The 288,358-nt window shown below is 40.4% G+C and overlaps 2 protein-coding genes and 1 long non-coding RNA gene across 3 annotated transcripts; 1 reads left to right on the top strand and 2 right to left on the bottom strand.

Annotated features, from left to right (window-relative positions):
• Nucleotides 1-62,527: 62,527 nt before the first annotated feature.
• LOC117466385 (uncharacterized) lies at nucleotides 62,528-63,963 on the bottom strand. The gene is made up of 3 exons (XR_011645189.1): nucleotides 63,831-63,963; nucleotides 63,080-63,232; nucleotides 62,528-62,914 (listed from the first exon to the last, which is right to left on the bottom strand). It is a non-coding gene; the product is annotated as an uncharacterized lncRNA (long non-coding RNA).
• A 45,953-nt stretch (nucleotides 63,964-109,916) lies between these two features.
• cntnap5a (contactin associated protein family member 5a) lies at nucleotides 109,917-224,186 on the top strand. The gene is made up of 24 exons (XM_034110655.2): nucleotides 109,917-110,117; nucleotides 129,006-129,116; nucleotides 130,192-130,385; nucleotides 142,203-142,350; nucleotides 147,402-147,605; nucleotides 151,424-151,608; nucleotides 153,841-153,984; nucleotides 159,909-160,176; nucleotides 167,840-167,983; nucleotides 168,584-168,743; nucleotides 174,125-174,231; nucleotides 175,741-175,860; nucleotides 179,959-180,159; nucleotides 189,913-190,069; nucleotides 192,056-192,183; nucleotides 193,421-193,591; nucleotides 194,597-194,815; nucleotides 202,772-203,011; nucleotides 204,760-204,987; nucleotides 208,997-209,130; nucleotides 211,109-211,196; nucleotides 211,314-211,514; nucleotides 217,835-217,909; nucleotides 221,860-224,186. Exons 1-24 carry the CDS (start codon nucleotides 110,045-110,047, stop codon nucleotides 222,054-222,056), a joined length of 3,897 nt encoding a protein of 1,298 aa, XP_033966546.1. The 5' UTR covers nucleotides 109,917-110,044; the 3' UTR covers nucleotides 222,057-224,186.
• Nucleotides 224,187-265,262: 41,076 nt separating this feature from the next.
• On the bottom strand, nucleotides 265,263-276,781 carry ndufa10 (NADH:ubiquinone oxidoreductase subunit A10). Its single transcript, XM_034109294.2, has 10 exons — nucleotides 276,620-276,781; nucleotides 275,270-275,438; nucleotides 274,388-274,603; nucleotides 272,795-272,881; nucleotides 272,490-272,611; nucleotides 271,194-271,273; nucleotides 271,050-271,104; nucleotides 270,874-270,959; nucleotides 270,500-270,608; nucleotides 265,263-265,466 (listed from the first exon to the last, which is right to left on the bottom strand). Exons 1-10 carry the CDS (start codon nucleotides 276,692-276,694, stop codon nucleotides 265,398-265,400), a joined length of 1,068 nt encoding a protein of 355 aa, XP_033965185.1. The 5' UTR covers nucleotides 276,695-276,781; the 3' UTR covers nucleotides 265,263-265,397.
• Between the last annotated feature and the right edge of the window lie 11,577 nt (nucleotides 276,782-288,358).

The raw sequence follows: 288,358 nt of genomic DNA, 5'->3' as shown, positions 1-288,358 counted from the left end.
TGTAAACTTCTTGGGTAATTGGATGACACTATCATCTCAAGTTAATTTCACAGACATAAACAGAGCAAAACAAACCAAGCCATTTGGAAACCTTTTATCAGCGCTTAAGTTCTGGGGCTAAACAAATTGTGCCCGAGTTTCCACAATTGGCAATGTTTTTCTGCTGTCTTTTCCAGTCAATCCCTTTGAAAAGAAATTATCTTTGCTGTTTTATTTGACATAGCATCCAGGCGTTTCCATCTTTAAGCTGTTTCCGTCAACATGTCACGACTTCCAAATAAATATGGAAGTGGGGCGGAAAGAGCAAATTGGATTTTTGTACAGTAGGCCTAAGTGACAATTTGTCAGATGTAAACAGATCGACTGCCAAGATTGGAATTGTACTCTTTACTTTTGAAGATTGCAGGTCAATGTAAGTCCATTAAAAGTGCATGTTTTTGACATTGGAAAGCTCAGATTGTTCAGTCTCTGAAAACTTTTCGGCTTTTGCTTTATCTGCACTGGTTATTATTGTGTCCAACAAAGTCTCGTTCAAAAATGAACTTTTGTCACATCTTCATTGTCTGACAAAACCAGCACTCTTCTTTTCTCCTCAAGTTTCAACTTCTGTCTTTCAGGAACAAGTCAGACGACAATAACAAACAGAATGGATAAACCAAAAGGTAGAGAAAATATATGAAGGAAAGGTGTTACATGTGTCGACAAAAATATTAGCCTGACAGTGGCAAAAACAAGCACAGCATTTTTATCATCTGTCCCACACATTTAGCCGATGTCCCGCATTTGATTGACAGTAGCCCGTCTTAAACAAGGCTTTCATACAAAGGTGTGTAGAAAACGAGAGGGCTATCACCGTTAGTCAGATGTCAATCAATCAACAGAAACATTCATTAACTTATGGGTGTAGCCGATGGAGGGCGATTCCCAGAGAGTTATCGTAAGTTAGCTCCGTTAATTCCATTCAAAACAAATATATTTAATTCCTTCACTTGCATAGTTTGTGCAAACAATTCAACTGAAGTAAAGCGTTGTTATTAATATTTTTAAGATTATAGTTTCATAGAAATGTTTATTCTTTAGGGTTAGATAGATATTATATAAACATCTAATCGGAGCAACACAGTAATGTGTCCCGCATTGTCCCGCAAAAACGTCCCCATTGTCCCACATGTTGCTTTTTAATGGATGGTTTAAATCATTCGGACACAATAACATGGGAAAATTGGTTCCAGGTTGAAGTAATTGCCTTTAAGTCAGGGGTCAAAAATAACTGTATGAGGGCAGAGCATGACAAGCTCATTAAATCATGAGTGACAACCGTAATTCTCTCAGGTAGTATCCTCCCCAACCTACTAATGAAAGTGACACATTACTATTATAAACTCTTACAATGGATCCATCTTTTAACGGTGATAGACAGAATGACCCCCTCAGTAGGATCTGAGCATTTTTCAAGAAACTACAGAGATGTATTCACTTCTCTTTTGATTTGCGGAGGTCTGTAAAAAGAGATCGCCAAGTTCTTGTTGAGTCTATTTTTACAATCTCATTAAACTTTCTTAGACGGCCATAAATGTTGTTTCAGCAGCTCTGTCCACCCTAACTATACGGCATGTCAGATTTGTTGTTTTCTTGTGAAATAGAAGACAGGGCAGAGACTCAAGAAAAGATTAGCAGTCATCGGTCAGGAGACAATGAATAGGCAATCCACAGCAGCTTTCATCACAATTGGGCCAGTTGTTGTCGAGCCATCTTGTTCTGGACCACAGCTTTGGGCAGCCGGCCATCTCTCAGGTGTGATAGATGAATGTGACTGACGTTGCTATTCTTCTGTTGCTTGTGGGATTATAATATGGTGCAAAGTATCAACCCACAAACATGAATGTGTCAGTTTTTGGTTTGGTATATGCACAAATGCCTCCACTTCTCTATTTCTGGACACAAGTTGTACAAACTGAAGCTGAGCAGGAATATTATGGCTCCCCAAGTAAAGCTGGCCACATTTGGACCAAGTTACTTTTAATTTGCAGTTAGGGTCAGATAAAATGAAGGAGCACTGACAGAGCTATATTCTGTTGAGCAGAACTGTACTTGCAGCAAGAACACTCCAACACCAGCCTTACACTTCAGTGGACAGGATAATAGTTCTGCTTTTTCCACAGCGTTTGGCACATTTATTTTAATATAGGCCTGTGGGTTATATTACAGAGAAGACATTCATACTTCCGAAAACCCACATCTGAACAGAGAGATCATGTCTTTTACGAGTAAACAAGTGTAGGAATACTTTTGTTGAGAACATTTTGAAGCATGATATAGTAAATCGAACAATACGTGCATACCTAGTAGTGATGTCACGATACCAACATTTTGGTTTTGATACCGATACCAAGTCAAGAATTGCGATTCCGATTCTTTTTCAATACTTTTCTTAGAAAAAGGGAAACAGTCTTAAATGTAATTATTGTGCTTTATTTCACACCATAACTATAACACAAACTTTTAAACAATGAGAACAATAAATTAAATAAATGACTAGAATTTGTATTAAATACAATTACTGTAAGCATCATCTATAAACAACTTTTTGGTTTTTCGCTTCTGGCGTCTTTTTTGTCAACAAGCCGAGGCGCAGCGGCAGTTGCACTCCCACTTGCAGCCATGCTTCTCACTTTCTCACATGCTCTGGCAGCTAGCGCGTGCACGAGAGAGGGGAGGGACTGCAGGCACAGCTGCTGGCACGGCTGCAGTGCAGGGAGTGGAAGCAGAGCGCTGAACACACACGGCTCTTACTAAAACGGCACTTTCTCACCGGAGTACTTTTCCCCGTCATTCTTAAAGTACCGATACTAATGAAACGGAGGAATCGTAACGTTTTTAACGGCAGTGTATCGCGGTACCTTTGAAGTATCGGTACACCGTGCAACACTAGGGTGTAGAAATGCTGACCTGATGACTGCAGGGGAGGATATGCAGAGCGTGGCATATAGCTGCTGATGTCAGTGCCTGGCTTCACTGTTAAGGAATGCAAGGGTGCATCCTGTGGGCCTAGTCATGCCTGACTGACACCCCGATCCATCATCAGGTTTATCAGACTCCAAGTCAAAGTGTATAGTGAGTGTCCTACAGCTGAGCTGTCCATTATGTAAATAAATGCCCCCCGGTTCTCATAGCAGAACCAGACTGCAAAAGCAGCACTGGAACTGTTGACCTTTAAAACTGGCAAACTTCAGAGGACAGAAGAACTCTCACTGGAGTTCATCCAAATTCAGTAAAGGCTTTCCACATCAATCTCTCTGTTTTGTGATGCCCTTTAATCATTGAAAACGTGAAAAATAACTCTTAGAGACACTCTAAACTCACTGTACCCTCTTTGCTTTCATTCCGCATATGTTCAGACTGGGTTTCATTTTGAACTCTTTATTTGAGATGTAACATCTCTTCACACAAAGGTAGATATCTGTGCGTGATCATTAATCAGACAATTATTCTGCGCATTTTTTTTCTCATTTGTGTTCCCTTTTAATACAAATCTGCATCAAAGTCCGTTCATTCAGTGTTCAATCTCCCCCAACATACAAGTAAATACAGTAGTAGTATTTTAAACCTGTGATTATCATGATTAATAAACACTTTTAAATCCCATCATCCAAGATCTAAATGGCAACTAGGCTGTATTTCTATAAAACTGAACTACTCTGTAGAAATCACAGTGTCAAAGGTTGCCCAGTTTGTGTCAATATATAACCAACGCAGTACTGGGTTAACAACAACATGAGTGTTTCTCTGGTAGTGTGTGTTGGCTCAGCATTTGAGATGAAGCTCAGACATCCAGAGGAAGCTCGGAGGAGAGCCACTGCTCCTTGATGTCGAAAAGGCCTCCTGGGCACTTCCTGCTGGAGGTGTTGTGGATATTTCCAAACGGTAAGAGACCCCAGGGTAGACAAAGATCCTGCTGGAGGGAATATACATCTCGTCAGGCCTGAGAATGCCTCAGGCTTTCCCAGAAAGAAAGCTGTAAAAAGTTGCTGGCTCGAGGAAAGTCTGAGATACTTCACTTTTAAGAATAAGCAGAAGAGAATGTATGGGTGGTTTCTACCTCTTCATTGCCGAGTTAACCCATCATTGAGTGCTTTATTGACTCAAACTTGGTAGTTTTGTAGTGTGTAACGGTCCAAGCACTTGAGACTTAACCTCTCATTCGACCACACAGTCACACACTAATGGCGTAAAAACTGCAAGGCAGCACGTTCTCTGGCCATCGGGATCAATTCGGGGCTCAATGTTGTGTTCGAGGAGCTTCCCAACAGATCCCAGAATATCAATGGTCTACTTACCAGTCCACTCAATGAAAGAAGGGACGTCTTTCAGTGGGACAACAAAGATATCCAGGTCACACTCACTGCACTCACTGAGGCAATAGGCTTCACTGCACTTGTGCAAACATTGGATGTGTTAACACATCACTTTAAACCACTCCTCAGAGGGTTATTCCCAGGGTTTGTGGTAGATGAAAATCTTGTTCTTTGAAATCACTGATTTAGAACAGACGCGTCAATTATTTGTCGGCAGTTTTGAATCCTGTATGGTTAATTACTAATTCAGGCAAGTCCACACCGTAGAAGCCAATTCCCAATATCAGTGTTTAATACAAATATTTCGTTTTTAACCATTAAATAACCATTGTTTGGAATTGATTGACTATTGTAAAGACCCATTTTTTAGTTGTTGAATGTTTGTGGAAACGTTTTGGATTAGCTACGAGCCGCATACCACCATAATAATAGCTTGAATAAAGTAATTGACAACTTAATATCACCCCAACTTTTGAAGTAATTTTAAGTTTGTTCATCTTAACTAACCTTTTAAAGGTCAAAGCTAATTATGTCGGTTGTACTAACCTAGTTGGATTAGTCAGATTAGAAAAGACTTGAAGGATTAACTCAATATACCCCAAGTGGGAACTAATTAAAAGACGCATGCACACTGTTACCTTTTTTTCAAGTGTATTAGTGGAATAATTACAACTGTCTGTTTAAAAGGCCTTCGCGTCGAAAGGAGCCAGTTGAGGTGGTTCGGGCACCTAGTTAGGATGCCACCTGGGCGCCTCCCTAGGGAGGTGTTCCAGGCACGTCCAGCTGGGAAGAGACCAAGAGGTAGACCTAGGACCAGGTGGAGGGATTATATCTCTTCGCTGGCCTGGGAGCGCCTTGGGATCCCCCAGTCAGAGCTGGTTGATGTGGCCAGGGAAAAGAAAGTTTGGGGCTCTCTGCTGGAACTGCTACCCGCGACCCAACCACGGATAAGCGGGAGAAGATGGATGGATGTTTAAAAGGCGTCTAAGTGGTTTAAAGCAAACAAAGGAAGAAATCAGAGAAACACACTTTTAATAAGATGCAATGCGTTGGAAAAATATTTATTTCATTAATAATACTGTTTGTACTTTGCAAAACTGGGACGCCATTTTATTGTTGTCACTAACCTATGAATCTATTTAAATCGCTGCTATATTACTGGTGTGCAGGTGTAACTTTACTCCTTGAATGTATCCTATGTTGAAAAAGAAGATTCTTATTGCATCTTTAATGGTGATTTAAGACAACTCTAACACATTTTGTGGGATGTAGTTTTTTGGGGAACACATTAAACTGTCAAGCCCTCTTTCTCAGACCAGGACACCGTTTTTGATATTTTTGTGACAGTTTTCTTTTTTTATAACCTGGTTCCTACTCCAGGTTGCAGGATGACAGATTGATGATCAGGCCTGATTGCATCCATCATGTCTGGGCAGAGAAGAGTGTCAATTCTCTCCACTGAGCAAGTGATTGAATGTGGAGGGGGAGCAACTGTAAAACCAGCCCAGTCTCAGTAAAGCTGAGCCGATATTGCCACTCAAGTAGCTCTTGCAAGTCACAAGAAAAAAAAAGAGAATAGCTAATTTTTCTTTTTGGATTCAATTTCAACATCTACGCATTTTCTCAAACGGCCTGTTTGTGCTTGTGTATCACGGTTGTGATGAGATATGTATGAACATGCTATGTTCTTGTCTTGAAATGCTTGTGATGTGATATGGCGAGGAAACTGATAACACATACAGCTACAGTGTGTCCTTTTTATGATTTCACAAGTGACTTATGAAGCAGTAAAATTGACAAATGTCCACCGATATTATACAATGTGTGAATCTACTCTTCAAGTCCGTGTTAAAACTTTTTTTTTAAATAGAAGGCAGTAAAATTATATTATGTCTTAAAAGGTTGGGGTCTTTCGTTTATAGAGCATCCTGAGCTCCACAATCCCCAGTGATTGCATGAGTCACTGCAGCAAGATAAAAGTAGCTGTAATTACACAATTAATCAATTGTATTGCTTTGTAGAAGGAACACGTAACGGAGAAAAAGACAATCTAGCATGTGTCAAGATGAATAGCCCTATTTTCTTCAACAGGGGAATTCCAAAATCAGCTGTAATACTTCAAGTGCCTGCTTGAGTATCAGTTGAGTAGCAATTGCAAAGGATTGATCAATGTGGTATTTAGTTACGGTGAATACGAAGAAGGGACATTGGCTTTAATCTTTTGCTTCAAGCGCCATTTGTCATTGGCACTGTGTTTGCAAGAGAATGGACTGCAATGCATGACTCCCTTTGTCTTGTTATAGAATCACTAAATACGCACACTGAGCCAAGAACCAGCATTAGACTCAGTTGTTAACGTGAATCACACAAAGAGCAACAGATGGATGCCTCTGAATTTAGAAAAGGTGTTAAATTGTCAGTTAGATGTCGCTGTCTTGTTTGTGTGAAATGTTTCCTCTTCTTCAGATTTTTGGGTTATGTTGCAAAGAGTACAACTCTGTTCCTCAGAGGAGAGCAAAGTCTGTGCTGACTTATTCTGACTCTGTGCTGCACTGTTCACCTCCACCCTGCATACCGACCAACATCCTTCACCGTAATCACCACGTCTGCTCCCAAGGATAAGGCTCCTTTCCAAAATGGCTGCATCCCATTTTTACTTCATATTCAATCCCTCCTTTTCTGATTGCACGTTCAAGGGAAATGTACTGCTGTCCCAATTCACTCTGTCAAGTCACCGTGAGACTCGCCCCATCTTCCTCCAAAGGGCGACTTTTGCCTGCAATATTACATTTGAAGAAAACGGTCTCCAGCACACACGATGAAGCATCCAGTGTCATCAACACACGAGTATTCTGAATACAAATGTGCCAGTATTGTTAGTTAACAAAGTAATATAATGGCGCTGATATTATCAACTGAGAGAGAACGCTGTTTTCAAGTACTTTATTATACGCTCCTCAATACAGATGACAATGGTAATATATCACGTACTGTAAAGGCTTTCCGAATGTTCAGTCCTGACCCATTGCACAGAGTTATTATACCCCCATGTTTCATACCTCTATTTTTGTATGGGTCACTTCAAATCGATTGTGACTTCAAAATAATGGGAAAAGATGAATGGGGAGCATTTTAAACAAAGTCAGTGACGAACCTCAATCAATCTTAAGTTGTTTCCCTAAAACACGACTCCTTGGCCCCACACAGTCAATAACGATTTTTATTCAAAGCAAAGTAGTGACCTATCTCATGTCCTGGTGTGCCAATAACAAGTGAAAGCTAAAAACAAAACAGAAAACCTCAAAACTCTTGAGATAGGATTGACTTACTTACTTACTGCTCCTATTCAATAAATCAATGTCTCATTCGTGATCCGAGCCGAGTTGCTGCACATCCTGAAGAACACATCCTGAAGAACACCACATGTACAGTCACAGAAACCTTTTAATATTGTATTTTCCTTTTTCAAAGATATGTTTTAGACAGTTTTAAGAGAGCAATTGGCCCTGAGTTATTTGTATGGAATGATTGAACGACAAATGCATTTTAATTGATTGACAACTATTAGTCACAATATAAATCCTCTCATCTACAGCTGCAGCTAAATTGGAAAAAACAATGACCTTTTACATAGACTAAATAAAGCGTACAAACATGTTTTTGGACTTGGTTATACACACATATATACAATATACTGTACGTATACAGCCACATATTCGGCAAGATCACTTATTTTGTATGGAATTGCAACAATCACCAGATCTTCAGCTGAAGATGAGGAAATGTGGAGGTCACAAGTAGAAATCCAATTTCTAAAAAAGTGGAAAAAGTTTCTCCACAACATTTGAGAGGTACATCGGAGGAAAGCACACCTTGAATAATAATGAAACTCCTGCACAATCGTATTAACTGTTGGTATTTATGTAATTCATTTATTCAATTCACCATGATCTAAATTAATAAATATATCAGCACTTAGCACGACAGTGATGACCAATTTAAAATCACCTTGAAAGCATTGACCTTTGAGGGACCAAAAAGCCTGTGAGTCCAAAATAGAGCGTTGTATCGCATTAGCTGTGTTACACCATCCAATTTTATATAACCCTGTTTTTCCATAGTATAGCCTGCTTCGGCATGGTCTGATGTTTTTCTAAATTATATCCGAGATGGCTTGGCATTTGCCAGCCAATCAGAATCAAGTATTTCCTGCTGTAGGGGGTGTTTACATGGTGACTTTTTAGCTTTGGCATGCTAGCAGGTCGTTGGCATACTGTAATTTGCCATTAGCAGCACGAGCTGTGAATCCACCAGGGCTCCAATTGCTATCTTGTTCCTCTGCCTCACGCTGTTGAGTTCAATGACCTAATTCAAGGAGACATTTGTGACAAGAGGAACCCGCTTGATAACCCCAAGTGACGTATCAGTAGCAGAGTTGCACACATATAGTATTCAATCCTGCTCTGTTTATATTCCGTAGCCGCTGACTGACGCTGCCTGTCTCATAGTCCGTTAGATTTATGAAAACATGTGCCGATGCTCTTTAAAGTCATTTGTGGAGATGTCATCTGAATCACATTCAAATTGGGCATCTCGATAAATGGATTAGAAATGATTTAATTCCCATCGGGCGCAGGGGGAACTTTTAAAAGCTTCATTCACAAATGCTAAACATTTTTATACACTGTGGTCTTACTGCCACGCCAGTAATGGGAGTTGATAAAGCTTTGTATTCTGGTTTGTAAATTGTAAAAGAGAAGAGAAGATGAACCTTTATTAATCCCCCAGGGGGAAATTCAGTTTCCACTCTGTCGTACACACACATGCGTTTTTATACAGGTCATACAGTACACACAGTCCACACTTTTTAGAACATGCACATACATATACAAATACACACACAGTTATATGCACACATGCACATGAAGGTGAGAGGTCAGAGCGGAGGCAGCCAGTCTAGCCGGCGCCAGTGAGCAGTTGGGGGTTAGGTGCCTTGCTCAAGGGCACTTCGGCAGTGGCCCAGGAGGTGAACTGGCCCCTCTCCAGTACCAGTCCACACTCCGTATTTTTTGGTCCGATCGGGGACGTGAACCGGCAACACTTCGGTCCAAAGTCCAATCCCCTACAGACTGAACCACTCCCGCCAAGCTAAAAGCTTCATCATGCATATTTAAATTGAGGAGTTTGCTAGGATACACAGCACCAATTATACTAACCCTAACTTTAATAAGAAACATTTTAAACATAAATAGAGCCACTTGATAGCTGGAGCCTGTTTCTTTAGACAAAGTGGAAGGAGGCCAGACCCGTGCTTGAAACTGTTATTATTTTTATGTAATATTTTTCAGCCTCTCCCTGTGTTTTATTCTTTGAAACTAGAATGGATTTTTGCAATGGATTAAAGCAGCAGCCTCTTTCTGTAATGCAATCATGCGTTGTCAACTCCGGTTATCATTTTAGCTGATAATAAATCACCCCAGGATCTCTGCAACACTGATAATCACAAGGAATTATTCAAGGACTTGATTACAATACTTACGGATTGTTGGACAGTAATGCCGTTTTACAAGTGCTATTATTCAAATAAGAAGGTGACACCATAAATCACTGCTCAGATCACATTGGAGTCAAGGAGATCATAAGACCTGCATTAGGAATATACAAAAAGCCACAATAAAACAAAGGTCCCCGTACAGTATTTGAGGAGAATAGGCATTCAAGGTATCAGCAGGTTCCCAGGCTGCACCTAAAGATAGTGACACATTGGGTGGTTTACGCTGTATTGTTTTCTGTGTAGAAGGGTTATTTAAATCCAGCGACACTAACAATTACAAATAATACCTAAAGAGGTAATTATATCAAACTGTTCTTGGCACTTTTTCTGCAATTTTGTCAGAGTCAATTTAAAATGCCTAGCTTGAGACTTTACAAAGCATGTTGACTACAAATGAGGTATGGTTTTAATTGAAAGTAAACGGTAAACGGTAAACTACCTCAATACCATTCAAATGTTTCTTTTTGTATGGAAGTAGTTGCATATTTAGGACTGAATATGACTTAATTTAGAGATTTATGTTATTTTCATTGAAGAAGCCAAGGTGTTAAAACAAATATATCCGTTTGGCTCTGAAGCTGACGTGGTGTTGAATCTTAAAATTGCTGATCCTCTTTTCTGCTTTAGGAACACCATTTTCACAGCTTACTAAAAACGGGTTGTTATAACGATGAAACTGAGCACCGTGTTTTTCTTCAGGTTGCTTTCATATTTTCAAGTAAATGTCAAAACAGGAATCTGGAGGCTGGTTGATTGGTGAACTGACGTTAACCCGTGATACATGTTGTAAATGCTGATGGCTGGTACTGCAGCATGTTCAACTCTGCTTGCACATGTTTACGCTGATAGAATTTGAAAAGAAACCAAAGATAACAGATGTAAAAAATAATTGACAACCGTTGTTTTTTTGTGTTAATAGGCTGTTTTGAAGAATATCTAAAAGATACTGGCTAATTTATGAGCTATTTGAACTTCAAACAGGTTTTCAAATTTGACCCATGCTGAAGTAGCTCTATAAAGAATTTAAAGCATGTCTATGATTCAGAGTCTTGACCGATATTGCCTCCACACAGCTCTTTGAAGCCAGCTGAGTCTGTGGCTAGCAGCTAACGGTGCTAACGCTGTGAACAGTGCTAACAACGCTAACTGTGCGAGAGAACTAAAAGGGTGTTTATTGAGCTAAGGGGGAACTGATGGGTGGGCTTCATGTTTCTGCCAATGGTTCTGCCATTAGCTAGCCAGTGGGGCACACACACAGAGACTCACATCCACGCCCAGTTACCGAAACAAGTCGTTTGCCAGTGTCTTAATGTTCTAAACACCATATATATATAAAACCGTATAGGGGCTTTTTGGGGTTTTCCCTTTCCTTTAGTGTGTGATACAGGATGTAAACGTTTGAAAGGCTAAAATCCCATTTGGGGTTCCTCTCCTAAACACCCCCCCCCCCCCCGTCTGAAATGCATCCATTGGACTCCTTTGTTTACTTCCGTTACATAATGACATCACTACTCAACAATTTAGCTTTTATTTGCTAGCGATAGGCTAAGGGCCGGGACAACTTAAAACAGTTGATTAATAACAACAGAGCCGGCCAGCTAACCAATCAGAACAGCACAAGTATGCAGTATGAGAAAAATAAAGAGCTTTTTGAACATTAAAGCATGTAAACATGTTACGGTACAGAAACAAAATACAAATAAGAATGTGAAATGTGCGTAATATGTCCTCTTTAAACAGAATATTGAACTGGGAAAAAAAAGACCTTGGGATTTCAGGATGCTGGCATATGCTCTCAGAGCAATCTACAATCATTCAAGAGCCTCTCTGCCCCTAAGAATCTGACATTTCAAAAGGCAGGCAGATCTATAGTGCTACGGTAACTATGGTGATACTTTACATACCCACAGCGCTGAGGCTAGACACATTATTTTCCCCTTTTCTGTCTCTCTAAAGACTCTGAATCTAAATATGCTGGGATGTATTCAGCATATAGACGAACTTTCCAACATCATAGCAGAAGGCCTATTATGGGAGTAACGAAGTAGGCAGAGCCCGGATCTCTCAGGTCCCTTTACCCTTTCTACATGTCCTTAAGTGATAACAGCAACAGAGAATGTTCACGCCTCATTTCATTTCATTATCGCGTCCCATTCGCCTCATCGCCTCAGTTCCCGGACTGGTCTTTCATCTCAGCATGCAGGCAATCACTCATAGACAGCAAATATAATGGAAGTAGGGGGGATTGTCTAATCAAAGGTTTGTGAAACCAATTTACCATGCTCCAGAAGCAGTTCTCCGGAGAGAATGCACCCACAAGCTGCTGCAGATAGGAAACTGTGCACAGTACTGTGTGAGATGCCCGTTGTGGATCTACGGTATACACTCTGGCAAAACGTACGAGACTGTTAATTAGCAGGCTGAGTGTGACACATCCTATTCCTGAAGCATATTGCTTGTTATTTGTGGATGCATAATACCATATGTTAAAGCTATCTGCTGTGTGCAAACAGTAAAAGGTGATTTATTTTATATAGTGTAATTACATATCGAGCTTTCATTAAGTCTCCCTGGTGAACACAGTGCGCTCACCTGAGGTAGGAAAGGAACAAAAGGACAGTGTGACCTGTGAAGGTCAGTTCGCCCTTCCTCATATCTCTTCATTTAGAGCACTCATTGAGTATCACCTGGTCGCGGTGATGCATCGTGAAAAGATGAATGGCCCTGCCCTCAGATTTATAACATGTATCCAAACACATCAGCCGGTATGCTTTCATTCCTTGACTTTACCCATATTGGGATTGCACTACTCATTCCTCTTCATTATGTGAAGAACATTTATGTTAGTCGACGCATCTACAGAGCTGATGAGATAGTTTTGTCATCATCCAATTTGACATTGGCTGCGTGGAAATCCTAATTTAATCCTGTGCTGAATCCCTGGATTTAGTGCGATGTCATTGTTAGAAAATTGGCTGCGAAATTCTTTCAACGAAAACTGTGAAATTGATCTGGCAGTCACTGAAAGGCATGTGAAGAGTCCACTGATTAGAGGAGACATCCCATCCCTTCCCCTGACCGGTGCCAACCTCCGAGCACTGGACTAATAGCCATCACTGCCACTTTTCTAACAAACAATGGCTTTGTTCACAATGCTACTTTACTGTTTTATTAGTCGCACTCATGCGCAACAACTCAAACTTTGTACACAACTCAGAGCAACTTGCTCTTGATTATGATTCAGTAGCTGTGTCTTCCAAATCGATAGAGAGTGTAAGATTATCGGCCCACAGGATTGATGGAAGATATGAATTATTAGGTGGAGAGGAAAGTAATATCGGACGACCGAGGATTGAAGACCTGCAGCAGAAATGACCAATGACTGCAGTTCTCTAGCATGAAACAGACATTCGTGTGATTTATAAAGTGAAGGGAGGCCCCTGGAGAAGGGCCAAGCTTATGCAATTAGACCGGGCTACTGAAGCCAAACCTTTTCACAACACTTGGCCACTTTTAAGTCCTTTAGTCAGAAAGAAATGTTCTCCACTTAACTTTGATTGATAATTGTTCAGACGGTGTCACAACTGTGTCCCAGTATGCAGTATGTACTTCATTGTGCTGTTAAACATTCAGGTTCAAACTATCACTGTGTCCACAAGATGATTTTTGTCTCGACCTCTTTGTTTGTTGTGCAGAACACATTTTGAAGAAAGCATAATTGGACAATCTTTTCCCAATTCAAATATGTTCTGTGTTCCTTTGTGTAAGAGGTGGATGATGGACAGAACAACACTTTGACACCCAAGACTGGGGTTCTGCATCTTGATTTTTTTATCATAATATCATATATTTCTTATATAAAAACAATACAATGTATTGTAATTAAAGGTATGTTTTGTTCCAGCGACATTCATTAAGAAAAGTGTCCTCATTATGATGGTAAAAGCTCCATGAAGCGTTACTTTCCTCTCAAGACATATTTGCTTTTGCAAATGAGTTGAGAACTAATTTCTGGAAACACACTTAGGGCCGTGGGTGGCTTACCAACCTTTTATAATGTGTATTTTAAATGAGGAAAACAGTTGCGTGGGTATATCAAGGGCTTCCAATAACAATGTGTTTACTTTTTAGGTGGCATTGAGGAGTTGATAATAACTAAAAACAAAGACTGAATGCAACACATTTGAAAGAAGAAGCTACCATCATATATTGATCATTACTTTTTATTCCTTTAAATAGTTTTTGTTTGTGTTATTTTCAAAACGGTACTGTACCTAACACTAACACAACATATTGCTGAATCTGTCTTTAATGTCAGTAGTTTATTAGACATTTGCTCATAGACCAATATTGGGGAAATCAAATAATAAGAGGATATACAAAATGTGAGTTATGCTGCACAAGGTTTCCTAATTGATTAAGAAAACCCCATTTGTCCGTTGAATGCAGGTTGTTTTCATGTATCTGAAAACATGCACACAAGCCAATATGGTATTTGCCAAACCATGCATAATATAGACATAAAGTTATACCCACAGCCCAGAGTATAACAATGTAAGGATGCTTGATTAAATTCGCACATACATATATATTTCCACAGAAACTGACTGAGGAAAGACATAAATGCAAACAGAACTGGAACATAAAGCTAAATGGTCCTCTTTATGACTGTCTTAAAGGAGAGTTGGAAATTATGCAGTTCAAGATAAACCCTTTTTTAAACTCTGGACAGTCTTCCATGCTCTGCAATCTCACAGAACATGGGCATATGCCATTAGAGGAACAAAGCTAGACCACCCTTTACCTTCTTAGAATTACTTTGTTTGAACCCTTTTAGTTGAATCAAACTGTTTGATTTATTGTTATGTTAAAGCAAAATGCATGAGGTCTAACTTGTAATGATCTCCTGAGTGATCTCCAGGCTGACACAAACGCCTCCATGGCACAGCTGGAACTACAGAATATACATATATATACTGTGGATATCGTTTAATTGTAAATGGTGATTTGATTATCACCTATTTGGAAATATATGATAATCTTCCACTTGCTCGATAACATGGCTGCATTGCTCAGGTCAATCTTGAACAGTTTTGTTTTGAATGGCTTTTCTCAGAGGCTTTGGCCAACATGATTCAATAACTATAAAAAAAACATATGACATTTGAAACTAGAAAGTATTTCAAATACATTATCACACGGCAAAGTTGATAACTCGATTCTGATTGGTCAATTTGGACAATGACGTTACATAACGTACACAATGTACAACAATATTTTGCCGATTTTTATTCCATCTTTTATTCCTTCTTATTCCATTCCATTGCAATGTAAATACTGTTATATTTTTAATATTTGTCTAGTTCTCTACCTGTGTTTTTTAATTATTGTTTTTATGCGCCGCGACTGTAGTAGTGCCGCGCAGATATACCATCAGGACGTTACTGATGGGGTGCGGCTGCGGAGTGATACTGGGTGTGTATGCAAGCCCGCATCTAGGACGCATGTACTGTATGTGTCATCATGAAGACCTGTTAAGTAAATAAAGATGCCTCATACCAAGGTCTACGGATACCTTATTACTCTCCATGACCTGCGGTCAACTATAGCATAAAGGACTATTACATGGTGTCAGAAGTCGGTCCAGTTCGTCATGTTGCCGGAGGTAAACAGATGAAAGTTGTGTTAGCCTAAAGCCTAGCTAACAGATGCGGGAGTCAGAATTTTTTTGGAAGAAAGAAAAAAGAGAGAGATGGATCGATTCGAATTACCATCGCCCAGTGGCGAACCATCAGGGCCTTCAAGGTATTCAGAGAATACCCTGGAACACTCAGATAAAACAAACAAAACATTGATTTAATTATATAAAATGTATATAAAATGAATAAATGAGAATCGTATCCGTGCTGTTGATCTGTAATATTACAGTGTTATGTGTTGTTTGGGTGTGTCTACAGAAGGTCCAGTTGTGATAGCCACGGTTCGCCACTGCCATCTCCACTGGTACTCACTGGCAACTTGGGAGAAAACTGGCGACGATGGGAACAATGCTTCCAAATCTACATGACCGCGAATGGTGCAGACGGTAAGGACAGGAAGATTAAAGTGGCCATACTGCTGCATGCACAGAAGAGGAGGCTCTTGAAGTTTACAACACGCTAGACATCGCACATGGTGAAGATGAAGAAGAAGATGAACAGACTGTTAATGATATTCTAGCAGCATTCAGAGCCTATTGTCTACTCTAGACCCTCCAGAAAAACGCGGGCTAAAATCCTTGATTATGCGATCAAACATGCAGAGTTTTATGTGATTTTATGCGGTGAAATTGCGGGAAGTTGCGAAATTTTATACCACAGAAAATGACATGATCAGAGACAAGATTGTGTTTAGTATGAATGACCAGAGACTGAAAGAGAGACTTCTAAGAGAACCTAATCTCACATTAGAAAGGGCCATAGACACCTGCAGAGCTGCTGAGACAGCCAAAGTTCAAATGCTAGCTATGAATGCTACAGCCCAGGAGATGTCTGTACTTGCAGTGCACAAGAATAGTCGCCATGGACAAAAGACACTCACACTGCCTATACAACGTACAAGACATGGGACAAAGACATGAAACATGCAAACCATGTGGTAAATCACACCAGCCAAGACGGTGTCCAGCATACGGAGTATCCTGCCATAATTGTGGAAAACAGAATCACTATGCAACAATGTGTAGGTCAGCTAAAGCCCAACATCACAAGACAGTACATGATGTTTCTCCGGAAATAGACACCCTATATATTGGGACAGTGAACATCGATCAGCTAAAGTCTAAAGCTGACCAGTCGTGGCATTCTAATGTAAATGTTGACTGCATGTGTGTCAAGTTTAAGTTGGACACAGGAGCAGAGGCCACTGAAAGTATTCACAGCGATGACCCGAAAAGCCAGACGTGAAAGAAGAACACACCTCAAACTACAGCCTACAAAGACAGTGCTGGTGGCATATGGAGGGATGAGATTGAAGCCGGAAGGGGTGGTAACACTCAAATGCTCCACTCACAAAACACAGGCAAGTCTGACATGTTATGTTTCCAGGCACTCATCCATTCCCATATTAGGAAACGAGGCATGTGAAGAACTGCGCCTGGTGAAAAGAGTGGACATTGACTCGATAGAAGTGAAACATCCCACGACAAAAGAGGAGCTCAGCTCAGCACCCTACTGTCTTTGATGGTTTAGGTGAGTTTGCTGGAGAATATCACATCCACACTGACCCCAAGGCCACGCCTGTCAAACATGGCTGTAGGAAAATACCACTGGCAGTAATGGACAGACTGAGAGACACTCTCAATGACTTGTTACAAGCTGATGTTATTGTACAGGTAACTGAGCCTACACCATGGGTTAATAGCCTGGTGATCACAGAAAAAAAAGACAGAAAAAAGTTGCGGGTTTGCTTGGATCCCAGTGACTTAAACAAAGCTATACTCAGGCAGCACTACTCCATTACAACGACCGATGGATTTCTGTGCAAACTAGCTGGTAAGAAACTGTTCACAGTGCTGGATGAAAAAGATGGTGTTACGACCCTGGGTCGTTAGGTCATTTGTGTGTATATTTTTCCTTCCTTGGCCGCTCTCTCCGACTCGACTTCTCCTACTCCCAACACACTTGCGTATTGAGATATCTGTCCTGTTGTGCTGTGTGTATATTTATACCGGTACTTTTGCTTGCTGTGACACCTTAGAAAGAGAAACTGCCTTTACCTGTCTTTGTAGACACGCTTTGATTTGTTTAGGAGTGAGAAACCCTCTTTTTGTTTGAACCTTTTTCTCCTGTTTACTGGTAAGAGTAGGTAAGAAGCCTGTATTTTATTTTATCCGTTTTGTTAGGAAGGTTTAAGGAAACTCTGTGAAGACGTTATTTGTTTGGTATGTTGGGGTTGTCTCTCCTCTTTTTGAGTTATTAAACCTCAAAAAGCTGATTTTCCTGTGTCGTTTACCATTTATTGGGAGTGGGAAGAGTTGGGAGAGGGAAATGTTGTGCTTGTGCGTGTTGGCGTAACAGACGGATATTGGCAAATAAAGCTAGATAAAGAGTCATCCCTAATGTGCACATTTAACACACCATGGGGGAGATACCGTCACCTCACCATATCAGCACCACTGAGATTGTTGTTGAGAAAAGACAGTGTGTAGCTGTGGCAGCACGAACATGATGAAGCAGTCAAAATACTGAAAGATGGGGCGGTGGTGGCGAAGTCCATAGGGACTTGGCTTGGCAACTGGAAGGTCACCAGTTCAAGTCCCGGCAAGACCAAGTGCTACCGAGGTGTCGTTCAAAATGGCTGCACACTGCTCCTAACACTAGGATGGGTCAAATGCAGAGAAACAATTTCCCCACGAGGGATTAATAAAAGTCCATCCATTTGATGCTCTCATTACAGCTCCTGTACTTACTTACTTACTTTGACCCAAAGAAACAGCTCATAATACAGGCAGATGCATCCAAAGATGGTTTGGGGGCCACCCATTTGCCTATGCATCAAGAGCACTAACACAAACAGAAACCACAAACTATGCTCAAATAGAAAAGGAACCGTTAGCAATTGTCTTCTGAAAGTGGATGTGCACCTCTGGAAAGCATTCTGAGAAAGCCGCTTGGAGCAGCTCCTTCCAGACTCCAATGGATGCTCCTCCAGCTGCAGCGATATGACTTGAATGTCATCTACACACCAGGTAAAGACCTATACTGATCGCAGACACACTCTCACGGGCTGTCACACATGATGAACACTCAACAGTTGATGACATCACAGATGAGAAAGTTGTCTATGCTCTGGAGCCAACAGATGCTTTGAGCACTGAGATGCTGCAAAAGCTCAAAAGTGGAACAGCTAATGATGAAATACTACAGCTGCTGCAGGAAACACAGACAGGGCTGGCCACGACACAGAAAACAAGTACACACTAAACTGGTTCAATACTGGCCTATCAGACATACTCTGTCAGTAATAGATGAGATAATGTTTGCAGGTGACACGATAATCCTCCCGAGCTCGATGAGAAGTGACATGCTGCAAACGTTACATGTGGCTCATCAAGGAATGCAGCGGACAAAAGCACTGGTACTGGCCAGGTATGTCAAGAGAGATAGAACAAATGGTCGAGAATTGTGGGACATGTCAGCAGTTCCAGCCCAGAAACCCTCACACGACATTCCTGAGCTTTTATCCAAAGCTACTTACATATTCAACACTGCAATTGGGGGTGAAGTGTCTTGCCCAGGGACACAACCACATGCTGACTGCAGTGGGGTTTGAACCTGTGACCATCTGACCCCCAGACCAAGGCTCTATCCACTGCGCCACACGCCTCCCATTAACGACAAGACATTAACGACAAGACATCACACACTGTCATTAAGAAAATGAAATAAGTCTTCTCCACGATAGGAATACCAAAAGAGATAGTGTGTGACCATGTCCCATTCGCGAGTCAAGAAATGAGGAACTTTGCAGAATCAAGGAGCATAAAACTCACTCATTCCAGCCCACGCTATGCACAGTCCAATGGTCTGGCTGAAAGGACCGTACAAACTGTTAAACGTGTTCTTAAAAAAGCACAACTAACGAACACAGACCCTCATCTTGCCCTGCTCATCCTGAGAAACACCCCTGTAACAGGCATGCAATACTAACCCGCACAAATGCTCATGGGGAGAGTGCTAAGGAGCACCTTACCGAGCTCCACCGAGGTGCTTCAGCCTGCTGTGCCTAAGGATGTTCACTCGACTCTCGAGAATCTACAGAGGAGGCAGCAGCAGTATTATGACAGAGGAACGAGGCCGCTTCCCGAGCTGCAACCAGGAAGTACTGTTCACATGGAAACTGAACAGGGTTGGCGTCCAGCTTTGGTCACTGCACAGAGAGGTGAGCCACGGTCCTATGATGTTGTCACATCTTCAGGTCAGCACTACAGGCGCAACAGGAGACATCTGAGGAAAACCCCACACGACGCCCAAATGGACCCAGAACCTGACTTACCTGAAGACAATCAACTATGCACGCCAGATGCAGACACGTCAGAGACTGTTGAATGTGAAATGTCATCACCGCAGAGCACAAGAAGAACCAGATGTGACCGACTTATTCGACCACTTGAGAGATACAAATATTTCGTAACTAGCTCAGGCTAAAGGTTGTGCTAAGACAGAGTTAATACTTTAAAATCCTTACTCTATTTGCTAAAATAAAAAAAAAAGAGAAGAGTAAGGTGTGTTGTTTATATACAGGATTCATGTTTATATGAGGATGTTGGAGTGATATACACTGATTCTAAGTTGACATTAATGTTCATACAAAATATAATTTCATATATTCGTATGTTAACAAGTGAACAATGTTAATATTGAGGCCGTTATAGAATGTTTACTACAGCAAATGTTGTATGCAACTTTCATTGTAAGAAAGGAGGATGTAGTATACTGTATAGTGCCGCGCAGATATTACATTACATTACATTGCATTTAGCTGATGCTTTTATCCAAAGCGACATACAATAAGTACATTCGACCAGGAAGACACAACCTTGAAGAAAACAGAATCATATAAGTACATCAGGTTTCATAGAGCCAAGCATTTCAAGTGCTACTCAACTGGCTATAGATAAGCCAGTCCTTTATTAGTATATAAGTGCTCTGTTAGCAGTTCTTTGTTAGTAATTCTATCGCTCGAGGTGGAGTCGAAAGAGATGAGTTTTCAGTCTGCGCCGGAAGGTGTACAGGCTTTCTGCTGTCCTGATGTCAACGGGGAGCTCATTCCACCATTTTGGAGCCAGGATAGCAAACCCACGTGTTTTTGCTGATGGGAACTTGGGTCCCCCTCGCAGCGAGGGTGCAGCGAGTCGTTTGGCTGATGCAGAGCGTAGTGCACGTGCTGGGGTGTACAGTTTAACCATGTCCTGGATGTAGGAAGGGCCTGATCCATTCACAGCATGGTAAGCAAGTACCATTGTCTTGAAGTGGATTCTAGCAGTTACCGGAAGCGAGTGAAGGGAGCGGAGGAGCGGAGTGGTGGGACAATTTAGGAAGGTTGAAGACCAGACGAGCCGCTGCATTCTGGATGAGCTGCAGAGGTCGGATGGCACATGCAGCTAGACCAGCCAGGAGGGAGTTGCAGTAGTCTAGGCGTGAGATGACGAGAGCCTGGACCAGAACCTGCGTGGCTTTCTGTGTCAGCTGGGGACGTATCTTCCTGATGTTGTAATAAAGCGTGTAATATCTGCAGCAGCGGGTTGTAGCAGCGATGTTTGCAGTGAAGGACAGGTTGTTATCTAGGATCACACCCAGATTCCTTGCAGTCTGAGTCGGGGAAACAACAGAGGTGCCGATGTTGATTGTCAGGTCAAGAGTGGGACAATCTTTTCCCGGAAGGAAAAGCAGTTCAGTCTTGTCAAGGTTGAGCTTGAGGTGATGATCAGACATCCACTGAGAGATGTCAGCTAGACAAGCAGAGATGCGTCCGACGACCTGGGTCTCTGAGCGGGGAAAGGACAGAATTAATTGGGTGTGGTCAGCGTAGCAGTGGTATGAAAAAACCATGCGGGCTAATGACAGATCCGAGCAAGTTTGTGTACAAGGAGAAGAAGAGGGGACCAAGAACAGAGCCCTGAGGGACCCCTGTAGTTAATTGACAAGGGTCGGACTCGGACCCTCTCCAAGTTACCCTGTAGGTGCGGTCTTTGAGGTATGAGGTGAGGAGGGAAAGTGCAGAGCCTGAAACTCCAAGTTCTTGGAGAGATATACCATCAGGACGTTACTGATGGGGTGCGGCTGCGGAGTGATACTGGGTGTATGCAAGACCGCATCTAGGACGCATGTATGTATCATGGCTGAAGACCTGTTAAGTAAATAAATATGCCTCATACAAAGGTCTACGAATACCTTATTATTCTCCATGACCTGCGGTCAACTATACAGCATAAAGGACTATTACAGCAACATCAAGTCAAATTCCTCGTGTAAACCTACCTGGTAATAAACCTGTTTCTGATTCCGATTATTACATGTCACTTGTTAGACACTTTTATCCAAAGCGACTTATATACACTCAATACTGTGGGCATTCTCCACAGGAGCAATTTGGGGTGAAGTGTCTTGCCCAAGGACACAGCGGCATCCTGCCTGCAGTGGGGATGAAACCTTTTTCAATAACAGACTGCTTACATGACCATTGCAAAGTAGGATCAAGGGACTATGTGCAGTCATATGAATCCAAGGATAACGTTGCATACGTTTTGATTATTCACTTTTATATTTGTGTAGGGTATGAAACCTTGAATTCATGATGGCTTATCTGTCCGCAATACTGAAGAAAAAAACCATTGCAAGAGAAGGACAGAGGTTAAAAGATAGAGCGCTGAACTTCAGAGAGATCAACAGAAGAAGGCGGACAGAAAGTAAACACTATACTTATGGGCTCTGGCATTGTGTAAGGACTTGTTAGTGGAAAATAAAATGTGAAAAGACTCGAACCTTGATCAGTGCAGCCGTCATGTTATGTTAGGCTGTTGTTGCCGCAGTTCGAGGCGTTACAAATAGGTAGAACGGACCATTTTTTTCTTATAATTGGTCTATAAAATACTTTTTGATCAATGTTGTGAGTCAAGTTGTAGGTTTATTTAGTATGTTGCTGTGTAATAAGCGGGATAATGTGCAACGAGGTGGCCATTGATGAAAAAAGAACACTAACAGGGTGATAATGGAGCTGGATTCAATGCACATTATCCCTTTCATAAGGCACAGGGGAAGAGCAACTCACTGCACAAAGAAAATGTATCTTAAAACCAAAATAAGCATAAACTGATCACATAATGAGCATTCAAATATGTATATTATATAGCCTAAGGTGTGTTTTAGATTGATAGATAAAGACATTAATGGAGGAAATGTCACAAAGGTGGTGCAAATACTTTGTACTCATGCAGGGCGTGACCCAGCCCTTTGTCTGAGTCGGTGAAAACAAAGTATTGTTCTGACACTTGAGGTGGATTTCTACAGCACAATGCGAGCGGAACAGGAAGAACAGTATATAAATAATGAATACAGCCGTGGTTGTGATTGTGTTTGAAGCAGAAGCTGTAAGTGCAGCTCTTTACGCTCTGCACAGTGCTGACATGACAGATTTGCATAGTTCCTCTCTGGTTTCCAGCTTTTGAAGAGCTTACCCATAGTGTGTGTAAATCCATGGAAACCACATCCAAGATGCAGGTTTCTCTTGGAGAAAGGAAGCATGTAGCGAGCGCAGATATGGGACCAAGGACATGAAATATAGTGCTTAGTTTAATCTTTTACCTCTATTGAAATTCTTCACCATACTTTTGTTGAGCTAAGCCAATCTCTCACTGACTCACCACGAGTCAGTTTCACCGCCATTGTTAGAATGAAATTAGTAAGTTTACTCAAATACTGTACCTAAATACAATATTAAAGGTACCTGTTCTTTACCTTAGTATTTCAATGTTCTGCTTCTTGCTTCTACTCAGCTTCAAGCCAATATTACTCATATCTGACCGCTTTTGTTACTTTACATATAGATACTTAGCTCATATAAAATATAAATCAACTGATAAATGAAGATTGTCATATAATTATTGGATAACATATTCAGCAGCTATATATAAAGTATTTAAAATCAGCTCTACCTTTACTGTGATGAACACATGTATGCATGAATAATCATATTCCAGTAATATGATATATTCATTTGAAATGAACAATTACACCGTAATTGGTGAAAATCTGCAATAATAAAATAAGCCAAACCCACATGTTATTCGCAGCCTTTCGTTAAAGCAGCTCTTTAAAGGGGACCTATCATGCAAAATGCACTTGTTGATGTCTTTTATATATATAAATATGTGTCCCCGGTGTGTCAGGGAACTCACAGTGTAAGAAAACAAAACTCTCTCTCTTTTGCATTTAATCACAGGAGCATTAAGCTGAATCTGCCGTCTCAAATGCGTGTTGGTATTTTGAGAAAAACACATATTCATGTTTTTTAAATATTTGTATATACATGTATCTGAGACCCATAATATAAGCCTATAAATAGCATAATAGGAGACCTTTAAGTAAACGCTGTGCATTTCTTGTTACGTTTGTGAACATGTTTTGTCATTAGCATGTGTTTTGGCATATAGGTGTTTTTTTAAACAATCGTTGTTGAAACTGCAGCACGTTTCTCCTAATACAAATCTTTCGGCCGTTGTAATGTGTTTGCACAATACTTGAATTTAATTGAATATTACTGAAGTACGTTTTTCAATGCAGGACTTTTACTTAAAAAATAGTATTGCTTATTTTCTAATCTGAGTAAATATCAGTGCTTTTTCAACCACGGACTGCACCTTTGATTATCGCACGGAACAAAAAATATGATTTGCTCTCTATAAGGCTGAAACACAAAGTTCATATTAACATAAACTCCAAAGAGGCAGAATAGTTTTCAAAGATGTGTGCTCCTAGAGTCACTGAGAGTTGTTTTATGCAAGAGTTGATTGATGGAAATACTCTCAGTGTTCCTGGACTCTTCCCAGAGATCCACCTTAACTCGTCCCCTCTGGCCGGCAGTGTATCACCAAAGTCTTCAGGTGGTTTCAGCATCGTTCTTCCAGCTCATTGACCTTTGTTTGCAGTTAGTTTTTTCCACTCTTTAATATCTGTGAGGCAGTTGTCCAGATTCACGGTCAGAGGAATCGATCCTCAGCTGTAAACATTGATTTCTGTCGGGGTTTTGCCGTGAATTCATAAGTGTTACCAAGTTCTGTTCAAGCGAGTCAAATCGTTTATGGATGGATTGGAGATCTTTATTCCCACATGTAGTTCCTGTGAGCAGAAATACTGCATCCAGTTATCTTTGTCGCCATCAATTAGCATGTTGCATTGAAGGCTACTGAGCACACGACAAGCACTAAATGCTGCATTACATTCAGTGCCAAAGTTAATACTAAAAACACATCAATTGTGTTAATACATCACACTTTAAACACCATATACTCCAAGTGCATCACAGTAAAACCTTGTAACTGTAGAAATATAGTATTTTAACCTAATATTTAAATGTTAATACTGTTGTGGAATAACTCGTTTCTTACAATTTATTCACAATTTGTCATCATTACCACCTCTTTCAAATACTGCCTTAGGAGCTACAGTATATACATTGGTTTATTCATTAACAGTTAAACATGACTTTTCTTGTTGTTAATGTTAATTGTAAATTAACCTTTTATTTTGTATAATTATCAAGGTAATTATCGAAGTTTTTTATGCTTTTATTTTGAATGCAGCTTTGGGTCTATTGGAGACAGGTGGTGGTGGGATCAGCGCACCAGAATGAGCAAATGTTTTTTTACCGGGGTACGCCACGAGGAGAGCCAGAGGAAAGGCTGCAGGGCAAGATTAATAAAGCCTTTGTTTATTATACTGTTTAATATTGGATCATCAGAATAAAATGCATGAAACCACGCTCTTGTCCGGACCATTTTGGATAATTTCACTATCAGGTGCCTTCTTTTTTGAGCAAATGTTCTGAATTACTTCTTTATTTTGTTCTGCTACCTCGCCACTGATTGTATAGAATGTTGTACTTATTTGCTTGTATACAAGGGTGTTTGACTTTTTATTTCAGTCTCTTTTTCATTTAGCCTTGTATCTGCACTGTTTGTTGCTGTAACTCTGTAATGCGTTACACATGACTAAGAGTCTCCTCATAAGGATTTGCTGACATCATAATAGGTGAAAAGAATGTGAGTTAATTTGTAATGCATCAGCAGAGGGGATTTGGTTTTATTTCCAACAATGAAACAGGTGGAGAAAAGGCTTAAATGTGGCTTGTTACAGTAAGTAGTTTAGTGTCCTGTTATGTTACCTTAAGAGCCACAATCTGCTTACATTGACTGCTCAATCCACTCAGGCCATTGCCTTAACCATGATTACCAGTTAGTACTTTACAATGCCTGCTTACCAATTGGTTCATTCAGGATAATAGCATACTAGTTTCAAGCTAATTGCTGCCAAATGCAATACTGCTGCAATTTCCTTTAATTGTGTCCGCATTAACTTTCACTTCCACTTTTTTTAATGTCTATATTTCACCTACTAGAAATGGGGATGCAGGGCGAAATGTGGAGAAAGAAGTGATAAATGAAATGAGATCTCAGTGAAAATAAGACATCCTTCCCTCAGAAGCGTCATCTCAGGGAATTGTAAAAGGTCTGCACAATAATACAAAGGTTTTAAACATTGCACAATAGGATATCATCATCTTCTTAAAATAATTGTCCTCCTACACTTTGAAAAATGAAACAAAATCAGCCTCTGCATGATACTGCTTTAAAAAAGATATTGTTCATGTCTTTTATATTAACAATTTAATAATCCAGGGGGCTATTAGAATGTGTCATAATGTGTAGAAATAATTGATAAGCCTAAATGTTTCAGTGGGATGAAAGGCAATTATGTAGCTCACTTCAATAGTTCCTGCCTGGCCCACAGTTATTAATTTGCCGCATCACATACTGAATGGAAAAATGACACCGATTGACAATTAATATGTATGCATTACTGAAAAGCAAAAATTGATGAGACATTTTGCGAGGATAAGGAACAAAGACCACCTTATTTGAATAGTATAAAAGTGGAGGTCAGGAAGAGGAACGAAGAGGGGGGCAGTGTCCAGAAACATCTTGATGAGATTCCTGCTCTATCACGCCCCCGGGGTTTGAATCCAGGACCTCCTCGATGTGAGGCGACGGTGCAAAACTGCTGAGTCATCTGCTGAGATGGGGAGAGAGTAAAGAACAGCGTTTGGGGGTGAGGGTCGTGAGAGAAAGGGGTAAACCACACATAGGTCTGTGCAGGTGACTGAATTAGTGTGGCACAGGTGGTAGAATTAATGAGGCGCGGGTGATTGAATTAGTGAGAGAGAGCAGTGTGGTCCTGTTCCTGAACCTTTGTAGTAACACACTTATTTGAAGGCTCTACCTCCGCTGAGAGCCTTTTCTAACCTTTATTACTCGCTGACACAACATAAAAACAATTAAAACAGAAATAAAAAGGTGCAGATAAAGGTTTTTGGCTCAGATGAGGCCATATCCGCCCAGATGTTTGATCCGAAGGGCTCCAGTAGTTGTGGGTCCTAGGGGTTTCCCCACTGTAGACCCATGTCCTGCATTGCTATTTGGAGGAAGAAAAATAAAACTGCGTCTAAAACGTGACTTTTTCTCCGCAAATACTAAAATCCCCAAATGTTCTCCCACTCACTCCCCCCTGCTGAGACACCTCCATTGGACTCCTTTGTTTAGTGACACGACTATGTAACACTTGCGCTTAATTTGGCTTGCGCTCTGACATATTGTACGTGTACGTAAGGGGCATGACATCTCTAAGCCATTGATCAATCACAACAGCCTGGCTCTGGTTTCAGGTATGAAATATGAACAAAAATGAACCTGAAAATGAGCATACTAGGGCCCCTTTAACTCTCACTTAATTGAAACAAATACAGTGCCTCTGAATGGTATCAGGCACCAGGATCAGGGATGTCTTTTGGTGCTAGGGAAAGAAAAAAGCATCAATATTTCAATAGTTGAAATACTGGTATGTTTTAAGGTTGTGATGTTGCTTGATGTTGAGGAATGCATGAACTGTTCCATACATACACTAAGGCCCCGTCCACACGGAAACGATATCAGTTGTATCCGCTAACGTTCTCTATCGTATAGACGGTTCGTCCACACGAGGCCAAAACGGAGCCGCGGATTCGGAGCCCGAACTTTGATAACGGCTCCCAAAGTGGGTAGGTCTGTGGACGAAACGCTTGTGGCTCTGTGTGTACGGCCTATACGATAATTTCGTGAAAACGATGACGCCATAGCCCTGCCTCTCCCCACCTCTCCTGCTCACCCCCGCTTCATTGTTGATGCGTTTCGCCAACAACAACAACAATGGCGGATCACAGGGTTGCGTTTGTGCTCCAGACGCTACTGACCATGATACAGATTTTAGTGCAAAATCTACAGCTCCTCTACCACAATCATCAGCAACAATAATAATATAATAATAATAATAATAATAATAATAATAATCGTCTTATTCGCTGCTTTTGGTGTATTTTGTGGTGGCAGTACAGCGCCACTTACAGGCCCGGCATATGTACTACAGCGTCTCCAGCGTTTTCGTGTGGACGGAATACTTTTTTGAAAACGACTTCCGTGTGGACGGGGGCCTAAAAGATACACACACATACTGGTATGTATGTGCTCTGGGGACCAAGTTTCAGATCATCACTTGCGGGGACCACACAAACACACACACAAACACACAGTGACAGACTAAATGTCAAGTCACAGTTGATAGATTTGGTCAGACTCTAGGGCCTCATTTATAAACGTAGCGTACGCTCAAAAGAAAGCATACGCCAGTTTCTAAGCAATCTTTACGATTTATAAAAAACAAACTTGATGGGAAAATGTGCGGTCCTCCACGCACACTCCGACCCATCCGCGGTACGCACAAAAACGGGAGAGACAAGAAACTGCGACACCATTGGCAGAAGGAAGAATGGAGAGAAATATGTGGAAATAATACCATTAATAAAATGGATTAAAGCCAATCTTAAAATTATTAAACAAACGCCTGTTTGCGACTCCTCAGTGCACACAAAAACATAACTTGTAGAAATAAATAAATACGGAAATGTTATTGATCACCCCTCGATTATGTTATCTTGTTAAGAAATGTTTTCTCATAAATGATGCGGTAAGCAGGAGGACATAATTACTTTAAACTGATGCCGTTTTGCTTTTCTCTAGGTTGTAGATACGAGCATGGTTTATATACTATCATGTTTAATCATGTCATGTTTAATCATGTTTAATCATGCCATTCGCCAAGACTTGATAAGTCGCTTGTAAAACACCTCCTGTGTATGAAAACTAAGAACACCATATTTGGTCAATTGTACAGCTAATATAACACAACACATTTGTTTTATTTCCTTTAACTGGTGGATATAGAGTTCACTTGCACAGGCTGCAGTGGAGACGCTGCGCACAGCTGATTGACAGCTGGAACGCAAACCATGAAAACAATTCAGATCCAGTCGTCAGGACTCCACTCCGGAGGGATTCCCTGATCATTTCTTACAGTTTTTCCTCAAGGGGGTGTCTCCTGTCCCCTGTACAAACACACTGACACACTGCCTGAGGAAAGTTAGGCTATGTGTATATTTTTTGTCATTAACTTTTTTCGGATCACTTATTTATACTGAACAAAAATATAAATGCAACACTTTTGTTTTTGCTCCCATTTTTCATGAGATGAACTCAAAGATCTAAAACATTTTCTATATACACAAAATAACCATTTTTCTCAAATATTGTTCACAAATCTGAAAAAATCTGTGATAGTGAGCACTTCTCCTTTGCCGAGATAATCCATCCCACCTCACAGGTGTGGCATATCAAGATGATTAGACAGCATGATTATTGCACAGGTGTGCCTTAGGCTGGCCACAATAAAAGGCCACTCTGAAACGTGCAGTTTTATCACACAGCACAATGCCACAGATGTCGCAAGTTTTGAGGGAGCGTGCAATTGGCAAGCTGACAGCAGGAATGTCCACCAGAGCTGTTGCCCGTGAATTGAATGTTAATTTCTCTACCATAAGCCGTCTCCAAAAGCATTTCAGAGAATTTGGCAGTACATCCAACCGGCCTCACAACCGCAGACCACGTGTAACCACACCAGCCCAGGACCTCCACATCCAGCATGTTCACCTCCAAGATCGTCTGAGACCAGCCACTCGGACAGCTGCTGCAACAATCGGTTTGCATAACCAACGAATTTCTGCACAAACTGTCAGAAACCGTCTCAGGGAAGCTCATCTGCATGCTCGTCGTCCTCATCGGGGTCTCGACCTGACTCCGGTTCGTCGTCATAACCGACTTGAGTGGGCAAATGCTCACATTCGATGGTGTCTGGCACGTTGGAGAGGTGTTCTCTTCACGGATGAATCCCGGTTTTCACTGTTCAGGGCAGATGGCAGACAGCGTGTGTGGCGTCGTGTGGTTGAGCGGTTTTCTGATGTCAATGTTGTGAATCGAGTGGCCCATGGTGGTGGTGGGGTTATGGTATGGGCAGGCGTATGGTATGGGGGCGTATGGTATGGGGGCGTATGGTATGGGCAGGTGTATGTTATGGACGACGAACACAGGTGCATTTTATTGATGGCATTGTGAATGCACAGAGATACCGTGACGAGATCCTGAGGCCCATTATTGTGCCATTGATCCACGACCATCACCTCATGTTGCAGCATGATAATGCACGGCCCGATGTTGCAAGGATCTGTACACAATTCCTGGAGGTTGAAAACATCCCAGTTCTTGCATGGCCAGCATACTCACCGGACATGTCACCCATTGAGCATGTTTGGGATGCTCTGGATCGGCGTATACGACAGCGTATTCCAGTTCCTGCCAATATCCAGCAACTTCGCACAGCCATTGAAGAGGAGTGGACCAACATTCCACAGGCCACAATCATCAACCTGATCAACTCTATGTGAAGGAGATGTGTTGCACTGCGTGAGGCAAATGGTGGTCACACCAGATACTGACTGGTTTTCGGACCCCCCCAGACTCCCCCAATAAAGCAAAACTGCACGTTTCAGAGTGGCCTTTTATTGTGGCCAGCCTAAGGCACACCTGTGCAATAATCATGCTGTCTAATCAGCATCTTGATATGCCACACCTGTGAGGTGGGATGGATTATCTCGGCAAAGGAGAAGTGCTCACTATCACAGATTTTTTCAGATTGGTGAACAATATTTGAGAGAAATGGTTATTTTGTGTATATAGAAAATATTTTAGATCTTTGAGTTCATCTCATGAAAAATGGGAGCAAAAACAAAAGTGTTGCATTTATATTTTTGTTCAGTGTATTTATTTTGGTGACGATCCGACCTCCATGCTGCTACTCTGGTTCAAACTGCATCCACCAAACAATATGATTTATCTCGACCTCCCCAAAATAACCAAAATCTGACACGGTGTGAAGTCTTTTTTAGCTCTTCTGTCATCATTTCCTGCGATCTTCTTCTTGCAGTCAGTCAAAATTAATATTAATACAGGGCGTTTCTTTGACTATTTAGGCAAATATGGGCGTTACGTGAAGCTCGCAAAAGCTGCGCCACATTTCGAGTTGGTTGTGATTTATAAAGGGAAACCGGCGTAGGACGTGCGTAGGCAGTGTTTTATAAATCGGAATATTTCTGTGCGTATTTATTTGCTTTGTCCTACGTAAGCCACCTTCCCAAGTGAATCCTATGCAAAGCTTTATAAATGAGGCCCCTGATAGGCCGATAATACCCACAAACACACACACACACACACACACACACACACACACACACACACCTTTCATACATGCATTAATGAGACATCAGAGCTAGCGAGTTGCTATTGGAATGGTGTCCCAACAGATGCCTGTTTTGGTGTCTTGCTCAAGGGCACCTTGGAAGGGCACAGGAGGCAAATTGATAAATCCCACGCTAGTCCATTCTGCATATTACGTTTCAAGGAAATGAACCGACAACCCGCCAGTTCCCAAACCTACAGCTAAAACCCAAGCTAAGTGGGTTGTACCTTGTTTGAATAGTCATTGCACTGATTCACTTAGTGATTTGATCCAATTCAACTATTAATAAAACCTTGTTCCTAGATGTTTAATGAAATGCATTTTTTCTCGTCACGTTTCCTGTCTCCATGGGCTTTTTCTGTGAAACAACTGAACCTTTTCTATGCACTTCAGGCGGAGAAGCATTCATAAATCATCTTCTGATTTTGAAATGGCTCCATTTATGAGTTGTTTGGTGCAGCTGCTTTGATGTGAGAGGCATGAGCTGTTCTGGGGGGAGGCCAGACAATAACGGCTTCAGTGTCAAAGTGCAAGTGAGATAAATGACTCAGGAGCATCTGCTGTTAAACTGTCCTCTCACTGTCGCTGGGTCAGGGACATTTCCTCTGCTTCGGTCACACTGACGAGGCAAATGTGTTTCTAGGTTAGCAACGATATTTCTCTCTGGGTAAAAGTTACTTTCCTTCTTAAATCCCTTTCAGTACTAAAATATAACTCTCTATTTAATTTACTCACTTGCAACCAGCCACTGCCAGATCCGACTCTATTATTTCTTCCAAGTTGGTAACAAAATTGCTATGACCAATGGGGATAAAATAAAATGAAACCCGGGTAAAAAAGCAAGGTAATCAAAACAAATGCAGACACAAACAACTATCCACCAACTGAGGAGAGATATGTTGTTTTATAGTAAGTTGATAGAATTGCGAGAAGCGCTGTAAAGAGAGTGCATTCAGGACTTAATCACCAACTGGGGAGAAACAATTTCATATGAATGCTAATGTTGCTCCTTGTCCGCTGTGTGTATAAATGGGCAATTGTTCGCTGACATGTCAACGTAATAAGGCAATAATATATCTGGGATGTCTGCCTGTCAGCTTGTGTGGGAGTACTAGTGCCCCCACATGGCCAAAAACCCATTAATGCAGCTGTAAAGGTGCCCCTGTGGAGCTTATCTTGTAAACAAACAACAGAAAAGTTCTTGTTTACCTGATCTGTGAATCTCCTTGTGGTCTAACAAGCGTGTTGAATGTATCCCTTACCTCATGAAACATTAGCAGTGTCTATTTCTAAAAGCCTGCACTGTTTATACCCATGTTAGTTTGTTAGCAGTCTTTTTCTCCATCTTTCTGCTGCAATATGCTAAAGTTTTAGTTTGTTGTACTCCAGCTTTATTTTTAATGGAACTGTTTCATTTCCATCGAGAATACTCCAAACACTTCAACAATGAGTCTTTTACTTCTGAAGCCCTTGACACAGAAATAAGACCCCATTCTTCAGCACTCCATTAGGCACTGCATGAAGCACTATAAAAACAGTGTTGCTTAATGGCATTTTACGTCAAGTGGTATGTTCTTTTTCTCCCCGAGAACATATTGATTGCAGTTTATGATGAGTTTTAAAACTTGACATAATAGTGGCTTCAGTTTTCCAAAGGACTAGTGTGTTGTGATGGCTTTTATTTATGTAGATAAAAGCCCAGTGTGGTGGTTCAACCCAGTCTCACGACATTTGGTGTTATAGTCACAACATTTAATCTATTGATTCGTGTTCATCAACACGATTTCCCCCTTTTTTTGTGTCACACAGAACAATTTTAAAAGCAATGTATTTATATTGGTAGTATGTTTCGTGCCTGCTGTGTAGTGTTGTCACGATACCAACATTTTGGTTTCGATACCGATACCAAGTCAAGAATTGCGATTCCGATTCTTTTTCGATACTTTTCTTAAAAAAAGGGAAACAGTCTTAAATGTAATTATTGTGTTTTATTTCACACGAGAACCATAACCATAACACAAACTTTTAAACAATGAGAAAAATAAACAAAATAAATGACAAGAATTCGTATTAAATAAAATTAAGCATCATCTCAAACAACTTTTTTGTTTTATAAAATCTAATTTTTTTTATATTATATTAACATGTAATAGTACAGTAATATAAATAATTATTGACAACATGTATATTGCAGATGTTAGCCACATTGGTAAGTTAGCTAAAAAGATATTAGACAGTTATCATTGCCATTAATTGCCTCGTCAAACTACGAAAACGTTCGTTTGTCACAAAATAAATTACACTTGTTTGACTTAGATTTGAGGGCTTGAGCATGATGTAATTATGTTATCTATTACATTCGCTAACCTGTCTGTCTTTACATTCTTTAAATAGCTCTGGATTCCGGTCGGCGGGATGCTTAGCCAAGTCTGATGTGTTGGCTCCCTTGGTTTGCAGGGATCTAAAACATTTCTCACAGACAGGCCTCTTGGTGTCCGTAGGCTTGCCCTCACTGTCAGAGATATAGCTCTTGAGCGTGCTTGAGAGGGGCGGGACTGCAGGCACGGCTGCAGTGCAGGGAGTGGAAGCAGAGCGCTGAACACACACAGCTCTTATTAAAATGGCGCTTTCTCACCGGAGTACTTTTCCCCGTCATTCTTAAAGTACTGATAATAATGAAACGGAGGAATCGTACCGTTTTTAACGGCAGGGTATCGCGGTACCTTTCAAGTATCGGTACACCATGCAACACTACTGCTGTGTGGTTCATAAAAACATGTTCTTACTCATTATCAAGCCACGATTATTGTTTTTATTTTAAATCGTATAATGTCGGACTTATTTTGCCATGCGTGAGGAAAATAAATGGGGCTCAGAGCCTCAGAATACTGAAATCTGTATTTTTTTAATCTTTTGTTCCTTCTAATTTGTTATACTTTTCTAAATAACACACTGTTATTTACTCAACAATAACACACACTTATCCTGTTTTTATTTATTTGTTTGACTCTATAATCTCTGGCTTTTTTGGCATCCGTCAGGAACTGAATTTCAGGACTATAAGGGACATTTCGAGCATCATTGCGATACACACCCACTGAACTGATTACCCAAGATCCTCAGCTATGGTTTAAGCTCGGTGATTGGATGTTTTAGCCGTAATGCACGTCGGGATATGGTGTTAATGCGATATGAAATCCGAAAAACATTTTGGAGTTTAGGATGGCCGAAGACACTACACTACCAATAATCCTCAGCTATCGTTTGGGACTACAGTCCCTGTGCTTGAAAAACATGTGATTAATCTTCAAGCTCTGGGATTGGATGTTGGAGTGGCAGTGCGCCAAGGTTACGCAGAGCGTCAAACAACACTTTGAAATGGAACAAAACCACGGCAGACTATCCAAAACTGGACTCGAACGGGACCAGCCCCCCAGAACTACACATGCTGGCTATTGTGTTTTGCAAAATGTTCTATGGGAGGTCTCTACTGGGAACGTTTTTGTTTTCCCACAATTAGAAGTTGCCAGTATTTAACACATTGGTGTTATCAAATTTAAAACATATAATTAATAAATGGGTGAACATAATGGGCAGCATTAATATATACCGACATGACAGCTCATTGTTACTTTGTAATTCTATTCCACTACAATTCAGAGGTTAACCTGGTATTTTTACTCCACTACATTTATTTTAGTTACTTTGCAGGTCTGATTAATGATGTGAAATATAAACAACCCTTAAAACCTCTTAAGCCCCACGGACCCGGTTCCGTGGCCGAAATCGCGCCATTTGCAGGAAACAACGTCTAAGGAACCTTAATATTTAATAAACTATTAATAGTTTATATCCATATAACGGAGGGAAAGTAATTTAACTGATCTTTTTCATTTTTTTTCCCAAAACAAAATATATACACAATGCTAACAGTGAGCCTCTGAATTAGCCCAGAGCGAAAAATGCTAATTTATTACTGCACCGAAAATCACTCCTAGCTCCCTTATTACTTATCCTAGGTGTACATCCAACACATCTTTCATGATCGCAAGGAGACACAGAATCTACCGGTGCCCACCACAACACTGAAAGATACAAACTCGTCACGTTATCAACAAAAACGTATATCAAAACAAGTGGCACTAGGTAGCCCACAACGCTAACATGGCTTAGCTTTGTCTTTGTCTGGTCTAAACTAGTCTTCAATGGCATTAAAACGATAACAACGATGATGTAGTTAATCCATAGGTTAATATCCAATGTGGCTGTGTCCCCTTTGAAATGTTCTGATAATCTATAAGCAATAAAACTGCAATTCCGTTTTAAAATAGTAGAGCAGGCCATTCCTACTGAATGGCTTCATTGAATGCGCAAAGACGTCACCTTTTTTTTAACATGAGTGTGTGCGGGACGATTTCCCTTCGATTATATTGGCTCTCTCTTGATACAGGGTACTTATTATATGTTGTACTTTGGATTCCTAAAGCTTTTAGTCTACTAACCCATCATCCAAGGTTAGTTTTCACTATAAGTACAACATATTTTTTGGACGGACACTATAATTTACAGTTTTTTACCATGTTCAATCTGAATTGTCTTTAAAATAAAAAACATCTATATTGATTCTGACTTTTCTACATCCAATAATATATAATATCTTTGTACATCCTGCATTAAACTATTTTATTGTAGAGATCACTTAGAGTATCTTCTTGATTTTTCATATTCTATATTGCTATCATTGACCTTCTACTTTCCCCATATGAAAGTATGTAGCCTACTCTTAATATTTTTTTCATCAACTATAACATATTAAAAAGATAATTCGATAACGTGCTTTAACCACTAGGCGATGCACACAAGGTACACACAGCCATAATAACTTTGTATTATTAGTGTAGGATACTTGTGTATGTATAACATCTGAAGATGTGTAGTTTTATTCATGTTTTCACATAATTTTACAGGATATTGCTATACTATTTCACATGTTTTACTTCTACACATTAATATCTGATTCGTAAAACATCACAGACAGAAAGGTATATCCTTCATTTAATGGTAAGCTATTGAAATTCTGAATCCATAGATTTGTCTCCCATCACCCAAAACCCCTGACGATTCTTTCAACTCAGTATTTACATTCTGATATTCAAAGAAAATCAGTAATATATTTAAAAACTACAAGTCCTTTTCTATCAGCTGTGCACCGTTATGAGGTAAATATAACCTATCTACCAATTAGATCAAATATAAAAGTCAGCCGATTTAATGTTGATACTGCAAGGAGACATATTGTGTGAAGAGGAATTGAAGATGTTGTTTAATTGCTGATATATTTATGATCCACGTCACATATTCAGTTTCCGTGGCAGTTCTTCCAGTTTGTCCAAAGGTCTTCTAATCAGGGCTCTATAAATAGAGAACTACAGCAGATATGTAATATTTAATACAGCCGAACCGTGTATTACAATGCCGTTATGTGATGACTTTCAAAGAGAAAAGCAAGCACACTCGGAATAAAGTATTATTTTCTTTTTTAGATGTTTTTTGGATTTCATATTGCATAAACACCATATCCCAACGTGCATTGCGGCTAAACAATCCAATCACCGAGCTTAAACCATAGCTGAGGATCTTGGGTAATCAGTTCAGTGTGTGTGTATCTGTTTCCGGTTATTTTATTTTGAAATTCAGTTCCTGATGAACGCCAAAAAAGCCAGAGAATATAGAATAAAACAAATAAAAACAAGGATACTTGTGTGCTATTGTTGAGTAAATAACAGTGTGTTATTTAAAAAAGAATAACAAATTAGAAGGAAAAAAATATTTAAAAATACAGATTTCAGTATTCTGAGACTCTGACTTTCTTTTCCTCGCGGACGGCAACAAAAAGGCCGACATTATACTAATTAAAATTAAAAACAATAATTTTGGCTTGATATTGAGTAATAACATGTTTTTTATGAACCACACAGCTACCGGTCTTCCATGACCCGACCGGACAAAACTGTGTTGCAGGCACGAAACACACTACCAATTGAAATACATTGCTTTTAAAATCGTTCTGTGTGGCACGAACAAAAGGGGAAAATCGTGTTGGTGAACACGAATCAATAGATTAAATGTCGTGACTATAACACGAAATGCTGTGAGACTGGGTTGGGTAGTTACAGTCACTTAGAGACAGTTGTTGTTGAAAAAGAGCTGAGGAAAATAGAGTAATGTCAGCTTCTCTGTGAAGGACAATACACTCTAAAAACATATTCAGGCGACCTTTCACCTCCACTTAATTAAATGCATGGTTGCAAGATAGAAATGTGAGTTAATTGATTTAGATAAACATTTTGAGTTGCACACATGAATTTATAAGTTGTGTTGACGTAATAATGTTGGTAATTACATCAACTTAATATTGTGTGTAATTTGAACTCTGATTTCTCCGTTAATTAACTCAAAACTAAATTCAAGTTGTAGTAAGTAATGCAATTGGCTTGATAACTTAATTGTTCTACACCTTGAGTTAAGGATTTCAAGTCCACTCCCACTTAACATGCCTGGACAAGTTCTGACAGTTAAGACAAATAGAAATATACAAAGGACATTTTAATGTGAGTGTTATCTTTTGTCATTCAAATACAGCAGATAGCCTTGTACTGTATAGGCAAATTGCTTGACCAAAATTAGCAGCCTTTGAACTGTGAATAGTTCTGTGAGAGGATACAAAGTAGTCCAGGGTACAAAGTAGAGGCTACTGTGAGAGTAAAAATACTTTGGTTACTATTGTGATATCGCTTTTTATTCAAAATGAATCTTGGTGAAACAGATCAAGGACATGTTTCTTGAGGTAGGATCGTTATTTAGAGTTGTCATTGAAATGCAAGTTGTTGGCAGTCACCCATTCAGAATATTTTCATTTACTGTAGGTCATTTCTCTTGTTTTCCTTTTTCAAAAATAGTGCAATACAATTGAAGTACGCAGAGAACTATAGCCATCCGCTGCCTTGTCGTGTACCTTGGAGAAAAGGAAGAGGACCTTTTCAAGGAGTTTAGCGACGTAATTACACATCTTGAAATAAAATAAAATCCATGGGCACAGTGTAAAAACACAGGACAAAAGCACTGCTCTCTGTCAGTTGCATTTTGAAGCATATTGCACTTTTGGACACACCCCAATCAATAATATCTTAGCAACGTTCAGCATGGATAGGTGTTGGCAGCAATGGCATGGGAAAAGGATTGTGTAACATTTGAAAAGTGGCTTCTGCTCTTCACTTAGCCAGTTCAAATATTATATGGAACCTGCAAAAAAGAAGAGAAGATACACTAAAACTTGCACGGTTGTGATTGACAAAATCTGTCCACATGCATTTAGGTACTAGGCAAAGTACTCAAAAGCACCTCTGTGTGTCTTCAGGACTACATTGCTATGACGACACACCCATGCAGACTCAATAGGTGAAAACAATACCAGCGTTGCTTTAGCCGCTGGTAATAATGGCTCTGAATTAGCTAAGAGTGACAGTTTAAAAAGTATGCAATTACCTAATTCATTATCTCTGATGCGCTAACCTATTATTTAATGTGCTTCAAAAGGACATGAATATCTCCTTCATCAGTGACCGGTCCACCCAGGATCTGACCATACGATGGCAACCATCGTGGTCGAGGGAAACAAATGAATGAGCAAGCATTCTGCGATAAATATGTTCGTACTGTTATGTAATAATGACTGTCGGCAGTGGAAACATCTTTGTTACATCTTTTGTCAAATGGATGTGTGTGATCTGCAGACTGGTGGCCATTGAAAGTTTGTTACTGGAGTTTTACAACAACTTTACAGATGTTACATATTTGGCACTGGTTTTAAACATGCAAAGGCCTCTAACTTCGATGTGATGGCAGCATGTATTTGCTGTGTCCCCATGTCCCATGGTAATATGGCTAATGTGTTTATTTATTATTTGTGGGGCAATTTAAATTTGTGTTATTTATCTTTTTTTTCAAGATTTAAATGAAGCTCAGCGCAAGTTCTTTCAGGAAGACTGGGTGTATATACATCCACTCCGCAGCTGCTTATAATCAGCTCATCACAGGCGTTCTCTTTAACCTATCACATTCCACCTCATTCTCCAGCAGCCAATCACCGCGCTGCAGCCAAACTATAACATGGTTCTCCTCTCTCCTGCAGTCAGCTGTGATTTCAGGTGTTCGTGCACCTTATCATATGGCATGTGTCAATACATGTTCAAACAAAATGAATTCTCTCCTGATTGAAACATCATGTGTTGAAATAAACAACTGCACAACTTTAAAGGCAAAAACATGTAAAAGCTAAGAAAAAAAACGATTGAAAACAATATATTTGTCGCAACTTAATTTATAAATGTTTGTCAACTTAAAAACGTGTGTTCACAATGATGGTAATTAAGTACATACAACTTAAAATTCCTTTTAAATCATGTGGTAAAACTAGTCAGAACAACTTAATCTTTTGAGTAATCAACTTAAAAACGTGTGTTTATGCTACCAATTATTAAGTAAGTGGTAATTTAAAACACCTCTGATTGTAGAGGAAAAGCCTTCTCCCCTAACTCAAATAACTGTTGCTTTAAGACAATTTCATTAGAAGTTGTCTTAATAAACATCGATGCAAACTGTTGCGTTGATTTTCTTTGTTGAGCCAAGGCATTTGTTTTCAGAGTGTAGGCTTAGTGCTGACTCCCGAGAGTTCACAGAGTACAGGAAGTCAAGAAATTAGCTCCAACAGAGGCAACAATGAAAGAAGGTCAGACCGTTTGAAAAAGTTGCTTCAGATCAAATGCCGCATTGAGAAATAAACTAAAAGGGCCGTGGGTTAAAAGGTAAATCTGACAATCTATTTTATCCTTGCCAAATCCCTGAAAAATACCAAAACGTACTACTGTATATGTTAGTCTGTTTCTCACAGTTCTGAAAACGAAGCCATGCGTTCCCAATGATGGTATGAATCTTTAAAAAAAATGCTTCATAGCATAGGTTTTGATTACCTACAGTAAGACATTCCTCTTAAGCCCTGAGCCTGTTTTTCAGGTTTCAGGCTAGAAAATGACATTCCCAGAACAAATGACTATATCTTCACTTCTAAAAGGGTTAAATTAATCGTCTTTTTTCTCAAAGCAATGATAAACCTGTGAGTTGGATGTAGAAAAGTCAGAATCAATATAGATCTTTTTTATTTTAAAGTAAATTTAGATTGAAAATGTAAATTATAGTGTCCGTCTAAAAAAAAAAACCTTACTAGTGAAAACTACCCTTGAATGATGGGATAGTAGACTAAACGCTTTAGGAATCCAAACTATAACATATAATAAGTACCCTGTATCAAGAATGATGCAAAACAAGTGATATTTGACCTTTTTAGAGAGGTTTAGCAACAAAAAACACTTCTGGGGTCATTTGGATGGATTTGCCATATCTCTGGCCCCCCTCGGTCAATGTTGATGATTGACAACTCTTTTGAACCCTTAGAGCCAATAGAATAAAGAGGGAGTTCTTAAATCCATCTAAACATTACTCATTGGTGAATAGAGTGATGCACAGCCAGAATGCCCAAAACCGGAAGCTGGGTTGTAGCTCTCTCACACTCTATATGAAATCTCCGTTTATGACAAAAATGGAATGATGGATTATCAGTAATCATTTCAAAGTGACACAGACATATTGGATTAACCTTCAGCAACATTGTTATGCGTTTTAATGCCATTGAACCGTAGACTGTATATATAAATGGACGTAGGGTCCGTGACCTCACCCATAGGATTCTGCAGAGTTGCAGAGAAGCCCTTAGTAGCCGGAGTCGGCCACTAACGGCTCGACAGTGGCCCCGTCCGTCTCAGGTCGGTTAAATTAAATCCTTGCTTCCCTCACTTGCGTCGTTTCCCTGCGACTAGTCCCTCCCACCAGGGAAGCATGGAGAGACGCAAGGAAACCACGAGAAGCAGGGAAATGAGTTTTAAGAGCAATGGGACGTCCTTTCCTGTGATGACGCTGCACAGCTGATCGTCTGACAGCAGCTCTGTCCCCGTTGTTTCCACACACACCCCCGCCTCTGTTAGTACACATTTACTGACACAAACATTTGTATCATCTGTTGTAGACCCAAATACGTTAAATGAAATAAGAACTCATTCTCAAAAAAGATAAACGTCATTCTTAAAATATATAAACGAACAATAGTTGGATTAATATTGATTGTTTGATTGAGTGCACAAAATAAATAAAATAATTCAGAGAAGAAAAAGAGATATGTTATCTATCAAAACCCAGTTAGATTAACATGCATTGGATTGCACACTTTGTTTGTTTGTTTGGATATGTAGCACATTAACATTTTAAATAGCACTTAATGACTGACTGAATGGAAATGACAATAAATGAAAATGTAAAATGAAAAAAGCGATCATGAAAATGTTTCCAAAAAATGAATAAAATGATTTTTGACCACTTTGTTGTTCAGATATATCACATATTTGTAACTAAATGATACATGAACAAACAGCCACGGCGGGCTTCAAGTTGTTTTCCCTGGATGAACTGAGCACGCAGAGTCCCTTTAGCTTCACGGAGCAGCTAGCAGAGAGACATTTTCTCATTTCTGCAGCCATTGCCTATCGGCCAATATATGAACTGCAGTGTGTGGCACTTCCGTATTGGCGTCCGGCTCTACCCCACAGTTTGCCGCTTGCATTGAACACAACTTTTGATCAGAAAACAGCAAAGGTTAGACGTATTTGAAGTTTTTTGCTCCATAAAGTTAAGTTGTGTGTTGTCTGGTTGAGTTCTGATCGCACAGTGATGATACTTATACCTCTAGAATATGTGGAATCTCAGCTTTCATTTTATATCTTGTTTGTGCAGATCCGATAAGTAATAAAATATTTCTACCGTGAGTTTTTGCTAAATGCGTTAGCATTTTTTCGCTTAGTGCTAATTCAGAGGCTTGGTATTACCCTTATGTTTCGTTTAGCTAAAAATTGTTCATATTGTCAGTTAGCTGAGTTTCTACCCGTTAAGTGGGTATAAATGTTAATAGGTTGTTAAATGTTAAGAAGCCCCGAGACACCATTTCGTGAAATAACTGGTTAAAGAGGTGATATTATGCTGGTTTTCAGGTTAATATTTGCATTTTGTGCTTCTACTGTGACGTGTTTACTTGCTTTAATGTACAAAAAACGTTATGATTGGTCAACCGACCGCTTAGAGATGTCCCGCCCCTTAGCCTACAATGTGTTGGAGCGCGAGCCAATAGAAGCGTGAGTGTTACATAGGTTACGGCAATAAAGGCAGGGGGGGAGTGTGTGGGAGAGAAACCCCCTCCAGAGGGAACACAAAAACCTTTATAATACAGAACAGGAAAAGAAAAACCCCACAAAGCTTGATAAAGCATCTTTAATCAAACAGGAGGAAATAGTGCATTTAATGGAGACTATTTTCATCTATGGAAGAAAATGCTCAAATGATCACTTATAGCAGCAGGCGGTGTGTGTGATTTTGCCTCGAAATAAACCTCAGTGCCTGCACTCTAAAAACAAATGCCTTTGCTCAACAAAGAAAATCAACGCAACAGTTTGCATCAATGTTTATTGAGTTAAAACAACTTCTAATGAAATTGTCTTAAAGCAACAAAGTTATTTGAGTTAGGGGAGAAGGCTTTTCCTCTACAATCAGAGGTGTTTTTAATTACCACTTACTTAATAATTGGTATTATAAACACAAGTTTTGAAGTTGATTACTCAAAAGATTAAGTTGTTCCGACTAGTTTTACCACATGATTTAAAAGGAATTTTAAGTTGTATGTACTTAATTACCCTCATTCGGGATACACGTTTTTAAGTTGATTACTCCAAAAATGAAGTTGCTCCAACTTGTTTTACCGTATGACTTAAAAAGAATTTTAAGTTGTATGTACTTAATTACCAGCATTGTGAACACACGTTTTTAAGTTGACAAACATTTATAAATTAAGTTGCTCCAAATATATTATTTTCAATAGTTTTTTTTCTTAGCTTTTTCATGTTTTTGCCTTTAAAGAAAGAAATTGATTCCACAACAAAAATATTAGGCAATTCACTTTTTATTTTGAATTGCAGTTGTTTATTTCAACACATGATGTTTCAATCAGGAGAGAATTCATTTTGTTTGAACATGTATTGACACATGCCATATGATAAGGTGCATGAACACCTGACATCACAGCTGACTGCAGGAGAGAGGAGAGCCATTTTATAGTTTGGCTGCAGCGCGGTGATTGGCTGCTGGAGAATGAGGTGAAATGTGATTATATGCAGCTGCGGAGTGGATGTATATTCACCCAGTCTTCCTGAAAGAACTTGCGCTGAGCTTCATTTAAATCTTGAAAAAAAAAAAAAATAACACACATTTAAATTGCCCCACAAATAATAAATAAACACATTAGCCATATTACCATGGGACATGGGGACACAGCAAATACATGCTGCCATCACATCGAAGTTAGAGGCCTTTGCATATTTAAAACCAGTGCCAAATATGTAAAATCTGTAAAGTTGTTGTAAAACTCCAGAAACAAACTTTCAATGGCCACCAGTCTGCAGATCACACACATCCATTTGACAAAAGATGTAACAAAGATGTTTCCACTGCCGACAGTCATTATTTCAAACAGTATGAACACATTTAACGCAGAATGCTTGCTCTTTCATTTGTTTGCCTCGACCACGATGGTCACTCTTAGCGAATTCAGAGCCATTATTACCAGCTGCTAAAGAAACGCTTGTATTGTTTTCACCTATTGAGTCTGCACGTGTGTGTCGTCATGGCAATGTGGTCCTGAAGACACACAGAGGTGCTTTTGAGTACTTTGCCTAGTACCTAAATGCATGTGGACAGATTTTGTCAATCACAACCGTGCAAGTTTTAGTGTACCTTCTCATCTTTTTTGCAGGTTCCATACAATATTTGAGCTGGTTAAGTGAAGAGCAGAAGCCACTTTTCAAATGTTACACAATCCTTTTCCCATGCCATTGCTGCCAACACCTATCCATGCTGAACGTTGCTAAGATATTATTGATTGGGGTGTGGCCAAAAGTGCAATATGCTTCAAAATGCAACTGACAGGGAGCAGTGCTTTTGTCCTGTGTTTTTTTCCTCACCTTAAAATGTCCTTTGTATATTTCTATTTGTCTTAACTGTCAGAACTTGTCCAGGCATGTTAAGTGGGAGTGAACTTGAAATCCTTAACTCAAGGTGTAGAACAATTAAGTTATCAAGCCAATTGCATTACTTACTACAACTTGAATTTTGTTTTAATTCAATTAACGCAGAAATTAGAGTTCAAATGACACACAATATTAAGTTGATTTAATTACCAACATTATTACGTCAACACAACTTATAAATTCATGTTTGCAACTTAAAATGTTTATCTAAATCAATTAACTCACATTTTTATCTTGCAACCATGCATTTAATTAAGTGGAGGTGAAAGGTCGCCTGAATTCGTTTTTAGAGTGTGTGTTTTTCATCATAATGAAGGAACATTTCAGCCGGTTCAACAGTGTGGATGTATTTTTAAGAGTTTTTGCATGACATTGGAGCGCTATGGCTTGATAAAAGTAGAAGTGGATAAGTATAATCAAAGTATTGTTGGTTTTAGTATTTGTAATGGGATTGCTTGACTGTGAGAACAATATAGAATATCACCACCAGACTTATTTTATAATGAGGAGATCTGAGAGGACACATTTGTTTTTCTCTGCACGAAGAAATGAACCGTGTAGACATTTTATCCAAAAGACTAAATGTTTCTCTTAGTGGTGACATGACAAGACAATTATATTCTAAGTTGTTGTCTTAGAATTTCCAGCTTTAAATTGTGTTAAGACAAAAATACTTTTCAAAAAAGCTCAGTCCTTCAGCCACTGAGCATTGAAGAAAAAAATGAATGCAACATGGGAATGCAGGAGATAGTTTCATCAAATGCTAATTAGCGTTAATGAAGCACATGCTACAGATTTAATTGTTCTGGATTGGCTGGTCTGTATCACAGCTGTGTTTCACACCCCCTCCAACAGAAAGACACTAATGGCTGAAGTGATCTTCCTCAATGTCGATGGTTACATACTGTATGGTATTTGTATCTGCATCCAATTATGTACTGGCATAAGAATTAGGCCTTGGATTTGGGGTCAAGAGACCTAATATAAGAACATTGTTGGCATTCATTTCAACACTTTTGGTGGTATAAAGAGGATCTGAATGTGCTGAAGAACTTCAAGACACTTTAGGATGTCAACCCGCTCAGTTTGTAAAAACATGTTAGTACCAACCTGAATCGACAGTCAATGGAACAATAAAGACTGCAAGCTGTCCGACAACATATGAAGCTTAGCAACCGTCAACCGATCAACCGTCTTTACTCATTCATTCACATATGTCCAGCTTGCTACTCTCACCACTCTCAATCAGTGATCAGGGGCGTCACCCCCCAGCTAAGCCTATCACTTCGCCTCCATTCCCACAAGCCTATCATAGTGCATTGCTAAACCTTTAAATATGCTCTCTCCCCTCCTCACAGTTGTCATTTCAGGTGACTCAACGCAGCCCTCCTCCACCTTCCAAATCCAGAGTCAAGCTTAAACCACTTCTCTTCAGACCTCCATCCGATCCCTTCATGTCTCCACCACCATGTCTCGACCCCAGGGGGGATTTATTGGTTCGGTTTTCCCCCTCCCGAATGATATGCCAGCACAACAGGGTCTAATCGCCAAACACCATTACATTCATCTATGTATTCCCGGCAATAAATATATACTGTTACATCAAAACTGTCTCTCCTGATTGAACTAAAGTCAGTAAATTGAGAGATGAAATTGTTACAAATGTCCAACCATACATGCACACTTGATTCAATGAGTTCAAAACTAAGAGTCCAAATTGAGAGAGGCGGCTCGTATCCCATCTCAATACTGAAAGCATTAGTATGGCCAGGCTAACAGGAAGCGTTCTGCTCAGTGCTGTCTACAGCTGAAAGGCCCAGGCTGAATGATAATGTTGCTCCATAACTGCTAATTGCATAAATTAGGGCTGCAACTAACAGTCATTTTTCATTATCTATAAACCTGTCAAATACTTTCTCTATTAATTGTTTGGTCTTTAAAAATGTCAGGAGGAAATTGCAGTTCCTCAAAGTCCAAGTTGATGTCTTTTAATATCAAAACCCCAAGAAAGGATGTTTGAGATGGATGGATGGATAGAAAACTAGATAGATAGATAGATAGATAGATAGATAGATAGATAGATAGATAGATAGATAGATAGATAGATAGATAGATAGATAGATAGATAGATAGATAGATAGATAGATAGATAGATAGATAGACGCAATATGGATAGATGGATAGATATATAGATAGATAGATGGATATATAGAGATAGATAGATAGATAGATTGATGGATAGATGGATAGATAGATGGATAGATAGATAGATAGATAGATGGATAGATGGATATATAGATAGATGGATAGATAGATGGATAGATAGATGGATAGATAGATAGATAGATAGATAGATAGATGGATAGATAGATAGATAGATAGATAGATAGATAGATAGATAGATAGATAGATAGATAGATAGATAGATGGATAGATAGATATATGTTTTAATGTCATGGCATGTTCTTCGAATAGCCAACAAGTGTTACTCTATTGTAACAAGGTCTCTTACCTATTTTACAACTCCTCTATAGTCATAAGTGAAAACATATTCTTTGTTTCCAAACATTCTAATTGAAACATTCAAATTAGTAACGTCCAAATTGGTTGCATATGAGGGTCTTTTTTTATAATTTATTTATTTATTGGACACTTTACTCAAACCACATTTAATAAGCCGCAAGAGAGTATTATTGTGGAGTGTGGTTGCTTCGGTGCATGAGACCAATACAAAAAGTGTCATAGCCAGTATCGAGGCGAAACTACAGATTCCACAGGGATCATATTTTGGGCCATTTGTCACCCCATCTGACATTTCCTAAATAACTGCTAAGCCGGGGCTGAAAACAGTCACAGTTCTTCATTCTGTCTGTATATTTCCTGTGTGTTGGAGCTGTCCAGATCGATTTACTACATGTATTTTACAGACTCCTGAACACACTGAATCTGACAAAACTGAGCAGCTAACACTGTTAAAAACACTGTGGAGCGTTAAATTATAGTCACCAGAGACTAGTCACTAGAGAGAGTCACTGCTCTATAAAGCTGTCACTATTTTGAGGTCACAGACACTATAAAAGTAGGCGAAGGGTTTTTTTATATCTCACAAATGAATTTAGTTGACTGATTTATTTAATTAAGCAAGCTCAAAGACAGATCAGTCACAGATATTGAAGCTGATTAGTCAAAGCTTCCTCTAATTGAGATACTGAGGGGAAGCTTTCTAATTCAAATGATGCAAACCAAACAAATTAAATTAAGGCGCAATTGGGTCCACTGATTATGTATCGATTGAAGATCTATAAAGCTGTGAGATCTGGAATATCTACAAAAAGTGTCATCAATATCATGTTCATTGACAGCTTTTCATTACATTCTGCACACACAGGTTTGGTGTCTCAAAATACTTGTTTTAAAGTTTAACACATGTTTGTTTTTTTACTAAGAACTGCACAAGATAGAAGAAACATAACATTTAAACTTAAAAAAAATATTTCTCCTTCTACATTCTCTGAATTATTTTTAGAGTTCAGTGTAAATAAAAAATAAGATTTTAGCGAAACCCGTTTCATAACACGATTTTAAAAGGACTAAAACATTCCTGCCTTTTCCAGGACGTTTTAAAGTACAAATATACAATCGAATACAATAAAATATTCTATGCATGTTATATTTACTACTCTAAAAAGAAATGGAAAACATTCAGTTGGATTTGACCATGCATACAAAGTGCAATCTTATCACTAGAAAAGTAGAAACTGCATTTGTGCCCACTTCAAAGAAGTTTAAAGGACATATTTTTGTCCCTTTCATAGTCACGCCAATAATTTTACCCCAGCTGTCTACAGAAGGAAAATATCCCTGTTTGAGTCTGTATATCACCCATCAAGCCATCTCTGAACCTCATAGTTTATTTAGTGAATCTAAATTTAAAATATCAATGAACACTGCGCTTTTAACATCTGGATCTCCAACGTTATATCATGTCTGATTGATGTGGTTCATGTGATGCCTCTCTTTCACCTGACCTACTTCAAGAACACAGATTGAGAGTGTTATCCTTAAATCAAACTTTTAGTCTTTTCTTTCAATAATTTATTGTTTTTTTCAATATTTTATTTTATTTTCCACGGTCATGGTAAATGGTAAATGGACTGCATTTATATGGCGCTCTTCTAGTCTTTGCGACCACTCAAAGTGCCTTTACAAAGTAAGCGAGCCTTTCAGCCATTTACACACACACACACACACACACACACACACACACACACACACACACACACACACACACACACACACACACACACACACAGTGTTGGCAATGCCATCGGGAGCAATTTGGCTTTCAGTATATTGCCGAAGGACACTTCCACATGTTAACCGCAGGGGCCAGGGATCAAACCTCCAACCTTTTAATTGGCAGATTACCACACCTGCTGAGCCGCCATAGCAACCCCTCAGTTATAAAATGGCAAATACAAAGAACCATGCTGTGCCTCAATTCAAGTACTTCTGTGTTTTCATTTGCTATTTTGAGTGCATAAATGCGTCTCAAAGTGAAGTAGTACTTTGAGTACCATGGATTGTGAACTCATAACCTTTTAAAACGTTGAGTGTGGAACGCTCACACTCAACGTTCGCCATCGGGGATACATAACTGGAGGGAGAAGTGGAGGGTCCGCCAGTTATTATTACGGTTGCTTCGGTAAACAAAACAATATTATACATATCACGTATCACGTATTCTAATGATTTGATACTGTGAACAATAACATTGCTACCTAGATAACTACACTGAACAAAAATATAAACGCAACACTTTTGTTTTTGCTCCCATTTTTCACGAGATGAACTCAAAGATCTAAAAATGTTTCTATATACACAAAATAACCATTTCTCTCAAATATTGTTCACAAATCAGAAAAATCTGTGATAGTGAGCACTTCTCCTTTGCCGAGATAATCCATCCCACCTCACAGGTGTGGCATATCAAGATGCTGATTAGACAGCATGATTATTGCACAGGTGTGCCTTAGGCTGGCCACAATAAAAGGCCATTCTGAAACGTGCAGTTTTGCTTTATTGGGGGGGTCTGGGGGGGTCCGAAAACCAGTCAGTATCTGGTGTGAGGGTTAGGGTTAGGGTTAGGGTTAGGGTAATGTTGTGAATCGAGTGGCCTGTGTCCGTCGTCCATAACATACGCCTGCCCAAACCATAACCACAAAACCACGGCAGACTCCAAAAATGGATTCGAACGGGACCAGCCCCCCCCCACCCCCCAGAACTACACATGCTGGCTATTGTGTTTCGCAAAATGTTCTATGGGACGTCTCTACTGAACATTTTCGTTTTTCCCACAATTAGAAGTTGCCAGTATTAAACACATTGGTGTTATCAAATTTAAAACATATAATTAATAAATGGGTAAAAATCGCTTGTGTCCATAATGGGCAGCATTAATATATACCCACATGACAGCTCATTGTTACTTTGTAATTCTACTCCACTACAATTCAGAGGTTAACCTGGTATTTTTACTCCACTACATTTATTTGAGTTACTCTGCAGATTCTGATTAATTATGTGAAATATAAACAACCCTTAAATCAGACTTTAGTTACACCTGAGTAAAATTCAGGGAAGGTGATTGTCAAGTGCCAACAATCAGGAGAGATATTTGATAGTTGGTGCTTGAGAGACTAAACATTTATCTGCAGATCTCTATAAAGCATATTCATTACTCGTTATTCTCTACTAATAGTTAATTAAAGACTGTATATTATGGCTATTTTGCACATCCCTTTAAAAATTTCAAGATTTTCAAAGGTTTATTGACATATCATATACACAACTACATATAAGCAGAGATGGGGTCGTTACTAAAAAAAAGTAATATATTACATATTACTTTTTAAAAAGTAACTCTCACTTTCGTTACTCTCTACATAAAGTTACTTTACTCGTTACTTTACTCGTTACTTTACTCGTTACTTTACTCGCAGGGCCGGCCCGCCCCTCCCTACAGGCAGATCACGCAGACTGCTAAAGTTTCAAATGTTCTCTTTAGTTCAGTTTCCATTGTCGCATAAGACTGATCCAGATCCTGAATGTTTTCCTATCTGACCGTGGCTGTCCTCTGTCTCCTGCTATCTGTATATTTTGCGCAGTCTATCTCTGCTAACGCTGTTGCGTCAGCATGTTGGCCATGTGTTGCACTGGAGCCAGACTGGAGCACACCGCAAAGACTTCAGCCGATCACGTACGAACTGCGCATGCGTGAGTGGCAATAACTCTCCTTACCAGCAGGCGGCGGTAGTGTGTATTCGTCATTCAAAACAGGCAACAACCGGAAAACAGAGAAGAAGAACAGACTACGTGTGTGATATAAATAAACAACAGCTATGTGCGTTAGCTTCACCTAGCATGTGTTCTTTGCAGGTGTTTGTTGAGGTTTGATTATGACTGATTTTAGAAAGTAACGCGTGTCGGGGCAATGTTAGTAACTGTAGTGTGATTACTGGATTATAAAAGTAGCGCGTTACACTACTCCATTACCGACAAAGTAATATTATTACAGTAACGCGTTACACCCAACTCTGCGTATAATGCGGCTTTCACACCAGCGCTTTTCAGTTTCTAGCTCCGAGCGGGAGCTTTTGTGGTTCAGCTCCGGTTTCTCTTTTCAGCTCCCGCTCTGTGCACACCGCCCACTGGCGCCCCAGAGCTGCTCCTGCTGCGTCATGACGTCACCGTTTACATCGCTGATTTGCTCCCAAACGGCAGCCATTACGGCGCTCACAACAACAACAACAGCGTCGGGTCGATGATCGTGTTGCTTTTAATCACACGAAGCCAGAATAAATTGAATAACGACTTCTCCAACCTTATGCTTTTCTCCAGAGTGCCGTGGTTCATTGTTTATTAATGTGTTTCTGCAGCATTTACCGACCGCTGCAGTGCTGCTCTTCCACAGGAGTTTATTCTCCCGTTAGCTCACACTGCAGCGGCCGCTCTAAAGTATTCACTGTCCGACTCACACAAGCAGCTGATGCATATCCCCATTTCCCTTAGCCTAAGTGAATGTGTGTCAGTCTGAATTGACACTGTTTGGTATCACAACGCTGTTATGAAAGTTTCTCTGGTATAAAACGGGTGATGTTAGCATAGCAACCGAAGCTAAACTGACTACTTGCATCCGATAGCTGCAATAATACAAAACAACACGTCTGCGTCTCTCCACAATGATCGATAACAGTGAACGGATGGTCAAAGTAAGGTACAAATAAACAGAATCATACGAAGCCTGGTTAGTGTTGCCTGACTTTATAAAGTGTGTTTATAGGCACTACTGCTTGTAGGCAGGCATGACAGTCGACCCATGTTCAGGGGAGGTGGGTTTAGTTTCCTGCACGCCTCGACGTGAGAGAGACGTAAGCGACGTCGCCTCTTAGCTCCAAAGCTCTTGCCTCTGGACCGACAATTTTTTGGAGCTGGAAGTGAACCGGATTCCGGAGCTAAGAGCCGGCGCCGCTGCGGTGTGAACAGGAAAACCCCGCGCTTTTCAGGCTCTAGCTCCGAGCCGGAGCTGAAAAGGCGCTGGGCATGAGTTATGCAATGAATGAAAAACTTGGGTTGCAGGTTCCTCAACAGTGCATTACAAGACATCTATCAATATGTACCTCCACTGTCATATTATGTCATATTTCCTAACTGTCATATTCTGCACATTTCTTATTCTATCTACATACATAAGAGTATAATTCATATGTATAATATCAGTTCAAATAAGTTCTTCAACATAGTTAACATTGCAGGAAAGCAATATATTAAACGTTAAGTACTTTGTCAGGCTTAATATTTATCTGTAGATACCGCCAAAGCTTTTTTTTCTTATTCAAAAGAAGACCTTAATCTAAAGTATTCTTTAATGTTTAAATAAAGGTTAATTTGTTTTTCTGTTTTGCACATCCTCCTATTAATATCTTTGTACATCCGGGCACTAAACAGTTTTATTGTAGAGATCACTTACAGTATCTTCTTGATTTTTTATATTCTATCATTGACCTTCTACTTTCCCCCTATGTATGCATGTCCTCTTAATATTTTTTTCATCAAATATACAAAAATGAATCAATAACGTGCTTTAACCACAAGGCCAAGGGTCGGTAACCCGCGGCTCTCGAGCTGCATGCGGCCCTTTAAGCCCTCTGCTCTGGCTCCCTTGAGCTTAGACAAAAATAAGAAGGAAATAAAATAAAATTATTTGTAGGACTATTTAAATGTTGTTGCACGGTTGAAAATGTTTCGTATCTTGTATTTTGAGGTGATACTGTGACACATAAATAAAAAACAAAACGGTTTTAATTAGGTCGACTAAAATATGCGTCACATCCTGCTACGGTCCCGCGCCAGCGCCTTTTCCTGCAGGCGAATAACCTAACCCCCGGCTCGATGAGCGAACTATGGATAAATCAAAGAAAAGAAAAGTACCGGAGGAACACAGGATTTAATTCTGTGTGGAAAGAGTTATCTGCTTTCACAGCAAACGATGCTGCCTTACCGGTATGTTTGATATGTGGAGAGAAGTTGTTAAAGGTGCTGCAGCCTTTACATATCGAAGAGAAAAACATAAGAGGAAGACAGCTGACGATCTTCAGTCCTAATTCAATCAGTTAACTCTTTTTAGGGTGCAGCTATATGTTTTATTTATTTCAAAGTGGGTCCATTTTTATTGTATTTGTTTTCCATCAAATGTGCAGAGGACTCCCCAAGTGCTGTGTTTAATTTATTTTAAAGTAGGCCAGTGTATTTTTTGTATTCTCCTTACAAGAGTTCTTTGTTTATTATTAGAGGTTAACAGTTTTATAAATAATAAATGCAAAAAAATTGTAGTTTTTGTGATATAACAATAAATACAACTGTATAAGCTATCAAATATGTTTTGCGGCTCCAGACAAAACAAATTGTTGGAAAAGGGGGCAAAATGGCTCTTTTGGTCAAAAAGGTTGCAGACCCCTGCACTAGGCGGTGCACACAAGGTACACACAGCATACAATGCCATGATAACTGTTTATTATTAGTGTAGGACACTTATGTATGTATAACATCTGAAGATGTGTAGTTTTATTCATGTTTTCACCAAAACCAAAACCCCTGACTATTCTCTCAACTCAGTATTTACATTCTTTAATTCAAAGAAAATCAGTAATATCTTTAAAAACTACACGTCCCTTTCTATCAGCTGTGCACCGTTATGGTGTAAATATATCTATATCTACCAATTAGATCAAATATAAAAGCATTGCGGCTAAACAATCCAATCACCGAGCTTAAACCATAGCTGAGGATCTTGGGTAATCAGTTCAGTGGGTGTGTATCTGTTTCCGGTTGTTTTATTTAAAAATGCAGTTCCTGACGGCCGCCAAAAAAGCCCGAAATTGTAGAATCAAACAAATAAATAATTATGTATTATTGTTGAGCAAATAACAGTGTGCTATTTAGAAAATAATAACAAATTAGAAGGAAAAAAATATTTAAAAAATACAGATTTCAGTATTCTGAGGCTCTGAGCCCCATTTATTTTCCTCGCGGACGACAACAAAAGTCTGACATTATACGATTTTAAATAAAAACAATAATCGTTGCTTGATATTGAGTAAGAACATGTTTTTATGAACCACACAGCTTCCGGTCTTCCACGACCCGACAGGACAAAAATACGTGGTGTAGGCACGAAACACATTACCAATATAAATACATTGCTTTTAAAATCGTTCTGTGTGACACGAAAAAAAAGGAGAAAATCGTGTTGGTGAACACGAATCAATAGATTAAATGTCGTGACTATAACACGAAATGCCGTGAGACTGGATTGGCCATTATGCCATATAAGAAAACGCTACACGGTCAACAGAGCACTCTACAAATAAAAGTTTTAAATGTACTGTCCTTGTAAACGTACAACTATACTGTTGTCAAAAATAAGACACCGTAGTTTTTTTTGTTTTATCAAGCATTCTGTAATGATTTGCTACCGTAGACATCCACACTGCTAGCTAGCTAGCTAACAACGGCGCTCGCACTTCTAGTGAGGGCACATTCAATTGTTGTTTGAATTAAAACCTTGATGTGGTGAGTGTTTTAGTTTGGAAGCCATTTATCCAGGTTAAACCCATCACTTCAACATCATTCTCTGTGGGTCTAAATGTCATACCACTCAAATCACCACTCTACAGTTACATGGAGTGCTCATTTCTCTCAGCCTCAGTGAGCGAGTCACTATATATGGTAACACTCTCACAGCGATGATGGTTTGACAGGTTCATTTTCATGGTGAAAAAACCCCGGATTTGATCACAATGCAGACAGAAAGCATGTAATTACTAGCACTAAATTCAATAGTATATTATCAGAGTGGCCACATTGGTCATTATATCAAATGGGAAGTAGATTATAGAGCAGATGACAAGTACTTGGACATTTAAAGGCTGTGTTTGACACTTGTTACATTGAGAAGACTTCATTGACAACCTGACAATTCTACGTTGGGTCATGAGTTATTTTCATTTTGGTATTCAGGTTTAATTGTATTAGCGTACGTGGCTATGATCTAAAACACAAATTCGATTTGCATTCGTAGCACAGTGGTCAAATTGCAAAACACAGGCTGTCAGCATTAGCATATTAACCAGGCAGCATATTTTCAAAAACATTTCATGAAAATGTGACAAGAGCATTCAGCAGAGTTCACGACAATAGCAGAGTAATATAATAAATAATAGATTACTCAAAGCTGACTTTTAAACTGGGCTAACCATTGAAAGCATACAGAGCAGACACAGCGCTGACAGGTTTGCATTATTCATCGTCTACACACACGCCGCTGCAAAGCCTCAGAAAAAGAGATGAAGAGCGCCGGGGTTGGATGTTTTTTTTTATTCGTAAGGACAGGAAGTGGAACACTTTGAAGAATGATTCATGTGAAGGAGACGCAGCTAGTTTTTTTGTATTTATCTATGCTCAGATCAATACAAAACAAACAAAAAAAGATGCCCAAAATGTGGCTTCCTGCAGCAGGCTTGACAATATGAAAGAGCATTCTGGGAATATAACATTTTGATTACTATTTCATGTTTTAGTCTAAATCTTGTATCAGGATTTGCAGGGAAAAAAAGCAATTTTACAATAACATAATTTGCATTATTATCATTAAATATAAAGGAACATGGATTTTAAGATGAAACACAAATGTATAAAAAAATTGTTGTTTATTTGTTGAAATTCATAGTCTCTTGATTTTGGGGAATGGGAAATATCATATAAATGTTTGAGGTTAATACTTATAGTTTGTGTGTCTTGTACAACGTGTTAACATACTTTAATGTTTAAGTCCTCTCAGTTTTAGCGGATGCTTATTTAAGCCCCCTTTAGGAAAAGTTCATTCTGCTCTGATTGAATTGCGAGGAAAATTGCAAAGGCAGCTAAGCCGTGGGTGGAGCGGTATTTCCTAATAAGCCTGAATCTGAAACACAGGAAGGGGTGAAAAATCTGAATGACATGTTGAATCCCATGGAGATTGAGGCAGCCCACGGAAACTGACTGATGTGTTATATCACAGTTTGTGGGTTGGTTGGTTGGTTGGTTGGTTGGTTGGTTGGTTGGTTGGTACTTCAGATCCCCACAAGCATCTGCATGTAAAAAGTGAGGATTTCATAATATGTTCTCTGTAAAAAACACCACGCTTTTCTGGACTCCTCCAACACAAACATAGTCCTATCATCTGCTGTCACATGAATAAAATGTTAATTTCCTCATGGCTCTGCTATCTTTGACCTGATGACAAGTATATCCATATAAATACTTTAAAAAAACATTATTCTGCTGAAGAAGATGCCATGTGGCGGAGGCGTTTTCCCAGTTTTGAGCTAATCATGAAAAAAGCCAGAGAACCAATTCACAACAATATATATATATATATATATATATATACGCCTCTTCATTAATCAACTCAATAATAAGGAAATGTTTAGAAAGGGGGTTTGGATAAAAATAAACCAATAAACAAAATAAAGCCTGCCCTGCAGGCATTTTTCTTATGCAAGCATAACTCATTGCACAAATAAAACTGAAATATGCCCTGAGTAACCTAGAGGAAGGATTTTATTTGTTCATATTCACTCCAGCTACATTTCAATCAGGAGAGACTTCATTTTGTTTAAAGAACATTTATTGCCACATGCCATATGATAAATGTTAAGTCTTTGGCGATTAGACCCCGATCCTGAAATCGTATATATCTAACGGGGGAAATGCAGCCGTGTCTAGACACTGGTGGTCATGCTGAAGATCTGGATTTGATGAGGAGATGGGATGAAGAGGAGGTGTGATGAGATCTTTGGATTAGCTCTCCTGGCACTGGATATGATGAAAGGAGGTGGATGGGGAGGAGGCGGGCAGCATGACAACCTGAAATCACAGCTGACTGCAGGAGAGAGGAGAACCATTTTAAAGTGTGGCTGCAGCACGGTGATTGACTGCTGGAGATTGAGGTGAAATATAATAGGTTAAAAAGAAGGCCTGTGATGAGCTGATTATAGGCAGAGTGAATGTATAGGCCTACCAGTCTTCCTGAAAGAACTTGCGCTGAGGTTCATTTCAGGATGTTCAAAAATAACTCTTACTCAGAAAAGTTCAGATACCAATAAGTCTCAAAAATGTCTTGACTTCAGAGTTTCTGTTTGATGATATCTGCTGAAAGGAAGTTTACAGTAAAGTAAGGTTCAAAAAGACCTGAATGTGCCTTTTCCTCACAATTTTAAGCTCTAAAGAAAGGGCGTCATCACACCCTGGGTGTCGAGTAAAGCTGCTCCAGAGCCACTATTTCAAGCATGCTACGTCATCGAGTGCCGCCGAAGGACTGTTCCAATGTCCAGCATACTTGGAATTCTACCGAGCCCGGCGTACTTCGTAGCAAGAAATGTTGAGGCTGCACATGTGTAGACCATAGACTGTATATATAAAGGTGTAGACTCCGCAGTCTTAAAATCCCCACAATGCTTTGCGCACGGACCAATTTCCCCAAATCTATGGCGGAAAATGTAAGGCGGGGCCTCTCATATGACGGGGTATATCATAAACCTGTTAATGTACCCATTCAAACACTTTTTCTTTTACCAGCTGTATTCACCTTGCAGGTGCAGCTCTGTGGCTTTTATCCTGGATAGTGTTTAAGTCATGGATGTTTCAAGTTTAACTTATTCATATTTTACTAATTATAGTTGACTTTTCATTCAGGAAGTATGACGCTGCGCTGTCAGTACGCTTCTCCATGTTTGTGATTGGTTGAATGCTCCAGATACCACCAATTTTATGTGAACGCGCACCTAACTCGACGGCTGGCTTGAGCGAACGAGTTGATAGCCAGCGTCGTAGGATAGTTTAGCGAGAGCGGGTTTGTTTTGGATTAAGTCAACCGGATAACTCAAAACATATCAAGGATATGTTGAACTAGATTCGTAGTATAGGCCCCGGGGGCATCTAGTTAGGTGCGCGTTCACATGAAAGGGGTGGTATCTGGAGCATTCGACCAATCACAAACATGGAGAAGCGTACTGACAGCGCAGCGTCATACTTCCTGAATGAAAAGTCAACTATAATATTAGACATATGAAGAAGTTAAACTTTAAACATCCATGACTTAAACACTTTATCCAGGATAAAAGCCACATACTGTAGCTGCAAGGTGAATACAGCTGGTAAAAGTGTTTGAATGCGTACATTAACAGGTTTATGATCTCACTGCCCCGTCTAAAACACGATCTGACTTTAATTTCATTTGACTCGAGTGTTTCGTCAACTTATGTGTTGCTTAAAATAATACTTCTGCATACAGTATGTGACGCTGTGAGTGTTGCACGGCCAGATACGGCTCAGCTGACTCAGATAAGGAGATATATGATACATTATGATGTGATATGAATGATAATGGGACACATCGACGTCTGCACTCACAGTGCCGCGGACTGTAGGCTACGTAATGTTACTTTGATCCGGTTACTTATGTTGTGGCAGATATTTAAGTAAGCTTTCTTAACGCTAATGTTATAATAGTCAGATTGCTCTGAAGATGGGAGGTGATATTCTATTGATGTTCACGTTCACACAGTCGGTGATTTGAACTGCAACGGCAGTTAAACTGTATTTCCTTTATCCTGTAATATGACTTGATCGCTTTAAACTCTGCACACTGTTGATATCACCATGGTTTATACCTCAACCTGTAATAGATGTATCCTTATTGAATCAATGTGCAGGCTTACGTGAACACTGTTCTACATGAACAATATGGGCAGTTTATACATTAAATAAATCAACAGTATAGTGGCGATATGCTCCAAGTGGAAGCGATTAGCCATTAAAGCAAAGAAGAAGAACTCCGCACAGTTGATCTCTTATCCTGGAACCATATCCTGCTCCGGCGCAGGCTGTTCAGCCGTTCAGAATAAGTTATCTAGCCCGCTAAAAAGTGAACCAGCTTCGTAGGACCGGAAATCCCAGAAGTTAGCTTGCTAAACGAAAATCCTGCTTTTTCTCGGTCTCTATGGTATGGAATTCAGGTTTGTTGATAATGAGTAATTCCTCCGTGACTTGAGAGAAAGAGACATCCCTGGAGAGTGCAAAAATGCAGTCTCAATAAGCAGAGACTACATATAACAGTACAAGTAGAGTAATTGCCACTTATACTGAGAAGTCATTCATTTTCAGCACCATAGTCACCAGAAAACATCTTAAAAAATGAGCAGCTGATTATACGTTTTATTTGATTAAGAATCCCGACACAACTATTCATCCCACATAAAAGAGACGACATTGAAACATCACATGCTTGACTAAATATATTACACAAATGAAAATAAAATAAAAGAGGTCCCTCACATTTATAACGTCACATTTAAATTACCTGAAAATCATTTATTGTGTTACTGACTGTGGCGCCATTAAGTTTCACCATTGTTGAAGAGACCATAACTGTTACATGCAATATATAGATTCCTACAACGTATTAATGTTATAACAGTTTGTATGTTTTCTTTCTTTATAATGCTGCTTATTATTCGTACAATGGATGTGATCTTATTATATTTTTTTGTTATCAATGTGTGCAGCCTGTGTATCTGCATTGTCCCTTTGCTAAAATACTGTACATTTCCCTGCTGTGGGACTATTACAAAGATTTCAGATTTTAAAACATGAGATATAGTACAATAGGTAGATATAATTACCATATTTAGCACTACAAATAAAACCACAGCACATCGCCTAATCTTTTGTTCTCCCTGTATGTTTTCTTTGTAGTCCCAGACTGTGTTTTGTGTTCCCTTTTTAAAAGCAACCTTGAGTTTATGAAAGGTGCTATGTATTTAAGTAATACATGCTATGTATTTAAGTAATACATGGTATTTTCTTAGTAATGCTTTTGACCTACACACGGTAAATGTAGCAAAGGCTTATAGAAAAAACTGTCTCAATGTATGTCAGTGCGCTCAGAGTGTGTGTGAGTGTGTGTGTGGGCCATTTATCATTCCCCGCACAATTTTACACATGGCATTACATTAATTTAAAGCATAATTGGTCAGAGGGGGATTCACGGAAAGAGTAGCGCCTGACCACTTTTAATCCACCACTCACATGTGTATGATATATATTTAGCTAACGTCAGCAGCCAGCTAACTTAGCTTAGCACAAAGACTGGAAACAGGTGGAAACAGCTAGCATGGCTCTGTCCAAAGGCATCAAACCTGCCTTTTTAAACTCACTTTATTGTCTTTTCTTCGAATGGATACAAAATCTAATCTCTCAGAATGACATGTTTCCATTTTACAGAGGGTTGTGTACTTCTTGATCGGAACAAGTTGCTCAAAGACTCCAGGGAACCTGGGGCCTGTACTACGAAGCTGGTTCAACCTAACCTGGATATGTTTGAGTTAGCCGGTTGGCCTAATCCAAAACATACGCGCTCTCGCTAAACGGTACTACGACGCGGGTTATCAAGTGGATCGCTCAAGCCAGCCGTGTCCTATCTACACTGAACAAAAATATAAACGCAACACTTTTGTTTTTGCTCCCATTTTTCATGAGATGAACTCAAAGATCTAAAACATTTTCTATATACACAAAATAACCATTTCTCTCAAATATTGTTCACAAATCTGAAAAAATCTGTGATAGTGAGCACTTCGAACTTTGCCGAGATAATCCATCCCACCTCACAGGTGTGGCATATCAAGATGCTGATTAGACAGCATGATTATTACACAGGTGTGCCTTACCCCCTAAACACACCAGGAGCGTCTGCGCCGCGTTACGTTGCGGCTGCGCCGCGCTGCGCTGCGCCCTCCTCCTGCGACCTAACACACCAGGCGCGTTTCAAAACGTTGCGGAAGCGGAGCGTCGTGTGTGCAGCCTGCAGTTCTTCTTCTTCTTCTTCTCTTTAATGGCGAATCGCTTCCACTTGGAGCATATATCGCCACCTACTGTTGAGTTATTAAATGTTCATATTAAATCCTTATCCTCAAACTAGTGCTTTTGAGGAATTTGAAGATCAGCTTGTTTGCTTCATTTCTTGATTTATTTTACATATATTGACTTGAAATCCATGTCCTTGATGTTGAGTTGTTCCAGTGCAGTTTTCAGAATGAGTCTTTGCCTTGTATATTCCGGGCAGCTAAAAAATACATGATGTATTGTCTCTGGTTGTTGGCAACCATCACAATTGCCATTTGGATGTTTTCCAATCAGATGCAGTGATGAGTTTAATCCAGAGTGACCCAATGTTATCCTGCTGTTAATGCTCTGTTCTCTTCTACTACTCCCCCAGGTGCTTCCTGTTCCCACTTCCCGTTGTATCTGGTATAAATGTCTTTGATGTTAGCCTCGCAGTTGTTGTTGATTTTGGAATATTTCCTGGACATTTGTACTTCTACAAGTAAGTAGGCTACGTAGTTAAATAGTTTATGTTTGTGTCTGTTTAAATCGGGTTTATTGTTGTTATTTCCTATGTTGTTGTGTTGTAGACTACAGACACAGTTAATAATAATTGTAATATTCCAGTTATAAACGATATGAATCAAAGATGTGTTGCTGTATTTTAGTGGTAAAAAAATATGCATTCATCATCATAATTATTCTATATATATATAATTTACAGTGCCTGTAAACCGGAGGAGAACGCTGGCATGTATTCTCCTACTTGAAAGACTACGGGGGGATTGGGGGAGCCGGTTTTGGGTGCACCCCCTCAACCAGCAAAGGAGACAACAAGGTGATTTTCATCACCTCGTGGCTGAGCTGAGGCTGGACAGCCAACGACATCACCAATATGTGCAGAGCAGATGGATGAACTGCTGTCCCTCCTGGGCCCTGAACTGACCAGACAATCCACAAATTACAGAGCTGCCATTGAACCCAAGCAGAGACTGGCTGTTGCACTTAGGTCAAATGCCCATTTCACAGACAATACATCACTGACCAGAAATTTAATAAAGGTTTTATTTTTTAACAATTTCACCCCAAACAACACTTTAAACAGAAACATCAAATATAAACAATCAACACAAAAAAAGTAACTATTTACAGTAAAAAAAACAATGAACTCAATTGCTCAACTATTGTTCGTAAAAAGACTCCTGCCAAGCTGAGCTACTGCTGGAGGACAGCATGTCTGATGGCCTTGTAGGTGTTGATTGGGCGCGTGGGGGTTGGGGTACACTTGGCCGAAAGGCTACTGGCCTGGAGGTGTGAATGGATGTTGAGTGGCGGGGGGGATGGTCAATGGGCTGCCAATGTTGCTGGTGTTGGGTGTCTCTTTCCATGTTGTGGAAGGTGTTTAAAATACAGACTTTTGCCTGATGTTTTCTGTCTTTGTCCAGTCTTTGCAACATGGGCACAAGACTGAGAGCAAAGTAGTATGACTCCTCTAATTCTGAGTCTGGCATGTGTGGTGCAGTTGGAGGTTCCTGCAGTAGAGATATCAGCTGCTCTCCAAGGTCTGTGCTCTGTGGCCTCCTCCTTGTGTCCCGTGTGGAACGCTGGGCCGCTGCTGGTGTGGAAATGGGATCCCTGGGGCTACGGGACCTAGAGGGCCTTTGCCTCTCTGCAGAGGTTGTGGGTACCAGAGGTGGTGGGGCTGGAGATCCACATGATGTCCTGGCATGTTCCTCTGTTTCCAATGACAGGGGTGTAGATGCTCTCTCCATGTCTTCTACAGGGGAAGGATTGCTCAAGCTGCTTTTTGAACTATATGAAAAGAAACAACATGAAAACAATTAAAACCTTTTTTCTGGGGATTAATTTATGCAATAGGAACATATTTATGTAATTTAAAATAAAGTCTTTCATACCCTTTGCAATACATCATCACAAATTACAAAATTATATAAATTAAAATATGTGCATACATACCTCCTTTGCTGTACATAGGGCAAAAGGAAGGACATTATGTCTGTATACTTCCAGCCCTTTTGCGTGCCGCCTGCAGATCCACTTGGGAGAGATTTCTTCCTGTTTTTAACAAAAGCATCCCAAAGTGACTTCCATCGTGCCTTGCCTTGTCGACTGAAACAAAGAATAGATTCAGATTAATAACATGATTTCACATATTTTTCTTTGCTTTTTTTTACCCTTCAGATACTTGGCTTCCAGGGACTCATTGGTCAGCCTAGCATTCAGCTATAGCCTAGGATGCGCTACTGTGTATGTAATACAATTTATAATAAATGGTTTTGTCTGACAAATGACTGCCAAATTATTCTTGTCTGTCCTCACAATTTATCTGACTATAAATGCAAGATTTTCCACCACAGCATACTGTATTTAAACATTATTGAGAGTATTTTGGGTAGTTGTTATAACACATGAATAAAAACAAACTATAATACAAAAATATAATATCATTATAAAGAGTTAAACACAACTGTATTGATCCCTGGGCGAAATTCACAAGATAAAGTATAGTTAAAAAAACAATATTTATAAAAATATAAATACAAAATAATAATAATATAATAATATTATAATCTTGATACTTTATTGTGAAATGCAAGTTTACTGAACAGTTTTTTAACGACTTTCACAAGATGTGAAACTACTGAATGGCTCTGTACTGTACCTACAAGTATTAATTAACTTTAAAACATTAATATGTAGTTGTTACCTTCCACTCCACAAACTGCAGCGACTAAAAACCAGGCCTTGTCCTTTCTGATGTTGTCCTCGTAGTAAGCATTGGTTACATCGTATACAATGGTGTGTTTCTCCACTTCCATTATGAACACCTCGTCGTCCATTGTGCGCATCGTAGTGGAGGTGTTGTGATGAAGGAGGGGGGTCTGCTAAATTAGTATATATGCGGGCTGGGCCTGGCCCGGATGCTCACCTTTCCACTTCCTGCGAGGGGGGGGCTGCCTGCCCGACCTTACCTTACGGCTGCGCCGCGGCAAAAATAGGATTCATCCTAATTTTAGAGAAGCGCTGCGCCGAGCCGCTTCTGGGACGCGTCTGAGCCGTAACGCGGCGCGTGTGGTGGAACAGCACCCATTGACTAGAGTGGCCGTGATCCTTACGACCGCCGCGGCGCGGCCGTAACGCGGCGCAGACGCTCCTGGTGCGTTTAGGGGGTTAGGCTGGCCACAATAAAAGGCCACTCTGAAACGTGCATTTTTGCTTTATTGGGGGGGTCTGGGGGGGTCCGAAAACCAGTCAGTATCTGGTGTGAGGGGTAGGATTAGGGTTAGGGGTAGGGTTAGGTTTTGTGTTGGGGTAGGGTTTAGGATTCTCGGTTGAGAATTGTTGCACGGGCCTGAGGATCTGTGGATGGGTGTGTGTGTGTTGTTTGACCTAAGGTCAGACAGGAGTTTTAAATATGAACACATGCTGGGAAGTGTGTGTGTTTATAATTAGCTGTCCTACAACACGGGCACACCCTGGAATCCAACTTAGATTGAGGGGGTCCTGGGGGATCGATCTCTGGGGAGGTAGGCATGCCAACACTTGGAGGCAGGCAGTAAACGGGGCACACCCTGGAGTCCAACTTGGGTTGAGGGGATCCTGGGGAAAAGTTCTCCGGAAAATCGGCAGACGCAGTAGGATTAGGGTTAGGGTTAGGGTTAGGGTAATGTTGTGAATCGAGAGGCCTGTGTTCGTCGTCCATAACATACGCCTGCCCATACCATAACCCCACTACCACCATGGGCCACTCAATTCACAACATTACATTTGTGTTTTAACTGCACTTACACTACTATGCACGGCTTGTACTAATAGAACTGGAATCACTTTTAAATTGGCCGTTTTAGATCCCCCAATCATTTAAGGTGTTTTATGGATTCCATTGGGACAAGCTCCGCACACGCACACACACGTAGATACATCGATACACGCATGCACGCACACACACACACACACACACACACACACACACACACACACACACACACACACCACCCTCCAGATCCTGGGACGGGGAGATCTGCTTTTTAAGCATACTCTGCCGCCGTTCCGTGGTCCGGCTCCACTCCACTTTTTAACCATTCATCTGAAACGGTCTTGTCCTCACTGAGCTTTTATGATGCTTTTAAAAGGGTTTTTATAAGGTTTATGTTTACGGAGGTTTTTAATGTTTTTTTAAACACCTATCTCCTCCAGAGCCCTGCGCTCTTCCCCAACCTAACCCTACCCCTACCCCTAACCCTAATCCTACCCCTCACACCAGATACTGACTGGTTTTCGGACCCCCCCAGACCCCCCCAATAAAGCAAAACTGCACGTTTCAGAGTGGCCTTTTATTGTGGCCAGCCTAAGGCACACCTGTGCAATAATCATGCTGTCTAATCAGCATCTTGATATGCCACACCTGTGAGGTGGGATGGATTATCTCGGCAAAGGAGAAGTGCTCACTATCACAGATTGTTTCAGATTTGTGAACAATATTTGAGATAAATGGTTATTTTGTGTATATAGAAAATGTTTTAGATCTTTGAGTTCATCTCATGAAAAATGGGAGCAAAAATAAAAGTGTTGCATTTATATTTTTGTTCAGTGTAGTTACAGTAGGTGCGCGTTCACATGAAAGGGGTGGTATTTGGAGCATTCGACCAATCACAAACATGGAGAAGCGTACTGACAGCACAGCGTCATACTTCCTGAATGAAAAGTCAACTATAATATTAGACATATGAAGAAGTTAAACCATGACTTAAACACTTTATCCAGGATAAAAGCCACATAGCTGCACCTGCAAGGTGAATACAGCTGGTAAAAGAACAAGTGTTTGAATGCGTACATTAACAGGTTTATGATATCACTGCACGGCCGTCCAAGACACGAGTAGATCTGACTTTAATTACATTTGACTCGAGTGTTTCGTCAACTTAATGTGTTGCTTAAAATAATACTTCTGCATACAGTATGTGACACTGTGAGTATTGCACAGCCAGATACGGCTCAACTGACTCAGATAAGGAAATATATGATACATTATGATGCATGTGATATGATGTGATATGAATGATAATGGGACACATCGACATCTGCACTCACAGTGCCGCGGACTGTAGGCAACGTAATTTTACTTTGATCTGGTTACTTATGTTGTGGCAGATATTTAATCAAGCTTTCTTAACATAATAGTATAATGATAGTTATAATAGTCCGATTGCTCTGAAGATGGGAGGGGATATTCTATTCATTTTCACGTTCACACAGTCGATGATTTTGGCCGGCCGTCTTTCCTGCAACCGCAGTTTAAACTGTATTTCCTCCACACACTGAGCTCTGATTGGTCAGCAGGCGGTGCTTTCGCTGAGTTGATCTCTTATCCTGGAACATATCCTGCTTCGGAGCACAGACTAGGTTCCAGGATAAGTCACCATGGAGATCAAGCCCGCTAAAAAGTGAACCAGCTTCGTAGTACCGGAAATCCCAGAAGTTATCTTGCTAAACAAAAATCCTGCTTCGTAGTATACCCCCCTGGACCCGACCAGGTTAGCCGCTAAGCATAAGTTACCATGGAGATCTAGCCTGCTAAAAAGAGAACCAGCTTCGTAGGACCGGAAAGCCGGAGTTTTCCCTGAATTTAGCCGGATAAGCGAAAATCGTGCTTCGTAGTAGGCCTATACCCCCCTGGTCTCGACCCAGAAATGCAAACAGGTTTGTTATTTTTTGTGATTGATAAAGTTTCGAGTCACAACACGGAAACCTCAACCCACATTGCTAGCTACATCATCCCATCTTGAGAGTATGTCACTGTTGCAAATGTATGTCTGTACACTTTGTCTGATGTCTCTTACCAGCATGGATGGAACAGGTGCCGGAAAAACTTTCTCCAGCCAATTTATTCTCACAGACATCTGCTCATTGGTGCAGCAGTGCCAGGTTCTTCCAAGACTCTTAGCACATGGACAGAGCTGGTTGAATTCAGCCTGACAGCGATCACAAATCCAGTTCATGGAGGACACAGGGAAGTACAGTTTCGCTAAAGTAATGGACTGGATAGCGAAGGTGAGATGAACCCCTGAACTCTTAAAAATGCAAAACAAATTAAATGGGCCCTATTTTGCTCATTTCAGATTTTCTGTGAATACTAATACAATATCTAAAAGAAAGTATCTTACATTTTTAATGTCACATTAACAGTACATGATTAAATAAAATAATAGAAACAGTATAAAATATATAATCTGCACCATTCTAATTGTGTACCATTCAATGTCAGCTAAGAAACCCCCACACATTAAATCAACTTTTACATACAGAGTACTATATGTAGCCTTGTCTGCTCTATTTGTCAGTGATGGATGTTTTTATTTATTTTATTTTAAACTGATCCCACTGGTAAATGTTGCCAAGACGGTTAAATGTATTTCTCCTAGCACACTTGAACACATTGCATTACATTAGCCAGAGGGGACCCACACAAAGAGCCTCTGACTACTTATAATACCCTCCTTTATTGTCTATATGAAACGAAGCTCAGCGCAAGTTCTTTCAGGAAGACTGGGTATACATTCACTCTGCAGCTGCATATAATCAGCTCATCACAGGCTTTCTTTTTAACCTATTACATTTCACCTCAATCTCCAGCAGTCAATCACCGTGCTGCAGCCACACTTTAAAATGGTTCTCCTCTCTCCTGCAGTCAGCTGTGATTTCAGGTTTTCATGCTGCCGCCCGCCTCCTCCCCATCCACCTCCTTTCATCATATCCAGTGCCAGGAGAGCTAATCCAAGGACCTCATCATACCTCCTCTTCATCCCATCTCCTCATCAAATCCAGATCTTCAGCATCCCCACCAGTGTCTAGACCCCGGGGGTGTTTCCTATGCCTGCATTTCCAAAGACTTAACATTTATCATATGGCATGTGGCAATAAATGTTCTTTAAACAAAATGAAGTCTCTCCTGATTGAAATATATTAAGCTACCACCAGCAGTCGGCTAACTAAACTTAGGTATCCTTAATAGGTATATATAAAACTGTAACTGGACAACACATGTAATCAACCTTCACATATTAAGCATCCAGTAATTAGACTGAAACCAAGGTGTCGGTCAATCATTACATCATATAATTTACATTTTATATTTTATGTCTTATCTGTCAGAGAGAAACCATCATTTATTTTTATTTGATTTGTATTATCATACATTTCACCTCCTTGTGTCTATTAACCTGATAAAATGTTATATTTTGCTGCATGTACCTTTTAAAGTTCTTAACAAATAATCTGAGGGGAATTTCTTGTCGTTTACTTTTAACTGTTTGCTCTTCTGCCCTCCGGTAGACGCTACAGGTCAATTCAATCAAGAACAAACCGACTGAAAAACAGTTTTTACCCCAGAGCCATACGAGAACTGAACACTGTCAAACGCTGAACTGAACAGTTACAACTTCCAACTGCACTACTTTTTAATAGTTGTATTAACTTATGAACTGATCGACATCAGAGATGCAAAATATCATCCCTGTGTTGTTTTTTTATATATTGTAAACTGTATTTAAATAATGTGCGGGCATGTATGGATGTGTGAGCATGTTTAATGTGTATATGTTTATATAGATAATATATGTATTCGTTTTATGTGGAAATGCACTGCGAGGATTGCTTTTTTAAATTTCGTTGTACCTGGTGCGATGACAATAAAGGAATTCTATTCTATAACTTTGAGCTGTATGAAAAGTGCTGTATACTATATATAAAGCTTTATTGGTATTATTATTACAAATAACATTTGGACATATCACCATGTCATTGTAAGAATAAGTAATTTGTTTAGATGTTTCAAAAATGTCGACCAGAATCTGTTCCGGTCTGTTCTGCCAAGACAAGCTAATCCATCGAGATAAAATCTGTTATTATTTGGCCCTGCCTGGCAATTTGACAAATTGTCCTCAGTTGGGGGAGAGGAGAGCGTCTCTGTACACCCAGCATGCAGGAGACTCCTCTAACAAAGTAACAGTATGTAGACGCATGAGCTGGGTGTAATATGAGGGGTGCGGTGCTCCCCTTGGTGTGCAGATTCTCTGATAAATATTGATGATGGAAGGAGGCCTGTTGACATAGCAAGTGGCTGTGACACAGTTACAGCTGGCAGTGAGCTGCAGAGCTGCACTCTTGGCACTCATCATTCTCACTGAATGCTGCGAGTGCTGAGCGCTGCAACAAATCCCTCTATTAGATCACAGTAACACAATGAAATTAATCTCTATTTGTGCCTGCGATGTAGGCATTTTCTATACAGTACATGTAATGCACCAGGATGTCATAAAAACACATGACACTTCCTTATACTGAGTTTCATCTTAAAATGCTGGTGGATACAGTGATATCCAACTGGTTTGATCAACAGATAACAGAAGAATTTGATTATTTTAAAATGCTTAATAATTGAGGCCCAACCCTATTTTTACGTTTGAAAAAAACACATTTGAAAAGTATAAATGTGAGTCTGTTTTTCATTGAATAATTCATTCAAACCAATGCCAACCACTTATTTCAAAAGCATTTCAGACCGACTGGCTGACTGAATTGCCATTTCGTTTCACTTCACTGATACGCTGAACAAATCGCAGATGTCGGCGACATTCAAAAGGTCTGAAACATCATTGCATCATACAGTACATCCTTCAACCTTTCTTTGGTGCGAACATTAAAGGTGTTAGCTTTCTTTAACACAATCGCCCTCTATTGTTTCCTCAAGTTAGTAAGAAATATTACATTTCCACATAGGCGCAATGACATTGAAACATACAACACTGAAATGAAAGGAATACAAGGTAAAAGGATTCCAAAATGCATCAAAGCAGCCATTAATAATTAAAAACAATAGTAAAAGCCTCTTAAACCCTCAGAAAACAACTGTACTTTGATGGATGCATGTTTAGTACAAAAGGAAAACATGTTTAATAAAATATTAAAAATATTATCAAAGCGTCAACATCTCTGACTGTCATCATCAGATAAAATAAGCAGTTAGTGTGAAGTGAATGTTATCCACCTGATTTCAGATTGTATTTTAAAAGCTTTATTCAAGCCGCCACTTTGCTAGCTTGTTATGCTCTTCAAATGTACTCTCACTGTCAATCCATTGTTGCTTAAAGCACCACGTGTTAAGCAAATATGTCAGAGGTTGTATATGCTTAATGTCTGTGGACTCTTTAATCTGTATTGCATTTATATTTACCATTATTTTCCCATATAATGTATCTGTGTTTATTGTATCTTACCATCTCAAAAACATTGCCAGACACACGCCTTCATCACATCCCGTCTGGACTACTGCAATGGAGTCCTGTCCGGGGTTCCCAGCAAAACCCTGGACAGGCTCCAATACGTCCAGAACTCTGCCGCCAGGCTTCTCACCCGCACCAAGCCATGGCAACACATCACCCCCACCCTCATCCACCTCCACTGGCTGCCGGTCAAGTCCCGGATTCAGTACAAAACACTCCTCCTCATGTACAAGTCCCTCCAAACCCTCGCCCTCCAGTACTTATCGGACCTCCTCCATCCCTACACCCCTTCTCGGAGTCTGCGGTCCTCAGACACGGGCCTGCTCTCCATCCCCCGCTCTCGCCTCCGAACTGTTGGTGACAGGGCGTTCAGTGTTGCGGCCCCCACCCTCTGGAATGCACTTGCCGAGATCCGTAATGCTGCCTCGCTGGACATCTTCAAATCATCACTAAAAACACACCTGTTCACCCTGGCCTTCGGGCCCCAGCCTTTTCTTGGTCCCCCGGCTTCCTTTATTTTTTGTTTGCCCTTTGATTGTCTGTTTGTTTTGTTTGTCCACCATGTACAGCGACCTTGGGTCCCTTGAAAGGCGCTATATAAATATAATGTATTGTTGTTATTATTATGTTACCTTGGATCATAGAATAGAAAACTCCCTTAGAATTAAAGTAAATTAAAGACATGCCTTTTTCATTTGTCTTCTTATAGTTTATTTGAACATGTATACAACAATACAAAACAAGATAAACAACAATAAACATGCTTCATCTGTATAATACAAGGACATCTTTTGAAAACATTATGTAGAAAATAAAAGACACACAATTACACAATCTCAGGAACTGCACCGATAACGCATCCATTCATCCTTTTGAACATTAGATATATTAGATCCTTTGCATAAGCAATGAAGGGCCTCCATACAATCTCAAATTCATGCTGTCTAGCTATTAATATATAGGATATCTCCTCCAATGGGAGGCCTGACAGCATCCGTCTCAACCAATCAATGATGCTTGAGCTGTGAGCCTTTTTCCAAATCAATACAATTCAGGTTTTCCGCATAGAGCAAGCTGAGGTCTTTAAATGTTCGCTCATGTTTATATATATATTTATGCTTTTCTGGATATGTTTTTTTGTGGCTTTTTTAATTTTGTATGATTCCATTCTTATGGCTTTAGGCTGTTTTAACTGGTAACATTGTTCATGTTTTATTGTATTGTGATACAACTCTTCTGTTAAAGGCTGCATCCTGGAAGAAAGATGTTAAATACAGTTATTATTGTCATGTTAATATTTATATGTTTAATGTCTAGGCATCTATTCTGAAGCTTCCTATGTATTACCAGGGTGGCTAATTTCAAACATCTCCATTTTATCTGAGGATTGAATTTAAATAATGATGATGATGATGATGATGATGATGATGATGATGATGATGATGATGATGATGATGATGATGATGATGATGATGATGATGATGATGATGATGATGATGATGATGATGATGATGAGAAGCAAACACTGAATCAAAGGGTTAATCCTCCTGCAGTGTATTTCATACCTTATGTGCACAGTGTACCCGGGGAGTGATCCTCCAGCAGAAACCCAGTGAAGCGACTCGTCCTGTGTCAGAGCATCTGACTCATTTCCATAATGTTGAGTGCCACAAAGAAACTTCAGCTAAATTACCATGACAACAGATACTTCAAGACTCTTTCTGGTCCAGTTCTCAACTCAAGCTTATCTGTAATTACACCTTAGTCATCTTCATTTGCTACAAATAACTCACAATGTTTCTTCAGTAAACTATGTTTTTTTTTTTTAAAGATAACATATTTAAGTATGTGTCGTCATGTACATTTCTTTCGCCTAAATACTGTATTTGACTTCAAATATGTGTGTGAAAGTGCATACATCTGGGTTTCTTTTTGATAAAACAGTCAATTACATTTAATAAAATAAAATATTAATAAAATAAAATACGTTATAATTGTAGCTGTTATTGATATAATTATGAGTATTATTTGCAATATTATTACAATTTAATATTATCATTTATTTGTTTTACTATTATTTGTATATAATTTGTTGTATTAAGAAATGCATTAAAAAGACATTTTAGGAACCAACAAGGGTCCTTCACATGGCAACACTGGCACATTCCAGCTTAAAGTGTAATCATAATGCAAGGATAATATGTACATTAAAGACACATACCATCATGCTCGTGAAATATTCCTCCTGATAAGGAAACAATGAGATGCTGTGGTACAGGACAGTTTGTAATCCCGCTCAGCATCAGCGACCCTGCAGATGCTGCCTCATCCACTCGAGGGAACAGCTTGTTTACAAAAGCACTGCCTCTCCGTGCCTTTGGTGTTGTTACGCTGAGATTCGATTTTTTTATTGTTCAAAGAGGTCTGTTATTGCCATCAGGGTTTATATCTCATCACAGAAAGACATCAAAGGGAGATGAAGCATACTTGTGATTCTTCAGAGAGTGCCTTCCAGAGACAACCAGCTCCTGCATCTCCTGGGTAGGGACTCCTGAAGATCCACTCGTCCTCCACGGGACCACAGTTATTTTTGTGTCCTTCGCCTGTTTGGGATTGCTTTTGTGTTGTGGGAGAAAACAGGTTGCATGAAAACTGAAATGAAAAGTAGCCACAGTATTACACCCACAAAAAGTGGAGTACATGTTAGTATAGTAACTCATTTTATGCATTATTAAATTACTGCACCAAATAATATGTATTACATAAACCTGGATATTATGAATTTAAAATGCATAGGCTTTATTTAGATCGAATACATAAGCCTGGTTCTAATGTATTTGAAACACATTGAATGTATTGATAATAAGGTTTAGACATAGTTATTATGGTACGTCCACACAGCAGCTTTTCAAAAATCTTGAAAATCTTGGAGCTGGGCGTGTCTGACAGCTTGGGGATTTTTTGCGAGCAATGCGACCAACAACCAATCACATGAATCTCCCGCCCCCGACATACAAAGCAAAAAAGCCCGGGGATTTTATGCGAGCAATATATATATATATATATAAACTCCCCAAACAGGCGAAAACCTACCAGTTTCACCCACTGTCTCTGCCACCTCCCTCCATGCCTGGTTCCTCCGGTTTGTATCCCGTTAATAGTTCTGGTCGTAAAGAACCGGGTGATTTGCTACCGTAATTTCTCGTTTGGAATATGAGGAAATGAACTGCGGTCTGGTTCTCCCTGCTTACACGCGGTTTGATTGGCTAGCGCTTCTACCGTCAGATTTGCATCAACGTGTTTGATTGGCTGACGCTTCCAGCTCAGCTTCAAAAGTTGAACATTGCTCAACTTTTGAATCCTGGACATCCTGGAAATCTTCGCTTCGCTCCCCCACAATGCAGTTCGGCGAAGGCAAAGTGACGTCATCCCCATTCAAAGTCAATGGGCAGAGAAGCGTTGGAAGCGGTGGAAGATTAGTCTAAAGCTGTTGTGTGGACGTACCGTTATGTATCTGAGTTTATTTCCTCCTTCAGACTATCGCTCCTGATATTCTACCGTTTCTCACTCATTTCATCAACACTTCTCTAACTTCTGGTCACTTTCCAAACAGTCTCAAGGAGGCAAGAGTAAACCCTCTGTTATCTCCATCAGAACAACCTTCTGGATCCGCACCAGTCTGGTTTCAAGGCAGGTCACTCCACAGAAACTGCCCTCCTTGCTGTCTCTGAGGAACTGCACACTACCGAAGCAGCATCCCTCTCCTCTGTCATCATCCTGTTGGACCTGTCTGCTGCATTCGACACGGTGAACCATCACATCCTCCTTCGCACTCTCAAAGACCGCACCTACAGGGTAACTTGGAGAGGGTCCGAGTCCGACCCTTGTCAATTAACTACAGGGGTCCCTCAGGGCTCTGTTCTTGGTCCTCTTCTCCTTGTACACAAACTCGCTTGGATCTGTCATTAGCCCGCATGGTTTTTCATACCACTGCTACGCTGACGACACCCAATTAATCCTGTCCTTTCCCCGCTCAGAGACCCAGGTCGTCACACGCATCTCTGCTTGTCTAGCTGACATCTCTCAGTGGATGTCTGATCATCACCTCAAGCTCAACCTCGACAAGACTGAACTGCTTTTTCTTCCGGGAAAAGATTGTCCCACTCTTGACCTGACAATCAACATCGGCGCCTCTGTTGTTTCCCCGACTCAGACTGCAAGGAATCTGGGTGTGATCCTAGATAACAACCTGTCCTTCACTGCAAACATCGCTGCTACAACCAGCTGCTGCAGATACACGCTTTACAACATCAGGAGGATACGTCCCCAGCTGACCCAGAAAACAACACAGGTTCTGTTCCAGGCTCTCGTCATCTCACGCCTAGACTACTGCAACTCCCTCCTGGCTGGTCTACCTGCATGTGCTATCCGACCTCTGCAGCTCATCCAGAATGCAGCGGCTCGTCTGGTCTTCAACCTTCCAACATTTTCCCACACCACGCCGCTCCCCCGATCCCTCCACTGGCTTCCGGTAACTACTAGAATCCACTTCAAGACACTGGTACTTGCGTACCATGCTGCGAATGGATCTGGCCCTTCCTACATCCAGGACATGGTTAAACTGTACACCCCAGTGCGTGCACTACGCTCTGCATCAGCCAAACAGCTCGCTGCACCTGCACTGCGAGGGGGACCCAAGTTCCCATCAGCAAAAACAGTCGGTTTGCTATCCTGGCTCCAAAATGTTGGAATGAGCTCCCCATTGAAATCAGGACAGCAGAAAAATTACACACCTTCCGGCGCAGACTGAAAACTCATCTCTTTCGACTCCACTTCGAGCGATAGAACTATTAACAAAGAACTGCTAACAGAGCACTTATATACTAATAAAGTATTATCTAAAGCCAGTTGAGTGCACTTGAAATGTTTGGCTCTATGAAACCTGATGTACTTATATGATTCTGTTTTCTTCAAGGTTGTGTCTTCCTGGTCGAATGTACTTATTGTAAGTCGCTTTGGATAAAAGCGTCAGCTAAATGCAATGTAATGTAATGTAATATTAGTCAATTAATGTCAGAACTATGTAATCCAAATGGAAGGACATTTTATATGCAATTGAAATACATAAATCCTCTATATTAGCCCACATTTGTCTGTTGTCATGTTCCACTGCGTGTAATGTAGACTAAAATGACTACATTTTTGATTGCGACATTGATATGAATAGACAGTGTTGTCTTCCAGTGGAACACACATTGGGAAAGAGGAGGGAGCACAATCCAATGGATGGAAAACAATCCAAACACAAGTGAAGATGAAAATATGGCATGACAAAAATATGGCATGACAAAAATAGGCGCTCCCAGCTAAAAGAAGGAAATCAGCTTTCAACTTTAATCCTAAGGCTTGGGAGAAAGAGAGGCGTTTTACTCACGTCAATCAGTCCGCCACTTGTGTACAGACTGAAATATCTCCTTAACTACTGAAAGAACTCTCATGACAGTCAATTCAACTGGAGGATCTGTCTTACTGACCTTTCCTCTAACACTATCCGGTTGATATATTTGGCTTTTAGTTAAACATGTACTGGATGGATTGCCATGAAATATGACACAGACACTCATGGTGCACAAAAGACGAACTATAATGACTTCTGTGATTTCCTGACCTTTGCCAATGCCACAACCCTCAACATCTATGAGATGGATTGGTAAAAATGTGCTTGAAGACATTCATGGTTCCCAGAGGATGTATCTCAACGACTTGGGGATCTGTTGCCTTTTTCTCTATAGTGCATCCATGAGGTTTACGTATATGCTTTTGATTATAATATCTCAACAAAACATTAAAAAGTATGCTTTAAAACTGGATGGTCACCAGATGATAAATCCTAATGTCTTGGTGATCGTCATGTATCACCACAATTAAGTCAACATTTCCCCTTATTCAATACTTTTGTTTTAAAGGTATCCTGTTATGCTATTTTTAGGCAAATATTATGGGTCTCAGATATATAAAAATATATAAAAACATGTCTATGATGTGTTTTGCTCATAATACCAAACAGATCATGCATTTTAGACATCCCTCATATCCCTCTATGTCAGCCCTGTTGGAGAAACGCAGGTTAAATGTGTGCCTACTCAGTCGTCTTCAAGATGTAAACTCTCATTATCACACTGGGATATAATAATAATAATAATAATAATAATACATTGCATTTCAAAGCGCTTTTCCAGGTGCTCAAAGACGCTTTACAGTGGTGATAAAACATGATAAAATAGAATTTAAAAGTTATTAAAACAGCAATACAGCATAATTCACAGATTAAAAGCCAGTCTGAAGAGGTGTGTTTTGGTCAGTGTTTTGAAAGTGGGGGAGTCAGTGCAGTCTCTGATGTGTTGTGGGAGGGAGTGATATGAAGATTCTACTTCACATTCACATTCACCATTAAATAACTGGAGGATAAAACATTTCACACCAATTAGGTGCCTTCAACCTTCAACTTCACACCAATGGTGACAGCCCTCCAAGAAATATAACACGTAGGCATTTCAATCAAGGATTATTTCTGAAACAGTAGGAGCTCGAATGCTTTTGCTCTTGCGGGTTTACTACATGGTGAGTTCCTTTTTTTATTTCCTGCTTTTTTACACATGCTCTCTCCAGTACAGGTTGGCTCTGAGTGTTAGCGATGCTTGCTAATGTAAACACAGACCATATTACGTCCAAAACACGTCAGGCATTGTGTCTGATAGCAACGTTTCTGATAGTGCCGTGGGTCCGCATGTACGATATTACCTAATATAGACGTCATACCGGACGTAAATCTGGATCAGCTCCGTTGTACCCCTGTTTTTAGAGATTTGGGTATGGAAGAAAAGAGAGAGGGTTTTCTTTTCTGACACTTTGTGAGTTCCTTGACACACTGGGGACACATGTATAAAATACATCAAAAAGTGCATTTTGCATGATAGGTCCCCTTTAAAATCTGCTGACCTAATGATGTTCCCATCAGCCTCTGCTGTACTTATTGCTAATGAGCCAAATTCAGCATGTTAACATATTTTCCGTATAATGTACCTCCTCTCCGAGCTGTAGACCCTTAGTGTTATTTACCTGGAAGCGGTGCTCACACATTGCTCACACATTGCTCACATGGAGCAGGAAAACTGGTGAGAATGGCAGTCAAAAAGGTTAAAGTCCTCTGATCTAATGGGCCGTTTGCAATAAAACTTACTGCCCACATTCATCCAGAATGTCCAATTACCATCGCTGCCTGTGAGGGCTGAGGGCAGTGCTGACATTCTTCCTAACACCTTAGTAAAGTATTAAGCAAACATATCAGACTGGAAGATCAATAGACAAGTGAACAGAGGGTTTAAGGAAGAGAGAAGCAATCAAACTTTGATTTGGACAGACGAGTAAAGTCAGGCTGCAGCCCCACGAGGACGAATTCGGTCGTTTGCGTTACTGTTTAGTGTCATATAGACCGTTCGGCCACACGAGGACGACCGAATACGGCACTAAACGACTGAGGAAACGACAACGGGTCCCAAGGTGGATAGAAATGCATACGCCACTCTCTGGGGGGTCAAACAGCTCCGTGTGTGCGCCCTATACGGACATTTTCAGATCACTGATAGTGATTGCGCAATAGCCCCGCCTCTCCCCACCTCTTCTGCTCACCTCCGCTTACCCCGCGCCAGTGCTGAAGTGTTTCGCCACCAACAACAACAACAATGGCGGATCGCAGAGTTGCTATCGTGCTCCGGACGCTATTGACCATGCTACAGTTGTTTGTGCAACATCTACAGCAATAATGATGAGGCAATAGCCCCGCCTCTCCCCACCTCTGCTGCTCACCCCCACGTCAAAGTAAACTGCACCCTGAATTCAGATTATTTATCTTTCTCTCGCGAGTGAAGTCTAATCTGACAGGACGGAGACACGCAGCTCTGCCCACCTGCAGCTCCTCCCTCTGCAGCAAAACACACACTTCAAGTCAGATCATCACCCTTAGCTATTTTAATTACCTCTCAAACTCCCTAAACTAGTTATAAATATGTTTATTTTTTACTGTCGGCCGGGTCACTCATTACTGGATCAGCTGCTGCATGAGACACACACTGGCGCTGTCCGAAGAGAGGGAGGAAAAAGAGAGGCTCGGTGTATTTTATCATTATATTATATAGAGTCGTTATTCATTTGTTTTAAAGCTCAATAAATAACAAAGAAGACCTTTGACCGGCACTTTTATAATTTTGTCCTGAAGATTTCAACTTTAATACACGCTGACTGGCGAAAAACTCTGCCCGGTTCCCTCGGCCCCCACCGCGGAGAATAAACAGAAGGGCAACCATGACAACCATGCTTCTTCGCTGCTTTTGTGGAGGAAGTTACAGCGCCACGTAGAGGCTCCTGCATATGTACTGCAGCTTCTCCAGCGGTTGGAGCTAAACGGAGCGGTCTCGTGTGGGCAGACACTATCCGGATAATTATTGCATGTGGACGGAAGCCGTTTGCGATTGCGTTTGCGTTAATCCTATGCGTTTAGCCGTTTTCGTCCTCGTGGGGCCGCAGCCTCAGAGTGACACCAGACTGAATTACACACATTACAACACCAGAGATAACCCCATGTTGACCCTTTTGTTATATTCACCAACATCTGTGTTCACCCCTCCTGCTCTTTATCAAATGTGTGGCAGGGATTAAAATGAGGTCTTTATTTTGTTTCTAGAAACGTGTACATGACCTCATTTTTGACGTCTTTGTCTTTCTACTGTCTATGGTAATGAAGCAGTGAAAATAGAAATGCATTTCCTCTAATGAGGACAGCGTCCGTTTGGGCATGTTATATAAAGGTTACTCCTATCAGATGCTGCTTGTGCTTCTGTGAGGCTATCTCTTGCAGATAGCAACGCACAGACACAGACAGGAAGTCAATGATGAGGTTGGGAGTGTATAATCACACTCAGGCTTAAACTATTTGTCTACACAGACTTGTTATTGGCAATATCACAGTTCAAGACATTTACAGTCCACACCATCCCTCGCGGGGATGAGTTTTCGTTTTCTCCAGTATTAACAGATTGCAGGAGGTGAAATATCAGATTAGAGATGCCCTCAGGCAACCAAAACACACATTAATCCTGTAATGACCCACTGTGCTGAAGTGAACATTATTTTTCAGATGACATGTTACAAAAGTTTGCAACGTCGTGTGCCGACTCAATCATCTTTAACATGTAAACTCTCATTATCACACGGGGATTTGACGATTCTACTTCACATTTGAATTCACCGTTAAATACCTGGAGGATAAAACATGTCACACCAATTAACTATAGGTGCCTTCAACCTTCAACTTCACACCAATGGTGACAGCCCTCAAATTAATCTAACAAGTTGAAAATAATTAGCAGCTTCACTAACTGGCTGCATTTAGGCCTTTCAATCCTTGAAATGTATTCAGTATGTCACCAGTCTTACCAATGTCCTACTCAAATGACTCCACCTGAAATAGATAAGGCACAGCACAGATGTAACCACATACCCCCATAGAGACAGAACAACCACAAAAGTAGCATTTATTGATCAAAAATCTCCCTTTTTATCAACAAATCAATTACAAAGAACCCACTTTTTGAAATTGAGAAGCATTTTCTGGATGAAATATATTTTCCTGTTGCGTCGATTTAACTTTTTTTTTTTTAACCCTGGTGCTTCTTTAAGATAAATGAAATAGAAAAGCAGACACAAGCAGACATAATGAAATTGTTTTATATTAGGGCCTGGTTCATTGCAATTTAATGAGAATCCAAACCCCATATTGCCCTTACAATTTCAAGTTATTAAAACGGGTAAATCTGTGAGATCTGTGAGAGGTGGAGCTGAAGTATATACATTGACATGTTTCTTTCATGCTGTAAAATATATATGGTTTCATGCTCCAAGCGCAAAGCAAATCCTGGTTGAAAGTCTCTTGTCATCCTTCCCTGGTCTTGTATACATTGTAATAGGAAAATGGTAAAGGTCGCTTATAATAAATAACAAATAGACTCGGACTGCCACATTGATTCAGAGAAACAAACTGACTGAGAAATTGCAAGTGGCTCATCCAAGAGCATGTACACAATTACATATTTAGTTGACAGAAGTAATATCACATTTCAAAAAGATATTTCCCCAAAGAATATTAAACAGATGTTTTTACTTTATTTTAGTTTTTTCGTCACATTTTTGCTAATTAGTTTTATGTTGGAGAAATGAAGATATGAGGTTTGGGTTGCATGAAGCACGCAATTAGATAATGGTATTGGCAAACAACTTAGCCACGTTAAAAAATAAATGACTTGGGGGGGGGGGGGAGTTAATTATGTCAGCGCTGCGTGCAAAACTGTTATGTTGTTAAACACAAAGCCAAACATTACAGACAAGGAAAGCAGCTGCCAGCGGGGAAGTGAGAGTGAGATGATTACTTCAGGGACAAGGACGCTCAGGTGATCCCCATCAGCTGATGACTCTCTGTCCGTTCAGAGACAAGGACACTGGTGACTAAACTAAAGCACAGCTTATTGCTGTATCTGTTATCGGAAATGTAAATGGCTTAATATTTATAAGCACTATAAGTCATTCAGAAATGTTTGTAAATCGAAAACGATAGTTGGTAATTGTCATGATTTTGGTTTTTGTATTTTATGTTTCCTGTTTGATTTTGTAGAAACACTGGCCGTTTCTCAATCGCGAGGATACTGGCTTGGTGGTAGCGTACTTCCAAGTCACTTCCTTCAGAAACGAAGCAAGTATGCTTCCAAGCCACGGCTTCGGAAAACGAAGAAGAATGGAACAGGCTAACAAGTGTGCCACTCTCTCTAACGGTTTCAACATAAACTGTACCGAAAATAAATACCTCACGATGTCTATCTAATTATGAACTTGCTTTACTTTCACAGAACACATTTTTGGTGATACCAAACAAATGCAACAAAGTAACACATTTACCAACACATGTCCTACGCCACTACATACTTACATTTAAATGTGTGCTGCGTCGGTTCAGCCATTCTCCGCAAGGGTTTTTGAAATTGGTCCGTGCGCAAAGCATTGTGGGGATTTTAAGGACGCGAAGTCTACCCATGTGCAGCCTCGACATTTCCCCCAAACCAAGGACGCGGCCTCGGTGGAATTCCAAGTATGCTGGAGATTGGAACAGTACTTCAGCGGCACTGGATGACGTAGCATCCTTGAAATATTGACTTGGAAGCCAGTATCCTCGAGATTGAGAAACGGCCCCTATCCCTGCAGTGTCATGTCTGTTTCTACTTCCTGCCCTTGTGCATTGTATTGCTTGTTCTGATTGTCTGTCTTGCCCTTATTAGTTTCACCTGTTCCCCATTAGCCTAGCAACCACCTGACCTTCTGTACACTTACAATTCATCCATTCATTAGTTCTGCTTCTATGTTTCATTTAGTCTTGCTTGGGTTAATCATAAAATAGAAATAAAACGTCCTGTTACACATTAACCATTAATGTGTAACAGGACGTTTGTTGTACTGTTTGGTTCTCTTTGCATTGCATTGCACACTGCATTGTTTTCTCTATGTCACGTGGTTTCAGACAGAGGGAGACAAAAGTGCTGCAGCACAGGCAGTATGAGAAAAATAAAGACCTTTTTGAACATTAAGAGCATGAAAGCATGTAACAGTGATGACACTAAATACAAAGACGAACCTGAAAATGAGCATAGTATGTCCTCTTTAAGTTTTTTCTAAAAGTTGTCTTGGTAAAGATATGTTATCTAAGTCAAAATAACTCTAACTGTGTTAACTGTGTGGGCCAATTATACCACTTCAAATATGGCACAGCTGAAACTCCACATTTCTTTGGAAGTTTTAATTTATGTGATCATATGCGTCAGATTTCTTTTTACACAAGACAAAAACAACAACAACATTATTTCTGAAGAAGCTAATTTGGGGATAAAGAATGTTCCCATTTCAAAATAAGACAACGCCCGTGTGGGTTGCAGCAGCACAGCTCACGATATGAGATGTTCACAAGGGAATCATTATCATGGTGATTAATGTAATTGTAACCATAAACTCGTTTGTTTTGTCTCAGCAAAAACAGGGCTTCGGTTATGACAAGATGGTATGATTTGCTGGTGTCAGCTGGCCTTCGTATAGAATCCCCAGTTGGGAGCTTAGCCGCTCTCAATTAAATCCACAACAGAGCGCTTTGATGGTGGAGGGCTGCGCTGAGAATTAGCTTCAATGTGGAGCTTTGGTAGCCCTGCCACCGGCTGAGTGCACTCACACTGACCTCTTTCCTGTCCTCAAGCAGAGACAGAGAAAAGTATAATGAAAAGTCAGCAGTGTCGCTGAAAAAAGTATTTTCTTATACACACTAGAATAGAAGACTGTGAAAGGGATGGAAATTATAGGACATACTGTAGGCGTTCCTCTACAAAGTCATGATGCCATCGGAGAAGTTACCATCAGCAAGTGGGCTTTAGAGCACGCTGCTGTTATATTTTCATAATTACCATTATGAGGTCCAAGGGAACCTAACCTTTACAGCCACAGTAAGCAAACACACTGTCATGCTCTTAAGATACCAAGGTTCTCTGCTTGTTGTTTTTTAAGAGTCTGGAGTCCTTGTGTTTTTCAGTTGTTACTTGTGAAGGGGAAAAAGTGTTTATACTTTATTTTGAGAAAGAGGAAAATCTATAAAAAAGTACCCCTGTGAGCCTGAAGCAGAATAAAACTTCCAGGACTAACAGCAAAGGGGATTTGTGTCTTGTTATCTCTTGGTCTGTGTACGCAGTTTTATACAATGCACAAGAATTGTCTTTTCTGTATAAGTCGTAGCATGAAACACTTAAACTGTCAAGAAATATTATTACGGTTTTTTAAAAACTGTAAATTGTAGGTTTTAGCTCTGGGCAGATGTTCCTTGAGTTTTGACAGTCTTGGGATTTTCCTCCTGCACCACTCACCTACAGATAATCAAGTTAAAATAGTCCCAGCTCAGCTACACTGGGGTTATATATTAGAATATACTTGGCTTGTGGCCACTGATAATGGATGGAAATCGTTTGGAAAGTGTGTAAGTCATCAATTGTAAATGCACTTCAGGGTTTTCTTTGCCTTTAAGCACATGTTAATGATTATTTGGAAGCTAAATAAACAAATGGGAGAGCCAAAAGAGAAGAGACAAGAATTACAAAAAGTTAGTTTTAACATTAAGCTTTTGTGCAAAGTTTGTTTTTTTGCAGAATTAAATATTGCTGTGCTATAACCTCACCAGTTTCTCAATTGTGGATGCCATATATTTTTTTAGAAACACTAATAGTGACCCCACATTTCTAGCATGACAACGTAACATCATGTTACTCAAAGGTTTTTTATTGTAGATCTGTTGTGCAAAAATAAATGTTGATAGAAAACCTTTGAAATATGTATGAAGACAGTGGTAAACATCAGGTTTAGTCAGTCAGTCAGAATCAAAGAGAAAGGGCTTCTATTGTTGCATCAACGATCAACAATAACACGGAGACAAGCTCATCAGAGAAACAAAAGAGAATCCCTAAATAAACCAGCATACAATTCAAGCCACCTGCCTCTGTGACTACAGTACAGAGAGAATACATCAGTTCACTTCAAGGCCGTGTTGTTTCTTTTCAGAGGGATAATCAAGGTCTCTTTTTAAAACAAACAGCTCAGGGGCTGAGGTTACAAAACATCCTCAGACTGAAAGACGCTTCTAAATGTCTAGGTTAAGAAAAGTCTCTAAACTGATCCAACTTGAAACTCACTAAAGCGTTTCAACACTAAAACCTATTCGAGAATTTCTTGAAAAGTCCGCGGCTGGCGCAGTAATTATGAAGCTTTGTCACACTCTGCTATTCCTGTGTTCCAGTGAGTGTGACAGTCCGTTAGCATCAAGCTGAAAAAACATCATTCATTTCATATTTTATATTTGTGCGTTGCAACTGTGACAAGTCAAAATGTCCTCAAATTCATTTTAAAATGGTAGATGTCGTGAGTGAATTTGCCTTTGCATACTACCCTTCAGGGGCGGACTGGCCTTCGGGACGAATCCCGATGGGCCGGTACTGAAGCCTCGGGCTGATTTGTAGTCCCAGTCCACCCCTGCTACCCTTACTGCCATGTTGACAAATGTGAACACTGGCTTAGTTCTTGAATTTCGACTGGGAAACGTTTGAAATAGCAAACGATTGGTCAGCACTCATCGACAATGACAATGGGATCTGTTAGCTAGCTAGCTAATTAGCTATCTTCATTATCATTTGCAAATCACTACAGACTGCTCAATCAACCCAATGTAATTAACAGTTGCTTCAATCTGACGACAGAATAATGGTACCGTTTTATTTAATAGTGAGAAAAACCCCTCATTTGTAACTTTGACATACATGATTCTGGACTGGACAGAGCAATAGCCTAAAGTCAAAGTCAAAATGCAAATGTGATAACCCTTCATAACTTGTCCACTACAAACTAAATGCTTTGCAATGCAAGTAATATCCTAAATGTTATTTCGACAGTTCAACCGTTTTCTTTACTTTCTGTTATATGATTGCCAAATAAAACAAAGAATATAGCCTATTTTTAAGTTTGTGGCATTCCTGCAAAGGACACATGTCCATATATTTGTTATCAACACAGAAATCGAATGATGTCCATCTGTCTTTTTTGCAGCGACATTGCAAATTAATAAATGTAGCTAACAAGCTATGTAATTATCTAATATGTGCAACTCCTACTTCTGTAGCCACTATTATCGAACATATTATATAAATATAGCTCTTAGCTTAGCAGCTTTCTCCATCCTACAATACCATTTATTTTCAGCTGCAGAGTTAAGTAGACATTCTTATATAAGAGCAACAAGGACCCTTCAGGGCTCTCTGTGTTAAAAATAATATACTTTGAGTGAATACATACCCTGATTCATTATGTGTTTGTTTTTTCTCCTGTGTCCTCCTACCCAGAGTGTAGGACTACACACACACACACACACACACACACACACACACACACACACACACACACACACACACACACACACACACACACACACACACACACACACACACACACACACACACACACACACACACACACACACACACACACACACACACAGAGTTGCACAGGCTTAATCTGCAGCTCCGACTAGTTCAGGTTTGTGATTTTCAGCCAAGGTCTTTCCATTCCCTCCCTCTCTGTAATGTAAGATGGTGGGAGCCCAAGTATGACAAAGAGTATATATCTCCGTGTTTGACAGGTTGACCCAGTGGGCGAGGAGAAGCTTCGACAACCCTGGGAACGCATCTGGCCGATTCTGTATTATGACAAATCTCCCTCAAAATGAGAGTATGCTTGCAATATATTACAATACTGGATGGGAGCCTCGTGGCCCAGAATGATTCCAGCAGCTGCGTCCACCTGCCTCCTCCATCTGCTGGAGAAAATGACAGTGAAAAGGTCATACACTATGCATATGAGTTTCTCGTTTCCAACAGGCAATCAGAGGATGTATTTTGAGTGTTGGAAAGGGAGGGGAAGCCAATAATGGAAAATGAAAATTGGATTATAACAATGCACATTTATTTCTTTTAATTGAGGAAGTGATCTGCAGGATAATCAGAATGTTTTGTTAGTTGAGTGAAACATGACCATGACCCCTTGAACGCTGCCCTGAAACATTGCATCTTGCTGTTGCTTTCATCTAACTATAATAACTATACTGATTCTGAAGAAAGACTCAGATTAAAGGAGAAGAATGGCAGCTTTAGAACAATCTTTGCATTGGTTATTTGTACAAAAGAGTCTTATCCCTTATGATCGCTTTGCTTAAATATTTGCTGTGCAGCAGATTTCAATAACACATCATCCAGCCTCTGGTCATCAGTCCCTCCCAAAGCACAGGCGCTCCGAGAGCTTCCAGCGGGAAAAAACACGCAGAGGCGTTGATTTACCAAAAGGTTTTTATTTGCATCTGTATAGGGAAAAAATAAAAATGAAAACACCTTGTTAAACACCGTACTAGCCTCCCCTGAGATGTTGTTAGCACAAAATCACCTTTTCCACACAGAACTGTTGCATAAATTACCCAGAGCTGGATGTTGTTCTCCTAAAGAGACTTTTAGATTACGTCTAACTCAAAAGACTTAGACTCTGGGGTTCGGGGGAGTCCACAGATTTCTCCTCCACATAATAATAACAGGTGGAAAAAACTGAATAAAGCTGTTTCATGTTAAAACATTTCTCCTATGCAGCTCTGAAGGGGCTGCGAGCCGAGTTGCCCCTTAATGTTTACTCAGCTAGTTTCTCTCAGAATATCCAGACGTTCAGAAGGATTTTACAAGGAGACAAACTATCAGTAGAGTTATTCCTCTCCAAAAGAAACAGATGAAGGGAATAAAACCGGTCAAAGAGAACAACAAAAGCAGTTTTATGTGGAAAATCTGTGTTTCAAGACAATGTCTCCAAATAAAGCCAGAATTAATCAGACATGTACCTGGATATTAAGAGCCCTATTAGGTTATTTTGCATAAAAAAAGGCTACAATTGAAATGTTTCCTCCAGAGGGTGTTGCCTGAAACGCCTCCATTGGACCTCTCTGTTTACTAAAGTGACATCACTAAGTAACACTCACGATTCCTAAAGCTTTTAGTCTTCTAACCCATCATCCAAGGATAGTTTTCACTATAAGTAAAAAATTATTTTTGGACGGACTATAATTTACAGTTTTTTACTATGTTCAATCTGAATCTTCTTTAAAATAAAAAACATCTATATTGATTCTGACTTTTCTACATCCAACTCACAGGTTTATCATTACTTTGAGAAAAAAGATTATTAATGTTCCCCTTTTAGAAGGGAAGATAAGGTCATTTGTTCTGGAAATGTCATTTTCGAGCCTGAGACCTGAAAAACACTTTGAGGGGGAAATAAAGAGACTACACCCATATGAAACAGAACTGTATACATTTAAATAATCATAACATAATAAGAACATGGCCATAACCAATAACATACCATATCCAATATGAAAAAACATTGAAACTTGTATATTTATTTGTTTTTGGTTCATTTATAGTTGTGAGTGTGTCTGCTGGGCTCCTGAATCAGCCTCTCCTGTCTCCCTCCTCTCCCCCTGCTCCTCTTTGAGGCAGCAGCAAAGACAAGTTTTAGCTCTCAGCAAGTTTTAAAAGTTTATCTTACCTTTTTTCACCTAGTTAAAATTGTATTTGTATTATTCATGCATATTTCACTAATCTCACTACCCCCTCAAATGGAAATATGTGTTTACATAAAGGGTGACCAAACCGTTTGAGACCCACCGAGAACTTAGACAGTTAACTATCTAAACACTCAGAGAGTCCTTTACCTCACCTGAGCTGTAGTTATCAGCCTCTCAGTCTGACAGCAGAGGACTCTCCTCCACCTTGTTGTTGAAACAGATCCTTATATCCGTTAGCGCAGCTAGCTAGCACCAGATGCTAACAACAACAATACACGTAACCGGTGCGCGCGCTTTCTCGCTCGCTCGCGCCACACATACACCCTCCCGAGCTTGAATGACACACAGAGACCAATCGAGGGCATTAGTGTATGATCTGTATGAAAGTGGCCATGTCGGCAGGCCACATCATGTAGACAGCCAGTCACCCTCTGTGAGGCAGACCCACATTTGTGCAGCGTTGCGTTCACAATACATATTACGTATAAAAAAATCCTCAGGCCAGCAGGCCACTTAACAGGCCAGGCCATCGGGAAACCTCCCGGTCCTCCCGATGGCCAGTCCGGGCCAGGCCATCACTGAAGCTAGTACATATTTAGTAGCATCTTATCTCACAAACAAGCTGATAAAGGGACTGAACAAAGCAACAAGGCAAAACTTTAATTTGTTGGTGTTTTTATGCTATGGCCGTCTCCGGTTCCATGTTGTAAGTGTTTGTGTCTGATGTTTTGTAAACAGTGTTGTGTTGGTAGGATGGTATGCATTGTAATTTACACCATTTCATGGATAGTAAATTGAACCTTGGGCCTTGTGTGGAGTTTTATTTCAGCATCAAGGTTTTTCTTTCCCGAGGCAAAATTAGCAGAATTTACAGCAGGTACTTATTCTAGTGGGGAAAGCATTTATTCAGCTTTTAGTCTGCAAAATAACTGATGTTATCTCACAGCCTGTTAGAGCTGTTCCCTGCTGCTTATGAGCTATGGAAGTGATGCATGCATTTCAAACAGTTACAATTCCAGGCCAAGGAACCGGAAAATGAGCGACACAGCCTATATTGTTCCGTGTTTCTTCTATTGTTTACAAAAGCTGATAGTCAACATTGGCTTGCAACACAATAAGCGTTTGAAAATTCTGTGAGGAGAAATGTTCCTGAGGACAAGGTGGGTCATTGATGAGTGAGAAAGGGAGGTGGAGAAGCGCTTTACATGTGAACGAGAGATGAAAAACATAATTATCAAAGAGAGTGAAGAATATCTATTCCATCGAAATGAGAGCGAGGTGTACCGTGGATCCATTTAATTAGCTTCTTTGTGAAGCACTGCGTCCATTACAAGTGTTAGATTGGAGTGTGTGATATTCATGTCCAAGGTGCAATATTCTTGGCACTGGAAATTAAGCTTGAAATACTACAAATGTGTTGATGCTGTAAGCATTTTCACATTTGTGAGAAAATAAAGGTCTGTAAATATTTCTCAAGACTGTGTAGGCATGGCAGATCATGATTTGATTTCAGTTCATCTTCCCTTTCATAATAATATGTCAGCATTACACAGTGGTGGTATTTAATTAAGTTAATCTACTCAAGTGTAGTGGTTAAGAACAAGTAAGAGGCACTTGGTATTTTTATTTTTTGCTATACTTTATAATTCTACTTAAGGCAGATTTGTACTTGTTATTGCTCTAAATGTATCTGACAACTTTAGTTACTTTACAAGGTCAGAATATTAGATATTAAGCTGTATTTGTTTAGCATTTGCAGCTCAAAGTGCTTTAACAACATGGCTCACATCATACATTGCAACAAAAAACAAGGAATTCAATTCAGGTCAAACTTTAAAACCTTTATTGCACACATGCAGCATAACAATTCAAGAAATACCAGGAGGTAAAAAAAGGTATGATAATATAAAAAATAATAATCCAAAAGTTCATGACCGAGTTCAACCCTCTCTGGAAGACAAAGGAAGACATACAACCAAATGAATAGAATATTAAAAATGTAACATAACTACATTATAATATCCAATACAAAATATGAATCAACTAACAAATACAACCTGACATATAATTATCAGATATCCAGCAGCAGAAAACGAATTATTAAAAACATAATCCTAAATTGGGCCATTATGCTCTTTACATTATTTTAACGCAATTACTTTCACTTAAGTACGATTTTGAAGGACTTTTAGTTGTAACAGAGTATTTTTAAAATGTGGTATTGCTACTTTTACCTAAGTATAACATCTGAGTACTTATTCCACCACGGGCATAACATCACATACTGTATAGCTAAGCATTACCTGTGGTTAGAAACGTACATGAGCAATCTAAAGGTTCAGGATTGTTTTGATTCTTTTTTTTTGTATTAGATTTATTTTAAATGTGTAAAACAATAATACAAAATTGTGAGTGAGAATTATTATACAAAACAAAATTAAGCAGTGTCAAATTGATATACAAAAATATGACTGATTCTAAATTATATATAAACAAATAATCTACTTAATTACACATCAGAAAAGGGGTGGGAAGAAGTTTACACTTATTTAATCCTATTGTCTTTTGCCTTAAACATTAATTGGGCGATTTGGAATTCAATTATATCTGACCATTTTAATAAGTTTAACTCTGAGAATAGTGGGTTTGTATGTTCCCTATAGCCAATATTTGGAGAATAAATAGTGAGTGTGTTGTAGTTTTGTAATTACTGGCCCAAACCTCTGCACAGTAACTCAAATAAGGTCAAACCAACGAACAGTAAAGGATGTAGAGGGAAATCTGATCTAGAACCTGTTTCGTCTTGTTCAATAATGCGATGCTTCTTGAAAGCTTGGAATGAATATGTTTAATGTGTGTTTTCCAGTTTAGTTTTTCATCTATTGTTATCCCAAGGAATGTATGTTCATTTACTCTCTCAATATTAATCCCATCCATCTTAATAGTTGCTTGTGTATTTATATTGTTATTTCCAAATGATTGTTGTTTTAACCAAAAGGATAAAGGACATGTTAAGGGGAAATGAGTGCTGCATATGCAGGTGTGTTTGTTAAAGGCTCCCCCACACCTCAGCAGAAAACTGTTTCTCCACCACAGTTGGAAAGTAAAAGAATGACGCTGTCAACTGCACTGGTGCACTCAGGGACAGCACAAACAAGCATAATGGTTGAGAGAGAGAGAGAGAGAGAGAGAGAGAGAGAGAGAGAGAGAGAGCGAGAGAGAGAGAGAGCGAGCTAATTGCAGAAGACTAGCTAACTCAGACTGTAAGAGGCAGAGCAAGAGCAGGAAGATATTGATGAAACTATTTTCAGTGGGACAACTTAAGTGATTTTCATTCACAAAATGAACTGTGTAATTGTCCTTCAAAATGACCAAGCAAAGTCCCAGTCGCAATTCAAACCAGGCGTACAGAAACTCAAAAAGTCTCTATTCTGCACAAACACATTGTACGCGATAGGATAAGGGGCAGGACATCTCTAAGCAGTTGACAAATCACAACTTACTTTCACAGTAACATCTATCCAAGATGGAAAACATCTATACACACACACACACACACACACGTTACAGGAACCTCCCCCTTTCTCGCGCTGTATGATACAATGTATCATACCTTCTCACAGGTGCGAGCTCTGTGCCCCTCGAGAAACACAAACCTCTCTCGCGCTAACTGCGCCTCCTTACTGGCTCTCAAGATGTTATATTTGTGCCTTGCTCACATTTGACTCATTGACAAAATGAGCAGGCGACCGATTAGGCGATTTTCTCTACGAGGGGCTCTGGACACATTTCCGAACCAGATGAAGAGGAGATAGAGGAAGATGTCTCAGAAATGGAAGACAACAGCGATCCAGACTATGAGCCTACAACAGACCAGGAGGGAGAGGCCCCTGAGGGAGAGGCCCCTGATATAGAGGCCCCTGAGGGAGAGGCCCCTGAGATAGAGGCCCCTGAGGGAGAGGCCCCTGATATAGAGGCCCCTGAGGGAGAGGCTCCTGAGGGAGAGGAGCCTGATATAGAGGCTCCTGAGGGAGAGGAGCCTGATATAAAGGCCCCTGAGGGAGAGGAGAAAAACTATCCAGGCCTGTCAGAAGTGCCATGCCTACGTCTGCAAGGAACATTCCACCACAATTTTGCATATGTGCGTGAACAAACGTGAACACAGGTGAGCACGCACGCACGCACGCATGCACACACACACACACACACATGTTCTGTTATGGTATATTTCTCTTTCAATAAATGTTCATTGGGGAAAACAGTATCAGTGTCTTATTTTATATTCATCACAGTGAATGCTGAACGTGATGGGCCGGCCCACCGGTGGGTCCGGACCATGACATGAAACACTGGCTTGCTTGTATCAAATCAATACATCCCATACATCATTGGAACGGGAAGAATCTCAGCTACAGCATTAATCAAAGCATTTCCATCTCCAGTATACACAGCCTACATGGCAAGCATTTTTATAATATACAGTAACGTAAAATAAGCACTATCTTTGACCTTACTACAAAAGATAATATGAAATTCACCCCTGGTGTCATTCTGTCTGGCACCCCTTGATTCTACTTGCTTTGACTGTTTAAATGAGATGTCAACCATCAACATTGGATAAGGGGTTCCAGAGATATCACTGTGCAAAACACACAACAGCATGGGAAGGGGGGTCTGAGCTAACGCAAGAGAAGGGTTAAAATGCCAATATTTTGAATATGGATTGAAACTTTTGAGAATCATTTTTCAAATATGACAATTAGTTTAGGATGACTATGAAACATATGTGTGTAGGCACTGCAAATGAAAAAAACCTTCTTTGCTAACAATGCCACATTAACGTGTTTATTATAGTAAACTGATCTTAGGAAATATAAATGCATGAAGTACAACATGCCCGAAAGGACATAGTTAGAGTGCCGTAGCGATATGATGTTATGCTTTGTACTGTAGAGATGGGGGTTGTGAAATGACAAATGAAAAGAGAGAAGCACCAATTCAGCACATTTGTAAATTATTAAATATCTGAAATGAAAACCCCACACACCCAGTCCCTTCAGTTCCCCTGCCAAATATGATTCCTCTGCCAACCATAGCAGCATATTGTTTTGTGCACAATGTGACACGGAGGAATATTGCAGCAACAATGCAGGTGCTAAAAGTAGAAATCATGTGAGCTCGAGTGTAAATTGAATTAACAGCGGCTGAACCCGCGGTGTGCTTCACTGTTGTCCTAAAGTCCTTATTTCTGACATGATACAGCATGTGTAACAGTAGTGTGGCTGCTTTAGGTGATCCACATGTGTCTTGTTCTTACAGCCTTTCTGAATTTCTTATCCAGGATGATTTCATTATACACTATAGATACTTTTATGTTGACCATTTATGCAGTTGTTTTCCATCTTGGAGATCAAGACCCTCCTCAGGGCGCTGCAAAGGCCGGAGAACATCTGATCGTATTAAAAGTATTGGGATGAACAGACTTATTGCTGAATTGCTTTGTCTTTTGAAATGATTGGATATTAGTTCTAGACATATATTCTTTAAAAATACCCTGAACTCGAGAAACGTATAAAATGTATTTAATTTAACATATTCAGTCTTGAACAATGTGGACTTGGAAGTTATTATACACTTACAAATGGGAGCTTATGTCCATCCAACATGCTCTGTTGGGCTTTCTAGTGTAATGTATTTCTGTTGCATGCTTTCAGTGTGATTTGTGGATTAATTGGTTTCATCTGAAGTTGCTTTTGAACTAGTCCTGACTTGATTTGCTTCTCAACCACTTCCTCAGGCTATGTTCTGCGGTCCCTGGTTTGACAGCTGATATCCACGGGAGAATAAAATCCAGGAGTGTTTGTCAGGTTTCAAAAGAAGACGGGTACATGTCGGTCAATGCAGGAAACCCTGTGATCAATGTGACAAAGCACAAGCTTGAAAGAACTTTAATTCCGTCCACGTTTTTGTAGGAAAGACAAATTGTTCTCTAACCTCCAGTCAGAGGATTCTTCTCAGCAATAATGCAATAATGACCTCTTCCACATTTCCCATGCGGGCCATTTTTCTTTGGAGTGACCAAAAATAGCCATGTGATTCAAATGAAAGCATGGAGGAACTTAATTGGCTTTTCAGTGGAAAGAAAAGCTATGAGAGAGCAATAAAGCATGGAGGAACGTGAAAGGCAATGAAACAAGAAACATTAGCTTTGGAAACGAGCTTCCTTAATCCATGCAATTAAAATGAAGTGGCTGACAATGTCGGTTGGCCATTTTCCGTTTGCATCGCCTGTGTTCAGCTCCGTGCTCCTTTGATCCTTTCATGGGTCTCTGGAGCTCAATACAGACGAGGGGAACATTGCAGGACATTTATTTCAATAGCCACACATTTAGGCAATTTGACTATGAGAACTTTGTTTGCATTATGTGGACGCAAAAGCCTATAAAGATACGGGAAACCATTAGGGCCATTCAGGCTGAGTCTAATTCCCCTTCTGGTGCAGAATCACAAGGATTGTGTCCACTTGGCAGCTGTGAAATGGCGCTGCTGAGGCTATCTCGGGGAGCAAAGTGTACGGGGCTCACAGATCACCTGCATCTGTGACACCTATCTGATTGCAGCTTTGTCAGGATCCTCTATCTGGCACAAAACTACCGAGTGGATCATCCTCTGATGCAGCCACTGTGGAGAATTTAATTTGGGAAACACAGACGCTGCCGAGAGTTTCACTCCTGCACATGATGGATGAGCAGGGGTTTTCAGATGCAAAGAACTCTCATATTTAGGCCTGAGCACTTCTGAAGACAGTGTCCTTGAAGGGAGAGTGCTCTCCTTCACAATCAGTGTCCAACTAACCAGAAAACAGCCGGGCGGAAGTTACAATTACACTTTGCGGTTGGGATGAACGTCTGCTCTTGAGTTCAAGGGCAGGCCATTAGGTAAGGTATGCCTTCCAGCTACGGAGACTCATAATAGCTGTATATATATATATATATATATTTAATGACGTTTAGACACCATATACATGAATGCCCCCACCACTCCTAAAGTTAAAAGCTATTTCACACTGCAGCACATGATAACATGAGAAATGAAATGAGGTGTGGTATTCATGACGAAAAAAGAAAAGGGAAAAAAAAGCAAGACTGTCAAAAGTCACACAAACTGGTTAAGGCTACTGTATGCTAAATTGGGGATGCCAGCGGGAAAGAAATATACAAGTCAGCAATCGACTCAAAGTGTTACTTTCAAAGTAACATCCAAGCCATCACCAGCTCCTAGTTATGACTAATAATAACAACAATAATAATAATAATTTAAGTATAACGCCAAGAAGAGTAGCATCATGATTGTGAGAAGTAAAGAGGATAAAAAGGCTGTATTTCCTAATTGTATTCCCAGTAGCAACATTCTACTTGTGTGCAGTGAGATGAAGTACCTTGGTCATTATATCTCTGATGATCTCACAGATGACAAAGACATCCATAGACAGCGCTGCAAACTGTAAGCCCAGGCACACATATTAATGCGGAAGTTTCACAAGTGCTCTGTAGATGTCAAGGTATCACTTTTTAAAGCTTTCTGTACACCATGGTACACGGCTCACCTGTGGAGTAACTACACGGCTAGAAGCATACACAAACTAAACATTGCTGCTGAGGGTACCGAGATGGCACAGTGCCAGCCAGCTGTTTGTTAACTTGGGGATACTTGTCAAGCCCTTTTAAGAAAGTTAATGTACAAATTCATGTGTCGCCTGGAAGACTCGGACAATCATGTTATCTCGATTTTAATTAACCCTCTGAAGAGTTCTACCCGGTTCTCTTCCATGATTTGGAGACATTGGCGCAACAGCCTCTACAGACGGTGAGCACGTGTGGCTCGCTGTGATTGGACTGATTTTATGTTTTTATCTGTTTGTTTTTATCTGTTTTGTGTTTAGCTTTTTATCTTATTTATTGATGTGTGTTTTGTCTTTGTGTATGTGATATGGACCTTGAGTCTGAAATAAAGATTGGATCTATACTGCTGAGCTGTAAAACCAGAGTGCTATATTGAGGAACGGTGTTTTTTTTATTGCTTATGAGTTCACCTGATTGTTTGTTAAAGGTTCCTATTGGGCTTTTTGGGGGTTTCCCCTTTCCTGTTGTGTGTTACGTTTCTGTGCATGTAAATGGTCGACAAAGGCTAAAATGTGTCAAGGCTATCTAACACTCACACTTCTATTGGATAGCGCTCCAACACATTGTACGTGATAGGCTAAGGAGCGGGACATCTCTAAGCGGTTGACCAATCACAACAGAGCCGGCCAGCTAACCAATCAGAGCAGACTGGGCTCTGGTTTCAGACAGAGGGTGAAAAGAGGGGCTGCAGCACAGACAGTATGAGACAAATAAAGAGCTTTTTGAACATTAAGTAGAGGCAAAAAATACAAAAGTGAACCGGAAAAAAAGCAATGTGGGCGCCTGTGAAGTAATAATGTATTATTTCTTCCTAAAAGCGTTGCAGTGTCACTTTAAAGCATTCTTTGTTTACCCCTTGAAAACACTGACAGTTAGTTATTTTATTTTACTTAACTTCAATGACTGCAGTCAGTTGGATGTCTCATCAGTACAGAATAGTAACAAGGCCCGCTTCACAGTGGCAGCAGCTAATAAAAACACAGACAAAATATAACACAATAAACCCAAAGTCACAGTATTCCAAGGGAGCAGAGAAAGCTTCATAATTTAAAACAGGATGCAGTGCAGGGGGACATTCGGAAGTTCGTTTATTTATAATATGACCACACCATCTCCTCCAACGTCCCCTTAATCCTAATTGCAGTGACAAAGATAATGCAAGAAAATAAAACTGCATTTAAGACAGAAGGAACGAGAGAAGGATAGGTGCTGCAATGCGCTGTGATTAGGGGAAGACATTAACACGCCCTTTCATTAAAGCTGCTATGAACAATCGATCAAATGACTTCATCTAATGTCTAAAGGGTTCATTAGTAGTTGAGGAACCACATTAAGTGTCATCACCACAATATAGTTTCCCTTTAAGCATCTCTATCTCATTGTATTGCTTTTATGGCTCACAAATTAAATGTTTGGTTTAAGTTCAATTGCTCTCAACTGTTTTAAGCAAACCTTTAACAGCTGGAAAGCCAGATATAATTCTCAGCAGCTGGTGGAGACCAAAACAGAGCTTCAATTACAACATATTAGACTCACAGGTGCCCATAAACACTATCAACGTTATAAGGTGATAGTCAATAGTGTGTGTGTTTCGAAAGTGTGAACGATAATCACTTCAGCAAGTTCAAAGTAAGGCACTGCACACCATTGGAGATATAAATCCTGTTAATCTATTAATGGTGGGTAACGTTCATTTATGTAGTTGTTGATTTACAGAGAGCTGTCTGAAATACCGTATTAAACCATTACACTGAAGGTAGTTTGGAGTTTAATTGTAACTAATCCAGTATGTACAGCAATGCAATATGTCTCAGTTTTCACATTTTGTACCAATTTCGGTTGTTTTTTTCCAAATGAAGAGACTTAGGCAAGGCAAGGCAAGTTTATTTATATAGCACCTTTCAGCACCAGGCAATTCAAGGTGCTTTACAAAAATGACATGAAAAAGACATTCAGATAAAGGCATTTAAAAACAGTAAAAGATAATAAAATAAACATTAAAAGAAAAACAAAAAATGAAAGACATTAAGAAAATGGCATTTAAAATCAGTCATTAAAAAGAAAAGCTAATGAAATAAACATTAAAAGATAAAAGTTACAGTGCAGTCTAAGAAATGAATAGTTCAATTATTTCGGTTCTTGATTTTTAATTTATTCACAGAACCTCCCTTTGGAAATCCGAACATTTCCGTCCCGATTGTTAATTTAGACTGATTGTTTTCACCATGTTATGCTCGCATGACATCCACAATCGGACCCTCAGGAGGGTGTACTAGCCCCCTACTCTGCTTTGCGTTCCATAACAAAGTCTTTAAGTGTTACCTGAACACCCCATGTTACCAAAACACTATTTTTCACCCGTCAGTGATGTGATACTTGTTCCTCAGTACAAATCACCCAAACACTGATCGTAAACCCTGGCTACGATGGATATCCCAGATATCCTACTTTCGAGCAGTCCCTCTCATAAATGTCATGGAGTTTAATTACGTTTAAATTTAAAACATTAAAAGAAAAAATACATGGATAAAAGTTACAGTGCAGTCTAAGATATGAATAGTTTAATTAAAAGCAGCGACAAAAAGAAAAGTCTTCAGCCTGGATTTAAAAGTAGTCAGAGTTGCAGCGGACCTGCAGGTTTCTGGGAGTTTGTTCCAGATATTTGGAGCATAATAACTGAACGCTGCTTTACCATGTTTAGTTCTGACTCTGGGCACAGAAAGCTGACCAGTCCCTGAAGACCTGAGAGATCTGGATGGTTCATAATTTAGCAGGAGGTCAGAAATGTATTTTGGGCCTAAACCATTCAGTGCTTTATAAACCAGCAGCAGTATTTTGAAATCTATTCTTTGACACACAGGAAGCCAGTGTAAAGACTTCAGAACAGGAGTGATGTGATCCACTTTCTTAGTGTTAGTGAGGACTCGAGCAGCGGCGTTCTGAATCAGCTGCAGCTTTCTAATAGATTTTTTAGTGAGACCTGTGTCATAGTCTGCTCCATCATTCACCAGTAGTTTTCCATTCACCTGTCTCACCTGTTTTCCACACCCACTCGTTAACTCACTCTCTTTCTCTTCTGCACCCATTAGCTTCTGCCAGTATTTAAACCCGCACCTTACACACACTCTTTGCCAGATTGTACTTTGCCTCATGCTTGTCTCTCCCGGTTCCGACCCTGCCTGTCCCCGACCTGCCTGCTCTGCCTGTTTCCTGATCCTGCCTGTCCCTCGACTATCCTGCCTGGCCTGTTATCCGACCCTGCCTGTATCCACGCTGACCGCCTCGCTTACACCCTGACTCTCTGCCTGTCCCTGACTCACCTTCTGCCCGCTGTCCTCCGGTGCGTTATACTGCCCGGTTGGTATTCCTCCGATCCAGTAGAATCTCCAATAAAGTATATTACCAATTCTCCTTGGTTTCTCTAGTGCTGCATTTGGGTTCTCCTTAAGATTGTGACAACCTGTGAAGACACCATTGCAGTAGTCGAGTCTACTGAAGATAAAAGCATAGACAAGTTTTTCCAAATCCTGCTGTGACATTAGTCTTTTAATCCTAGATATATTCTTTAGGTGATAGTAGGCTGATTTAGTAACTGTTTTATTGTGACTGTTGAAACTCAGGTCAGAGTCCATGACTACACCTAGATTTCTGGCTTTATCTGTTGGTTTGAACATTGCAGACTGAAGCTCAGCGCTAACTTGTAAACGTTCTGCCTTGGCTCCAAAAACCATTACCTCAGTTTTATCTTTGTTTAATTGGAGAAAGTTCTGACACATCCAGTCATTGATTTGTTCAATGCACTTACTCAGTGTTTGAATTGGAGCATAGTCTCCTGGTGAAATTGTTACGTAGATGTGTGTGCCATCTGCATAGCTATGGTAACTTATTTAGTTGTTTTTCATTCTCTGAGCCAGTGGTAGCATGTAGATGTTAAAGAGAAGAGGCCCCAGGATGGAGCCTTGAGAAACCCCACATGTCATATTTTTCAACTCAGATGTGTATGTACCTATAGAAACAAAGTTGTTTCTGTCCTTTAGGTAGGATTCAAACCAATTTAGAACTGTTTCCGAAAGTCCCACCCAGTTTTCCAGTCGGTCTAGTAATATGCTGTGGTCAACAGTGTCAAACCAACCTGATCTCACCAGAATGCGTGACTCCACCACGACTCCTTAACACCACAATGCGTGGTGGAGTCACGAACTTTGTTACATTTGCGTGTCGGCACCACGGAAACAACCCCAATGTAAAGTGAATGAGGCTCCTTTGTCGTGGTGCACACACGCATTTCTACAACGTGCATTGTGTGTAATGCAACTGTTAATTTTATTAAATTAGTTTGTTTTTAAGGAAGGCCAGAGCTTCAGCTGTGTCAAATAGATTGTTCCCTTTAGTTAACGTTATTTAAAAGATAATGATCATGTCTTGTATTACGAGCGTCCATTCCCATTGGATAACGGAGAATTTTACACCCGGAAGTAAGTAGCCTATTCTCCTTACTGTCGATTGATTTTACAGTGATATCTGCACTACTCATCGACTAAAAAACACCAGATTATCCTTGTTAATTACACAACATTGATTGGTTTGAATTGTGAACAATGCTTTTGTATTTTCCCCCTTCGATTCGGAGAAACAAATATTTTTTCGGAGTTTTTGGACGGCAGAAGACACTACACTACCCAGAATCCTCAGCTATCGTTTGGGACTACACCATGAACCCCGTGATCAGTCCTCAAGTTCTTTGATTGGTTGACCTCCAACTGCATTCCATATGAAAAAAAACGTTTCGTAAAAGAGAAAATCATACTTTATTCAGCAGTGCTTGCTTTACTCTTTGATAGTCATCACATGAATGCATTGTAATAAATGGTTTGGCTGCATTAAATATTACACATCTGTCTTAGTTCTTTATTTATCTACAGAGATCGGGCATCAGAATACACGGGAAACTATTCTTTTACCGTTCTGTTTTAATTTCACAATAAAGTTAGTAGTAATATTTTGTTTTGATATTATTGTTTTTTATTAACTACTAGACGACTGGGTCATGTTAAGACCATCTTTTTTTGGTTGCTATGGGTTTTTTCCATCGCTTTTGTGTTACAAATATCAAAACAATAACAAAATAATATTCGTCGTAAACTAAACCGGAAACAGCAGTATATTTTATGTTGTTAACACTGTAAACTTGACAGCCTTTTAACCCAAACCACCTACTGGTTAAAGCACGTTATTACACGTTTAGAGTAATTGCAATGCAGGAAGATTGTGTTGCTTTTTAATGACTGTTTAAAATGCCTTTTTCTTAATGTCTTTCATTTTTGTAACGCACTTTTGAATGTGTTATATTTTATGAAAACATTCAAATATTAAGAGTACATACAAAATAGTGGGAAAGTAGAAGGTCAATTATATAAATATAGAATAGAAAATATCAAGAAGATACTCAAATGATATCTAGAGTAAAACAGTTTAGTGCCTGATAGGAGGATGTGCTAACTAATAAGGCTTTATTTAAAGAAATGTGCAGAATACGACAGTGTAATGGTGGAGGTACACACACATTGATAGATGTCTTGTAATGCACTGTTGATGAACCTGTGACCCAAGTTGTTCATTCATTGCATAACTACACTGTTGTGTATATGATATGTCAATAAACCTTAGAAAATCTTGAAATCTTGAAAGGGATGTGCAAAATAGCAATTATATACAGTCTTTAATGAACTATTAGAGAATAACGAGTAATGAATATGCTTTAAACGGATCTGCTGATAAATATTTAGTCTTCTCAAGCACCAACTATCAAATATCTCGCCTGATTGTTGGCACTTGACAATCACCTTCACTGAATTTCATTCAGGTGTAACTAAAGTCTGATTTAAGGGTTGTTTATATTTCACATCATTAATCCAAATCTGTAAAGTAACTAAAATAAATGTAGTGGATTAAAAATACCCTTACACTTGTATATAGACTCTTATTGCACTATTTCACTATTTTTTCTGTGCATCTGTTTTATTGCGTAGCACTGTTGGAGGAGCCTGTGACCTAAGGGGGGGAGGGGGTAGGACACGTTCGATTCCTGTTTTGAATAGTGTGCCGTCGATGGGTTTCATTCCATTTCAAAGTCCTTTTGGACGCTCTGTGTAAACGTCGCGCATCCAATCACAGAGGTTGAGGACTGATCACGGGGTTTGTCAAGCTAAGCACATGGTGTAGTCCCAAACGATAGCTGAGGATTCTGGGTAGTGTAGTGTCTTCTGCCGTCCAAAAACTCCGAAAATATATTTGTTTCTCCGAATCGAAGGGGGAAAATACAAAAGCATTGTACACAATTCAAACCAATCAATGTTGTGTAATTAACAAGGACAATTTGGTGTTTTTTAGTCGATGAGTAGTGCAGATATCACTGTAAAATCAATCGACAGTACGGCCCGTCTACACTACAGCGTCGAAAGCTCCAAGCAGCTCCAAGCTGCCCATTCACTTTCAATGGGGTGACGTCACGTAGCCGCGCTTTTTCGCCGAACTGAATTGTGGGTAGCCGAGCGAGGCGTCTCAGGCGACCCAGGCGACCAGAAGTTGAACATTGTTCAACTTCTGGTCGCCTGGACGCCGGAGTAGCCAGCGCCAGCCAATCAAATCCCGTTTCCCAAAATCTGACAGCTGAAGCGCCAGCCAATCAAACCGCGTCTAAGCTGGGAGAGATATCCCGCCGTTCATTTCTATATTTTCAAAAAAAGTCGGAGGAGAAACTAACTATCGCCGTAGCGAATCACCCGGTTTTGTATGACCAGACCCTCTTCACCTCCCGGGATACAAACCGGAGGAACCAGGCATGGAGGGAGGTGGCAGAGACAGTGGGGGAAACTGGTAGGTTTTCGCCTGTTTGGGGAGTTTATATATATATTGCTCGCATAAAATCCCCGGGGGTTTTTGCTTTGTATGTCGGGGGCGGGAGATTCATGTGATTGGTTGTTGGCCGTGTTGCTTGAATAAAATCCCCAAGCTCCAGACACGCCCAGCTCCAAGCTATTTTTGGAGCTGTAGTGTGGACGCTCCGTAAGGAGAATAGGCTACTTACTTCCGGGTGTAAAATTCTCCGTTATCCAATGGGAATGGACGCTCGTAATACAATACAGGGGACATGATCATTATCTTTTAAATAACGTTAACTGAAGGGAACAATCTATTTGACACAGCTGAAGCTCTGGCCTTCCTTAAAAACTAACTAATTTAATAAAAATAACAGTTGCATTACACACAATGCACGTTGTAGAAATGCGTGTGTGCACCACGACAAAGGAGCCTCATTCACTTTACATTGGGGTTGTTTGCGTGGTGCCGACACGCAAATGTAACAAAGTTCGTCACTCCACCACGCATTGTGGTGTTAAGGAGTCGTGGTGGAGTCACGCATTCTGGTGAGATCAGGTTGTGTCAAACACAGCACTGAGATCTAATAATACTAACACTGAAGTTCTGCCACTGTCTGTGTTTAAGTGGATGTCATTAAAGACCTTTACAAGAGCAGTCTCAGTGCTGTGGTTTGGACGAAAGCCTGACTGGAATACATCAAAACAGTCATTTAAATGCAAGAAATTACTCAACTGTTGAAAAACAACTTTTTCAATTATCTTACCTAGAAATGGGAGGTTTGATATGGGCCTGTAATTGTTCATTACTGAAGTATCTAGATTATTATTTTTTAAGAAAAAACATCTTTGAAAAATCCTGTTGGAATAATATCAAGGCAGCAGGAGGAGGACTTCAGAAGTTGTATAATGTCCTCTAGGTTTTTATCATTAATCTGATGGAATTGTGTCATGGTGTTTGAATTGATATTAGTTGGACACAAAGACAACTCATTTGCTGTTCCTGATGCAGAGGCACTGACTGCTTGTCTGATTTTCTGAATTTTGTCAGTGAAGAAGGAGGCAAAATCATTGCACGCCCTGGTGGATAGAGATTCAGAGGCTACTGACACTGGGGGGTTAGTTAGTATGTCGACGGTAGCAAACAAGGCACGTGCGTTGTTTTTGTTTTTGGTAATGATGTCAGATTAGAACGATTGTCGTGCGTTTTTCAATTCCAAATTATAAAGGCCAAGTCTCTCTTTATAAATCTCAAAGTGAACCTGGAGATTTGTTTTTCGCCACCTGCGTTCCGCTTTTCGACATTCTCTTTTATCTGTTTTCACGGTCATGGCCTTTCTCCATGGAGATATTTTCTTGCCAGACACTTCCTTTACCTTAATTGGAGCAATGCCATCTATAGCATTTTTAATTTTTGAATTAAAATGATCTACTAGCTCATTTACTGAGATGTTAGCAGGGGCAAGTGTGGATGAAAAATTCTGAACAAACATTTCCCTAGTATTTTCAGTTAAATATCGCTTTGTGGTTACCTCTTTTTGAACACTTGTGTGAACAGAAATAGAGCTCTCAAAGAAAAAAGGAATGGTCAGAGAGCGCAACATCAGTCACCACAACCTTAGAGATATTCAGACCCTTTGAGATAATTAAGTCCAGAGTGTGCCCCTTATTGTGCGTGGGCTCCGTCACATGCTGAGTCAGTCCATAGCTATCAAGAACACAAAACAGTTCTTTTGCCCCTCTGTCCTGGGGGTTGTCAACATGGATGTTAAAATCACCAACAATGACTAGACGGTCAAAGTCAATACACACTATAGACAGCAGTTCAGTAAAGTCATCAAAAAAGCTTGCACAGTATTTGGGTGGTCTATAGATATTTAGGAACAGAGCTCGAGAGGAGCATTTCAGCTGAAGGGCCACATATTCAAAAGAATCAAAGTTCCATACGATGTCTTCCTGCATTGAATGGAATCATTGAACAGAATAGCAACTCCACCCCCTTTCTTATGCATTCTTTCCTGACTCATAAAACTAAAGTTGGGAGGGGTTGATTTGATAAGAACAGCTGCACTGTTATTTTTGTTCAATCCAAGTTTCTGTTAAAAACATAAAATCGAGATTGTGCTCAGTGATGAAATCATTGATTAAAAATGTTTTTCCTGCCAAAGACCTGACATTTAATAAAGCTAGTTTAAGTTCGTTAAACACACTATCAGTCATGTTTTTTGTAACAAGCTGTGGCTGACATGGAATCACTGCTAAATTACATAAACTCACACAAACGTTTGAGCGCTTCCTGTTTCTAAAATGATTCACCGCTCTTAATCTATTACCTATCAACACAGATGTCGGCAAAGCTACAGGCAGGCAGGGCCCCGGCATGTCCTGGAAAGAGTTGAGAGTGCCATACGCCCTTGAGCCTGGACCCAGCAGATATCAGTAAGAGTTTGTTGCGTTTTGTACACACACATCCTTATCAGGAGACGGGGGAGATGGTGCGGGGGTAAAGGACATGCTGCCAGGGGGGGGAGGTGGTTGATGTAGGCGCGGTGATGAAGACGGGGGAGATGGTGCGCATCTCTGCGGTGATTTTGGTGGGCGTCGTTGAGGAGCGGGGGTAAAGGACATGCTGCCAGCCCTGCGTATCGCCTTAGTTTGGTCTTTGAAATCCAGGAAGGAATCGGTGCCAACCCTCTGTATCTCCTTCATGTGATGACGGGCAGTGGAGACTCCTCCATGTGTCTCATGTCTCCCATAATCAGAACATTCCTCAGGCGGGTGCAGTGATAATTCTTCAGGGTTTTCTGCGCGATATGTTGTGTCTTTCTCCTGTTTTGATTCCTCTTGCCGCTTGTCCTTGGCAGAGGGAACAGATTGATGACGCAGGCAGTTGAATATGTTAGAGATAAACAATTTCACTCCTGACTTGTTCAGGCAAACTCCATTTGCCTTGAAAAGATGTCTACGGTCCCAGAAAAAGTTAAAATGGTCAATAAAATGGACAGAATGGTCAGTACAGACAGTTGAAAGCCAGGTGTTCAGTGCAAACAATCTGCTGAATCTCTCCACTCCTCTTCTGACTGGTGGTAGAGGGCCACTGATGAACACATCTGCATTTAGAGAGCTGGCCGTTTCCAACAAACATTTAAAGTCTTCTTTCAGCACTTCTGACTGTTGTTTCACAACATCATTTGTTCCAATGTGCAGAACCACATTCTTCACAGTCGGATGTTCAGCCCCAATATGCAGGATCTTCTCAGCCAAGTCAGAGACTGTATCCTTGGGAAAACAGAGTACTTTGGTGTTGTTCTTACTACACAGACCGTTTACATCTCTTACAGCAGAGTCACCCACAATCAGAGTTGCAGGCCCAGTCGTTAGCTTTTCCTCTAGCCTTTTACTTTTGGAGTAGCTATTGGTCCTTACCCTGCTGTGTGAAGAGGACAGGTTATCCAGGTCATCAGAAAGAGATCTCCGGTTCTCGGTCAGCGGAGCGTATCTGTTCTGGGTTGGCACACTTGGTGGTTTAGGAGGATTGTTTGTAGTTCTCCCTTTAGCAGCTGTCCACTGCTGTTTCCTAGTATGAATAGGGGTTGAAGAGGCGCTCTTCCTGGGTGATAACAATGCAGGCCAGCCGGTCGCATCACAGATTTCAGAGCGCTGGGCTCTGCCTGTTATCCGTCCTCCCAAATCCCATGGAAATGATTTACTCTTAGGCCTTGCACCCAGAGAGTTCCAGGGAGGACTACCACTTGTAGATTTACTACCCGGTATACAGCCCTCCTGTTCCTTGGAATCCTTGTAGCTGCTAACTAGCTGTGAGTTAGCATACCCTTCTCCATTATTTTGCAACACTGGTAAAGTGGTGTCATTCCCATGACATAGTCCATTCACTTCCACGTTAACTTCCAACCGTTGCATTTTAATTTCCAACACATCTTCTGTAGAAGTTTGTGGAAGTCATCTGTAGAGAACGGAGGCATTTTGCTACCAACTAGCTTAAGCTAAATAGCATGCAGTAGCCTAGCTTTAGCTGTTGCTAGGCCACGCTACTGTAAGACTGAGGTCGTCGTAAAAATGTTGAAATATGGCTGAAACCCTCCGTCTATATACGAAGATGAACTGTCCCAGTGATAAGTTAATGTCCAGGAGCCGCTGCTCAAAGTTTTCAGAGAATAAGAATAGGAAAATCAGCATAAAAAGTAAGCAGAGGCAGGAGCAAGCAGAAAAGCGTCTGCACTGTAAGAAAGATAAGGCAGGGACTTCAAGCCACTAAAGTGCTGCTTTGTTTAAGTAATACACACTGTGTCTTGTATGGTGAATAGAGGACGGATACGAGCGTTTTTCAATCAAACAACATTTATTTTCCACACACAATAACTAAGCATCGGTAGCCAAACATTGCCTCAGCGCCTGTGCGTATGTGTGTCCGAGTTGGTGGATAAAAGCTGTTCACCCTCCTGGAGGAACCTGCGTAAACAAACATTGGTTCCTATTATATATCCTGAGTGGTTGGCGGCTCCAACAACGGACGTATCCAAATATGAATGAGATGTGGCTCAGGGGCGGGACATCTTTAAGCAGTTGACCAATCCCTAGAGAGCCAGCTAACCAATCATAGCAGACTGGGCAGAGGGTGAAAAGAGGTGCTGCAGCACAGGCAGTATGATACAAATAAAGACCTTTTTGAACATTAAAGCATGGAGACACGTCTGAGGCATACAAACCTAAAGAGAGGGAGCTGTCCACTAATGTGGTGCTGAAAATATCCTTTTTTGATTTCTACTTGATGTAATCTCTTCCATGACTCCCAACATTACAATGATAGTATACTTAAATGTTCAGGAGCTATATGTCTCACCCATAACCTAATTATTACGATGTTTGAACTAACAAACAAATACTGTATATTGATGTAGTGGTATACTCTAGGAAAAGCCAGCAACTCTCGGACCAAAACAAAATTCAACATTTACTTGGGGAATAAACTGATGCTACCAGGCAAGCAGCAATATGTGTCAGAGCCTGAGGGAAAACCAGGAGAACAACACATGAAACTATGCTTTTTCAAAATCTGCCTCCTCTCATTGCTTTAGTTTGTTATCTCTTTCTATGGCTCTCACCACTGGAGAACCACTTATATTATATATATATGTTCAGTAGATTTATCTTCAAAAATGCGTTTTTCTTTCATTAAAGTGGACTATATGCAGTTTGTGTTGAATAATGTATCTATTATATTGATGTAGAAATATGTTTCATCCATCTTTTTCTAGCATGCTGAACATTACTGTACGTACCAACGCAAACTCTAACCCTGTACAACGGGCGTTGGCAATGATGTACTCAATAAAGCTCATTTGAACTGAATAATAGGATGAACAGGTGCATTTTCTAAAATGTGTGTCTAACATGAACATCTTATTTGGTTGTATTTGTTGTTTCAAGGTTGAATGAAGCAGTGACTAAATGTATTCAAGAACAATCACGACATGGGATGCCAAACCAGATGAGCAATAGGAAGCTTGACAATAAGGGCTCAGACATTATATTATGTAAATAGCATGTTATTAATACATCTAGAATTGGAGAAAGGTCATAGAGAAACAAGACAAGACAAGTACCTACTACACAAACACCCTGAAGACTAAATGGTTTAACCCAAACTTCTAAATGGTCTAACATGTTTTTTTCATCAGTCTAAACATTGATTTAAAAATAGGTAAGATATAATAAACACACAGCACATATAAATGCATTACAGTAAAGCAATAAAATCATTGCTTAGTCCTAAACTGTAATATATACTGTAGTCAAAGACACAGCAGTGGATGTTGTACCATTACAAATGTGCTGCCAGAAAGGAGATCATTTGGAAAAGTTCCCAGCAGCAAAAGGGAAAGTCCCCAGCCCCTGGACATCTCCAGCAACACACTCAAGGTGAAGCGAACATAGTGGTAGATATTCTGTGCAGCACAAGTGATCAAACACTGAGGAACAACGAATAGACTTGCACAAGCGAGCGTGAATTGGCCGGAGAGCCTGGTTGTCACAGAGAAACCTGGCACGAGAAAGCAGACTGAGTCAGTTCTTCCAAAAACAAGATGCAGCAACACTTCCTGTTTCACTGCAGCCACATTTTCTTCAGCATAATACTCAAATAGCAAGATATGAAATATTCTCTCATCACACCAAATGGATATTAAGGCAGAACAAAACAACTGACCCTGCCATACAGAAGCAGCAAAACAGCCACAGGGAAAAGCAGCAGACCAACACATTAAGCTGTAATGAGCTCCTTTCAAATCTGCTCCGTCTTTGGATTTTTCATTATCTTTACTTGTATATGGCGCTGACCATTGCAATCACATGCAATTGTTTTACGTTATCTTGTAGATGTTGTATTCTATTTTAATTGCTATGGTACCAATCGGTTTTTAGTATAATTGTACGGTGTGTAGGAATGTGAAAACTGCTTTTTCTTTTTATAATGGTCTCTTTTGTCGTCTTGGTTTCTGTGTGAAACAGTTTTTTTTAGCTGCTGAAATAAAGGGTGAGTGGGTGTGTAGGTGTCGCATCATTAGAGACGATGGGTAAAGTCTGAAATTACCATTATGTTGTACTGTATAAGAAAACCAGGCACTCGCTTAATATGTGTACAATGTGTGAGTTCATGTTCACAGTTTGAATACTATATGTATTATTTACCATCTCTTTTTTTAAAGTACGATCCTCACCCACAATGGTATACTCCTTCAGGGTCGTCAATACTGAAATATGTCAAACATATGATCCTGTTGCCGTCCCTGCAATGCTGCCTCAATGTACAAATGGATACAGATACTTCAAATGTATGCGACCAGTTAATCAATCTGTATAAAAATGAAATATATTAAAATATTTTCACAGGTTGTCTGAAAAATTAATTGAAATGTCCACCAAAGAGCAACAGGGAGAAGGTCAGGGGCCCCTCTGAGGGGTACGAGACATACGACACTGCCAGCACTTTCATAGCACTCATATCAAATCAAAAAAGGTCTGCCTTACGTCGTGTTTACTTCTACCAATTTCAAACCAGTGTGCTACTGTTTGAAATTGGTAGAAGTAAACACGACTTAAAAAGATGGAAAATGTATGGTAGAAAAGATGCGAGTGATATAATGGGCTCCTTAATTGGGCCCCTCGGTGAAGGTGTCCCCTCCCACGCCCTCCATAAAGCTGCTGTAGCTGTCAACTCCTATTCTTCTTCATACACATATACATCGTTTGCCATATTCTTTCTCAACCCTGCTCATATCAATAAACAGGTGTGAGACACAAAGTATAGTATATTCTGAATTGCACAGAAAACATGATGGGATGAAAAACCTCATTCCAGCAGATGCTTCACTTTAATTGGCTCATTCAACACTTAGACAAACCACCAGTGAGAATGAACATATTATTAACCGCAAAGCCTTTACCTGTTATTCCACAATAAAGTTAAGTCATAGAACCATGTCTGAATGAATGCTGAGGCCCACGCAGCTGTCCTCTGTGGTGCTTTTGTACAACAATGCTTGGGCATCACTGTGCGCGTTCCCTGCCAACATAGAGTGAACCAGAGAGAGGGAGAGAGAGGGAGGGAGACTGGGAGAGAGGCGGGCTGTGCCTCAGTGAGGGAGTCGTGTCGTCGTCGGAGCGGGTTGCTCTACCACATCAGACTCCTTCTAACCCTCCGCGCCGGAGGAGCAAGGAGGAACCTCTCCTCTGTTTTCCCTCTCTGCGGACACACGGATAATAACCGCACCACGGCTGGGAAGATGGTTTTTCTGCTGCATATGGTTTCCCTTTACACTCTGAGCGTCTTCCGCGGAGCGTCCGCCGCCACTCACTGTGAGTATTCTACCTAACTCACCTGTAAGCTGCCCTGCTCCACGGTGCGCAGGCTGATGTGCGGAATCGGAATAGGATCTGAAGTTTTGACGCCCGGCTGGTACCTTTGTCCTCCTGGTGTTGCGCACGAGGCATCGTCGCAATCACACATGTAGCTCTTGATCATTTTAAATGTACTTGAGCAACACTTTGTGTCAGTATCGCGCGGAGAACAAGTTGTTCATCCTTGCCTTTATTCCTATTGAGCAGAGTGGGATAATGTTGTGCGATGAAGGTCAAGCAAACATTTATTTCCCTTCACAAGTCAAAGGCAGTCTGGAGGGGCTGTGCTCACTCTGCAGCCCCAGGGTACTCCTGGGGTTATTCAGCACACAAAGCTGTTTTTATTAACGAGTGAGTCTTTAGACATGTTTTGCTGGTGTGTGTGTGTGCGTGTGTGTGTGTGTGTGTGTGTGTTTGGGAGCGGGAACTGCTGACTGGCCACAGCTGTACACTGCACAGACAGCTGCTGTTATACTGGTCGACTCCTACGTGGAAATAGCATGCACTCAACCTGCCTGCTGGAGCCTCAACAAAAGGCAGACTGCCTCGCTCCCATGGGAGTTTTCATTTTAAATATGAAGCTGTACAGCTTTAGCTTCGGTTGAATTGCTTGAGATGATTCATCATTAATATGTGTGGCACAGTATGTGGAAATTAAAACGGCTTTGATAAACATGTCAATCATTAAGTATTTTTTTGAAGAAGCAAAACATATTCACAAAACATGTTTTCAGCTTCTCAAATAAGAGGGAATACTTTTTTTCTCCTCTCGATTTATTAACTAGGTTTTGAATATGGTTAGTTGTACAATTGTTATATTTTATTGACTATATAAAATAACCAGCAGTTTATTTTATACTTAAAAAATGTGGTTAAGGCCCTACTATCTCTATATATCTTTTTGAATGTATTTATCATTAACCCATGTTGCAGACATGTCTTACAGTGCACACATCCAGGTGAAAACCCATCATACTATAACTCAAGACACGTCCTGCAGTGTGAAGCTAAAAGTATGTTGGGGACACACCTAGTTGAGGGGTGTCCGATATGAGGTCTCCCATAGTGATATATACGGGTGTGTTGGACTGCATCACTTTTACAGTAGCTATATGTGGATGTATTAAAGTGGCCACTGAGTGGATTGTTGTTTTTACAGTAGATAAGATATTCATAAAACAATGCCCGACTCTAAGTGGAGTGACAGTAACATATGCTGCATCTACCAATAGCTAACAAGTGTCAATGTAAATTAGCTTAATTTGCATCACATGCACTGCTGATGTATAACGTGGAAAATAGTGAATATAAGACAGAAGAAATGTTAATTAAAATACAACATTCCATTATGAGAACAGTCATAAGTCATATAGCAGTGATATAAGAGCTCATTCTGTCACTGTAGGTTTTATTACAAGACCAAGCTGGAATAGTCACACATGTTTTTTATCGCTGTGTTTTGTTCCTGTCACTTTCTGATTCATATTCCCCTTTAGTTTCCCCTCATGTAGCTGGTGTTGCTAGATTTCTTTACCTGAAATACATCTTAGAGAAGGTTGTGTTGTAACATAACATTTGCATTTTTTGATTAACCCTTAAAAGGTTTCCTTATTATCATGTGGGATATATGTATTTGAAATGCTATGTCCATTTGTGAAATGGATACAATAACAGTGACATCGGTGTTATAACATTGTAATAAGGGAGTCCTTTTGGTGTAATATGGGTGTAATAATGGCATTACATTGGTATACTAAGGGTGTTATAATGATGTAACAGTGTAATAACATAGTAATATGGGTGTAACAGGTGTGTAATAGGGATCTATTAATATGTGGGTGTAACAACAGTGTAATATGGGTTAAATGTACAAAATACAAACTTAAATGTAATTTTTAAAACTATTGAATGCCCTTTGAAGGGTGAATTGCTGCTGGACAAAAGTAATTCCTAACCAACTCAGTACTTTTTGTCACATCTAATGTACTGATTTAATGTAAGGTAATTCATACTCCTTGGAGGATTAGTCGCTCCATCTCTTCTCGCACAACTTTAGGTCAAAATGTCATCTTTGCATACAATAAATTACCTTATTTAAAATGGTAATGTCATGTACGCATTTCTATATTATCGCAGGCTCCCAAAGGGATACACGTTTCTTATTTGACTGTATTGACTCCATGACCTGTGCTTCCAGCGGCACCCTTTGAATAAGCTAGTCAAAGAGTAACACAATCATTATTTTGGTGCTATTAAAATAAATTGAGCATAGCGGAGCTGAAGACCTTTAGTGCCCTTTCGTGTCATGTTAAAAATTAATAAATGATTATACCAGAGGCGTGACATCATTTGATCTTTGGGTTTATGTTTGCTCTCTGAGGGCGAGTGTGACACCATGGGGTTTAAACAGTTTATGTTAAGGTGATGAACTGAGCTAAACTGACAGCTGCATTACTCATTGATGGCAGTCCTGTGGTTCTCAAATGTGTGCAGTGATGGGCTCTGACATGCTGTGCAAAGTGAAATGATGAGACGCTCCTGGAGGTCAAAGAGCCGCTCTCGTATTTACCAGTGAGAAACAAAAGCAGGGGAGCAGAGATGTGTCATGGCTGGTTTATGAAGCCGTCGTCAGCTGGCAGCAACTTCCTGTCAGGTCCTCTGCACTTTATTTGGCTATTTAAAGAGACAAGTGCGTCACTGGATATGTCAGCGGTCGATCTGCCATTTTCAGCTTGAGATACTGTATTGGCGTGACCTTTACAGTAATTGCCAAATAACTGGCAACAGAGAAGCAGTTCACAAATGTATTGATATAACTTTTATTTGATTTGCTGTGTTGCTCTGTGTGTTATCAACAGCTTTATTGTCCACTTGTAGAAATATGTGTTGACATCTACAAACCACAAGGCTCTCCTGAAATCATATCAGTGGAATAAAAAGTGAGAACACTGAGGGTTGACTGCTTTCTTTCAACATAGATGTCTCCATGTTTTTTTAATGACTTTACCTGCACCTCTGAGCAGAGTGGTTTTATATGTGCCACTTATAAAGATATATTGTAAGTTAGCACTCTTTTTACGTGCCTTATAATAAAAAAAACTGATAATGGAGGGGTATTTAGAGCTTCTTATTTTGGGATCCAGAATGCTGTGACTTTAGACATTCAGACATCAAGTCAGCTCCCTCACTGTCTTGTCAGGAGTTGGATGGAAAAGTTGGTATTTTTGTTGTTACCATAGTGAAACACTTCTTAAACTTAGCTTAACTTGTGGCTCGGGGCTACTTCCCACCAAAAAGTAGGAATGTGATTTTATTATAACTCCCAAGTTGTACCTGCAGAGTTGGAAGGTAATGCAGATGTGAACGTGGTGGACACTGCTACGCTGTTGAACAGTAGGCTGGCTGCTCGTTGTTAGCAACATGTTTTGTTTACTGTTTCTTTCTAATCAGCTTTAATACAGAAGATGTAGCATTACGATACGAGTAATTGACTGATAGTAATTGACTGATAGTAATTGAGTGATAGTAATTGAGTGATAGTAATTGACTGTAGTAATTGATTACAGCAATCTACACACATTCGTATCTTGGGGCTTCAACTGATGGTCTGTTTCCTTTCCGAGTCAGCCAATTATGTATTGATTAATTGATTTATCATTTGATCCGCTTGAAATAGGGTCAACACAAAGTCCCGGAGCCTAAGATTATTTGTTTTAATTGCTTGTTTTTTTACTTGAGAAAATAATTGTAATGGTGACTAATTGATTCAGTGATAATGTGTCGTGATAAACGTGATTGTCACATCCTGCTTGGCATTATGGTTTGTAACGATGCGCCCATTGTACAGTATTCTTCTCCGGATACGGCATAATTCCTATAATTAGCTTTCCCTGGCGCATCACCTTGAGTATGCATTATGCCAAGGTCCTGTCATATGGGCCAAAGTGAGACTTCTTTTAAGGGAATAGTTCCTGCCATGCGTGGATACACGAGCCACTCGGCTGGAAAGCTTTTATTACCAGATGATATGACGTTCTTCACCACAGGTCTGTGGGAGGAATATTGCTCCGCTCTCAGTGTTTCCCCTCGCAGCAGGTGGAGACCGCTGCACCAGGCATTTATCTTTCATAAGCCAGAATCTCTTTCCGGTTTAGCAAAGCACCACACACACACACACACACACACACACACACACACACACGCACACACACACACACACACACACACACACATATTTACTTAAAATGCCATGCTTCAAGTTAGCGAGCAGATACTTCAGAGCTAATTATTTCCCATCTGAAGCACCTGAACGTGCTGTGGCATTCGGCATCACAGCAGAGGTGAGGGTGCGTGTGTGTGTGTGTGATGGAGGAGACGCAGCTGCACATTCACTCGTCTAATGAATGTGAAGCAGGCACTCAAGGAACACCTACCGCTGTACATATTCAAGGCCTGATGAATTGATCAAAAGTTAAATGAGGCAGAGCAATGCCTTGTGACAGTAAGGCAATTTTCCTCATGTTTAAACATATATAGCATTTCTTCTGGGAGACAAAACCAACTGGACGCAACGTGGAGGAATGAAAAGATTCCAGCATATTCAGGAATAGTATATAATTATGCACCGAGGATTATGCTTCTTCTCATCATCTTGATCCTATAGAATATAGGCGGTGGTGGCGAAGTCGATAGGGACTTGGCTTGGCAAATGGAAGGTCACCAGTTCAAGTCCCGGCAAGACCAAGTGCTACCGAGGTGTCCCTGAGCAAGGCACCACACTGCTCTCCGGGCGCCGTTCAAAATGGCAGCACACTGCTCCTAACACTAGGATGGGTCAAATGCTGAGAAACAATTTCCCCACGAGGGATTAATAAAAGTCTTATCTTATAAGGTTTTGTCTGAAATGTTTGAAAGCTAGCCTATAATGACTCTTTTATGGTTATTATTATTTATATTTAGTTTTATTCTGCTATGCCATACTGAATTTTAGTTCTGCAGTTTATAAGAAAAATAATTGCATCCTCATATGGACTAAAAATAATGAGCTCTTAAAATAATAACCCACCTGCAGCAGGATAACACATTTAGCAGCATTTTCCAACCCTGTCTCCTAAACATGACGTTCCCACAGAACTGAACTGCATTCTCAATTACCATTAGCTAGAAACGTATTTTATCCCACGTTGCGTTTGATATGTAGAAAATAAACGTATTTGAGATACGTTCATATCAAACGTCACGTGGGAGACAATACGATTCTAGCTAATGGTAATTGAGAATGCAGTTTAGTTCTGTGGGAACGTCATGTTTAGGAGACAGGGTTGGCATGTTCATACTAACTATTGGATTCTTTTTTGAAAAACCTTGAAAACTTAAAAGTGAAAATACTTTTTAAAAAATGGAAACACATTTGATATACAGTACTGGCAGTTTCTACGTTTCTATACATCCTAATTTCGGGGTTGTTAGCCATCACAAAACAACAAGATTAGTTTTCCCATCCAGATCCGCCTCTGTCCGAGTGACTGGATGTTCAAAGCTGAAGTTGAATACGAAGCACTCAGCACTACAGAGAACTGTGTTTATTTGGATACATTGAGCTAATAGAGCATTTCAGAGCTCTCTGTATGATCTGTGTGTGACTGACTGACTGACTGACTGCAGCGCTGCAGAGACATGAAAAGAAGACTTTTACAAAGGTTCATTTTATCTCGGTCAAAGCATGTTGTTCCTTCTGATGCATTAGCCGCGTTCACACTGCGGTACTTTTCCCACAAAGGTTCATGCGAACTTAGTTCCTGATCGCGTTCACACCAAAAAGAGCCGGTACTAAAAGTAGTTCATGCGAACCTTTTTACCCGCTCGAAAGTCCCTGCTAGAGAGCAGGGACTTTCGAGCGGCTCTTTTTTGAGAAAAGAGCTATATTCCTGATTGGCTGGGCGAATTGCAAACCACGCCCCGTAAAACTCCCAAAAAGTTTTGTGAAGCCGCCATTTTATTATCCTCGCATTAGCATTATTAGCATTAGCATTAGCCCAGCGCAGAAACGCAGAGAGACTAACTTATGGCAACACAAAATAAAACATGGGAGCGGTGGAGATGAGGAGGTGTCGGCGTTCTGGCGATTTACTCGGAAGGCTTCAGTAGAAGCTGCTGGGAGTCCCAGCAGCTTCTACTGAAGCCTTCCCCAACTCCGGGGACTTCCGGCCGGGGACTTTGGGCGGCAGTATACGCCGTGAAGTGGTTTGTGGCCTGCCAGTAAACCCAAAGCAGAAGAAGAAGAAGTGACGTCAGCGGCTTCATTTGCCTAATCCACCCCCAGGGACTTTTTCTGGTGTGAACGCGTTCTGTACTTAGTTCATGCGAACTAAAGAGTTCGCATGAACTAAGTTCGCATGAACCTTTGTGGGAAAAGTACCGCAGTGTGAACGCGGCTATTGCTATTGAGGTATTAGGCTTCGTGATGTGGAGATACAGACAGATGCTGCTGCCACCATATCAAGGTTTCTAACTATCTATCCATCTATCCATCCATCTATCTGTCCATCTATCCATCTATCTATCTATCCATCTATCCATCCATCTATCTGTCCATCTATCTATCCATCTATCCATCTATCCATCTATCCATCTATATCCATCTATCCATCTATCCATCTATCCATCCATCTATCCATCTATCCATCTATATATCTATCCATCTATCCATCTATCCATCCATCCATCTATCCATCTATCCATCTATATATCTATCCATCTATCCATCTATCCATACATCTATCCATCTATCCATCCATCTATCCATCTATATATCTATCTATCCATCCATCTATCTATCTATGCATCTATATATCTATCCATCTATCCATCTATTACATTGCATTTAGCTGACGCTTTTATCCAAAGCGACTTACAATAAGTGCGTTCGACCAACAAAATACAAACTTGAAGAAAACAGAATCATATAAGTACATCAGGTTTCATAGAGCTAAAACATTTCAAGTGCTACTCAACTGGCTTTAGGTAAGCCAGTCCTTTATTAGTGCTTTGTTAATAGTTCTATCGCTCGAAGTGGAGTCGAAAGAGATGAGTTTTCAGTCTGCGCCGGAAGGTGTGTAAGCTATCTGCTGTCCTGATTTCAATGGGGAGCTCATTCCACCATTTTGGAGCCAGGATAGCAAACCCACGTGTTTTTGCTGATGGGAACTTGGGTCCCCTTCGCAGCGAGGGTGCAGCGAGCCGTTTGGTTGATGCAGAGCAGAGTGCACGTGCTGGGGTGTACGGTTTAACCATGTCCTGGATGTAGGAAGGGCCAGATCCATTCGCAGCATATCTATCTATCTATCCATGTATCCATCTATCTATCCATCTATCTATCCATCCATCTATCTATCTATCTATCTATCTATCTATCTATCCATCTATCTATCCATCATCTATCTATCCATCTATCCATCTATCTATCTATCCATCATCTATCTATCCATCTATCCATCTATCTATCCATCCATCTATCTATCCATCTATCCATCTATCCATCTATCTATCCATCCATCTATCTATACATCTGTCTATCTATCTATCTATCCATCTATCTATCCATCTATAGATGGATAGATAGATGGATAGATAGATGGATAGATATATCTATCCATCTATCTATCCATCTATCTATCCATCCATCTATCTATCCATCTATCTATCTATCTATCTATTTATCCATCTATCTATCTATCTATCCATCTATCCATCTATCTATCCATCCATCTATCCATCTATCTATCCATATATCTATCTATCCATCTATCCATCTATCCATCTATCCATCTATCTATCTATCCATCTATCCATCCATCTATCTATCCATCTATCTATCTATCCATCTATCCATCTATCCATCTATCCATCTATCTATCTATCCATCTATCCATCCATCTATCTATCCATCTATCTATCTATCTATCCATCTATCTATCTATCTATCTATCTATCCATCTATCCATCTATCTATCTATCTATCCATCTATCCATCTATCTATCCATCTATCCATCTATCCATCTATCCATCTATCCATCTATCCATCTATCTATCCATCTATCTATCTATCTATCCATCTATCTATCTATCCATCTATCCATCTATCTATCCATCCATCTATCTATCTATCTATCTATCTATCTATCCATCTATCCATCTATCTCTTATTTTACATTACAATATCAATATAAATGTTTCTTTGTAGAATAAAAAGGTCTATCTGGGATTTTATTGAGAATATTTCAGATTAATACAACAATTAGAAAGGGTAATTTGATGTTGCTGTTATTGTAAATGAAAAACCCTTAGCACAAACACCATCACATCAATGCTAAAAGCTTTTCACAGACGTGGTGTCAAAGCCCTTGACAGCAGACACATGTGTATAATGTCACACTATGAATCATCACATTGCCTCACTTTAGGAGATTGTGTGAATTGTCAGGCTGTATATGTGTGTCCTTTTGTTGTGCTCTGCAGATCAAGAACAACACACTTTAGGAAGGAAACGGACACATGATATAAGAGTCGGTAGAGAAATCATTGATAATAGCTTATAACCATGACCAATGAAAACACATGTGAAGCTGATACTTTCAATGAAATACCTTTAACTAATAGTATTTTATCAATGCTAAACGCTTTTCACAGACACCAAGATACGTAGAAATTCTTTAAAGCAGATGCATATATATATCATTTCATAATATTCATCATTGCCTAGCTTTAGTAGACTGCGTTAAACTGTCTTCAAAGGGCTATAGCTGCATGCTCTGCAGATCCAGAACAAAATGCTTTTTAATCGTAATGAATAAGAAGAAAGTGGACACGTGATATAAAACTATTTAGGCAAGGCAAGTTTATTTATATAGCACTTTTCAACACAAGGCAGTTCAAAGTGCTTTACAAAAAACGAGAAATAATTTCTGACCGTTCCCTCGGGAGCAGAAAAAATCTATTGTGATGAATGTGGCGCCAGTGGAGGCCTTTCCATTTCCAGCTGCATTGGTCACGCAGCGAGGCTGCACCAATCCCTAATCTATAGACTGCAATGAATATGCTTCAAATAGCTATAGAGTCTGCAAGTTCCATCCTCTATTTATTTTCAGTGTTCCTGGCACAGGCTCTTTAAAAGGATTATCAACACCCACTGTCTATCGACTGCGCCAATGAGATTGATGCAATAATCAGCAAGGGGACGCTCGCAGTGATGGAAAACGAGTCAGAAAATATTTGGAACGTGTCAAATATAAAGAAAGAAATAATAATCCAAGGCCTGTTCGCTCCGTAGCCAGATTTCACATTATGTATAGCACTGTTTATTAGTTTATGTAATTACATGGTGTGACAATCCTCAGAATCAGACACAGTCCTGCATTTTTACACTCTATGATTTGATATTGATTACGATGCTTTCATAGAGGGCTGAAATGAACCTTTGCTCACAGGCTCAACGTGCACACTTAGAGATAAGGAAGCTGCACTGTGACGCAGTATTTCAGAAAACAATCCCCTTTAAAATATGTATGCCAGCGTGTCTAATCAATGACATTAAGATCAAATACAATGCTTATAGGGGGGGTGCATTAGTCTACATGTGAACAGATTAGAAACAGACGCTTTTTGTCTTTTAATTTGATGGAATTCTTGTGTTTTCTAACAGTGTGAACACAAGGATTTACTGTGGGGGGTTTATGAAGCCCGGACTCTGCCTGTTGCAACAGCTTTTAGCAAATAAATATCTCAAAACAGATTGAGGGCAGCACCATGACACAGCCATCATATCTATAAATGTGTGGTGTCTTGAGTGGCTGCCCATGCACGACCTTACTCACACACCATACGCTATATAAAGCCACAAGGCCAAAACTCAATCAACTCCTTGCACTGGTGTGAAACCTCCTGAACTTCCCTTCCCTCGGAGAAACTGGTTACAAAAGCCTCTTTTTTTAAATCCATACCACTCCACGAGAAACCCACTCTCTCCAAAGATGTGTTCCTCTTGTCTCAAGGTCTAAATCGATACCTGTTCTTAATACTCTGAAGAAAATGTTGCTTTGATAAATATAATTATTTTATTTATGATTTTTTGGAGCATTTGAAAGATGTGACAATACAGAAGGGATTCATACAGCCCGCAATAGATGTATTCATATCCAAATGTTACTTGATAGGCTTGGGTGATATGATAAGGAAATCGTTGAACACTATATTGGTGGGCCAAAAGAATCCTCACGTCTCCACTATTGCAAAAAGATGTTCAGTTATGCAAACCTCTATGTGCTATATGTACTGTAGTCTGTTTCGTTGCTCTTGATTTCCCTTTGCTTTACCAACAAGTTGTAGAGTATTAAAACCAAAAGCAACAACATGTTAGCATCGACTGCGCTTAATTACCCATGTAGTCCAAAAAGGAAACATGTCCGCCCTCATTAGAAAAAATGATGCACCTATTTGGTGATTATTCAATTTTGGACCAAACAACTAAGGAGAACCTAACAACGTGAAAGGAGGGACTTGAATGTTTTGCACTTTACAAGTCAGGACTAAAGATGGAAACATCACAAAGCTTTCCATCTTGAAATTCACCATAGAACATCATTTGTAAGTATGCACTGAAAAAGCAGCTGGACATGCAGTACACTCCTACCACTGTAATCAATTTCCCCTCAATCATTGTGGCAAAGAAAAGAACATGTAAAAATAAATGTCAACGACAATGGCTAAAATGTACGAGGGTAGTTACAAGGAGCATTAGAGGAACACATGTATTGCTTAATAATAGTTATTTTCTACTATGTAATTATTCATGTTGAGAACGTATTTATACACAATGTGGTCCACTGAAGAAAACTTGTATTTTGGGAAGAAAAGATCTGTGTTATACTCAGTTAATTCAAAAAAATTATACATGTGGTAATGATTAAAAATAACATAAATTGAGCATTTTGAATTATTGATTTCAGCATGCCCTAAAGTTAAATAGCAATTATTGGCCAAACATTATGGCCACGTATTGGTATTGCAACATATGTGTCTCCATATATAAATAGTTATATGTCTCCATCTCTCAGTTCAGCTGTCTTTGGAAGGTAATTTAGATATCGCCATTTCAATATCGCCCAATCCTATCAATTCCATTTTTAAGCCAACACCCTCATTTTGGGAAGGTACGTACAAATAAATCCTGAACTGAACACAGTTAAAAAATGGTTATTATATTACTAAAAACCATTATAATGATATTACTAGATTAAAATAGCATTCCTTTCCCTTCTTATTACATCAGAAATACTGTATATCATCAATGTCATTACCAAGACACTGTCCCCTAGTGGTTAATAAACGACTTTGTTAATTACCACAGCACTACCCATTATTACCCATTTGTTAACAAGATTAAAACCTGGTCTTTACCAAGCTGATGTTTTAAATACTTGTGGAAATCATTCAGAAAATTACCACAAATCCAGCTCCACTACGGTCCTGAATCAAGGCTGAATAATTAATGTTTGTTAGAAGAGATGTGTATAATCAGTAAAGCTGTCGATCCTGCAGTAAAACATCGCGCAGGCTGCCTGTAAATGTGTAAAGGTCCCTTTAGATTATATGCAGTGTTCAGAGAAATGAAGTGCTACAGTAAACCAGCCCGTGTTTCTCAATCACTTGTATCGATGTGCGCTTCCTTGAATTCAGCCAGCGTTTGGGACTAATTGTCAACTGATACCTTGGCTCCAGAGGTCACGGAGCCCCGAAGCCTGAGTGCATGCATGGTATCATATGAAGCTTCATCGATACCACACAGAAGTCTGAGGCCACTGTGTTACGTGATACTATCGCTGCCCCTTTGATATTATCGACTCTGTGGTCTGTGTTGAACGTGTGCAGCCTCCAACAGAGAGCCTTTGTTCTTCTGATGCTAATCACGGCGGATCATTTGTTATACATGTGTCTTTAAGTGTTTTATTGCCCTCAGACAACTATCAAGATGTGTATGTTTTCATGTTCAATTATGTATTTATTTTTAATATTATTTATTATATATTTGTATTTAATTTGTAAATGTTCAGTGTTGTAGATTAAATTAGGTACTTTATTCATTCTAAATTGGGATACTTTTTTCGTCACAGCAGCATGTTAACAAGATTTACACAGGAGTTTAAAATATAATACAATTTCAATAAAATAAATAATAAACTGAAACAGTATCTAAATAACACACAATTCAAAATAGAATAAGTTAGAATAGACTACCATCTGCTATTGTTTAACCTCTAAGTAATTACATTAAATATATTTTAGAATTGACAGGAATTATACAGATTATAATTAATTTCAATACATACATTTAAAAAAATATGAGTATTTAAATCAAATCAAATAGATTTAAATGCTTAAAAATAAACTCTACCATGATTAATTTCTGTGAGTGTACTACTAAGACAAAATATATAAACATAGGGGACCATATACAAGTAGTTGGAGTTTTTCCTATTTAAATTGAAATGCGGTGAGGAAGAGGAAAAAGCAAGCAAGATATGGTGAATAAAGAAACTCTGTAGCTAGTGTTATGCAGGTTGATTTAACAGAATACAACAAAACCATTAGCATCCATTTTGTTATTAATCATCACCAGTGTAGCAATGGTTGAAGTGGAGAATATTAAAGTAATAATTTATTGTTTTAAACATCCCCATGGCCTTTATGGGTTTTGTGTTATTGGGACATTAGTCAGAATAATCACATTAAAGCTTTGACCAATTCCAGACTGTACTTTTTAAAACACATGCTGTGGTAACTTGTAAAAAGCATTAGACATTTGAAAGACGATTATAAATCCCATTTATTTGTGTTACATAGTTTTGTTTCATGCTGGTTTTTAAAGTATTTTTTTCTACCCTTTTATCAATTGTATCATTTATTTGCAGTTTGTTCTCATTGTCCCAGCATGTAGTCATGAGCGAATAAACTAATGCTCTTTTATTTATAAAAAAAGGATTGATTGTTAAAGGAAACCAGCAGAATTTGCAGCTCTTGTTGTTGAACATACATTGATTACAAAGTGCTTCATGAGCTCTGCAGTGATGGAGGACCTAATGTGCAAGAGGAGACAGGACTACCGCATGGGCCATTAGTTATTCAGAATATAAATCTAATTCAAGACTTCAGCTTTAGTGAATAACATGGAATTATGGTAAATAATATAATCATTTAAAACCTCATTCTTAAACCAGAACTTTTAACTGTATTTTCTTACAGTAAAACAAGTACTTTCTTTTGCGTGGAAATATGACATAAACTTGTGTGTGGCGGATCAGCTGCAGTTGCATATCCTTAATTTAATGCATTGCAAAGTATTCTCTTAATCTGCTCTGACTAATGCAATTAAACACATCTAGAAAGTTTTGTACAGGACATGCTCTTACATATTAATCTGGGTACGTCTCTTTATGTATGCATGCAGAAAAAGATTATATATATTTATGTTTTTGTATCCATGTAGTGTTGTGCAAATAAAATCATCAATACAATAATTTTGTAAAAGTTGTATCTACAAAGTTACCAGTAGCTTTTAAATTGATATAAAACAGTAACAAGTACAATAGTTACCAATGAAAGTACAAACAATGACTCAACGTTAAAATGTTTCAGAAATAAATGTATTTTAAAACATGAATTGTTCTATTTCACCACTGATTATTAACTTGTAAATAATTTATAATTGATCAGCAGCAGTCAAATATCTGCAAGAAATAATGAAACCAACAATCAGTTCACTTCTACATCATCTCATCTCTTTACAAATTCCCTAAGAGTTTATTCTACTTTTGCAAATCTTGTCGAGCTATGCATGTCGGTTGAAGTCTGATATTGCAGCTGTAACTTAATCACATGGGTTTGATCCACCCGGGAGAGTTCAGAATGAGATCACCGCTAAACCCTTCAGACAATCTCCACTGCAAGTCATATTTTTAGGAAATCCCTCTGGCATTATCTCATATCCAAACAGTTTGTACATCTCCCAAGACTCAACAACCAAGAGGAATCTCAGGCTTCCTCATCCAACGGGCCATGTCTATTTGATTTGGGCGTGTAGTCTTCTTCAGCTGCGATTATTCCTCTCCAACTAGAGCTTGAAACATCCAGCCCATGTGTGTCACAGAAGCACTTTGTTGTGATAATTGAGTTTGATTTATTTGTGGAGCACCATCTGTTTGTGCACCTAGGTTAAGGCATACTTGCTAATGAGAAGAGAAGAATATTTTAAAGGGGGCTGTATGTACATTACGGCTGAGTCAATGCCACTAACAAACACTGAAGTACTGGTGGAAAACATGAAGTACATTTAGTCAAGTAAATCAGGCTGTACATATGGTGAGCATTATAGAAGCAAAGCTACCTAAAAGTATATTGTTGGATTAGGAATGTCTACCTGAGCAAAAAGTGTAGACTGTAGCTATGTGTGCTGTAATCCAATGTATCATGTGTTATATAGTTAAGGAAGGTAAAGCAATAGCAGTACCTAAGCTGGATCTGTTGAACTGGATGCTGCGACGATCTGTACGAAGTGATATCGGGTTGGTCCAACTAGAGGAGTGAAGCGCAAATAATTAGCTGATTAGAATCAGAATCAGAAACAGGTATATTGCATAGGTTTACACATACAGTACGAATATCTTGGACAATGTTATAGTGGGGGTGTCAAATCCGGCAGCACCAACACCTGGTCTGCCACATGTGAAAGCCCCTCTTTAGTTTCTCACCTGCTGAGCCCAGAGTAAAATGACTTGTGTGCACAAACAAAATGTGGGGGGCCCTGCCCCTGAGCTCCCCTAGCATGTTTTGGACCTCTGCATTTACAAAATCCTGGGTACGGGCCTGGTCATAGTGCTGGCCTTTGTCATTGAAGCAAACATTTGTAGTGTTCAAACTGGGGTCTCAAACATATTTTCCTATAATGACTCACATTAGGAAAGATGTCTATTTAAATATAGGTAAATACAGTTCCAAGTACGAACTCTGGAGGCCCTTATTTAAATCCTAATCGCATCCAAAGTTATTTTCCCTCCTCAATTAATTCGAATGAGCCAACGTGGAAGCGACGTGGCAGCTGGGAGGCGGGATTTAAGGAATACCCAGATACGGAAGTTTCCGATAATTTTGTCCTCAGCGGTCTAATTATTTTTGGTTTTACGTTGCCACTGAGCAACTTTTATTGTAAAGAACAGAGCACATTACAACGCTGTATCCAGCGTTCTTATTAAATCCATGGTTTTCACAGTTAGCTCCGTCAGCACAGTTGCTACTGTTAGCTTCATTAGCCTCCTGCTCACCTGTCGTGATGATGAGAGCCGTGTGGAGGCAATCCTTCAATCATGGATCTGCTCTGAATTTTCGGATTTTAACAAGTTGAGGAACAGGTTTGAGGTACTTGTCATTCCTTTACTTATTTCTATATTATTAATTCTACTTTATACTGCACTACATTTCAGCTTTTGGTAGCCTACTATTAATGTTCCACTTACCGGTACTCATATGATTCATACCCTTCCTGTCAAGTAAAAATAATTAATCATAAACTTAACGATTTCATTGAAATGTAGCGTGGCGTATGTACGAATCCCTCTTGCATCAGGTGCATTTTCACAGACTGAAAATAGGCCTTGCTTTCGGATATAGTAATAAGTTGAGTTTTTAGAGATGCTTGATTCTTACAGGTTCTCACCCTGTAGGATATACAACTACCCAACAGTAGCCTATACAAATATGCATAAACAGCCCCAGCAGTAAATGTAACATACACGTTAATGCAACAGTAATGGAATCCAAAAGCATCTTGTTTTATAGTTAACAAACATTAAAAGGGAATATTTTACCTCAAAATTACTACTTATTTTTGATTATTTATGTTAATTTTGTAAGTAATACTTTTTAATTTAGCAAGACTTTGGCGTATTTTCACAGTGTTATAAAGGGGGTTATCTTTGGGCAAGACCATTTCCCGAGTTTGCTCCTACTGAGTGAATATGTGAGACTGAGAGACACATTGTAAAGCGCTTTGTGTGGTTAGTTAGAAAGGTCCTCTATAAATGTCCCATTTACGGTTATTTTACTTAAGTAAAGGATTAATACTTCGTCCATCGCTGATCTAAAGTAAGGCTGAATGAAGAGGCTGAGTGGGTCTAATGTTATCCTGATTTAGAGTGAAAGAAGAAACACAGTATGTTTCAGTGTCAGCTGCCTGATGTCCTTGAAAAGCTTATTTGTCTGAAGTTAATTACAGATTTTCATAAAAAATGACACAGTTGTTGATCCAATCTTCTAACAGGCCATAGAGCAAAGCGCAATCTCGTTTAGAATCTAAGCATGTTAGCAGTCATTCACTCAACAAGGAATGGTTAGGAAGAGGACATCTTCTCTTTTAATGACAGGATAGAAAATGGCTTTTGAAAGAGCATTAAAGGATAAGGCTGTCAATATTCTGTACTTTACTTTTTGTCTCGAATATCCCATGAAAAGACCAAAACCAACACAAAATGTATCCTGTTGATACTGTGTCTGTAGCCAAGCCTCATGTTCTGGTTCTTATTCCATTTTGCAGAAGAGCTCAATTTTAGAAATGCATCAATGAGCCACATTGTGACATGTTCCTTCATTATGGTGAATGCAGACACCGTTTTTTAAACCCATATTCACTGTTCTAGTAAGAACGCCACATTTGTATCCACAGCTGAACGATTTGCATCATGAGAAGAAGCCACTCGGCTTGAAGCTGATATCGAGGTTCGGGACAGTTTTAGTCTCAGCAAATAAAAGAACACTATGTACTGTACTGTCTCCAAACAACAAATGCACTGTCATTAAATAGACAATGTTTTGATGTCATGCAGGCCTACAGTACTTCGGGGCACTAAATAAATGTGAGGCTTCGAGTCGGTGTGCAGGCACTGCCCTTTTCCATCTATTATTTTTATCGCCAACACAATCAGTGATAACCTCTGGTGTGCTGCACACCCAGAAGTGTCAACACGGCACTTCTCTGCTGGCCTCCTGTTGGTCTATACTCTACACAGAGACAAACCCCATCATCCTCAGCACTTCTGTGACTGAAAGCTCTTGATTTCAGCTTGTGTACTTGTGATTTCAAAAGAGATTAAGTGTTCCCTCTCCACTAGCTGTTGTGCGCATGTGTTTGTGTCCGTGCATTCAGATGCGTCTGGCTTCATTTGGCTGTGAGATTCAAGCCCCTGAGCCTTGCATATAGAGATCGTGAGTAAGCTTCAGAGGATTTTCGGTTATCCCACGGGCCAAGGAGCAGCTTTGCAGGCAAATCACCCTCCATCCATAAGTCTCCCTGACTGACAGCCAAGCATTTGGCTCAAGACCAAATCTGTAAACAACAACTGGGTCTGCAAGACGAAACATTTTTCTCATGAAGAGAGTCACGCGGCACCTCACACCCTCTGTCAATTTGAGGTCCTGTTGTTGTATGCGGTCATGTGAAGGGTGGATTGAAAGAAGGTTTTTTTTTTCAGTTCTCTAACCTTAAATGCATCGTGCAAGAAAACATGTTGAGATTGAAAAGGAGATGAGACGAATGTTATCCTTAAGGGATTAAAAGTGGAACTTGGGAGATGTTTGACAGATTAAAAGTGCTGCGCTTGCATAATAAACCCGGTTCCAGTAGTGTTGTGTTAAGATGGCATGCCACTGTTCTCATCTCCCCTATGCACATCTGCAACTGCGGTTCTGCCATCATTTAGAGTCTTGGACTAAACAGCTTGATCCACTTTAGTCACACTTGAAATCAGGATTAGAGAAATCTCTTGGCAGACGATCTAAGAGCAATCAAATCAGGTCACTCAGAATTCGGTGGGACGCCCAAAAAGGAGAACGAGCACATGCTGTCAGTTCTGCTGTGCTCTTGTCTACCAGATGGATGGCCAATTGCCACTCCAGATGTGCTCAGAATCCATCTGAACTCGGAGTAAAATGGCCTTAAAGGGAAAAAACAAAAAGCCTCTTGCACTCAGAGCACTGAACTGCACACTGATGGAGAGAGCACCGGGATAATTGTAATCAGGAAGGTGCCAGTTTTCATTATGCTCTCAGATCCAAGCCTTAATGCAGCTCTGCTCTCAAACAGTGGAGAAGCTGTTGTTGTTGTTGACTAGATGCTCTTATTGTGGCGGGCGGGGTGGATCGGAGGAGTAGGAGACTGACAGGTTTAGATCACTACACTCTTAATCTGTTGCTGCGTGTTGGATGCGATGTAATCTCACTCTGTGGGATTAAAAAGAACACACACATGTACACAAAAGGAGACGAGGAGTTTGCTGTGCTATTTCCAAGGGTCACTGCATGGGTTAATAGAGTGTGTGAGGTGCATGTGAACTGGATAAGTGAGGCAGCCCTGTTATTTTTCCCAGTTCTTGCTTTAAAACTCTACCGCCGACAGGTAAAGCTGCACTTTGAACCAACACGTTAAGCTTCTTAAGGATGAATTTGTCTATTAGTTCAGGCGTCTGAATTAAGTATGGCAGGCTGTAAAACTCCTACACAACCTTCACATATAAAACATCATATCAACTCAAATGTATAGATGTGCAAATATGCCATAGCTGCGGACACATATGCCCATGCCTGTTTATGGGTTCACACAACCTCCAAATACTTGACCTCCATGCCTCCATTAGCCTCCTGGGCCGCAACAGATTTTGACGTCAAAGGGTGGGTAAAGAGCAGCAACAAAGACAGAAATGTGTTGAAGTTAATGGCCTCTCTTTGTCCATGTGTTTCTTTCACAGATAGTTGCAATGGTCCTCTGCTCTCAGCGCTACCACACTCATCCTTTCAGAGCTCCACTCAGTCCTCGGCCAGTTATGCTGCTCCCAATGCCAAGCTCAACAGAAGAGATGGTGAGTACAAGAGAGGATGTTTTTGCAAGGCTTCCATATTTCCTACATGCTTTAGACACCTGTCTGCCACACAAGCATATTCCATAACATGTGATCCATATGTGTTATGGTTATTCTACAAAACGATAACAATCAGGTATGTTGTTTTGCTGCATTTAACATATGTTGCTAAGGGGCTCTGTTTCAGTATTTTGACAATCTGACCTAACAAGCTGATCACGAAGGGAAACGTACATAATGGTGGAGTCGATCATCAATCCAAAACTCGGTACACTTGGTACTTTCTGATTGACCACCTGTATTTAAGGGCTCTGGTTTAGGGGTTGCATATTTTGGTTCGGCCCTCATGTTCCTCGAGCAGCAGCAGCAGCAGCAGCAGCAGCAGCAGCAGCAGCAGCAGCAGCAGCACTGGTAGCTCAAAGAAATAGCCATTGGAAAAACTTAAACTAAGACGATCTTATCCAAAGTAAACTTAAGTGTGACTTAGTTAACTAAATGTTTTTGCTACTAATCATAACTATGAGCTGCCAATTACACTTAATAAACTATGAGGGTCAAAGGGTCAGAATTAGCATATTATTAGAGCCCCAGATGGTGCATTCTAACCAGCAACAGTAATAAGATAGTAAAAAAAGTGCTCGAATGCTACGAGCAGGTGCACTTGTACAGTAGATGATACGAACTGATAATATCCAGTTTCAGTTTCACAGAGAGACAAATGACAGACACGCTCAATATTGTTGAGGGGAGACTTGTGGAACAGAGGTAAGCTTGTTGAGCTAGCAGGATTGTGTTTTTCGAGTTCTCGAGCCGGGCTGCACACATTTAAAAAGGAATAAGCTATTTTCAAAGAAGTGAGGCGGCTGACCTCCACTGTGTCTACTGAAGTGCAACGTCACCTTGAAGCAATATACAATCACTCCCTGTGTTCACATCAGGGCTGAATACATTGTTGCAATCCAAGCCCTGTGGCGACTCAACATAAATCACAACAATCCACAGTTCATTGTATCGATATCCACAATATGGATGTTTAATTGCCGCCCTCTGGCTTTATTTCTCTTCCTTCCCTCAGGAGCCGGAGGCTGGTCTCCCATGGTGACGGATCAAGAGCCCTGGCTCCAGGTGGACCTCAGGGAGCAGATGGAGGTGACGGCTGTGGCCACACAGGGTCGGTATGACAGCTGGGACTGGGTCAGCAGTTACCAGCTCCTCTACAGTGACACGGGCCGGGCCTGGAAACAGTACAGGCATGAGGATGGAGTAGGGGTGAGTCTGCATGCAGATTGTTATTGCATCACCTTTCTGTATGACATATCGTTGGTGTGCTGTCTGCTTAGATGTATATACTTATTGTTGATGGAAGATATTGTTTGTATTGTCGGGGTGGAATTATAGCGATGTAAATGGAAGTCTACTGCTTACACTTGGCCATTTATGGTTAAAGAAATAGATAAACGTTATGGGGAGTATGCATATTTGATTATAAAAGCTTTGGAAATGTAACCCTTACCCAATGTAAGAATTTTTGCAAGTAATTGTTCCCACCGCAGCTTGAAAGTTTAGTGAAATTAGGGGAAACAATCAAGACCTTGTACGCTTTTGAAAAAAGAAAAGAAAAGTTATTTCACTTAGCTCTTCAAGTCTTAAATAAGTCTCATTCTCTTTCGCTCAACTTGCACAACATATTGTTTTTGCCGTGATGCATTAGAGAAGAGGCATAGTCTGCCATCACTGTATCACAGCACAATTGAGAAATGTTCTCTCATTCAAGGTTCTTTCTTTTATAATATATATAATGGCGCTTCTGTAAAGCCTGCTTGCTTTCATTATACAAATTGCCAGTGTCTTATCAGTAATTAACCTTGATTCGTGTCTTTAAGTATGCTGTCTTGGGTCATTTAATTTGAGGAAGTTGGGCCCTCGATAGTCCTTGAAAAGTCTCTGAAATTAAGTTTGAAGAAGGTGTGCGGACCTTCAGAATTACTTTTATGAAACTTGGAGACTAGAACAGTTGGATAAAAGTAAACTGAATACAGTGACAATAAAACAAAGCACACATTCATAACACTTCATATTAAAGAAAGACATGAGTACAAGTTTGTTGCTGAATTGATCGGGATTTCGATGGTAGGTAAAAGTTGAAGTTTGCATCAAATTGCGAGACTTCTCTGCTTTCACACAAAAAAGCTTGAGTGCAAAAAAGGTTTTGCAGAACCTAGCAATTGCCACTTGAAGCTGCCCTGGTGGACCTGCAGCTCTGTTACCCCTTGACGAATATGAATAAAGACTGAGGGTACAGGCCATTTAAATATTTGAATACAGGACGTTACCCTAATGGAAATCGGTAAGTAAGACATACCTCAAATCTAGTAATAACCTACAATTTATCCCAACTAAAGACACTTAACCACAGGTTAGAAATAATAATATGATATCTCACATTATCCACACATGTACCTTCAATTCTAACATTCAATAATTCTGTTGCAGGTAGCTTAATAATTAAGATAGATGAACGTTATACTGTTAAGTGTTTAGTGTTAAACAGGAGGCTTCAAGTCAAGCTCACACCTTTGTAAAACGTATATATATATATATCTGCAACAGCGTAACATATTTTGCCAGCTGTCTTCGTACATGTGAAGACCTATCACAGTTTAATTTCTGGAAAGTGCAAACAGAGAATGATGGGACCCAAGACAGTTCCTTGGGGGATTCCTATTTCAACTTTTAAAAAAACACACTTGATGTTATTAATCACAACACATACTTTGTAAAACCATGATATCAATGGTTTTGTACATTTGGATATTGAGATATATTTAAATATATTGTGATTTACTGTATCAAATGCCTTGTTTAACTTCAGAAATCGTAGTGGGTGAAAATGGTTTGTCTCTGCAATTGTTCTGAGACAAACTTCTCCAGCACTTTAGATGGGCTGAAAGAAGACTAATTGCTCTGTAGTTGCTAATCTTTTCAGCATCCCCAGATTTTAAAATAGACAATACCATGGCATTTTCCCATCCATCTGGGAATTGCCCAATTTTCATGAAAACATTAATAAGACGAGGAAAGAGCTGAACCAGCAGCCTACTGTATTTTTTAAGGAGTACAGTATCTAGGTTATATCCTCAGAGAAGTGGTGTTCATATTAGCTTTCAAGACATCTAATTGTTCTCGTGGTCTGATCTCAAATGAGGTGGCGTCTTCATCAAGTGGAATGTTCCTATTATTATTAATGGGGGTGTAGGGTTGGCAAACATTTTAACAGATTTAGAGAAAGATGTCTTTAAAGGTGACATGTCATGCTTTTCCGGTTATTGCCCGTCCCCTTGTGTGTTATGAAGGTTTTTATGCATGTAAACGGTGTGCAGAGTCAAAACCCTCAAAGTACACCCTGTAGGGAGTAAAACTCTAACACAGAAAATACCTCCCCAAAACGCCTCGTTGGAGATACGTCACTGTCCATTTGATTCTTCCGGGTACATCATGATGTCATGTCGTCCCCGGAACAAAATGGACCAATCCGTGGAGCCGTTACGTTACATCCGCGGAGCCGTTACGTTAAGCCCCCGCTGATTGGTCCAAATTGACCAATCCACGGACTTCCTCACACACTCAGTGCAGGCAGCTCTGCTGATCTCTCCTCCCTGGCTGCAGGCTGATAACAGACAGTTGGGATCGCGGCGAAATTCTCTCTGCAGACCCATTCTCACAGCGTTCATCAACCTTTTTCTGACTCAATATCAAGCCACACTTATTGTTTTTACTTCGGCTGTGACTTTGTGTGTGCTCAGGGTGAGTTTGGCTGTGTTTCGCTGTGTATCGCTAAACAAGGAAATCACACCTCCACGGAGCTTAGCGCGATTCACAACGTCCCGACTGGTCCCGACCAATCGGAGCACACTGGGCTCACAGGGAGGGGGGGGGGGCAAGAGCTGCAACGAGCCGTTTAGTGGAGAGAGTCAATACACATACTTTACAGCAGGGGTGCCCAACCAGTCGATCGCAGCGAGATTCCCAGTCGATCGCGAGATGTGTCTAAAAATAGAACAACAATATTCAGTTTTATCGTTAATGTCCTATAACATAATCTTCCCGTGCCAGAATAATGCACTTGAACGCATCAAAGCTTTGTGATTGGCCGGCGTGACCCCATGTGTGGGGGCGTGGCTGGTGGGCAGTGGGCACTATTTTGCTGACGTTCTCCGTGTCAACAGGAGTGACAGTCTGCACACACACAAGACCGCAATTATGGCAGAAGCAAAAAAGCCCAAAATATATAATTTTCACTCCGAGTGGGAGGATGATTATTTTTGTATCTATTCCAATTCAAAGTCCATCTGTCTCATCTGCAATGCGAGCGTGGCTTTATCGAAGAAGGGTAATTTAGGAGCGGCATTTCAAAACAGTGCACAAACGATACGAGACGGAATTCCCTCCTAATTCTGCCCTACGCTCCCAAAGGGGAGGGGCCTGAAAGGACAGCTAAATGCACAGCAGTCCATTTTCACCAGGCCCTACAACAAGAGCAAGGCTGCTCCAGAGCATCTCATCGTGTCAGTCACGTTCTTGAGAAACACATGAAGTCTTTCAAAGATGGCGAAGTTGTGAAAGAAGCATTCCTGGAGGCTGCAGGCGCACTTTTTGGGGGACAGTAAAAAATAACAGAAGCATTTCAACAGGTTTTTGATCTAATAAAAACTCAAGTTGGATACCGTTATTAATCAGCTGTAAGTTTTAGTTTGTTTGAACTTATTCATTATAATTATTGTACAAAATGGTATAAGAATGCAAACTTAAATTGATTATAGTATATCATCAATTCAGGTTAAGAAACTAGTGTTGCTTGCATCCGATTTTAAAGGCATTTTTTTTATACTCGACTAAAATGCAACAAAAAAAGGGTTTGATTTTATTAATTTTGTCTTTTTATTGCACGTTGGCAGCAGATTCATGAGTAGCTTCAGATCTTAGTCGTCTTATTAGTAAGCCTCATTTATACTTTTGTAGCAACACTTTTTTATATAATGGCAAAGAAAGGGTTCAGAGTATTTTCTTTTTTCCCTGTGTCATATGTGGCAGCACTGTTCAATGTTTCTTAAACATTACCCACTGTAGTGACGTGTGAATAAACTCCAACTCTGTATCAACAGCACTGCTGTGTAACTTCAGTTAAATACTTGTATGTGTGTAGATTAGAAAGAGGTCAAATAAAGGATCTGCAGTATTTTATGGAGTATTAAAGGTCAGTTTTATACAAGTAGTGTGTATTTACCTGGCAGTAGGCTGTCACTAATGGCTACGCCTCTCTATTTGGACTGGTAGATCTCAGGAGACTGGCAACTTTAAAAGTAGCTCTCGGTTCAAAAAAGGTTCTGCACCCCTGCTTTACAGAGATGCTGTATGCGAAACCAATGTGAGTTTGGAAAATTGCACAGTATAAATCTATTCTAGTAGACCACAACAATGGAATTATGATCAGTGGAAATGGCCATGACATGTGACCTTTAAGAGGAAATATGTAGCCCATTTTCAGGTTCATTATTGTATGTTGTACCTCTACCGTGACATGTCTCCATGCTTTAATGTTCAAAAAGCTCTTTATTTTTCTCATACTGCCTGTGCTACAGCACCTCTTTCCCCCCTCTGTCTGAAACCAGAGCCCAGTCTGCTCTGATTGGTTAGCTGGCCAACACTGTTGTGATTGGTTAACTGCTTAGATATGATAGATGATATGATATGATGTGTTTTAAGCAGGGGGGGGGATATAACCTCCCTCCACTTTGGGATTTTGCAGGCCATTTTAATGCATAAAAAAAATTTGAAAGGGGAAAACCCCCCAAAACACAATAGGGCCCCTTTAATTCTGTTTGCAACTTGTATAACACCAGAAATCTTCCCTGACTTTAAGTACTTATTTTACCTTAGGTTTTACTACATATTTAATTTGTTTTCAGATATTTTACCATTTCCCTTGGATAGGACTTGTGTGAAACAACTTGCTTGGTAAACTTGCAGTTCCTTAATTACCCGATGTGTCTGCCCTATGTCACATGAGATACCATCTATTTTCCATGCTCTGTTCTCTGTGGACCAATTCATTGATGTCATTACAGGTGAGAGTCAAATAACACATCCTCTCTCTATTTCCAACACATATCGAGGCGTGGTAGGTTGAGGTGTCAACACAATTATTATACTGCTTTTGTGGTCATCCATGTACCGTCGGGGCTTGTTATGGCAGGTTATACAAAGATTAAAGTTAGCAGAAAATAGCCTGATGTTGACACATGTTATTAATCCTTAATTGTGTTTGCCCCAGTTATGTCAACTGCTGCTGACAAGTTGTTAAATAGTTTTGTATGAGAGATTTATACTTGGCAGTCCAATTAGCAGAGTGTGTTAATTCACACTGGCATGTCAATGCTGCAAAATGGCGTTTTTCTTGGTGTAGACACATCAGGTCTAGTGTTGTGCTTTTAGTCTCCTGGAAAAAAGCACATTTTGAGTTCGATAAAACATTCACAGTTACTGTCACTAACATAAGGCTGAAAATAGTCTTAACCAAATATACTTGTTATGTCTGCTTGAGTATAAAAAGCAAGCCTTTTTAGTCAATTTACAAGATGGTTAAAATATTTATTGTTGAATGCCTTTGCTCTCAAAACAGTTTATCATGCCATGCACAATAGTCAACTTCAATAGAAATTGCTTGAATACATTTCCTCTGGAGGGTTGAAGTATACCAAAAAATTACTCAAACACTTAAAGTAAGAGCAGAGCTTGTATAATGTGTAATTTACCCATCTTGTAGGCTCTGAATGGCCGTGGGGATTTAGCTTAGCCTGCTGATGCCTCCGATCAAATGTATTGTACCATCTAGCAACATCACTGTCTGCATGGCATTTTAGATATTTAACTAGAGATGAATATGTTTATTTTAGAGAGTTTCCCAAATATTATGAAATATTTACATAGTGAATTTCACTGAGACGCTGGAAAATATCAATAGAGAAGAAAACTGATTGTCACAAAAAAATAATAAAATAAAGTTCTATTCATTTTTAATTACAAAATATATGATCACTAATGAATAGGTGTGGTTGTATAGATATGTACAGACTGGTTAGGCTTACACACACTAGAAACCTAATTATCCTTTACATGAATGAACTACATGTTTACAGACGGGTGGGCAAACCCATTAACATGTGCAATACTTAGGAGCGTCGATATGATGGATCAGTGGCATTACAATGTGCCAGGGGCTACCTAATTTGTGCCTTTTTACGGCCAATACTTTGTCTCCAGGTGAGTTTGCCCCCTGACCCACAGAGATATAAACAAAGGCAGCCAGCTTGTTCCAGCTGGCTGCCTTTGTTTATATCTGTGTGGAAAGCCCTGATGACACTATGCTACTCCTTGGGTGATAGCTTCAGATACAAACATAAAACAGTGAACTTTTTTCAACAACAGCATACCGCGCCGTATCAAAGCAGCCAAAACAAAATCATGCCCGGAAACTTGGCAAGCATTAAAAGCAGCCTTTACTGAGCTTTAAATGTACTGATGTTTATTTAATGCAAACTCACAAAGACACATTTAAACCCGACGCCACCCATCTCTTCTTTGGTGTTCGTGTGAACTTAGATGTATAGTATCATTTACATTGTGCAGGATGAATGTCAGCCAATTAGTCAGAAATCTCTTATTCCGAGACTCACACTCAAGCTTACTTACTACAGCGTTCACCAAGACCTTTGGCTGATGCGTACTCGCATCCGTCTGGCATTTTAACAAGTGAAGCTCAAAGGTAACCGCTCACTGCCAGAAACTGAACTGAGGGGGACTAATGAGAGAGCAGCAGATGCTGATAGGACTGCTAGCTCTCAGCCATTCTTAGCTTTATGAGCCAAATTAGTTCCATGGAAAAATGAGCTCTATTAAAAACGAGTCTAAAGGTCGACAATCCTGCTGGCATCCCCCAGATGCTGCAGTGCTTAAAAATGAGATGATTTGGAACAAAAAAATACTTTTTTACATTCGGTATGTCCTTCCAATAGTCTGGATATCTAAAGGGGCCCTATTGTGCTGTTATGCATGTTCCTTTTCCTGTAGTCTAGGTTTGTGTGCATGTAAATGGTCCGCAAAGGCTAAAATCCTGAAGTTTCTTCCGGAGGGACTTTCTCTCTGCCGGAAAGCCTCCATTGGACTCCTTTATTCCTTTTTTTTTGTTTAGATCAGACTGAAATCCAACATAATATAAAGTACACTTTGTCTAATATTTGTTTTGTTTAGGTGAGCCATTGCGTTAAGTTACTAAAATAGATTTAGCTGCTGGGAGCATGCACCAACATCTTAGTAATGCACACAGATTAGGATTATCTGTCCAACCTCACTTCAAATCATCTGAAATATCCCTTTTGAAGATAATTACACTTGTGTGCAAAGTTGCCTTTATTGCCTAGTTACAACAGGTTCATTTCTCTCTGATGAGCCACGGCACTAGAGAAATAAGTCAGAGGCTAAAATCGATGGCAGCCATGCTCTGAGAACCCTTAGTATCCGTACCACATATGATGGTAATCTGTAAAGTATTTATTGAAGGACACACTCATCCTTAAGCTCCACCACCAAAGACACTTAACATAGATAATTCATATGATTTAATAAAGTGTTAAGGAACAAATATATAGGTCTCTAACTTTGCCTTCTTGTGCGAATATTCAAAAAGTTTACAAAGTTTCTTCCTTTAACTTCCCTGTTCTTTTTCTCTGACCTGAGTGTGTCCTGTTTATTCAGAGTCTTATGAGCAAAGCCTTATAAAGATCCGGATAAACATGTGAAACGACATGATGGCACTAAACTACAAGCTGATATTAGCCTAATTAGTGAAGGCCAGAAGAGGAAATCTATGAAAATGACTTACAGTATGTCTGTGGAAGACTTAAGTAAATTAAAGATGGACTTCTCTCAGCTCATGCGCTGTGAAACTCAAAGTGACTTATCTTGAATGGATAAAAAAAAAAGGCTTTGCTTGCTGGTACTTCTAAAGTAAACTCGAAAAACGGCAAAGCCTCCGTTTTTTAAATACCGCTTTAACCTAATTCCCTGTATAATATTTGCAATCTACCCCATGGTGAATTAGCTGCATGTTATTTGCGAATATTCATACTGTAGGTGGGAAGAGGAGTATATTCTAGCAAGGGGTTTCAAATTACCTTCATTATCCTCGAAAAGCCTTATTCAGGAATCTATTTTTAATGCAGCTTTGAACAAATGTGTGAAACAAATTATTGGGTGTTAGGGGGGAATTTTACATAATTTCCATGCTTATTAGCAGTTCAGGTAGATGGAAATCTAACAAGGATTCCAATGTGTTTTGCATGAAAGCTAATTTTATCTGCGTAATTGCATCTTGTATCAAGATGGCCCTTGCAATATTATACAGCCTTATCCCTCAGGCAATTCAGACACACAGTATGGAAACATGGTTGACTGAATCCTACCGACTTACTGATCCTCAGACTTTTAATGAATCGGTTAACATTTTCACATCTGCTCAACATATCTCTGTCATTATAGAATCGCCCTGATATTTTTGTACATATATTTAAGGTCCCCTGAGGATGAATCCTGATGATGTTGGTACGTTTCGTCTCACACTTTTTAATTAAAATCTCAAACATCAGCTTGCCTTTGACCACATGTTGCCTGGAGTGTTGGTTAAATGCAGAAAACATGCCACACACGTCAGTTCGAATCCTAAAAACATTCTATTTATTTTCTGAAGCTACCGCAGAAGCAGACACTGCTACTAGAAACGGCAAGGGAAATGTAACTCTTTACCAACGGGTATATTTTGAGGAAGCACATGATGAGGCTGATAAAGGCAACGTATCGGATTACTCCCCACCAGCAGGATCGAGCCCACTGGTGAATACCCAGGGTGTTCTTGACAGTTGCCATGGCGATGTTAACAGTAAGCTCACAGCATCACTGTGCAGCCTCAAAGGAATCACAGTGATGCTGTAGACAGTACCTTGATACAACTCTAAAAAAAAAAATGTGTATATTGTTTATTGACTTATTTGGTCATACACGTACTTTATTCAAAATACCAACCATTTAATTTTTAAATGAATGAGATAATATTTCCGAATGCAGTTTTTTTTCTTGAAGGAAAAAAAGAATAAATAAATAGTTAACTCTAACTCAAAACAGAAAAACGTACCTTTTATCTGAAAAAAAAAATTCTTGAAGGAAAATAAATTATGAACTAAAAATGTAATAAATAAATGATAGAAAAAAGAGAAAAAATATAATATAATAAAATATAATATAAATGTTAATGAAACTGTAACCCAACATTCATCCACAAATAAATAAAACAAAATGTTCCTTTTAGTTGCCATATATCGAGAAGCAGTGTTTTATTTACAATTAGATTTTTTTTTAAATAATAGACGATACAAATTAAATTATATATAATAAATTATCAATAAAAAACAGGCTAAATATGTTTAAACAAATGAATGAGAAATACATTAAATTCAAGGAACGTCGATCGAACCATGAACCTAAATCCATTCCAATACACGTATAGTAGACATTCTCTTATTAACATTGACAGACATGTACCCTCTGCTGCTTCCTATCATTTTGAAGACTTGTCTAAAGCCTTAGATCCCGGTCAGGGGACTCTGGCTGACTGACTGGCCGTCGGGGAATCTTTTAGCATTTCCAGTCACGGCAAGGTCACACACTCTCACACTCCCGTTTACTATGCTCTCCCTTGGGCTGTTAACTGACCAATGATCTTTTGCAACACACTGTAGCGTCTTCATAGTCAGTAGCGGGGTTGATCCCCCCGTGCATTGATTAAAATAAACATTTGCGTCTGTGATGTGCGCAACAGAAAGGAAATCTGACACAAGGGAGCTCATCACTGGAGAGGAAGAGTAAAGCATCTTAATGAATGGGAAGGGAAACTCTTACAGTGACAGAAGCATAAATAGAAATAATGAAGTCACAGTGGGGTTAAGGCTGTTTATGTGGATAAGGACCGACCCTGCTCCTCTGGACCTGAACATCTTCTGCACCCTCAGGCTTTTATTCAGGGACCTTAATGTCTCCCCCAGCTGACACGCACACAGGATGTTCTGATGCAAGTTATTCCAAAGAGGAACAAAACAAACGTCATAGCTCAGGACCGTCTCAGTGGTATTCTTGTTGTGGTATTGCTATTGAATACTAATGACTCACACTGACGTGTTCGAGTGTTACTAGCTAATGAATTGCTTTGAAAACTGCAGTGCAGCCTTAATCAGAGTTTGTTTGGTTCATATTAGACTTTCCACACATTCAGCTGGGAGTTGGGAGGACAGACGGGGTTAACGAAAAGTTATTCCATACCCCAAACATCTACCCTGAGTTTGCAAACGCACATTCACTCCCAAAGTAGAAACGGTTGTGGTTCTTTATCTTGAGATATATTTTCACGTCTGCGCTTCCTGTCACTGCTTTTCACACTGGTTTAATTGGGTGAGGCTTCATTAGAAGGTGATTTATCATGTGTTTATGAAGCGGTGTGTGTGATGGCTGGTGTGAATACTTTACCTCAATCAAAGCACATATTAAACACACATTAGTGATGAAGGTAAGCCACGCTTTAAATACAAAATAATTACGAAGCGTGTTTTTAATCTAAAATGCGTGTTTGCCTTCTCTTGACTGTTGCGCCTCTTGTTTTGAATATGCAGACATTCTTAGCACATGAAGGCATATTTTGATGGCTTTTAGTTTACTGCAGAATAGCAATGCGGTGCGATCAAATAGTCTAACTTTACCGCAGTGTTTTCTTACACAAAACCCTGAAAATAACAAGGTCATGGTAAGTAGCATGCTTTCATCCGCCAGGTTGCCAATGAAACACTGACGGCTCCATTAGAGGTGTTCGGTTGAAAGCATTTAGAAAATGTCATAAGGAAAAAAAATTGTCAATATGCATATTTGGTTTATTTTCAAGGCCAATGTGTTTCTCACATTTCCCTCTCTCTTAACGCTGTTCTTGCTGAAGTAAAACATTTGATTTGACCGAATGTATAAAGCCCTAGCGCCATTCGTTAATCCGTCCTGTGCAGACCTGAAATACTGTGCATGTGTAAATAAGCCTGGCGTGTTAAGATTCAGACGCCTTGCTCGGTAAATGGCTCGAAAAGGGAAAGTGGTGGCATAAATCACAATAACAGCCTGAACACTCACACCGTTACCTTGATTACCACGAGGCCGCATCCTGGTGCATTTAATGATGCTTGTGCTTTGCCGCAGTCTGAAAGCATCGGACGGTCATTCGTGTGGCTGGTAATTGTATCTCTGCTGTTGCGGAAAGTTGAAATATCGGCCTTGTCTGTCTGTGTTGAACTGTCCACAATAACCTGGGGCTACACTGTCAATGATCTATCTTTTTGGTTCTTTATAGTAGGGGTGCTTATTGATCGGATATGTCACCTGCGTAGAATCAGTTATGGCGAATCTGGTAATCAGTCATTTGAGAGGAAAGGTGGTTTGTCTCTCACGCACGCTCTCTGTTTCTCTGTTAATGTCCCCTGGCTCTGTCTGGTGCAGGCTGAATAGACGAGGGCTGGAATAGAAAAAGAAGAATGACATCTCCCAATTGTATTCAGAGGTTTTTGTTTTTTGCTCTGCAGGGAGAAAACACAATACGAGAGCCCTTATTGCCCCTGGCTGCCTCAGTGGTGATTCGTCCTCCTCCTCACGGAGACTCATTCGAACAGATATTCTCATATTTCCACACCACGCTACGATTCTTACCCCTTTTACATCAAATAGTATGTTCAAGGATAGGAAGAAGACGTTGCCCTTGGGTTCGCCCCGTCAGCACTGTGTTGTCTCCCGTGCCATTCAAGGATTTATAGTTTCATTGTGCTTCTATTTCGAGTATCTCGAAATGCAGACTGTTGTGAGTGGACATATTACTATTCACTGCTGGATCTGAGGTAATTTCCTTGCTTCTCAGAGGATAACCACGCTCTTTGTTCCTCTATGGCCCTGCAGAGATTTGTGGGGAATGTGAACTCGGAGGCTGTTGTGCAGAACAAGCTGTCCCACCCAGTGAGGACGCGTTTCCTTCGCTTCATCCCCCTCCAATGGAACCCCAGTGGCTGGATGGGCCTCAGAGTGGAGGCGTACGGCTGCTCCTACAGTGAGTAACACACACACACACACACACACACACTAAAGTTAACACAACACTCTGAAAGCTCTCCGTCCTCACATCAAATCTCTACCTAGAACAATTTCTCATTTATACATTTGGCGCGGCAGCCTCACTCTCTTGATGGAGAGTAATGAGGACTATTTTCTCTTCACTTGGCTTTAACGTGCCGTTTCTTACTCCAGACAGCGGTAAAATGGCTTATCAAATGTCCTGACAGTGTGAAACACATATGCACCGGGATGTCTTCTCGTCCAACACTTTGAGCATAATACCTAAAGTTAAGTGGCAGGAGCTAAAGACCAATGTTGGAACATGTAGAGTCTCTAGGGCCCCATGTTTGAATTTTCAATTAACATCGGCATCCTTAACAGTGGAAGGGAATATCATTTTGAACATGCAGAGACGCAACATTTTACGAAGCGATAAAGACTTTATTTATCATACAAGAAACTTAAAAGCCTCCTGACAGGCCTTTGCTAGTGGAGATAGCAGACAGCCGGATTTATGTGATTGCTTTGTTCACCCTGTAGCAGCTATAAAACAAGTGATGAGAATAGATTTGCATGATGCTGCAGAATACAGCATGATTTGCTAAAACTACTAACAAAAACACAACGTGGAGACAGACCGTGTACAAATACACTCAATGCAGCTAAGGTCGTTACATTGCTGTTGATAATATGAATGCTGTTGATGCAGTCTGTGAGGCATCCATTAATACCAACATAATTGTGTCCATCCATCCATCCATCTTCTCCCGCTTATCCGTGGTCGGGTCGCGGGGGCAGCAGTTCCAGCAGAGAGCCCCAAACTTTCTTTTCCCTGGCGACATCAACCAGCTCTGACTGGGGGATCCCAAGGCGCTCCCAGGCCAGCGAAGAGATATAATCCCTCCACCTGGTCCTAGGTCTACCCCTTGGTCTCTTCCCAGCTGGACGTGCCTGGAACACCTCCCTAGGGAGGCGCCCAGGTGGCATCCTAACTAGGTGCCCGAACCACCTCAACTGGCTTCTTTCGACGCGAAGGAGGAGCGGCTCAACTCCGAGTCCCTCCCTGATGACCGAACTTCTCACCTTATCTCTAAGGGAGACACCAGCCACCCGGCGGAGGAAACCCATCTCGGCCGCTTGTATCCGCGATCTCGTTCTTTCGGTCATGACCCATCCTTCATGACCATAGGTGAGGGTAGGAACGAAAATGGCCCGGTAGACAGAGAGCTTTGCCTTCCGGCTCAGCTCCCTTTTCGTCACAACGGTGCGGTAAAGCGACTGCAATACCGCTCCCGCTGCTCCGATTCTCCGGCCCATCTCACGCTCCATTGATCCCTCACTCGAGAACAAGACCCCGAGATACTTGAACTCCTTCACTTGGGGTAAGGACTCATTCCCTACTTGGAGTGGACAGTCCATCGGTTTCCTGCTGAGAACCATGGCCTCAGATTTGGAGGTGCTGATCCTCATCCCAGCCGCTTCACACTCGGTTGCGAACCGATCCAGTGAGTGCTGAAGGTCGCAGACCGATGAAGCCATCAGAACCACATCATCTGCAAAAAGCAGATGATGGACTAAGGATTGCACCATAATTGTGTTTGCTTGTTTATTTTTTGAAAAATAAATCTTAATTATCAGCTTGAGTCGTTATTATTATAATAATAAAACCTTTTATTTAGATGGCACCTTTCAAACACAAAACGCTGCTCATAGTGATCAACAAACGGAAAAAAAAAAAACTATGGAAGCCCTAAGAGGCAAGGTTGGGGTAGATGTGTGAAGCAAAATGCTCTGAGGTAATATTACTTAGGTTTACTAATATTTGACTAATATTTGTCCACCAAATATTTACTAATATTTGTCCACCAAATATTTGACTAATATTTGTCCACCAAATATTTGACTAATATTTGTCCACCAAATATTTACTAATATTTGTCCACCAAATATTTACTAATATTTGTCCACCAAATATTTGACTAATATTTGTCCACCAAATATTTGACTAATATTTGTCCACCAAATATTTACTAATATTTGTCCACCAAATATTTGACTAATATTTGTCCACCAAATATTTGACTAATATTTGTCCACCAAATATTTGACTAATATTTGTCCACCAAATATTTACTAATATTTGTCCACCAAATATTTACTAATATTTGTCCACCAAATATTTGACTAATATTTGTCCACAAAAAAAAAAGTATATTCCCAACTCCTTTTAGGACTTTTATCCAACCATTTTTCAATTTCCGGAAGATTTCACAACCTAAATACCTACTTTTATCTATCTATAGATTAACATGATTGTATTCCTCAGTCATATCACTGAGTACAGTATGTGCTCTCTCTGCCGTGAGAAAGCAAAGTGTCCCACGCATTGGACACAGTAAAAGTGACAAAAGAAGTAACTAAGTGTAACACACACTGGGCAGCTCTCAGCACCAGATGTGCTTCACAGACGGAAGAAGTAATCAAGAAACGCTATCTGGGGTGTTCCACTCCTGGGAACATATGTGGAGATTGCTGCTTTTCTGGAGCATCAGCGCGTTCAGAATGCAAGCCAAGACACAGCCGGTTAAAGTGTGCATGAAAGAGTGCTCTGGCCTTAATGCCTGGCTTAATTTCTACAGTTAATTATCTTAAGATGATGAATTCTCGAAAGAACACAATTCAATTATACTGTCTTGCAAGATGTAATCATAAAAGAGTACATTCCATACTTGCACTGGAATGAGATGCTAAAGCAAACTGGACCTCTGTGACCGCACAGCGCGAGATAAAGAGACGCACATTCACAGTTATTTCCTGAGCCATTCTCAATAAAATACATCTAATGGGGATTCACCTCTCCCACGCAGTGTGAGGCAGCAATAACTATACATGATCAGGTGAATTAATGCGCTATGAAACACCGTCAGAATATTCCACAGTTATCACTCAGTTATATGGTACCCAGCCACAGCAGCAAAGCGTGTTTAATATTGGGCAAACAGGTATAAAACTGCCTCGTGAACTCAGTGTTTCTCCATTGGATCATTTTTGGGGATTAATGTGTCCGCTTACACTGAAAAAAACAAATGAATAACAATATAACTGATGTATGACTAAGTTATAGGAAGTACTTTTCCGCCAAGAAGTCTGAGAAAGGTTATATTGCCAGCTCATTCTGCTGCATTACAGAGCGTCTCTACGAGGCAGGATTAAATAGAGGTGACACTGACAATGCTACTCATCTCAAGTCTATTCTTCAGGACTCCTGGAAATCAATTCAACATCAATGATTAGAGTGAAACAAGGAAAGTGTAATCGAGATGTATTGACCGAACCTTTTGATAGAGACGTTTGGCTACTGTTATACTTTATTTTCTAACTCAGATTGCTGCTGTATAACAGATAATATAACTGACTTTATTCACATTATGCTTCCACTGCTCCGGGGCCTCTCCGTCGCCTTATTATGTGTTGATTAGAGCATCATTGCTACTTAGCATAGCGTTGCCAGCTTAATCAACCGTTACTTAGCAAATAAACAGTTTTAAGCTTTTGAATGAACTTTTTCAGGCAATCAACTAACCATTTACATTACCAATATATGTGATGAGACGTTATCCAAATAACGCATATTTGGGAATTAACAGCAATGTTCACGGCTGTGAGGAGCTTCTGGCTGCATGAGAGCGTCCGGTCTGAAAAAAATGACATGACAACAATGTGTTATAATCACTCTCACTGCACGAACGGTGGTCACAGGTCCACAATGCAACTTTAACCCTAGGGTATAAAATACTAATGCCAATATAGATTATGAGAGCCACACATGTATTGATAGCTAGCTAGATAGCGAACATGTGCTTGCTAGCTTAATAGATTGGCAGCTAACATTTTTTAATTACTCTCACTACTATAACGATAGAAATAGGTCCACACTGCAAGTTTAACCAGAGGGTATTAGATACATCTGATTTAAACTATTAGAGCCACACATTTGGCGATAGCTTTAGCTAACATATGCCACCTAGCTTACTAGATTGGCAGCTAACATAAGCTAGACAACTTGTTAGAAAGTCTGATGGATGTAAGGATAATTAGTTTGATATATTATACATAATAAAGAAATGGTCAGCAGAATGAGCAGAGTGACTTGTGTAGCTATTTTGACTCCACTGTGGAAAGACTGAGCCTTCTCTTTCTGCTACTTAAACACATTTCTAATTGTTTGGCAATGGTGAATTGATTATTGCGGTGTCAAAAAATAAATTGGATTTATTACATATTATTGCAGCCAGTGGTAATGTTATGCCTAAATTAAACCGCGTGTCACTAGGGGCAGGGGAATCGATCCCCAAAGAGACGTTCCTACTGACGCTAAATCTTATTTTGACAATAGGATCGATACCGAAATAAATGAATCCATCTCATTTTAGATTATGTTATGAACACAATGTTCTTAATTTTCTTGCCTCCTTCGTGACACAGTACAAATCTACCTCTAGAAATTGTCTTCTGTTTTAACATGCGTGTGATTAGGTTATTAACAGTTGATAGTAAAATGAAATAGCTGCAAATTATTCTGAAGATGAATTAGACTATTTATGATGCATTCCGGTCATAAATCGATGCAGAATAAATTGTGAGAGCAATTTTCCAAAGCCGTGACATCACAGTTACATCATTTGTAAAATATAGTGCAATTGTTTACGAATATAGAGCATTTTACTTATAATTCCTTAAAAGTAACAATAATAATAATACACTTTATTTGTGTAGCACTTTTCATGCACAAAGCAAACGTGCTTTACAGGAAAAACAACAATATTAAAATAATATTAAAATTAATACAGAACAAGATAAAACATCAACAGTAATCCTAATTCAATTAGAAATTAAAATATGTTAAAATTAAAGAAAAACATGGACATGTACTAGCGAGAGTTGAAAGTTAACCCAAATTAAAAGCCATATTAAAAAGATAGGTTTTTAATTTGCTTTTAAACATTTCAAGGTGGAAAACTGATTTTTTTTCTGATTCCATTACAGAATCATATGTTGCCGACTTTGACGGCAGAAGCTCCTTGCTGTATCGGTTTAACCAGAAGTCCATGTCCACGGTGAAGGACGTGATCTCTCTGCGCTTCAAGAGCAATCAGGCCGAGGGGGTTTTACTGCACGGAGAGGGGCAGAGAGGAGATTACATCACCCTGGAGCTGCACCGAGGAAGATTGGACCTCTACCTCAACTTAGGTAACCGAGCTTTGCTAACCTCTCTCTCGGAAAGAAATGTCCTACTTCCACAAGAGTTTAGTCACAGTCACGATTGAGAGTTGCACCCCGTAATGACGAGAGGGTTTTCACAACATACTAAAGACCAATATGCTTATTGTTTTTTGTTCACACTGAAATTAAAACAAGGAAACGAGGATGGTAAGATTGAAATGAGTGGTATCAATCAATTAAAAGAAGTATTCACAGTAATCACAAGAATGATTCATCAAAAAAACAAATTTTGATTGACTATTGGGGACGGGTAAAACAAATGCATGTGGTGTTGTAAAAAATAAATGCATGACAAACTGAGAGGGAATACTTGAGGGATTGTAGCCTTTGAAGACCATTTACATGCACAAAAACCTACACTACAGGAAAGGGAAAACCCCCATAAGCTTCTTTAAATATATTTTAGTTGGATTGATGTATATCGAATATCATCAATAAAAAGAGGGGACATTAAGTACATTTAAAATGTCTAAAGCAGCAAAATAGCACAAAACAGTTCTTGATCATCAGAATGGTAATTAATTATTTATGGTTTACAGTGTAAAGTATTTTCTAAATAACCATTAACACATTACATGCCTTCCAACAAACCAATGTAATGCTTTCTGTTCCAGTATACAGCAGAATACAAATTAGAAATCATGTCTAGCAATCCCAATTCTTTATATATTTGTCACAGCGAGGAAATGTGCAATGTAACGGCAAAGGGAAAGCCCAGACAAAAGGCACAAATAAGATAAGTAGAGCAGTGCAGTCACATATTACATAAAGAGGCGTAAATAAAAGAAAATCAAATAATCATCTTTGTGTATACAGTAGAAAGGAAATAATGGTCCATGCCTTCCTTATACCGATGTATTGCTTTCTGTTCCAGTATTTATCAGAATTAGAAATCATACCTAGGATCAGGGGCGCAGGTGGGGTTTTTGAAATGGGGGGGACGAAACTGAGATAAACTACTTTCACGATATTTACTTACTATTTGTTTTACAATCATAAGTAACATTAACCGTAAGCTCAAATATGAACTGTTTCAAGATCAAATCAAATACAATGTACGTATGTACATGGATTAACAAATGAGTTGGTTTTTACCTTTAAGTGCAAGAAGGATCATTTATTAAGGCGTTTGAGGAAATAACAATTTAGAGGAATAACAATTAACAATAAGTAATCTATATATTACACATACTGTGGGGCAAAAAAGTATTTAGTCAGCCACCAATTGTGCAAGTTCTCCCACTTAAAAAGATGAGAGAGGCCTGTAATTTTCATCCGAGGTATACCTCAACTATGAGAGACAGAATGGGGGGAAAGAATCCAGGAAATCACATTGTAGTATTTTTAATGAATTAATTGGTAAATTCCTCGGTAAAATAAGTATTTGATCACCTACAAACAAACAAGATTTCTGGCTCTCACAGACCTGTAACTTCTTCTTTAAGAGCCTCCTCTGTCCTCCACTCGTTAACTGTATTAATGGCACCTGTTTGAACTCGTTATCAGTATAAAAGACACCTGTCCACAACCTCAAACAGTCACACTCCAAACTCCACTATGGCCAAGACCAAAGAGCTGTCAAAGGACACCAGAAACAAAATGGTAGACCTGCACCAGGCTGGGAAGACTGCATCTGCAATAGGTAAGCAGCTTGGTGTGAAGAAATCAACTGTGGGAGCAATTATTAGAAAATGGAAGACATACAAGACCACTGATAATCTCCCTCGATCTGGGGCTCCACGCAAGATCTCACCCCGTGGGGTCAAAATGATCACAAGAACGGTGAGCAGAAATCCCAGAACCACACGGGGGGACCTAGCCAATGACCTGCAGAGAGCTGGGACCAAAGTAACAAAGGCTACCATCAGTAACACACTACGGCGCCAGGGACTCAAATCCTGCAGTGCCAGACGTGTCCCCCTGCTTAAGCCAGTACATGTCCAGGCCCGTCTGAAGTTTGCTAGAGAGCATTTAGATGATCCAGAAGAGGATTGGGAGAATGTCATATGGTCAGATGAAACCAAAATAGAACTTTTTGGTAAAATCTCAACTAGACGTGTTTGGAGGAGAAAGAATGCTGAGTTGCATCCAAAGAACACCTACTGTGAAACATGGGGGTGGAAACATCATGCTTTGGGGCTGTTTTTCTGCAAAGGGACCAGGACGACTGATCCGTGTAAAGGAAAGAATGAATGGGGCCATGTATCGTGAGATTTTGAGTGACAACCTCCTTCCATCAGCAAGGGCATTGAAGATGAAACGTGGCTGGGTCTTTCAGAATGACAATGATCTCAAACACACCGGGCAACGAAGGAGTGGCTTCGTAAGAAGCATTTCAAGGTCCTGGAGTGGCCTAGCCAGTCTCCAGATCTCAACCCCATAGAAAATCTTTGGAGGGAGTTGAAAGTCCGTGTTGCCCAGCGACAGCCCCAAAACATCACTGCTCTAGAGGAGATCTGCATGGAGGAATGGGCCAAAATACCAGTAACAGTGAAAACCTTGTGAAGACTTACAGAAAACGTTTGACCTCTGTCATTGCCAACAAAGGGTATATAACAAAGTATTGAGATGAACTTTTGTTATTGACCAAATACTTATTTTCCACCATAATTTGCAAATAAATTCTTTAAAAATCAGACAATGTGATTTTTTGGATTTTTCTTCTCATTCTGTCTCTCATAGTTGAAGTGTACCTAGGATGAAAATTACAGGCCTCTCTCGTCTTTTTAAGTGGGAGAACTTGCACAATTGGTGGCTGACTAAATACTTGTTTGCCCCACTGTATATATCAGGGTTCGTACGGTCATTTAAAAACCTGAAAAAGTCATGGAAATTCAAAATGCAAATTCCAGGCCTTGGAAAAGTTCTGGAAAACAATATTGTTCCCAAAGTTTTGGAAAAGTCATGGAAATATAACTAAAGTTGCATCAAATATAATTTATATTTTATCTAATCACCGAAACGGTAATACTATAATGATAATAAATACTGTATCATATAGTAATGAAATGTAAAATGGCAATTGTGGCAGTATTTAGCTGGTGAGAGATGTTTATAATCACGCCCTCTAGTCTACAGGAGCTACTATTTGATATCAGGCTGCCAAGATGCCAGGGAAGTGCAGTTTCAACAAGGTATGGCTTCTAAAGGATAAGTACCTATTGTGGTTATCAAAAGACATTGACCCAAGACGTGCTAAATGCAAACTGTGTTGTAAAATATTCGATATTTCGAATATGGGCGAGGCAGCACATGCTAGCCACATGTCATTTATTTTGGTCATGGAAAATGAGGCAAAGGTCATGGATAAGTCATGGGAAAAGTCATTGAAAATCATTGGTGAAAAAATGTATGAACCCTGATATATATTTATATTACAACGATCATGTGAACAAATATATATATTGAAAAAAACGATAACAAAAAAAATCTAAATATATTATTTGTATTTAAATGGGGGGGGGGGGCGGATCAGTGTCCCTATGAAATTGGCGGGGACGTATCCCCCCCGTCCCCCCCACTATCTGCGCCCCTGCCTAGGATCCCTATTTGTCACAGCAGGGAAATAATGTTACGGCAAAAGGCAAAGATAAGAGTCAGTGCTGTTGAATATTCAATATCAAAATCAAATAATCATCTAAGTGTATAAAAAGGAAATAAAGGAGCCTGTTAATGTCCTGTTGACACCTGAGCTCTGGCTTTCTGCCCTCACTTATTTACAGGTTCACTGTGGAAGATGTAAAGCTGCTCACTGCTTTCCTGCCGCTTTCTTTGTGTTTGTGCAGACGACAGCAGGCTGAGGTTCAGCAGCGGGCGTGTTGCAGTCACTGTGGGCAGTCTGCTGGATGATCAGCAGTGGCACTCTGTTCACATAGAGCGCTTCAACAAGCAGGTTAACCTCACAGTGGACTCCCACACACAGCACTTCCAACCCAAAGGAGAAGGGCACTCTCTGGAGGTGGACTACGAGGTGAGTCAATGGGATGTTTAAATTACACAACAGCGGCTTTGTAAAAGTGAATATATATAGGCAAGGCAAGTTTATTTATATAGCACCTTTCAACACAAGGCAATTCAAAGTGCTTTACAAAAAACGAAAGACATTAAGAAAATGGCATTTAAAATCAGTCATTAAAAAGAAATATATATACAGATATATATCTGAAGTCAACCAGTGAGGGCCTGACAACTCTTAATATCATTGTAATGAGCCTTGGAGTGTTGTAGTAAACAGCATCTATTATGTTGACTGCAAGCCCTTGGAAGAGGCATTTTGATTTTAATTATGAATGAAAGTAAACAAAGAAACAGAAAAGGAGCAGAGAAGTTTTTTGTTGTTGTCTCAAAGGACTTTCAAGTGGACTGTCAACCTCTACAGACCTTTACACTGTATGTAAAGCAGGGAGAAGCAGTTCCTTTTTAACGCTACAGGGCAAACATTCCATAATAAACTTTCAACAAATTGTAATTCAAGTGGTACCCGAGGTACAGGTAAAACAGAATTTGAAAATACAGCTTTCATCCTGCAGCTCTCCCCTCTCTGACCCGAGCTCCTCCCAACAGACGAGCACAGGCATATGCATGGGATTCATACAGCAACCTGTACGAGTACTGTCATTAATTTTTAACATCACCCAGATCGTGATTGTGGTCCAGATACATTCATATAGCTGCAATTCTATTAGCCATACCTTCCTCTTTTCTTTCCAAACTGTGAATGGCTCTAAGTCTAAGCAAGCTACAGAAGCAGCAGTGCTTTTCAGAGATGAAAAGGAAAATATTGCTCGCCCCGAGCTACCCCGTATAGCTACCCCGTATAGCTACCGTATCCGTGAGGCTTGAGCAGAAAGGTTAAACTCTTCGCACCATTTTCTCTCCATCTCGGAAACGATCTGCCGATATTGTCAGACTCCATCCGAAGTCCATCTTTCTTTTTGGGGTTGAGTTGCAGTGTAAGCCATTGTTGACAATGCTTCAATAGTATCAGGCTTTCATCGTCCAAAGAGATATATGCACACATCTCTATTTGTAGAACAGCAAGTAGGAACGCCCTCTTTACATATCCAAAAGAAGCTGCAAAAGTCACATTTTCTCTCCGATTTTTATTTCAATTTTTTTAAAGGTTAAATAGATGTGTTTGTCCAAAGGAAGCAGAAATGTACTGCCTACCCTTACAGTAGCTTTGACATTGTGTCTTTCCACTTTGAGTGCTGTGTGAACTTTTATTCGAGAGCATTCTAAATCATATTTCTGTAAATGTACCAGTTAGCCAAGAGGTATTTTTGATCTGTTGACGCTGAAAAACAAAATGAAAAAAACTTGTAAATACAATCAGTAAAAACACACAACACAAATGCTTATATTATAAGCATCTATATACAGTATATGCTAAAAAAACAATAAAACAAAACATACATACTGCACACCAACTAGACAGCCACAGGTTAAGGCACAGGCAGTACAGAAAGTCAGAGGATCGTACGGTGCAATAGATTATTTTCGTGTTGACAGAGCTCATTCCTAACTAACCATGCATTGCATCAGCCTGAGAAATGTTTTTGAGCAGGTAGGTAGCTAAGATTTATTTGCTAGCTCCACCATGTGATTAATCTGCTGCTATAACAGCCTGCACTTGTCTTGGACGGCTTTCAGAGAGAGGTTTTGGAACCTGGCTGAAGGGATTAGCTTCCGTTCAGCAACATGAGCATTAGTGAGGTCCAACACTGATGTTGGGTTGATAAGGTCTGGCTCGCACGCAGCTTGCGTGATCAGGCCAGCCAAGTTCTTCCACAGGCAAATCTGAAAAAAGCAACTTTAGTTTAAGACACCTTTTTGTGTGCATGGCTGTTTTTTTCCAATTTAAAAAGAAAAAACATATTTCTCAAGCTGCTGTTGCCCTTAAAATTCCCTTTTGTTAAAAACTCAAGAACATATGCCAAACGGTGAACAACAGCCCCAGACCACAATCGGCCAACTGTATGCATATAGACGCTCTGTATATGTTTGGATCCTGTGAGTGGGCGTTGTTTTCTCACTTGCTGAATCACACCAGTGAGAATATGTCTGCATGTATTTTAAGACTGTGATAATGAACATACAGTACAGTAAAATACAGATTGTGAATTTATATTTGTTTACGTGTTTGTTTTTGGTCAGCTGTGCATCTTGTGCTAAGGGTTCTTCTGTGTTCCTTTCATTAAAGCTGAGTTTTGGAGGCATCCCACTTCCCGGTAAACCTGGCACCTTTCTGAGGAAGAACTTCCTCGGCTGCATGGAAAACCTCTACTACAACGGGATCAATGTCATAGACCTGGCAAAGAGACGCAAGCCGCAGATACACAGCGTGGTGAGTCGCATTGATTTCCAAGGAGTTCAAGGTTACACATTCAGAAATATGTGTAAGATCTCTCTTTTCATAATTTGACTCTGAATGCTTGGGGTATGTGGGTAGAGACCGACTTAAATACCTATTGTTGACTTCTCTTTAAAATGATAAACCCTTAAGTGAAAGAATATATTTTCAGATGATTGTTAAACCCCAAATGTAGTGAGCTATCAATTAATATAACAGCTGGAAAATAAAGGGGATCGATATCATAAACCTCGCAAAAATACACAAGCCACAGATACACTGTGCGGTGAGTTGCATTGATTTATTCTTTTTTGCAAGAGCTTGAGTTATTTCTATAGAGACAGACATATATAATAAATATGAATAATACAAGTTTCTAAAAATCTGACTTAACACTCAAGTCAAATGGTATCTTTGTTTTATTTGTAAACCCCAATAAATGCACTTAGCTAGCAATAAATCTGCAATTATTAAGCATCGCTTTCTATATTTGTTATAATGACCTTGTTTTTAAACGACCCAAAGGTGTGTTTTGTATTTCTTTTGACCAATATCTTTTTACAAGCAACTTAAACGTCAATATAACTGTGATAAGATAATATCAGGCGATTGTTGACCTATTGTCCCGCTCTATTTCTCAAAAGATAAAGGCGCTTTGTACCATGTCGGGAAATATCTTCAGCTTCCCCTGTAAATCCAGGTTGAGTCCGTCCTTGAGCTCAGTTTACAACTTGTGCTTCTCTCACAGGAACACAATTACTGCATTAAGAGCACAGACATGTGAGAAATCACTTTTCCATTAGAAAGGCCTCGTACACGTCAGAGAATCTCTACTCGGGGTGGAAACTGATTTAATGACATTTAAGCACGAGTGTAATGGTTGGCAGTAAAGTGTTTGGTGCTATAGCACAAACTGGAGTCTCTGCTAAGACTGATGACCGGAGATTAAATGATGACAGCTGTCTGACGTAAATAAATGTGGGTTGAATGTACATTCATAAACGTCTCCTGTATGGCAGGTGTATATACGAGTTTATGTTCTATTAACTCAAGAGTTCATCTCTCCTTGAGCAGTGATTGATATATTTATAGTGTCTGATTTAACTGCATTTATGATTAAATAAAGAGGTATAACTTTAAGCTGTACGAATAAAAGTAAAATATGTCCTTTGTTTATATTATTACAGAAGAGTCAACTTTGTAATACTGATTAGATTTTATGTTGCATGTTTAATCTTTTATTCTAACACATTTTATACAAACTGCAATACATTAAAGGTGGGGTAGGTAATTCACTTCAGAAACACGTTTTGTTATATTCCATGGAATGCTCTTAACATCCCGATAGCAATAAATACATGAAATGCTTTGACAATAAATACATTAAAAAACATCATCAGTGGAAGCTGTGGCGCTGTAAAAAGCACGACCAATCATCTGAGCCGGCCCGGCTAAAGTAACTGGATGGCCTACCTGCCTGTCAGCCTTCCATCTGGGCACACACTTATCTCGTGCCCTCATTGGTCATGTGCGCGTACGTGTGTGTTGGAGGAGGGGCTCTGTGAGGAAGTGGCAGATTTGTTCCGGTTGTGTATTTTCAAATTCTAGCGCACTCGAGCTGGTTTCTCCAAAATGACAGGTACCCACCTTTAAATTAACATTGGACACAAATAAAGTAACACATAAAATAAGACGCTCTGCTTAATTTTAGCATAAAAAAACCATACTAACCAGTGTGCCAATAATGTGAGGTCCTCTGAGCTAAATGCTAACATCAGCATGCTAACATGCTCACAGTGCTAATGCTAACAAGCTGATGTTTCACAGGTATAATGTGAACCATATGAGGCATTTTTGTTCAGCGTATTAGTATGCTAACAATTGATAATTGGCAATGAACTCAAATCACCTCTGAGGGTCATGAATGTAATTAATTATGCAGGAATCTTTCCATAAAGACTTTAATATGGCGCTGGAGCAAAAGTAAGGACAATTGATTAAAGTAATTAAGTGTACCAAATGTGACGGCAATCCATACAATAATTAATTGTGATAATTGACTCAAAGCAAGAGATATTCACTTCATGTTGCTGCTAGAGGAAGAGTCAGAGGAAGTCTTTCTGACATATGTTACACAGGGACATTAGTTGACTTCAATCCATCCAATAGTTATAGAGACGTTTTTGTCTGGAATAAAATGGCTCTGCTGACTTTGGCTACATTTGATTAGTCTGATTTAAGGTATTCTGGTCAGAAATGTAAGGGTAGAAAAGCGTTAAGAAACAATCATGACATCCATTGTGAGAATAACTACTATATCATTAACTCAAGTGTGTGAATGGATTCATTTGAAGAGTCCATCCCCCCTCACAAATCAGACGGGTCGGCCGGAGATCCACACGCCACATCTCGCCTGAGACACCCCTCTGCCTTTAAAGTCTGATTGCTGCGTTAAAAAGCCTTTACTGACAACAGAAGCAGTGAGGCTGTCATGATGAAAGCTGTAATGGAATTTCAATGGGACTATCTCCCTCAGGTTGATGGGAGGGAATCGCATTGAGAGTAAAAGAGCTGTGATTGCTGTGTGCTGCCCTGCAGGCACCGGGACTAATAGGACTCTGACCTTAGCAGACATGTCTGAATCCACCTAACACGACCTCTGCACCGCACACAATTACACTGGAAACTGTGACCTTAAAGGCTTTTTATCTTGGATGATTTAACATATTGCTTTTGGAGGAACTAAATGTCATGAATTAATCTTGGATCTATGCGTTTCCACGATTTCTACTTCAATTCAATTAAATTCAAAGGTTGTTATTGTCATACTTTGAAGTTTAGACAACCTTTGCACCACATGGACTATAGCAGGGGATATTCATCTTTATTAAATACTTTAAAGTGCAAAATGACGAGAAAATGGTTTCTAATTCTTTTAAACGCTTTTATTGGACCCATACATTCTTAAAAGAGTATTTCAACATTTTGGTGGCACAGGTTTAGAAGATAGATACAACTCTTCTTTCTGGATGGTAAATATAAAGCTATAATTACATGTAATTGATTTGCTGCACCACAAAGGAGACAAAGCAAGTCGTGTGGCCTTTTACTCTTCCTGTAAATTATGGATGTGATGTTGCTGACGGCTGAGGGAGACTTTGAGTGTCTGATCGTGGACACACCTCCAACACAGCTATCATTAATTTAACACTTATCTATAGAAAACCTGGGTCAGTGTGATTTATTCTATGGTTCCAATTTAGTTCCAGAATGTTTCAACTAATTTCTTTCTCATAAACTCGTATCATTGTTTTATTTTATATTAATTAGTGCTTATACCAATATAATCTATCCCTAGGGGACCCCAATTAAAAACAACTAAATGCAGCCTATCAAGTTTGATTGATAAAATAGAATAGATTGATAAATTGTTTGGTAAATGTAAAAGTCTTATTTTGAACGAGACGGACGTAAATGCAAAAATACATATGTCCTTATGTGTTCTGTTTACTTTTGTTTTACATAATAGGCAAATGTAAAGAAATAACAGTACCAAAAAACGAATGTCGAAAAACTATTTTTGCCTATGTTTTGTGATGTTTAATTCTGTAATTAAATGCCAATTCAAATCTAACCAGCAATTTTCCAATGGAGAGAAAATTAGAATCAAGGTAACAGAGCAGACTTGTCAATGTCATGGTTATCATAAATTGACTTTCATTCCGTCTTAGGCCATATTTTACCCAATTCTCTTTAGACCAGGGATGGGCAAATGGCGGCCCGCCTCCTCTTTTTTTTTTTTACTTGTAGTACTGATACCGTCCACTAGTTACGTCGCGAGCTGCGTAGATGATTTCAAATACCGCGAAATAATCTGTGACGCATTTGTGTGTATTGTGTATTGCTCACAAGAAACACCAGCTGTTGTTATGCCTGCTGTGACGTTAAGTTGCCTCTTGTAATTATGCCATTACAAGCTTAAAAGTTGTTTTTATCATCTGAATTTGGCGAAACAAGTTTAATATTCTTAAAACCAAGACTTTGTTTATTTGAAATCAGATGAAAACAAACTGTCACGGACCCTGCCATGTTATCTATGATTACTACGCTTTTCATTCATAATTTCAGCGGGAGGGAGGGGGAGCGGTGCTGAGGAACAGCAGTCTGACAGGTGTCTGTGTTGACATTCCCCTTATTGTGGAATAAGGGGAATGCAGAGACTGGCTACAAGTGTTTTAGGTTCAAGTTAGACAACTAATGTCTGGGTTAGTGTTCATAACTTCATGTGTATGTCATCTCATGGTTAATCTCAATACACACACATCTTCCGTGCTTTCCAATAGTTTAAAATAGTTGTATTCCACTGTTTAATAACCTGTTCAATACAAACATGCCACTTGTAAAAATGAAATAACATTTCTGTGAACTGATATTTGTTTTGATCCCATTTTTGGGGGATGTTCACTTTGATTGTGAAATGTCAATGAAGATGTCAGACTTAGTATATTTGTTAATAATTACATACAACACATGGAATTTTTGTGTGTGTGTGTTCCAAGTGAATCTGCGGCCCCCTGGTGGCCAGTACATCAATGATGTGGCCCCCACCACCATCAAAGTTGCCCATCTCTGCTTTAGACCATCGTTGTATATAACTACTTTTTTTTGTACTAGACGGAAAGATTGTATTCATCAGCGGCTGGATCTTAATTTGTCATAGGGAATAAGCTGAGCAAACGAAGCCTTAAGGCAGCAGCTCACCTTAAAACCGCTGATTTTAAAAGTAAACGTTTCTTCATTCAGTGTTTTTACCAGCTTTACTCACCGAGTCCATTTTTATTGGAAAGGTGGAGACCTCTGCAGATCATTTGACTTCCTGTTATAATATCATAGACATTGAAAAATAAAGTAATCCTTATAAGGAGATCAAGAGTGCAATTTAAAAACTACCATCCACTATTGATTGATTGGGTGCCCTAGCTTGCAAGAAATGCCATATTGTAAGTTTAACTTTAACGTTAATGTTAAAAATATTTTGGGTTGATGTTTGTCCTCGTGATGCATTCACAACATAATGTTTATTTTAGAGCAAATGGTTAATATGTTCCCATAATGCTGGTTTCCTGCATTAGTTTGTTGTGGTGGTCCACTGTCAGCAGTCCTTGTCTGCTAAATGTGTTTTGTAGGAAGCGGGTTATGCACTGGGTGTCACTTTATGATTAATTATGTCTTGAGAAAGGACTTTTCATCTCAACGTCAACTCCAATAAATCAATGCAGAGGTGAAAAGTGTGTGGGGAAATGTCCATATTCCCTTTGATGTTCAAATAGAGCCAGCAGCCGGTTAGCTTAGCTTAGCATACAGAGGGAACGATTGGAAACAGCTAGCCTTGGTTTAAAATCAACATACCTTTTAACACTATACTAACACATGATATGTTGTCTGTGACATAATATATATATATATATATATATAACAGATGAGACACATGAAATTGATAACAATATTCCCATATAATACTATAGGCAAGAAACAGATAAGCATAGTTCCCTAAATGTCAAACTATTCATTCAACCATCATGTTTACCATACAATATTATATTCTGCCAGCTGTGTTGAATCCTTTTCATTTGAAATATGTTCACTGAAGGAGTATAAATTGCTGCCGATGATAAACTTAAAAAAATGACGACGAATAATTAAGTTTATCTTGTTGAAGGTTACATTTGAATATTTTGGCTTTGGGTTTCAACTTATGATTGCTCATGCTTCTTTAACCATCTGTTCCCTTTTAGTGCATATCAACAATATGTTATATCCATATGTCACAATGAGCTTTCCCGTGAGACCAAATCACCCGAACATGCAGTTGAAGATTTGTGTTAATGTCTGCCCTTGGATTTTTTTTTTTTCTCCAGGGCAACGTGACCTTCTCGTGTTCGCAGCCCCAGCTGGTGGCCTGCACCTTCCTGAGCTCCAGCAGCAGCTTCCTGTCACTCCCGTCAGCCGCGTCTGCCAGCGGAGGTTTTTCCGTCCGCTTCCAGTTCAGGACGTGGAACCCGGACGGGCTGCTGCTCTCGGTGCAGCTGAACCCCGAGCCCCACAGGCTGGAGCTGCAGATCAGCAACAGCCGGCTGCTGCTGACCCTCCACAGCCCGGGAAGACCCAAATCACAGGTCTCCGCTGGTGAGAGCACAGGCCACACACACACACACACACACACACACACACACACACACACACACACACACACACACACACACACACACACACACACACACACACACACAGAAACACAACAATAACAGTGCTTGTAAGAACTTAAAGGTCCCCTATTATACTGTTTTCATCAATATAGTATACGTCTCAGATATATACAAAACATGTCTCTGAAGTGTTTGGCTCCAAACACCAAACAGATCATTGCAGCATTACCCATAATCCCCTCTGTTTCAGCCCTGTTTCCAAAGTGCTGATTCTCTGTCTGTTACTTTAGATGAAAATAAGGAGCCCCTCCCCACGCCCCTCTGAGAGAGATTTGGTTAAAAAGAACTCAATGGTGCTCTAGAGGAGACTCAGGTGATAGGGGGGGGGGGGGGGTTACCTTGGTTGCTGATTGGCTAATGGTTACACAAGACAACACATCGTTATGACATCACAAAGTGGCCAAAATCTGATCAGCTCATTTTCAGACAGGTTTTTATAGAAATGGATCAAAAAGAGAGAGAATCTTTATTCCTGAAACTTTCAGAGTCTCTCTCCACAGAGGGGACACATGTTGATGTAGAAGAGACATGAAAAAGAGGGGACACATGTTGATGTAGAAGAGACATGAAGAAGAGGGGACACATGTTGATGTGGAAGAGACATGGAGAAGAGGGGACACATGTTGATGTAGAAGAGACATGAGGAAGAGGGGACACGTGTTGATGTAGAAGAGACATGAAGAAGAGGGGACACATGTTGATGTAGAAGAGACATGAAGAAGAGGGGACACATGTTGATGTAGAAGAGACATGAAGAAGAGGGGACACATGTTGATGTAGAAGAGACATGAAGAAGAGGGGACACATGTTGATGTAGAAGAGACATGAAGAAGAGGGGACACATGTTGATGTAGAAGAGACATGAAGAAGAGGGGACACATGTTGATGTAGAAGAGACATGAAGAAGAGGGGACACATGTTGATGTAGAAGAGACGTGAAGAAGTGGATTTTGTATAGGTACCCTTTAATTTACACTCACAAACATCTATATATTATATCTACATACAATAATATTTCCTTTCCAATGGAGTTGTTGGTTTTTGAAGGAATAGTTTACGACACAATCTCCAAAATGTGCTTTTAAATATTAAAGGGTGAACTTGTGGCAGTAGTTTGAGACTATCACAGTCATTGTTTGGCTTGAAGATGCCGTCTGGATCTTTTTCTACTTTTGATCGAGGAGCTTGGTTTTTATAATTGGGTGTATGTTGTTAGTGTCGCTCATCAGCAGGGTCTCGCACTATACTCCAGGGAACAGCTGGCTCAAACACCCACAAGTCACACCCACAAGTGTCAGAAAAGGCTTGGAAGAAGAAAAACCACAGACTTGTAAAAATATTGATGTGAACATTAATGCACGGAGCACTCATCACATGTCTTAAAGCTCTAGGATACACACTTTATGTTGAGTACCACTGAGTGTAAACACAACCTTTTGTTTGTTCAGAAGAAACCCCCCCCAGGGTCTTTTTGAAGTGAAGCTCTGACTTTGTGTTCTGCCTTAATTAAAAAACCTGGTGAGGAATACACAGAGTAAAAATGGAATGGATGTTGAGCCAGTTTTCACGTCTTATATTATGCACATGTTTAAACCTCTGGACCCGTCTGAAAGTCTACCTTTTAGACGTACTCCTCTCATCTCTACGATACACATCACTGTGCTTTGTATGAAAGGGTTGGGTGGCCTTCTCCTCGAGAGACACGTGATCCTCCCTGGTATCTTTTCTTCTAAATAGCCCTTACTGGAAGATTAGCATAACACCTTCCAGAATTGCTTCGTCACTGAGATGGTTTTTATCAGACACACTCTCACGCTCCACTGGCTCCTGCTGCGGAAAAAAAAGAAGCTTTAATTTGAGCGCGACTCGCTACTGAAAGAAAATACAGCATCTCTTTGAAATCACTTCTACTAGAAATGTGATCTGAAACCTCCCCCACCGCTTATTTAGCATACAGTATTAATCTTTTTCACTCATCTATGAAACATACTGGGGCTTTTTGTATGACGCCTTAATTATCCTGCCTATTTATTGTATTATTTTCCATAATAGGGGTGTCAAACTCAAGGCCCGGGGGCCACATTCGGCCCGCGACTTCATTTTATGTGGCCCCACAAGAGCTTGCAAAGAATATAATATGTTTATTATACGGTTACATGCTACAGAAGCATGTTGCCCATAAACTACATGTCCCACAATGCATCTGCAAATATGACTTTTTTCTCAGAATTTGTCTTTTTTTCTTCGAAATATGCATTTTTTCATAGAATTCCTTTTTCTCAGAATTAGATTTTTATTTCAAAATGTCACTTCTATTTCTTTTTTCGCCAGAATTTGGCTTTTCTTTTGAAATCATTTTGGGACATACGCACTGAAGAGACTTGCAATTATTTGCCCTAGACTTCTGCTTTCAGACGTAGTTAATTATGAAGTTATTACCCTGTCCGATGATAATCCAATGCAGAGGCAATGATGTAATATAATACATTGTTTTATATATATGATATATTTATATATGTATTTTTATATAGTCTTAAAGTTACAACCGGCCCTTTGAGTGCAACCATAATGCTGATGTGTCCCGCGATGAAATTGAGTTTGACACCCCTGCCCTAGATGGTAACAAGGAGACTATGACAGCAAAAAGGAGACACACACACACACACACACACACACACACACACACACACACACACACACACACACACACACACACACACACACACACACACACACACACACCATAAAAAGGGACTTCCTGCTCAAATCATTTGTCCTTTTGAAGACATCAAATAGACTTTTTTATTTTACATTCCTGCTTAACAATCTCAAGTGTTTTTTTTCCACTTTATTGTATTGCTAACTTTAGTAAAGTTACAGACAGACGAGCATTTTGTTTGAAAGATAACAGTGCTTCTTTTGAAATGCACCGTAATCATTTCCCCAGCCTTTAAGATATGCTCTGTATCTTCTACAACTTTGAACCTGTGAGTTTCTCCAATATTAAAGACTCAAAATCATCGCAGATATGAGTTGCCCCTCAAAGATCTATTGAGTCAAATAAAAGCTTCAATCAGTCAATGAATGCTTCTGGAAATCAATCAATCCAAATTCTTTATAAATCCCAGGTGGAACTAAGGTTTTGTGCAACTCCATATTAGAAACATTTTATTATATAACCACAAGTTAAAATGTGTAATAAAAGTCCTTGCCGTCACGGGGATCAATAGCTTCGGAACATATTGTATGTGCTGTAATGTAATATTCTCCTCACCTATAACCTATAACCTTAAAATTGACCTTAGAGATGAATACTCCACATGTTCCTTCGTCTTGCTTGTGGGAAACTTGAGATAGGAACATCCACCTCCGCATGCTGACCCCCGTTTGCCTGGCTGCTTGTTTGTGAGCTTCACTCGTTTGACACATATAACGAAAGACAGCGCCGTCCAAATCCACGATGCTGAGACGGAATGTATTGGGCTTACACAAGTCATTTCCTCCGACTTACTTGTAACGCCTTTGTCCTCGGAAAACAACAAAAATAAATCACAATCTTAGCAAATACAACTCGGATAACTGTGATGGGGAAGCCAGGCGTTCAGCAGATGGCGGGCTGCAGGGAAATATAGATGGAAAAGACAACCACAGCTGAGGGGCGATATTCCCTTTTATATCAATTACCTCAAGCTGTATTTAATTACTTATAACACCCTCAGAGCTGCAGCACGGGAGGCGGTTGACCTACAGTAGTCATCTCGTTGTTTGTAATAACAATGTTTAAAGTTTCTCTGCAGATTCCTTTACCAGAAGCAAAGAGGCCGTCTGAGTTTGATGGGAATTGACTTCTTAGAAAGTTGGGTTATGTATCTATTTATATATTTATCCACTCTTTCCTGGATTTTTGAAGGTCAGAGCTAAAATTCGTATTGAGCCTGAGCTCTGATAGCATCGTGATTACAGATTGGGGGGGGCTCATCTAGCCACTCAGCACAGAGGGCTGAAACATGTTAAGCGTACTGAAGGATAATCCCTGAGATCTCGTCTGTAAATGTGATTAAAACGCAGATGTATCCTGTGTGAATGTGCTACATGAATCAGACATGGGGGGTATGTTGTTTAATTTAATTAGGATCCCAAAGCAATCCTCAAAGGGTACATGGTACTTGCGCTTCTCCATGAAAGATATGCTAAGCAGCAGAGCAAACTGGTAATGCAGTATTGTTCCTGTGGTGCCAAAAGATCGTCGGGGTCAGAAAACATGAGCGTGCTGTGCCTGGCTCGGGTTGTTTTAAGTTAAAAGGGCTGCCTGTTAGTAGCGTTTGGATCCTCTGCCGCTGTGTCTTCTTCACCTGCAAGATCATCATTAGTTGGCGTAAATGTACCTGTGATGTATTTCTGTACACTTTCCAAGCTCTGTTAACATCCAGAAAAGACGGGAAGTAGTCGATCTTGCACTGTGGAATTTAATTAAAAAGTGCATGGATTATAAAACATTCTCACCCCCCCACCCCCCCCTTTCCCAAGTGCAAGGTATCACATACTTCATAGCAATGTCAATGTGGAGAAGCAGAGGTGTCTCGGTGCGATCATTAAACCAAGCTGCAGGAAACGCCGAATAATAATAATAAAAAAGAATAATCTAAATGTAACCTGCTTCCGTGTAATTGGAAACATCACATCAGTGTTTAAAAAAGTTTTCTTTTTCCGGTTTGACGAATACACAATACAATTGCTTAGGGTAAAATGCAATTGGCCCTGGTTGATAAAATGCTGCACTTGAGCTAAGTGCACAAGAGCTCTAATGTGGAAAGAGTATTGATCTGTATCTTCCTCTCTACAGCCATAACCGTAACTTTATAATCTTAATATTCAGGCAAGGAAACATCTTGCAGTCAAACCAGGAGACACACGAATGACTGCATAGCAACATCCAACATTGTTTCAATCGCCACAATATGCATCTACTGCAAGTTGGAGTTTTCAAGGATTTAAAGGGGCACTAGTATGCACATGTTCAGATTCATATTTGTATGTACTCTACTGTGACATGTCTCCACGCTTTAATGTTCAAAAATATCTTTATTTTTCTCACACTGCCTGGGCTGCAGCACCTCTTTTCACCCTCTGTCTGAAACCAGAGCCCAGTCTGCTCTGATTGGTTAGCTGGACGGCTCTGTTGTGATTGATGAAACGCTTAGAGATGTACCGCCCCTAAGCCTATCATGTAACAATGTGTTGGAGAACTAGCCAATAGAAGCGTGAGTGTTACTGTACATAGTGATGTCATTATGTTATAGATGTAAAAAAAAAGTCCAATGGAGGCGTTTCATGCAGTGTGTGAGAGAAACTCTCAGGAGGGAACTTTTTTTACATACACAAAAACCTATATTACATGCTACAGGAAAGACAAAACCTCAAAAGCATAAAAGGGCCCCTTTAACAAAGTGCAGTAATGCGTGAATCTGTCACATGACATGATGACACTGTGTATTTCCTGGAGTGCGACACTGTGTATTTCCTGGAGTGCGACACTGTGTATTTCCTGGAGGCAGCACATATTTTATTTTTCATCAGGTTACAGCTGTGAAACAAAAACACATTAGATCTGTGTCAGATAGCACTTTGACACTTAAGTCTTGGTCAACAGCAGGACAGCAAGGAGATCATGAGATATATATGAGCTGAAACATAGGCGGGATGTGAGGAGGAGACTCCCACTGATACTCCCCTGCAGTCCCTCGCGGCGACACTGCTCCTTCCATGAAACAGGCAATGGAGTGAAGAAAGAAACACCCACGGCACTCACAGTCTTCTGGGATAAAAGGTGTTCTGGATGCGACAGGCATCATTGGGTAGTGAGTGAAATTCAGAATGTTTCCCCAGAGACTGGACCCAACTGATTTCAGACTAACTAAAATAACTCCCAGTGTGCACTCTGCATGACCGTCTCGTCCCCTCTGATCTCCCAAACCGCAGCACGGCTCAATCTGGATGCTAATTCGGTGTGGGACTAACACATTCTGAAGGTGTGGTTCGGTCATTTCATTCGGCCATTGTGTGCGTTGTCCTCTAGAAAACTGCCACTCTGTGAGATGAGCTGTCTCTGTCTGTTACAGATAAAAGGTTTGTTGATTAAGCTGATTTGGCTGATTATCATCTCTCTGGGTTTTATAGGGCTGTGTGTGATACGGCCAATAGCTTCCATCAAGATATAGGTCATTTCTTATCAGAAGTGATACATGTCATAAGATCAAATGTAATTCTGTATAGTCTACATCAAAAGACCACATGGTATTTGTTATATTCCTATTAGAATTAAAAACTAGAACATCAGTAAATGTATTTTCTTATGTTATTTAGAGCTTTAGTGCAACATTAAAAACACAGTTTAAATAAATAAAAATAAATATTTATATTATTATCTTAGGTTTTTGCAAACATAACATTATATTCCCTATTTCACATCAGAGTTTCTGACATTTGAGTAAACATGTGCTTGCTATCAATTGTGGTTATTTATCTCTATATATGAATAAATTGTGATATTGAAATACAACATTAATTAATTCATCATATTGAATTCTCCCCCAGCCCTATCTTTTTAAAGACTTCATACGGTTGTCAACAGACACTTGTTTAAATAAGCCAAGATAACATTTTGGCTATCCTAGAACAAGTCGAATGATTGGATGTAATGAGAAGAAGTTGGATAAGTTATACTGGAAGCATCAGGGGGGGATATAATTGGGAAGTCAGGGGTTAAAAGGGATTGACCTCACATTTAAAACATGAGAACAGACGGTACACTAACTGTATGGAAATGTGTCGTAAAACCACCTCAGCATCATTCTAGTTGTTGGCTGTAATCAGTGGTGGAGGAAGTCTTCAGATCCTCATTATAGGTGTTTTATCATTCTCTGTGAAATAACTCATTATTACAGCTGTCACAAAACACTGAAGTGAAGTACAACACGTGAGTGCGTGTTATACACCTGTCAGGAAATACCCTCACAGGCCCCACTGTCTTTCCTTTCTGCACACGTCCTGTCTCTCCTCACTATCACCAACAAACCAAGGCATGAAATACCCATAAATAAACTTTAAAAATGTGCTTCCTCCTCATTTGCACTTTAATCTTATCCACCTGATCAAATATGCAGCAAGAATCTTGTTGACAAGTGACAGAGCGGAGGAGTATGGTATTTTAGTTTTGAGGCTCGGAGTGATGGAGGAGGCGTGAACGTTGTCGGCCCGTCTCCTGAAGTAAAAACGAGTGCGCAGAGGAAGGAACCGTGTTGAGAGGAAACTAGGGGATTTGATTGCAGCTATTATAGAAATTAACCCGGGTGTAATTATTAATAAACTGTCCCACTCTCCTGTGGCCATTGTTGTGTGCTGCCTTGCTAACATGGGTTGTTGCTGAGAAAACACTACGACGCACTCCATCTCACTCGGATGAATCGGAATGTTTTTTTAGCAGCCTCCAGGTCTCCAGGGAAATGGACACAATATCTCTTTCCCTGCTACAGCTCATTAAACTGCCATTTCACTTAGACTCAATGTGAAATGTTCTTCTTCAGGTCACAGAGTCAACGACGGTCTGTGGCACTCGGTGAGTCTCAACACGAGGAATCTGCAGGTCGCCCTGACTGTGGATAGTGAGCCGTCCTCCGCCATTGAACTGTGGGAACAACTCGAGTCGAGAGGCCACTTCTACTTTGGAGGTTAGTGGACTCTCAAGATGTGTTTGCAGTATTAATATACCAGTATTCGTTCTCCTTTAACATATTGAAAAACGGAATATTTCTTGTGAGATGCATACTGCTTCTACACAGTGGTGGGAAGTACTCAAGAACTGTACATTTCCATTGTATACTGTTCTAATACAACTACTAAACTATCATGTAAAGGTACACCTTGTCTTCTCACTGCATGTATTTGTTACTTAATTCACAGGTTCCTATTATGAGAACATTAATTAAAGCAACTAATGAGATGTGATGCATTGTTGTGACTTAAGTATAAGCAGTATAAAAGTAATTAAACGTAGCTTCATATTTACAGACAGCAAAATGATTTGAATGCATTTTAATTAAAACTCAGTGATATAATGTATATTATTCCAAAATGTTGCGAAATTAGAACTTTGAGTTTCAGGACTTTAAGTTTATTAAAACCGTTGTACTTTTACTCAAGTAAAATGTTGAACGCCAGAGTGTTAATTGTATTTCTACACTGGTTTTTCTACTCTAACTTAAATAAGTACTTCTTCCACCTCTGCTTCCACACTAACACGTTGCATCATGTGTGTTAATTTAATCCAGGCTGCCCCACCTTGGACTGCCAGTACGTGACTCCGGACTTCCAGGGGTGTGTGCGGCTTATATTCATCAACAGCCAACCGATATATCTCAATCATGTACAGCAAGGGTTGCTGGGAAATTATAACGAGCTTCAGTTCGACACCTGCAACATACGAGACAGGTAAAACAGTGTGAATGTGCGCTTTTTATTTAATTGGTGTGGAGTTATTAAACCGATGTTTGAGAAAAACTTGACAGCGCACGGGCAGGATGTATCAAACGTCACAATCTGTAAAACATTATCCAAGCTGGCAGCAAAGACGTATTCACGCCAACATTGTTAATTTTGAGATGGCAGTCTGTTGTCTGCAGAACTCACCGAAAGTCACTGACATCTTGTCCTATAAAGAAAAACACACTGACGGGATCATCCAATTAAACTGCAACAGAAACTCTCCAACACCTTCTCTGGCAGAGGACTATGCTAACAAGCTGCTCCCTGCTGTCCTGTGTGGCGCCCCCCCCCCCCAACCCCTATCCCTCATTACCATGCACAGCTGTGGGCCCTCTGAATGGGATTGGCAGACCAACAAGCTCGATGTGGTTTGGAAAAATATATAAGAAAGAGACAAACATGCAAACTGCAGTTCTTCCCCCGTGTTTGCCCCGAGGAGAATCTCTCCTTTGTCAAAGTACCTGCTTTCTAGTCCAGATTGTTCGCTGTCAGACGATATGCAAACACCTCAGCGCTGCCAGGCTGTTGTTTCAGCAGGAAAAGGGATGCACTCTAGGAAATGACAGGAAGATCAAGTGATGTTTCCCTTACCCAAGCTGAGATGCATGCCTCTTGTGCAAGAATGAGTGCTTGTTATTTTTGAACTGAAACCAATGATACAAACATTCCCTAATGCAGTGGTTCTCAAACTTTTCCAATAATGTACCTCCTTTGAAACAAAATCCCCCCAAGTACCCCCTGATCAGCGCAAAAACGATGTGTTAGGGGGAAAAAGCCTATAAAGAGGTACAGCACAGCGCTGCACCATCAGCGTCTGATTTGTTAAAACAACAACATTGTAACTGAGAAACACTTAGATGCTACATTTCAAATGTTTACAATCCATCACTAAATTCATGGCCAACCAATTTTAATATCATGCAATACCACGACTAAGACGACATTAGTTGCATTGAACTGATCTTTTTAATAAGTTGTACTTACAATGTAGTGAAACATGGGCTTGTGCTTCACTGAGGACCTTTGTCATTCTGACAGCGAGGCAACTGCAGTTATTACACTTCGCGTTTTGAAATATGTGTAACTCTAGTCCAGGGGTGGGGAATCTCCGGCCCCCGGGCCGTATACGGCCCGCGAGACAATTTGATACGGCCCTCGAGGTAACGCAAGCAAAAAAGAAAAAAAATTAAGAAATCTAGACGGCAAAATATGTAACAAGCGAGTACCTGTTTTTCCTGACCATGGTCAGGGTCCTTGAACACAACACGAGCCTAACGTGTCATCACGTGGTATATGTCTCCTCCGACAGGGGTTTAGAGCTGCCGGAGAGCAGAGCACCAGAACGCCGCTCCGGGCCGGGACTTCACAAATGTCAGTTCCCATAAGGAGCCGTACACATGCCGCAGTTTTTGCGTGTCTGTGTCTTTAGTTGAAAGCTCAGTGGCGATCTGTTCATCTGTCATACTGATCAGACAGTCGATAACTTTGTTGTTATTAGCATCTGGTTAGCTAGCTATGCTAACGAATATAAGAAGCTTTTTCTACTACCAGTGAGGTAAAGGCACATCTTTATATGATCATTATAGTTCTAAAAAAATAAGAGAATACAGTAAACGGGTATAAAATACTATATGACAGTAAAAAAAAGTTGTTATTAATAAACAAGAATACAGTTTGAAAGGGGAGTGATTTGTAAAATATCCATAAAGAAAAAGAAAATCTGCTTCCAGTTCTGTTTCATATGGTGCTGAGAGAGGTATCCATAGATCTCCTAATGTTGCTCTCAAAATGCACCAAACTTCAACATTTAAAAAAAAATCTTCCCGGGGGAACATGCGCCGGGCCCAGACCCCCCTAGAGGAGATTAGGTCCCCCCCCCCACTTAAATCATATTCACATTGATAGGAAACTAAATTGCACACATCTTGTGTCCATATCTTTCTGTTTTGATGGACATGCCACACCGTGCACGTGCATGCATGCGCGAATCATGGTAAAATATCTGGATTAAGAGGTTGCTTTTTCTTTGCACAGCATGAAAGAAAGGCCAAATGAATGGGCTGTGATTTTAGTATTTTTAAGCAGACGTCAATAATTTGTACGGCCCTCGGAGGATGTTGAAAACATTGAAATGGCCCTTGAGAGGAAAAAGGTTCCCCACCCCTGCTCTAGTCTATGAATATAAAACCCACACTGCTCAAACTTCGTTACTTTTCCTAAAATTGGTATATTTATCTATTTTATTTTTTTCATTAACATAAAATAAATCTCACGTACCCCCTGCAGTACCCCAACGTACCCCCATTTGAGAACCACTGCCCTAATGTATAGAAAAGATTTAAAGCGACGCCCCTATGTCATTTTTAGGCCACTAGGGGGCAGAAGAACCTGAAAACAAGCTTCAGAAAATGCCCATACATATCTTATCACTTATATGAAATTATTATATGAGTTGTGCCAAAAATGTAAGCAGTGTGCAAGGGCAAAGACTCAACGCACCAATAACACTGGACGCACTGCATTTCCAATGTTCTTGTGCAATTGATATGTTAATAATATATTTTCTGGCCATTGATTTTTACCCGCTAGCAGCCAACGCTACTCTCCAGATCAAGAAACAATGAGTCCCAAAGAGCCAGAAACCTGACCTCAGTGCTGTAGTAAAGGGAGAGTAAGACACGCGGTAATATTATTAGGAAGCAGGTTTTGTGGCCCTCTGATCGACTGACAGGGTTCTTTAGTTTGCTCAGTGATCATTACCAGGCTGTTCCGCTACCTGGGGATAGCGCCTGCACGCTATATTGTTTATTGAATTTTAGCATAGTGCTGTTTGGTAGACAGTGGGTATATCCAGGACTTTAATTGTTTAAGGGGAGGTTGCTATCCCACTGCAAGTAACGTTGCATCCTAAAGTCATATAGGAACCAATCTAAAGCTGATTGATGGTGTCATTTTTCTGCAGCTTTTACAATCAGCATTTTCCCCATTATGATAAGTTAGAGCAAACATGATGCCGCTAACAGTTGCCTATATTAACCTGTTATAAGGATTGTTTGGTAATGCTTTTTGGGGGGAGCTCAACAAGATGTTTTTTTTAGTGGTGCTTTTGCAAACATGTTATAAAATACTTGCCTATTTTTACACATCACGCAGACACAAACCAATCCAGCGCCAATCCACTGACCCTTTAGCTCATGTTTGGTCTCCTCCAATTCATGAGCTTAATAAAGCTCTTTAGATAAGATAAGACTTCATTGATCCCAATGTGGGAATGTGTCGTGTTGCAGCATTCATAGCAGTGTTATCTGCTTAATATGATACTTTTCATACCAGCTACATGCTAACATTGGTTGTAGGTTGTTTGTTGGTCGGCAGGACGCGTACAATGGGTTTATCATATATATATATTGAATCGCCACGTGCTGAAAAGTGCTGTATAAACAAAATTGCGTTGCCTTGCCTGTCAGAGTATTTTATTTGTTTACCAAAAGTGCTTTCTGTTACCATTGGAATGAGCTATGTAGGGATGCAGTTGTGATTGATCATTCTTTGTAGGGTTGTCATAACACACGGCAGCTCTTGCATTACATCCAGTCTTTTCACTCGTAACTTTTACAGAAAATATTGATTACAGATAAAATACCGAAATTTAAATGTAAAGAAAATGTGAACTGTACCCTGACTGCAGAAAGTACTGTATGTGTTTTTCCCTGCAAATGAACAATTTATATTCAGCACCAAAGAAAATGAAATATGTGAGTGGGTGACACATCCACCCTTTTCTTTTTGATGTGTCGTCGATGTATTTGCACACCCTGTGCTATAATCCTCTGCGAGGAAGTGACAGGCTGCAGTACAGCTTGGTTAATGTGTATTGCATTGATGTTACCTCTTCATTTCACTCACTGCAGCTTATTCAATGACCCCAGAGTTTGAGAAAATCATCTTTTATCCGAGTTAATCTCCTCTTGCTCCGTCTAATTAAACGTAGAGGCTCTATTTGTGGTCAGTGTGTGTTTAGGTGTGCTGGCTACTGTAACTCTGTGACCTGTAAGGGAACCCTTGAACCCATCAGAAAATAGCAAGATGGTAATTAAACCAATGGCTGCAACCTTACCCGTGTTGCGGCTGGCCCGCTCGGCTGCCGTTAATAGGTGAGAGATGAAAGTGTATGAAATTATAGATGCATGCTTGAAAGGCTGGCAATTATGTGAAACTGAAGGAGGCTCGAGGAAGGGACTATTAATCAGAAGAGTGCGGTTTGAAATTTCTGCGAAGCGCTCATTGTAGCGAAATCCCATTAACAGGCATTCTAGTCTGAAGGTGACAGTAATGCTTTTATTTTTAGAGAAAACGCCGGGACATGTCAGCTTTTTCAAATCCAGGCGGGGCGCAGTATGAGACACCGTCATTTCACAGTTCTTAGGGATTTTTAATGAATAAACTGCAAATTAGTCTTTGGGGGTGAGTTTCAAAGCGTTGTTCATAATTGCCTACAGAAGAATAAAGAGAAAAGGGAGAAGGGCTCTTTCTTACCTGATAAATAAAAGATTATGTTTGCAAACACTAACAAAGGCAGTAGCGTTATAGTGCCTAGTGTGAGAAATGCCTGGGAGGTTTGTGTGATCTTTTATTTCGCCGCTCCTAACAGCTATATTTGTTGTGAAATTATCAAAGTAGTGGAACATCGGCCAGGTTGAAAGTAAAAATGTATTATGAGCTAACTAGAGCTGCAGTTGTTATTCTATTAGTATACCAATGAGATGTAATTAGTCACTATTTTAAACGAATGCGGTAATTATTTCTCTTTCAAGCTTTTTAAATGTGATCGTTTGACTCTCCTATGATTTAAACTCTCTTTTAAGTTGAGACTGCTGCCTTTTTTATTGTGACATTTTCTACTGTGACATGTCTCCATGCTTTAATGTTCAAAAATATCTTTATTGTTCTCATAGTGCCTGTGCTGCAGCACCTCTTTTCCCCCTCTGTCTGAAACCAGAGCCCAGTCTGCTCTGATTGGTCAGCTGGCCGGCTCTGTTGTGATTGGTCAAACATTTAAGATGTCCCACCCCTTAGGCTAGTGTGTGGGAGAAAAGCTTCCTCTGGAGGGACATGCGGGGATTTGAGCATTTCCAGGCACACAAACCTCTATATCACACAGGAAAGAGACCACTCCAAAAGGCATAACGGGGCCTCTTTAATGCGCTTAATGTATTGTAAAGTACTTTGAATTCCCTTGTGTTGAAATGTTATATACAAATAAACTTGCCATGCCTCAAGAAAGTAATGAGAATGATCTCCTGATATGCCACGGTTGTGTTTTCCAGATGCCTTCCTAACCTGTGTGAGCACGGAGGCCGCTGCTCTCAGACGTGGAGCTCTTTCTCCTGCGACTGTTCAGGAACCGGATACTCCGGAGCCACCTGTCACAACTGTGAGCAGTTCTTCTTTGCACTTTTTCATTTCTCCGTCTAGTCTCAACCTGCCATGTTGCCCTCTGCACCCCCTCACATTTTCTAGGTCTACTGAGCTGTGTCATTGGATTCAGTACACACCTGTCTTGCTCATAACTTGTCTTCGATTTGTGCAACTGAGAGTAAAGCAGAACCTGGTACCGTCTCAACGTGACGTGACCTTACAAACACGGCTGTTATTCTCACTTTCACATTTCTGAGGAAGTATTTTTCCGCTATATCCTGAAATAGCTTATGGCTGACTTTAGATTGACTTGACTTCAAGGGTTTTTTCTCTCATGGGTGTTTTTTTATTGTATGATGCTCTGCAACACCGCTTGATATATGCAGTGGCGACAGCTGTTAGAAACTATGTGTGAAATTCCCCTGCCACAGAATCTTCATTTCTTGTTTATACGCAGGCAAACAGAGTTGTCTTTGCATATTGGAGCGAACATGACGGATAAGAGCATCGGCTGGATTAGAAATAAGCCTTTTGCAACACAACATTCATCAAGTCCCCCAAAAAAGCACATACAATTTACATTTTCTCTAGACCTCAAGCTAATATCTTGAAACTTAAAAATTGGAAACAGTTAAGCAATTGACAGCTGACTGTACTGAGAGAGTGATACTCTGCATGTACAGTTTGGAGGGTAGTTTCTTATTTTGCCTGAGCAATATTACAAAAATACAAGAACAGAAATGTAAGGAAAGTAATAAATAGTGTCTTTTTATACTGTTGTATTCTCCACTTGTTAGCATAGCTTATTAGCTACCGGAATCACTTCCAAAGCTAAACAGTTCTAAATAATTGTCGGTTTAACTAAAAAACACAATAAATCCAAGATATAGTAGCTTACAGTTTTATTACCACTGTTAAGCTGCACTTGTGCCATTTTGGTAATTGGTTCCAGATACTTTAATGCCCTTTGAGCAATAAGAAGATTGTATTCTGCTGTTAAATCCTGTTCAAATCCTCCATTTTAAAATAGTGAAAAGGATAGGGAGTGTACCTCAAGTTTTATAGTAAATACATGTTGAGCAAGCCTTGGACTCGTCGTAACTATAGTATCCAATGCTGTTTTCATATTACAGATGTACTTACAATGGCAATGTGTCTTTGGCACTGGCAAATTAAACAAACATCACCATACACAGAATAACATGCAGTTCAGACACAATACACAAAACAAAATGCATCTTCAAGTCTTGACCTCACTATCGTTTTGGAGGGGAGTCTAATTTAAACAGGCTGTTATTAAGAATATTTGGCTGTTATAAAATGTGCCTAAAAAGCACACAAAGTAGATGTTCATGAAATCAATCAGTCACCAACACCCTGATTATTAAGGTATGACAACAGTAACTTAAAAATATCATAAGTAAAGATAGTTGTTGTGTCGTCAGATGACTCCGGAGGAAGCTGTTGGGAGCGTGGGCTGATTATTGGAGGAAACTGATTTGTGTCCCTGTTCTGTTTCTCCCAGCCATCTACGAGTCCTCCTGCGAGGCCTACAAACTGATTGGCAGCTCCTCCGGCTTCTACTCTATTGATCCAGATGGTAGTGGTCCCCTGGGGCCCACACAGGTATACTGCAACATGACAGGTAAGATAATTGTAATTCACATGTTGTCACCTTTACCCTTTTTGAGTTCCACTGAGGACTGGCAGAGTGCTCGGTGTAAAGAGTCCACTCACTTAGAGCTCACACTCGCATCGATCCATCCCACCACGGCCATCCGACAGTTTACGATCCAGTAAGAAATCATTACGGACACTCAGGGCAGTCCCTGAGAGTTCAGGACATATCAGCGGGGAGTCAATAGCTTTAGTCAAAGTCCAGGTGGTTACACTGTAACATTAAAGGTCCCCTATTATACTGTTTTTCATCAATTTATGACAGGTCTCAGATATATAGAAAAGCAAGACTCAGAAGTGTTTGGCTTGAAACACCAAACAGATCATTACCCATAATCCCCTCTGTTTCAGCCCTGTTTCAAAATTGCTGATTCTCTGTCTGTTACTTTAGATGAAAATAAGGAGCCCCTCCCCACGCCCCTCTGAGAGATATTTGGTTAGAAAGAACACAATGGTGCTCTAGGAGGAGATTCAGGTGATAAGGAGGGTGGGGTTACCTTGGTTGCTGATTGGCTAATGGCTACACAAGCCAACAAATCGTTATGACATCATAAAGTGGCCAAAATCTGATCAGCTCGTTTTCAGACAGGTTTTTATAGAAATGGATCAGGACAAAAAGAGAGAGAATCTTTTTTCCTGAAACTTTCAGAGTCTCTTTCCACAGAGGGGACACATGGTGATGTAGAAAATACATTTCTTCTGAAAGCAAACCTTCAATTGATTCATATGAGCCAAGTATATGTTTATGTAAATCTTTTAGTAACTATGGTTACATGTATGCATATCAGCATGCGAGAGTGGTTTATTTTCATCAGGTCCATAAGTGAGTATTTCTGTCCAAGACGCCTTCTGTTCATCCTGTCAGTGTATGTTTGTCATTTTTCATTACATGCAGTCAATTTGAATAATAACATCACAGAAAGCGCCTGCAGTTATTTATTGTAAGCCAGGTGAGAAAAGAATGTAATAAAACATGGATTTTCCAAGGCTGAGCCGGTGGCTTTCCCTTCTGAGAAAGGTTGGGAAAAGCACCGCCCTTGGATTGATTGATTTGTGTTTATTCCTGTGTACCAATGGGACCAGAATGATGTATGTTGATCCCATGGGCATTCAACATTAGACATGAAAGTTTGACATACACTAAAAACATTAAAATGTCTGGGAAAATGGGGACACCAATACATTTATCCCGAAACAACTTTGTTTCTGAACTATCTTCTTGACGCAATGCTATTCTGTGACTCAATGTGACCTTCATTTGAAAACTAATGTAATATTTATTAATTTCCATTCACTGAGCCTCCCCTGAAACTCTTTGGAGCCCCCATGGCCCACCTCACATTTCAAAACCTCTCCATTAGAAAGGGCCGTGTCCTCCAAGTCACCCGAGTCTAATTTCCCCGTGGTTCATCTTCATCATGTTTACTCCTCTTGGTTGTTTCTAAAAGGCTAGCATGAAGACCAACTGTACTTCAGATGTGAAACACACAAATAGCAATTCAATTTGTCATTGGGGCTTGAACTCTTATTTAAGAATAACCACTCTTCTAGCGGAAATATAACCAGTCAATACTCTCTTATTCTGCTTTAGTGCCCAAACAAATAGAGTTAGCACCCCTTGATTCAGTTGGCCACTCGAAGCATCTTTTTTGAGTATCATAATGACGGTCAGGTTATGGCTTCTCAAATTTAAATGTGACACAACTTAACCGGCTTACGTCTCTAAAGCCCCACTCGTGGCCTTAAGAGGCAGCAATTCTCATTAGAGCAGGGTCATTAAAGTCAAAAGGGTTAATCCCCCTGGGAACACTAATCTGCTCAGTACACTTCATGGTGGTCTGCCATTCAATTATGATAACATGTCCGTGCTGACGGACATTTTGGACAGAGGGTAGTGCCACTGAAAAAAGTCCAACATGGAAATTAATTTCATTTATTTAAACGGCAATCTGTTCATTGGATTGGATTTATTTTGTGTCTGATTGTGGTGCAAATTTGGATTTCACAAACATTATATAGATGCATCTGCTGCGACGACGAATATCCACATCAACAATTACTTTTGACTTATGGAATATCATCTCTTTGTATTGTATTTGACCACTTGCTAAAAGAAAAGGATATTAAAGGGTGAGGAAATCCAACTAAATTCACTGTAATCTGCATACATTTCCACTTGACATTTAAATATAATTATTATTTAGTCATTTGGCAGGACTATTGGATGTATGTCTTTGGTCTAAATATGGAATCTTTCCCTTTCCATCATGTCATCCTGTCAGACATTTCCATATCACTCTGATCTATTGATGGCAAGAATACACAATGTGCTCCCTTTCGCCCAACGGTCACCTGAGATGTGGCATTTGAAAGACAGCGAGCTGGACACAACCTGATCCACGCTCCTCCTGACATGTAGCACAAAACACATTCTGTGAAGTTTTGACACTGTGGAGACAGCATTCATCACCGGCCTGTCACTACTTTCTCGGCCACTTTGTCCTTTGCAAGGTTAATGTAACTGGGAGGTTACAGAGGGAAGCGCTGCCTCCTCCCCGCTCTCTGGTTCTGGCATGTTGTGTTGCCAGTGCTCCCTCGCAGAGCTGCAGATATGCCTCTACTTGACCTCAATTAAGGAATCTATTAGAAATGTAAATAGCTCTAAGCCTGACAACCTGATGTGAATATTCACAAAGTGGAGGGGGATTTTCTCTCTGACAGAGTCAACATGGATTCCAGAAAATGGAAACTGAGCCGAGAAGGAAGTGGGACTCCTGATCTGATTTTATTGGACAAACTCTCTCTCTGCGTTTTCAATTGTTACACATGGAAAATAATGACGATTAATTATTCTGCTGTGCTCAGATTGAGTGCTTTGGAACTGAAAGGTCTATATCTAAAATGTTTGACGTTCAAAAGGTCATCCAATCGTGGCTTGAGAGCAAATAAATTCATTAGGAGTTCAGTGCTACAAAGATTTCTGAAATGTCACAGAAACACTGATAGCTTAACCAACAACTCAGAATAATTGACTCGCTAATGAACTGCTGACGTGTACAGTCAAATATGACACAAATCAAATCACACACTTTTCGGACCCACTGATCAAATGAACTATGGCTTTGGCTTATTAAGTGTTTTCCATTAAGAAATAAAACAAGGTCTAAATCAAATGTGCCTACTATTAATGTTAATCAATAAAAACTGCTTTCCCTACTAAGTTGTGTCAAAATGTCTGCCATGTAAAAGCTAAATTGTCCCTTTTCATCAACATCTTTAGTGACGGTTGCACTTTAGCAATTTACTGAATTTGGAAATATATTTAAAATCATATATTTCCCCGGCATTGGGACATTTGCTCTAGTAAAAAGCATTTAACTACTTGCGAACCATGCTGCGAATGGATCTGGCCCTTCCTACATCCAGGACATGGTTAAACCGTACACCCCAGCACGTGCTCTACGCTCTGCATCAGCCAAACGACTCGCTGCACCCTCGCTGCGAAGGGGACCCAAGTTCCCATCAGCAAAAACACGTGGGTTTGCTATCCTGGCTCCAACATGGTGGAATGAGCTCCCCGTTGACATCAGGACAGCAGATAGCTTACACACCTTCCGGCGCAGACTGAAAACTCATCTCTTTCGACTCCACTTCGAGCGATAGAACTATTAACAAAGCACTTATATACTAATAAAGGACTGGCTTACCTAAAGCCAGTGGAGTAGCACTTGAAATGTTTTTGCTCTATGAAACCTGATGTACTTATTATATGATTCTGTTTTCTTCAAGTTTGTATTTTGTTGGTCGAACGCACTTATTGTAAGTCGCTTTGGATAAAAGCGTCAGCTAAATGCAATGTAATGTAACTGTTGGCATATGAGGAAATAGTGCTAACAAAGTAGCATGTTTTATTGCAGTGGGTTTAACCAGGTGGAAGATTATTAGGTTCATTTAACGCCGCTCCTTTAAGAATCCAAGGTGTGCGCTGATGTTACAGCCATTAACATGTTTTGATTTAAAAGCTGCTCATAGTGCGACCTGCTAACGGATGCTATGTTTCTTTTAGAGGAGAAGGTGTGGACGGTTTTGACGCACAACATCACGGCTCCAGTTACAGTCCAGGGCTCCTCTCTTCTCAAACCCTACATCATGAAGTTCAACTACAGCGCCTCAGCTGATCAACTCCGTGCCATCGTGTCCGGCTCAGAGCAGTGCCAGCAGGAAGTGGTTTACAACTGCAGGAAGTCCCGCCTCTTTAACACAAAAGGTGAGTAATATATACCTGCTGAAGTCTTTATGAGCTGTGATTAAATCATTGTTCAAAAACAACAAAAAGATTTAAAGCCAATATCAATTCAAATCATGTTTACAAATGAAGATATCGCTCTGCTAGCACACAAGCTAACAGATAACTCGGGTGTTTCAGATGGGCTATGTTACTTTCTCTTGTATACTATTAAAGGAAGAAGATATTTAGTTGTTGTCCTTTTGGTTTAAGAAATTGCGCTCTACAGATGTAGCTAGCATAGTGGTTGTTCAAACTAAAATAAAAAGGGAAGTCCAGATAGTGTAAAAGATTAATTCTTTACAAATGCAAAACGTATTCCTTAATGGTGAATGATACTAAAAGGCAGGCATTTTTCAGTAGCAATAAGTGTTAGTGTTTAAAAGTATATCACCGGGTTGTGAGCGTGCACGTATCCCATTGGCCAGAGCAGCACCTTGACAGATAACCTTGCATGTTCTTTTTGTAAAAGTTAGGCAAGTATTTTGGTGAAACAAAACTTTTGTATTGCCATAGCTTTCTCGAGGTACCTCTGTGTTGCCAGATTGACCCCATTTGAATGAGTAAGGTTCTATCATTCATTTGAACATGGCCTTAGTGTGGAAGTTGTGTGACTTGACTGTTCTGTACTTTGCAGCATCGGCGGGGGGTTTGTTATTACATTGTGAATTGAAAGTCAGGCTGTCTGTGCTGTGTCGCATTGGGAGCTGCTGCGCCTTCGACACCCTGCCTTCTGCATCGCTCTTGTTATATTTTCACAATAACTGGAGAAGCGACTCCAATCTTTTCCTGTGAATTCATCTTCAACTGCTTTGGCACCTACGGTGTCCCAAACATCCAAACATTTCCTCTTGAATCATGAAACATTCATGAAGTCGCGCATGTCCCCATTCCCAATTCCCCGGGTGCCATGCATATACAAACAAACAACTTCATTATCACACTAGACATCAAAGAGAAAACGGAAACGGCCTGTTTTATAGCTTCACAAACAATTTCAGAAACCATTTTTGATGGTTTCCTTTGTAGTTTGGCGCACAAATCTCCCGTGGAAGAAGGTCAAATGTCTCTTCACGCTTCACTTTCCTGAGCGTGTAGACATTACAAATAACACTGTAGATATCAAACCTACAGCATATTCAAATGAATGATTGGACAACATTGCACTTCACATGCTAATCTACAAAGGAAACGACAACAGCTTTGAATCCGCCTGCTGAGTTTATGCAGGAAAAGCAGATCTGAAGTCAAGCCGAATGTCGCCTCTCTGCCGTCTTCCCTGTCAGTTAACAGGTTCAGTCATTTCATGGAATTGTAATACAAACATTGGTCTGAATTGCATTGTTTACACACTTTCCTTATTTAACACCCATAATGAACCCAGTTCGCTAAGAGATAACAATTGTTTTTTTCCATGTTTTGTTAAATTCACAACAGCATTTTAATGACCCTTCTTCTCGGTGTTCAATTCTCAAGTACCGTACTTTTCGGACTATAAGCCGCGACTTTTTCCCCCATTTTTTTTGTACAGCTAACGGCCACTAGGGACAATAGTATGAAGCTGCAGCGTCGGAGACAGCAGTTACAGAACCGCAGTTACAGAACCGCACACACAGGTCCCGCGTCACGACCGCACACACAGGTCCCGCGTCACGTGACGGAGCACGTGACGGGGTCCCGCGACGGTGACGGAGCACGTGACGGTCAACGCACGTTCACATGAATGCTTATATATTCTGTTAATTTAGTTGAGAATTTCAAAAATATAGTCTTTTATGTCTTTTATATGTATATTAAACAACACTGTTAATTTAGTTTTGGGTATGTTTATAATTCTCGTTTCAGTATTATTCAAAAGAAAACAACACTGTTAAACACTGTTCCTTCTACAGTATCATAATTCTCGTTTCATTATTATTATTAATAAATCAAAGGTGTCTTCGAAGAGGTGCTAGATTACTGAAAAACAACTGTTAGTGTGTTCATGCACCAGCCTGCAAAAGATAAACAAGCAGTTTGACCGAGAGGCATTTCAGTTCAGAATACATTTTTATTTATTTTTATTGCGGGGTCTGCTGTTTCTTCACTGGGGGTGAGGCGGGGTCTGCTGTTGCCTCTCGAGGGAGATAACCTGTCGTGGCACTCTGAATATTGGCTGAAGGGTTCCCTCCAGCAAGCTTCTGGCCTCCAGAGTCCAGAAGGCAAACCTTTGAAACAATAAGAACAAGACGTCATCTAAAGTATTGCATAGGGAAAGGCTAAGGCATTGGTGCACAATTGATATGCATTAATAATCTCAACAATAACTGACTAAAACACCTCATGCAATATTACAAAACATGTCAAAATGATGACACTGTCTGATAAACGGTAAGCAGGCAGTCAGCACAGTAAAGATTATTTACAATGAATTCAAATTGTAATACAATGACTATTAAAGAAGCATTTACACTGAAGACAGAACTTAGGCTACTGCTGATTTAATGTAGTGGACATATTGACATGCTTTTGTCATCCGTTGAAGTTTAATTAATTAGCTGACTATAATTCATCATTAGGGTTGGGAAGTTTACTTTTTTTAAATGTAGTAGGTTACAGATGAGTAACTAGAAAATGCATTTCTTGCAGAAAATGCGTGCGAATGCTGGAAACTGTGAACATTTATGGCTGAATTTAGCTGAAAATGCAGAAAAAGCTGAATGTGTTATTAGCTGAATGCTAGCTGCTTTTAGATACAAAAATGCAGAAAAAGCTTAATATTTAAAAGAAAAGGTTTAAAAAAGGTATAAACAACAACATGTATAGCCTTGATGTCCTGAAATAGCTGAATAAGGTAATAGTGGAATGGGTTCTGCAGCTGAACATAGGCCGAAGGAGTTAAATATCAGATGTAAGTAGTAGTGAATGAATTTGTATTAAGATGAGAAAAGAAAGTATAGGCTTGGGAAAGCAGCAGAATATTTTGACTGCAAACTTTTCCACTAAAACCATACGTCACCAATAATGTATAAAATATGTGTAACCTGTTGAAGTCAGTATGAAGTCCATCAGACAGAAAATAATAGGCTGAGACAGTCTGTTAAAGTCCAGTCTGTAGTGTTTGTTTCTGTTCCTGAGCACCTACTCAGAACACCCAATCAGAACACCTGTGTGTGTGTCCGGAGATCACAGACAACCAACTGCAGCACTGCGTCCCATAAGAATGCATTGACTTGTATATCTGACCATTTTGCCACCTGTTCAAAAACTAGAGAGAGAGAGAGAGAGAGAGAGAGAGAGAGAGAGAGAGAGAGAGAGAGAGAGAGAGAGAGAGAGAGAGAGAGAGAGAGAGAGAGAGAGAGAGAGAGAGAGAGAGAGAGAGTGTGTCTGTGTTTGAGAGAGTGTGTGTGTGTGTCTGTGTTTGAGAGAGAGTGTGTGTGTGTGTGTGTGTGTGTGTGTGTGTGTGTGTGTGTGTGTGTGTGTGTGTGTGTGTGTGTGTGTGTGTGTGTGTGTGTGTGTGTGTGTGTGTGTGTGTGTGTGTGTGTGTGAGATAGAATGTGTGTGTGTGTGTGTGTGTGTGTGTGTGTGTGTGTGTGTGTGTGTACAATTTTGCCACCTGTTCAAAAACGATGGCTCCTATAAAATAAAATGAGTAGACCGTGAGCATCAGGGAACCCCAATGAACTGAAATATGTTGTTTTTTTGGTTTTGTGTGTAAAATGTGGAGATGGGAGCAGTTTGTCTAAAGTGCACTTCTCCCTGCTCTGAAGAAAGATCCGGAACAATTTAACAAGGGAATCAATTGGGAGCTAGCTGGACTTTTTCTCTCTTCATGCCCTCAAGAGGCATTTTGTTTAATATGTTTTCTTAATGTTTTCTTATTTTCCAAGCTATGAGAGGTTTTCCTACGTTTTCCATGAAAAAATATGTCTGAGGAGTGTAGGGTTTGGGAATTATGGCAAGTTTAAAACATTTTTGGGGGAGAATTTCAGGCACCGCTGCACTCTGTTTTGAGATCAAAGCACTCTAGAGTTAATGAGCTGCTCCATCCACTCCAATGTTAAGATCTGGAAAAGGCCTCTCTGCCAAGCTCCAAACTAATTCCAATATCTCAAAAAGTTGAAAATATATCAAAATGATTTTATACAAGTTTTATAGCTGAAGGTATTGTGATCATTTGAAAGTTGGAATGAAGTGTCTGGCTGAAATTATGTGGAAGGAGATGCATTTGGCGCAAAGTGTAGGAAAAGTGGATTTGAAGGCATCTCCCATTGACTTCAATGTTACAAAAATAGTTTAAAAAGCTGAATATTTCAAAAAGTATGAAATATTTTTGAAAAAGTTGAAGGTTTCTTATCAATTGCTGAAAAGGCTGAATAGTTTAATATTTGAATGGTTTCTGTAGCTGAAAGTAAGCTGAAGTTATGGAGAGCTAAAGTATTGGCTGATTTGAAGGCTCTTCCCATTGACTTCAATGTTAAAAAAAGAGTTTAAAAAGCTGAATATTTCAAAAAGTATAAAATATTTTGAAAAGTTGAAGGTTTCCCATCGATTCCTGAACAGGCTGAATAGTTTAATATTTGAATGGTTTCTGTAGCTGAAAATAAGCTGAAGTTATGGAGAGCCAAAGTATTGGCTGAAATAATAAGAGGAAGAATAAAGTTTTTTTGAAGCACTATAGTGGAATGCTGTAAACAGCATTCGCACTAATTACCCTGTTAAAAATGTAATAAGTAATGTAACTTGACTATGTAACTATTTGTATTGAAATTCTAATGTTAATTTTGGTTATTTTATGTTTTTTGTGAGTCACTTTGGATAAAAGCCTCTGTCAAATAACATAACCATAACATACAGTTTCATTAAACAAATAAACAAAATGGTTAACAGTTGGTTTTGCAGCGAGTCATCATAGGCTAACAGATTACATTTAGCACGTGTTGCTTGTATGGCTGTTCAATACAACAGAATAGTTGTTAACTTTAAAAAAAAAAAAACATGATTCACATTACTCACACTCTTACTGTAATTAGTGATTCAATTACTCAACTATGACACCTAGTTGGGCTTGCCACAATCACGCTAGTTTCATTAAACAAATGATCAAATATGCTAACGAAGCTAATGCTTTTGCCGAAAGCTATAGCTAACGAATAGTTGTTTTTAGAGACTTTAATATGGTTAGAAGCTATCATAAGCAAACAGATGTTTGTTTGTATTGCCTTAACACTATCATAGTTAATGTTAGCTAATCACACTTCATTTCAAGACACCGGAATTGTTATTAATGTTAAACAAATAAAACTGTAAAAGCACTTCACATTACTCACATTCTCTGCATTGACGTGCTCCGTCACGTGCCGCCGTGACGCGGGACCTGTGTGTGCGGTTCTACAAGTGCGGTCCTAACTGCTGTCTCCGACGCTGCAGCTTCATGCTACTCACTAGGGAACCTCCTAAATCTATGGATTTTACAGGTAAAATTAACCACCTTTAACGCTATGGGCTCTATGACCGGTCCGCGCCCGCCACCTCTAAGCGGCGGGCTCCAGCAGGAAAAGCTGGAGGCCGGAAAAGAGTGAGACAGGTAGCGCGCCAAAGTAAAAGTGGAACCGAGAGACAGAACGAGAGCAAGACAGACGGACAATTTAGCTGCTGCAGCTTATATGCAGGTGCGCTTTATAGTCCGAAAAGTACGGTAGTTGATACATCTATTTCGGTTTTACACCTAACTAGGATTGAGTGTTGTTCTTAGGAAAGGACACCAACTGAATGAGAAAGCCAAATGTTGAATTGGCGAGTTTAGAAAAGACTTGTGTTTCACTCTAGTGATGGTATCTCAGAGTGATGTCAGCCTGTCCAACCAGCTGTTGAGATGTGTCTTGTGTTTGTTTACATTTGAAAAAAAATCATTTGCAGTGTCACCCTCTAAGAACTCTCTTTGTTATTTGTTTGAGATTGATGAAATACCAATCTTTGACGACAACTAGCACTTGTTCTATGGTGTTGAAGTGCTATCATCAGAATCTCAATTCACCATTTCAATGTTGGCCTGTCACAGTATTCCTCCACCGTTGTTTGTTCCCAAATCATTTGCATCGTGTCTGTGACGAACATTGCAGGCTCTAGCCGCTGCTTGTAAGGGCTTCGTGTGCGGGAGTTGTCAACATTTTGATTTCCCTTCATCCTAGTGGGGAGACAGAAAGCTGTATTTGCTTTGCTGGCTGTGAACATGTCCTGACATTATCCAGCCAATTTGAGAGGGAGAGTGAGAGTCATCTCTGCTTCAGGAAGTATTGATTGTCTTTTGTGTGTGTTCAGTGTCTGAGGAGGGATTTGAGATGAGCCGCAGTGCAGAAGGGAACAGGTGTACAGTGAGCTAATCAAAAGATACAGTCAAAAGACGATTAAGAGTTCATTCATTTTAAGATTTGTAATTATTATGCTGGTTTGTTGGCCAGTGTTGTACAAGCAAACAGTGTTCACTGCGCCTATATTGTTTTTATTTTCTGTCCTATTTACCACTGCATATACCGTACTTTTCGGACTATAAAGCGCACCTGCATATAAGCCGCAGCAGCTAAATTGTCCGTCTGTCTTGCTCTCGTTCTGTCTCTCGGTTCCACTTTTACTTTGGCGCGCTACCTGTCTCACTCTTTTCCGGCCTCCAGCTTTTCCTGCTGGAGCCCGCCGCTTAAAGGTGGCGGGCGCAGACCGGTCCTAGAGCCCATAGAGTTAAAGGTGGTTAATTTTACCTGTAAAATCCATAGATTTAGGAGGTTCCCTAGTGGCCGTTAGCTGTACACAAAAAATGGGGGGAAAAGTCGCGGCTTATAGTCCGAAAAGTACGGTATGTCTTTTTGTGTTTTTATACTTCAAGTCAGACTTTGGCTTTTAGGTTTCACGTTATTTGGCATTTGCCTGTTTTACACATAAGGCTGGGCGATGTGAAGAAAGCAAATGTCACAATGTTTTGATTAAATACCACGATATTGATATTGCAACAATTTTGTTAAATTCGAAAAAGATTCAAACAATGAGATTTTGTTCAAACCATTATCAGTAATACATTGGATGGAGGTACAGTAATGACTAACGTTTGAGGCAATTAAGAGAACAACAACAACAACAATCAGAAGGAAAAAACCACACGGTTCTATCATGCAGCCTTACACCAGGAAAAGAAACACCTAATAAGATGAGAAGTACCATAAGATAAGATACACGTAATGACAATCTCAACAAATCTAAGACAATGTCTTATTTCATAACATGTATTGATGTATTGCCCAGTCCTAATTAAGTGCTGACTGCAAGATGTTAGGAAATATGCTAAATAATGTATTTAATAGCAACTCAGATAATTAAAAATGTTTTTTCCGTGCCTTGGCTCCGTAGGCAGCGCTGTTTGTTGAGTTCGGAGGTGTGGCGCTGCCAGTAGCGCTGAAACAGAGGAGATCAATAGACAAACAGACAGAACATGTATTCACTGATTGGTTTCTTAGCCTGCTTGCTTTTCGTGGTTGTAAAGAGAGCAACAGCTTGAGGAGGGAGAAAGAGAGACGGGTGTTTCTGCACCTCGCCCGCTGATTGTGACGGAGAATTGTAAATCAAATCAAATATGTATTTCGACTCTGTTAGTGTTACCTTCCCATGTGAGTGCTCTGATTCATAATTGTGTTGTTTGATTTGAAAAACAGTAGCCTTACACATTGTTGTTGTGAAGCCTTTTGCGAGCTATTGCAAGTCAATGTATTTATTTAATAAAGAAAATTGCCACCTTGCAGTTTAACACCCCCCTCAGTCACATGACCCTGTCGCCTGGCCTGGGTGTCAGACTGAAACAGTGTGATGCCACGACTCAATATTCATACTTCAGTAATAGGAGCCTATGCCTGTTCCAATGCATCGGCCCCCACATCTCCTTCAAGAGCCTCAATGCTATCTATCATTATATGACTGTTATTAAGTTTAAAGCTCGTCGTTTTTCTGTATTTCTGATTTCTGAAAGCCATATTTGCCGCCATCGAGTAAACCCATGGTGGCATTAAACCGTTTGTCACAGGCTGTCAGATCCTGTTGAGAGAAGTGTTATCTACAAAAGCAGAATTTCACATGGGGGGCGAGTTAATAGAGATGGGACATTGTTCGCTGTATCATACTAATATGTCATGTCCATCCATATATTTAAACGTATGCAGCTATAATGTATGCCGGGGAGGATGAGGGCGTCTTACCATGTGACACTTGATTATGTGTTGTGACATGTGGCTTAATGGGCTTTCCCTCTCGCTGGCCTCATCTGCGATGCACGGTCACGCTGTGTGACGGATGATTGAAGCTGGATCACTTAACCCCGTAGTGGAGGCGATGAATTATGCCTTTACCTCGTGTGCATAGAGGCAACTTACGAAGCCCGAGCAGAGAAACAAAACAAATCTATTTACGCAATGCAGGGAATAAACAATTTGGTTGAATTACAACAACAAAAAAGAAGATGTGTTTATTTATTTCACATAAACCATACATAAAAACAGTGACAGATACAAATAAGCAATGCAGCAGATGTAATATATAGAGGGCGTCTAGCTTAAGCTAACATGCAGTCAGCGGCACTGGTTAGGCTTTCAAATTGGAGTTGATAAAAAAAAAGCGGAGTAAAAATAACAGGATATCTATTTACATAATGTTAAAGTGTGAATGCATTGAATATGACTGTGTAAAAGTGATGGATGTGATAGTGTATGTGTGTATAACCTTTAAAATGAATGCCTCATGTTTCATGTATGTGGAGCTGTGTCTGCATATATTATATATGTGTATTTGTGTAACAAATAGACAAACTGTTCTCGGTGCTTAAACGCTTTATGTGTGGACTTGTAGGTGGTCTGATTACCTAAAGTGTGCAGGTTGTGTGAGATATTGTGAATCACCTTTATTAATTTGTTTGATTTTATTCTCATTATAATGTCAGGTTTATGTAAGCCTCTCATGCAGCAGCCTCTCACAGATTAGTTTTACAGTCGCATGCTATCTATACATCTTTAATATTTGTTTAATATTTCTTCGGTGCACAGAAACACATCTTTCAAGGATTCAAGGCTTTTATTGTCATTCGTACACAGCTACAGTGACAAGGAAATGCTGAGGTCACAGGCTCCTCCAACAGTGCAAAAAGCAGATAATAGTGCAAGTAAATAAAATATAATATAATATAAATAGTGCAAGAATAGTCTATACAAATACCGTACTTTTCGGACTATAAAGCGCACCTGCATATAAGCCGCAGCAGCTAAGTTGTCCGTCTGTCTTGCTCTCGTTCTGTCTCTCGGTTCCACTTTCACTTTGGCGCGCTACCTGTCTCACTCTTTTCCGGCCTCCAGCTTTTCCTGCTGGAGCCCGCCGCTTAAAGGTGGCGGGCGCGGACCGGTCATAGAGCCCATAGCGATAAAGGTGGTTAATTTTACCTGTAAAATCCATAGATTTAGGAGGTTCCCTAGTGGCCGTTATCTGTACACAAAAAATGGGGGGAAAGTCGCGGCTTATAGTCCGAAAAGTACCGTAATTGGAATATTGATATATAAGTTGCAAACGGATGAATGTTATGGATGTTCTTTCAAAAGTGCAGGTCTTATTTTTCCCTTTTGAGATAGATCCAGTGGAGCAAAGACATGCAATCCTCCTACTATAACCCATGACCTTGAACTACTTAAGCGTGAGCTCCGTGGTAACCGACTGTCCGCTGTGATGTTTCAGACGGGAGTCCGCTCACCTGGTGGCTGGACTGGCAGGGGGAGAAGCGCAGCTACTGGGGGGGCTTCCTGCCGGGGGTGCAGCAGTGCTCCTGCAGCCTGGAGGAGAACTGCGTGGACATGAACTACTTCTGCAACTGTGACGCGGATACTGACTCATGGTAAGCTGTGCACACACACTCACACACACACACACACTGCATTTTTTTTAGATCAGAGAGAACATTTCCTGTGATATTGAAGATGCAAAGGTGTTATTGTCATATGCACAAGGCTACAGTGTAGAAATGGAGATGCAGTTCTTCTGACCCGAGCTCCTCCAACAACAACACAACAACAGGAATGTTTATCGGGGCACTTTTTATTGAAAGAGGTGTTTCTATTATGTTGTTCACCACATGTACCGTGTATCTCTGAGGGTAGAGAACATGTTGCAACGCAATTTACAAGCTGTGAAAGAAGTATTCCGATCCTATACTAAAGTGAAATACCACACTGTAAAAATGCTCCACTACAAGTTAAAGTAGTTATTGTTCAGTCAAATGTTTCCTATCAGTGTTTGAATATATTATATTATGGTTTTGGATGTATATTACGGCTCCATTCATGTGTATAATCTATTGTATTTTGCTCGTTCAGGTTGTGCTCTGTTGGGTAGATTCATCTCCATCAATGCATCAGATTGTATATTATCATTATAGTTATGGAGCTTCTGCTGATTCTAAAAGCAAAACCGAAAAATGCCCGTGTTTCCAGCTAATCCCAAATGGTTGTTTATATAGTTTAAGAAGTAATATCAAACATTATGGAAAACTGTAGTTTTTACTGTTTCGGATTTTCTTTGTTTACACTGGAGAGGAAAACTAGGAAAATGTGTTATCTGAAAAGTAACTTGTAACTAAACTGTCGAGTACATGTGCAATATTTTCTTTCAGATGTGGTATAGTCATAGTAATAATAATACATGGGACTTTTATAGCGCTTTTCATGAAACTCAAAGACGCTTTGACAGAGAATTAAGAAACAAGACAAGAGAAAATAAAAAAAAACAGACAACAAAGAAATACAAAACAGGAAATAGGGGAGGGAGGGGGCGGTCAGTGGTTTTGAGTGATGTTTTGAATGCTGTGAGGGAGGAAGAATCTCTGATGGATTGGGGTAGTGAGTAGAAGTATTACCTTGCATGAAACGAAAATAGTCAAGTAAAGTACCTCACCTAGTATAGCTCTAGTAAAGTAGTAAGAGTAAATGTACTCAGTCAAACTCCAGCACTGCTCCAACCTCCATCCTCCACAATGAACACACGGTTACAGTAAATAAACCTGTTAGGGAAAACAATTGAAGATTAGAACATTAATGAAGGGATTATCTATTTTAGAAATGATTAAGTTTAAGCTGGGTGTTCATAATAAAGTCGCTGCTGAGTGTATCGGCGCTCGGTCCTGATCTAAAAATAAGCTTCCCTCCTGTATGTAAATGTCTAAATACTGTATGTAAAATAAAACGGGTCAAGACCATGAGAGAAGTGAAACCCAGATGAATAATGGCATAAATGATCTCATCATGGCTCCCTCTCTGGGACATCCATAAGCTGAGACCCTGAGATAACCCACCGATGAACTGCTTATGATTAAGAAGCCAAATTATCGATTTGGGATTCAACACAAATCAATGGGGAGAGACTGAATCTACATCGCAGAGCACCACGAACATCTCAGAGTCCAGGTTCACTTTTCTATTCGCCAGTTCATTCGAATCAAGTGACGCAGAATCTTTAACAATCTCATCCCAGTGTGTACCCCACGTTGATTAATTACAGCTCAGAGACATGATAACAATCGGGATCAATCTAATCATATTTTTAAGCACTGAAGGAAAAGACAAAGGCTGCATTGTAGTGGTGGTGTATTAGACGCTCTTTGTTTCCTGTGTGTTAATCCAATGCAAAGCTTCTCTCGATTCAGCTCGGTTTGCATATTTCCAGAGGCAGCTGTCTGCACCGTGATAGATTGCCCCTTTTTGAATGTGTTTACTCTCCGCTCTGTGCTAATGCAGAGGAATGGATGCCTTTATCTGAATCCCCAGAAAGTCACCCGCCCCCCGGGCACCGTGTTACTATTTCTTTATTTATGTTTTGTGTGCCACAGGGCTAATGACACCGGAATCCTCTCCTATAAAGACCACCTGCCAGTGAGCCAGATAGTCATCGGGGACACCAACCGAACGGGCTCGCAGGCTGTGTACCACATCGGGCCGCTGCGTTGTTATGGAGACAGTAGGTGATCACCTCAGTGTTGAAGCGACTGTGCCAGATTTGGCTGCAGATGGAGACCTTGATTCCCACTTTTAGGATTGATCAGAGCTGAGAGGATGCCTTCACGCCTCATGTGTTCATCCATGAGTACAGAGTTAAAACAAACAACAAGTCAGACCTCTGGAGGGGCAAACAAATGAGGGGGGGACACGGGGGGGGGGGGGGGCAGCACGGGAACATGAAAGAGGTTGTAGATATTTTCTGCTCAATGTCCCAGAGTGAGGTGTGGACAAAGGGCAGGGAATTTGTAGTAGCTCATCTGCAGTCAAATGTAGCTCAGAGACCCCCATGATATTATTTCAAATTCAAGTGGAGAGGGTTTCCTGCAGAAATTAAATGTCTGCACGGAAGAGAGGGACTATTTCCTGTGTTGTGACCTATTTAGTTTCCCACTTTTAAACCATTTCTAGACATTATAAGACATATCATAAGCTAAACTATGTTATTATGAATGTATGACTATGTATTGAAAAACGTTTCCTATTGTGCAAATAATTGTATTACAGTTTGCTAAGAGAAGTAATAGCTTTGGTGATTTGCATGTAGTTTCCAGACCTTGTTATTCCCTTGAAATAAACCTTTTTCACTTCATAGAAAATGCAGTCGTTTTTACACGAGGAAGTGATTTACTTTTAATGGTATTATTTGACTTTATTCTTTAACCTCGGCACCGCAGCATCCCCCAGCAATGAGCACTCCTAACAAAGGATGTGGAAATTTTTAATGCGCCAAATAAAACGGCTTACTGAAAAGGAAATCTGCATATAATGTGAAATACAAAGGCTGCCTCACAACAGGAACTACAGCATTTTTTAAATGTGTTAAAGAGCTCCAAACAATTATGTTATGTGTGCTTTGCCACATCTCCTGCGATGCTGTGAATGATGCGGGTGCCCTTTTAGTTTAAATGAATTGGAGTCAGGATGTTATACATTTATTAAAACGTCTTAGCGGGCTTGACACAGGCAGTGTGTGTGAATTCTGACACCAAAGGCCTTCCTGTTGAAAACCACAACTGTGGAAACACTGGTGACAGATCACATGTTGTGTTTCATTAAAGCCTTTTCCTCAGGTTTCAACTTTCTCAAACTGATGAAAAGGTGCAAATTAGGCAAACAGGGAAACAAAAGAAAACTTTGTGCACAGCCTCCAAGTCAGGAATCTTCCTATCTCAACTCTTCTTCTCTTTTCCTTCCAGAGTCTATTTGGAACGCAGCGTCTTTCTACCAGGAGTCCTCCTACCTCTACTTCCCCACGCTGCAGGCCGAGCTCGCCTCTGATATCTCCTTCCACTTCAAGACCAGCGCGCCTTCAGGGGTGTTTCTGGAAAACCAGGGCCTCAAGGACTTCATCCGAGTGGAGCTCAGCTGTGAGTCAACTTTCTGACCAGAATAGACAAGTAGGGAAAGAAGTACATGACAAGGACATGCAAACAGAAGAACACCCTCAAAAAGATCCTGTCAGGGATTTATCTTTAAAAGCACATAGCTGGAAATGCTAGCTGTGCTGTAGTTGACAGTTTAATTTCCCCCAGAAGCTGGCTGTCAGGTGTGCACAGCGTGATGTAATCCTATTGACAGTCAACAGCTGTGTGATGCTGTTGCAGGAGACGTTAAAAACATTTCCTTACTTACCCATTTTGCGAATCTGAAATCCTTAATGAACACCCAAGACAGAGGAAATGGTCTTGCAGACAAAAGAGGTCAAATGCTGCCAATCAGATACATTTATGAAAAAGATTGACTCGTGTATGACCACCAGTGAAGAAAATGCACTGCAGTTGAAAGGTTTTCAGTATAGCTTTAAAGAATATAAGAACAGAAACGGTCCAGAATTAAGTACTTATCCAGCCCTTAGAGAGGAAGTGTTAGCAGCAGTGGATTAGTTTAATAATTGCAGTTGTTGAACGAGATTTAAAATGGTTGATTACAGTGTTTTGTTCACAAACCTAAGGGAGGACTTCTCAGGATAGTTGGAGCCATTATGTATTGCTGCTGCAGCATCGGAGACATTGTAAAATATTGACGTGCTGTCAGCCGAGCCCCCTCATAAATCTATTCAGGTCATCAAGTTTTCCCAGCAGCATTGTATCGCATTGCATCAGAAAGGCAGGGGAGAAAAGAACATAAAAAACTCATCTCATTCAGTCTGACCTGTGTGTGTGTGTGTGTGTGTGTGTGTGTGTGTGTGTGTGTGTGTGTGTGTGTGTGTGTGTGTGTGTGTGTGTGTGTGTGTGTGTGTGTGTGTGTGTGTGTGTGTGTGTGTGTGTGTGTGTGTGTGTGTGTGTGTGTGTGTGTGTGTGTGTGTGTGTGTGTGTGTGTGTGTGTGTGTGTGTGTGTGCGTGTGCGTGTGTGTGTGCGTGTGTGTCCTCCAGCTCCCTCTGTGGTGACTTTCTCCTTTGATGTGGGAAACGGTCCAGCGATCCTGTCCGTGAAGTCCCACCTTCCCCTGAATGACAGACAGTGGCACTATGTGAGGGCAGAGCGTAACGCCAAGGAGGCGTCGCTGCAGGTCGACCAGCTTCCCCCCCGCTTCCTGGAGGCTCCGGCTGACGGACACCTCCGCTTGCGTCTCAGCAGCCAGCTGTTCGTAGGTAGGCTCGCCGTCAGACTGAACATGCCTCCACCAGAGACTGCTTTATCATATGATAGTAATTCATATAACCTGCAGTCATTGCAGCAAGATGTAAACATCACTTACTGACATATTATGCCATTATAAAGGCTGCCTGGTGAACGTGAGCCCTCTGTTAAAGGGGAGGCACTATTGGTGACAATCATAACAATTTTAAAGAGGAGATATTATTCTCAGGTTTATATGTGTATGTAGTTTCTCTCCTGTGACACGTCTCCATTCCTTAATGCTCAAAAAGCTCTTTATTTTTCTCACACTGCCTGTGCTGCAGCACCTCTTTTCACCCTCTGTCTGAAACCAGAGGTCTGATTGGTTAGCTGGCCGGCTCTGTTGTGATTGGTCCACCGCTTAGAGATGTCACGCCCCTTAGCCTATCATGTTCAATGTGTTGGAGCGCTAGCCAATAGAAGCACGAGTGTTTAATAGTGATGTCACTATGTTCTGGAAGTAAACAAAGGAGACAATGGAGGTGTTTCAGCAGTGTGAGAAACTCCCTCTGGAGGGGTCGTTGAGATTGTATTCGTTAGAGGCCATTTACATGCACACAAACCGTAATGGCACACTACAGGAACTGGAAACCATAAAAAGCATAAAACGGCCTCTTTGAATAATCGATAGCCTCATTAAACTTCCCCAGTTGATTATTAATAATGAGACAATTGTTTTGTAATGTTTCTAAATTGTATGTTTGCATTTTCACACAAGGCATTATCTTGTTGGATAGGGCTTTACGAGATGTCACCTTTGGGAATGTTGGATATCGCTTAACCATTCCATAAATCAGAAAATACTCTCAACAGTCATTACAGGAAATCCTTTTAACCATGTTTTTATGAATAAATGTATATTATAAATTAGGCTTTGAATGATACATGAACAAACCCCTCTGTACAATCCTTCAGAATACGTATAGGAATGCTTAATAAGTATAACATTAGTGCATTTTGGATAACTCTACGCGAATAGAGAAGAGTGGGAATATAATCCCCTTGTATTGTGGATGTAGAGTCTCAAGATTAGCCAGTGAGTAAAACAAATCATATTTTAGCCTCATGTGCGCCTGCACTCTGGTCTCAACCGATTTCTGTAGAAAATATCTGTTTATTTTGTACTGTGTCTGAAAGTAGTGAAAACATTAACAGCCTGTTGCTGAAGATAAAGATAGCAAGTTGGAAAATGTGCGGGCAATTAAAAGCAAAACAAAGAGCAGAAAGATATTATTACCACAAGTCGGTGGTAATTCCCTGTTGGTTTATCACCGGGAGCAACACAGTTCACATTTGTAATTGTTCATATATAAAAATATTGATTGGTGCAGCGTTAAAGGGAGGTTCAAAGGACTCGAAGCTAAACTCAAATGCCTTTTGTACTTTTGAAAGAGTAATAATGCAATAAAGTCGAGGCTTCTGGAGAGGTTTTATCTTCGCTTAAGCTGAACTCTCAAATGAACTTCTGCACAGAGCAGTTTTTTATGTCACCGTCTTTGTGCAATGTCGTCACACTGCAAAGGTGTCTCTTCACAGCTCAGAGGGGAAGTGATTACAGCCAACTATAACGCTAAAAGAATACACAGACCTGCCCTGTAAGCTACCGTGAAGAATTAATGTGTTTTATTATGTTTTCATTATTGCTTGATTCAGAAGCTGCTCTCTTTCTCCTCTCACATTGCTCGAGCCTTTCTCTGACATGTTAATGTGTCCTCTGGAGGGGACAGACCCCATTTAAAAAGGGAGGGTTTTTTTCATGTTCTCCTTTTTATACTGTAGGCCTCCAGTTCGTGCACTCAATGGGTCATTTACTTTTAGAAATCATTTATAAGGAGGGTACACGGAAATGAAGCAATGACCTCTGTTGACCTCAGAAGACACTGCCATTTGGTGAAGATTTAATTGTTTTCATAAGAAGGTGACATTTTATCACTTGTTCAAAGACAATGGCTTAAAGGCTTTCCCTGCCAATTTAAAAGTGATTGGTACTTTGGAAAGGTTGACGACTAAAAAATGATGACCAGTTTATAAAATATAAAATCTCTCTATATAAATAATAGCTGCAACAAAATGGCATTTATTTAATGAAACAAACAAAACACTATTATGCACACAAAAAAGACAAGTTTAAGAATATCTCAATAACACTATTTAAAGTTATTTAGTGCCTCTACTTTAACATGAATCTGTTGTGATTGGTCAACCACTCAGAGATGTGTTGCAGCGCTAGCTAATGGAAGCGTGAGTGTTACATAGTGATGTCATGATGTTATAGCAATAAACAAAGTAGTCCAATGGAGGTGTTTTAGATGGGTGGGCGTGATGGAGACCTAAATAACACACTGCAGCAAAGGGAAAACCCCAGCATAGGGCCTCTTTAAAGAGAGTTCAATAGATATCTTTGCTGCATTTATCACCAACTCCACATAGGAATATTCAGTAGCTTCACCATGTATTACGCAACACAGTAAGGCTGCTAATTATTTATTTAAAAGCACTTTCCATTTGTCTTTATTCGATTATAGTCAACCGTGGTGGATAGTAGAAATTGAATTTGACTAAGTTATATTTCTCGGTCTGTGTAGATATACTGTAATTATACTGAAAGGCCGTATTCAATCAAGTCTTTGTGATAGTCACCCTGAACAAATATAGGCAAGTTTGCAGAAAACAGGTTTGGAAAGGGTTTTATATCCACACATGCAGTTATAGCAATTATTTTAGGATTAAAGTACCTTTGTGGTCACATGAAAAATACTTTTTAGAGATAGATTTATATGTGACTCCCGTCCGAGCATAATTTATTTATACTGTTTTTATTTCTCAGGGACAGTGGGTATTACAAATACATTACTGTAAATATGCCAGACTGTGCCAGGGGAGCTAGTTTTCATCTGTAGTCCCTGATCAGGTGTAAAGTTGGCAGCCTAACAATCTATAAACAAGAGTAGAACAAAAATCATGATGAAGGGCAAATCAATTAAAGCAAAACACTGACGGACGTACGCCCAACGCAGATTGGGCAGCAGTAAAAAACAAATTATAGTTCAACAAAGCAAAACAAACAATTATGGAGCACTTTAAATTACAGAGCAGCTTCGCCGACAAAGCAAAGCCCTGTGAGCAACTGAGCAGCAGCACCGTGGTTAGTCAGGCAAAAGGGCAGTCGGGCAGAGTTGTGTTTTGACATTTAACAAATGGTGACGTAAACAAAACTAATGCTCATAGATTTGATGACTTGATGGTACCTAACATATACTTAACCCTTATGTTGTGTTCAAGTTAAAATGATATAATAACTACATTTTTTACGGAACAAGGCTTCATGATATCCTCCACAACAGCTATATAAACACAAAAAAACTGATTTTGACAATTTAAGCCAAGTCTGAAGGTCTCTAAAAAATAAAGTTTATAATTGGGTGTTGCAGCATTGTTGGGGGTGACTCGGGGTCAAATTTGGCCCAATCAAGATTCATCTTTGACTTTAGACACCCCTCCCCCACCCCTTCTTCCACTGTAACAATCATTTAAAATTCTTTTTGGGGAGATTGTATTCTAATATTAGTCTATAGTCAGATAACGTAATGATCCACTGTCTTCACTATAGGAAATATAACCTAATGAATTGAATCGCATGTTTTACTTAAAGGTGGGGTAGGTAAGTTTCAGAAACCGGCTCGAGATACACTTTTTGTTATATTCCATGGAATGCTCTTAACATCCCGATAGCAATGAATATCTGAAGTGCTTTGACAAAAAATCCATAAAAAAATGTCATCTGTAGAAGCCGTAATACTGTAAAAAGTACAAAAGGCCTACCTGCCTGTCAGCCTTCCATCGGGGCACAAACTTGTCTCGTGCCCTCATTGGTCATGTGCGCGTTCGTGTGTGTTGGAGGAGGGGCTCTGTAAGGAAGTGGCAGATTTTCTCCGGTTGTGTATTTTCAAATTCTAGCGATCTCGAGCCGGTTTCTCAAACTTACCTACCCCACCTTTAAATATGTGGTGTAATGTTTGCCATTTGTAATGGGGCCATACAATAACATTACAACAGGATTGTACGGTTATGAATGCATAATAAGTTAGTTATGATGTAGTTAAAACAATATTGGATGATAGTCATTATTTGTGAGTGTTTTGGACTGAGATAAATCATGGGTCCAAATTGACCCGCGAACACCATGAACAGTAACAGCTTTCAAACACAACACAACACAGGGGTTAATACCACTCATGAGCTGCTTTCAATGAAATGTCCATCATTCTCTAAAGGCTTTTACAACATGCCATAGCGTGTGTGATAGAAACCTCCTGGTTAAAGCTAGCTAACATGACACAGGGAATTTCAGTGAGAAAATGTGTCTATTGGCATTACTTTTTCAGGTAGTGAGAAATGATTGAATGTATTCATTTACAAAAAAATATATACCGTACTTTTCGGACTATAAGCCGCGACTTTTTTCCCCATTTTGTTTGTACAGCTAACGGCCACTAGGGAACCTCCTAAATCTATGGATTTTACAGGTAAAATGAACCACCTTTATCGCTATGGGCTCTATGACCGGTCCGCGCCCGCCACCTTTATGCGGCGGGCTCCAGCAGGAAAAGCTGGAGGCCGGAAAAGAGTGAGACAGGTAGCGCGCCAAAGTAAAAGTGGAACCGAGAGACAGAACGAGAGCAAGACAGACGGACAATTTAGCTGCTGCGGCTTATATGCAGGTGCGCTTTATAGTCCCAAAAGTACGGTACTACAAATAAGCAGCAACCTTCAGGTCTGAAAGCTGAAGCTAATAAGGAAGTGCTACAGACCTGCATTCTCTCTGATCGCCAGCAGGGGGCAAACAAAAGGCAAGTCCTTATGTATAGAGGTCTATAAGAAAATGGCCCTACTCTTTACGTGGTTAATTTCCTCAGTAAACATTTTGAGGGTGAGCTTATGGTGTCAATTGCTAGTTTTAAGCCTTCTTCAATACAGCATGGAGTTCCTTTTCTAAATTATCTTCACATTTTGAGTCAAATAGACTACAAAGCAGGGTTTGCTTATGCTAGGGCTACCTTGTCATTGACAGGTCACCACCACAGTGTTTACAGTTTGGAGGATATTGAGATGTGTTTTTTTCTTATAACTTCAACCCACTGACGGTGTGTGTTCAGTCCATGAAAGCCCCTCTTTATAGAAGTCTTCCCTGGTAGATATTAGCAGTAGTGAAATTAGTATGTATGAGAGCTACTCTTTGTGCCATCAAAATACACCAAACACTTTGCATATGCAAGACAAATTCGAAAACTTATGATGGAGCCTCATTTATCAGCCTCGTGGGATAATGAAATTATACCCACCTGTTTGTGTGTTTTTTCTTCCTGGGATAAATGACAGGCATAACAATGATACCTTTCCATCAAAAGTCATCAACGTCCCTTTTCTATGAGGTGTAAATAAGCAGCTGTCACCGTGTAATAAACATTTGTTGCGTCACACAGTTATGTCTTCACGATACCTGTCTAATCCAATATATTGTATTTTTAGTCTTAATGAGTTTTCTCACGCTTAAGCCTTCAGATCTGCCCCAGTTGCAAACAGCAATTAGGTAGTTTTTTTATCGTAAATCCTCATCAGCCTTGAAGAGAATCATGGTTATAAAATCATCAAAGATCGCTTCTTAGCACAGCCGGCGAGCATTAGATGTGACTAATGGTTGTTCTCCTCTCAGGAGCAGAGATGGCAAAAGTGTACACATCCTTTACTCAAGTAGAAGTACAGATACTCGTGTTTAAAAATACTCTGGTAAAAATAGAAGTACTGACTAAACTTCTTTACTCAGGCTTTGAAATGTACTTCAGTAAAAAGTACCCATAACTACCAGCTGTTTTAAAGAGTACCTGACCGTCCTTTATATCAATACAACAATAATGTCATTGTTAGCTAATGAATGTTTCCATGCTGAACAACGGCAACATGACAACGTTCTCATTGGTCCCTCTTCTTTAGAGAAGACCAGGAAGTGATGGATACACGGATCGTGTTCAAATCAATAGGCACGCAATGACTCTAGAGAATAATGATCACGCACCAAACACACATTCAGACTAAAGGAACCAGCTGTTTGGAAAATGTAAGAAGTAGAAAGTACAGGTATTTGTGTTGAAAATGTAAGAAGTAAAAGTAAAAAGTCATCAGAAAAATAAGTAGTGGAGTAAAATACTGATACCAGAACAATTTACTTAAAGGTCCCTATTATACTGTTTTTCATCAATATATTACAGCTCTCATACAAAACATGTCTCTGAAGTGTGACACAAGTGTGGCTCCAAACACCAAACAGATCATTGCAGCACTACCCATAATCCCCTCTGTTTCAGCCCTGATTCAAAAGTGCTGATTCTCTGTCTGTTACTTCAGATGAAAATAAGGAGCCCCTCTGATGCCCCTTTCACACCAACTCAGTTCCCATTCTAGCTCCGTGCTAGAGCTTTTCTGGTTCGGAACCGGTTCTTCTTTTCAGCCCCCTTTTGTTCACACCGCCCCGAGCCCGACTGGTGCTGCCGCTGCTGAGTCATGACGTCACCGTTTACGTCGCTGATTTTGTCCCCAACGGCGCTCACTACAACAACAATGGGGGACTGCGTCGGGTCGATGATCGTGTTGCTTTTAATCACACGAAGCCAGATTAAATTAAATAACGACTTCTCCAACCTTATACTTTTCTCCAGAGTGCCGTGGTTCATTGTTTATTAATGTGTTTCAGCGGCATTACCGACTGCTGCAGTGCTGGCTGCTCTTCCACAGGAGTTTATTCTCCCGTTAACTCACAGCAGCGGCCGCTGTAACGTATTCACTGTCCGACTGTCACACAAGCAGCTGATGCATATCCCCAATTCCCCATGAGTGAATGTGGGTCAGTCTGAATTGACGCTGTTTGGCATCACAATGCTGTTGTGAACGTTTCTCTGGCATAAAATGGGTGATGTTAGCATAGCAACCCAAGCTAACTGACTATAACTTGACTACTTGTTGCTATCCTATTGTGGCATAAGCCGTTTTCTACAGGCACATTTTACCGGCGTATTTTTCATTATGATTCTACTTGTGATGGTCGGACATGGCAACCTGTGCAGCCCATGTATTATTCCATCCGATAGCTGCTATAATACAAAACAACACTTCTGCCTGCTCTCCACAATTATCAATAACAGCGAACGGATGGTCAAAGTAAGGCACAAATAAACAGAATCACACGAAGCCTGGTTAGTGTTGCCTGACTTTATAAAGTGTGGGTTTTTTTTATAAGTGTGTGGTTGCCTTCTAGTCACTTTGCTCAGCGCTACTGCTTGTTACAACTTGTATTTGCCGTACTCGCCTTTAACTGTTAGCTCAGGTTAATCTGCCCCCCTCCGACGTAAGCGTGACGTATGCGGTTCTTGCTTCTAGACCGACAATTGTTTGGTGCTTGAAACGAACCGGATTTCGGAGCTTAGAGGCGGCTCCGCTGCGGTGTGAACAGGAAAAGACGGTGCTTTTCAGGCTCTAGCTCCGATCCGGCCCTGGAACCGCGTTGGTGTGAAAGGGGCATGAGAGATATTTGGTTAAAAAGAACACAATGGTGCTCTAGGAGGAGACTCAGGTGATAAGGTAGGGGGGGGGGGGTTACCTTGGTTGGTGATTGGCTAATGGTTACACAAGACAAAAAAATCGTTATGACATCATAAAGTGGCCAAAATCTGATCAGCTCGTTTTCAGACAGGCTTTTTATAGAAATGGATCAGGACAAAAAGAGAGGGGGTCTTCGTTCCGGAAACTTTCAGAATATCTTTACACAGAGGGGACACATGTTGATGTATAAAATACATGAAAACATGGATTTTGCATAATAGGTGAACTTTAAGTACAGTAACAAAGTATTTGTACTCCACTACTTCCCACCTCAGGAGGAACGGCGTCCCAGCAGAGAGGCTTCATGGGCTGCATCAGGACTCTGACGGTCAACGGCATCTGCTTCGATCTGGAGGAGAGGGCCAAGCTGACCCCCGGGGTGACCTCAGGTTGCCCCGGTTACTGCAGCGGCTCCAGCAGCCTCTGCCACAACCGAGGGCGGTGCATCGAGAAAAGCAACGGCTATGTGTGCGACTGCTCCCAGTCGGCCTACGGGGGAACCACCTGCGACCAAGGTGAGTGCCCATCGACAACAAAAGCTTCACACCTAATGTAATTCTTTAAATAGGGTAATGTTGATTACCACAAATAAATAATCAATCATTGCCAAGGTTATTCCATTACAGCGCATCAATAAAAATGCAAGTAATGCAAGGGGCAATTAATACTTGTCCTGGCTCCAGACTCCGAGAACATTTAAAATGCATTAGAGCAAATTATCTCGGGCGGTATGTGAGAGCAGAGCGGAGGCACCGACACACGCCGGAGCCAGCAGAGCAGCAGGCTGGGCAAACGGTGCACACACGCACAGGAGGAACACTTTCAAGGCGTATTCGGAGCGACACGAGATGGAAAATGTGGCCGCCAATGTGACCGACCACACTGCAATGTTTACACTGTTTTCTCTTTCTCATAGTTTATAATATAAAAGTGGCAGTGATGCCAGAATGAAAATAATCCGGCTGCTGTTCAAAGATATTTCTGCTTTATTACAACTTGGATCCCACAGTTAGTTGTGTTGTCGTGCCGATCAGATATGTCACGCGGGTTACAGACATCCCTCTGATCCGTGTCCCTCTGGGAGTTAAACTCGTGGAAGTGAAAGCAAGTTTTGAAAGAAAAGCTTTCGGCGCTATGATGGCAGATTTTCAAAGCTCCGTGTTTTGACATTATCAAAGAACTTCACATTTACAGCAAAAGTATGATTTAACTGCCTTTTCACAAAGAGATGTGTCCCTTTTATTTTCAGATTTTTATTTAGTGTTTAGATGTGTTAGTACTCCAGTAAGCACTAATGATATGCAGCATCTGTAATGGGATTATCGGTGTATGTGCTGTAACACATTCCGCCATTACCACATCTACTGTATATTCTCAAGACTACCTTTCGTATTCCCTTTTGGCTTCAACACACGTCACGCCCTCGCCTAACTAACTCACAATGCAGCAACGTAGTTTCTCACTGGTTTTAACAGATGATAAATCTTGGTTTGAAGATTTAACTGATCCCACTCAAAGCACAGCTTGGTCTGCCTTCAAACAAAGTGACCCTAAATGAGCCGGTCTGCAGCTTCAGATCCTTAGCTTGGGCTGTTCCTTAAAGAAACTGAATTCAATCTAAATGCAACTGTGCGTTCTCCATAAGAACCCCTCGGCTTTGGCTCGGAGAACCGGTCTAAATCACTTCCTAATACCCCCTGTTATTGTCTTTTATGAGACGTCATGTTTTTATTGCTTTATTGTTCTTTATTTTTCTTTTATTTCTTTATTGACTTTTCTTTTATTGTTTTTATTCATTTTAATGGTTTGTCTTTTATTATCATTTGTCTTCTCTCCACTATTCCTTTGCACACTGTGTGTTTTTTATTTATGTATTTGTTTTATATTCTTTTCCGTCCAATCACTTTGTAAACTCCGCCTTTAAAGGTGCTATATTATTATTTAATTATTGTTGTATTTATTGTTTATTATTAACTACTTAGGCCCTGTCATTATAAACGTGTTGCTGTAACAGTGTCGGTTAAGCCAGTGATAAAATGGGGCCATACTTCGACTTCCTACCTTTTTACCCTTTCCTTCTCAACTAAAGCAGCTCAACACTCGCCTAACACGTTTATATTCACAGTTGTGCTGAGGCCTGCATCCTCTGGAGGCCATGAGCTGGCTTTTAGTCTTTTAATCTCGTTTCAAAAACTGTTGTAACAGAGCTCGCGGCACTGAAACCTCTTCTTCCTTTCTCTTCCCCGTGTCCCGCTGTGTGCAGAGGTGTCCGTGTCCTTCGACATGGAGTCCTCTGTGACCTACACCTTCCAGGAGCCCTTCTCGGTGATGCAGAACAGAAGCTCGCAGGCGTCCAGTGTTTCCACGGAGAGCAGCAGCAGAGCCAGAGAGGACGTGGCCTTCAGCTTCGTCACCTCCCAGAGGCCGGCCATGCTGCTCACTGTCAGCACCTTCAGCCAGCAATACATCGCTGTCATCCTCGCCAAGAACGGTACGCGCAGCTATTTACATTAAAAGTATGAAAGACAAAGGACCTGTCACCAAACGTATGACAATGATAAATATATGGCTGAGTATTCATATACTTCTTTCAATGTTACCCGTAACCTTTATCAACGAAGCGGAAAAAACTTTGCTTCGCAGCCAAGCGGATAAATGCATTGTTAGCAAACATCTTCCACCTTGTAACATGAACCAAATCAATGCTGCAGTAGCAACAGTAGACTTGGGGTTTTATATATTTATATACTGTTAGGAATATATCATATCTGCATCTCAGTTAAGGAATGATACACCTGTTTGCCCACAGCCAATTAACACCATTTAAAATCCTTATCGGATAAAATGCGGCACAGCTAACGTCATTATTTATAAGCAATGATTTGTATGGAAAGAATAACAGTTTGACACATGAGGCATCTAGTTAAAATGGGAGTGATTTGATTAAGACATGAGGACTGTAAGGTGAAAATCTCGCTTGAGCTTTGTCTGTTGTTTGGGGACAAAACCTTTCCATCTACATTGCTACGTAATTTAAGGTGTCAAGCGCTTTGCTTAAAGGGTCAATTATTCAGATGTCATATGTAACCTACTAAGCAATTAGTGACTCTGCCAGCAGGTGGAAAAGTGTATCAGTGGAGTGCACATGTTTCCTTTTTCAAATTGTGGAAAAAGTGCAATTTTAATTAACAATTTCATTAGCTGTGTGTCGTCATCCAATTGTAACTAACCTACTGTGTGTAAAGTTGCTTCACTACAGGAAGGTAATTTGTAGAGAAGGGTGGAGCAGGGTGTTTTGGAATAACATGAATTAATTGGGAGGAAACTCACTCAAAAATACGTCTGTTTTCTTGCATCATTAGCACTTCATGGGCCAACGGGGGTAAAAGAACGAAACAAAATCACATTATATGCATGTTTTCCGCTTGTCTTTCGGTGAATCGAGAGGAAATAGGCAGTTGAATAATGACAGATAAAAACAGAATCAAACTAGGGCCAGGGATTGTGGGGAAGGACACACCTCTGCGCGCTGATACAACCTCTTCCCTGTTCCTGATCAGATAAAATCCCTGCTCTTACAGGCTGACACCAATGTGCTACCATGGTTACCAAATCTTTTTGCATAATTACATACGTTAGAAGATAGCTTCCTGACAGTGGGCTGGTCCACTTTGCGTTTTCGCTCCACAAATGAGATGCACCGGGGTTCACTTGAACATCGTTATATTTTTAGGGCGGAAAAAAATCCACTTACATTAAAAGGATTCCATCACAATCCCATTGCACTCCAGCTAACATGGTAGGGTGTTTGTTAAACACCAGGCTAGCACAGAATGCATGGACATGTTCAGATATGTCAAAACATAGTGTGAAATACAGGTTTATTTTTCAAAGGGTCTGGGGCCATAATTAACACATGAATACATTAAGACCAACATGTGGAAAGGTGTTAAACAGAACCGAAATAAGGGTGTCAGCTAACAGGCAGCTAATGTGCTAATGTTCTGTTGCCTCAGCTTCCAGCACGGATAACATACCGGAGCCGCCCCCGCAATGTTGTGCAAACTGATTATGGGCTAATGAATAGATTTACCCTCCACGGTTCTGCTCCTCCTCTGCATCTGTCTCCACTGGGGATATAACAGTCCAATACATTAAACTAGTCCATATGCACAATAAAAGTCTCCATGGGAAAACTTGTTTTTGTTTTAAATACCTTAGACTGTAAACAAAACAAAAATATATCCCAGATCAAATGTATGTTAAAGAGTCTTAAACATATTGTCTTTATAGTGCTGCAGATAATTAAATATACCATGTAATCTTTCAAGCAGAGGTGGGAAGTAGTGGAGTACAAATACTTTGTTACTGTGCTTAAGTAAATTGTTCTGGTATCAGTACTTTACTCCACTACTTATTTTTCTGACGACTTTCTACTTCTTACATTTTCCAAACAGCTGGTTCCTTTAGTTTGAATGTGTGTTTGGTGGCGTGATCATTATTCTTTAGAGTCATTGCGTGCCTATTGATTTGAACACGATCCGTGTATCCATCACTTCCTGGTCTTCTCTAAAGAAGAGGGACCAATGGAAACGTTGTCATGTTGCCGTTGTTCAGCATGGAAACATTCATTAGCTAACAATGACATTATTGTTCTATTAATATAAAGGGAGGTCAGGTACTCTTTAAAACAGCTGCTAGCTATGGGTACTTTTTACTGAAGTACATTTCAAAGCCTCTTTACTTTTACTTGAGTGAAGAAGTTTAATCAGTACTTCTACCAGAGTATTTTTAAACAGGAGTATCTGTACTTCTACTTAACTCAAGGATGTGTGTACTTGTGCCATCTCTGGATACAAGTACTCAAAGTGGCACATAAACTCATGTTAGGTTACTTTTTGAAAAATCCCAAGATGGCCACCACTGATGGCTTTGAAATGTCCTTTTGTTGCTAAAGAAGCTCTTTCACTTGCCCTACATGAATGACCTTGGTGCCAAATCAAACTTTTTTGAACACCTAGAAACCAAATTCTGATGTCAGGAATTACTCCAAAAGCGTATTTTTACCGATATCTGTCAAAGGCATACAATCAAAAATAATCTGCCAATGGTAAACTGGGTAGCCTATCATGCATGGTAGTGGAGGAGGTGGAGGTATTTTGGGGTGGAGTAGTAGTAGTAGTGGTAGTGGTGGTAGTAGTGGTAGTGGTAGTGGTGGTGGTGGTGGTGGTGGTGGTGGTATCATGGGGTTTAGTAACAGCTAACTAGTTGTGCTAACATAGAAGTGCTAACATAGAAGACTAGTTTTAGAATTAGTGTGGTTTAATGTGCCAAATACTTTCTAATAAGCCCCACATTTTAAGATGTTGTGTTTAAAATGACATAAAAAGTAGTTTCTAAATAATACATGTTTCTTTCCCATATTCAAAAACATGTATTCAATATCAGAATCACCGAAGTTGATCCAGTGTTAGTTAAAATTCTGTGGTAAAATACCGTTTCCTTGGCTGGAAAGTATGGCCATCTTGGACAATTGTTGGACTTTCTTTAATAAGTGACTCCAGAGGGATGACAATGGAAATGCTGTTGCTTACAGCTATCTGCACCACTATTAGTGATTGCAATGTTGTGTTAAATATCTTGTTCCTTGTTTCCTTAAAAGTATTTGTTCTGTTGCGAAAGGAGCTGCTGTGAAGCAAGAAAAACCTCAGACTCGATCAGACAATAAAGTTTATCGTATCGCAATGAAAAGTGTTTCCCTTTACGTCTGGAAAAAATGTCAGAAAAAGGTCCTCACTTGTTACAGACTATTCCCTGCTGTCGATGCAGTCTCCGCGTGTTCAGCCACTGACACGAGGAAAGCGTTGAGGCTTTTAGCTGACAGCTTTGAAGCTGTATCCAAACTTAGAGCGTCATATTGAGTGACAGTGCAGTTGTTAGTCAGTGTCAGTGTACTAAGACTTTCTCTTGTGTTCAATCAGATCCCATGTTCCCCGGGCCTCTGTAAACACTGAAGGGCAGAGGAGACACTTCATCCACAGTGACCTTCATCTATAGGAGCACTCTCAGGATTTGAAATTAATCACTACACAAAGCCCTTCACCTACAAACCGGGAATTGTAATATTGACCCAGCTCAACTTGACAATGCATAGCTATCTGACTCTTTGATCTGGTTGTGTGTGTGTGGGAGGAACGCTGAGCACATATTGACTTGTTCTGTGTGGGAGACATGAGCAATGAGATAAACATATGTATATCTATCAACAACAAAAAAAAACAATTGAAGAAGAAGTTTAGAGATAGTGGTCTATTTATATTTAAGCAGCCACATCACTTCAGTATTCTCTTTCAGTATTCGGCATACTTGAATCCAAAGTATTGTGGCTATATTATCATCGAGCCAAAGATGAATCAGTCGTCATAAAGTGCTTCAGTGGACATTTCTATATGGTCTCTTTTCCGGAAAGTGTCACACGTCTTCTCGTGCTTTGTGTCCAGGGAGTCTGCAGATCTGGTATCACCTTCAGACCGACAGGAGTCCAGACGTGTTCAGCCCCGTCCTCACCAACCTGGCAGACGGACGATTCCATCGAATCAGAATCCACCGAGTGGGAAAAAACCTCTATGTACAGGTGAGCAGGAGATTTTCTGCCTCGCAAAAAAGGGGACATTTATTGGGTTTCTAGAACATGATAACATGCTTTAATGTTTAAGAAATGTTATTTTTCGCATACTGTCTTACTGAAAATACCTGTATTCACCCTCTGTTTGCAAAGCTTCATTTTGTAAGCCCCCTTTAAAGCACAGTCCTATCTGATTGGCTAAGAAGGAATAAATGCAAAGATCGTTCCAGGGTTCATTTCCTGTATCTATTTCTCATTGGTTTCGACACAGGCTCTTTGGGGTTGACTAGCACGGTCTAAGTCTAGTAAGTGAACATGAACACAGATTATGTCTGATGTTTTCGCTCCAGGGTCATCAAACCCATTCAGCCTCATAACTTCCAAACATTTTGACATTCCGATACTAAAGTTGTATTTTCCAGATAAATTCTTTGATTTGTCTGTCTTAGCAAACACTCGTTGGAGATCTGGCCACACAGAGCTTAAAGGTGGGGTAGGTAATTTTGGAGAAAGCAGCTCGAGTGCGCTAGAATTTGAAAATACACAGCCGGAAGAAATCTGCCACTTCCTTACAGAGCCCCTCCTCCAAAACACACGAAGGCGCACATGACCAATGAGGGCACGAGATAAGTCTGTGCCCAGATGGAAGGCTGACAGGCAGGTAGGCCATCCAGTCCGTTTAGCCGGGCCGGCTCAGATGATTGGTCGTGCTTTTTACAGCGCCACGGCTTCCACAGATGACATTTTGTTATGGATTTGTTGTCAAAGCACTTCAGATATTCATGGCTATCGGGATGTTAAGAGCATTCCATGGAATATAACACAAAGTGTATCTCGAGCCGGTTTCTCAAACCTACCCCACCTTTAACATAAGTCAACTTTTTAAAAAGTTTTAAGCTTTGTTTACTAACACCCTAGCTAGCTTATATTTGAAGTGTTTAACATATTTTTAGCCTTCTAAATATCTACTTTTAGCTAAATAAAGTATACATGGGAATGACGAGGACTTTTGCACTCTCGGTCAATATTTTGTGCTCCCTTGCAATACTTTTTGCATTCCCTATGATTCATACAGAAAGGCTGAGCTCTATTATGATATACTATTACGCAGGTTCTCATAGCAGGCAAACAAAAGCCAAATAGAAACATCATCCGGATTTGAGATTAATATTCCCTCAGTCGAGTTTTGTGCCTCATCTAGCAGTCTTCATTAGCAGATGGGTTTCGCGCCGCACTGAAGAACAGTATTCTGCGTTGGCAGGGATAACAATCTCCTCTATATATAGGACCGAGGGTGATCACATTTACATACTTGCACACTTTCTACACGTGATGACAACTGAGCAAGCTCCATCTGCTGACAAAAGCTGTTAGATGTGCTTGAAAGCACCCAAAAAGGCTAGGGAGTGGAGCGCCGGTAAATATTGTTTTCGTCAGTTTCAGAGAAAGATTACAGTTATATTAAACTTTGCCAGATATGAGCACCTTTGTCAACAATACAATAAAGATATGTGAAACCAACACAACAGTGTGACATCAAAGAACGGCTCGTTGTTTTAGGATTATAAACAAAGAACACAAACCATAGGCAATCCTTTTTTAATTAACCTAAATCGTTCATTTTCCACCCGTCATCCATACAGTCGAGCGATGGTGCTCCACTGCAATCACAATCTATTCTGAGCTGCATCATTAAAGGGCTATGTAAGCATTTTACAAACGGAAGAGGCCGTAATCAAACCCTGCAGTGTTTTATTGCAGATCATCAAGTTAAGTGATGCAACAGAGTCAGCGTGGTGTAGTGCAGAAGTGAAAGGTCTATATCACTTCAAAGCTAACTGTGGGCGGATATGGTTTGGCATGAAGCTGGAGAGGAGACGATTCCCAATCTATAATGTATTGAAATGTGCTGCTGCTGCTGCTGGTGTTACCTCGGTTTAGATTTCTTGTAATTGCCTTGTTATTTGATTTCTCTCCACTCAACCAGATCGACCAGGACATCCACAGAAAGTACACACTGTCATCCGATGCAGAGCTGATCCTAATCAGATCCCTGACATTGGGCAAAGTCACCAGTAAGTCCTCCCACGGTCTTCAGGAAATTGCTGCAAAAACGCCCACGTCATGCCTCATTTGGTTACTTACTGTAATTCAAAAACTGTCGCCATTTTAAATTGACTGTTCTTCTGCAGGGAGGGAGAACCTGAACGAGGAAGTGACACACGCAGCTTCTAAAGGTTTCATTGGCTGCCTCTCCTCGGTGCAGTTCAATCACGTCGCGCCGCTGAAGGCCGCCCTGACCAATCGAGGAAGCTCATTGGTCACCATTCGTGGACCTTTGGTTCAATCGAATTGTGGAGCACTGGCAGAGTCCACTTCACACACACAGCAAGGTAAAACACACACACACACTCTGCTGTTAAACTCGCCCCACGCACACGGCCTCTGAATAGTCCTTTCCAGATACATGCTGTGATGGAAATTCTTTAAGGAGCTTTGATTGAAGACAAACATGGCGATGGGGAAACACTGGGACTGATGTCTTACAACACAGGAGGTTTATTTAAAGGGCTCGGTCAAGGGAATCAACAATGTCATTACAAAACACTTTGAACTCGCTCCAGCTCTCTTCTCTGACCCACAGGACATGTAGTCCAAACAATGTCTTCAAAAACATACGCGCCACCTAAAGATCAAAATGGACGTCACAGCTTTTACTCGTGTTTCCATACCAGTTGAGATTTAACCTCATGTAATATAACTCTAGCTTGGGGGGGGGGAAACGATATGGGCCACTAAATGTAATCAATTCAGAGTTTATCAGACCACGAAGAATAAGGTAACTACCCCTCCCCACGGACCCTCTCCATCACTTCCTGCGTCTTTGAGATAACTTCGCCAGCAGTTGAAACATTACAGCGGTCTTGACAGTGACAGTGTGGGGAAGTCACCAAATACATACACTCAAATACTGAACTGAACTAAGGTACACGATGTAACAAAAAGTACATTCTACCGATTGTTTGCTAGTTTAATCTTCTTACATCCATGGTGAATTCATATTAAAAGATTAATGAATATTTACTTGGCACAGGGATACCTGTAACATATTTAAAAAGCGCTATTTCATCAATATAGCAACTGTAGTGGTCAAAATCAAATTTCGCAGGATGAATCCAATCCAATCCACTTTATTTATATAGCACAGTTTAAAAACAGAGGGTTTGCCAAAGTGCTTCACAATGAACATAACATTATAATAAAATATAATATTACACGAATAGATAAAAAGCACACATAAGAATAAATAAAAGGCACATAAAGGCTATGGACAGACAGTGAAAGCATACAAACAGGTATGACATAGCTCAGACTGACTGGTAAGCGAGGGACAAGAGGTGGGTTTTTAGGCGGGACTTAAAAGCTTCAAGAGTGGGCGACAATTTAACATGAGGGGGCAGGTCGTTCCAGAGCCTGGGGGCTACCGATGAGAACGCTCGGTCGCCCCTGGTCTTTTTCTTTGTTTTTGGGACTACAAGCAGCAGCTGGTCAGCCGACCTCAAAGCCCTTGAGGGGGTGTACACCTGTAAGAGGTCGGAGATGTACTCTGGGGCCAGCCCATTAAGAGATTTAAAAACAAACAATAACATCTTAAAATGGACTCTAAAATGGACAGGAAGCCCGTGGAGCGAAGCCAGAACTGGTGTGATGTGGTCAAACTTGCGGGTTCCTGTGAGCAGCCGCGCCGCAGAGCTTTGTACAAGCTGCAGGCGGGCCAGCGAAGTCTTATTTAGGCCGGCATAAAGTGCATTACAATAATCTAAACGAGTTGAAACAAAGGAAACAAAACTAATACAAAAGAATTAGCTAAAGATTAATTTAACATGCTGAGCAACACATGCTGGAAACTACAGCGACTGGTAACAGTTTGATACAAAACATTTAAGTGTTGTTATTCTAACTGGTTGACTCAAAGGTGGTGTGCTTGAGGTCACCTGCAGTTCACTCTGAATAGCTTCGGATTCAATTCAAAACGTTTTCTCCAGGCCGGCAAACACAAGTGAGATTAAAACAAAACCGTTCCGACTCAATTCCCCCTTATCAATTTGTTTGTGACAAAAACTGGTGATAATTAATTAATCTTTCCAATTATTTATTCGGCAGCATCGTCTGTTTCCAGCTTCTTGAATGGGCGGATTAGCAGCTTCTCTTTAAGTCATTGGACATATCTCCAAACTGAGTGACAACGGAAGTTATTTGAAGGGAAATGATGGCGTTTGATTTTCACTCTTAGCTCACATTCTATAGACTTGACAACCAATTAAGAAAAAGTATTGACACAATAATCAACAATAATAAAAAGGGAGATATTCACGGCCTTAATGAATTTCTCTAATGGCCTCTGCCAAGATGTCTAGTCCTTGATGTTTTTCTGCTTGGCTGTTTGGCACGTTCTGCTCCTCTAACACTTCTCTCTCTGGATGCAGTGAATCTACAGAAAGCCAGCCTCGTAGTGTCAGTCGTTAAAAGACGTCTGTGGCGCACGTCAGAGCCACAATATAGACAGATGTCAGTGTGTGTGATCGTGTTACAGAAAACAATAGGCGTGGGTGTTTTGACAAGCCTTGAACACAAGTTTTATGTTTCTTGTTGACAGCGTCAGTGTCGGTTCTATGAACTGCATTTTATGGAAACGCATGTCCTTGCCAGAGTCCTTTAGAAATGATCTGATTGCTTTTAAAGGGGCCCTATCATGCTAATGTGCAGGTTCATATTTGTATGTAGTGTACCTCTACTGTAACATGTGTACATGCTTTAATGTTCGAAAGGCTCTTTATTGTTCTCATACTGCCTGTGCTGCAGCACCTCTTTTCACCCTCTGTCTGAAACCAGAGCCCAGTCTGCTCTGATTGGTTAGCTGGTTAGCTCTGTTGTGATTGGTCAACTGTTACATCAAAAGTTACAATGTGTTGGAGCGCTAGCCGAACGAAGTGTGAGTGTTACGGAGTGATGTCATTATGTTACAGAAGTAAACAAAGGAGTCCACTGGAGAAAGAACCCAACAGGGCCTCTGTGATGTGGACTCTTAGCTTTAAGCAGCATGAAGTACTATAGTGATGTATCCTGGTTAAAAGTGACCTAGTTCCGGCTACCAGAAAACGATTGAGAGTGAAGCCTAAAAATAATAACTGCTAACCCACTAACTCCTCTTCGTGTCACAAGCCCCAGGCTTTCTAAAAATGAAAAATGAAAGCAGAACTATCAGTGTAATGGGGTTCCTGTTTTACAGCTTTGAGAACTGAGTTGTGACTCGGGAATTTAATTACAGTCTGTCCATCCGGGACACATTCCCGCTGCGTGACGGAACAGATCGCTATCTAGTTTTACCACTGGTGCTTCCAAACCAGCGTCTTTACAGTAACATATATATATTTTTACACTTCAAATTATTAGTACTTGCCTTTAACCACTAAGTCATTATATCGACATAACTGATGGTTAATTATCAAGTTTCAAATTGTATATACTGTACTTTGTGAAAACACCAATAAACCTAGAATATCGTTGCAATATTGATGTTGAAGTAGTTGCTCAGAAACATTGGGATTTTTTGATTTTCTTCATGTCACTCAGCCCTGGTTCTTGTGCTGCCTACTTGTAAGGATTCAAGGCAAGTTTATTTATATAGCACTTTTCAACACAAGGCAATTCAAAGAAAATGGCATTTCAAACCAGTCATTAAAAAGAAAAGCTAATAAAAGAAACATAAAAAGAAAAAATACATGGATAAAAGTTACAGTGCAGTCTAAGATATGAAAGCAGCGACAAAAAGAAAAGTCTTCAGTCTGGATTTAAAAGTAGTCAGAGTTGCAGCGGACCTGCAGGTTTCTGGGAGTTTGTTCCAGATATTTGGAGCATGATAACTAAACGCTGCTTCTCCATGTTTAGTTCTGACTCTGGGGACAGAAAGCTGACCAGTCCCTGAAGACCTGAGAGATCTGATGGTTCATAATTTAGCAGGAGGTCTGTATTTTGGGCCTAAACCATTCAGTGCTTTATAAACCAGCAGCAGTATTTAGAAATCTATTCTTTGACACACAGGAAGCCAGTGTAAAGACTTCAGAACAGGAGTGATGTGATCCACTTTCTTAGTGTCAGTGAGGACTCGAGCAGCGGCGTTCTGAATCAGCTGCAGCTTCCTAATATATTTTTTAGTGAGACCTGTGAAGACACCATTGCAGTAGTCGAGTCTACTGAAGATAAAAGCATGGACAAGTTTTTCCAGATCCTGCCGTGACATTAGTCTTTTAATCCTAGATATGTTCTTTAGGTGATAGTAGGCTGATTTAGTAACTGTTTTAATGTGACTGTTGAAACTCAGGTCAGAGTCCATGACTACACCTAGATTTCTGGCTTTATCTGTTGGTTTGAACATTGCAGGCTGAAGCTCAGCGCTAACTTTTATACGTTCTGACTTTGCTCCAAAGACCATTACCTCAGTTTTATCTTTGTTTAATTGGAGAAAGTTCTGACACATCCAGTCATTGATTTGTTCAATGCACTCACTCAGTGTTTGAATTGGAGCATAGTCTCCTGGTGAAATTGTTACGTAGATGTGTGTGCCATCTGCATAGCTATGGTAACTTCTTTTGTTGTTTTTCAAGGATCATTTATTTTCTTTATGGAAGACAGGGTTGGGTTGAACAACAAAATGCAGTTGTAGCTTTGTCCATTAGGCTACACAAGCACAACAAAGACATTAGTGCATTCCTCTAGAGCATTTGTTGGAGCTTGCATCAGGAGCATGAAAAAACAGAGCAACGAAAACAATGGTGAATTCTTTGGGCGGAAAATCCGGCCGGTGAACCAACATTAAAACGTCTTCATCCTGAAAAAAGGGTGTCTGAGCACTAAGCGTCACTGATGTGCACACACAGTCTGCCAGTAACCAGGGGTAATCTAAACATCTAGCCAACGCCATATTGCCCCAGCATGTCTAAGTCTACATCATAAAAGATGAATACATTTCAGATGGAGTCCCGTCTGTCGAGGCAGCAGATTGAGCTCGGAGTTGGCTGATTCTTTCATTCAGAGCATAATGAAAATGTTGTCGTTGTTTTTGCCGCTACATGAAAAAGCTCATCTCGTGGAGCTGTAACATGCCATGAAACCAACAGCCGCTAGCTTCAAGGCTCATTCACCGCCACCAGCCAGTGAGACACTATGGCTCGGGGTAAATGTGCCAACACACATCAGCTAATCTTCCCTCATCGACACCGTCCTCCTGCCTGACTACTCTCGGCGTGAAGTGGTGCTGTGGTGACATGTTTTTCTAGGCCGACCCAGAAGTTAGCATTGCCAAGACATTTTGGAATATGGCAGAATATACGTAGAATCTAATGGTCACGGTCGCATGGCTACGTGTTACCACCGCTAGGCTAAAGGAGGCTAATGTTTGGCTTGAGGTCGTTTACTAGTCTCATTTAGTCACTTGTTAGCATCCAAAGTTATATTGACATGTCGAAGCTTCAGACATTCACAAGGGACATTTTGTGATGCATCTTATGTTGGATGAAAGCAGGAACATCTCTTAAGCTTGTGTTAACCACAGACCTCATTTCTAACCTGTCCACAAAAACGTTAAATCGAGGAAACTGGATGTGCTCAAACTAATTTCCTTGTTTTACGACTCATTCTTGCACCATCTATTCAGGAATTGAAAGTCTACAGTATGATACTGAAGTAGCACCCAAGCACTATTTTGTATGCTTACAGACTGTCGGTATTAGACATTAAAGGTGGGGTAGGTAAGTTTCAGAAACCGGCTCGAGATACACTTTTTGTTATATTCCATGGAATGCTCTTAACATCCCGATAGCAATGAATATCTGAAGTGCTTTGACAAAAAATCCATAAAAAAATGGTGTTGTTGGAGGAGGGGCTCTGTAAGGAAGTGGCAGATTTTCTCCGGTTGTGTATTTTCAAATTCTAGCGATCTCGAGCTGCTTTCTCAAACGTACCTACCCCACCTTTACGTTACTTTAGGCTTGAATGCTGTGGTGTTTGGGTTTGTTTGGGGTTTTTCATTGGAGCCTTGAGGGTTTCCCGGTTAAGGGTGAAAAAGAATACCCTACTTTTAAACAAAGGAACTAGCTATCTTAACCTCAGATCTATACCCGTTTACTAAGATTGTTACCACATAACTTAAGTAGTTTACATTAATAAAAAAATGTACTCCTATGAGTTAAAAAGAACAAATAACACCAACAACTCCTCTTTAAAATAAGGACCCTTCAAACCAATATGAAACAGAAATGCCTCGACTAGCAGATTAATTAATGAAAACATTTATCAACAATGCAATTGCCTTCTTTCAAAATATCAAAACGAACAACTTTGGTAACAAATATTTTACTTATTGTCTAATTTAAACAGTTTAAACACTGACGTTATTATAGTGTTCCCACACATGAGAGGAGACGGTGACATTTAAAAGTCAACCAGCGCCGTGGAGAGAGAAACCCGATATGCAGGGGGTTGAGCAAAGAGTAAACGAGAAGTGAACCTAAAAGTAATTACCATGTAACATAATGCAGTGTTATTCTAGAGCTTAAAAGTAAAGTGTAACAAACTGCACTTCACAGCCAGAGACTGCAGAGATCCTGACTTCATACTTTAATGTCTTTCAATTGGTCTGTTTCTGCTTCTCCAGATCAAACTGTGACGGCCAATAAGGATAAAGAGCAGCACGGCGGCGGCACACAGAAGGATCTGGCTGTGATAGCAGGTCTGTGTTCCCTCTTCTTCTTCTCTCTCTTTATTTATGTTGTAGCTTAATGGAAAGTGAGTCCCAGTTGTTTGTTTTTTGATGTTCTCTCCATTTGCCTCCATCCTAATACGTTTGTTTCTTCCCCGGTCTCTTGAGAAGTCGTTACTCATTTTCATTCCTGACACTAACTCGGTTATGGTGGAAATTGAATTGAAGTTGATGATGATTATTTCTGTGTGCTTTCTAAACAGGGAATCTTAGCCTGTTTACATCCTCCGACACATGTTGTGGACGATAAACAGGCCCTGAGCCGATCCACAAGAAAAAACAAGAACACACACAACAGGAAAGGACAACCCTCAAAAAGCATAATAGGGCCTCTTTAAAAACAATAAAACTACCAAATAATGTTTATGATTATTATGATATCAGTTTAAAGATGAGTTGTACAGGTCCAACGGAGACAAGCGCCACAGTCTGCCTCACTAATAACACATTGTATCTTGTTTGAGTGCAAAGAAACATTTCAGAAAAGTAGTTTTCCATTTTACAGAGGTTTCATGTGTTGCATGGCAACCAGCGGGACTCGAGGAAGATAATAGTGCCACCATTTTATTAAAGAGACATTAGAGCGCATCAATCCTTTTAATTTTCACAAATTACCTCCATAAAGCCAGTTTCATTTCTGTACGTCAGTCAAAACCTGCACAATAATATTCCGTACTTTTCGGACTATAAAGCGCACCTGCATATAAGCCGCAGCAGCTAAATTGTCCGTCTGTCTTGCTCTCGTTCTGTCTCTCGGTTCCACTTTCACTTTGGCGCGCTACCTGTCTCACTCTTTTCCGGCCTCCAGCTTTTCCTGCTGGAGCCCGCCGCTTAAAGGTGGCGGGCGCGGACCGGTCATAGAGCCCATAGAGTTAAAGGTGGTTAATTTTACCTGTAAAATCCATAGATTTAGGAGGTTCCCTAGTGGCCGTTAGCTGTACCAAAAAATGGGGGGAAAAGTTGCGGCTTATAGTCCGAAAAGTACGGTAAACCTTTTTCAACTTTCCTTGTGTGTAAAATTAACAATTTTCAGATGCAAAATTGTATGATTATTTATGTAAAACAAACAGACAATCCCTTAAAGGTGGGGTAGGTAAGTTTCAGAAACTGGCTCGAGTGCACTAAAATTTGAAAATACGCAGCCGAAAAGAATCCGCCCCTTCCTTCAGACTTCCTTACGGAGCACCTCCTCCAACACACACGAACATGACGTCAGCAGACTGGTGAAAGTGGCCAGTTGCTGGCGAGTCATTGAAGTACTGCTGCAATGCACGCCCAATGACGGCACGCCCAATGAGGGCACGAGATACATTTGTGCGTGCACGAGATGGAAGGCTGACAGACAGGGAGGCTAAACGGATTGGTTGTACTTTTTACAGTACTACGGCTTCTACAGATGACATTTTTGTATGGATTTTTTGTCAAAGCACTTCAGATATTCATTGCTATCGGGATGTTAAGAGCATTCCATGGAATATAACAAAAAGTGTATCTCGAGCCGGTTTCTGAAACGTACCTACCCCACCTTTAAAGCATAATGAACTCAATGGTAATCTTCTGTTATTATACATGAATAAATAATAGAAACTCAATTATTACATTCTCATTATGTTGAGATTAGAATTCCCTTATCCATACAAATGTCCGATAATGGTATGTATGCTAACGTGATGATGATTTTCTCACAGTTAATAGTGCTTCAAAGAAGTCCTGCATCTACTGCACACTTTGCTCATAGATATTTGAACCCTTTTTGTTTTCTGTTTTCATTATTTTAAATCCAATGACATTAACACCGACGTACAGACAAAAACAAACCAATCAAGGAAACGGCAATTGAAATAAAAGCATGACAAATAATCCTCACTTAAACACACTAATGACTCGTTTAATTATCTGTATGTCCATATACATGTTCTTGCAATTGCCACGACGAAAAAGCTAGTAATTGAAGCACAATTATTGAAACCACTAACTTCTAGAGCCTATCTACTGCTAAACTAATAATGCTAATGCCTTCACAGTTATTCGGCACAGCATTTCAAACTAAAAGCCGGAGTGTTTGTTCTGTGCAAAACATTTCCATTTAAATACCACACCCAATTATCAGTCAGCTGCACTGAGGTGCACGTGTGACGACACCTGCAACCTGGAACACTTAGTGGAGGCACGCTTTGGAGAAGAGGAGGGGTTGCTATGCACTGAATGTTATGATTGTTTTAATGATGAGAATAAACAATGCATTTGTGTTCATAATCTATTTAGACAGCATATTATAAATGAAAAGGTTTAAGATAATTCTGTTTTACCGAACGCAAAACACCGTAATAAACACTGCCTTTGATATGTCCCTGTATTCTGAAAACCACCTTCAAAATGAAAACGGAAAGAGTGACTTTCATTTGCCTAAATAATAATATAATAATAATAATACGTTTACTATAAACAAAAACAGCAAGAAAATATATATATTATTAACGTTTAAATACCAAACAGATGGACAATCCCTGTTTAAAGGTGTAATCTGAAACACCTTCCACAAATGCAAAACAAGAGTTGTCCACTTAAAAAACAGATCTGAAAATATTACAGTAAGTAAAGGAAAAGCATTTGTGAATATATTTCTCGTATTTATAAGTTAGGATCTGGCATTTGCAAATCCACTTTGATCTCAATTCTCTGTTGGTGGATTTTCCGTTTACACAAACTCTCTTTCAGGAAGCACTTGATTTACAAATGTCTTTCGCATTCGTGGAAGGTGTTTCAAATTACAAATGCACGCACATATTATCAATCTGTTTACCAAAATGAAATCAGAAACTCCTATTTGGAAAACATATGTGCGGAAAAATGGCAGTAGAAAAGTAGTAAAATCAGAAAAAGAGGCAACGGCACGTCAGAGAAAAAGTCATTGAATAAGTAGCAGCATTATAAAAGGTGATCGATCGTATAAAGTCATGAGGTAGCGGCAGGTGACGACATTAATATTGTGTAAAGTGTTTATTGCACACAGCACTTATTCAGGTATTAAAGTAGCATTAAAGAAGCAGCAGGAAGAACATGAGTAAACAATGATCTTTATGGATGGGACGTAGTCGTGTAACTGCACAATAGAGCTGGGGGGGGGGTTGTAGAATCTGCTGCGTGCAGGAAAGACCTCTCCATATTGAGGCGATGTTCTCTCCATTTGCCTCCATCCTAACACGTTTGTTTCTTCCCCGGTCTCTTGAGAAGTCGTTACTCATTTTCATTCCTGACACTAACTCGGTTATGGTGGAAATTGAATTGAAGTTGATGATGATTATTTCTGTGTGCTTTCTAAACAGGGATTCTTAGCCTGTTTACATCCTCCGACACATGTTGTGGACGATAAACAGGCCCTGAGCCGATCCACAACATCAGTCTCAGACAAATAAATCATTTAAAATATAACACATATTAGATCCAAATCAAAATGTCAAAACAGTTGACTATGTGAAGGGATGATAGTGTTCTGGTGGGTTTTGGGTGGACACTCGAAGCTTCAAACTAAAGAATATACTGATGTGTTCACGGTATTCAGTTTGAATGAGAACCTTCGTAGTAGCATTGATGAAGCAGCAGGAGCGACATGAGTCAACCATGAGCATTATATACTGCACATAGTAGTGTTACTGTAGAGCTGGGGGTCTACCAGGGGCCGTGGTGGTTGTCAGATCTGAGTGCTGCAGGAAGGAAAGACCTCTCCATATTGAGACCAATATTCCTCCATCAGATTTTGAGTTCAGAATGTTCTGGAGTCTACTCTGCGACAGGTCGGAGGAAGAGAAGTTGCCATGACTAATTTAGAGCAGGATGAGGAGGAAGTTAGCGGGGACAGCCCTGGTTGACAGCTCTGTTCCTCTGTGTATTTTAATGTGTGTGCCCTGCTGTGTTCTCAGGTGTGGTCACAGCGGTGGTCTTCATCGCTGCCTGCGCTCTGGCTGTGATAAGCCGCCTCCTCTACCAGCAGCGCAGGGCCCGGAGGAGCGGCAGCATCAAAGAAGAGGAGAACAGACACAGCATGTACACAGACTACAGGACAGAGCTGCACCTCCACACCTCAGTCAGGGAAAACATGAAGGAGTACTACATCTGACTGCAGAGTGCACGCTGCGGACCCTCAGCCACAAACTTACCTCTCTCTTCTAAAAGGACAAACGGGTGGACGCGCGCCGCTGCAGGATTTCTTACAAAATAACATCTCCGCGCCCCGGGACGTCTCCCGGGAACTCAAACCTGTAGCCTGTAGTCCGCTCTCGTACCGCTCCAGAGCAAGCGAGCGGCTGAGTCTTTACAGCTGTTAGTGTTTTTGATGTTGGTAAAAACTGAAGCTGCTGTGGTTTCTGTCGTGGCAAAAATGTGTAAAGCAAAAGATGAATGTTTCCGCAGGGACACGACGGGTGCAACGAGCTGCTGTCCCCCCCTGAAGGCGCACCACTTTTTAGTTTGAAACCCTCGAACACCGAGTCCTTCCACGCGACAGTGGGACTCTGAATTGCCAGCGAGCAAAAATGTAGGCCAAGCCTGTAAGATATGCGCGCATTCGAAGCTGTCTTTGTTTTTCCAGTGGTGGTGAATGTTGTAGAAGAAGTAAAAAGGGGACAATACTGCCTATACTGTATGAGTGCCTAATTTGCATACAAGTTTTTATTTTTAACATTTTAGAAGTTATTCATGCGAGTTGCACAAAAGCAATCACTGAGGAGGTTATTGTCATTCCGTCCGGCTGCCCACACAGAATCAAAGGGAATCATCATTTCCCCGTCACGCACGACATCTCTGTCATGTTTATTTCACCGGTTGCTTTTTTCTCAGGCGTTTTAAAGTAGCATGGATTTGACAAACCCTAATCCTGTAATCTGGTGTTCGCTGGATACGTACCAGATGCAAATCTATCCACACGTGCAGGTGTTTCGGTTGTCCCTAACTACGCATTGCACACCACTCAGACCACGTCTTATCTTTGGATCTTTAGCTAATCACCTGGATTTTATTTAATTGTGCAAATTGGCTTGTGAATCATTTTTTAAGAACATAAGGACTTGTGTGTATTGGATGATGAAAGTAGCAGAAATGAGAGACTAATGGAGAGGATTATTATATTAGAATATATTAAAGTAGTCGTATACCGAGCACGCGCAGAAAGAGGTGACTGCAGTATCAACCCAACTGCAGTCACGCTAGATTTAGCAGCAAGTAAAAGTATCTTCAGGCTCAAATGCAATGCATGCGGCGATGCTGGCAAATGTGGCAAAGCAAAAAGCTCCCGAGCGGCGTCTTTGGTGGTGTTTAGCAAGCGGGCAGCAGATTGGTCCGAACAGGAAGTGTGGAGTTCAGCGAGTGCTTACGGAAACTGGGTCAGTGGAGTTTGCAATCAATCACAGCAGAAGGCTTATTGGTGCTTGTGAAACTACCGTTGGCTCCAGGGTCAGCGTCGCAGCACTTCTCTGCCGCACTTTGTCACAGTACAGATCGAGTTTGTACCACCGGTTAGGGTTTGATTTAAATAGCTAGCTTTGATTATATATAAAAACCAAGTAGACGGACATGGTGCGTACCAAACTCAAAAAGGTACTGGTACAGAAGTTGAGTTCATTCTTTTTGCAGCGCTTCGAGCTTTTTGCAACCAAGAGAAAGGCCACCATGCCACCTGACTGCATTGTTTTTTTATTTATGTATAACCTTGATCACAGGGATTAGTGGTGTTTTCTATATGACTCAAAATGATTTTCTATATCCATCTGACGCCGGTTGACCCGAAGAAAAAAAAGCATACACACTAAAAAGGCAAAGAGTTTAGAGCTAGCCAGTAATGCACAAATCATTGAACACAAATTAAAGCATGGACTAAAAATGGAGACTGTCTTTTTAGCGATCCATACCACTACTGAGGTTAGAGACATTGACCCGCAGGTTGCCCTAGGTTACCTTAATTTTAAAATCTGCTTGCTAGGAATTGGCTCATTATGCAGAGGCTTCAGCGGCTCTCAGGCAGGCTCGCTGTCTTTGTAAATGTCAGTGGTACTTTGAGCTTGCTAAACACGAGGGGTTAACCCCTAAGGAAAGCTGAATCGTAGACTTTTTTGTTCCTGTCATGAATGAATGAATACATTACAATGTGTCCTCTTGGGATCTGTACAAAATGTCCAAGAAAGCGTTTCAACAACTGGGAAGACATTTCACTCCAATTCTTTGGACAAATGCACTGACGGACAGAAAGACTGATTCTTCCTGGAGCCCCCCCCCCCCCCCCCCCCCCATCCGCCTCCATTTGGCTTAAAGATTACTTTACTGAAAAAGACACAGGAGAGTGGCATGGTCAGAAGATAGGGTCTTCATCCTTCTTTGGGCCCCATCTGTGCATGTCCTTGTAATCTAAGTATGTCTCAAGATGTGATAGTCTGCAGATTTCAAGTATCAGTGAATGAATACATACCTCTCAGAGTGTTTTGGTTGTATTGCAGTAGGCAATATCATGTGGTTACTTATTCTTCTTCTTCTTCTTCTTCTTCTTAATGATTTGTATAGCTGCAGTTTTATTAAGGATCTATTGTATAGATGTATAATTTAATAATAAAAGTCAATATATTGATTAACCCTCTGTTGTTTAACTTTCACTACTTTAAAGAGGGTCATCTGTGTTTTTCCCCAAGGTTCAAATTCAATTCAAATCCAATATTGATCACCGAGTTTGGTGCTGGGAAGCCAGAGAGGGATTCGAACCTTTTGGGGATCAGGAAATAGTTTGTATGAGGCGACCATGTTGAGCTGAACTCGTGGTTTCTTTTTTATTTAGATGCAAAATGGGTTAAAACTGGTGTAAACTGGTTCCTCACAAAGACTGGACTTTGACAGTGTTATGTTGTCATTGAACTATTATCATTTGTATAAGACCCTAATGATGTTAATCAAGCTGGACTAAAACATGTCCAACATTCGAATGGAATTTGATGCGAAACCTTTAATCCGGACTCCTAACGCTGGGAGAGGCAGTTTATTGTTGGCAGCAGGGCAAAAATACCACGATATCCTTTCAGCATCTTTTAATTAAAATAGTACCCCAGGAAAGGTAATTACCTTCAAAGAAAATGAGGACATTTGCATCATGGTATTAGTGAATAAATGGAATTCCTTTCAAATTTCCTGGATGGCTCGGAGTCTAATTCTGTTGCAACACGGTCACGAGATAGTGTCAAATACTCCCAGCCTATGTTAATTTGGCAATTAAATGGAAAGCAGTATAGAATATTATAAAACTAATTTACTATTTTCAGTTCATCCAGTTATATCCTGTTCTAATTTGATGAATATTGCATCTGCTAGAAGCTGGTAAAAAGAGTTTTGAGCTCTCGTAACAAAAACATGAAAGGCTTCAGACATGATCTGATTTCATAAATAGTGATGCATTCAATTCACCATGCATGTTTATGAAGTGCAGATCTGAAAATAGTAAATTAATTTGACATGTTTCTACTTTAATCTTTGCTCTAAACACACAGTTTCTTTTTTATCTGTGGAATCCATTCGATACACTTTTTTCCAAACTTGTTTCTTAGGATTTTCCGCCCTTGCTTCCTCATACTTCGTCGCTATGCTCTCTCCCTTTTTGCTCTTGCCGGTTGACATAAAATGCTTCGCCATTTTGTGTTTAATGTGATATCCAGAAAGCTTTCCCTGGCGACGAGAGGCTTAATCAGCATTGTGTGAACTCGTTTGGAAAGGGCTCGAATGCAACAGACGTTCATTTAAAAGCCCTGCACTCCAGCTTTAATTGCAAATCATCAAATTACTCCAATTAAATGCATCATTTTCCAGACCACTCTTTCCGAAAGTTACAAAAGTGAGGGAGACTTCTTTATTATTTAGTAAAAGCAGCTATCATTTCTTCTTTGTGCTCTCTTTGTGCACACCGGCAATTAATCTAATGACATTAGAGCATCCGATATCATATCATTAACATTTGTCTACTGGAACTGCATTCTTTGCTCTCACAGGAAGTCAGGAGTGCAACAAACGTACGCGACCCTGAAAAGCGTCTGACATTCTCAGCCAGGCACATCTTTAACATATGTAAATGTATTCATTTTGTTCTGCTTATCAAGTCAAATGCCTGAACAGATATATTTTCAAAGGAAACTATTACAAAGGTACGTGGAGCCCCTTAGTCTCTGCTACTTCCAGCTTTCATTGTATGCTCTGTGTGCCTCCTAGCGCATGTACTGTGTGCACAAACAAAAGTAAATACAATTTCACACTTTGAATTTGATGTCTTATTTCTTTTTTTTCCCATGTTGGCCTACTTTTCCTTTTGTTCTATCAAGGCTCTTGTCTTCCATACATGGAAGCATGTCTTGCTCAGTGTTACCTTGGAGTGAGATACATGCTTTGCAGAAGATGGTCATTGGATATAAGCACAACTACATATTTTAAAGGGGTGCTATTATTCTAATTATCAGGTTCATATTTGTATTCGGTGTCTCTACTCTGACGTGTCTCCACGCTTTAATGTTCAAAAAGCTCTTGTTCTCATACTGCCTGTGCTGCAGCACCTCTTTTCACCCTCTGTCTGAAACCAGAGCCCAGTCTGCTCTGATTGGTTAGCTGGCCGGCTCTGTTGTGATTGGTCAACCGCTTAGAGAAGTCCCTCCCCTTAGCAAACCATGTACAATGTGTTGGAGCGCTGGCCAATAGAAGTGTGAGTGTGACAGATGACATCACTAAGGCCCAATCCCAAACCACACCCTACACACTCCCCCTCTGTGACGGAGTGAACTCTGTGGAGTGACACTCGCAGCTCAACGAGGCTCCCTCCTGTCAGATGGAGGGAGTAAATACAGTGGCAAGCTTTGGGACGGCCTGACCTCTATCCGGCAGAAACAGGAAATGCCGTAACTGTTTGTAACAACGGTTTCAAATCAGCATCTCTTAGACAACAAATTCAAATTAATAACTAAAATAAAACTCCAAAACCTCTTTAATCGTGTTACTTTTTTGTTAAACTATTTTAGTTTTAAACCTGATGTTTATAAGCTTCTTAGTTTTTGCAACAGTCTGTAAATATACACAACTTTATAATAAAATGCACACATTTACCTTTTTCTAGACTAAACACAGGTTTGATCCTAAGTTAAAAACATATGAGGTCATCATGAGGTTGTTAACATCGCAGTTTATCAGTGGATGTTTGCTGGAACTACTTGTAAACAGCTTGTTTCCTGACGGACACACACAGCGTGACTCCGGTCAGGTAGAGACCGGTCTCAAGTCAGCACCGATGTAGACTCGCTGTTTGAGGGCTTGATAACCCACTCCCCCTCCACACTCGTTGGTTTGGAACAGCACTTAATGTGGCGGACCCTCCGCACAAACGGGGGGGTAGGTTGCAGTCGAATAGTCCATTAGGAACCTTCCTAACGGAGTGAAATGACCCGGAAGTCGCTCAGTGGCAGCCATGATAAGTGCCGTTCGAATTCAGATGATAGGAAAGGAGGTTTCAAACTTCCTTTATAACCTCCTTTAGCTTAGGAACCACTGGACCTCCCTTGACGAAAGGAGAGGAGAAAATGTTGCCCCACAATGCATTGCAGCCGCAGCATTTGCCGTCACACAACATTCGGCCGTTCATGGAACCAACCGATTATGACCGAGAAATTATATCATGAAAGTTACGGTGCTTATTAAGCATTTTAAAACGTATGTGGTAAGTTGCCAAAGTACTTTGTTCTGAACGTTCATCAGTATTATAATCAAAAAGATAAATATGAACGTTAGTTTTTACTGAAATGATTAAATAAAGTCAACATTTCACAGTCTTTACTGAGCTGTGTGGAGTTTGTTCAACTTGTAAAAGATGTTTGAAAGTGCAGTCGGATTTCTAAAGTACCGCCGTCTCTTCTCCTAAGTCCTTTTGAATTCTCCTATCCACTATCCCTTAACCCCATGATGTTTCACTCAGAGGTCAAGGGATATATACAAAAGGGATAGACGTTAGGAGCTGATTTTTTGGACTATTCGACTGCAACCCTAGTGTGTAGGGATAGGGTGCAGGGCGTGGTTTGGGATTGGGCCCAAGTCACAGAAGTAAACAAAGGAGGCCAATTGAGGTGTTTCAGGCAGGGGAGGGGGTTGTAAAGCTACATCTTACAAATACACATGCAGAGCAGAATTCTCTCCCCAGTGAACACATTCAACTGAGACAAGGATCTCACACCAACTGAGAGACGAACAGAACTGAAATACCAGCGAGAGTAATCACCAAGACAACAACAGGTGGGGAGGGAGGAAAAACACAGGAGCACCAGGGCCCTTTCTCATTTCATCAAATCCCCCTCCTCGACTCCTCGGTCCTCCGGTAGAGACCCGGAAATGAATTTCAGCGGCCATGTTGAAAGACATCTCATTTCTCTAAATGCACACCGAGGATTGAGCGTCGAGGAGGCTCTCTGGAGGAGCTATAACCGAGGAGACACTGATGGGTCCTCCACGGCTCCTTCGCGGATGCATTTCCGGGAACAGAGATGTTTCAAAGAGTCGTGACGCACGGCCGGACTTATCTCAGCCAATGACAGCTCTGCATGCATCCCCTGGATATTATGTTATTAACTGCTCTCATCGCGACGCGATGTTTCCAGAGAGAACAGCTGTGAGGTCCGTGCAGAAAGCAGAGCAGTGTGTATAATATCACTCGGTATAACAGACCTACATTACTCTCTGTATTTGCTTTAGTTTAGTAGATATCTACAAACAAAGAGTCGATATCTTTCTAAAACCATTTAGTGCTTCACACTGAATTAAAAGTAATATAAGTCATCATGAACACATCTGTCCATCAGACTGAGGGCTGCTGTGCCTCCTGTCATCATTAATGGACGTCTCTTTAAAATTACCGCTCAGAGGAGAGGAGTTCTCATTTCTCTGACCGCCTGCTGCTTCCCCTCCTCGCTTCCCCTCCTCGCTTCCCCTCCTCTTTCCTCGGCTCCCTCCTCGACTCCTCCGTTCGCATCTATCAGCCAATCAAACAGGAGGAAAACACAGAGACAGGAAGTAAGAGCAGACATAACTAGGGGGGTGCACACCTTGCAGAATAAAACGGGAAAACAAAGACAGATCTTAACAATACAAAAAAATAACAATAGACAGATCGTGACAAGGACTTCTTTAACACACTTTGAAATGTATTGGATGTACTGTAGTTTGATATTGATGCAAGAGGAGTACAATCAGCTACCGTTCTGAAGTATTCAACATTTCCTTTTTTCAATGCTATTTTCACCACTATAATAAGAGCCGTTAAGGTTTCTCCACGTTGGAAGACTTCACTTATCACGTGTCACTCTGATCATGTTTGCACACAATAAGTAGCCTGCACTTTCACCAACAGTTTATGAAACGTTGTCAGGTTGCACATTGTTTCAGGGGGATGGATATTCTCCTCCACGGACACACAAGGTCGAGACTCGTCTTACCGGCCCACGGCTGCATTGCTCTTCTGTTGTCAGTTTTTTGGCAAACATCAAACAACAACGGCAATTTTCAGAGGTCAAATTCACAGAAACACACGAGGCAAACATTTCTTTGTGTCTGAGCAAACATTTAGAGGAGCTCTGAATCATAAAACAAGTTTGATTGACATATTTGGCAACAGAACATACTCATATTAATGAAGATTATGTGTTATAATTTAAACTGATTTACATCATATTGCTCTAACCAGAGAATCTTCTATACATGGATATCCTCTCCTGTGGCTCTATCACTGTGGTCTCTATTTTCTCCCTGTTTTTTCCTCTAAAACTCCAGAATAAGGAAGTAAATGGACCTTAAATTGAAATAATTGAAGGTCCTCAAAACTAAATGGATTCCTCCAAACTAAATGGATTCCTCCAAACTAAATGGATTCCTCCAAACTAAATGGATTAGAAGTAGGTGGTTTAACCTCGAGAACAAAATACAGAAACGCTTCTGAGGTGACATGAGTTCATTGGAATAAAAGTGCTACATTGTTAAAAGATACAGTTAGAAAAACTCAATCGTATAATATTATGAAAACTTCGCAACCCTGCCAGATTGTTAATTATTAATAAAAGTTGTCAGCGCTGCAAAATGCAAAACTATGCGCATCAAAAATGTATTCAATAGTTATTGATCCCAGGTATTAATCTCTGTTTTGAGCCCTGAAGACAAGTGGAGTCTTCAAGTGTCAAGGAAAAAGAGTCTAATTCAACATTTCCTTCAACTTTTGCTTTGTGTTTGTACGCAATTACATGTACATGTTCACTTTATTTCTGTGACAGCTTTCTGTGTGAGATGTGCTGTGCTTTTTTTATTTTTTTTATTTTTATTTATCCTTTATTTATCCAGGAATGTCCCATTGAGATACAAGATCTCTTCTTCCAGGGAGTCCTGGACTCCAGTTTTCCTCTTTTGTTCCGAAGTGTATACATTGTTTTGAAGACAGAAAACGTTTGCATGTGGCTGTTGTGCATTATGAGTTATACTCAATCTGGCAACATGTGGAAGCCGGTGTCAGAAATGTCTCCAAGTGCTTCCTTCCCACTTCAATCACAAAGGACTCATTGTTGACAATATCATAATTTCTCTTTCACTAACCTTGAGCAGAAGGGTTAAGTATTTTCTTCTTTTACTAACTATGTTGCCTAGCTATAGCTACTACACGCTAAAAGCTTGCGCACATGACATATGTTCACTTACAATGAGAAGGACAGCTTTATCACTCAAAATGTTTATTCTTTTTGAAACAGTCTCTCCTTGACCTGCTGATCACACCAGCTTTTAAGTATAGCCTACTAATTCAATCCATTTCTAGCTCGCTTTTTTTTGTTTAGGGACAGGAATATATATATCTATATATTTGATGATAACTACATGAATGATAATGTAGTTATTTGCCATTATTACATGCTCCCACTCCTCTTTTTGCAAAGGTGTTCTAGATCTGCGCTAATCTCCCGTATTCAAAGAAGTTTGGAAAAGGAGCCACTTATCTTTTGTCCTGACTAAGCAGTTTTCAGTCGACCTTAGTATAGATGAGAGCAACCCATCTGTTCCTCTACGTCTAGGCCACGCCCCTTTTTGGGTGAAAACCTTCATTTTCACTGGACTCGGACTCGAAGAGTGGTGACTCGAGGGTGACTTGGTCTCGTGAATTGGTGACTTGACTACAACACTGATAGAGCCCAATTACGATGGTCAGTCAGGCAAATAATTACATTGGAGATCGATGATTGGCGCTCACTCAAAATCAATCGGGGATCGATGTCCTTTCAGTCGGTCACAGTGGGCAAGTGGCTGACACTGGAACTGGGAAGTCTTTGGCTTGTCAGTGTTTCATAATTCAATGTATCAGTCATTTAACATTACAATAGTTTACTTTATATAGTTTGACAATTTATGTTAACCTTATTAACATCATACTATAGCCGTGATGGAGTGTTTCGCACAGACGTTCATGTCCTTTATTCTAAGTAAAAGTAAAGAAAATCATGACTTTGGCTTCTCTTAGCTGTTCGATCTGCAAAAAACGATATAGCAGCTTTAAGGCATGATAAAACAATTGTTTTGTTAGCATACCGATGCTTCTTTTCACTGGAAAGTGGGTGGGCTGTCTTTTTTGCCAGGCAGTGACATCTGTAGTTTATTTTTAATCTTTGTTTTGACCTTGTTGACTTTTTTGTTTCCTTTTTAAGATGAGAATCTATCAGTCTAGTTTTCTACCTCCATCTTTTTGATTTTTTTAGTTCTCCAAAATCTTGTAGTCTGATTTAATTGTGATTAGATTGAAAATAAAAACGTTGTTTGGCATCCTAATTACATGTGGTAGATTATTACAAGCTAAGCCACTAAGGTGTTTTTTTTCATGCCCTATGATATGATGTAAGTGTTTAACATGTAAAGTTCCCCTATTATACAGTTTTTCATCAATATATTACAGGTCTCCGATACAAAACATGTCTCTGAAGTGTTTGGCTCCAAACTCCAAACAGATCATTGTAGCATTACCCATAAACCCCTCTGTTTCAGCCCTGTTTCAAAAGTGTTGATTCTATAGAGGCTTCTCAATACTCAAATTTCCCCTCCTCGACTCCTCGACTCCTCGGTCCTCCGGTAGTGACCCGGAAATGAATTTCAGCGCGCCATTTTGAAGGACGTCTCATTTCTCTAAATGCACACCGAGGACCGAGGATCGAGCATCGAGGAGGCTCTCTGGAGGAGCTATAACCGAGGATACACTGATGGTTCCTCCACGGCTCCTCCGCGGATGCATTTCCGGGAACGGTGGAGGCGTGACGCACGGCCGGACTTATCTCAGCCAATGACAGCTCTGCATGCATCCCCTGGATATTATTTGAGAACCTGCTCTCATCGCAACGCGATGTTTACAGTGAGAACAGCTGTGAGGTCCTGCAGAAAGCAGAGCAGTGTGTAAAATATATATCACTCAGTACAACAGGCCTACTCTCTTTATTTGCTTTAGTTTAGTAGATATCTACAAAGAGTCCATATTTTTCTAAAACCATTTAGTGCTTCACATAATAAAATACACAACGGCTGTAGCCTGATTATGCTTTAGCAGCTGTAGGTGTGTGTGGTACAGTATGTAGGTGTGTGTTGTACAGTGTGTAGGTGTGTGTTGTACAGTGTGTAGGTGTGTGTTGTACAGTGTGTAGGTGCGTGTGTTGTACAGTGTGTTGTACAGTGTGTAGGTGTGTGTGTTGTACAGTGTGTAGGTGTGTGTTGTACAGTGCGCAGATGCCGCGGACAGACGGGTCTCAGTTGGTTTGATGTCCTTACTTTTAATACTTGCAAATACAACTTTTGGCCCGTAATTTCAATTCCCCATTTCAGCGACCAGAGAGAGGGGGGGGGGGGGTATATCCAGTCTCTGACTGTGTTACGTTATTATGAGAGTGCTCTCATACTTTAAATTGTATATATTTATATAAATATATTTGTGTGTGTCCCCGCATCTGTAGCCTGTTATTGTCTCATTATACCGCACTCTCAATGAATTCAAATAAAATATGTGGGGGAACAATGTTCAGCTGATCTAACAGAGATTATAAAATATGACAAAACACTCGACAGCTGATGCAGCTGTTGCCACGTCATAATGAACGGACGTCGCTTTAATATGACCGCTCAGAGGAGAGGAGTTCTCATTTCTTTAAACGTCTGCTGCTTCCCCTCCTCTCTCCTCGGTCCTCCGCTCGCATCTCCTGTGGGCGGGTCTAAGTCTCGAGGAGGGGAGTCGAGGAGGGGAGTCGAGGAGGGGAAATTTGAGTATTGAGAAGCCTCTTATGTCTGTTACTTTAGATGAAAATAAGGAGCCCCTCCCCACGCCCCTCTGAGAGATAAAAAGAACACAACGGTGCTCTAGGAGGAGATTCAGGTGATAAGGGGGGGGGGGGGTACCTTGGTTGGTGATTGGCTAATGGTTACACAAGCCAAACAATCGTTATGACATCATAAAGTGGCCACAATCTGATCAGCTCATTTCCAGACAGGTTTTTATATAAATTGATCAGGACAAAGAGAGCGAAACTGTCAGAATCTCTTTACACAGAGGGGACATGTTTATGTATGAAATACATGAAAAAGTGGATTTTGCATAATAGGTGACCTTTAAAGCCCCTGTCACACTGTCCCGAAATGTACACCCGATGGACACACGAATATGGAATTGTGAATTTCGCACGAAGATGGCCCCGAACCACACACAAAGGCAACATTTACATTACATTTAAGACATACAACTGCAATGAAAGTACCAAAAACAATTATGTTACAGTACTATGATACTGTTCTGATATCTTCAGACTTTGTTCTTTACTTTATCCATCTTTATATGTAGAAAATATTACGTTTTCTCCGTAATGTTGTTTCCATAGCAACAACAACTTCCTGTCAACTCTCCTTCAAAATAATATATTATATCCTTTTTAGTTTCACAGAACACAAATTGGGTTATTTAAATAATATGTTTGCATGATTTTGTTGTGCAATAAAACAACCAGATGGACACACGATAAAGGAAATGTTCAAATTCGGCTGTGATCGTAGCAACATCGGGCCGTTCGTGAGGGCATCTTAAGCCATCGTATGATCGCCGGTGGAGTTTCTCAGGCTCCGGCAGCAACTTCGTGAGCGGTGGCAAAATCTTTGGCATGCCAACAAATTGCCGAAGGACCTTGCGAAGGTTCATTTTCGTGTTGAATTTGTGTGTCAATGTTGCCCTTCGTAAGGCCATCGTGAGGGCATCTTGTTATCATCGGTGCCATCGGGCATTCGCCCCGATCAGAGTGAGGGCGAATGCACCGATGATAACACGAAGATGACACGATTTGACAAGATGCCCTCATGAGTGCCTTACGAAGTTGCCGCTCACGAAGTTGCTGCCGGAGCCTGAGAAACTCCACCGGCGGTCATATGATGGCTTAGATGCCCTCACGAATGGCCCGATGTTGCTCCGATCACAGCCGAATTTGAACATTTCCTTTATCGTGTGTCCATCGGGTGTCAATTTCGGGACAGTGTGACAGGGGCTTAACGGCGCGTCCACACAGCGGCGTGCGTTGACGCTTGCCGGCGGGCGTGTCTGACACTCGACCAATCACATGAATCTCCCGCCCCTGACACACAAGCAGCGGTTTGATTGGCTAGAGCTTGTACTGGCATATGATTAGATTGGCTGACGCTTCTGCCAATAGGCGTCAAAAGTTGAACATTGCTCAACTTTTGAAGCGAGCAAAGCCAGCAACGCTCCGCGTCGCTTCCCACGATGCAGTTTGGCTAAAAGTGACGTCACCACATTCAAAGTGAATGGGCAGAAGCATTGGAAGCTTCAACGCACGCCGCTGTGTGGACGGGCCGTAAGACCACATTTGTTATTTTTTCACAACTTAAGGCAGACATTCCATCAGCTTTGTGCAACATACTAACTCATCCAGCCACTCCCCCTCCACATTCCCCTGATCAGTCCGGCAGTATAAACACCTCTCCTCTCTGTCTCTGCCAGATTGTCTGTTTTGCATTCACCTTGCTCTTCCCTCTGCCTGCCTGATTCACGGTCTCGTCTCTTGTTGGATGAGTTTGTCTGAGCTGTCCACCTGAGTTTGACCCTTGCCTGCTTTTTGATTAAACTAAATTTAAAATGTTATAATTTCTGGGGTTCAGCGATTTAACATTCATGTTTCTGTATTGCAGAGAGTAGCCGGGTGGCCCTCTGACCATTGTTTTAATTAGCAATCAAAACAAATGGATTCACAATGGGATTTCTTTGTTCTTAAAATGTTAAAAAGGGCCTGAATGCATACAAATACATTACATTTGGCTTTAATGGCATGTTAATCACACAAACATTCGAGTGCTTGCATGATGGAAGAGGTTGCAGCTTCGTTTAGTGGTTTACTCAAATGTAGCAAAAGCATTTACATCTAAAATGAAGTTACACCTCTTAAATGCAGTACAATTACCAAAAAGACCTAGTTATTCCTTTTGCCAAGTACATTTAGTGAAGGAGTTAAGGTTAATAAGTCACTTTAATTGAAAACAAAATATGAATTATGGCCATTTAATTCATGTTTTCATTTTATCTGACACATTGGCAATATTTGTTAAAAAACTGGCCTGTGGCATCCTGTCATCCTGCCTTCCAGTCAAGCCACATCTCAAAACAGTCATGCGAGTAACACAACCTTCTGATATGTGCGTTAATTACAATATTCATCTTTGCAAAGACGTGCTGTGCAGACTATGAAAGGACTCCATCTGTGTATCTAGAGGTTGTGGAGCATAATTATTCATGCCAATCATGCTAAATTGGGCAGAAAATATACAGTACCAGACACAAGTTGTGTTGAGTGAACCTCTATCAGTCTGATGTAATGAAATGACAGAAGTGAAGTAATGACTCCATGTTGGAAACAGCCTCACAGCTGGTACTCATTTGAAATCACCAGAGATTGATTCACATGTCTACCATTCACCAACTGTTGAATTTATCCCTGCTTTGTCCCTGAGACACACACACACACACACACACACACACACACACACACACACACACACACACACACACACACACACACACACACACACACACACACACACACACACACACACACACACACACACACACACACACACACACACACACACACACACACACACACACACACACACACACACACACACGTGTCTAAGGTCCTGACACACCAACCCGATTTTGGGAGTCAGAGGCCGTCAGAGGCTGTCGGGCATTCGCGGCGCCGTAGTCAGGTTGGTGTGTCCCGCACCGTCGACCGTGACACGCCTTATTTGGACTGCCAGACCCGATGCATGGCCGATTCAACATGTTGAAACGGCCATGCATCGGGTCTGGCAGTCGGACCAAATAATCACTCTGATTGGCTGTTCAGCTAGCAAATCAGTGCATGAGAAGCGAAGCGGAAGTGAGGGACGTAAACAAACGATTTAAGAAGGCACACACAGACTGCTATTCATTTTCATCTCATCATGGCGATCTGGAATGATGCAAACGAAGACCTGCTCATCACCTTGATCCAGGAGAGGCCAGCTCTGTATGATATTACGGAGAAAAGATACTCTTCTTCTTCTCTGTCTTCCGGTTGTTGCCTCTTTTGAATGACGAATACACACTACCGCCGCCTGCTGGTAAGGAGAGTTATTGCCATTCATGCACTGAAGTCGGTGCGGTGTGTTCCCGTGCGACACATGGCCAAAACGCAGGAGAACACGGCCAGGCAACAGCCGACTTCAGCGTCGGCTAGTCCTCTGGTGACTGCTTGGTGTGTCAGGGCCAGAGAAATGCAATGAAGTGTGTAGAATCACCTCCACTCCTTATTCATTAGATGCGCTACTTTCTGTTTTGACTTCAGGGCCACCTACACAAGCACATAACCTGTTTTTAGCATTAAGGAAAAGTTGGAGACAGAGTTGACTTTGCAGCATACCTACTCCTGAGTTAATGAGCTGCGGTGTACGAGACACTCTTTTTAAGCACACTTCTTTACTTCCTGCATGACAGCTACTTTACTGAAAGTAATATAATAGAGGGATGAAATCATCAGTATAATGAATGTTATATGCCTGTATTTTAACCAATAGCTATAACACTGCTGATGTTTGTGTGCTGGGTCATTGAAAGGTTTCTGACTCACACAGGCAAGCATTATTTTGGAGATTGCTGCTGTTTCACAATTATTTTTGGTTTCTCATTGTACGTTTAATGACAGATACTGAGTCAGCAGGATTGTAAGTGAGGCAGACTTTGGAAACTAATACAAATACATTAAAACAGCTAATTCAGGCCAATTTAAGATTCTACAACATTAAATATTTCCGATGCGCGGGCGTAGAAACCGCAGTACCATAGATCAGCTTTTCAGGAAGAACCCTTTATATTCAGATGCAGGCGAACTGAGTCTATAGCCAAGTGACAGGGTAGGACTTCAGTACTTTTCAACAGTCTGCCCGCAGACATCCGCTGATGAGATGCTTCCTGTGGAGCCTCCACTCTCAGGGTATGCAGAGCACCGCGAGGCCACCATGAGCCAGAACGACAACTCCCACATCGGCTGCCTTTGGGCTCGACCATCGAGCTGTCGATCCAAATCCAGTTCACTACTTCTTCCACTGTTGTTATTTTTATCCAGCTCAGAGAAAAAAACAGACTAACAGACAAAGGCAAGACATGAATAACAGAATGTTCTAGCAGTTCTGCGTTGTCCATCTCCCCAAGAAGAAAGTATCACCAGTAAAGTTAACCATTAAATCCATTAATTGCAAGCCCAGCCTCATAACAACGTACTCTCACACCTTCAATATACCATTAGTATAACTGGCACCACCCTCTCAGTTCACTTCATCCCTGACCGAGATCTCCATAAATAACTGATCATCGCCCACTAACCCAGTCTCTCATGGCATCCCCCAGGGTTCAGAACTCGGTCCCCTCCTCTTCGTACATCAGTCCCCTCGGATAAATCCCACCCCAACATGGCATCCATGTGGTCCGCCATGCCGATGATACTTATCTTTTCCTCTCCGCCAAGACCACAACCCTCACCACCTGTCACCACATTTACTGATATTAAATAATGGAAGCATCGAAACCTCCTTCAAATAAACTGCAACAGATTAGAAATATTCATCATCGGTCCAAATTCCCTAACCTGTTCTGCCCAGTCCTTCTTTGTCACCATTGGCGGCTTAAACATGACGCACTGCACCCAGATACGCAACCCTGGTATCATCAACCACATGCCAACCATATCACCAAACTACATCGTCAAAACTGTCATGTTTTATCTCCACCAAACTTGTGCTGCTTGCTAGCGCTATCTTGGAAAGATGGAAAATAGTAGTAAAGTATTGGTCAATGGCCTTTAATTTAAGAATATATAATCATTAAAATAAAACACATAATAGTAGGGCTAAAGAAGAACTATTTAAACATGTGTTTTTTTTTGATTAATTTACTTGAACATACAGACCTAAAAAAAACACTTGATTATGGGAATACGCTTGGAAAATAATTTCTTTGTTTTATTTTTCCTTTTAATTAATTTTAATGTAATTTGTGTTTCTATTGCCTTGTATGTATGCATATTGACAAAGTATTGTCTATTTAATCTAATAAATAAATAATTAGTGTAGGCCCGGAATAAAGGGAAAAATCAGAGATCATAAAGTACCTTAAAGGTTTTTCACACAGCATCAGGCTATATGATGCATTCGTCAATACATGTTGGTATTAATTTGCAGGTGCATGTGCACTGCTGAATAGTCCTATTAAAACTCATGATATTACATAACACATCTGCTGATCATATTTTTACAGAAAAAAAAAGTGAATGGCTTTAATGGTTCTGACTCTCTAACCTGCTTTCTCTAACACCCACTTTTACATCAACCGCTAATAAACTCCATCACTATAATGATAGTAATTACAAGTACATAGTGGACGGCCATTTTAATTAACATACTCTACGGCAAATACTAATGGATCCAATTTGTGTGTGTGTGTGTGTGTGTGTGTGGGTGTGTGTGTGCGCACGTGCGTGCGAGCGTGCGTGCGTGCGAGCGTGCGTGCGGTGGTGTGTGTGTGTGTGAGTGTTTGAGTGTGTGGGTGGGTATGTGTGCGCACCCTGCCCCTGTCACAAGCCTGCATGTCTCCTCTTGCTGGCCGAGGGGGAAAAAATTCCAATTAACCAACAGCATGTTGGAAGTGGAAGTGAGAGATTGAGAAACTCAGACAAAAGCATGAGCACAGAAGTGACTGGAATAACAATATGCACACTTCAGTAACAACTACTGTTGTTTATCTGGGATGAAGTAGAAGATAACCTAACCTTAACTCACAATGGCTTTGTTTACATGTGCATACAAATGTGGAAACCAAACCCTTTCTCAGGAAGATTTTTCTATCAACCAAATGGAAATGACTGTAGTCGTGTATTGAAAAGTAGTGAAACTTGAATGAAGCCTGGCAGTGATGGCGTGTTTTTTTAGCGAATTATTTTGGAATTTTGGAATATTACAGACAATAAAATCTGCATCATCCCTGCTGATCTAAAGGCGGCTAATATTCAGCTAGATGATGTTTAGTAGTCTCATTTAGCAACTGCCAATTTTATGATAGATGTGTCACAAGGGTTTCCTCCACAAAAAGAAAGTGGATTTTTACCATTAGATTTTACAATTTTGCAGAAAAGATATCTCTGGCAAATACACATTTATAATGCTTGCTCGTTTTGTGAAGCAGGACAGTCTCCACATATTAGCACCACTTTTAATGTTTAAAACGTATATGGAATTGTCAGAAGTAAAAAGTGACTGTTTGTTATAAACAAACTACATAATGGTAGCAATGTTTAGTAGCCTCATTTAGACACTTGTTAGTAACAGCCTTTTTTATGACATAGACGTTTCGGACATTCACCAGTGAGGAATTTACTGATTCGTTAATGTCGTAGACGTAGAATATAACATGAAGGAATCAAACAAACAAAAAAAACACATCAAAAATAGAATGTGTGTTACTGCTGTTATAAATAGTTTTGCTGCACGATATTCACAGGCGAGAATTTAGATGTTCTTTTGTATCGTTTATTTGTAAGCCCTCGAATGAATAAAGACATAGATATTTCCATTGATGACAGGAGACACCCAGTCCGCATAATTTAAAACCCTTTCAAACCCTTTCGACTCAGACCTTTTGTCTTGTAGGAGAAACACTGGTGTTGCTAACACATTAGTCATTGGTCCATTTTATGCAAGTGTCCCAGTAACCCATGACAGTGTGACAGTGAGCCAGCATGCAAATGATCAGTCCTGTGAAACTGAGGCTACCCTAATGGATTTCAGCCATCATTAATCTGTTTTTTTTTGCACCTGCACTTTTCCTACTATTACATGTCAAAATGTCTGCTGTGAAAAGGTCCCATTGTTTGCATCCGACAGTTGGGGTGGTTCAGGTCAGGCAGAAATCAGTGACAGCATAATGCAAATACTGACAGGGAGCTGGGGTCTGTCTTGAATACATGATATTACTACTTGAAAAGCCTTTGATTGACATTTTTAAGTTCTGTAATAGCAATGTAATCAATTCCGGATCCAGTTTAGTATTAATTCGTTTTTTCAGAATATTTTCATTTAGTTGTGTGTCTTTTTGCTTCTATTTTTAACCAATGCTTTCCCAAAGTTCTACTTACTAGTTGAGAATGGTGCCCATGAGTGTCCACTTAAATGGCCAGGTAAATACCCAGAGCTATACAAAATGAGGGCAAGAAATGTATAAATAAGAACTCTTGAATGTGCATACTTTCTTACTTGACCTGAGAAGCAAGAAACCATTACTATATGTGAGTCATAATACAATACAATACATATAACCACCATCAGATCAGAAACACTAGCTCGAACAGAACTTTACTGAATAATGAAGTGAAATTGTTTCATAATGTGTGTTCCATTTCTTTAACGCTTTCTCCACTTTTAAAATAACCAAGCAACCATTTATCGAAGATGTATTCAATGGACAACCAATCATCCAAAGGGAACTAGAACATATACCTCCTACAGCCCAAAAGTATCTTGTAAGATTAGAATCTGTGGTTGGTTAATTAAGTATTTTAATTTTACATATTTCCCTCTGATTTCCATGCACAACAGGAAGCTCATTCCCAGCTCCATGCTGGAGATCTGTAGGTACATTTGTTTACTATGTTTCTTCCATAATCTGCTTGCAAGAAAGTCGTTTTGTTTTCACAGCAAGACTGCTTGCTTGAGATAAGAAAATAATGAGTCTGTGATCAACATTAGATTAAAGGAGAAATCTGTCTGTCATGTGATCCAAACAAACAGGGGGCAAAATGTCACCTCTAGTATTAAGTTCACACAATCTACATTTACAGACAGCAGTTAAACACAATAAACAAGTAAGCCAATCACTCACTAACAGCAGGGCGAGAATACGGTTGGGTTCACAAGTGTTCATCTCGGCACAGTCTGCCGGAGAGAACTAAACTATAGCACAAGTTGTTCGTTCTTGTTGCTGCCTTTTTGGATTCAATCCAATAAACAAACTATCAACACATACACACATCCTGTAAAAAGTGGTGAAAGAATGAGTACCTGGAAATTAGTTAGCATTTTACCACTTCTGGTTCTCTTGTCTTGAAGTTGACTGCTTTTTGGTTAGATGCCTGAAATAAGGTCTGTCGTTAAAGGCCCTGTCACACTGTCCCGAAATTGACACCCGATGGACACACGATAAAGGAAATGTTCAAATTCGGCTGTGATCGTAGCAACATCGGGCCGTTCGTGAGGGCATCTAAGCCATCGTATGACCGCCGGTGGAGTTTCTCAGGCTCCGGCAGCAACTTCGTGAGCGGCAACTTCGTAAGGCACTCGTGAGGGCATCTTGTCAAATCGTGTCATCTTCGTGTTATCATCGGTGCATTCACCCTCACTCTGATCGGGGCGAATGCCCGATGGCACCGAGGATAACAAGATGCCCTCACGATGGCCTTACGAAGGGCAAAATTGACACACGAATTCAACACGAAAATGAACCTTCGCAAGGTCCTTCGGCAATTGTTTGGCATGCCAAAGATTTTGCCTCCGCTCACGAAGTTGCTGCCGGAGCCCGAGAAACTCCGCCAGCGGTCATACGATGGCTTAAGATGCCCTCACGAATGGCCCGATGTTGCTACGATCACAGCCGAATTTGAACATTTCCTTTATCGTGTGTCCATCTGGTTGTTTTATTGCACAACAAAATCATGTAAATATATTATGTAAATAACCCAATTTGTGTTCTGTGAAACTAAAAAGGATATAATATATTATTTTGAAGGACAGTTGACAGGAAATTGTTGTTGTTATGGAAACAACATTACGGAGAAAACGTAATATTTTCTACATATAAAGACGGATAAAGTAAAGAACAAAGTCTGAAGATATCAGTACAGTATCATAGTACTGTAACATAATTGTTTTTGGTACTTTCATTGCAGTTGTATGTCTTAAATGTAAAGTAAATGTTGCCTTTGTGTGTGGTTCGGGGCCATCTTCGTGCGAAATTCACAATTCCATATTCGTGTGTCCATCGGGTGTCAATTTCGGGACAGTGTGACAGGGCCTTAACAAAAGCTTAGGAGATTTTCATGTTTTGTTCTACGACATAGAATATGTCAGTAAATAACCCACTGGTGTCTATAGTATATATGTGTCATTAAAACAGTGGTTGCTAACAAGTGACTAAGTGAGACTACTAACAGGGATGTAGTACGTTAGCCCAGTGGCGGTTCTAGACCAATTTGACTGGGGGGGCCACTGGGGGGCCAGTTATTTTCTGAGGGTGGCACAATAAATGCAGGACGAAAAAGAGAACTAGACAGTATGAAGTAATTGCGCATAAGAAAACAATGCAATACAGTTATTGGTATTTGTTTCAGTACACTTATTTATTTCAGATAGATCTTATAGTTATTACTGTTAGCTTCAGCTTAAGTTATAGTGCAATGTTTGCACTAACACCATATTTATATAAAAATAAAGGCAATGAACAATTACATCTCTACTTTACATAAGGGTGTCTGCACAATCTCACATTACAGCAACAAAATCCTGCGGTTTTTGGCAAACCGAGTACCAGAAAATATACATTTAAAAAAAAAGAAAAAAAACGTTTCATTGTCAGGGGGGTCAGAGGTCAGTGTTAGGGGGCACTGGCCCCCCTTCCCCCCTTAGAACCGCCCCTGCGTTAGCCTATACTGTAGTTAGCTTTTTCTTCTGACGATTGCATTTATATTTCAAAAATCATATAAGAAGGGTTATTATGTGGAAGTTATTCTGCTGAACAAAACTTTTAAGTATCATACAACATATCCAATGGAAAAATCCCATGTTTTTATTGTTGAGGGAGCCTTTGTGATGCTAACTTCTGGGCCGGCCTAAAAACATCATCACTTCTTCGGTTGCTAGACTGGCGTTGGATTGGCTCTACAGTGACTCACTATCGCCTCAAGAGGAACAAGTGATATTACAGGACTGCGGCTAGTCGATTAGCATGCTAATTTCAGTAAAAATCTCTTCAGCAAATGACAAGTACTTGTGCTTTTATGACTTAAGTTATTTAGCTGTTGTCTTTGTGATAAAGAAACTGTTGGTTTTTTTAGGACCTGAACAGAGCAGAGGTGAAGACAGAATTAAATATATTTTGACATTGGTATTGATTTTCTCATCTCACTCTTGGCATGAAATAACCCTGTGTCAAACTAATCCTTTGATCCAAAACATGATGTAAGGACAATCTTAACCAGTGTCTGTTTATCTCTTGTTTAATTCACTAACTCAAGTTGCGTCCTTAGGTTGCGTTTCTCGTCCTTCAAGACCTTTACTGTCCAACACAATCTCCCCCAGGAAGCTTTGATCTTTGAATTTAGATTAAATTAAATTGTTGGGGAAAATCTGCCTAACTTTCTTATTGAGGCGAATGAGAAACTCCCTAAAATTCCTCTCTTGTGGAGCTGAAACAAAATGAATCACGCCCTCGCGCTGTCTAATTCCCAAACTTGACTTCTTATTCTTAGCAACAGGGCAGTAGGTCCAGCTAGATAATTCCTGCACTCGCAGGGGAAGATTAACAACCCCACAGAGGGCTTGGCTGCAGCTTGTCAATCATGAAACTCACTGCTCCTTTTCACTGCTTTGTTCTTTGAGCTGTAGCAAAGGGCACCTCCTCATGTCCATCACTTGCAACTCCTTGAGAATATCCTTCCGAAGTGCTCCAAGCGAATGAAAAAAAACCACTGCCGCAATTGTATGATGAAACAAAGGAGATAGTTGTCATTCATCTCATGATCTTATTTCTTCACAAGTATTGAAGCAATGCTATTGTATGGGAAGGCAGGGCTGGAGATAAGGAAATGACTTCGAAATTACATTTGCTATACAACCATTTGTACCAGTCACAAGATAACGAAGGAAATTTCATTCACACTTTCGTCTCAGGCGGATTTATCAAGAACCAATTGCAAATGTATCCTGCACGTTTTTATCACGCACATTAATTAGCAGAAGATTCCAAGACAGGCAGCACATGTGTAGGACATTTTGTCAAATATTGCAAAGACATTCACTCTCATCCAAGTGAGTGATTTTCCAAGTTAACACACTGGAAGATCGTGATGAAAGCTCGAACAAAGGAGATGAAGTCTTCACTTGAGCCCCGAATTCCTTGAAGATACCAGCTGACATATTTTTGAGTTATCTTCCTCAAAGTGCTTCTCGAGATGTGACACAATGCTCCGAGTGAAGCAGCTCAGGGACAGGCAGCACAGGAGGCTGGAGGACACTCAATTACAGTCTGAAAATGGCACACAGGGTGGTGTTTTTTCCACAGAGCAGAGGACTGGCTGCATTTATCCCGTTCCTGTTGCTATGTACTGTACATCCTGTTCCTTTCCTACCACCACATGTGTACCGTTACACAGCAAGTCAAGAATATTGATGAATACCACGTCAATTGTTATTACCCCAAAAAGTATGGGAATACGTTATCGCTTTGTACGAGCCAAATTGAAGGTGTTTTTATGTAATGTGTTATCTTTCACTCATATGGGCGTTCACTGGAGCTTGGGTATTATGGTGGTTTAACATGGAATAATTCACCTGCTCACAGCTCACTTCACTACTACTAGGTATTGGATTGTATTTTGTTCCTGTGTTTAAAATAGTTGATGAAACAAACCCATTGTTAGCAAGTCAAAGTGTGTACTTCCTGTATAGCCCCTCGCAGCTTTTTTGTTGTACTCCCGACAGTCTCAAGACCCTTAGTTGTGTGTATTCAGGAATCTGCAGGAGATGCCTACATGTAAACTAGAAAATATGTTGTTTTTGAAACTTTTGTATAGTTTGACATGGAGATATTAATAGTCAGAATATACAGAAACACAGCTCTGGTTTTTAATGAAACACTGATGTTATTGTTGATCTTGAAGGAGGCATGAGAAACATCATATAAAATGAAGAAAGATAATAATAATAATAATAATAATGGACCTTTTTCCTGCTTTTATTCAGAAGAAGCAACAAAGAATGCAAGGCTGTGCGTCTTTGGCTCTACTTCTCTAATAAATTCATATCTGATTATGGCTCTTATCTGATAGTTAACTCATGTTCTTGTGTCTTGCCTTGTTTTTAGATATCATTAATAATCCGACACAGCTCTTCAGGCACATATATTCTAAAGGGAAATATTGTTGACACTTTTTGGAAATAGACAGTATGGAAATAGCAGATCAGATCAATGTTGCACACATCATTCATGCAGTGTAATGCCGGTGGAAGCAAGTACTTGAGGCGCTTTCGCTCGAATATCACACTTGAACCGCAGCAACACATAAAGCACCAGAGGTGACAGATTATCAATAACCCTATTATATGACCTGTCAGAGGATTTGACAGAGAACTGTGCCACCATGTCACATCACATTGTCCTAAAATCACTTTTTCCCTTAGTTCTACTACTGTTAGCAATCCAATCTGATGTTGTGACATTCTAACACTAGGAAGCACGTGTGAAGATTTAAAATGAACTGAGCCTTATGTGACAGCAAGGTGAAGTGGGAATACCCTAATCAGGAGCAAGCGCCTTCACTACCTGTCAAAAACTGAACCCTTAAGACATGTTAAGTTGGAAGTGTTGCTTGGGCAGGAAGGAGACATGTTCTGCAAACAATATGGAGGATTTCACATCAGGGTCCCCACAGCTGATGTGCCATGCAGTCCACTTGGTTTGATGAGTGTGAACTCTGCTGCTGGTCTCCTCTCAAATCTGTTTAAGTGCACAGCATGCTCCGGTATATCTTCCTCTGAACTGCACAGTCATTGGTGAACAAGTAGGAAGGCAGTTGAGAGATTCGTTCTTGACATTATCTCAAAAAAACTTCCAGAAAACAATGCTTGTCATAATGTGAAACTTGACTCCATTGTTTGGGATTGGTATATTGCTGTTGGCTGTAAATAAATGCTACGCAGATGATGACGCAAGTGTGTTTGTGGAAGAGAACAACATCACTCATGTGAAAGCTGAGCGGCAGGGGAATGGAGACGTGGAGAGAAATCATACTCTTGTACGGCACGGATCAATTCTAACTAATTGAAAAACACAGTTACAGCCAACGCTTTGATTAAAGGGGCCCTATTATGCTTTTTGGGAGTTTCCCTTTCCTGCAGTGTGTTATGTGTATGTCAATGGTCTGCAAAGGCTTAAATCCCTGTGTTCCCTCCAGAGGGAGTTTCTCTCAAACACCCCCCCCCCCCTTTCTGAAACGCCTTAATTTGACTCCTTATTTACTCCTGTAACATAGTGACATCAATATGTAACACTTGCGCTTCCATTGGCTAGCGCTCCAACACATTGTACGTGATAGGGGTAGGGACATGTCTAAGCTGTTGACCAATCACAACAGAGCTGGCCAGCTAACCAATCAGAGCAGACTGGGCTCTGGTTTCAGACAGAGGGTGAAAAGAGGCAGTATGAGAAAAATAAAGATCTTTTTGAACATTAAAGCATTGAAACAGTAGAGACACTAAATACCAACATGAACCTGCACATTTGCATAATATCTCCTCTTTGAAATCAACTCACCAGTACAGGAGATAATTGAAAGTGTTACAAACCTCAGTTTCTATAATAAAAAGTCACAGGTAGAAAAGCCTGTAAATATAAACATTTCAAGGGAAAAACTAGAAAGAACCAGCTTCATGTCTGTTCATCCAAACCCTGATATAGCTCCGTGTTCTGTGCCATAAACCCCATTGTTGCCCCAGAGCTATTAACAACACTCTAATAAGTCCCATTGTTGCACAGAGTGACATGTTCTTACCATGAACCGCACATACATCCTGCTGCTCACTAGTGCAGCAAATATGGATTTTTGTTTCACAGCTGAAACATACACTCTTCCTTCCTGCTTGAGATATTTTCTCTTTTCCTCTTGGTTAGACATCTTTAGTATCGGAAAGAATATAACAAATGAGTGCCACTCAACGTGAAAGGAATTTGGAGTCATTCAAAGAAGACTAATGACTTTTGTTAGGAACCTTTCATGGATTTTCTTGAAAATAAACAAAATATTGAAAAAACACCAACCAGTTACTTATACCTCCCAAGCAAGATTTATGTAAGGAACAACCATTCACAAAATTGAAGGGGCCTTTGATGCTTTTTGAGGTGTTCCATTTAGTTTTTTTCTCCATAGGACTCCTTTGTTTACTTCAGTAACATGGTGACATCACTATGTAACATTCACACTTCTTTTGGCTATAGCGCTCCAACACATTGCACGTGATAGGCTAAGGGGTGGGACATCTCTAAGAGGTTGACCAATCACAACAGAGCCGGCCAGCTAACCAATCAGAGCAGACTGGGCTCTGGTTTCAGACAGAGGGTGAAAAGAGGTGCTGCAGCACAGGCAGTACGATAAAGAGCTTTTTGAACATTAAAGCATGTAAACATGTCACAGTGGAGACACTAAATACAGTAATGAAAAAAATGACTGATTTTAAATGCCATTTTCTTAATGTCTTTCGTTTTTTGTAAAGCACTTTGAATTGCCTTGTGTTGAAAGGTGCTATATCAATAAACTTGCCTTGCCTTGCCCTTGCCCTTGCCTTGCCCTTGCCTTGCCTAATGAACCTGAAAATGAGCACAATAGGGCCCCTTTAATATTTAGTTATGCTTTACCAGAAAAAGAGCGTTCAGTTATAATTAATTTCCTGTTTACACTGGGTCAATTTTGGATGAAGTCAACAACTGTGGTACATTGTTTTATTACCAATTGAAACAAAGCATATTCACATGTTGCTCCTCTGTCTTCTTCTCTAAAGCAACAGCTGCTGAGGTTCAAGGGGGGGATTTGGAGCCATCTGCCAAAAGACACAGTTGGAGTAAAAGCAGTTTCTGTGAACCAAGGAAGAAATTGTTTATACTGGTGGCCATGAAATGTATGCAATAGCAATAATCATCCAGCGGACCCCTTGCATATTTTATCCTTCCTTCTACAATTTTCTATACCCACTCATCCAGAGTTTCTATGAATATTGAGGATATATCAGTAAAAATAAAACATTAGGGTGGGAATATGCAGCGGGGAAATGATTCCAGTCGCGAGCTCCTTTCACCTCGCAGCTCAACACACCTATCTCACAAACAACAGCCAAAGTGAGGAGGGAAAGGTGTTTCACACAATAACTCAAGTAAGCTATCTATATTTCACCATGCAGCGGTGTTACTCAGAGGCACGTGTGCAGAGGCACATACTAACACCGTTCCTCTTCACACTGCACGGATCCAGATAGCAACACTGCCACCTGCTGCCCACAGAATAAAGCCTGGTTTGTTATCATCACCCCGGCTTGCATAAATAAACATACAGCCTGAAAAAGACATGAAGTTATTATCGTAAGCAGTTTTTGTCGAGGTTCTTAATACATTGTAATTAACCTTTATGATTAGTGGAACTTAACCTTTCTTTTCCCTGCTGCTTTGGTTCCAGGCTCAGGGGCTCCCATGATACCGTGCAGCAGCCACAGCTCACTGCAGTTGAGAAATGAACTCCAGCATCAATAATCTCTCCTTCAACTGCATCTCTGAGTTATTGCTAGGCTTCCCGAGGCATTTCCATGGAGCTACATTTTTTTTCTGATGCAACCATAGACTATAAAGGATGCAACACGTTAACCAGTCTGCTGTATAGCGGTAAATTAGTTTTAATCCTGGAAGCTGTGAGTTTTAGATGAAAGTTTAATGTCGGCTTTTAGCGAAGTGCTCTGCAGGGATGTCCAATTCCACAATCCTTAACACATGACAAAGCCCGTGTAGTCACCATTTTGCTCCACAAGTCTGAAACCCATTCATTCTCCTGATACAGACTCAGCCAGCTGATAAATGACAGGATTTTTCCTTTTAAATCTACCAAATTCTATCCTTCATCTATATTTATTCATGTATATTACTGATTGCATGAGAGGGGTACAGTATCTCCTTAATATTATTTAAATGTTGAGGTAATGTATAAATTAGGTACGGTAAGTATAAATGAATACTGGTTGTTTGGCATGATTTATTTAAAGAGATATAACTCAAACATGAGATGTCAGAAGAAACTTGTGATTCATTATTGATGAATGTAATCTGCTGGGGAAGTTTCATGGTGATAACCGTCAAATATTTCTACCTTGTTAACCTGTAGTTTCTTAGAAAATGCATAAAACTATGCATTTATTTGAAGAAAATTCCCACTTAAATGAATATTCTTCAGTTTGATTCCTCACTATATTCTGAATGTTTTACAGAAGGGTGTTCATATTTTATTAATAGTCTGATTTATTGAACATTTTATTCATAAAAATGGCGACAATAGATATATCTGTTTTTGTTATGGCTGTTGGCAGTATTGTTAGGTTTATGGAGTGATACAAAGAGATGATCCCACTACAAAAATATGTTATTCTAACATGTCAACAAAATGAAACCTGGTCTCATTAGCAACTAGCAAATATGTATTAAGATAATGCCACTTTTTCATATTTAAACATACTAGTTTAAAACACTCGCAGTATAACAAACATGTATTCTTGTAAGTAAACCATTAGAGAAGCTTAGGGGTGGTTTGTTGCTACAGTAATCATATATGAACATCTTCACAGGTGAGGGTTTGGCTAACACAGATGATTGTTCTGCTTTTTGCACAGGTTTCCTTTCCACAGAAGCTCATTATCTTGCAATATAATAAAGGTATAGCTAACTTATCGAAGTTACCAGTTCAAAACTTCCTGTAATTCTTCTTTTAAGCCGCCCCGCTTTATTATATTGTCTCTGAATTTCCACTTTCATTGAGTTTCAGTAGAAACATCTGCAGAAAGTTGTGTTAAAGAAAGTTCTACCAAGTGAGTATTGCTTTCCCAGTAAACATTGTGGATTAAAACCTGGAGTGTGGCCTCTTGCTGACAGACATCTCACTCCATTACTGGCTGATGATTGCCTGTCTCACCCGGGCACTCTCCTGAAAATTAAGTTTTCTCTTAGCTCTCAAACTCCCCTGACAGGTTGTGCTGAATTTATTTTCGGTTCAGTCTGTGGGTTTCACTTCACCAATAGTTTTTTTTTTTCCCAGATCGGTCCCCCTTCTGAAATGTGACCTTTTTGCCTCCCTGATAAGACCTCTGTGTCACATTATCCCAGACAGGGTACTGCGCCAGCTTCCCCTTCTCCAGACTGCATGTTTTTCATCCTCCATTAGTTCAGTGTGACTGCACCAGGCTGCTGTGCTGTCAATTATTCACACTTCCTTTGTCTGAGTAGCTTTGGTGCTCTGGCACCAGGAGTGCAAGTAGACAACCTCTTTTCAGCTCCTGGCAGGCCCCCGGCCCCCCTGCCTGCGGACTGTCCACAGCTGATTCCTCCCTCTGTTACACTTTGAGTGACCTGTAAAGTGCTTCTTTTGTTTCTTTCCGTCTTGACCCACAACTTTTTCCGATGCTGTAATCAGTCAGGTTGCATCGGATGCTACATTTAGCTTTTTAAAATGAAGTATTGTTTGTTAACTGACATTAAAACAAATGGGGGGAACTTTATAATAAGCACATTTATGTATTTTTCCTTCTTTAACATGTATCACCTCTTCAGTTCCTAGGGCAGTCTGAGCTTGTTATAAGGGATGTAACTGTCTACCACACCTGAAATATAGCAACTGCTCAGACAGAAATACCTCGACTGCTCTAGGCAACTTCCCATTCAACACAGGGTATTCGGATCTTTCCAGGACCCGTCACACAGAGCTCCCCTTGGGCTCCTTTGGGGCACTTCGGGGTCTGAAGTGATGGAAAGAGAATAATATAAAATAAATTGTACAGAGGCAGAACCAGCTCTCGGCACTGGAGGAGACTTCTCTCTGGGACTGGACATCCTCACAACTACTTCGCTCTCTTGGAAAACAAAACTTCTTAAAGTCGACCCTCTTATGAAGATGGACTTGAATGGAAAATGGAAATAGACTGCGCTTATCTGTGACATCTGAGCAGTGAGGTTGAGTTCCTCCCTTCCTTCCCTTTCCAAGTGGCAGTCCGTTTTTTCCTCAATGCAGTCAAACTCAAACTTCGACATAGAAACGTGTAAGTCCCTCTCTATTTATTTTTTTAATTTTTTATTTATCCAGGAATGTCCCATTGAGATACAAGATCTCACAACAAGTTTCAACATAAAACAAGGGCATTAAACAAAAAAAACATACAATTCAAATATAAATACAGAAGGCCATTTGTGCAGTGGCAAGAAGCATAATCACATCAGCAATAGCATCAGGTAAAACAGTTACATGTTTCATGAAGGGCTAATCGTAGCATACCTTTAAAAGCATTTACAGTAGGAAGTGCGTCTAGACAAAGTTTTACTTGCAGCGTATTCCATAAAAAGGGAGCATAGTGGGAGAATGCAGCTTTACCAAGCTCTGACTGCATCAAAGGGACATTTAAAAGCATCCCATTGGCTGCTCGTCTGGTATTAAAAAAGCAAGTATAAAAGGACAGAAGTCTGGAGATATATAAGGGCAGCTTACCTACCAATGACTTAAGGATACAAATCAACATGTGTGATTGTCTTCTTTGGTACAGAGAGGACCATCCTAAGGACTGATACAAAGTGCAGTGGTGGGTGCGAGAGCCTGCCCCCGTTACAAAACGTATAGCAGTATGGTACGCAGAATCCAGCTTTTTAAGCAGGGAGGAAGAAGCATGCATATAGATCACATCGCCATAGTCTAAATGGAACTCTGCACAATTCTCTTCCTGGCTTCAGACGGGAAACATTTCCTCGAGCCAATGTTTAATTTGTCCATTCTTCTGGTCGACCGCAGAAACATGAGAGCAACGTCGCAAGCTTCACGAGAGCCCCCAGGAAGTGTGCATTACAGCAAAGCTTCCTCGAGGATAAACGTTGGAATTACAACTTCAGTACATTGATGCCATGGAGCCGAATAGGGCGTTTTTATCATTGACTTACATCGGAATAGAGACAACTGTAAATCAGCGTTTTCTTTTTAACACAAATAGTCATAATTGAATAATTTGACCCTAAAAGTTGTAAAATGTGCTAATAGTCAGAGTATTTGCCTCCTCCATTAATGTAACTGAGCAAAGACCGGACGTGATGTAGCGGCCATGAGACATGGTTATTGGAAAAGGCTATTTTTGGGCCCAATGGATGTGGAAAATCTCTGGGAGACCAGACACTTTTACTAATACGTAAATGTCACTGGAAGAAACCGGGCTTTGCCACCGACGCTGTATACGGTTCTCTTTGAACATCCACCTCTCTCTGGAAATGTCGTGGGCCAATGCAGCATTTTTGCACTTGTCAGCCAACAAACATGAAGATATGCTAATCCAAGAGGAAAGTGTTGGGCTCTCTGTGGTCATTTATATGACAGGATGATGAAGAGGTTGGAGATAAAACAGACATTTCAAAGTACATGATTGCTCTTTGAATATTGTTAAGCCGATTATCACAAAAAGCAGATCCCTTTTTTCTTTTCGCTTAAGTCAGCTTCGTGGTCAGATAACATGTCCAAAATATTTCAATTAACCAGCTGGCAGTGTTTGTTTTATACTCCAATCATTGCCACAAAAAGCATGGCGGGTCCTCTTTGATGTGGCCATATGTTTGAATAAAGACCCTTCTAAGATCTGAAAAAAGATACTGACAGATAGATAATGATGGTTTTTTTTATAAGGCTTCTGGACTGTAAGGGCAGAATAATTTAATAATCAAATCTGATTCTGACAGAAGCTTTATCCTTTACGACCAGGCTGAACATTTGGAAATAAAAACGTGTTTTATGTTCTTTGATGGCTGCAGCATCAGGGTCATGGATGCCTGGCCTTCAAGATGCTAGAGATACTAGAAAAATAAAAAGATCTGATTGAACTCAGCCCACCATACAGCAACACTGTGTGGATTAAACATTTTCTTACAAGGTAACATATCGAGCCAAATATAATACTCAATGCTTAAAGACGACCTATTGTGCTCATTTTCAGGTTCATATTTGTATGTTGTGCTTCTACTGTGACGTGTTTCCATGCTTTAAAGGTGGGGTACGTTTGAAAAACCGGCTCGAGATACACTTGTTGTTATATTCTATATATACTCTTAACATCCCGATAGCAATGAATATCTGAAGTGCTTTGACAAAAAATCCATAAAAAAACATCATCTGTGGAAGCCGTGGTACTGTAAAAAGCACGACCAATCATCTGAGCCGGCCCGGCTAAAGTAACTGGATGGCCTACCTGCCTGTCAGCCTTCCATCGGGGCACAAACTTATCTCGTGCCCTGATTGGTCGTTCGTGTGTGTTGGAGGAGGGGCTCTGTGAGGAAGTGGCAGATTTTTTCCGGCTGTGTATTTTCAAATTCTAGGGCACTCGAGCTGGTTGCTCCAAAATTACCTACCCCAACTTTAATGTTCAAAAAGGTATGTATTTTCTCTGTGCTAAGTAATAATAAATGTAAGGAAAAATTATTATACTGCACTCCACATCTATCGGGCCCATTACCAGAGCTCAGTCTGATGGTTTAGGCCAATTAGTTGTAATTGGTCAACAGCTTAGGGATGTCCCACCCCTTAGTCTATCATGAACAATGTGTTGGAGTGCTATAAAGTGTTTATTACGGATGTCACTATGTTCTGGAAGTAAACAAGGAAAGGAAAGGGAAACGCCAAAGAAAAGAATAGGGCCTCTTGAATAATAGCACTAAGAAAACTCAGTTATTTTTTTAAGGTGTCATGTCATCCATCATGTGCCCTTCCAAGCCAAGACTAAACAGAGCATGTTGTAGTTTGCAAGATGTTGTATAATTCTTCTGCAATCCACATCTTGTTATAAATTGTGATCTTGTGGTATTAAAAATATTTCTAATATTGGGCTCTAGGGATTGTATGTGTCTCCAGCTCTCGAACGGTAATTGGTATGTGGGGAATAGGATGTAACTGTTTTACTATCAACCGGATGAGCTATTTGATATATCTAGATAGGATTGTACAGACTTCGCCTTGTACCAATCTGCTGTGGTTAGAGCAGGCTGAGATCTGGCAGCGGGAAGAAAGAAATTGGAGATTTGCTCACATTCCTCCAGCATACTCTGCCACTGAGCCCAGTTTATCCCTGTATCTGTGCTGGTGATCAATGTTTGATTAGAACCAGAGCCTCCTCCAGAAAACAGCCACTAATAATCTCTCTCAAAGAGGGGAGCTCCGGCTCGAATAGAATGTAAAACTAAATAAATAAACGCTGTTGAGATTTAAAAAGAGAGGCTGTGGTTGGCTAAATGATCGGGGACCACAGGCATGTACCAATTCAAATCATGGTGTCCTTTTCTATGTTTTAAATGTTTAACAATTGGGAATGGACTGTGTTTACTGGAGATGATGTTAGAGCATTATAAAGTCAGTAATATTACCGAGGGCTTTAAGCAGTTTCATATTAAAACAATCCGACTTTGCTGTAAACAAAAATATTTAAAAATAACAACAAGCAAACAATTATACATAGAAAGATATTTGAAGTAAACCAGAGGAGGGAAAAGTAAACAAACCCAGTTAGCTTAGATTAGGCTAATGCTAATATTACAAAAGCAGAAGAAATTGAAAATTTGACTGCCACCATCAAATCTTTGTGGTGTCTCGTCAATTGTGTTAGTCGTGTTTGTTTTATGTCTGTCACTTCATGTTTAGTCAGGTATGTAATTCCAAGTCTAGTAAGGTTTCTATGTAGAGTCACGTTTTCTTGTTACTTCATGTCTTGTCTGTCTATTTCATGTCATGTCTCGTTTTCCCATTTCCTGTTTTACTTTGTACTTACCTCTTGTCTTTCCTTTCAGGTCCTGTTAATTCCTCACTTTGGGTGATTTTCCGTCATCGTCAGCGTCTGCCCCGCCCCTGATTGTTCCCACCTGGTCCCTATTCCCTCATGTATAAATAGTCCTTGTCTCCCTTTGTCTTGTGCCAGTTCGTCTTGTTTCAGTGTGCTTCCATGTCCAGAGACCCAGCGTTAAAACCAGAGAGAAGAGTTTTGTTTAAAATCGAGAAGTTTTGTTTTGGCCTCGCTTGAGTGATTTTTTTTGTTAAAACTTTGTTTTATTTTTTCATTAAAATCTGAGCCGTCGCATTTGAGTCCAGTATTTTTGTACCCCGTTCTAACAGAACGAACTGGCCAACATGGACTCAGCCGACTCAGAAAAAATTAAAGTGGATGTCGAAGAACAGAGAGCAGAGCTTGCTCACCATGCTGCACAGCTGGTCTCCATTAACAGAGGAGTTGGTAACCTCACTGATCGCCAAGCAGAATTCCAGGAGGCTGTAACGAATCAAGTTAATCACCTGGCGGTTCAAGTGCACAGAGCTCTTGCCCAGCTCGAGGCTGGATCATCTACACGGTCTCCTACTATGCCCAGCCCATCCGTTGCATCCGCTGGTGCTGCTGCAGACCACATTCCCTCTTCTGGAACGTCGCTTCGCCTTGCATCTCCAGAAAAGTTTTCCGGAGACTCTGGGGACTGTCGCCCCTTTCTGGTACAGTGTGAACTGCATTTCACCCATAACCCCTCAGCCTTTATCTCAGACCAAGCTAGAGTAGCCTTTATGCTGTCCCATTTAACCGGGCGAGCTGCTGCCTGGGCTACGGCCGAATGGTCCTCTAATTCTCCAGTGAGCCAGTCAGTGAACATGTTCTCAGAGACTCTAAGGCATGTTTTTGATCACTCTTCACCAGCCAGAGAGGCCAGCCGAGTGTTAATGCAGATTAAACAGGGACCCAGAAGAGTGGCAGATTATGCGATACAATTTCGCACTTTAGCAGCAGATAGCGGGTGGAACACCCCAGCCCTTATTGATGCCTTTATGAATGGATTAAAGGATTCTATTAAGGATCAATTAGCACCCCTGGAGCTACCAACAGATCTTAACTCTATCATTGCAATGTCTACCCGCATTGATATTAGACTTAATGAAAGGAACAGTGAAAGGTTAAGGACCAGCGTGCGCCCATCTGCCCCACAACGCCCATGGATAAACAATACACCTCTGACAACATCATCCGAGGAACCAATGCAGCTGGGCGGAGCCACGATCACGGCAGAGGAGCGACAGCGCCGTTTCCGTGAAGGATGCTGCTTCTACTGTGGACAACATGGCCATGCTGCATCTTCCTGCCCGTTAAAAGGACAGGCTCATCGGCGCGACGGAGGGCACTGGTGAGCCGATTTTCTGCAGCTGACTTTCCTCCACGTTCATTGACCAAGGTAAAATTACAGTTACGTGACCACACCATGACTCAGGGGGTACTAGTGGATTCAGGGGCAGACGAAAGTCTGATGGACTGGGGTCTTGTTAAAAGACTGGGTATTACTACTGTTCCTTTGACTTCTCCTATAGATGCCAGTGCCTTAGATGGCAAGCTGTTATCCAGAGTAACCCATATAACTGAACCCGTTCAAGTAACCATAGATGACATTCACACAGAAACATTAAGATTCCACTTATTTGACTCTGCACTTCACCCTATAGTTTTGGGACTTCCATGGCTCCTCAGGCACAATCCGAATATTGACTGGCGGTCGGGAAACATTATGAACTGGGGCTCTGATTGTAAAGTAACCTGCTTAGCCTCCCCTGGGAACTCCAGACAGTCTGTTAATCAGACAGACATCCCCAATAGAGTTACCACTGACATCAAGTCAGAGTATACTGACCTGTCCAGAGTGCCTGCATGTTATCTGGACTTAAAAGAGGTTTTTGACAAGACTAAGGCTACTTCGCTACCACCTCATCGACCTTATGACTGCCCTATTGACCTTTTGCCTGGAGCTCCGATCCCTAGAGGTCGGCTTTACTCCATCTCTGCACCAGAAAGAGGGGCCATGAAGACGTATATTGACTCTTCCCTTAAGTCTGGACTCATTAGACCGTCGTCATCACCTGCGGCTGCAGGCTTTTTCTTTGTGGGCAAGAAAGATGGTTCCCTCCGTCCATGCATAGACTATAGTCCACTCAATGGAATAACTGTCAAGAATAAATACCCCCTTCCACTAGTGTTGTCACGATACCAACATTTTGGTTTCGATACCGATACCAAGTCAAGAATTGCGATTCCGATTCTTTTTCGTTTCGGAAACACGGAATATCGGCTTTAAAATTAGGAATAACAGATGATTTTAGCAGTCAGAACAACTAAAGCAGCAGTGTCACTAAGAACAGAAACACCAAAGAGTCATATCTAATATAAATATATATAAAAGCATTTATTTTAATTGTGTAGCAGTGAGTTTAACATTTTGGCAGCACTGTTGAGCATTTTGAAAATGTATTTTCATGCCTCTGTGCAAGGCTTAGTCTTTCTATCTTTATAGCCACTGGTGTAAAGTAACTAAGTTCATAAACTCAAGTACTACTTGGGTACAATTTTGAGATACTTGTACTTTATTTAAGTATTTCAATGTTTCTTTTGCTACTTTGTTCTTCTAATCCACTACAGTTCAGAGGTACATGGTGTACTTTTACTCCACTACATGTATTAATCCCTTTAGTTACTTCACAGATGTGGATGAATGATGTGAAATATAATCAAGTGTTAAATCAGACTTTAGTTCCACCTGGAGTAAATCCACAAGATTCAAACTAGCTGCACCTTCACCAGCTTTGAGAACACTTTCATGATCAATCATTATAAAACACATCATATATATTATTCTGGAATGGACCAATCTGCACAATGACTACTTTTACTGTCGCTACTTTAATACTTTTACTTGAGGAATATTTTGAATGCAGTACTTTTACTGTAACAGAGTATTCTACACTCTGGTGCTTCTAGTACAAGACCTGAGTACTTCTACTTTTACTGTCGCTACTTTAACTATATTTTGATGATAATACTTTTGTACTTTTATTTGAGGAACATTTTGATTGCAGGATTGTTCCTACATTCTGGTACTTCTACTTTAACTCAAGTACAAGACCCGGGTACTTCTACTTTTACTCAAGTACAAGATATATACTTATACCACCTCCGTTTATAGCCTATGAAAAAAACGAATAGAAAACGAAGGCTAAAGCTAACGTTAGCAGATAGTGATGCTAGTTTGCTAGTTAAGTTTGCTCAACGATAATATTGCGACAGAAACACTTTTCAGTGCACATCACGCTCTGCCGCTCCGACAGGGAGCTCTGCTCTGAACACCTGAACGGCCCGTTCACAGACTTCTGGCGTCTTTTTTGTCAACAAGCCGAGGCGCAGCGGCAGTTGCACTCCCACTTGCAGCCATGCTTCTCGTTTTCTCACATGCTCTGGCAGCTAGCGCGTGGCCGCGTGCACGAGAGAGGGGAGGGACTTAGAACGTGCTTGAGAGCAGCGGGACTGCAGGCACGGCTGCAGTGCAGGGAGTGGAAGCAGAGCGCTGAACACACAGCGCTGAACACACACGGCTCTTATTAAAACGGCACTTTTTCACGGGAGTACTTTTCCCCGTCATTCTTAAAGTACCGATACTAATGAAACGGAGGAATCGTACCGTTTTTAACAGCAGGGTATCGCGGTACCTTTCAAGTATCGGTACACCGTGCAACACTACCTTCCACTAATGTCTACAGCGTTTGAACTGTTGCAGGATGCCCAAGTATTCACCAAACTGGACCTCAGAAACGCCTATCATCTCGTCAGAATTCGGGAGGGGGATGAGTGGAAAACAGGGTTCAACACTCCGAGTGGCCACTACGAATATCTTGTTATGCCTTTTGGTTTATGCAATGCTCCAGGTGTTTTTCAGGGTATGATCAATGATGTGTTGAGGAACTTTCTCAACAAGTTTGTCTTCGTCTACCTTGACGACATCTTAATTTTCTCACCGGATGAGGAAACTCACATTCAACATGTCCGCCAAGTACTCCAGAAACTGTTGGAGAATCAACTGTACTGCAAAGCTGAGAAATGTGAGTTTCATGTCAAGACGGTCTCCTTCCTGGGTTATATCGTCACCGCTAACCATGTTCAGATGGATCCAGTAAAGGTTAGTGCTGTGGAAGATTGGCCAACTCCCACAAACAGGAAACAGATCCAACAATTCTTAGGCTTTGCCAATTTCTACAGAAGGTTCATAAGAAACTTTAGCACCATTGCGGCGCCATTACATGCACTAACCTCTTCTCATGTTGTTTTTAAGTGGAACACTGAGGCGGAGAAAGCCTTTCAAAGACTTAAGACGTTGTTCACAACCGCTCCAATCCTCACAGTGCCTGACCCGCAGAGACAATTTATTGTGGAGGTGGATGCCTCGAACGAAGGCGTCGGAGCGGTGCTCTCCCAAAGGTCTGCTCAGGACAACAAGCTCCATCCTTGTGCTTTCTTGTCACGGAAGTTGACAGACGCAGAGAGGAATTACGATGTGGGGAACAAGGAACTTTTGGCAGTAAAGATAGCCTTAGAAGACTGGCGTCATTGGTTAGAGGGGGCGGAACAACCATTTTAGTATGGACTGATCACAAGAACCTGGAATTCATTCGAAAATCCAAAAGACTAAACCCACGCCAGGCTAGATGGTCATTGTTTTTTAGTCGCTTTAACTTCACCTTGTCATACAGACCAGGCTCTCAAAATGTGAAACCAGATGCTTTGTCACGCATGTACGAGCCTGAACCTGCTGCCAAAAAACCTGAAAGCATCCTTCCACTTCATTGTGTGGTTGGGGCAGTTTCATGGCAAATAGAATCTGTGGTGAAGCAAGCACATGGTGAGAGCCCGGCTCCTAGTGGTTGCCCGCAAAATAGGTTGTTTGTACCCGTTTCTGTTCGCTCACAGGTAATTCCCTGGGCTCACACGTCTTTGCTCACCTGTCATCCGGGGGTTAAACGCACAATCTTTATGATAAAGCAACGTTTCTGGTGGCCGGCTATGGAGAAACAGGTGGCAGAGTATGTGGCAGCCTGCACCGTTTGTGCCAGAAACAAGACCTCCAAACAAGCTCAGATGGGTCTGCTGCAGCCTCTTCCTGTTCCACATCGTCCATGGTCACACCTCTCCATGGACTTCGTCACTGGATTACCCGTTTCCGAGGGAAACACCACCGTCCTGACGGTGGTGGACAGATTCAGTAAGATGGCACATTTCATTGCATTACCCAAGCTCCCCTCTGCCAAAGAAATGGCAGAGGTCATGTTACGTGAAGTTTTCCGCATTCATGGTTTTCCCAGGGATATCGTATCGGACCGAGGCCCCCAGTTCATCTCAGGTTTTTGGAAGGAGTTCTGCCATCTCCTGGGTGCCACCGTCAGCTTGTCTTCGGGTTACCACCCGCAGTCCAATGGCCAATCAGAGCGGATCAACCAGGAGCTGGAGACCTGTTTGCGGTGTCTCGTTTCCCAGAACCAGGCGTCGTGGAGCAAGCACCTGGGGTGGGTCGAGTATGCTCACAACACACTGCCCACCGCAGCTACTAGACTTACTCCTTTCCAGTGTGTTTATGGTTATCAGCCACCCTTGTTCCCTGCCAATGAAGGTGAGGTCACGGTCCCGTCGGCACACGCCATGGTCCGTCGGTGCCGCCGGATCTGGGCAGGTGCTCGTCGTGCTCTCCTGCGCAGTGCCAGCCAGATGAAGAAGGTGGTGGATCGGCATCGCAGACCTGCTCCATCCTATAGGCCTGGACAAAGCGTTTGGCTGGCTACCAAAGACTTACCCCTTCATGTCATGTCCAGAAAGCTAGCCCCAAGGTTCGTGGGTCCTTTCCAGGTGTCTAAGGTGATTAACCCAGTGTCTGTGCGCTTACGTCTACCCAGGTCGCTCAAAGTCCATCCTACGTTTCATGTGGGGAAGGTCAAGCCTGTAAGAGAGAGTCCTCTGGTGCCCGCCTCTAAGCCCCCACCGCCTCCCCGGATGGTTGATGGTGGTCCTGTCTACACTGTTAAGAAACTGCTTGGAGTCCGTAACCGTGGTCGAGGGAAACAATTCCTCGTGGACTGGGTTGGTTACGGTCCCGAAGAAAGACAATGGGTCCCTGCAAGCTTCATTGTAGATCGGAGTTTGATCACTGACTTTTATCAGGATCATCCAGGAGGGTCTGGGACTTCCGGAGCAGTCCCTAGAGGGGGGGTACTGTGGTGTCTCGTCAATTGTGTTAGTCGTGTTTGTTTTATGTCTGTCACTTCATGTTTAGTCAGGTATGTAATTCCAAGTCTAGTAAGGTTTCTATGTAGAGTCACGTTTTCTTGTTACTTCATGTCTTGTCTGTCTATTTCATGTCATGTCTCGTTTTCCCATTTCCTGTTTTATTTTGTACTTACCTCTTGTCTTTCCTTTCAGGTCCTGTTAATTCCTCACTTTGGGTGATTTTCCGTCCTCGTCAGCGTCTGCCCCGCCCCTGATTGTTTCCACCTGGTCCCTATTCCCTCATGTATAAATAGTCCTTGTCTCCCTTTGTCTTGTGCCAGTTCGTCTTGTTTCAGTGTGCTTCCATGTCCAGAGACCCAGCGTTAAAACCAGAGAGAAGAGTTTTGTTTAAAATCGGGAAGTTTTGTTTTGTCCTCGCTTGAGTGATTTTTTTGTTAAAACTTTGTTTTATTTTTTCATTAAAATCTGAGCCGTCGCATTTGAGTCCAGTATTTTTGTACCCCGTTTTAACAATCTTCACACACCCAAAGTAAGCTTGTCTTAACCGCTAATGCCCGTGTTTTCAGTAAGCAACTGAAACATGTCCCCTTTACTTCCTTCATGGAAGTACTTGACATCTTCCCCAAAGATATTAAGCCTAATATAAAATAACCAACCTGATCTCACCAGAATGCGTGACTCCACCACGACTCCTTAACACCACAATGCGTGGTGGACTCACGAACTTTGTTACATTTGCGTGTCGGCACCACGCAAACAACCCCAATGTAAAGTGAATGAGGCTCCTTTGTCGTGGTGCACACACGCATTTCTACAACGTCCTTCAGGGAGCTTTTATTCTATAAAACGTTTTTAAAATATACTTTATAGCTTGTAGTAACTCGCGGGAGGCTTCTTTTATTTGTATTCATAATAATTTTTATTTTTCGTCAGAATGTATTATGTTGCATTAGTTACGATTTTTTGTTCTAAAAAAACAGTGCATTGTGTGTAATACAACTGATTTTTATTAAATTAGTTAGTTTTTAAGGAAGGCCAGAGCTTCAGCTGTGTCCAATAGATTGTTCCATTTAGTTAACGTTTTTTAAAAGAACATTATATTCCAATTTGATCATGTCCCCTTTATTGTATTACGGAGAGCAATGTGAGCATCCATTCCCATTGGATAACGGAGAATTTTACCCCGGAAGTAAGTAATCCCCTTACTGTCGATTGATTTTACAGTGATATCTGCACTACTCATCAACTCAAAAACACCAGATTATCCTTGTTGATTACACAACATTGATTGGTTTAAGTTGTGTACAATACTTTTGTAATGTTCCCCTTCGATTCGGAGAAACAAAGATTTGTTCAGTTTAGGATGGCCGAAGACACTACACTACCCAGAATCCTCAGCTATTGTTCCGCGTTGCCTCAAGCTCTGTGATTGGTTGACTTCCAACTGCATTCCATATGAAAAAAAACGTTTCGTAAAAGATAAATCATACTTTATTCAGCAGTGCTTGCTTTACTCTTTGAAAGTCATCACATGAATGCATTGTAAATATTACACATCTGTCGTAGTTCTTTCTTTATCTACAGAGATCTGGCCTCAAAATAGACCGGAAACTATTCTTTTACCGTTCTGTTTTAATTTCACAATAAAGTTAGTAGTAATAATTTGTTTGATATTATTGTTTTTTATTAACTACTCATGTTAAGACTATCTTTTCTGTGTTGCTGTGGGGTTTTTCCATCGCTTTTGTGTTACAAATATCAAAACAATAACTAAATATATCCGTCGTAAACTAAACCAGAAACAGCAGTATATTTTATTTTGTTAACACTGTAAACTTGACAGCTTTTTAACCCAAACCACCTACTGGTTAAAGCACGTTATTACACGTTTAGAGTAATATTGAAATCTTGAAAAGGGATGTCCAAAATAGCAATTATATACAGTTTTTAATTAACTAATTAATTTGTAGAGAATAACGAGTAATGTATATACTTTATAGGGATCTGCAGATAAATATTTAGACTTCTCAAGCACCAACAATCATTACATTACATTACATTGCATTTAGCTGACGCTTTTATCCAAAGCGACTTACAATAAGTGCGTTCGACCAACAAAATACAAGCTTGAAGAAAACAGAATCATAAAGTACATCAGGCTTCATAGAGCAAAAACATTTCAAGTGCTACTCAACTGGCTTTAGATAAGCCAGTCCTCCAATCAAATATCTCTCCTGATTGTTGGCACTTGACAATCACCTTCCGTGAATTTTACTCAGGTGTAACTAAAGTCTGCTTTAAGGGTTGTTTATATTTCACATCATTAATCAGAATCTGTAAAGTAACTAAAATAAATGTAGTGGAGTAAAAATACCAGGTTAACCTTAAAGAAAGCCCTCATACTGACGCTGTGTACAAGAAGGGGATGAACAGACTCTATTTTCTGAGGAAGCTGAGATCCTTCCACGTGTGCAGCAAGATGCTGGAGATCTTCTAGTCTGTTGTGGCCAGTGCACTCTTCTTTGCTGCGGTCTGCTGGGGGGGGCAGCATCAGAGCCGGTGACACCAGCAGGATCAATAAAGTGATCAGGAAAGCTGGGTCTGTCATCGGCATCAAGCTGGACCCCTTTGAAGCTGTGGTGGAGAGGAGGACACTGAACAGGCTGTTGTCCATGATGGATAAACCACCCATCCTCTCCACCTGCAGCTGGACAGTCAACGGAGCTCCTTCTCCAACAGACTGCTAAAAATCCCAGTTGTATTACACACAATGCACTGTTTTTTGAGAACAAAAAATCGTAAATAATGCACCATAATACATTCTGACGAAAAATAAAAATTATTATGAATACAAATAAAATAAAAGAAGCCTCCCGCGAGTTACTACAAGCTATAAAGTATATTTTAAAAACGTTTTATAGAATAAAAGCTCCCTGAAGGACGTTGTAGAAATGCGTGTGTGCACCACGACAAAGGAGCTTCAATCCCGATCCCGGCGCTGCTGCCACTTTTATTGATTTCCTTTCGAACAAAGTCATTCTTCATACGAGTGATGGCCAACCATGGCAAAAAGAAAAGCTACTTTTAGGTTATTGTCATCGTGTTGGCTTTGCACTTACAGCAGTTAAATTGAGTTGCTTTAAGAGGACACGTAAGACTATAAATGGACAGGTTTTTGTTTCCCTTTGTTCAGTTCTGTATGTCAGATGTCACCTTTTGCTTTTTTACTCAACAGCTTATCACAGTTAATAAAGCTAATGTAAGAAATGCATTTTAGAAACATGATAATTATGATCATTTTGGGGGAGTAGCTTTAAAGGACAGCGGTTGTGTTTCTTCTCCTTGTTGTGCAGTCTGTAAAGCCCCATAAGACACATGTTTAATTTGTGATATTTGGGTAAACATTTGGTTTTAGAGAAACTGACTGTTCCAGCTGTTTGCCAGTTGTAATCAGTGTGACTTCTTGTTGGATGATCCCATGTTACTAGATGTTTCTTTAATTCTGGCATGCAGAGTCGCAACAAAACAAGACATGTTGTAGATTCAAAATGTATTATTTTAATACATACATATAATTATTATAACAGGATAGAACTATATCAATAATGGACACGTGGGCTGGAGGTCACTCAGCGTGCGGATCAGGGGATGACATTCACAGGCCTCAGACTCACTTCAGCCAGATGAGTTTGTCCCCCACATCTGCGTTATAACCAGCGGCATACTTCTTCCCAGGGATCTATGAAAAAAAAACAAATAGGAAAGAACAGTTAAACTTAAAGTAACAAAAAAGGTTATTCTTATCTTAAGTTTCGTTGCCTTGCTCCGCTCCGGGGGGGTAATGAAAAGCTGGTTTGAGGGGTGAATGTTTGCCTTGGGCCCCCACAGACTCTGAATCGCCACTGTATGTGGAGATTATCCTGCTGAACAAAACATGTACCTCCCCTAAAGAATTGTTGCCGCAGATCTCCAATAATCCTCAATCCAACATAAATATCCCATTGTTTTTGTCCAGTGAATCACATACAAATACCTCAATCACTTTCTCTCAATGCAGAAGTATTTTTGTACTTCGAATCAACTTATTTTAATTGAAATAGCCGAAAAGCTCCTCGTCAAAAACAACTGGGTCACTTGCAGAGTTTAAATTGATATTTTCAACACATTTAATATATATGTTATTTATCAGTTCAATCATGCAAGTAAAGACCAAAATTAACCATTTACCTGCCACCATTTGCAAAGGGGATACTTGTAGGGTCTTATTAAATGTTTTTATAAAGTTAATGTAAGCTGTAATAGATACTAAAAACAAAACACCTATATACAGTATACACAGTATAATTTTAAATAATTTGCTTTAATTTAAATAGACAAAGAGCATGTAATCAGGATAATTGTGTCCCTTGCAGAGTTAAATATTATATTTTCAACACTATTAAATAGTTCTTTATTCAAAACAGCAGAAAGACTCACTTTTGATAGCTTATTAATTAGTTAAATTATGCGAGTAAAAAACATTTGGAAAGGGAACACCTCAGATTTCTTTCATCTACAAGTCATATTTTTCATAAGTGCAATGAAAGCTGTACTAGAATAGTGTTGCAAATGTCCTTCCATGACTTTACTCTGTCAGCTGGAGTGCGCGGGGGAGATTACATGCCAGTTCTCATTCTTTCACTCCTGAGATCCAGGCTCACAACTAAATGTCAGGTCACAGCCTCCCGTAGAATTATGCAGCCTGATTTCTTTGCAGCAAGGGGAGACAGAAAAGTCTCCTGTCAATAAACACAAAAGGTCAGACCCAAATGTTTCCCTGCAAGACTGACGATATCGAAAGCCTTGTAGAATATTCCATATCTGGCATTTGCCTTTCTTGTAAGTACGGGTTGTTCAATATTTCAGCGAAAGGAAAGGAGTTCCATTACACTGACAGGACTGCCCAGGCTTAAAGATAAAGGGTAGAAGTATTCAATATAAAAAGGATGATGGGGGCAAAGGCAGGGTTCCTCTGTGTTTTATTTTGTAAGTTTTAATGAATTGATCATCCCAATTATGGAACCTATCCTCAGATAATTACAAAACTTGAAACTAAAAAGGGCAACTAACTCTCCAGCAGCACAGCTAATTAATGTGACCAGCCGCCAGCAACAAGTGAGTCATTAGGGACGTCCCCAGCTGTGGGATCAGCAGAACAACCTCTTTTTAATTAATCTGTATTGGCTTTTACAAATACTTCATATTCTTTGTTTACTGTGAACTATAGGCAGGCTAATGGGGTAGCAGATATTAGTTTATCGAAGTAGTAATCAGCAGCGAACCGCTTCAACACGTGTATTTCGGTTTATTCACCGCATTCATTTTGTTATTCTACAGTATTGTTGTTTTATAGTTATGTGTTAATGTATCCCAATTTGTGTTCTTTGAAATTGAATCAAAGAATTATGGAATGGAGTTAAAACAAAGCACAAGCATAATTCAGTTTAAAAGGATGTACAGAAACCCTTTTTTGGAAAAATATGAGAATGAAGAAAGGTGATTGAAGATGAGAAATTATGTATGTATAAATGTAAATGTATGTAGGAATAACTTGCATAATGATCTAAAGGACAATCATTGATCAAGTAAGGGGTGGGAATTAATAAGCATTTGCTTCCTCCTACTCCCTTTCGGACACTTATGATTTATTATTATTATTAATATGAAGACTTTTTTTATTTTTTTTGTTGAATATACAAATATTACCATGAATGTGTTGAATTATAACAATACGGTATTCTGTTTTTCACATTTGTGATTTGTTATTTTTTTAAATGTTCGAAATAAAGACTGAAAGAAAGAAAGAAGAAAGAAAAGGATATCGCATTGTGTTTGTTACTTTCGTTGCAGTTGTATATGTCTTAAAGGTCACATGTCATGGCCATTTCCACTGATCATAATTCCATTGTTGAGGTCTACTAGAATAGATTTATACTGTGCAATTTTCCAAACTCACATTGGTTTCGCATACAGCATCTCTGTAAAGTATGTGTATTCACTCTCTCCACTAAACGGCTCGCTGCAGCTCTTGCCCCCCCCCCCTCCCTGTGAGCCCAGTGTGCTCCGATTGGTCGGGACCAGTCGGGACGTTGTGAATCGCGCTGAGCTCCGTGGAGGTGTGATTTCCTTGTTTAGCGAAACATAGCCAAACTCACCCTGAGCACACACAAAGTCACAGCCGAAGTCAAAACAATAAGTGTGGCTTGATATTGAGTCAGAAAAAGGTTGATACACGCTGTGAGAATGGGTCTGCAGAGAGAATGTCGCCGCGATCCCAACTGTCTGTTATCAGCCTGCAGCCAGGGAGGAGAGATCAGCAGAGCTGCCTGCACTGAGTGGGTGAGGAAGTCCGTGGATTGGTCAATTTGGACCAATCAGCGGGTGCTTAACGTAACGGCTCCACGGATTGGTCCATTTCGTTCCGGGGCCGACATGACATCATGATGTCCCCGGAAGAATCAAATGGACAGTGACGTATCTCCAACGAGGCGTTTTGGGGAGGTATTTTCTGTTTTAGAGTTTTACTCCCTACAGGGTGTACTTTGAGGGTTTTGACTCTGCACACCGTTTACATGCATAAAAACCTTCATAACACACAAGGGGACGGGTAATAACCGGAAAAGCATGACATGTCACCTTTAAGTGTAATTTGGCTTGGCTTCCTATTCATGGACATGCTTTTATTTTGAAGGAGAGTTAACAGGAAGTTAGACAGGAAGTTGTTGTTGCTTTGGAAACAACGTGACGGAGATAAACGGAGAAAAGTAATATCTACATATAAAGACGGAGAAAGTAAACGATAACATTTATGGTTAAGTGTTAGCACCCCCCGAAGAGGCACAAGCTCTTACGTTGATATTGGAGATTTCAATAAATTCAATGTGGAAAAAAAACGGGAAATAAAAACAAAACGAATATCGAAATTGAAACCCGAATAGTACTCCAACGAACGAATATTCGGGTACAGCCCTAGTGGGGTTTGAACCTGTGCTACCCTGATCCGAACACCAACGCACAACCCACTGCACCACACGCCTCCCATAAAAACTGCATTTGCTATCAAGTGACAAAGACTACTAAATGTCGTCACGTCATTAGCCACATTTAGCTTAGCAGGGACCGTCATCTAGTTCTTTATAGCGTCACTTTAGCTTTTTACTTCTGGCATGTATGCTTCGACTATGATAAAAGTGGTGGTTAATATGTGGAGATTAAGTATCTATCAAAAACGTGTGATTGCCACAGATAGGGGTGGGCGATATTGAAAAATATAATATCACGATATTTTTCAAGCAGTATCAAGATAGACGATATTTATCACAATATTTTTTCATGTCGGTTATTATGGTTATTTTTCAAGTTACTTAACAGTACAAGCACCTACAAGGTAACAGCAACTCAAATCAAAAGGAGTCACAGACCAAAATACCATTTCAAGCTGGTTTTAATTCTGCAATCGATCCCTGAATGAACAATTCAACAGGAATGTTGATATGGCTTCCTCAGTGTTCAAGTAGGTAGGCCTACACCCTACACAACAAACGCTAACACTGGTTTATTCACCAAGTAAAGTGCACTCTCTCGCTAAATAAAATAAAATATTCAAGGCACAGTTTCTCAGTATAAAAATTCACTTTCTGTTTTAGGTAGCACTTATGTAACATCAATAAACATGAAAAGAGAGTAAAACATAACTAAGTAAAACATCAATGAGGAAAAATCAGTGCCAAACAATTAAAATGTAAACTTTAGACTTGAAGTGCAATCAAAGACTTTAACATAACTGAACATCTGTTTCAAAAGGGAAAAACAATATACCTTATTGATCAAATAAAATATAAGCCAACAGAATCAACCAAGACAATAAATGAAGTGCAATACTGTCTGAATCCAGACTCGACAGCTTGGTTATCAGTATGTAGTTACTTCGGCATCACTTTGAAACGTGTATTACAATTAAATCACGGTAAAATAGGTTAATTTTGTCGTAGTTGGTTTCCACCACAGTATTTACATGGATATAAGCCCCGCCCCCTCTCCAGCGCGTCCTGTTTGAATGACAGGAGTAAACACAGCTGACAGCCGCGGTGAAACTCCAGCGGTTAGGGTGAGAATATTCGCATCGCGTCCGTTGTGAACGCAGCAGAACGCAGTTCAGAAACCACTGTTCTGACGCTTTTAAAGCAACTTCGAGATGTTAACAGTATCAGGGGCACGCAGGCCATGGTGGCCGTAGGACGTACAATGATTTTCGGAGCTTCACGGCCGCCGTGAAAATCCTACCCTGGTGCACTATCACGATAGATACGATATCTCTGAAAAGGCATACCGTGGAGACCTAATATCGTCTCGATGATATATATCATCATATCGCCCACCCCTAGCCACAGACCTTATTTTCTCCAATATTCCACAATCCAATATAAATATCCCATTGCTTTTTGTCAAGTTAGCCCGTGTAATGCTAACTTCTGCAAAAACATGTCGTCGCTGCACCGCTTTATAGCAGTACTGACATACTAAAGGTGTTTTATGCTTTATAGTGCATTTCCGAGTCTTCAGAACTGGACACTAAATTGGCTTGATGACACCAGACCACGTTCAGAAAATATCTTTGCTTGGAGAAATATCAGCATAAAGAAACCGCTTTATACCAACACACAAGTAGTCGAAACACAGGGTACCTTTATGGGGTCGTATAAGAAAATGTAAGTGAGAGATTTCTCGACATACCGATTTATAGGCGTAGTACTTTTCGTCGTAATCGTGGGCCCCGATGGTGATCTCAGGCAGGAACAAAGGGATGTGGGTCAGCGCCGCCACAGCATGTTTATCTCCCGCTCTGTAGAACAGAAACAGAAACAGACAGCAAAGAAAGATCAGCTCAGAGCTAACTTTGATGTATGCTGAACTATGGGTGGATATAAAAAGGCAATCAGGGATGAATCTGCATTTTGAGTCCTCGCCGTGATTCGTTTCAGGTACTTTACATATTTATCCATAATGAGTATGACAAGCTGAGGCTGAGATTGAGAATCCGACTTCACGTCTTCCTCGGTGTAATTTGCATTTAAATGTGGAATTGATGTCATTAATCAAGAACTCACAGCATCCTCATGTGGTGGTAGGTGACGTCGTCCTGCTTCACCCACGGCTCTTTCTCACACTTCAGATACTCGATGTCTTCTGCCACCTGCACACAATACATAAACGATATCCAGATATAGTAAATAGATTTAAGGTATTAAAAATACACCCAAAACATTATTCATCGCAGTCTTACCCTTTCAAAATCTAGGGCTTGGTTTGCATCGTAAGCAAGCAGTTCCGATGTTTCGCTAAAAGGAAAAGAAAACGAGGATATCAATTATTCTCATGAAATTCGACACCGAGCGATTAGATATTCCTTCAACGGGTTAGTGCTCACGTGATTTTGGGGAGAAACGTCGTCTTGTAGCCATCTTCAATGCTCTTCAGATAAGACAGGGGCACGTTGTGAAGATAGGACTGAGAGAAAAAGAGAATTACAAATATATATTATAACACAAGCTAGATTAAAACACTCCAGTTTACACTCAACTTTTAAATTGTTATGAGTGTATCTGATAATCTGAAGTGTTAATTATTCAGAAAATAATCCTATATCATGTGTTCCTGAAAGCTGACAGGCCTTGAAACGTACCAGTGTGTTGTAGATCAGGGGTCGGCAACCTTTTTGATATGAAGTGCCATTACAAAAAAAAATTGTTATCAGCGTGCCGACGATCGTGAATTATCAACGGGGAAGCAGTGTGTGGACCTAATTGGTTTAAACGGCATGATAATAAAGACGATCGTCTGTTCTGTGATTCTCCAGAGCACACGTTATGATATTAGGGTCATGCAGAGTGAGATGAGATCGCTGTCCCTTTAAGAGAGAGAGAGGGGTGTGGCTTGTGCATGTGTGTGTGTGGATGGTAGAGCGAGAGTGAGCGAACGTGTGTATGTTTCTGGAAGTGAAACGAGGCAGCAGAAAAACAGGTATGTGATGTATTTTATGAAACAGAAGAACAGCTAAATAAATGCGACGGCCTCCCGAGAAGAGCTCGCCTCTCTCCAGCCGTTTAAGCTAAAGTGGGTTATTGAACCTGAAGCTTGTTGCTGCTGCCCTGGGAGACGACAGAGAGTCATCCCCCGTTTCCTCGACTACGGTCTGGGAGCCGACAGGAAAGTTCAGCACACAGATGGCCAGTCCGCCCCTTTGTAGCATATTATTTCGATGAGAGATGAGCAGATCGCCACTGGGAGTTCAACTAAAGGGGTGAGACGATCAGCGCTGCACCACGGAGGAAACCGGCAGGAAGTCGCCTGGAGTTAAAGAGAGCGGGGCTGCGCTGCGTGCATGGCTTCCTTCTGCGGGTAACGGGCGGCGGTCTCGTTCAGGATCCGAAAATAACATTTTAAAATTTTGCACACTTATTCCACTTATTCCTAGTGTGCCGCTGGTTACGTGCCAGGGGTTGCCGACCCCTGTTATCGATGATGACACTCTGGTTCGAAGGGACAATGAATGTACTTGTGGGAAATAATGTTACCTTTATTCTATAAGTTATAGTTAATTCTGGATTGTTTTGTTTAGTTGTTTTTTTTTGTCTTAACTGCATTTCCCTTTCTTGTGTATGTCACCGTATCATTTTTTTGTTACATTCAGTATCCTGTGTTGTCAGGGTCTGCGTCTCACTACCTTGTCGCTCTGTTTCAGTTTCTTCTCCACCTCCTCAGCCGGCACGTCGATGTAGATGGAGACGTGAGGAGGCAGGAACTCACACAGGCTGATGTGTTTGATCTCATTGTAGTGCTGCACGCCTGCAGGACACACACACACATTTAAGACCTTCGTATCATATGGAGAACAATTCGTTTTTCGTAATCAAATTTAAAAAATCTACAAATATTGTCAATAGTTTTTTTAAGTTGAGGCAATTTCAGAGAGAGGCTAAATCAGGAGCATGTGCCTGACTCTCTGTTGTTAGCGACGTAGATACTTACACTCCTTCCGGATGTATCCCTGCTGCAACATGGCGTCCAGGAACACAAAGTCGCTGAAGGGAGAGCGCTCCAGGATCACTCCCTGGCCTTAAACACAGAGAATAAGCATGAGAATGATAGTACACTATAAATACTGTCATTTACAAATAAGAAGACTTAAAACAAACTCCTGTATCAGTGTTGCTTTGACCACATTTTCATTCTAGAGGCAGTCGTTGAGGAATAAAACATGTGTTGCATCTCTACCATCAGCATTACTTGTGATTACTCTCTAAACTGTTTTAAACCATATTGTAAATATCTTTATCTATATCCCTACCCGTTATTCCACATATTTATAAAAATCTATATTTTATATCGATATGTACATTAGTCTACTGATATTACAAGGGATGCCAACTGAATTGCATAAAACAGTCCAAAACATTTAAAATATATATATTTGTAATCCTTTTCAATCCCCATATACTGCACATATTAATATGTTGTTATTGTATTGCCTTTTTGTATATTATTATATATTTCTTGTCAAGAAACTTTTTCTTTTGTAATATATGTGACCTGCTCTATCGAGATCGGTCGCATTGACCCAAAGACACATTGTGAGTTGTATACACTGCTGGAAAGAGGAGATTCCTAGCTTTCTAATGATATCAGGATTGTTGTCGTTGTACTCCAAATATTAAGCAAAATATGTCACATTATATAACGACTGTCACTGAGTCATCATTTTGAGAAAAAGGCCTACAAGGTTTCCTCCTCTCTGGAATCCATCGATCTGATTGGTTAGCGGAGCAAATGATCCAAATACTACGGAGGGAAGATATTTTCGCTTGGATTAGTGGACTGGGGAAACTCGCGAGTGTGTGTACGTGTGTGTTTTTGTGTATTTTTGCGTTTGTGTGTATTGTGTTTGTTTCCCGGGGAAAACCCTCTCGAGAAACACCGGCTGTTGTTATGCCTGCTGTGACGTCAAGTGACTCCGATCTCCGCTTGTAATTATGCCGTCACAAGCTTCAAAGTTGTATTTATCATCTGAATTTGCCGAAACAAGTTTAATATTCTGAAAGCTAAGACTTTGTTTATTTGAAATCAGATGAAAACAAACTGTAACGGACCCTGCCGTGTTATCTATGATTACTATACGCTTACATTCCTAATGTCAGCCGGAGGGAGGGGGGGCGGCGCTGCGGAACAGCAGGGTGCGAGTGAGAGCTGTCTTCGTCCCTTTACAAGCTTCAAAAATGTATTTATCGTGTGATTTTGGAAATAAAAGTTTCATATTCTGAAAGCCAAGACTTTGTTTATTTAAAATCAAACAAAACATTCGAACCCCGTAAAAATTGCGCAACATTTTTTTTACGCAAATCCACGTTTATTTTGACTTCCGACTGATTTCGATAGAGCGCGTCACATATTTGCTCTTATTTGATTCAATAATATATCTTACTATGTTCATGTATGCACCATGATACACCAAAGCAATCTCCTTGTTTGTATAGACCTACTTGCTAATTAACCAGATCCTAAAATTCGCTACATCAATGTAAATGACCTAACTTTCGCACATGAATCTCTAAATGTCAGTGATACCTGTGGCGAGCATGTGTTCGATGGCGTCTGCGTACTGCAGCAGCCTCATGGTGTACATCCACAGCTGCAGCCTGTAGCTGTTCCCGTCCGCAGCTTTGGGATCCGTGTAGAACTTCTCCAGGCTGCACATCCCGTTGTAGTCCACAGGAAGAGGCTCCTTCTCCGCGGTCATCCTGTCCATGTAGTTGTTGTCCGCCTCCGGCATGTACAGCATCCCTGTAGATACAGAAATACACTTTATTGTTTTCAACGCAAATACCGTCCATGCCATCTATAGGTAAAAGTATCCAAGTTATTTGCCGAGTGAACTTTTTATCCTCATAACTCCCATTAGGACAACCAGTTGCATCAGCTCTGCTCTATGCATTACATTAATGCACACAATATCTGTTTATTATTATTCCACATATTTTATTCTATTGCATTGTAAATACTGCTATATTTTATTTTACTATATTTGTAATGTTATTATAGTTTTCTTATAATATTTCCCTATCTGTGTTTTTTTTTTTTTTTTTAAATTGTATGTATGCACCACGACCCCAAGTCAAACTGCTCGTGCGTGTCAACCTACCTGGAAGTAAACCTGTTTCTGATTCTGAAGTAATTATACCACTAAAAAATGCAGAGTAATCCTTTCAAAGCAGTTATGTATATAGGAAAGCCTGTGAATAAATAAATTGGCTGACTGATAGCGTCAATATCAGATTATCAAAGATATATCAAATTCCTGGTAGGCAAGCATCATCACAGTGTTCAGCAAATGTAGCCCCCTGATTGAGAAAAGGTGTAGCCTGTAAGTGCCTTCTCGGTCTCCTGTATGACTGTAACCCTAAAGGGAATCACTGATCTAAAAGTTGATCCTAACAGTGAGATAAATACCCAGTGTGTCAGCCAGCTTGGAGGCCAGAGCTCCTTTCCCTGAGGCCAGGTTTCCATCCACGGTGATGATTTTGCTGGTCGACGTTAACCGTGGCGTCGTCCTCTCGCCCATAACGTAGGTCAGCCAGCCGTACTGTAGGCTCCTCGCTGAGCTCGTGTGAACACCAGCCTGGATGACAGAGAAAAAAAACCATTGTAGTTGATCATTTGCGGTTAACACTGACCAGATCCAGATTATTTCACAGAGATTCCCTGCATCAAATGTTGCCTGGGTCCAAAAAAACAACCTGTTTCCTAATTTACAATACTTTGCACAATTAACTAATTTGTGAAAATGTAAACTTACATTTGTTTGAGAATATGACATAATTTCAACTGGCATATTACAGGATTTAAAACTAGATATAACCCAAGGAGTGTCATAAGTTAAGGTGAAAGGCCCAAACAACCATCCAGACTTTACCATTTCCATTTGTATTAACGCAGTACAATCCTAAAGATATGAAGTTTGATATGATATCAAACAGAGAGGAGAAGTCCTCATTTGAGAGGCTGAAAGCAGTATTTTCGGCCATATAGGAACAATTAATCAAATATATTAATATATTTCCTCTGCTCAGTTGACTAATCGTTGAAGCTTTATTAAAGACCAATCGCCAGTGTTGAGGTGATCAGGCTAATGAGAACTTTAACTGGTCAAATATTTGGTTAAAACGACATTTGGCCTCATCAACCATGGGTAGCTTTTCTTCTTAAATGTATTTTAGCAGGAAGTCTCATTGAGATCAATTCACAAGAGAGACCAGGCAGCTGTATAATCACAACACAGTATGCAACATGACATACAAGAAATACACAAGAACAGCTGTAACATCTGGGTAACCACAAGCCTCCAACAGCTCATTCTTTACGTTGCCCTAAATTCATAAATAGATTAAAATGTTTATAATTTTAGATATTATAGAACAAGTGTATAGCAGGAAAAGGCAGTTGTCCTTCATTTGAATCGTTATGATGTATTGCACACATGTCGCTTTGGATAAAGCCTCAGCTAAATGTAATGGATCTGTCAAAACCCCAGAATGCTACAGAGTTAGCTGGCAGTAGCCTAACCAAACAGCAGATTGAACACCGTGAAAGCATCAATAAAAGATCATTTAACAAGTACTCATATGCAGTCCCCTTAACAGCTTATTGTCTTTGCTCTGAACTCCAAACAAAATCATTTCAATAACAAACCAGCAGAAAGCCTGTTGGCTAGCTAGTTAGCATCCTAGCCTAGTTAGCTTGCCCTTGTGAACTTGACAGGGGAACAAGGAGAAATCAGAGTTTCTGTGTTTCTGCCCTCACCTTCTGTGAGATGTGTGCAGCTCTAAGAGCAGCTGCTCCCGGTGGGACGATCTGTCGGATCACCCTCAGGGCCATGATGAATAAACTGTCCTCCAAAGACCCTCCGACCTGACCCGAAACACAGCGACCGGGCGACTGAATAACACGTCAGAGGGAGAGTGGGGTCTTTACATGGGGGTGTCTCATGTATATTTCGTATGAGTATGTCTAAATGTTGCCTGAATAATGTTTTTTTAAGCAAGTGTTTATATGTGATCAACCAAGTATGTCTGCACTTGCAATAATTGAAATAAGATCACAATACATAGCGGATACAATTAAATAAATAGATGTTGAACATTTTAAAATTAAGCAGCACTTATTTGCAGTTTGTCTAAATATTGCCTGAATAAATGTATGTATTATATATTATTTTTAATTAATTACAACAATATGGCACCACTTTTAAAATGAGTAAAGATAAGAAGGCAATCTTAGCCAAGTGTATTTGATAAATATTTAACTTAAAATGTTACCTTTTTGTTTTTATCACTATTGTCTTGACATATATATGCAAGCTTCCCCCAAAGGAGTAACTAAACCAATCAATATTGTCTTTAATGCATACTTAATCTATTCTCATATCATTGTCAGGTCCCGGTAACCTTTAGCTTCTTTAACGAGATCAATTGCATGCTGTGTGTCTGTTTTCACACCAGCAGGTGGCAGTATCCATTTTTATTTAAATACATCCTGCTTTCCCACTGATGTCAATCCCAAAACTCTCCCAAAAGGCAGTGATACGTTTTGAAAAGAAAGTGCTAGTGTTAGTTGTACTTGAGTATATACTACATTTTGGAGGGAAAATGCTACTTTTGACTTTTGACAGTGATTTAGCATCTTTACTTACAACAGACTTTGCAGAAAAAAAGTTATGATTACAAATTAAAATCAATACATGAATAAGGATGTATTATTGTCTGACTTAACTACACAACAGTATAATTATGACACACACTCACACCAACCTCTCAAAGATGCCACATTAAAGCAATGAACACATTCATAAATACATGATCCATTAATACAGTATAATAAGCAGTTTTAGTCACAATGATTAGTTTAACTTATGATACTTGAAATACATTTCCTAATACTTCTTTTAAGATCCGAGTTGTGCTACCAGGATTACACATAGTCTGGTTCTCAGACAAGCCCTTGTGATTTCATCCCCATGGTTTGAGAGAACAGCTAAAAGGCTTAGACCAGGTCCATGAGACAAAAGCGATAAATAATTAAGTTAAATCTGTTCCTCACAAGAAATACAGGCAGCCACAACATTACACCACTGGAAGGGAAAAGTATCTCTGAGGTTGTGTGTCTGAGGAGGTGAGCAGCAGGATTTAAACCACATTATCCTTTGAGATGCAGCAGCATCTGGGGAGGAAACGCCGCCCTGAAGGCCCTCTTTGTTCAGCCTGTAGCAACATGATCTCAGTGTCTTCTTTTGTCACTACGGCCCTGAATTCAGCATCTCTTCAAGGGGAAAACCCTCAAAGTAATTCTACAAATATGTCTGTTTCATCTTTATGACTACACTGCAATGTACATAATGTGCATGGTCATAACACAACAACAATCAACCAGAAAAATGCCTTTAATATCATCATGGCTTTGAAGTGCAGAGATGATTCACTGTAGTGTGGTGGAGATGCTGGTGATAAGATCACGATAAGCTGTTATTGTAACAAAGAGAAACAGTGTTGGGAGAAGTATTCGGATACCTTAAACACATACAAAAAATATTCAGAATACTTACAAAATTACTTATCTCTAGTTTATGAATCGACCTAGCTTTTTCTTGTGTGAACTGCAAGTTTACTTTATGACAAAATATCACATATACACACTTTTGTGTTTTATGCATTTAGGTAAATATGTGAAATACTTGTAAAGTGAAGTAAAACATGACTGTATTTCCCTTTAAATTAAGCAGAGAAGAAGAATTAAGTGGCAGAAATAAAATAAAAATACTGAATTAAACTACCTCAAACAGTACATGTATTAAGTGTCTTCCCACCACTGCAGAGAAAGACACCAGAACAAATTCCTTCTAGTAATTACTTTGTTTCACTTCCCTTATATTTAATCACCTTCGGAGTTTTTTACGTTTCGCCCGTCCTGCACTTCCCCTCGCAGCTATACGAGCTCAGTGCACTCACACCTGCATTCTCGAGACTTTACATAATGCCTCCAGTCTGTCAGCATGCAAGTGTGACTCACTGGCTGTTTCCTCTGTAGGCTAGGAAACCACTAATGTAAACACGGCTGACAGTGAACTTCACCGCTTCATATTTCATAGGCCATTCAGTATGAGCGCTAGTGTTTCAGCTTCACACAGTCAACTGCTCCTACAAAGCAGAGTGGCAGAGTTAAATGCAATTCAGCCAGACAAAGCACCAACAACAACAATGGTATCTCTTCTCACATGTATTTGACATTGACAGCTGCACCCTGTTCCTTTTACAAGCCTGTTTTAGACATAACACATTCTAAACACTCTTCATAATGTAGACTACTTGAACCGACTGAACTAAAGTCCAAGCACCAATATTTGCTGCCAGACCAGGGGGTTTATTCCACTTCACAACATGACATGAAACTGATTATTTAGCCATTTGAAATGTTTCATTTAATGGTAAACACATGTTTGCAGAATAGATCAATAGATAAAGTCACATGGCAACCGTGTCTTCTATAATATAATATAACACAACCACCTGCAAAGTTGCGTTATGTTTAAACTGATGTTATCTTCAAAATATTTGTTTTCCCTACAATATCCACTTAGGAACTCAACCATGTTTAACTTTCTCAAGGTTTTGTTTAGGAAACTCAAATCCTTGGTTATGGTTTTGGAAAGAATGTTTGAGTGTGGCTCGACAAGAGACTGGATGTGTTTACTTTTTACCAAAACCTGATAGTTCGCTAACCAAAATGTTTCCATTGCCAGAGCTCTGGACTCTGTATCACCAACCCCAGCCCGCCCTATGACGTCTGTGAAGGAAATTACAAAGCAGTGAGTGAACGGCACGGATAAACTTTCCCTGAACGAGTAACTCCTGTCCAAAAACATGTTAGGCAAAACTACACTGTGTTGCACAGGGGTCTTCATAATCAACAGGGTCTTAGATAGATAGTGTTGGAGTCTACCGGACCAGGTCCGTCCTCCGCGCAGATCGTTTGGATATGGCCAGAGCGGGGTCGCCGTCCGGATCTGCCGATGACCTTTCTTAGTTCTGAGGGGAAAGGAATTGTGTCCTAGACACTATTCTCTGTTAGCTGTACAAAACTAGACTTTGCACTCCAATGGATTGTTTCTTCAAATAAGCACTTTATTACACAGTTCAACAAAGATATATCAATCCGTACTATACCACAAAGCGCTTTGGACTCCTTCTTGAGTTCCCACCGTGACAGGCTCGTCAGTGTGAGATCCCAGTTGAAGTGAGTCCCGAATTCGGAATATATCTTTTTCTTTATAGTGTTTGCTGTGAAGCCCCCACCTTTGGTGCTCTCTGTGCTGCAGTCTGCCTTTTCTGCCCAGCAACACACAGTTTTAGCCAAGGTCAGGCCAGGGCCATACTCCCTTTTTCTAATTACCTGTTTTAACTGGTTTTCTCACAAGACAGTTGCGTCTGGTGAGGATCAGGGCCCCACATCTCGTCCTTGAAGATAACAGGATGTAGCCGGCCAGCAGTAAACTTTAACAGCAGTAAACTTAAACACGTTATTTTTCCACTCAGACAGCTCAATGTTTCCTATAACAGGATTTCCTATATCTTATATTCACAGTTACTTTTTCCTTATCTTTATCCTTCAATCCCCCTTTTGCCCCATTCTAATGATTGGGGCAACAAAACAACGCTATTGTTTATGTACATTTATGTCAGCTGTTTTAGGCTTCTGTCTCTCTTTCCCACATTCTGCCATACGGTGGTACTGATGGTGCTGTCGGGAAAGTGTCCATTGCTGCTGCTTCTTCTTCGCCTTCCTCAATGTCTGGGTTGTTTTCTAAGGATAGCAAGGCGAGTTGTTGGCCCAGGGGAGTAGAAGGTGCTATGGCGGTACTAATTATTTTGTCCACCATTGAGCGGATACATGGGATGCAGCAGCACCCGCACAAGGTCAAAATTGCTGCAAACACGGCCATTGATATCTTGTGTAGTTTCATTTTGTGGGGAATTTGGATTATTACTTTGGTCAATGATTTGCCTCCCCCTTTCACCCACTATGATAATGATTATTCCAACAATGATGAAAAAACAAAGTGTTAAGGCCAAGCAATAGAGGTGTTGGTTAGGTCCTGAGTTCTTCTTCATCTTCGTTTTTCTTGTAAAAGTTCTTTGGTGTATCAGTGTAGGTGAGTGTCTCTTGTGTGGTGTGTGTATGTGATGCGTGTGGTGTACCGCCTACTTTGGGGGAGCGGTCCCTTGTTGTGCCTCCTCGCCGGCTGTTATCTCCTGGGCTGCCGTTGGTTCTCCTGTTGTCTCCTCCTCCTCGGAAGTTGAGTCGATGTCCACACTTGGGGGTTGGGGGGCTTCGGTTGTTTGCCTGATGTTCAGTTGGCCTAGGTCCTGGATGGTGTCAGCGAGGGTCCTGGTAGGTGCTGGTGCTTCAACACACCTGCTCCAGTGGTACCACGTGTCCCCCTTTCCTTGTAGGCGGACGGCATGGGATGTCCTCTGGGTCACTCGGTCGGGGCCGGAGAGCCTGGGGTTGACAGTCAGCCTCCTGCGTCTCGGGTCCCCCTTTCGGCGTCAGCAACCTGTGTGGAGAAATCTGATACAAATCCCTCAAGCCTACGCTCCGGGCTCTGGGGCCCTCGGCTGTTTGACCCACCACTGCGTGGCCACTTGGAGCCTGTTGGTGGGGTGTCTTAAAACAACAGACGTCTGTGCACAGGTTTTCTAAATTAATTGTGCAGCTTCAGAATCTTAATACTTGGACTGTGCCAACTAAATAAGAACCCCAACATCTTTAGGTAAACTAAATAACATATTTCAATAGCTCTGAATTTCTGACAAGCATCTGTATTTATTTTTAAATGAAATCCCTGAGATCCCATTAAAAATCTGAATATGATTTGAACTGCTAATGTTTCTGGTAAAGAAACACACTAATCTTATGGATTCAAAAACAACCAAAATCACAATACTAACAAAGTGAATGGCTTCCTGGTGATACTGCTTCTACCCGTCAGTGCTTAGATATTATCCCGCTGAAAAAATGAATACAGAATTCCAACAAACTGTCCTCAAATGTCTTTCTATTATGTATTTAGATTAAATGTATATCCCCATAATGACCTCAACAATAAAGTCTATGGCTTTTACTTCTTTACCAGGCTAGTTACATGATGTTGTCCAAATTACATTCTATCTCATTACATTACTATGTTTTAACTTTAACTGTAAATATGTTCTTTCTACATTTCAAACCTTAGTTACTTTAATACCTGTTGACACATTAGTTGACACATTACTCACAGGTCAGCTTCTTAAGTCCATCTCTCCCAGCAGCCCCTTGGCCACTGATTCTCTATCTGTGTTACCTGCTATAACTCAATCAATATTAGAGACATGTCAACATTCATCAAACAGTGTGTTATCCCCAAATATGGAGCAGGTAAATTCTAAAACTGTCAATCAATGGTCAGATTGAACAATGGAGTTGGGCAGCAGGTTCCTTTCAGTCCCTAAATGAAAAATGTACATTGTAAAGTTTACACTCCCCCTTTTTTACACATTATCTCATGTGTAAACAAAAACCTGTATGGGAAGAAAACCTTCAGGTCATAATGGATTATAAGACAATACCAAACATTTTTCCCAAATGTACATCCATCATTTCCCACAGTAAACACTCCAGTAAGTGTCTCTCTCCATCTTTCAGTCCTAAAAGAAACAGAACCTTCAAATGTCATAGTTTGAGTTTCACATTCTGCAAACAGCCACCTCCTGTGGGAGTGAAACATCAAGTAGGTTAGAAACGGTTTCCCCTTTTGTGCAATGTTAGGAAACCTCTCATTTCACACATTATTATCACACAGAAATAATGTGTTAGTCCAAAACATGCTTGATTAGTCATCGTTTTAAATCATGCAGTTGCACTGATCAGATGCAGACATACACTCACTCACACTGTCAGGTTGTAAAGTCAGGTTTTGGTCAGGTACACCTCAGAGTCAGTCATTGACAGTGCCTTCCCAAGTTACCCTGTCTGTCAGGGTCAAAGGTCAGTTGGTCTTTTTGGCCATGTGTCGTGCCCTGCAGAGATGTTCCAGCACAGGCCAGCATCCTCCGTCTATAGAAATCTGTATATATGGAGTGCCATCATTTATTAATTCACAATTACAACTATAATGTTCAAGATATCTCTGTTTTCCCAAATTCCCTGAAAAGTGTTAGCCAAAAAATGTCACTTCCTTATTGTACTACTACTGCAGTTCATTTACACCTAATCAATATCAACACGTCTAATAGATGTAATTCAGAAACTTGTGTACATCACTATTATCTTGTGTCAAAACATTATCAGGATCTGTAAAGCTCTGCTATGTATTCCATAACTCATTCTATTAATTTATCTTCAATTCTGGTGCACTTAAAGAACAATGTTACCCTCTTTAACAGTGCGTGGAACCCTGGGTGTCCTGAACATGTAACAATCACTCCTTCCCTTATCAAGGACCTAAAAACAGAAGTAATTTCATCAATGGTTTGTAGCTGAACTTAGAAATCATCCCTCATGGTAGGTATGTTTTTACTTTTTAACATCTCTAAATGTCAGTTAATTACCAACTAAATGAATGTCCATTAGGAGGTGGTGCCGCTAGTCCTCTAAACTCATAATCTGGTGCCGTGCGCTTCCTGTGAAGCTGCAAGTAAGATTTTAAAACCCACTGCAGGGTGGGTCGAGTGACCCCTCCTCCCTATTGGTCGTCAATAATATGCACCCTTCTAATGGGTGATTGAAGGCCCCACATTATTTCCCATTTCAGCCTCAGCCCTCTTTACTCTAAAATTACTTTTTAAATAGGAATATGTAGAAATGGAACAAATATTCAATCTTCAGAAAAGTTCTTAAACAATGTCTGTCTGGTGAACAGCCAACATATTTTAAAATGTCAGATGTATAAAAATAAGCCTAAATACTCCCTTACCCTCAAAGTCCAAATCTAGACACAAGGTGAACAGTTTTGGTAACGGACAATTTAATCTAAAAACAAAACAAAATTGGACTTGTGTCCTTGTTTTTTGTTCTTCAAAATACATTAGCAAATACCCTGCGAAGTATTCGCAACCTAACTAACCCTCCCTAGGATATGAAATCCATTAATCCCTTTACTCATAGTTAGTTTATATGTCTAAATTATTATGTGTGACCTAATAATCAGATGTCTTGTTTGTCAACCAAGAATATTAAACTTTAATCTTTTCAGTATTCCAGACCATCGTTTAAACAAGCAGCCTCCCCTCTCAAACACTAAGCATTAAGGTTTCTACACCACCCCCTGGGAAACTCTTGCACAATTATGCTGTAAAATCATTGCATCATTCCTCCAGAACAATCTGAGACAAGCATGTCTCAAGATCTTGTCATAATGAGCACAGTCAGTGATGCAGCTGTAGTCAGTGGCAGGGTCCCCAAAAAGCTAGGACCGGCCCTGGTCAGTGGGCTCCAAGGAAACTCTCCCTGGCTTTGGGATGAGGGAAGGAATCACTTGGCCGACACACGTTGTCGGCTGTACTGCAGAAATCCCCCAAAACCGCAGTACCTCTTCACACCACTGTTGCCTTGACAACGAGGCACAAGCATAATGTCAATATCTCCTATGCGTTCTTTGCATACTTCTTCTGTTCGCAGTGAGCAACTCTTCACCAACACACTGATTCAGAGAACCCAAAAGGTGGCGCACAACTTTCCAGTGCCGCTGTAAATCACAATAAATCAGCAACTGGAGATAAACTTAATTTAAATCTCTCCCCCAAAGGGTTACAAAATAAAACGGCTGAGTGTCTATATGGTCAGGAATGCTGAAACATGTGAATGTTAAAACAAATCAATGGCAGTAGTCTACCCAGATTCTTTACTCCATTAAAAGTAGTAAAACCACATTGTAAAATCTCTTTTGTCTAGTTGAAGTCCTGCTTACTTCATCTTTAAAATCTTCTTTAATTTGAAACCACAAAAGGTCTTTAATGGTATCAATTGTGGACTTCCTTAATATGAATTGTAAATGCAACATATGTTCTCTTTAGAACACAGATATGACAGTAGCTGCTGAAACTGGTTAATAGCAGTTTTCTGTCAACCTAGTTAAGCATGTTGTTGTTATATCTAGTAAATATATTTTTATTTCATGTTTACTCACAAAACAATATGACATTATTTAGAAACAAGTTTTACTCTCTCTGAACTCTTCAAAACATCTACTTGTCTTTCTCTTTCCTCCCTGTGCCCTGCAGCTGCCGGCTCAAGTTTCCTCTCATCAATCACCGGTGTGTTTGTGCAACACCTCTGTCATGCGTAACCATTTAACAGATTCATTCTGACTGACAAACTCATAACAACCTCCCGTTTACTTTCTACTCTTTCTTCATAAACTTACAAACACAATTAATGTCTACTAATGATATTATAAAAACACTAGGTGGAATAATCCACTATTATGTTCAATTTGAATCAAACTTTAACCTGCTTCATATACTCAGCAAACAGTATTATTACTTTCCCTCAACGTTACTGTATGCAATAAATGCCTTCGAAATATAAGTAAACTTCTCAGTAAATGACAAATACCACGAAATTCACAATGCAATGTTTCTTTCAAATATCTACGACACATTGATCTATTAATCTTCAATGTTATTCCCTCCTTCTTCAGACCACTCGATTATTCACACACTTGTTTTAAATTCAATGCTCTTTCTTCATGCATTTTAAGAAGAGAGAGAGAAAAAAGAAGGAGGGGGGTGTGGGTACTCTCACAGACACCCCGGCTTGAACAGGCATTCCATGAGGAGGGGGCTTCCTTGAAACAAGAATGACTTCGTATCTATTTATCTGACTAGGTTAATATGTGTTCACTTGTATTTATTAATACACTGGACAAATCTTGTCGTTACTCTTAATGTCCTTATTCTTATTTATTTGAATGTCCGTGGAGCAACACAGAATATTTAAGAACAGAGGGCAGCTGACCACAAATGAGCTTCCCCTGTTATATAAACATTAATATATTCCTTCTGACTGACAAGCGTTCAAAAACCCTCCTGTTTATCACTTAGGCTACTACTTTTTGTTTTATTCATAACCTAAAAATACAATTGTGATGAATAGCTTGCTCTTTTTCTGATTGAAACAAAGAGTATACTCTTCTACAGAATCCGAAAGTGGGGGGAGATTCTTTCACAGACAAATACTGACACCCCGGCTCCGGCTGGAGCTCTCAGCCTTTTCAAGAGAAGGGGGGCTTCTTTCAACAACTAACAACAAACTATTGGTATACCAAAACATTTACCAACATAAAACAAGGTCTTTACGAATCAACAATGACAACCAACAGACAGAACAATCCACAAACAGCAAACATTGTACACAGATATATTAGCTACTGATACGGCGACCAGTTTTACACCTTACTATTGGCTACTTGTTTGACAAGTTTGACACCTTACTGTTGGCTACTTGTTTTGACAAGTTTGACACCTTACTGTTGGCTACTTGTTTTGACAAGTTTGACACCTTACTGTTGGCTACTTATTTGACCAGTTTGACACCTTCCCGTTGGACCGCGGCGGATCCTCATAAATTACGGGTTCCACCCGCTTCTCATCACAGATTTGTTTATACCCTTGTTGATCTATTCAGTGCACACCATTTTATTTACGTTTTATCTTTACTTTTTAGCTGAGACAATTATTTCTGCCATTTTCACACAATCCTAAAATTTAGTGGTATTTCAAACACATCTATTTGTTGTAACAGGCAGATGCTTACCTTGATTCTGAATTGCCCGGGTTTTTGATTGTGTGAGATGGTTTCTTGTAAAAGCCGTAAACTCAATGTTTTTTGGTGTCCTCTCAGAAAGTCATCGGTGTCCGGACTTCCCGCTCTAGACCATCACGTCACGGGGTCACCAAGCTGTTGGAGTCTACCGGACCAGGTCCGTCCTCCGCGCAGATCGTTTGGATATGGCCAGAGCGGGGTCGCTGTCCGGATCTGCCGATGACCTTTCTTAGTTCTGAGGGGAAAGGAATTGTGTCCTAGACACTATTCTCTGTTAGCTGTACAAAACTAGACTTTGCACTCCAATGGATTGTTTCTTCAAATAAGCACTTTATTACACAGTTCAACAAAGATATATCAATCCGTACTATACCACAAAGCGCTTTGGACTCCTTCTTGAGTTCCCACCGTGACAGGCTCGTCAGTGTGAGATCCCAGTTGAAGTGAGTCCCGAATTCTGAATATATCTTTTTCTTTATAGTGTTTGCTGTGAAGCCCCCACCTTTGGTGCTCTCTGTGCTGCAGTCTGCCTTTTCTGCCCAGCAACACACAGTTTTAGCCAAGGTCAGGCCAGGGCCATACTCCCTTTTTCTAATTACCTGTTTTAACTGGTTTTCTCACAAGACAGTTGCGTCTGGTGAGGATCAGGGCCCCACATCTCGTCCTTGAAGATAACAGGATGTAGCCGGCCAGCAGTAAACTTTAACAGCAGTAAACTTAAACACGTTATTTTTCCACTCAGACAGCTCAATGTTTCCTATAACAGGATTTCCTATATCTTATATTCACAGTTACTTTTTCCTTATCTTTATCCTTCAATAGAAATATCTTATGTGCAAGCAGACATTTGAACCTGCTGTTGACACTTCGGGAAAGGTCAAGGGGTCACCAAAAACATAGTGATTCATCCTCTGGGGACTACGAATATCCAACATGTCAGTCAGGCTAAAAGCTTTCAAGGTTTCACTTGTTTTGGAGATAGGGTCGGACCATTTTCTATCTGTTATCAACACCTTTAGATTTCTTTTTTTAATTCCATGGATTAACAAGAACCTGGTAAAGAAGTTGACTTGAAGAGATGACACAGCAAAAGCACAAATACGTTGTTAAGTGCAAGGGCAGTGGGGGTTACTGTGAAAGAAAACCATTAGGTCTTTGCAGCCGATGTTGGGAGATGAACTCACATACAGTTACAGGTAGAGCACCAACACGTTCCTGTTTCCCCCCCCCCCCCGGAGGACCCAGAGTAATTAGTCAACAGTAAAACAACAATACTCCACATTCAGGTCTCACGGCTGCAGCCCTGTGAGGCCGGCGGAGGGGTTTAGCGAATCTATCTGTGCCAAATTTCCGCTGGTTTTACAGCAGGTTTTATTTCACTCCTCTGCAGTTTGCACTGGTTTAACGGTGCCAGCAGGGAGGAGGCTGCCGGCATTGTTTTTCATTAAAACAACTCAAAAGCATGGCAACGCAAATAGCAGCTTACATTTCCTGCCCAACTCTACACCTGCCTTATAAACCATACTAAGGAACCTACAGCAGCAGTTTCATGATAATTGTGACTTTAGAAAACAACCGGTATTCCAGCTTCTGATTATATTGTTTAGTTCTATTTCGTCCCTACTGACCGCCAGAGGCGGTGCTTTAGCACTGGATATGTCCATCGCGCGCATGCGCAGCTCGAGT

This window comes from Pseudochaenichthys georgianus, chromosome 21 (assembly GCF_902827115.2).
Source record: "Pseudochaenichthys georgianus chromosome 21, fPseGeo1.2, whole genome shotgun sequence".
NCBI lineage: Eukaryota > Metazoa > Chordata > Actinopteri > Perciformes > Channichthyidae > Pseudochaenichthys > Pseudochaenichthys georgianus.
Note: the sequence above shows the minus strand (reverse complement) of the source record. Positions and strands in the feature narration are given on the sequence as shown.

What these genes read in the sequence shown, in the direction of transcription:
- cntnap5a (XM_034110655.2), top strand. Translation starts at nt 110,045, where the DNA reads ATGGTTTTTCTGCTGCATATGGTTTCCCTTTACACTCTGAGCGTCTTC. An exon ending in AGCGTCCGCCGCCACTCACT is followed by an intron (nt 110,118 to 129,005) that starts GTGAGTATTCTA and finishes TTTCTTTCACAG; the next exon opens with ATAGTTGCAATGGTCCTCTG. An exon ending in CAAGCTCAACAGAAGAGATG is followed by an intron (nt 129,117 to 130,191) that starts GTGAGTACAAGA and finishes TCCTTCCCTCAG; the next exon opens with GAGCCGGAGGCTGGTCTCCC.
- ndufa10 (XM_034109294.2), bottom strand. Translation starts at nt 276,694, where the DNA reads ATGGCCCTGAGGGTGATCCGACAGATCGTCCCACCGGGAGCAGCTGCT. An exon ending in CAAGCTGGCTGACACACTGG is followed by an intron (nt 274,604 to 275,269) that starts GTATTTATCTCA and finishes CTGTATCTACAG; the next exon opens with GGATGCTGTACATGCCGGAG. An exon ending in TACCACCACATGAGGATGCT is followed by an intron (nt 270,609 to 270,873) that starts GTGAGTTCTTGA and finishes TCTGTTCTACAG; the next exon opens with AGCGGGAGATAAACATGCTG.